The sequence below is a fragment of the Talpa occidentalis genome, unplaced genomic scaffold (assembly GCF_014898055.3).
Source record: "Talpa occidentalis isolate TD23 unplaced genomic scaffold, MPIMG_talOcc4v2.1 talOcc4.11, whole genome shotgun sequence".
NCBI classification, from domain to species: Eukaryota; Metazoa; Chordata; class Mammalia; order Eulipotyphla; family Talpidae; genus Talpa; species Talpa occidentalis.
The window spans coordinates 64,274,957-64,543,269 of NW_023601104.1; the positions used below are offsets into that span (position 1 = coordinate 64,274,957).

Consider the following 268,313-nt stretch of genomic DNA (forward strand, 5'->3'; position numbering starts at 1 on the left):
CCATCCAAAATTGGTGGTAGGTTGGGAATTTGGAGTCAGAGAAATCACTAAAAGAAGCAAGTAACTATTTTTTCTAGTGTGTTTTTATTCCAAATAAACCCCATATCTTTCTGAATCATAAATTTGTTCATCCCTTGTTATATCCTAGTAAGAGTTGAGAAACCGGAATGGCAATAAACTCCACCCCTCACCATTTCCTAGGTGATTAAGAAGACAAAGGTAAATCAGAGCTTCCTGTGTCATCAGTGGAAATTACTTTAAACTCACCAAGAAATTAGATCACAGAAATAAAATGATGTTCAGGGAGACTTTCAAGTCTTTTGTGTCCTGTTTGAATGAAGAGTAAGGCCTTATTTTTGTATCATGGCTTTTACATAATACATTTCATTCTAATCAAATACAGCACTCTCAAAAAGGTATTACCTGCTCTCCATTTTATAAACCAAATTGAATTTCCTTTTATGTTGAATAGCTATTTAATACATACTTTCTAGAGTCTAGATACCATTTGGGAGTCTAGGCTACAAAGATTCAGGCAATGCTCCCGACCTCAAGGAATGAAAGGAGTGTTGACTATCTTGTAGAAGCACATATCCACTTTGGAAAGTCCTAAGGCTCTGTTTCAACCCTGACACTGGAAGCAGGGCTGTCAAAAGCTATAGTCCCTGTTGTAGTTAGGTATCTGGCTAGCAGTTCTTGAAAACTCACTTTGTGGTATAAATTGAAGGAATAATCAGAGGTCATTTCACCCATTCCAGCCATCTTACTTCCTTTTATAGATCTATTTGTACATAAATTGTCTTAGATACATGGTTGCTTTCTCATCTTGAAGTAGATTCCACCAGCAATCCTACTCCATTTTTTCAGAACTGTTTTTATTATATATGTTAAAATTAGATTACAGAAATTTACCATTTTAACCATTCTTAAGTACACTATTAAGTGACATTAAGTACATTCACATTGCTGGTATAACTATCACCAGTATCCATCTTCAAAATTTTTTCATCACCCTAAGCTGAAACTCTATAGCCATTAAACAATAACTCCCCAATTCTTTCTCCGTTTAGCCTCTAGTAACCACCATTATATGTTCTGTCTCTGAATTTAATTATCCTGGGTATTTAAAATAATCATATTTGTGGAATCATATTTGTTCTTTTGTGTTTGACATTTCACTGAGCATATTTTCAAGGTACATCTATATTGTAGCATGAATTAGAATCTTTACTTTTTAGGGCTGAATAATATTCCATTCATGTATATACCACATTTTGTTTATCCATTCACCTGTGGTTTTCATAACACTTAAAGATGATTTGCCCTTAATTCCTGTTGCTGCGGCTAATGTATTTGGTTATCCTGCCCTTGGTGATAATTTATATGAGGAATTTGGTAGATAACAAGTATAATAATTCATAGAGGTCAGTCAGAATTTGCCAGTAGTATTATAAACGTGACATTGAGTGAGAACATTTATAAAAGTACTTTATCTGAACGAACTATGAGATAAAACATTTGGTTTATGTAGATGAGTTGCAACTTTCCAAAAATGCCCAACAAGGCTACACTACACAGACTTGACTGGTGACTAGCCACCTCCTGCAGTAACTCCATTTTAACTATGAAAGATCTTAATGTCTAAGCTCAAGGGAAGGAACTTACAAACTGTTACTAGGGACAACACAAGTCACTGAATTATCTCCTCTGCGGTTATCTTATTTTTCAAGCCTCCTTACAAATTGTGGATTAAAAAGTTTTGTCGTGGCTTGTGGGAATTTGAAGCAGCAACACAGATAAACTGGAGTTCAGGAAGGGTAGGAGGAGATGATTTTCAGTAACTCAGTCCTGTCTCAGATGATCCTTTTTCTTCTGGATAATGCCCTAAATCCATTTCTCAGATTTTAAAGATTATCTTCCTTGATGGTGTCCTTTGAAGCACAGGATTTTAAAATTTTGATGGAGTCCAATTTCTTTCTTTTATTACTTGTGCATTTGTTGTCTTTTCTAAGAATGTTTTACCTAACTCAAGGTCATATTTATTCATATTTTCTTCTAAAGCTTCTATCACTTAGGTCTATGATTGATTTTGAGTAAAATTTTGTATGTGGTATGATGAAAGGAGTTCATATTCATTTGTTTGCATGTGTAAACTCTCAGGAAATATTAGCAAACTGAATTCAACAATACATTAAAAGAGTCTTGCACCATGATTCAGTGGAATTTATTACAGGGATGCAATAATGGTTCAATATTTGCTGATCAATCAATGTGATATACCACATTAAGAAAATAAAGTATAAAAGTAATGATCACTACAATAAATTTCAAAAGAAGCATTTGACAAAATTCAACATCCATTCATAATGAAAACTCCCAATAAATTGGGTATAGAGGAAATACACCTCAATACAGTAAACATCACACAGGACAAGCATACAGTTAACATCAGACCCAGTGGTGAAAAGTACCTGATCCTCTTAAGATCAGGTACAAGACAAGGATGCCCACTCCTGCCAATTTTATTCAACACACCACTGGAAGTTCTAGTCAGAACAATTAGGCAGAAAATAGGAAGGCATCCAAATCAGAAAGGATCTTGTTTTCATTTATCTTTACAGCCTCATTCTCACTCTGCACTCTCCCTTGTCTGAACTACCTCAATTTACAATGACATTACTTCCCAAGAAACCCATGATTAGTTGAAAATACCATAAGTTTAAAATGTATTTGCTACACCTAACCCATGTGCCACCATAGTTTAGCTTAGCCTATGTTAAAAATGCTCAGAACACTGACATCAGCCTACAATTGGGCAAAACATTTAACACAAAGCCTGCTTTACAATGAAGTGTCAAATGTCTTGTAACTTACTGAACACAGCACTGAAAGTGAAAAACATTGTAGAGACTGGGTTGTTTATCATCCCAGTCACATGACTGACTGGGAACTTTGTCTCACTGCCACTGCCTAGCATCACAGGAAAGGATTGCTAGCTTGGAGGAAAAAAAAAAAAATTAAAATCCAAAATACAGCTTTTATTAAATGCATACCTCTTTTGTACCACAATAAAGTTGAAAAGTCCTGATTCAAACTATTACAGGTCAGAGGCCATCTGTATTTCCGCTTCCCTGAATTTAGGGTGCTCTGTGCATACTGTTCCCCTGCCTAGCAAATCCTAGTTGTCCCTTTGGTCCTATATGTTGTCACTTGTGCTGAGAACCATCCTTTGCCCTCCGAGGTAGTCCGAGGTGGGTTCCTCTCGATACACTCCCATAGCATGCTGTACTTAAGCCCATCCTAGCACTTGTTGCCTGGTGTGCTATCTGCTTGTTTACTTCTCAGTGTCTCTCAGTAGACCAGAACTCTTTATCTTTGTAGTCCCAATGTCTCCAGAGAGTTTGCCATTGAACAAATATTTCCTGAGTGAATGAATAAATCTGAAAGATATTAAAGAATTACTGTGGTCATTTTAAACAGAGCAAGAGAATCATATTTGCCTTTTAGCAATATCTGTGTTGGAGGTGGCTTAAAGTGTAGCAGTCTACAAAGCAGAGTGTGGGGGAAATATTGGAACTCATGTTTATTTCTATCTGTGTAAGAAATTAAGTGTTACTAATATGGGATTAGTTGCAGAACACATCAATCACTTGTACATAAATATATATATTTGGAGGATGACTGAGAGCATGAAAATGGGGGGAAGACTAGATGGAAAAATCAGGATCCAGATGATATTACACCCAATTGGGAAGTGTTACAGGGCAGGGAGAGGGATACCCCAGGCCCTGCAAACCTGCCTGCTCTAAATAGGTTCTGCCATCTGCCGCATCAACACAAAACATATGAGACTTTAATGAAAAGAAACTTTAATACAATTAGGAAACAATACAGGAAAGGCAAAGAATCTAGTTTCTAAATCAAGCACCCAAAGTTACCTGTCCCCTTGTGGGTAAAACTCCATCCAAATGGGACTGGCCCAGAGCAAGGCCCCAAAGCCTGCCACAAGTCTAAAGCATCTTCCAGTGGGGACCCACAGAAAAGGGTCAGAAATAACCAGACAAGCCAGGAAGGAAAAGAGTAAAATCAAAATCAAGATAAAAGCTGCCATTGTTAACCTCCCCACGGGTCTTTCACCCACATCTGTGTCACCCAGTCCACGACCAAAGGTAAGCGCAGTTTCTTCACATGTCTCTCTGCTCCATGTGCCTCCTCCAGGCCTCCTTCTGCCTCTCCATCCTTCTTGGTTCCTTCCTCTGTCCCTTCTGCAGCCTCATTTCCCTGCTCAGCTCCACCCTCCTTTGGGTGAGTCAGGAAACCTGGAACTTCCCCCTTTCCTGAGGATCACCCTGTCACAGAAGGACTTGACAAATGTTTGAAAAATCTGGGATAACCCTTATGCTTTGCACTTGAGTAAAGGGAGTAATAGTCAGTGAAGCTGGGGGCACAGGTCTATGTTTTCCCATTAGATTGTTGCTCTTTGGAGACCAGACTGTCTATCTGATCCTTGTTGTTAGCCCCCAGAACACCATTCATTCATTCAGCAAGCACTTAGGAGGTCTTCTTTGAAATAGCTGTGATTCCTGGTGCTAGAGATAGAGGATGAACAAGACACTCAAGGTCTTTGCCATCACAGAACTCACTTGGATGGGTAGGGGAGGCAAACAATAATATATAGTACACAACAAGGAATAGGATGATACAGTTTATGCTCATATTATGAAGAAAACAACCAAGTTAGGAGGTAGCTATAGATAGGATGGTGCCAAGTCTTTCTGAAGAGCCTACAGCTGAGCTGAGCCTTGGTGCTAAGCGGGAACCAGTCTTATCAAGAACCTAGGTGAGCATTTTAGGTGCAAGGAAGAGAAAGTATCTTAGTTCAAAGTGACAATGAGCTTGTTGGAGAGCTCCAGTTAGAAAAACAGAAACAGCCTGTGTGACCAAAACAAAATAAACAAGAAATTTGGGTTTTGCTGTCTATGGGCAGGAGTTGGAATTGTCTTCTATGCAATGGGAAGACCCTTCAGAGTGGAAGCAGGGAGAGGACGTTGTCTGGGTTGTGCTTTTTTTTTTTTTTTAAGATTTATTTATTAATTTATACAAGAACCGGAGTACAGGCCAGATGCGCAGGAGGGTGAGAGGATTCACCAGAGACAGAGCGGGGAACAGAACAGGCAGTCTGACAAAACACACTGCTGAGGGGAGCAGCGGGCGTGGCAGGAGAGGTCTGCTGCACCATGTGGGATTCTCCCTGGCTGGCCAGGATCGAACCGGTGCTGCAGAGGCTGCGGACAGCTTCACGTGTGGCGCTCAACCGCCTGCGCCACCAGGGAGGCCCTGAGTTGTGCTTTTAAAACACTGAGAGGCAATGTGTTGAGGGTGGGGCAGCATCATGAGTTCAGTTTTAGACAGTTTAGGTTTGAAACTTGATGTAAACCTACTTGGTTTGTGTGATTTAAATAGTTGAGCCTCCAGGCATTTAATCCTCTTGTCTTTATCAGAGCTAATCCACACTGGTTCAGGACTGAGTCAATCAAGCAGGTTACAAACAGGAGGTAGAGCCGTCAGATACTTTTTATGCCATAGCACTTTGTGTCTCCAGACCCACCCTCCTGTGCTCTGCTTTGTGATGCTGGGTAGGAATCTGCAAATCACAAGGATGCTTTGCTTGCTGACTAGCAAAACTTTGAGGCTTTGTAACTCAGAGCTGTAGAAGGAGACTGGAAGGCAAATTGGAGAAGAGATTTGCTCCTTTTTATATCCTTCCCATTTGCCTCCTCTTCCTGGGAGCAGCACCCTGGCTCCCCTCTTTATTCTGACAGTGGCAGTTGGCTCCAGGAGCAGCAGTTGATCCAGGTTGCAGTTCCTCCAGCATTCCTGAATTTGTTTTCTCATCTCCTACTCAGGGCGCCAGCCCAGCAGTGTCTCATCCTCAAATGTGTGGGGACCCTTCCTCCAAACCTCTAAGTATTGATAATTCCAAATTCCTTACTTTGTTTCCCCAGCCCTGTGAATATTTCTTTCTGCAGTGGCACCTCTGAGATGTTTTTATGTTCTTTTCACTTAACAATCTATATTAACAATGGCTGATCAAATAATTGTGCTTTCTAACTCTTGGAGACTCTAATTGATATAATTAGATGTTATCTCCTATAATCCTGCCTCAGTTTACTCAAGTGAAGAGAAAACAGGCGAATATACACAGCAGATATATACAAGTATTAGATGGTAGAATTGGGATTTAAATTCAGTTTTGCTTTGATGGGTTTAGCTTGAAACTTGTGCTGTTAGTCACAAGCCATCTTATAATGTCTGAAAAACACATGGTTTTTCAATATCAAGTGGTAGGTGCAATTTTAAAATTCTGTAACAATTTTTATTGCTTTTCTCAAGTCTACTATCAGACATAGTATTCCCTAAAATGTATTCCAGTATACTACAAGACCTGGGAAGAATGTGTCCCAGGCTCAAGGAAATTTAAGGTTCACCAGATTCTGAACACCAGAAGAGGCACAATAAACATTAGCATAGAAAAGATTCTTAAAAATCTTAAATTCTTAGAAATTTATGTAACCAGGTAGCTTTTCATAAATTTTCTGACTTGGAACATCCTAAGGATGTGGACAATGTGGACTTCATCACTCTCTAATCTAAAATCTGTTCTGTGCACAATAGTGCCTGATAAGGACAAAGTTGTTGATATTCACAAGTATGGGATGCTCTTATTATAGAACTGGCTTTAATGAATATTGGGGAAGGGGAGTCTGATCTGTGCTTGATTATAGGAATATGACCTTAGATTTGTGTGTGTTTAGAAACTTCAACATTTAAACCTCTTGAAACATTTCAATTGTACATTCAGTTGGCAACTTTTTGCTTTTAAATGAGTATTTATTGATATAGCATTTGTTTATAGCATATGAATTTCCAGTGTCCAGTATTATAATCTAATATCTGCATGCACTACCTCGTAATCACCACCAAAAGTCTCGTTTCCATCTATCACCACACATTTGGCTCCTTTTACCTACTTCTTCTCCCCCAGTCCCTTTCCCTCTGGTAACCACTAATCTGTTCTATAGTCTAAGAGTTTGTTTTTGTTTTATTTTTATTTGCTTTGTTTCATTACACATCTGTTTCATTACAACATATGAGTGAAATCATATAATGTTTGTCTTTCTCCATTTGACATCACACTTAACATAACACCCTCAAGGTATTATTGTCATATTTAGCCATTAATATCTTTTTTTTTTATAGAGGCATGTTTTTTATTTATTTATTTGTTTGTTTGTTTGTTTTGTTTTGTTTATACATGCACTGGGTACAGTCAGAAGCGCGGGAGGGTGAGAGAATTCACCAGAGCCAGAGCAGGGAGCAGACCAGGCAGAAGGACCGAAGTACACTGCTGAGGGGAGCAGCGGGCGCAGGAGAGGTCTGCGCGCCATGTGGGACCCTCCTCTGGTGGCCGGGGAGCAGCCGGGGATCAAACCGGCGCTGCAGAGGCTGCGGGCAGCTTTGCAACCCAGCGCTCAACCGCTGCGCCACCGGGGAGGGCCTAGCCATTAATATCTTTAATTGGAAAAATAAAAAAATAAAACTTTACAACTTTAGTTGGCCTCCTGATAGTTGGTCTTCTGGAATATTATCACAAATGTAAGATTTCATTCTTCTTTTATGGCTGAGCAGTAATCCACTGTGTGTATGTTAGTGGGTATATATGCAGCATCTTTACCAATTCACTCACTGATGGACATTTAGGTTGTCTCTATAGTTTGCTATTGTAAATAATGCAAGATATTGGCAAGTCCTAAATCAATGACCAATACAAACTAAAGATTTGATGACTCTTAGAAGAGTAACTTTTACTTTTTTTCTCAATCTACCAGCCTGGGATAAGATTTCCCTCCAACAGACTTAAGATCCTGCTTTTGTAATCCTGCCTTATATTAATCCTGTAACCAGGAGTAGTTTTGCAATGCTTCCTTTTAACCTTCTGACAGTATTTATTTGGAAGTTTATCTATGACACCTTATGAAATGCTTTACTGTTAAAAAACTATAATTAATACTTCACACATTTATTTATTTTTAAGAACTGTGAACCCATCTGCATGTATGTTTGAAATTGTGATTCATTTGCCTGTGTTTTTATTTTATTTAAATAACTGTACCAGATAATTGGTTTGAACTATATATCGTTTAGAAATCAGCCAAAATGACAGTGCACCTGACTGAATATTCTAAAAACTAGAGTTAACACTTTTTGTCTAACTCCATTCTAGAGAAAGCTGTCTCAGAAGTTTTCTTCATGGAATAATATTCAGTCTTAAAAAGTAATGACATTCTGATGCCTGCTGTAATATGGATGAACCTTGACAGCATTATGCTAAATGACAGATGCCAGATGCAGAAGGATAGCATTGTACAGTATGATCCTACTTATAAGTGGCAAGGAGAACAGGCAAATTTACAGAGACAGAAATTATAGCAGTGGTTAGCAGAGACTGAGGGGGAGGGGTAGATGGGATTTATTGTTTGACGGATACAGAGTTTCAATTTGGTTAATGAAAAAGTTCTGGAAATGGTTGCGATGATCCCACCAACAAACAATGTGAATATACTTAACATTACTGAGTTTTACATTTAAGAATCATGAAAGAGTAAATGTTATGCTGCGTGTATTTTACCACCATCAAGGAAAAAAACAATTTTCTGCATGGATTCAACACACTTCTCCAATTCACATTCCATTTTGACTCCTGAAGAATAATCATAAATGTTCAAGCCTTTGGTGGTGGCTTTCTATTTACCAACACTGGGTTTAAGAATTCTTTTTACTGGGAGAATTATCTAAATGGAAGAACTAAAAAGAATTTGAAAACCATCATAAGAGAGGTAAGAACTTTAGTGAAAAGAGAGAACAGATTCCTGGAGAGCCCAGGCCCTTACCTGAGGTTCGCCCCACTGGGCTTGCCTTGTGCCAGCAGCTTGGCTTTTGACTTCATGGTTCCGCCCGTGGGGGTAAGAATGTCCTGGGCCTAGAGGAGATTGGTGCAAGCAATTAGCACTCTGCCCTGGGTGAACAGAATGCCCGCTTTCTATCCAACCGTGTGCCTTGCTAACACGGATATATTCCTGAGCGCCTCCTAATGAGATCTGAGCTCAAACTTAGCCTCCCTAAGCCACGGCCTCCAGGTCTTACCAATTTGCTTTTCACCTTTGCTATCTTAGTTGACCTGACTCCTGATTTAGATTCCCCACATTCCATCTGTCACCAGTTTTGCACTTCCTTCCTCCACATCTCTCTCTTCATCCCCTCGAATTCTGATTCAAGCCCTGACAACCATGTCCTGTCCTTATCACACGGCTTCATGTCTTTGAAGAGCAAATAAGGCGTGTTTCTATATGAGGCAGACCCAAGACGTAAATTAGCCAAACTAACACACTCTCATTTGTGCATAAAAAAGGGAAAATTAGCATTTATCAGGTACTTACTATGAGCCAGTAGCTTCCAGACCTATAACAAGCTTGTAAGAGCTGGCATTACAGTTATTTTTCAATAATATTTCTAATACAGAGGTTGTGCCAGGTCAGGAAGCACACTAGATCCTAGTGGCAAAAAAAAAGAGACTTTTAGCTGATGCAGATGCTAACTTGGTTCACTTTAGACCAGTCTTCAAATTGCCTCCATTCTGGGCTCTTCTGTTCAGTCATCCATCTCTAGTTTTTTAATAGTCAGTCTCTACATCTTGACCTGAATTGCCTACTCCCGCCAGCAGGCACCTAAGTGGTTCTTCACCTTTCCTGAGTACAGGCAACAGAGAACCATCTGACCGGGTCTGATCCTACCAAGAAGTGGTTTCCCTGCCAACCAGACAGGTTTCTGTGCACCCAAATCCCATTCCTCCCAGATTATGCCTCATCATCTGTTCTTTGGGAGTTAAACTTTGCATTAAAACTCATATCACATTAGAGGTCTCACTCATAGCAGGAATCTAGAAAACTTAAATAAGGGACCAGGAAAATGAATATAAGAAAGTGAAAATCAAAATCAACAAAAAACTATGAACCAGAGACACTTTTGGGGGTGGGGGCGGGAGGGGAAGGATTGGGGTCAGAATGGGCGTTTGCAATTGTATGGGGAATATAAAAATAAATTTAATATTTAAAAAAAAAAAAAAAAAAAAAAAAAAAAAAAAGAACCCAAAGGAAAAAAAAAAAAAAACAAAAACTCATATCACATTAGATCATGTGATATTATGCACGGTAGCCCTAGGAGACCTCCAGGTCCTTTAAAATATGCAACTTTTGGGTCTCCCTGATGATGCAGGGGTTAAAGACAGCTCTATCAAGCTATCCACAGCCACTGCAGCTAGGGAGAAAACCACATGGTGCAGCAGGCCTCTTCTGCCTCGCCCACTGCTCCCCTCAGCTGTGTATTTCAGTCTGCCTGTTCTGCTCCCCACCCAGTCTCTGGTGAATCTTCTCACCCACCCCCACCTCTGGCTTACACCCCAGTTCTTGCATGCATAAATAAATAAATCTTTAAAAAAATAAAATAATGCAACTTTTAAAATAGTGATGCTTTTGTTTGCTTTTTTTCTTGAATCTATAATGCATGACCCTTGAACCTAAAATGAATTTTCATGGATTAGTCATTGCAGTAGCCTCCTGGTGGTGATGGGTAGGAGAAGGCCATTGCCATCTAAAAAGAATCAGATTTTCTTGGCCACTTTGCATGTTATTACCTCAAGTCTTACAATAACACTATCAAATGAGTGGTATTACCTTCATATTCTAGGTGGTAAAATAGATGAAAAAAAAACCTATCCAGATTGCACAGGTGGTCAGGTCATATTTGGAATACTTTGTCCAGTTCCCAGAGTCACTTTAAGTCAGCAGGTAGTCTGTCCATTCAGGAAGGTCCTGCAAGTAGCAGATGCTGAAATTGCATTAGACATATGAGTCATTTATTGGGAGAAATACCTGTGGAGATTAAATGGGAATGGAGCAAACTCAGGTGGGAAGAGCCTTCAGACTAGGTCTGTAAAAGTAGAGGGGAAATAAAGGTTGGGCACAGAAGTCCCTCAGACCAGCATAGTTCTGAGAAAGCTGCACTAACCAGATGGGGTGTCCCTGAGCAAAGATGATCTGAAGGAGGAGTCTTGTGTTAGCAAGTTCTAGAACCTGTGCCATGTTCAGTCACTGACTGGGGCAGTCCTGGGGGTGTGTCCTTGGCACAAATACCATGAGGAACCTACAGAGGTAGCAGTTGGATTTGGCAATACAACCCTATAACAGCTTCCTGAAGGAGAACTGATGAGTGCCCGCTGTGGCTGCCATGGGTGGGAGTGACAGAGAGACAGAGCCAAGACTGAAGAAAGCACATTGTAATCATCTGACAATGATCATTCCAGTGTCATCTAAATAGCCACTGAGATGGATGGGTGTGGCCTGTGACATTCAGATTTCTGAATTTCAGGGGCAGAAATGTCAGGTGACCAACAAAATCTGCCAATTTTTATTTCTCCAAATGAGGATATTAATAGGTAAAAATAACTGATTACTACCACAATTTAATATAATACTCCAAAACCGATAGAGCATAATCTCAGAGTTGAACAAATTTAGAGAAGTGAACAAGTATTGTTCTTAAATACTCACATTTTGCTGTTTAGGTAAAAACACCCTCACAGACTCAGCACAGTCCAGGGCCCGGTAAGATGGGATGGGTGGATCTTGGAAGTACCTTCCTTCCCTGTGACTCATTCATTCAGCTACACTTCTTGTTGTGGGCCCTATGAGATATTGAGGGCCATAAGGGTGAAAAAGGACTTGGGGAGTTTAAAATCTGGAGAGTTGAGAGAGATAATAAAGAGGGAAACAAATGAATAAAAAATACAGTTTTTGTATTGTACTACTACTCTAGGTGGCATAGTTTATACAGGTCTTTGTAAAAAGGTGATATTTCAGTAAAGGCCTGAAGTCACCCTTTGCAAGTGCTGAATGAGGAAAGACATAATTCTCCAAGAATAGTAAGGGCAAAGATCTTCAGAAGGGAGTGAGCTTGGCTCATCTGAGGAAGTGGAGTGAGAAACTGACTGCCGGCAGGCTGAGGTCGCAGCAGGCTAAGGAGGCAAGGAAGGCCTGCGGGCGAGGTTGTGTTTCCAACGTGTGGGCCTGAGCGTCCACTGCACAGCTACCACAGCCTTATTTTAGTGACAGATACTGAAACTGCAGAAGTGCATAGGAATGAACACGAAGTTCATGGAGAAAGATGACTGGGTATTTCCCTAGAAACTTCCAAAGGACAGATATCACATTTATCAGGTCCCTCCTTTTGTAGGCTAAAAAAAAGAGAAAAAAAGTAGCAGTCTATATTAGATAAACATAAAAAATATATTGGTTTCATGGGATATTGTTCTTTTTCTGTAGCAATTAGTTATAGACATGCATAGGCCTCCTTTTGGAAATGAAAATAAAAATTTAAAGCCAACATAGAAAAGATAAAATAAGATGAGTGTCTTCTAGTGGCAGCCCAAGTGACTCTTAGCAAGTGTATTTAAGAAACTCTAACCTTGAAGCTCTTCAGAGTTTTCTCACTCAGTGTTGTGCAAACCGGCCCAATCACAAAATAGCGTAGAACACTTTCTAAACAGTCTCAAGTCTGTGTCCAAGTAAACAGAATTATCAGGCAAAGGGCTGGGGAGTCTGTGTGTTTATGAATACCACAGGTAAGCCTTGTGACAGTTTGGTAAAAACTGTCATTGAGACTCAGCCAGGACATTTAAGATTCTGAGTCACTGTATCTACAGAGGAATTAGAGTTCTGCATTTTTGAAATAAGCCTCCAGGTAATTCTGATGCTCAAAGCTCATGGACCCCCTTTAAGAAACATTGTGTTAAAGTTAGGTATTATTTCAATTCATACCTTGGTTCTCACTGCTAAAGCACAGACAGCATTTACTCTGAGTCGGTACCTCTCTCTCTATCTGCCAACACTCCACATATGCCATTTCTGTGTTTTAAATTTTTTCTACTTAATTTTGTTTTTCAGTTTTTTATTAAGAAACATTTCAAGCATACAGAAACATCTGAAAGATGTCAGATGCAGAGCCCATCTTCATCACCTATTTCAACCTTTGCCACATTTGCTTTTTCTACATATCTAGGCAGATGTTTCTTGCTTTATGATTTTAAAGTGGTTGCAGACATCTTGACCTGTCTCTTACCCAAACACCTCAGCATGGATATCCTTAAAAACAACACGTTCATAATAATCACATAATCACAACAGCATGTTACAGCTAACAAAAGTCGTAAAAATCACCTGATATTAGCAAATTCCAAGCCTATGTCCAAATTTCCTCCCATTGTCCCCCAAATGATTCTTGTAGTTATTTTGCAAACCTGGATGCACTCAGCGATAACACAGTACATTGGTTGTGTGTATTTTGTCTCTTTTAATCTAGAACAGTCCTTTCTACCATTTTCCCCAGACCAGTTGTCTTGGAAAATGCTCTTCTTTCTGTTTGTCTGACTGTTTTCTCATGGAGTTATACTAAACATTCAAACAAATAAATAATTCCCACACACATACACATATGTATATTTCTAGTAATTTCTAGAAAAATAGATTTCTTTGTTCTCGCCCATCCCATATACCATCTTTTTCCTTTTTAAATAATCATAGTTAATAATGTTTGTTGAATACTTACTATGTGACTGGCACTGTTTTAAGAAATCTAAATGTATGGACTTATTTCCTCTTCATAATGACAATATAGAGCTATTACCAAAAGAAACTGAGGCACAAAGTGGGAAGGGACTTGTAACAGGTGAGTGGACTAGTAAATAGTGAGGCTGGGCTCCAAGTTCAGGATGCCTGCTTCAGTGCTAGCTTCCTTAACCACAAAACTGATGTCATAGCATAGACCTTATCCTATGACTTAAAAAACAACATGTTTCCAGGGCATACATATAAATGTGACTCATATTTTTATCCACAACAATTTATCATAAAGATTAAACATTGAAAAATTGGAGGAAGTGAACAGTGAACAACTACTTAACAAGTAGATTCTACAATTAACATTTTGCCATATTTGTTTGAACACATACACATTTATCTAGGTATTCCTCTGTCCATCCATAAAGCTGTCATATCTCTGATGCATTTTTCCCAAGTTTAACTCTTTTTTCAAAAAGTAGGTGTATAAAATTTATGGCATACAGGTTATTTATCCCTTCCTTTATAGACAGGTATAATGTTCTGTTATTACAAACAATGCTGAAATGAACATTCTTGCATTTATTATACTTTAGTAATGTTTTTCACTTCAGCAGGATAGATTTTTAAAAAGGAATTAACAGCTTAAGAGATTTAATTTTAGTAGATATGGCTTTATCATTTCCCACTAGCATATGACCACAGGCAAGTCTGGGAAGGTCTTCATATTTCTTCCTTTTGTTTTGTCTTATTATTGCTAAAAAAAAATATTGACTTAAAATAGACAAACATGAAGTTCTCAGGATGTTTGATTGTTATAAACAGCATCTATACATCCTGGCCTTTACTGGATGCTATCAGTGTTTAAGATTTTGTCATCTCTATTGAAAATATTTATCCAACAGGTACCAGATACTTAGCTTCTTCCTGAAGGTGCTGGCAGAATTTCTGCCTCCTCTGATCTTTTAACAATGCGTGTGACCTTCATCCAGGTCTACTGAGTAAAGTACCTTTCAGTGAAATGTGTGTATGAGTGTGTGTGTGTGTGTGCATGTGTGCGCCCACACCATGAGCATATTTTCCACTCCCCACTAGAGGACAAATACTGTTGGTTGATCAAATAAATGAGTGAAATATGGGGAAGGAGTCCAGAAATACAGATAATGGCTAAACCCTGGAGTCTTTGTATACCTGGCCAAAGAGTTTGCAAGGTATTTAGTGTCGATTGGTGGATACAGCTTTGTGAACTCTGTATGTGTACATGGTTTACTATACTAAAGTATAAGTGGAGTACATTACTATACTAAAGTATAAGTATAAATACAAGAATGTTCATCTCAGCATTGTTTGTAATAGTAAAACATTATACCTGTCTGTAAAGGAAGGGATAAATAACCTATATGCCATAAATTTTATACACCTACTTTTTAATACACCTACTTTCCTAACCTGGTGTCTGGCACAAAATAGGTAACAGGAAGCATTTTTAAAAATGAGTAAATAAGAGATATTGGACAGAAACATTAATAATCTCCCCTATTTTCATTTTCCAACTGCTGTGAATAATTAGTACTTGCTAGCTACTTTTTAATGATAACTGGCTGCAGGTTCACATAGGAAAAAATTCACATTTAATGGAAAAACAAGTATTTAGCTGATAGAATCACCTTCCGCTCTCAGAGTCCTGACTTCACTCTGTGAGAAAGCAGCACCCTTAGATTATGTGCATGTCTTCCCGGTGAAAGAAAAGGCCCAGAGGAAAAGGAACTCGCTAGTACCATTAACTGGTAAAACCAAAAGGGACTGGTAATTCATATCATGCTCATCTCTGTATTTCTCAAAAAAGCTTGAGAATCAGCTAAGTTACTATCTTTACCGCAGTCAAAGGCTGTTGTAAGGACTGAACTCTGCCAATAGGTGGTAGTATTTTCTTTCTTCAGTATAAGGATTCTTGAAGATTTGTCTCAAGATTTTTGTATTCTAGTTTTACTATTGTTTAGTAAGGTCAGGCGACAATATATAAGTTAATGAAAATGATGTTTCCCTTATTTTCTTAAAAAAATAATAAAACTCTAGATGGTGAACTTTTGCTTTGACTGCAGTTGATAGTAAGGTATAAACTACCAGGCAGATGGTGCTCTAACTCTACTGTGCATTTCCTGACAGAAGTTACTACCAAGAACTAGGGAACATAGCAATGTCTTGGAGCAAATGCGTGTCAAGCTTTTCTGCCTTCATAATAATGACACCAAACAAAGCCCCCAAACATTGACTCTAGAATTCTTGATTTCTAATAGGGCAAAATATTCATTAAATTATGCTGATAATTTTCCTGGCTAGTTAATGACGAACATCAAAAAATATTCCCACGCCCTATTTTAATGGTAACACCTACATTTTTGTAGTTCCACGAGACCTTTGGATACTCCAACAGAGGGTTTGGTGCTGCCACGTGTCTGACACCAACTAAATGGTACAGAAACTAAGTTTGAGGAAGGAAGGATAGAAATTCCAGGAACTCAGGGTATAGTTGAAAGACCTAACTGCTCATTAGTGGAATAATATCTCAGATACTTTATCTTCAAAAAAAAAAAAAAAAAACAAAACACCACACCTATTAGCAAAAAGTACACCTTTATAAACAAAGCCTCGAATTTGTGGAGTAAAAAAAAACGAGAATCCAGTATTTTCACTGAAAACACGGAAATAGCCCAAATTTGGTTAAGTCCACAGATGAATTTTCAACTCATACTAAAAGGCACAGTGGTTTTTTTTTTTTTTTTTTCAGGTTTTAAGGTATTGTTTGCTAAACTTCCACTATTTAGACTAGCCGGGGGCGATTTCCCAGCCCACGCTTTACTGCTGGGTTTCGGGGCGTACCCTGCCAACCTCTCCCGCACCGCGAGGATCGCCGAAATCCCTGCCTGGGCGGCCTCGCGCACTCCAGAGCCAGGTAAAGCTCGCCCAGCCCCGCGACTCAGACGCGCTGACAGGTGGCCTCGCCCGCCTCCCTGCCGCCCCGGGCGGCCTCTCCGCCTCCGCAGGCCCGCAGCCAGCGCACCTGGCAAAGCTCCAGCGCAGACCCCATAAGTGGGGAGGCATCCCCGGGGGGCAGCGAGGACCAGGAGGGGCATGGGGCCGACTGCTAGGCCGCCGACAGGGGTTAAGGGCATCCGGGCCCAAGACGGCCGTGGGTGACCGGGTCAGGCACTTCTCTTGCTCCTCGGACAAGAATCCTGCTGCGCTCGGCTTCCAGCTACGTCCAGATCTGCTCATGGCCCCTCGACTCCTCCGCCCTAGACGTCGGCGACCCCCGGCACGGGTCCGCGCTTCTCACAGCAGTGACCCCAAGTCTCCGCCCCTCGCGTACTAAACCGCTTGGCCACCCCGGGGCCCAGCGGGGCCAAGGGGTCACCCGAGTCGGCGAACTACATTCCCAAGGTCGAGCAGCCGGTGGCAGCACCGCCCCCAGCTCCAGGGCCCTCCGGACCCCCTCCGGCCAGCGCTGCCGCGGCTCCAGCGCCCCTGTCCTTCCCGGAGACGCGCGCAGCAGCGGGGAGGAATTCACTCGGACCCCTCCCCTTCCCCAAACTTCTTCCCTCCGCCCCCCGGGTTCCTCCAACCCGACCCCACTGCGCCATCCGGCTCCTCCCTCTCCGTCCCCCTCCCCCCTTTGGGTCCCCACTTAGGAATCCACCCCCCTCCCCCGCTCCGGGCCGGGTCCGGGGATCCTCCCCCAACACCCCCCCCCCCCCGCGAGCTGCCGTCGCCGCCGCCCGGGTTCCTCTCCCCCCGGCTCGGGCGCTCCCTGCCAAGCCCATGATGTAATGGTGTATGTTAATCAGTAGCATGTGGGGAGCTCCGGCTCGGGCAGCTCAGTCCTCCGCGAGCCGACACAGGAGGCAGCAACCGCAGCGGCGGCGGGGACCCAGTCCGCAGAGCCGCGCTCCCCCAGAGCCGTCCGCCCGACGGCATGGCCCGCGGCCCGCAGTCTGGGCGCCCCCAGCCTCGCCAATAAGCGCCGCGGCTCCGGACCCGCGCGTGGGACCCCGAGCCGCCGGGATGAGCCGTGCGGAGGTGAGCGCCCCCACATTCCCACCGCCGGCAGGGGACCCGCGGGTCTTTGGGGCTCCTTCCCGGGGAACTTCCCCCTCTGTTGGAGAAGTTCTGGGAGCCGCGAAGCAGGATGCTAGGAGCGAGCTGCCCCGCGAGGGCCGGGCTGCTGGGCTCGCCTCTCCTACGCTGGCGCCATCGAGACAGGGGTAGGACTGGGGGAGCCCAGGAAGCCGAACTTTCTTTTTTGCTGTCGGTGGGGGGCGTGTGCCCGCGGCGCGGAGCCGCAGTCCCGGAGGAGCTGCCCGGCTCGCGGGGGAAGCGGCGCTGCGCACTCCGGCTCTCCCGGCGCGCGCCGTGCGCCCGGGGCCGCGCCGCCTTCGGCCTGGACGTGCGGGCTGGGCGCCGGGCGGGACAGATCCACCCGTAGGCGGCGGCAGCGGGGCCAGGATGCCTAAAGCACACACGCGCGTACGCAGACACACACTCACACCTACACACACGCACTCGCACGTCTGATCGCTCGGGGCGAAGCAGGCCCTCGGAGGAGACCCGGGTGGGCTGGACCGACGCGGTGCCGCGCGGCGCTGGAGAGCCGGGGCTCCGGCTGCGCCTCCGCCCGCTGCGCTCGGAGCTTTGGGTGGGGAGAGTTTATTTTTGTCTCGAGCTGCCGCCGCGGCTGCTCACGGCCTAAATCCAGAGGGGCGCCTGGCAGTGGAGATGCTGGCTGTTGCTGTAGATGGAGCTGCAGCCGCTCGGCTGCTTCTCCAGTAGGAGGAGGTGGAGGAATTGGAGGAGGAGGAGGAAGGAACTCGCGCTGCTGCTGCTGCTGCCTCCGCCTCTGCTTTGCATTAGCCCCCCACCCCCACCCCCGCGCCCCTTCGCAACCGCATTGCAAGTTTTCTGCGCGAGGAAGATCTGTTGCTGGTGCGGTGCTGGCGCGCGCAGGCACAGCCCCCGAGGCCACCCGCCGAGGCCACCCCGGGTGGGGTGTGTGGGGAGCACCAGCCGTTCGCAGCGGCAGCAACAGGGAGCCTTGGGGGCTGCTCCCGCACCTGGGAAAGAGGCTTCTTGCCATTCCCAGAAAGAGAATAGCTCATCTCCCGCATCGGGGCGCGCAGGGGGCTGCCGGGACTCAGGGGACCGAACCCTCCGCGGGGCGCCCCCCCCCGCCCCCTCTGATGCACTGGTTTCCCGGGCGCGCTCTCCTGCTGGCCGAGGTCTCACTGCAGCCCTTTTTCTCCTTCCAGTGGTGATCGCCGCCCGGGAATGCGGGTGTGAAGGGTCCGAGCTGCCGCCCAGCGGGAAAGAGACCCCGCGACGCCGGAAATCACCATCCCGGAGCTGCGAGGAGGGGAGGGGGCCAGAGCCTTCCTCGTTCAGTTTGTGTGCCTTGGGAGGAATTCTTTAAAAATCGTTGTATTTTAAAAAGAAACATTTCCGTGCTGCTGGCTGTCATCATCTCTGGGGAAATCAGCCAGAACCACCGGAACGCAGCTGAACCCAGACGAGAGAGGCAGGAGCCCGGCAGTACCTGCAGCGTCCGGGCGCCTGAGCCACCTTGGAACCGATCGTGTAGCCGGCGGCCGCGGGGCTGCGGCTCCGCCAAACTTTGGGGCGGGCGGGGAGGGTTGGGGTGCCCAGGGGGCTTTGTAGACCGAGGGCCGCCCCCTAACCATGATGTTTCGCGACCAGGTCGGGGTGCTGGCGGGCTGGTTTAAGGGCTGGAATGAGTGTGAGCAGACTGTTGCGCTGCTGTCGCTGCTCAAGCGCGTGAGCCAGACCCAGGCCCGATTCCTTCAGCTCTGCCTGGAGCACTCGCTGGCCGACTGCGCCCAACTGCACGTCCTGGAAGGCGAGGCCAACACCCCCGGTAAGTGCGCGGCTGCGACGGTCCCGCCTGTCCCCTCATTACCCCCCCCCTCCCCGTCTCCGGCCCGGGCCCCGCCCCCGGCTGCTGCTCCGCAGGAACCCAGACGGCGCGGGCCCCCAGGTCTTTGGCACCCGCCACCCCCAACCCCCTGCAAACCCCGCCGCCCACCTACCTCCGCTGGCCGCTTTGGTCTTTTGCCCACTGTCAGCTCCTTCAGTCCATTCCGTGTGGTAGCTAAGGTAGCATGAATGATTGATTTTTCTCTCATGCAGTTTCCTGGGAAATAAGTAAGTCAGGTCACGTAGAGTCTGGGTTTTCTGGGCTTCCCCCCTCCCTCCCTTCCTTTGGGCAACGTGGCTCTCTGGATTTCAGCAACTTGAACCTCAGGACTGCCCTTCAGAAGCCAAGCTCTAAGGTGGTATGAGGAATACGTTGAGATTTATTTTATTTTTCGTTTTTTGCCCATGGATATTCCAATTTTAGAGCTCGGTTTTCAGAATAATATGTAGGTGACGCTACAGACTATTAAGTGATGTTTGCAGTTCATATACTATGTGATTATACCTGTGTCTCACCGGCTGTTCATGTTGATAAGGATCTTGTAGAAAGGTCTAGAGAGCAGGCATGAATCAGGGCCCTGCATGCTTTTGAAGGTTAGGAAACTTCACTGAATACAACAGAATTGCTTCATGTTATCCCACTGGCATTTGGACACCTCAACTAGTGCAGAAAGTGAATATTACTGGGCAGGTTCAGCGGTTTGCTGTTTGCTAGCATGGGTGGTGACACGGTGAAATAATATCCCCGGCTAGTGGGTGGGTGAGGATGGGGGAGGGGAAAGGTCTGTTAGTTGTAATTTTGGAAAGGGGAAATTCTTTAGTTGGTGCTGCAGCAGGAGGGTGAACAGAGCCCCCAGTGTTTACGCAGGGAAAAGAATGCAGGGTCCTCCTCCAGCTGTTCCATGTTAGAGCCACCAGCCTGGAAGACTCAACAGAGGTCTGGGCTGCCATTTAACAACAAGGTCCAGTCCAGGGCAGCAGGGCTTGGGAGACACTGGAGCGAGTGAGCCTGTCAGGGAGTAAGAAAGGAACTGGCCTCCTCCTTGCTACTCCGTGCTGTGGTGCTCATGATGCTGAAATCACTAGGATGGGATGTTTCCATATATAGAATCACAGGCTGGAAGTGACTGCTGGAAATCCTCGCAGTCCTTTTCCTGACCAGAGAAAACCACCCCCCAAGGACCTTGTGCTGCCAAGTATGGAGGGCCATATGGAGGGAGGGCCCACAGCCTCATTCCCCCCCATTCAGCATGAGCCCCACAATCCATACCCAGTTAGTCACAAGAGTGCCAGTGGCAGGGCCCCATTATGTTCAGTTCCATGTTTATAAATAGCCCAAGTGCAGCCTCCTTTATAAGGGTGTGGAAGCATAAGTAGGATAACCGATGACCCCTCTCTTTCCTTCTGTCCTTAATGTGAAAGGGTAGCCTGGTTCACCTCCTTGATTTTGCTTTCTCAACTTTGACAAACAAACAAGGTTATATAAACTTTTGTGGTTTTTAGAATGTTAAGGATTTAAATGCTATATAGTAGTTTATTTTGAATGCTTGATTTCAGGCTTGTACTGGCTATTTAAAATTATGATAATTAATCTTTAGGTTATGCAGTCTTAGAGCAACAGTGTTTTTCTGTGAGTAAAGGAGATTTTCCTCCGTATAGCAGCTATCCATTTAGGGGTTTAGGAAGTGAAGCCATTAAGTGTACAGAATTAAAAAGAGGTTGTTTAGTTAAAAGAACTTGTAACTTAATAAGCTAAGAAAAGATTGAACTGTGAGTTTTAAAAAGGTACTTGGTAAATTTTTCTATCAAAAATTTTCCCTGTATTTATTTGTGTGAGATACATACTACCTGTTCATGCTGCTAAATGCTGTAAATGTCTGAAATATAGAACCATTATCTAAGACAGGAGCCAGATTTCTAGATTAATCTTTCCATCTGGACATTTTGCTTTAGAAACCTTTGTACTTGTTTTATTGTGTAGACAGGACAGAAATTCACTAAGTCGAATAATGGGTTAGTTTACTTCTGCAATACGGGGATCATACAGAGCATCGAGATTTGTCATAGCATATCTTGAGTTTGGAGTGTGGCTCTCCTCTGCATCTGGAACCTAGCCAGAGCCAGGAAAGGGACAGAAGTGCCCACTCAGCAACAGGAAGAGATGGTATGAAGTCCAGGAGAATACTCCAGGCCCTGTATCAACATCCTTATTCTTATTTTAGGCAACAATTGTAACACTTTTTTATTTGAAAAGTGCTTCCTAGAATATTAGGGGTAGCACATTTGGAAAGGGATGAAAGGGTGCCATAACCAGCAATGAAAAGCGACTCTTACTTGACAATTAGGAAAGAGAAAGTAAAATTATAACTTTAGACACAAGAATTGGGAGTAAAAGCCCTTCAAGGTCTGGGAATATTAGAGTAGGAGCTCTCAATGAATGCTGTGGGCATTACTCTAGAATAGCATAAACCACTCATCTCCATTTGCCTCCAATGAAAGTGAACTCCAAAAAGGATAAGTTTTGAAAAACTGTCTTTAAGAACAGTGAGAAATACACAATATACTTTGGAAATACTGACACTCAAGATAATTAACCTCCAAAGTTGTTTTGGTGTGTAAAGCTTTGACCCATTCAGAAAACTAGGCTGTGGAGAATGACTCATTCATTGGCTAGCTGATGTTTCCTATACCAAAATCATCATATTCCACTTACTTTATTTTGTACTTATCAATTAAACAAACATTTCTTTCAGTATTGAGAGATTTTAAAACTTGATGAATAACCCAAATTCATATCTGGGTCTTAATCTCAGTATAATAAAGAAAAAATAATTAGTAATAATATGAACTTAGGTATTTTCTCCAGGTCTGACTCTAAACAAATAATCTTTCCAGTTAACCATGATTTATTTGAGATTTGTGGGATATATTTTGATATTCTTTGTTCTCTTAAATTTAACATTTATTGGGGGTATCCAGTGGTTCACTGGTTCAGCCTCATGTTCATGGTCATTTGAGGTCTAAAGAGAATGGTTGCATTAGTCCCTGAGGGTGCTCTCCGAGCACTGTAGCAGATTGTGTCCAGAACCTCCTCAGCTTAGATAAATGTCCTTCAGTCATCAGCCCAGAGTAACATTGAGACTTTTCACCAGTCTCAGTTTGTGGATGACTGTTTCTGGGGCTAACAGGTCATTCGATACCTACAAATGGCAAACATGGAACCCACTTATCTTACTTGCAGTTCTCAAAAGAAAAATAGCTTGTGTGGCATTAAATATTTACAACTTTTGTCATTTGGACTTGAAATACATTTTCCAGTGGAAGCAATGAAATAAATGGAGATTCGCAAATTAACCCACAAAGATTTATATACTCACAAAGAATTGCATATTTTGTGGGGGAAATTATATATGTTTGTAGTAAATAAATGGCAAAGGATTGTTGCCTTACTTAGAATTAAATGCAAGAGAAAATATTCTCTGAACTGGTAGTCCTTGAGACAAAAGTAATAAGGACTTGTGGGTATATTTTGTTCTTGTTAGAGAGGGGGTATGTTGGTTCTGTGATTTTTTTTTTTTTTGTGGTTTAAGGTATGCCTTGCCCTACTTGCTTTTTTTTAGATCACAAATGGAGTAAAAAAAAAAAGCAGAATAGACGTTTTCTTAGTGATACTGGATAAGCCCTTATTTGTTGTTCTTTCTTTTACTTATTCTTTCAACATGTATTTTTTGACTGCTTCATATTTTTCTGGCCCTGTGTTTACATTATGAGAATGCAAAGGTGATTTACTATAGTCCATTACCTGGAGCACATATACTCTATACTGAGTAAATGACTAACATAGACTAATATATGATATAATATCATAGGTGCTGAAGCCAAGACATAGGTTTAAAGTGTGTGGGAGCGGTTCTGGGAGCTAATTGCCTGCAGGGTCAGGAAAGACTTTAATGAAGAGGAGCCATATTTGAGTTAAGTTTTGAAGGGTGAATAGGAGTTGGTTCATTATGTAAGGAGGATTGTAGACAGTAGGCATGAAGGTGTTTTCTAAGCTTAAAGCATAGCATTTTTAAAAATGCTAACTTTTGGAGATCTGGTTGTGTGCAGCAAGAGTGATTTCAGAGTGACTAGAAGAGTATAGAATGATGATCTCTCAGAGGCAGAAGTTAAATCAGAAACCATGGGGGTCAAGACTTTGCCAACTAAGGAATGGTGACTAAACCCTAAAGAGATGGTAAAGAAGACTTTCAGACAAGGGTATGCTGGGGATGGAAAGGATTTAAAAGATGAAGTGTGTGTGTGTGTGTGTGTGTGTGTGTGTGTGTAGGCACACATTTGGGTGAAAGTTCCCAGTATGTACGTACCGAAAGGCAATAAGGCTGTTTCCAGTGGGGTCCCTGATGACATCACCACTCAGGGCAGCTTTGTTGTCAGCATTGCTATTTGGGAGAGAAAGATTGAGGAAGGAAAAGAGGGTCCATTTACTTGTATCCCTAGGAGGGCATGTGTTGTGGAGGATTCGTAGAGTGAATTTTAAAATCACACTGGGCTCGTCAGTTAATTTTTGAGCCTCAGCTTTCTCATCTGCAAAATGGAACTAATAAAGCCTCGTTATTACCCAGAAATTACGTGTGAGATCCAGCGAGTAGTCTCCCTCAGAGGGAGAGGGATTAAAAGATTAGAGGTTTAAATTTGCCTCTAAAAGATATAGAATTTACATAAATACTGTTTTCCTAATTGATAGAAAATCTTTTCATTTAGGGATTATCCAGAAGAGATTGATGATGGCTTGGAATCCTGAAAGGAGATGAGTTTATTTTACTGCATCTTATACATTTTAGCTTCGTTGTTCTAGTCTCTATCATGTTGAGTCTGGGGAAAAAATACAGCACTGACCCAGTTTCCCAAATAACTTGTCAACACCTTTTCCTTCAGATAGTGAGTGTCAAAAAGAAATCATTTTGTTGAATGAAATATTTAGGGACTTTATATCTGAAACACTTTTCACATAGGGTGTTATAATTTTCTCTGTGTTGGCCTGAAATGATGGGTAGCAGGACATAAACATTTATGATCTTTGTTGCGAATAAGTTGGATTTGGTTGTTTAGTTTGGGTGCTGAAGGGCTTCAGCAACTGCGTATGTTATAAACAGGTCTCATCAAAGCAAGTAAAAGGCGAACAAACTTAACAGCAGTCAAATTGGTTTGTTTTTGTATCAACAAACAAATGAGGGTGAAATGAGGGTCAGAAAGACTGAGAAGTAACCAAAAACTCCCTAGTATATTCTGCAGAAGTGAAATTCTAAAGACAATTGATAACACCACAAAAGAGAAAATATTGTTTTTTGACCTGAGGAAAAATTTATACATAGATTTTCATCCACGAATGAAGTTGCTTGTATAAATACTCATTTTCTGGGAAAGGTGTGTGGCTCAGTTAAACCTTTTTTCCTTTTTTAAAATATAGTTATGATTTGGGTTTGTAGCCTGATCCTTTCTTTTTATCCCTCCATCATCCTTCCAAGGCTGTTTACTGAGTTCATCCTGTTCACGTAGATTAAGATGTAGAATCAGACATCTCTGAGCTATTTTTTGCTTCTGTGGAAGCTGCCTGAGGCAAGAATCTCCCAAAGAAGCAGAACTCTCAGAACAGTAGCCAAACTTTCCCTCTAGGTGAGCTAGGCATAATTTGAGTCTGCCTGAAAACTTGCACCCCAAGAGCCTGCTTGGATTTTGGGGGATATAGCCTTCTTTTAGGTAGGAGCACACCACTCCTCAGGACTCATAGCTACTTCTGTGATTTTGTTCCTACTCTACATATCAACATTTTAATACAGTTTTCCTTGTCTTGGTCTACTGAGAAAAAAAAAATCAATCAAATATATAATGGACAACATGATTAAAGTGTACCTGGCAAAGAGTATACAGTAAGATACTGGAACCAACTTCCTTGTACATATTAATTCACCAAATGCACCAGCAGAGAACTGAGTGCTGTGTCAAAAGGTGAAGTAGGTGTAATGATTCCTCTCAAGGAACTTATACTTGAGTTGTGGAGTGCACACCTCCCCCCCCCCCCCCACCCCGACACACAGACACCCCCCAAGCCCCCTCCACACACCAGTTGCCAAATGCTCTGGTTCTGATGGGAGAAGAAAACTGAAGTTGAGTGAAAGGAAGGGAACAGGACGGTTTGGGAGGCCCAAGAAATGAATGGAAGTGAACTTAACTATGTCAGCTTGACACCAGCGCTTCAGGGCTGAGGGGATTCTTGCCTCTTTGGTACCTGTAATGCGAGTTTCATTAAAGAAGCTACCTACTGGGGAGGGGGGGGGTCTCCAGGCACACAGCCTTGTAAGGGGAGTTTCCTGGGCCTTTGAAGAATGAGTGCACACACCTGAGAGAGGGCAGCATGATGTATTTCATCTTCAAGAATGGTTTCTTCAGTGAAAGAAGGGATAGTCCAAACCTTCCTCTGACTTCTAACATATTTAGAGATAGGAAAGTAAAGCATTTGTTCACTCAATATTTTCATCACTCTTAAGTATCCATCAAATTATGAGGCTTAGTTCTGAGTCCTTCCTGTAGAATACGTTTGTCTGGTACTTTTGATTATAACTGGTGTCAAGCAGAATTATCTGAAACATATACAGGAAGAGATAAAAGTGTCTTAAATTCTAAATTCTAAAACTTAATGTATTTCCATTTCCTTAGACATCTCATTAAACCAAAAAGTCTGAGGAGGTCTGGGGTTTGGGTGGGGCTTGAGCATCTGTAGTTCTGATAACTCCAGGTGATGGTGCTGCTGCTGCTGCTACTGCTGCTTGCTGCATCTGGGATCATACTTGGAGTAGGGAGATCATGGGCTGTTATAGGGTAATTTAGAGGTGATTGGTGCATTGGCTTTCGAGTGTTATGGGTGTGTATCAGAAAGAAAGTTTTTGTATGCAAATGAAAACTTACAGGAAAGCTAGTGGGAGGTGGATGGTGCCACTCCCTCTTCACCCTTCCCTACCACCATGGCCATCCCTACCCCCTGTCCTAAGGGCAAGTAGAGCAATTTGAAGTTCTCAGTGATTTTTCTGGGCTCGAAGACACTAGAATGCTTTCTCATAGCCTGAAATGGGGCTTGACTGAGGAAGACAAGGTTAGGTTCTGTTGTGCATTTCCCAGAACCTTTTGAACCTGGAATTTCCAGGCATTCTGATGCTCAGCATCCCATGGAAAATAAGACTCCAAGAAAGATTCATTTTCTGTGGATGCTGTGGACTGAAAGTTGAGCTGGAAAAGCAGGAATGTTAATTCCAGAGACTGGATGGGCACGCTCTCTCTTGCTTCCCCAGTGCACTCGCTTAAAGTGCGATCAGGAATTTCTTTGAAATGGCTTATCCTAATCTGTCAGTAGAGTTGGATTGTCAGTGTGTACAGCACAAGTACATATAGACTGTTGGCCTTCATTATGTGAATTTCTATCTCTGTGTGTGCACCAAGTATGTGATTTAAACATGGGACTAAAATGGCAACAACACTCAACCACTTTTGCATTTCTGATGAGTCACAAAGGGACAGGGCAATTATCAGAAGCCTCAATAAATAGCTGTGTCTCAGTTTGGAAAAGAAAAAGGAAGGGGGAAAGAAGGTTTAGTACTTGATAGGCATTGGTGAGGTTAACACTACTCCTGTGTAGAGTACCTGAGGAGTATTTACAACACGATGTGAACATTTGGGTGAGGAACTAGGAAGAGCCTGGTTTTCCTAAGAATGGGTCATGGAGAACTAAATGTCATTTCCTTTCTGATGGGGGCGTGGGGAAGGAAAGGAGACAGCATTGACCAAGCTACTCTTGTGCTGTGGGCCCATCGCAGGAGTTCTGGGAGGCATCCCTTAGCTGAGTTTCAGCTTAGCTTTCCACCAAATCCCTTATTTCTTCATGAGTAAGCTGGAGACATGGGGGCAGGGGGGTGGGGGGTCTTGCAGGTGGTGTTAGCATGCCTTTCCTGACTGACAGGAGGCCAGCCCAGCTCCAGCTCAGGGAGAGAGGACTTTGGTGCTGTGCCACAGGCTCACATGCTCGCATCATCATTCATGTGGACATGTGACTTAGCATGGGGTCCCCAAGAAAACAGAGCCCAAGGCAAGGGCTGCTGTGCAGGAAGTTTATTTTGGGCACTGATCTCAGGGAAGAAGAAAGGGGGCAAGAGGAGAGAAACAGGAGAGAAACCCTTATTGTCAAGTAGATCACTGCTGTGGGCAGCTGGGACCTCATCCCATGGAACCCCATGAGCAGTGACTTACCTGAGCCTCAGGAGGGACAGGCAGACAGAGGGCTGGGCTCAGCAGTAGAAAGGACATCTGGCTTTTGGTAGCTATAGAAATTCCTATGAATTATGTCACATATCATCACCTCCAACGCCACTAGACCTTTAACAAGACATTGTATATATAATACAATGAGTCAACTGTCATATTCTCTTTCAACCATGCTGTCCCTTGAGTTCTGGGCACACACTTTGAGGTAGGTGGATGAATAAGGATGTGGTCAGAGGAAAGAGGATGGTGGGCACTTGAGAACCAGGGCAGATATTTAGGTTGGAAAAAAGATGGGCACAGAACATGACAGTGGCTCAGTTGGTTCATGAAAGGGTTGGCTTGGAGGAATGGGATTCAATTTGCGGTGTGGAAGGCAGTGCATAGAAGCTGCAGGTCCTTGAACAGAAGACAAACTAAAGAAAAAAATTTTTTTAAATAATAAATTTTATTTTATATTCCCCATACAATTGCAACCCCCTTATTTTGACCCCAATGCCTCCCCTCCCTCCCTCTACCCCCCATAGAGTGTCTCTGGTTCATAGGTTTTTGTTGATTTTGATTTTCACTTTCTTATAGTTATTCATTTTCCTAGTCCCTTATTTAAGTTTTCTAGATTCCTGCTATGAGTGAGACCATCTGGTATTTTTCTTTTTCTTTCTGGCTTATTTCGCTGAGCATGATCCCTTCCAGCTCCATCCATGTTGCTGCAAATTGCATGTGTTTATCTTTTTTGATTGCTGAGTAATATTCCATGGTATATATGTACCACATCTTCTTGATCCAGTCATCTATTTTTGGGCATTTGGGTTGTTTCCAAAGCTTAGCTATTGTAAACAGTGCTGCTATAAACATAGGGGTGCAGGTGCTCTTTGGAATGGATGTTTCTGTGTCCTTTGGGTAAATACCTAGGAGTGGAATTGCTGGATCATATGGAAGCTCTATGTTTAGTAGGTCCAGAAATCTCCACACAGCTCTCCATAGTGGTTGGACCAGTTTGCACTCCCACCAGCAGTGCAGGAGAGTCTCTTTTTCTCCACACCCTCGCCAACATTTGTTGTTGCTAGTTTTTTTAATATGTGCCATTCTCACTGGTGTGAGATGGTATCTCATGGTAGTTTTGATTTGCATTTCCCTGATTACAAGTGATGTTGAACATTTTTTCATATGCCTGTTGGCCATTTGCATTTCTTCTTCAGAGAAGTTTCTTTTTAGCTCTTCTGACCATTTTTTGACTGGATTATTTTCTTTGTTGTTGTTGAGTCTCATCAGCTCTTTGCAGATTTTTGTGATCAGTCCTTTATCATTAGTGTTGTGTGCAAAAATGTTCTCCCAGTTGGTGGGGTTTCTCTTTCAAACTAAAGAAAAATTTTATGGTGATTAGAGCTCCTAAAGAATGGACTGAGCTGTTTTAGGAGCCAGCAGCTTGTCACTGGTGGTGGACAAATATTTAGCATTGTGCAAGGCATAGGATAATACAACTGGGCAAGACCAGCTCCTCTCTGCTGAGCTCCGGCTCCGTGCTGTGGCCCTGGCTGAGTGACTTGCCTGTTGGATCTCATTTACTCATCCCAACAGCCCTGTGAGATGAGAAGGAATCGTCATAACTCCATCTGTCAGGGACAATGCAAGCAGCCTGACTTCAGAATCTTCCCATATGGTAGGGCCACAGTATGCGTTTCTTTACAAAAGAAGATGTGACTTCTTGGATGATCTTTAAAGTCTCTTCTAACCTTAAGATTCGATGACTTCTTTGTACCAGGAATAAAGATTAAAAAAAAAAAAAAAACAACTGTTGGAAACAGGAGAAAGACAATATGAGTGAATGAGTGAGTGAATGAATGGATAGGGTGATCCAAGAAGTCTTCAAATTAACTGCAGTGTTTTCTGCCTGTACTTCTTGGCTTGTTTGAGTGATTCTGTGTTCTTTTTTGAAGTAGGCAGAGGGGTGAGGCTATGTCACTATGATGAGTAGAACCACTACTTCTAGGAAAAGAGATAATGAAGGGAATCAAATCTTGTTTTTTTTTTTGTTTTTTTTTTTGGGTCACACCAGAGCAGTGATAAGCTCCAAGGGTGTCACTCATTTTTAGCAAAGGTAACTCATAATTGCAGTCTATACTTTGAAATCTTTTTTTGTTTTCACCATGGAGTTCTGAAAGTGACTATAGAATATTCTTTGTGTAGTGGTAACTTCTCTTCCTTCTTCCTTCCTTCCCTTCCTCCTTTCTGTCTCCCTGTCTCCCTTCCTCCTTCCTTTCTTCCAGCACTTTCTATGTATCAGGCACTATGCAGAGAGCTACAATGCTTACAAGCACTGTCTCCCATTATTGAGTGTATGAAACAACACAAAGAAGCACAATTCACGGTTGTGACAATTAAATGCAACATATTGCAATAATTAGATAATGTGCTTGTTATTGTCCAGTCTAGCACATAGTAAGTGATTAATAGCCGGGTCCTAAATTACATAAATCCCACAAAGTATAAATTTTACAAATGAGAAAACTTAAGGTTGAGAGTGGTTGGGAACGTGTTAAGGTCATTGATGTGTGTCTGCTGCAGAGGACTTCCAGTTCCTAGATAAATAAAAATGTTGATTTTTTCAAAAGAAAAGCACTTAAGGATAATTAGTGGTAGTTTTAGTATGTTTCCCTCTAACATTTTGTGAATTTAATCTTGGAAGAATTCTTTTCAGTGTGTCCATTTTGCCATCATTCTTACTTATCGTGTTAATGTGGTTTGGCTTCTTTTTTCCACTGGCCTTTTTTTCCCCTCCAGTTAAGTGAAAGGCAGTGATTACACATTTTCCTTCCTTTAAGGAAGATCACCAGTTTTTGCAGCCTCTGCTGGAAGGGTGAGGACCTAGGGAAGGAAACAGGCTTTGCAAGCTGTCGAGAGGGAAGAGCGATGGATGTGCTCACAGCACCCTTGACTTTGACAAACTATCGATTGACTAGCCAGGTCAGGATCTCCTTAGGATCTGGAATTGGACAAAGCACTAGCTAAAGGGCTGTAAATTAAAATGTTTTCCCCATTGTTTGTAAATGGTGGAAAATTTCTGAAGATTAGTTTAGGGACACGCATAGTGTAAGAGTAAGCTCTATTTCATCTTCTAGAAACAAGAAATTAAGGCAGTCTGACCCAGCCCTTCTGCTGAAGACGGAGGTCAACGATGATTTGAGAGGGGAGGGGAGGCTGGGTTTACACCCAGTGGCTTCCTGACTGCCCCCCCACACTTTTATTTTGAACCTTTCCCAGAGCTGATTGGTATGCCAGGACCACTACGCTGAATGACTATTTGTTCTGGGCGTGAGAAATACTGTTTACGTTAATGTCCAACGCAGCGTTTATCAGGATGGTCACTGCAAAGTCATTGCCAGATTTCCCCTCTCCCCTGCTTTTCATTTCTTTACTTACAATGAAGCACAGATTTGTTTTTATTAGAAGATGATTAGCGCTCATATTTTGAAATTGCAGAGTGTTATAGTGTAGGAAGGCTTGGCTTTATTTTCGTATGTTTTAATCACAGTTCCAGTAATGTCCTCTTGGCTTATGTAGAATCTGACTCAGCCAACCTGGAGTTACCCTAAATCCCAGCAGAGAACTGGGTGTCTTTATGACTGCTTCCCTGCCTGTAGGAGGGATTTCATTCAGCGCCTGGAGGAGCAAGTCATGTGCATGGCGATGTGGTGTGGACAAATGAGGCTTCTGGGGTTGTCCCCTGTCCCCTTGGGGCTCTCTGGTGCCATGCAGCCACCCCTTTACAACACCAGTCACAGAGTGGTCATCAGTCACCTTCCAGACTTGCCTATGTCTTGCTCTGTTTTTTCCTCCAGTATCTAATATCATGTCCCGCACATGGTACATTTTTATTGGAAGAACAGATGAACGAATTCAAAGAAAACTCATAGATCTTGTCCATTAGGAATTTACCATCTTTGGTGGTGAGAAAAACCTAAGATTTAATAATAGAACAGGACCAGATGGGATCCTAGTGCTGTTGCTGAGATGTGTGTGGTGAAGGCCAGATGAAAGTAAATGTGTTAGTTTTCAGTCCCTTACAGAAGGCCTGGGGTGGGGCCTTGGTGTTATCACCTCTTAGACATGTGCCACCTTCTGCAAATTATTTCAGTTTTCTGAGTCTCACTCTCCTCATCGGTAAAATGGAGTTACTCCTACGGAAAGTCACGGGGCTGTGACTGGGATGACGTGGGTTATAGATGTGTAAGTTGCTCTGTGGCTGCACCATGTTTTACCAACGCAGGGTGAGTGACATTCTCATATGACCAGCTGAACCAGTAGGCTCAAAAATCCAGCAATGTGGGTGTTTCAAAGTTCCCAGAAAAGAGAACCATGGGTTATTTTTCAAAGCTTTTGCTTGTTTACAGGCACTGAAATAAGCACATGGTTCTCTTGAACCATGACCAGCCACCTCTGGGTGTGGACCAAGGCCTGGATCTGATGATTCAGTCGGGACCCAAAGTTGTCGGACCCAGAGTCCCCGCAGGCTGCCTGACTGTAACTTGTCAAAGTTCAGTTTTTGTCCCTGTTCTAATTGATTAGATCATCGAGTACATTCTCTTTGCATCTGAAGGACTCAGTTCAATGCTAAAGAATATCTTTAAGGGAAGGTTACATGCTGTGTGAGAAACACTGTTTCCTGCCTGCAAATATTCTAGCACAAGCATTCACGGGCCACTGAGAGCAAGTCATAAGGATACTCCATGTAAGTCAGTAGCTCTGGATTCTTTAAAAACTTGTGATAATTAAGGTGGTTTCTTTAGCTTTATTATTAAAGAGCTAACTCTTGGTAAAAGTTATTATCCAACTTAAAACCATTCAGTGGGGAACCTTTGAATATTTTTGTATACCTCAGCTAAACAAGAAAATAATTGTGCTTTGCTTTTTATTCTTTAATATTATTTCGACCTTTACCTTTCATTGAACACGTGTTAGTTGGAAAAGAAAAACGGTTTCTTGTCATTGTTCTTGTTTGTTTGTTTATTTAACAAAACCTCCCTATTCTCACATTTTCTTTCTCTGGCATGATGAGCTGCGTTAGCAAATTTTCCAGATTATTGTGGTATTTGCAGATGGCTTGAGCACAGTTAAAATATTGAAATTGTAGCTGTGAGGTCAAGCTTGAGCCTTGTGTGTGATGCTGATATTAAGCTGCTGGTGGGTTACATGGAAATAATTTCAGTGCTTATATGTTTAGCTGACTGTGTTATAGGCAGGAATAATTTGGACAAGAGTTGCACTGCTGTTTTTTTTTTAAGGCTGTCCTCCCTTTTCATTGAGAGAGAAAGACTACCAGAATTAAAATAGGAAGTGCTTGGCTGTTTTGTGGAACTCCACAGGGTTAAAATGACGTGTGGTGTTCATCAGCTGTTCTTCAGTCCTTGGATAGAGCAGATCTGTGTGTGAAGACAAAGTTGGTGGCCCTCCATCTTGGAGTTCCTTTGCTTCCTCTGCATGCCAGTTGTTCAGTACTTGGCACACTGGACTGCCATACCTGTTAGCCGAGGAACTATTCTAGAGTAAAGGAACTACAGAGAACTGACAACTAAATGCACCACGGGGTTTTGGATTAAATCCTAGATAGGCAGAAAGAAAAAGAAAAATAGGGCCTCCCTGGTGGTGTAAGGGGTTAAGATGCAACCTATGAAGCTGCCTCAGCCTCTGTCACATGAGTTCGATCCCCAGCCGGCCAGGGATCTATCCACATGGAGCAGCAGACCTCTCCTGACTTGCCTGCTGCTCCCCTCAGCAGTGTATTTCAGTCAGTCTGCCTGTTCTGTTCCCCACACTGTCGCTGGTGAATCCTCTCACCCCACACACTTCTGGCCTGTACCCTAGCTCTTGTATGCGTAAATAAATAAATCTTTAAAAAAAAAAAGAAAAAGAAAAATATTGGATGTTTTCACCTATAAGAGGAATATAGAGGAACCAAATAAGGGATCAGGAAAAAAAATACCTATAATAAAGTAAAAATCAAAATCAACAGGCAACCATAGACCAGAGACATTCTGTAGGGGAGGAGGAGAGAGAGGGATCAGGACAGTGGTGGGAAGAGCACTGTGGTGATGGTGCCCGGGTGAATTGGTGGTGGGAATTTCACTGGAAATCATATATTGTACAAAAATGAAGGATGATGTAATAAATAAATAAATATATAAATAATGGGAAAAATCCTAGATTGGGAAAAAGCATTGCTGTGAAGGCGAACAATATTGGGGCAAATGGTGAAATTTGAATGTGAAACATATCCATTATGGGGGATACTATTGTATCTATTTTGAATTTCCTAAATATTGTAATTATACCTTGATCATATCAGAAAATACCAGGAGGTACATGCTGAAGTCTTTAGGGATGACAGGACTTAATGTCTGCAACACATAAATCATGTCTCAAATGGTTCTCTGCAAGTCATCAATAATGAAGAATGAGTGGATTTTGGTGAAATGTATATGAGAGTACATTTTTAAAAAGTTCAAAATGTTTATTTTTTTAGTTACTGTTATTCTAGTTGGAAGTCCTAGGAGAGAATGGTTTATGTTTTATCACCCTTGTGTAGATGAGCAGGTGAAACACAGGATGCCCAGTTGACTGAATTGCAGATACACTATGAAAAATGGAGCCTATTATATTCCTTATGCTAAAAAGTTATTTGCAGTGCTTTTGAAACAAAGCTAACTGGGGGTCCTGTATTTTGTTTGCTGTATCTGGCAATCTAGTCCTGGGCCAATCTAGTCCTGAACCAACAGTGCTCCTCCTAAAAAGAGTGATTGACTCATAGGAGGTCGGCCTCTGTTAGATAATTTTTAGCAGGAAGCTGGGACTTTACCTGTTCTTGGACATGATCTCCTCCTTGTCCCTCTCCCTTTGATTGATCTTTTTTCTCTTTGAGCTAATTCAAGCTTTCTCCATTTCTCTGTAGTTGGTGGAGTGTGCTGGGTTACATTTTATACTAAGTTACCCACATCCTGACACTCCTGGCAGCTTTAAGATCTTCTTCCAACACACTCGAGTAGAATGGGTGCTGGAATCTATTTTGACAGCTGTTGAAAATCTAGGCTGTTACTACAGAAGGTTAAAGAGGTTATTTGTGACACTGGTATTATTCAGTGAACCTTTTGAAAAGATATGCACACTGTTCAGACAAGTGGTATTTTATAGAATTTAGATGATTTTGGTGTTCACAGTTAAATGATCAAACATAATGCTCTCTGGAATTATACATTTAGTAATATTTTCCATTAATTTGCCCAACAATGTAGTAATTGTACATTACAATGTTCTCAGTTACCAGTGCCTTTAAAATGCGGGTGTAGAGTCCTTAAATACAGCTTCCCCATTGATAACCTTCCTTTTAAAAGTGACCTTGGAGCAATCCAATAGAGAATGAGTTTTTGTAATGGAGCTGCTAAAAGAGGTCTATGCAAGTAACAGGTGGCCTCAGTTGGCCTGTTTCACTGAAATTTGATTCAAATAAAGCATTGCCTTATTTTACCTTTGGAATTGTGATTATATGTTAGACTGACTTCTTTTTTGGCAAATTGCATTTTAGTGTTGAGGTTTGGGTTTAGGGTGGGGTATCTTACAATTGCACAAATTGGAGAACTTTATAGATAAGACCCAGCAGCTGATGGATTAAAACATACAGGGTCTCTCTGCAGCAAAGGAATTTTTCCCAGGGGACCTGCTGTTCTACTGACTTTAGATTGAGGGGCAACTGCTAGGATTAATGCTTTAAACTTGATTTTTCTTTTATCTCAGGTGTAAATGTTGAAGAAAACTATTAAATTGATTGTCCACATAGTGCTTAGTACATAGTAGACACTCAAATTTAGCATTGTTCAATGGGATGGACTAGATAATTATCTTTGGGTTATTATTTAACTTTTGATGTGATTTAACTACTTGAAATAGATCTTTCAGTTACTGCCCTTTATACAATTGCTTGGCAACACAATTGTTAACATGTTTTCAGATTAAAATAAATGTTCCACTCAAAGCTTATACTAGATAAGGTTATTATATAAATAATTAGAAGCATTAAATGGATGAAATGGAATTTGACATAAAAGCTATTTCTGAGAAGTACATTAAGTATACTTTCTTTCAGGTTTGAAAAGATTCATTAGATTGTGAAAATTAGGTTCTAGCAAATTGGGTAGAAGAGTTTTTTTAAAAGACAGATACTTATAAGAATTTCTTTTCTGTTGTAGAAGAATTGAAAAAGAGAAGATGATGTAAATAAACTTGTAATCCTATTTCTAATTTTATTGAATATATTTAAGGTTTTATTTCCGACCATAAACACACAGGTTTTTTTTCACACAAATACAAAAAATTAGGGCCATATGGACATAGTAGATAGTGGTATATATGTTTATATACTGTTCTGAGAAAAAATAAATTGCCTTTTAAGCTTACTTCATGGTTAATGTTTTAGTGTAATGAGTTCTTTACAATAGTATTATGACTGTATAGTATTTCAGGTATAACTGTGCTGTAATTTATTAAACTAAACCCTTAGACTTATTCATCTAGGTTATTTCCCATTTTTTACAATGCTGTGATAAACATCCTTGAAAATGTGGTTATTGCCATGGGATATGGGTCACACATCCATAAGATTTTGCATATAGTATGCTAACCATATCATCTTTCTGAAAGTTTGGGTAGTAATTCTATAAAATGGAGTAGAAGAATTTTTTAAAAAGCAACATTCTTCTAAGAATTACCTTCTCTTTCCAACAGTGGATAATATTGAAACAAACAAACCTTTGTTTGATGGAGTCTTATTATTTTCAGGTGAATTTCAGTGGTACTTTTTCATATATTTATGGTCCAGCTGTATTCTCTATCTTCTGTCTCCTTTCCACTGGGTTTGTTTTACTTACTAACTTATGAACACTCTCTACCATATATATGTCTTTTTCTTTTTTGTATGGTGTAATTTGTTATCTGTGAGTTTTAAATTCTGATGTAGTTTACTGGTAGAAAAGGATTTTTGAAAGCAAGTGACAGTTCTGTCAAAACTTACTCCCGTCCCTACCTGTGTGGTCTCATTTAGTTTTCCAGAAGGGAGAGGCAACTGCTCATGTTTAATTTAATCCTATGAGAAGAAATTTAAGTTATTAAAACTTATACAACTTATGTGTTAAGAATCTAGACACATCTGTACTTGCATTGTCTGAAGAGTAAGTCGAAGTCTTCAAATTAGTACTTTCATCATACAAAATTCTCATTTGGAGCTTGGTCCATTTCATAGTAACATAAGTCACAGAGGTAGGCCAAGAGTTCAAATGGACAAATAACATCCTATGTGAAATTTTCTGATGATGTAGTAATTCACAGCTTCTTCTGTCAAGACTGCCTAGAGATAGGGATGGAAACAATGATATTAGAATTCTAAAAAGGCTGATGGCTTACTGATTCATAGACACCTACTGGGTCGAAAACCTCATGTTTTCATTCCAACCTGTTGGAATTTTATAGCCATGTGCAGTATGGATACGTGGATATTCCATGATGCTATTTTTCTGGTGCATTTGGCATCAGATGTGTTACCAATATAAGCAGCAACATTCAACAGTAAGCAAAATTATTTAAGAAGCCAAGAAATACTAGCACTTATTAGAGCCAGTGATTCTCAATGTGGGAACAAGATATATCCTTCCAGGAGATTATAAGGTGACTTTGTCATTCATACATTTACTAATTTTCATTTTGTGTATATTCAAAACTACATTTTTCATAAGGAACACATTCCATGTTAGAAGCTGAAGATCCAGCTATATACAAGACATAGTTCATTCCTTAATTTGAAAGTGAAGTCCATCGCTTCAGTTTCTTTCAATTCTGATATCTTAACTTTCTTTTTCAGGTAAGGCAGGAATTCCCGTAAGCCCCGCTCTTCCTCTAGAGTCTGCACGGCTCACTTCACATCTTTAAATCTTAGCGCCTCCTCACAGAAGCTCTCCTGACCACCCTCTTCAACTCTCTTACCCTGATTTATTTTGTTTATGGTGTTCATCACCATGTGGCATATTATGTATCAGTTTATCACCCGCCTCCAAAACCCACTTGAATGTAGTCTATGAAAGAGGTTATTGTCAGTTTTGTCGACTGCTTTTCTGTCAGCATCAGAAACTAATATGGAATATAGCAAGCCTACAATAAATATTTATTGAATGAATTAATTTACTGAATATTTGCAAGCCTGTGATGTGGCTGGCACTATAAATGGTGATAAGGGCAATGAAAAAAATAAATATAACTGGGCGAGAGGACATGTCTGTCCTTAAAATACCTGGGGTTATTAAAGATGGGGATACACTGAATGGCAGGCTTACCTTCCCTTTTCTTTCTGAGTGTCTTTGGGTCCTCCCCTCTCCTCTCTCTAGTCATGGTGTGGCCACATGGTTGTGCCAGATCTTTCTAAGGAGTAACATCACATTCCTTCCATGCCTCCCTCCAAGTTGACCTTCCCTCTTGGGTGGCATGAAAATCCAAAGGTAGCCAATTGTTGGGTTTTTTATTTTCCAGACTTCCAGGTAACATGCTGTCCTAGCAGCTAGTTTCTTCCAGAAATAGCCAGAGGCTGCCTTAGGATTGGAAATGTTGGTACTGTTCACATGATTCTGAACTTTAGTTCTTTAAGAGATGCATCATAGAGCCATTTAAGCATTTTTAAAATTAGAGTTCCTTATTTCAGATCTTCTCTTTTCCTCAGTCATTTCAGTAGCTTGTCATCTAAACCTTCCAAGGTCTCAGTGGCCCTCAGAGTTAGAGTGGCAGCATCCAGAGAAGGTGGATGGGAGCTGTTTGTTGGTTATTACTGGATTTCAGCACCTGATCATAAGGAGACCTACTATCCTATGATCCATGAGATAAAGGTGCCAAGAGAAATTATCCTGTCCAGAATGCCAGTGGTATCCCCACAAGAAATGCTGATTCCATCCTAGTCATTTTCAGCAAAGGTAATTGTGGCCTCTAGAGGATATTAAAAATTTGTGGGATGTTATCATTCACTTTAATGGATAGTTTGCTCTTGGCTGTGTGGCCAGGAATGCTAGAAGTCCTGTAATACACAGGCAGTTGCCCACTACAGAGAATGGCTGCACATTCCACCCAAGTTTCATTTCAAACCAAGAACTGAAAACCCCTATAGAGAATTATTGGAGTCAATAATCAACTCCATAAACAAAAAATATTTTATTTTTACAGAATTTAAATGGATGAAATGTTTATTTTGTTTTTTTCTGGGATTTGCAGAGTTCCCCATGTTAGCATCATCACTTGTGATTTAGAATGACTGTTGGTCTGCATATACAGCTGTCATAGTCATTGTGATGTAGTATAGGGGCCAGGATCTGATCACTTTATTATGTCTTATAGAGACCTTCTACCTGAAAATGTACACATTGTGATGTATATTGTGGTATTATAAATAGTTTTCCTTTTGTTTCTCCTTTTAAAAAAGATTTATTTATTTACGCATATAAGAGCTGGGCTGTAGGCCAGAGGTGCAGGGGGTGAGAGGATTTGCCAGAGACGGAGTGGGGAGCAGAACAGGTAGGTCTACTGAAATGCACTGCTGAGGGGAGCAGCGGTCAAGATAGGAGAGGTCTGCTGCACCATGTGGGTAGTTCCTTGGCCTGGGATCAGGGAACACACTCAGGCCACAGTGGCTGGCCAAAGCTTGATAGCACTGAGAATTTACCCCCCTATGCCACAGGGAAGCCCCCTGTTTCTCCTTTTTATTGCAACTGGGTCATAACATTGATTTATTAGAGTTGTATGTAGATGAGGTTATATGAGCTGTGATTTTCAGTACAAGATTGTAAGGGGGGTTGGAGCCTGATGAGGTTGAAAACCTTCCCTCCAGCCTAACTCAGCAGCCATATTTCTCACCTCTCTTCTTCATGGACCCTGTTTCAGCTAAAGTGATTTGTTCCATGTCCAACATTTTCTTTCCCTCTAACTATCCCTCCTCATCTGAGTTCCCTCCATCTCCCCTCTACAAATCCCACCTGTCCATCATTGCCCAGTTCCCCTGGCATCCTTAGGGGGAGCGGGGGGTGTCCTCAGGCTTCAGTTACCACACCCGTGAGGCACACAGCTCCTGCAGCACCTGGATCATCTTATCTTCTCTTCCACACAGTCCACAGCCTGTGTCATTAGTATTTGCATGTTAAAATTATCTTATGATTTACATTTTCTCTTAGAGTAACTTGTAAGTTCCTTTCAAATGGTCAGCTTGTTTTTGTCTTCTTTTTATGCTACGCAGGGCCTAGGAACGCTATGTATGGTGCATAGCGAACTCATGTTCCCTTCTTTCATAAATGGGAATCCTTTCCTGTTTATCATTTTGCTAATTAGAAAAGTATAATGTGTTCATTAAGACATAGTAAAAGAAGAAAATAATCATCATCACTGATGTGCCCCGCAGAGCTACCTATCATTTTAGAATAGTTTCTTTCCCATCTATCTTCTGTGTATGTGTCTTTCAAGAAAATGAGAATCATGTGCTTTATCTAATTTGTATTTTGCCACCTCCCACCCACATTTAACATAGTCCCATATCATGTGTATTTTCCTATATTACTAAATAGTCTGAGGAAATGTTATTTATATAAGACATATGGGAAATTTTAGACATACAAAAAATAACAATATAAACTTTTAAATATCCGAAATTCAACTTCAATAATTATCATAGACTGTCATCCCAAATATGTGGTTTGTGATAGACACACACCAGTCTATTGTTTGGATGATGTATAATTTATTTAACCATTTCTCTGTTATTGGAAATTTAGATGATTTCTATAATTAGAGATGCTCATGTTTTGTTCTCCTGGTCATAATTATTCTTGCTTCCTGGAAAATCTAATTAATTTCTTCATGATTAAGTAATTCTGATGGTATTCTGAGATTTTTCATTATATTCCATATCTATGGCTGATTTTATTGCCATTTTTCTTTTCTCCATCCTTCAAGTATTTCTTGTATTAGCCAGAATTGGGACCACATGAATTAAAATAGCAAGTTATGTATTTCTGTTAATTCATTAGAGAAAAAACCCTGAAAACTGGCATTGTAAAAGGATGGTGTTTATTTTCTACATCATTTAAGGTGCATATACAAGAAGAAGAGAGAGAGATTCAGGAGAAAGAGTATCTGATAAATTATAATCTTTGCCCAATGGAAAGTTATTTTTCAAATGCTTAATTTTGTTGAAAAATGGCTCCCTTTTAAAGGCTGAAATAGTGACCATCTAAACTAGGGTGCACTGGAACCTATATGGCCCAGTGTTTTTCTCCAGATGACTTAAATGTAATTTTAACAAGTGCATTTGATATTTTAAAAAACCAATATCTTAATTTATAATTAAATATATTTATTTAAAAATATAATTTACATTGTTTTTCAATTTTGTATGGTTTCTTTCATGTATAGTCCCCATAAAATTTCCACCACCAAGTCACCCATGAACCATCACCATAGTCCCTTGTGCTCTTCCCTCCCCTGAAAAACTCAATTATCTTTCAATGGAGCAGTCCTGAATGCAGCTTCTCAGGCAGTGGAGAGAGGTCTGGCTCTTTGTGAGCCCAAGAGAAGACGAGCAAGAAGTGGGAGTAAATCAGAAGGATGGTGGGACTATTAGTTCCCTAAGAAAATGAAGAAAGAATTACTATTGCCCTAGTTCTGATGGGGTTTCTTCTGTAGTATCTGCTGAAATTTCTAGACTAGGTTATATAGAGAAAGATGACTCAGTTGCCTGCCTACACTAAGAAGATATCTTTGTTTCTTCTATTACAAAGTAAGATGTGGTTGTTATAAAAATATAAAAGACATTCAGTGATTAACAATAGGGAAGTTTGACATGGAGAGTAAAAGTCTTCTGTGACCCACGCCCCTCCCATTATGTGACCACTGTTAGCGGGGTGCTATATGCTCATCTTGGTTTCCTCTTTGTCGTATTATCATCTGTTCCCTGTAAAGTATATGGAACAAAAATGCTACAAAAATACTAGTGTAAAAAATAAATAAAATGCTAATGTAATGTGTAACTATTTAGACCTTTGAGGATGGAGGTCACATACTGTTTGTCCTGGTCCAGATAACAGAATAGAACTTTCTAGGTATGAAAAACGGTAGCCAAAGGGAAAGCTTAAGGTAAAGGAGCCCCATTTTTACTATTATTCACAGGTTAGATTTCTATCACTGAGTGAGATTTAATTGGGGGTTGTACTTTTTTTCCTTTGGGAACACTTTAAAATAGTTGCTATGACAAGATGATTAAATCATGAATGAATTTAAAATATTAAACTAGTATCAGCCATTCTAACATATCAGCAACTTGTTGGAACTTAATGTTTGCTTTGGAATTTAAATGTTGGGAATACGCATTGCTAACATTAGGACTTAAAATTGTGGGAGGGGGGCACTACTAACAGTGCAGTTCATAAGGTCTGTTTTCAGCTTAGGGCCAACCATGAATGATTAATTATACTACTACCATAACAAATGTTTAAATAGAGAAGACGGTAGAATTTTTGCATGTGAAACCTCACTTTGTTCATTCATTAAGAAAAATCTACTACTCTGCGCCGTGAGCTATGCTCAGTATTAGAGACACAAACTTTAAAACTTGCCCCTGTCACTCTCTGATGTTTTGCACATGTTCTACTCCCACCTGAAACACCCACCTCTCCCATCTGACAGCATCTCTATTCCTTCATGTGCTAACATAAAGGTCACTTCTATTGGACAGCCTTTTTATTTAGCTCTACCAATTGATTTAGCAGATCCCTTGTGGAAGTTCTTCTCCTATTTGAACGCATCTCCATTAAAGCTTTATCTCATTGGCTTGTAAGTGCAGAATGACATAAATGTTGAATTCTTTGAGGTCACAGATTTCATATCTTCATAGCCTTAGAGTTAAAATGAGTACAAGATTGATGCTAAATGTATATATTGCCCTCTTTATATATTATGTGTAACATGTAAATGTATAGGTATGTATTTTTTGAATAAATAAGTGAACTAAATTATCTAGTAATGTTGACTAAAAGCTCCACATTCCTAACTGTAGTACCAGGAGGCAAGGAATAGTCTTCAGAAGAGTAGTCAATCTACAGGGCCTCCCTGGTGGCACAGATTGAGCGCCACACTGTGAAGCTGTCCGCAGCCTCTGCAGTGCGGGTTCAATCCTGGCTGGCCAGCGAGAATCCCACATGGCGAAGTAGACCTCTCCTGTCTCTCCCGCTGCTCCCCTCAGCAGTGTATTTTGTCAGTCTACCTGTTCTGTTCCCAGCTTTTCTCTGGTGAATACTTTCACCCTCCCGCACATCTGGCCTGTACCCCGGTTCCTGTATAAAAATAAATAAATCTTTTTTTAAAAAAAGGAAGAGTAGTCAATCTAGGGTCTTTCTTAATGCATACTTTCAGGGTGTGATAATTAGATATTTAAATAATCAGATTAAGCAGGTCACCAAAAACTATCTAATGGAATTAAATGGGAGGAGTGACTTCAATATAATTTAATGGCATATCTCCCTCAAAATCATTAAAAATTTGTTAACCCTCTGGGCCTCCCTGGTGGCGCAGCCGTTGAGCACTGGGCTGCGAAGCTGCCCGCAGCCTCTGCAGCGCCGGTTTGATCCTTGGCCTCCGGGCGAGGGTCCCAACATGGTTCGATCCCCTGCCTCCGGGCGAGGGTCCCACATGGCTCGCAGACCTCTCCTGACGCCCGCTGCTCCCCTCAGCAGTGTATTTCGTCGGTCTGTCTGTTCTGTTCCCCGCTCTGGCTCTGGTGGATTCTCTCACCCTCCCACACTTTTGACTGTACCCAGTGCTTGTATAAGTAAATAAATCTCTAAAAAAAAAAAAAAAGAAAATGTTTTTTTTTTTAAAAAAAAATTGTTAACCCTCTTAAATGGTTTTGAGGGAAATATAAGAAAAAGATCTGTGCCCCATGGAGCATACATGATTTCCAAACCCTATTTTTAGTGAGAGGATGCTGTTGTTTGCCTTCCACACTAACTTTCCAGAGTGACGCTGTTAATCTAAGGATTTTAGAAATTGAGAACTATGATTTAGAAATTAGAGTTCATGTAAGGTTGAAGAAATAACTTCTCATCCAACAAAAAAAATAGAGTCAAAGTAGCCTCACCTACTGGGTCTCTTTCCTCTATAGGATCGGACTTATAAGTCTGGCAGAGAGAATCATCATCTAAATCATCATCCATTAAATCATCAACTAAATTATTGTGTGTGATGTGGGAAGATGGATCAGTCAGGTTCTGGCAGGAAGGAGGTGGTTCCCCAAAAGCGGGAGTGGAGGAAATACAGGGACTCCTTACAAAGATGTAGGCAGGGGTCACGGAAATCAACAAGAATTGATAAAGCACCCTAGAGCTAACAACAAAAAGCCATTACCACTCCCCATTCCTAAGGAGACAAGGATAGGGAGAATCTCCTGGACCCTTGTCAAAGATCTAGCGGTAGGAAAGGGTCACCTGGAGAGAGCTGGTCTTTGGAGGAAGATTGTGGCCACACCGGTGCAGCCTGGCAAGGCAGCAGTCAGGGGGTGAACACCCCAGCCTTTCTTTTTCCTCCTTTAGTTTCCTGCTGACCATCCCACTGGATGACCCAAATGACCCCCAGAGAACAGGGGGTCATGAGATGTGGTCTGAGGAGGACAGCCTCTTGGAGCACAGAAGAGGGACAGTCGGGGGGAGAGTGCACCTGGAGGGGTAGATGAGGACTCTCCAGTCAGGAGAGTGAATCTTTACGTTATGAGAAGTTAGCCTACCCTGACAATAACATTTCTGTGTTCATTTGATGGGTTAAGTGGTGTCCACATGTGCTAGGGTTTTATCTCATTAAGGGAGCCCCATGTAGAAGTTTTTTCTTTGGCTCAGACCCCATTTTCTTTCACAAACAATCCTAAAACCCTGGATTGTCTTTGGGGAGATTTACATCAAATTCTGAGTTTCCTACTTCTTTTGACAAATGGAAAATCGGGCAGCATTGAACAAGCATTCCTAGGAGGGAATTATCTTCCATTTAGTAAGAGCTGCCCTGTGGACAGGCAAGAAGCCTTCACTCAGCTGGGCACTTTAGAGAAGGAAGGACAGATGAGTAGTCACGATCTAAAGAATGCGCTGTCTTGAAAGAGACACTTTTCCACAAAGGAAATCAAGAGACAGACTGATCTTGTTCTTGAGAACAGTCACTTTTTTAGATTAACTAGGAGAAAGTTTTTTGTAGATAAATGATATTCAATTTGATTTTCTTAGGTGAGTCTCTAAGTTTACCTTTAAAGTTTTCATTAGAAAAAGTATTGCTGAATAGAATATGTTCCAGCTTATTGCGTATTTCAGTTCAAGGACATCATAGGGAAAGATAAAGGCTGATGTTGGCTGGGGGAAGATGAGACTCAGGAAATATGGAGAGGAAGATCCCCTCTTTCTCTTGGGAGAAGTCATCCTCCATAGTGCTACTTTGTTCCTTCATGAGAACTGGGACTGAATGAATGGCCTCTGAAGTCTCCTTAAACCTAAAGATGCCTTTGCTATAAAGGGTATTTTTACTTATGGTAAAATATGCAACTTAAAAATTTATATTTATAAAAATATATAACACAGAATTTACCATTTCAACCATTTAATGCAGCTCAGCAGCATTCAGTGTATTCACAATGACATGCAGCCATCACCATCATGTGTCTTCAGGACTCTCTCCTGTCCCCAAACTGAAACTCTGCACCCGTGAAATGCTGCTCCCGGCTCCTTCCTTCCCCGGTTCTAGAAACCAGCTCTACCCTCTGCCTCTGACTCTCTAGGAACTTCCTGAGTGAAACTGCACAATATTTGTCCTTTTGTGTCTGACTCATTTCATTTAGCATAATATTTTCAGGTTTACCCATTGTAGCATAAAGCAGGGTTTCCTTCCTCTCTGAGTGACAGTCCATTGTCTGTGTGCATCACATTTGTTTATCCATGCTTGTATCGGTGGACATTTGGATGTTTCTACCTTTTGGCTATTGTGAATAATGCTGCTGTGGTCATAAGTGCAAAAAAATCTGTCTAAGTTCCTGCTCTCAGTTGTTCTTTAAATATTAAATAAGTGATTTATATGAAACCCACACAAACTGTAGATAACTTGGAAGATAGAGATTAAAAACACATACTCTGGGGCCTCCCTTGTGGCACAGGGGTTAAAGTCTCTGTGCTATCTAGCTATCACCAGCCACTGTGGCCTGAGTTTGATCCCCAATCCCCCATCAGGGAGCTGACCTGCACGACGCAGCAGACCTCTCCTGTCTTTCCTGCTGCTCCCCTCAGCAGTGTATTTCAGTAGATCCACTTGTTCTGCTCCTCACTCTGGTGAATCCTCTCACACCCTTGCATCTCTGGCCCATGCCCCAGTTCTTGTATGCATAAATAAATATATAAATCTTAAAAAAAATAAATAAAAACACACACTCTGGTGTCCCTACCCTTGAAGGTGATCTGACAACATTAACATGTATGTCATTCTCACTAGGCATTCTGCTAAACACATGCTTTATATATTTGTGGCCCATAATTGCTATGAGGGAGGGACTATTATTCTTTTCATTACACATGAGAAAAGTGAAGCACAAAGAGGTTAAAACAGTTAAGGTTATACAGCTGGAAAATGTAGTCATCGGGATTAGAACTCAGATATGGTGATCCCAGAGTCCTTGCCTAACATAACCCTTTTGTTATCCTGCTATCAAGGTTAATTCCAATGTAGCCATAGTTCTAAAGCTTTTCCCTCTGCAAATATATACACAAACGTTATGTGCATATATACAATAAGGTAATATTTCTATCCTAATTTATAATTGGCTTTCTTCAGTAATAAAAACAAGCATCAACATTTTAAACAGCAATATAATGGCCAATCTTATGACAGTATCATAATTGTTAGATTAGACATTATCATAGAAAAAGTTTAGTTTTGTCCCAGTTTTCCACTATTATAAAATACTGTGTGGTATCACCTTTATACACATATTTTTATTTTTTTATTTAAATTTTATTTTTATATTTCTCATACAATTACAACCCCCTTATTTTGACCCCAATCCTTCCTAACCCCGCCCCCACACCCCATAGAGTGTCTCTGGTTCATAGTTTTTTGTTGATTTTGATATTTTCTTTCTTATAGTTATTCTTTTTCCTGGTCCCTTATTTAAGTTTTCTAGATTCCTGCTATGAGTGAGACCATCTGGTATTTTTCCTTTTCTTTCTGGCTTATTTCGCTGAGCATGATCCCTTCCAGCTCCATCCATGTTGCTGCAAATTGCATGTGTTTATCTTTTTTAATGCTGAGTAATATTCCATGGTGTATATGTACCACATCTTCTTGATCCAGTCATCTATTTTTGGGCATTTGGGTTGTTTCCAAAGCTTAGCTATTGTAAACAGTGCTGCTATAAACATAGGGGTGCAGGTGCTCTTTGGAATTGATGTTTCTGTGTCCTTTGGGTAAATACCTAGGAGTGGAATTGCTGGATCATATGGAAGCTCTATGTTTAGTAGGTCAAGAAATCTCCACACAGCTCTCCACAGTGGTTGGACCAGTTTGCACTCCCACCAACAGTGCAGGAGAGTTCCTTTTTCTCCACATCCTCACCAACATTTGTTGTTGCTAGTTTTTTTTAATATGTGCCATTCTCACTGGTATGAGATGGTATCTCATGGTAGTTTTGATTTGCATTTCCCTGATAGCAAGTGAAGTTGAACATTTTTTCATATGCCTGTTGGCCATTTGCATTTCCTCTTCAGAGAAGTTTCTTTTTAGCTCTTCTGCCTGTTTTTTGACTGGATTATTTTCTTTGTTTTTGTTGAGTCTCATCAGCTCTTTGTAGATTTTTGTGATCAGTCCTTTATCATTAGTGTTGTGTGCAAAAATGTTCTTCCAGTTGGTGGGGTTTCTGTTTGTTTTTGTTATTGTCTCTTTTGCTGTGCAGAAGCTCTTTAATTTGATGTAGTCCCAGCTGTTTATCTTTGCCTTCGCTATCACTGCTTTGGGTGATGTGTCTGTAAAGATGTCTTTGATGTGCATATCATGTAGTGTTTCGCCTATATTTCCTTCTATGTATTTTATGGTTTCAGGTTTTATGTCTAGTTCTTTAATCCACTTTGAGTTGGTTTTTGTATACACATATTTTTTAAACATTCATTCTAAATCTTTTCCTTGGGAAGAATAGATTTGATGTGTCAAAAGTTTTTCTTTTCACTCCCTTTATAAAAATGACTCTATTTTTCTGATTTTTAAAAGAGACACAGGCTCATGGCCAAAATAAATAAATAAAGACAAAGTAGAAAAGAAAGTAGATAACCTGTAATTTATTAATATAAGCAACACTGTCAGGAACATCCTGTTACTAACATTTTTGTGCACTTGTCCTGATTTCTTTGGCATAAATCCCTAGATGAGGAATTTCTGGGATAGGGAATTTTCATTTTTGATAAACATTCCCAAATGGTTTACCTGTTTTTAAGATCTTTATGTTGTTAAGTTATATGTCTAGAGCAATAGCCACTGTATGAAGAAATGAGGATTCAAATAGGACCATGGATAGCCTGTTAGATATTTATGACAGAAACAGACTCTGTGGTGATCTGCTGGTACCATTCACTGTAATAATTTTAGCATCCCAAGTTGGTTTTTGAAAAAAAAAAAAAAAAAACATAAATAGGATAGTTTGGAATCCACAGGTTTTCCATGACAATTTTTTTTCTCTTACTATGAGAAGATTTTTAAAAATATTGTACTGTTTGCATTCTATCAAGAGAAATGGTCTCTGATCTCTAGGCTAAAGGATTTAGAGTCATAAGAACTGAGTTTTAATTCTGGCCTAGCTATTTGTCTATATGATCTTGAACAGATTACTTGGCTTATCTTCATCTTTTCATTTGCTCAACAGCGGAAAATAACTTAATTGGCTCACAATATTATAAGAACAGTGAAATAATACCATAGGCGAACATACAGAGAAACTACAAAGCAACATACAAATATGCTGATATCATTAGTAATAATAGTAATACTAGTCTCCATTTTTTAGATAAAATTTGTTCTGATTACCCCCAAGTTACAGATTTATTAGTTGGGTGGATATTCCTTTAAATGCATCCTTTGGTGATAGGTGGTAACATACATCTGAGGAGGTGTGACCCTGTTCCTCTAAGTCATGTACGGGTGTTGTAAACCAGTGTTACCTCAGTAAAGAAAAGTAAATAAAGCTCCATGCCTCTTTTCTCCATAAGACCCTGGGATTTCTCCATCTGAAATAAAAATTTCAGGAGAACTGATGGACTCAGAGTCCTGGATCCTAGAGAAAGACATGTATTCCTGCATACACAGGTCATCGAGCCTCCTTTTAATTCTGCTCCAAATCTTGAAATGTATCATTTCCTATTGCCAAATTGGAGTGAGTAAATAACAACCTTTTGACAGATCAGATTTCAATTTTAAAATCCAGGAAGCAAAGTTGCATCCTGGTCTTTTTTCTTTTTAAATTATATCTAAAATGACCTTTTTCTGGTTTTAGGCAAGTTAAATGCCTGGTTTTTGCCAGCGTAACGGGAAACCAGCCCCTCTCGCAGGCCTTACCCCCCGCTTTGCACATGTCTCTACCTTAACCCAGGCAGTCTGTCTAGGTTGCTACTTATAAGAAATTATATTTTAGCCTGACTGCCTCACACCTAAAATTAACATCTTGGGGAGATATTTCCCATTTTTGTTGATGTTGTTGTTAGTTTTATTTCTCTTTTTATGTTTGTTTCTAAAAGGTCTTCATTAAATTTATCTAATACCTCCATTGACCCAGCTGTTTGGCATCCAGTGAACTGTCAACAGGATATAATTTCTCTCAGAATTTGTTATTCTCTTGGAACCTCATTGCAGTGTTTTTGTGATTGAGTCAGCCACCAGATAACCTCTGCCCTTAAAAATTTCTAGAAAAAATTGTTTTTCTCTGTTGTTGCTCAGACCTTGGGTTGATATCTCTCAGGTAACTGTTTCACTTACAAAGCTTATTGAAACCTTATACCAAAAATAATATAGGTTTCACCTATAAGAGCCATTGTGGAAGGTGAGAGCCCCTTTCCTGGTAAGAATTCAAGTCAGGATCCTTCATTTTCCTAACAGAACATCAGCCAACTGACATGCTGCACTGGAGATGCTCACTGGCAACCTTACTAACCCTTCCTTGAGGAAGACAGGCTGCAGGGCAGATTAGTCATCAGTTACTGTGGTTCTTCAAGAGGGATCATTTTATCATATTAATACCAGAAAAGGCTTGCTTATACTAGGCTAACTCAGCCATACCCAGGTATGCCTTGCTGAGCAGCATTTCACTAGCCGGGCTCTGGCTTCTGTCAACAGTTGCAGGAAGAAATGGCTACCTGGCCTCAGCCAAAATTGCCATCCCTTTATATCCTAGCTTATTTTATGGAGGGACTACGCCATAAATTCCTCTTTGAGCTCAGCAGAAGAAAATGAATAGCCCTTCCTAACAAATCGGTCTGCTTCCACATTTATGAAGTTGAGAATTTGTAACCTATCATGTTTCCTTCCTAGTTTCAGATTCCTAAGCTCAAAGACAAAATAAGTGCTCCATTACAATAACTCTCATCTCTATTTCCTGGTACTTATCTCCCCTTTCTTCCATGTGGATTAGCTCTTCTTTTCTTTATTTCAGTTATCCTGTACATGTGTTTATTTTAAGCCATTTAAAATCCTTTATGGAAGTTGTTAGAGTTCAGGTTATAAATAAAATGGCTTTGCCTGTATCATTATCACATCGCATTATTGATTTATCTTTGGTGTTAGTCTCCTGCTTCCCTCTGAACTTCCTTATCTATTTTGATTCACTCTTATTTGGATGGGAATGAAAAACAAGAATATGATAAAAAAAAAAAGGAATATGAGTTTCAGCAGAAACCTGACAATATTTTTATGGCTTAAAATATAGCCTTATATAGCCTACTGTACAAATATTTTTATTTTCATGTAAGTTACTTGCCATAGACACCATAAGGGTTAGATTAATTGGCTAGTGAACTTCATTGAGATTAAGTAGTGGATATCATGGCCAAGACCTCCCTTGTTAGAATTTATAAAGCACTTTTTAGTAGAAGATTTTTGTCTGGGAGGGAGTTACTATGTTTGACAGAAACCAAGGTTGATGACTTGAAGAAAAGGCTGGCCTCTTGGACACACTGTCACTATCCATAAGAATCAATATGGGTACTGGGTTGTAAAGCTACAATCTAGCTAGAGTGACTCAAAGACTTTAGGTAAATTGATGGTTCTAGGTTACTGGACAAAGAATAACACTCCAGGGGCATTTGGAAATGGTGGACAAAATATTAAAGAAAATGAGACAGAAACTGAGGAGAAAGGAAGACAGAGAAAGCAGGATCCTGGGACTAGGTGGTACTAGAGATAACTTCTCTTCTTACTGAGCCCATGGAAGGCTTCTTAAACCAGAATGGCCACAGATTACATAACCATGGTATCATCAACTCCTTTTCTTGAACATCTTTCCTGGTCTGGACTATATCCTCAGGATTAAGTGGAAAATTGCTGTTCAAGAGGAAACATATTCATGCACTACTTTATTTTAAACCCAGAAAAATTTATTTGTATAGTGCTAGAAACTGTCCCCTGCCCCGTCTTTGTAGGCCAAAATGACACAGGCAGTGGCTTTTGGGAATGAAGCTACTTCCCTTTTGTGTCTGTTCTAGTCAAGCTTCTTCTGGTTACAAAGAGCAGAAGCCAGCACCAGCTAGCTTAAGGACGTGGGGGTTTGTTGCAAATATACAGATACGTTCTATGGGAATGGCATGCGACTCCCATGGAGAAGAACCTTCCCATCCTCCAGGGGAGTTAGAATTGTGATGCTTTTTCGACCCAAGACAGGCACTTTCTTGCTTTCTCTGTCCATCATATCTATCAGGCCAAAGGTCTCGGTCCATGTTGTTTCAAGTGCAGACCAGGGGCCAGCAATATGGACATCACCTGTAATATTGTTAGAAATGCAGAACCTCATGTCCCCATCTGAGTCTGCATTTTTAACAAGATCTCTGAATGATGTTTTCTACATTAGAGTTTGAGAAACACCATTGTAGGTTCCTGGCTACTTACAGAGTTCCTCCCTTTATTTATTCACCCTAATGTCATCATCTTGGGCGAGGGGGTGGGCAGGGCCATGTGATAGGTGGGAACCCTGTTAGGACTGCAGGAGGGAGAGGCGAGACCTGGTGCATCATATACAGGGTCTAAGACTGCTGGGCTTTCCTTGAACTGGTAGCATCTCTGTTAGTGCCATGGTGGTTCCCAATTGCTAAGACAAAGTTGATAGAGAAATCCAGTGATTAAAAAAAAATAGATAAAACTGGTTGTACAACTACCTATTTAAAATGTCTTGTTTTATTTATCTTTTCATTAGTCCAAAGAGAATTCAACCAGAAAACACTGTGGAAAATATATAATTTAGGAAGTTGCATGAACACTGAGTCTCTAACTCTGACATAGATGAGCTCTCTGGTGATATAACAATAGCTCCCTCTTGCTTCAAGCTGGCAGAAATTGATCAGTGCTAGCATTTACAATGCTTCTGGTACCCAGCTCTGTTTGGGGTCGAGTGTGCAAAGCCCTGGTGCCAATCGTGCCCATTAGCCTGTGAAATTGATTTTTTAAAATAGTGGTACAGGCATTTGGCAAACTGTATCATTGATCAAGAGCCCTTGTTTCCAGTACTACTTACTCTAGGAGTAAGTAATTAGACCATTTAAAGATTGTGGGTGTGGCTAGGTCACTGGTGTGGGACCTTTAGCATCCTAGAAGGCATTTTTTAAAAAGGAAGAATTTTCTATTTCCATTATTTTAGTTTAAAGATTTTTAAAATTATTTTTATTTTCACTAGGACTTTTTAAAGAGTAGTTTTAAGGTTTATAGGAAAATTGAGGGGAAATCTCTGCACATTTCTATCTATACCTTGCCCCACACACCATCATTTTGTTTGAATGCTTCATTCCCTTCATTAGCTCATCCTTGCTGACCAACAACATATTTGTTTAAGGAGTGATTGATTAGTTGTTTGCTCTTTGCTTGGCTGTTCAAGTTTTTGTTTTTTTCAAGGTCCTAATAGAGCCCTGCTTAGAAACTGTTGCAGCAAAATTGTGGACTTCACCAAGCATACATTGTGCAAAAATGAAAAATGATGTAAGAATTATATAAAATAATAAAAAATAGGATGTCTCTTTAAGGCACATTGCTCATTTCACTGTGAATTTATTGTAGACACAAAAAATAAATCTGCATTTTTTTAAAAGATGTATTTATTTATACAGACACTGGGTACAGTCAGAAGCGCGGGAGGGTAAGAGAATTCACGAGAACCAGAGCGGGGAGCAGAGCAGGCAGAAGGAGCAAAGTACACTGCTAAGGGGAGCAGCGGGCGGCAGGAGAGGTCTGAGTGCCATGTAGGACCCTCCTCCGGTGGCCGGGGAGCAGCCGGGGATCGAACTGGCGATGCAGAGACTGCGGGCAGCTTCACAGCCCAGCGATCAACTGCTGCGCCACCAGAGAGGCCCTAAATCTGCATTTTTATTGAAGCAGTTCAGGTGCTAGGAAAGACTCTTGAATCTGAAGGAAAGGAAGCACCAACCAGGGGTAATGTGAGACACAGAGAGACTTGGGGCGACTGCTCTAATGTAAAAAATGAGCTTCCAGCACTAGAAAACCCCACCCACCTCCAAGAAAGGAGCTTATGGTATGTCTTTGCAAGATGGACTTTCATTTCTGGGGCAGCATTGGAAATCCATGAGATTAGATGGTCTTCAGTCAACTGTAGTCTGAAATTTTATGAGCTCTTATAAGTGTTTATAAACCCTAAATGAAGAGTGAAAGGGCTCTCGCCTTAAATTAGGTTCCATCTAAACTGCAGTTTCAAAGTTTGAGTTTTGATTGCTCTTCTCATCCTTTTTAAAATTACGAAATCTATCACACATACAAAAGAATATATCATAACTACGTACTGTTAAAGATTAATAAGACAAGCCTTGTGCCTATCATACAGTCAAAAAAGTTGTCTTTGAAGTTGTCTCTGTTAACGAGCATTTCTCGACTGCTTTAATGTGTTAGATTTGTACATCACAGTGCTTTATTTGGGAGCATTAACATCCTTGAATACCAAGTGAGAGCGGCTCAGCCATTTTTACCTTATGCCTAAAGTCTTCAGATTTCCATTCTGTCTGATGCTGGATTTAAGAATAGTTTAATTTTACCACAGAGAAGAAACTGATCTTTAACAACCTAGTTAGCCTGCTTAAAAATAATAGTGTTGTTCAAGATTTTAATTTTCACTTGACAGTTACAGTAGTAATTCTGTGCACAGGGTGTGTGTCCATCAGCCTGTGTTTCTGCTGTCGGGAAGGCAAGGTGTCTCTAAGCTAAAACTCCACCCAGGCCTCAGAGAAAGCAGAAGGCCAGGGGAGCAGAGCTAATAGAAACCATCTCAGAATCATCAACACTAGATCCAGGTGAGGCGGCATAATTCCCTTAGTGCACGAGGCGGGCATTGGAGTTGTATCCCTTTTATTCCTGATGTGAATGATTTGGTGCCACCTACAAATCCAAAGAGCCAAGATTGGATGCATGTATTTAAAAATCAAAAAAAAAAACAAAAAACATACTCTGGTGAAATTCAGAATTTTGAAAAAGAGAGATTGAAGGACACTGAGTAGCCATTAAGTTGCATCATTTAAAATGGGAAGGGAAACCTCCATGTCTTTAGATATTTGCAGATACCTGATGTGGCATTTTGCAGGAGGCTCGGTGGAATGCCCATCCTGCTGGAGATTTGGGTTCATGGTCAAAGGCACTGGTTCTTTTTTTTACAAGTGACCGCATCTGCAGAGTGAGTTGTTGGTGGGCACCAAGCTAGCATTGTGCTAAGCACTATGTTGACTGTGTCATTGCCCTACAGTTCTATTGAGGAGGTGCTGTTATAATTGATAAAAATAAGGTACAGAGAAGCTAAGGCACCTGTCAGGGTTGCTTTTCTTTAATGTTTTTTGCTAATATATTTGAGAGAGAGCATTGTACTGTGGTTAAGAGGATGAGCCCAGGAGCAGACTGTTTGGGTTCCTATCTTACTCAGCCACTGCTAACCTGACCTAACCTCTCTGTGTGCCTCAGTTTCACATTTGTGAAACAGGAATGATAACATTGCCTTTCTCTTAGGGTGATGCTTAGGATTAAGCAGCAGTGACTGTAAAGCACTGGCTCTGTTGTCCGGCACGTAGCAAATGCTTAGGAAAGACTAGCTAATTTGCAGAAAGTGGAGAGTCGGTATGGAGCATTTCTCTAAGTCTGAGATCATTCTGATATTTTAAGTTTTAGAGATTTATTTGCCTTTTATTATATAAGCGACAGTGTTATAGAACACTTAGAAATCTATAAAACTAAAATGGGGAAAAACTATTATATTATCCAAATATAATTTCCATTAATATTTTGCTATTTTCTTCTCTGCGCTTTCTGTCATTGTGATCACCATACTATGTAAATAATTTTGCATCCTTCTATTTTAAAATGATAATATAATTATATGAGTATTATTATAGTATCTTTATAAATGTAATTTTAATCACTATAATAATTTCTATATTGTTCCATTATTTGGTACTTGACTATTATAATTAATGTTTTCATAAACATTTTTTAATAAACTATATTTTCTTAAAATAGATTGGGGCATTAAGCACACATGCATACATAAAACTCTAAAATGCTATTTTATTGAATTATTATCTTCCACTATGACTTTATATGCACAGATGCTAAAAAGTTATTTTACTGAATTATCATTTTCCACAGTGACTTTATATACAGACTTTAAAAGGAAACCATGTCTTTACAACATCCTTGTAAGCAGTTAAAATCAAGTTATCCTCATTCCTCTGACTGGAGCTTAACTTGGAATAAAATAATGAACTATTTTTTTAGGTGCCTGTTTTTATCTGGAGATAGTTCTGAAGACTAAGGTGGGCAAGGAAGTTGTGAAAATAAGTTTAAGGTGTAGCCCCACCTTTGAGCAAATAGGAAGCATGTTCTTCCTAATGTAAGGAAGAGAGCTCTGACCCCTACAGGGTTCATTCTGGGGGGTGCATGTGTGTAAATGCATACGTGTGTGTGTGTGTGTGTGTGTGTGTGCATGTGCAGGATCATATGCCAGTACATGAGTGCTTTGAGACACTGCTTCTGTGCCACAGGCTCACTCCATGTGATTTCCAATAGTGAGAGTTCAAGATTGGAGAACACTTTGCATCCTGATTGGCCTTCACACATTCGTATGACTTTAGTGTTTACAAGCTGTTTGCAAAATGTTGCTTGGTGCTGCTTAATCTGTGGCATGTGTCTGCTTCTAACGTGTCCCTTTGTGGGAGGCAGCGCTGAGCCAGGCTGGGAATGCGCCTCTGCACAGTCAGCTGGGCGTGAGGCTGCTTCTCGGAGGCAGGCCCAGTAACCCCGGGAAGATGAAGGTCACGGGCTTGTTTGGTCTCTTGTTCTAGAAATCATCTCTCGAGCGTCAGCAATTTATTCGGCACATTTCTTTGGGTTTTCTGTGAAAGGTCCTTTCATAATGCCAGTTTTAATGATTATCAAATTCGATTTGGAAGATTTAATGACTCAGAATGTTCTTAGTTCTCAGCAAGCTGCACAGTACCTGGCACTACGTTTTTGATAACCCTGTCCTTAAGTTCTTCTATTTGGTGACTGAAGAGAATCTGTGGGTTCATTATTTGCCAACAGTGTTTGGGACTATTGAAGAAAAGACCAGAGTCTACTTTAGAGGGTCCTCTTTGTGTCATCCTTCAGGCTTACTGGGGAGACAGGAGTAGGGTGGGGAGAGGACACTCCACAGGCCCTGAGGGAGTGACTCTTATGAGAGCTGGTCGCTACTGGAGGCAGGGAACACAGGGCCTCAACAAACCAAGATATCAGGGATGGACAGGAGTTTAGTGATGTCAAGGTTGTCAAGGTAGGGGATAGAACTGACAACAGGGACTTAGGCAGGGAGCATGAGTTATGTCATTCAGGAGGACTTTCCTGATAGACAGTTGGAGACAGTGGAATAAGTGCAGACAGTTCCATTTCAGAGACCTTTTATATGGAAATGGATGTGTGGTTGTGGGAGGACAATATAGTTCCACTTAAGAAGAGGGACTGGGGAAGGGTGTAAGAAGTGAATGGGGTATTGGACATGCTTGTGGTCAGGAGATGGTAAGAAGTGTACAGGAAGAAAGAGGAGTCACTAAGGTAGGAGCAGAAGCATGTGTCTCAAAGCCAGGAAAGAATGCTCCTAAGTCAATAGTGTCAAAATCACAGATGTGAAATGCTCAAATTATTTAAATTAAGACTTGTATTTGAGTCCTGAATTTTGATATTTACTATGTGACCTTAGTCAAGTTACAAAAGCATTCTAGGCTTGAATTTGTCACCTGAAACTTGGGGATGATCATAACATTTTCCATATCTGACATAGTGGTAGTGTGGATCAAAGGAGATAAAGTATTGAAAAGCATTAAGTACACTGTGGAGTCCCATACAAACTGAGAAAATCTGCTTTGCATGCCAAGGTCTCTAGCCAGGGCCACGCCTGTCATGTTAATTATGAATATTTGTTAAATGTCTCCCTAATATTGAAGATTCCCATTGTACATGTGCTATCATTATGCTCTCAAGTAGGTATTGAAAGAAGTTGGGTATAATAATAGGGAAAATTTGCTTTCCTATTTCCCCAGAAATATTGGAAAATGTTAAGCTAAGTCCAGTAAGGACAGAGAGCATGCCTCTTTTGTTCAGTACTGGACTTGCTATTACTGCCACATAATATGTGTTAGGCTAATATTGGAAATAATGAATGAATGTCTTGCTGCGTTTCTTTAGCTGTGAATTTTGCATTGAAGCTAGCTGGAGAAAGAAAATAATACTCAAAGTAATCCAACTTTGTATTTTTAGTGGGAGATGAAGGCTATGATCTTAGGTGAAAAAATGGAAAACATATTAATCATAGAACTGTAGATTTAAAGGTAGAAGGAATGGCAGGAGAATCAAAGTTTTAATTTAATAAAAATTTCATTCTCATTTTAAAGGCAAGGTACCTTACTCAAGGTGGGGTATAACCCTAGCTAGTTAGCAAGAGAAGAGATGAATTCAGACCTTTGGGGATGGTATTAATAAAGAATGAGTAAAAGATATTTTCACAAGTCAGAATGCTTTTGTTGAAAAATTGATGGAGGTAAAATGTTTATTTTATTCCTGGTAATTGAGGTAGGTGGAATAATGGCATCTCAAAGCTGTTTACATTGTAATCCCCAGTACCTATGAAAATGTTTTGTTAAATGGTGAAGGAGGGCCTCCCCTGGTGGCGCAGCAGTTAAGCGCAGGGCTGCGAAGCTGCCCACAGCCTCTGCAACACCAGTTCAATCCCCGGCTGCCAGTGAAGGTCCCACATGGTGCTCAGGCCTCTCCTGCCACGCCCGCTGCTCCCCTCAGCAGTGTATTTTGTCAGTCTGCCTGTTCTGCTCCCCGCTCTGGCTCTGGTGAATTCGCTCACCCTCCCGTGCTTCTGACTGAACCCAATGCTTGTATAAATAAATAAATAAATAAATAAATCTTTAAAAAAAAATGGCAAAGGAGAATTAAAGTTGCAGGTAGAATTAAAATTCTTGGAGATTAAATAGAAAGATAATCTAGGATTGACTGGGTTGGCTCCATATAATCACAAGGGTTCTTATAAGTGGAAGTGGAGGCAGAAGAAAAGTCAGTGTTGGAGAGATGCGATGTAAGATAGGTTTGACCAGCCATTGCTGAATTTGAAGATGGAGGGGACCATAAGCCAAGGAAAGTCAGCAGCTTCCAGGAGCTGGAAAAGGTAAAGAACTGAATTCTCCCTGACCTTAAGACTCTCCTAACACCTTGATTTTAGCCCTGAGACCCATTTTGGACTTCTGATCTCCAAAACTGTAAGACAATAAATGTGTGTTGTTTTACCCTGGGTTTATAGTGATTTGTTATAGCAGTTGTGCAGTACCAATATGTCACCGAAGGTAGATTCTGTCTGTTCCTGATGGTTCCCCTCCTAATGGAATAATGCTCTTTTGGGCATTCAGATGCTTTTATGATGGACTAACTTGTGCATCTGGAAAGGAAAGTAAATTTAGAGGATTCACTTGAAAGAAATAATTAGAACTGACTAGTACAGTAACATACAGACTCGTCTTAGCCACAGTGCACATCTTTTCTTTGCCACATGACTCTGAGTGGCTCCTTCTTGACTGTTAAAGAAAGTTAGTTATTTAGGGGTTAGCAAAATTGTTTAAAATATCTTGTTGGAATATTTAAACTTGCTTGTAGCATCTAAGGCATTTTTTAGTCTTGGAATAAAAGCAAAGTCACCATCTTGGTGTGGTTTTTCTTTCTCCAGTAAGGAATTTATTTGCTCACTGAAAAAATGGAAGTCAAGTATGACCTTTAAAAACATCTCCTTTTACTGGCATTGCTGATATTAAGTTGGAGTTTCTCTGGTTATTTGATTGTGCTTTGCTAACTTTCAGCTAGTCAGTGAATTCCTTTTGTCTTTTGATCTGTGTACAACCTGGTTTTTGTTTTTTAACTGTAAATATGACCTTCCAGAACTAGATCACTTTTATTCTGTCCTGAATATTTAATAAGAGTTTCAAAAGGAAACAAGAGTTTTTGTAGCATTTTCTCTTTCAAACAAGCTAGGGCACATTTCTCCAAATTAGAATGAAACTAAAATTTGGTCGAATCAGCATCTTCATTTGAAATGACGAGAATGTATTTCTACAAAAATATAAACTGAACTTTACAATGTAAAGAAGGAACAAAGTCATCTATAGAAAAGCAAGTCCAGGCTCCAGCGCTCACAGAGTACCCATTATAGTCATCCCAGAAAAGCGTTTTCTTTACCGGAGAACTTACCAGCTAGCTCGGCCTGGCACTACAGTGGGCTGACACTAGCTCTTACTATTCTCCCTCCTTGAAAAGTATTTATTTTAGCATATTTTCCTGATCTTTGGTTGTGTGCCTCTACAGCTGGCTATTGCTTACAATTAAATGTTTTCTGTGATAGGGTTAATTTCTGAAACTTTCAACTTAGGGAGCCAAGTTGCATGTGTCAGTGGACAAAGTCTTGCTACTCTAAAAGTCCATTCTTTTAAAAAAGTCAGTTTAATTTCTCCTGTAAAATAGCTGATAGTCAATGATACAGTTGTTAACTCTGACACAATTTTCAATAGCTCAGCTCCAGTGCATTTTTTAGGGGTGAATGTGGAAAAAATAAGCTATGAAAGCACTGGTAGCCATATGGAAAAAGAGAAAGATTTGGTTTTCTCTGTCTCTCTCTTTCTGAACAGCAGATATACCCTGACTTGTAGAATTAAAATAAGAAGATTTTCATGTCTAAAATATGTTTAAATTTTTTCTACAGTTTTATCTAATAATGATGATGAAAACCCAGCATAGTAGTTGGAATTTATGGAACATTTAACTTGTGCATTAAAAATCATAATAATTGTGATTACTCAAGTTTATATATAATCGTGGTAGAGAAATATAGTACATCTCAGACATATGTGCCTTGAAAAAAACTGAAAATTCAAAAAGAATTAGTGAAGAATTAATGTTAATAATGCTGTTGCTCATTTTGCTTTTTATCCATAAAGCCCCATTTGATGTAATAGCAACAATAGTAATAGGCATAGTCCTTGTTTGCCCCACCAGTGACCTTCCAAGTTTTACAGAATTCCCCATTCTGCTGGGTCAGTGAGCAATGCTCAGAACATTACTTGCTTTTCAAAGTGGGCAAAAATTCCCTGGATAGCCCCAGACTCCAGCCACTCACTCATCAACTTTACACAGAAATCATATCCTTAAATCATATACAATGTTAGTTCCATAAAAGTAATGCAATTTTAAAAGAAAGAAATCATAACCTCAAGAAAGCATTTGGAGGAAACTCTTCCTTGTGCTAGCCTTCCCCCTCTGGTTTTAGTCTCTGCATTTCTGTGAGATTAAAGGTTGTTGAGAAATAAGCTAGCAGTAACTCTTGTCTTTGCTAATGATGAGTGTAGACAGATCTGCTCACTCTGTGGATAGAAACCCTCAGCTCGGGTCTTCCCTTGATTGACTGCACAAGTGCAGCCCCCCTTGCTGAGTTGAGCTGGGTTGGCAGTTGGGGCTCCTAGCAGCATGGAATTGGGGTTTCTAAATTGTATCTCTGAATAGCTCAGGATTTGGAATATTATTTAAATAGTTGATTATCTATGTTTGGAAAATAGCAACTAAAAAAAACCCAGAAAAAAATTTCATTCAAAGAAAAGCCTTTCCATTTCTGTTGAGGTTGCCCATAGTTAACCATTTTCTTCTGATATGTCCATTTATTTTAGTCTATCCCTTCATCTCCATGTTTTCATGTTAGGATGCCATCATTTTTGTATTCACTTGAATATGGACCAATCTGCACGTCTTCAAGACATCCATGAGACATTAGAAGTTCTTTTTGATAGAGTTTGGGCTATTATTAATTTTAGCTCTTATTTAAAAATCCTCTTTCTTTGAATATGAATGTCTTCATTTCCCCTAATGCCTATTCAGTCAACTCTAATTGCTGTTTCTTCAGTCTAGGGTCATCTTCATTATTTTAATTACTATGGAAGCCTGTTTCCTTAATATGCTAATAGCATGAAAATGACTTTTTCCCATGTTCTCTGTCGTGCTATGTTAAGAAACAGATAAAAGGAAAAATGTACAAGAAGAATGAAAGGCATCAGTTTTCTTGAGTAACCTCTTTAAGGGAGCTGCACCTACCCTCATCTACGTGGGTATTAGGACTTGATTATGAGGGACTAAAACCAGGAAGAGGGTCGGATGGGGGAGCATAGTGGAAAAGAGTCTCAATCTTCCTAAAGAATAAGGGCAAGGAAGGCAACCGCAACAAAAACAAGGATGTACGCAGGAGCATTAGGCCTGACAAGGTGCTAGGTGGAGATTGGAGGGAGGTGGAAGCAGGGTAGGATGAAATGAAGCAGGTAACAGGCGTCACCACAGCCATCCATGGGAGTTCCTGATTGGCTCTGTGGGAGGGTAAATTCATGTTGTCTCTATGCTAGACTGGTCATGATGCAATCAGATATCCTTACAGCGTGCCCAATGGCTCATCACACTGTGAAAAAAGTCATCTTCTCTGAGATGCTTGGACCACTGTGGTGCAGCACTTATTGTCAGATCTAGCTGGGATCTTGTCTCTGTGGTCCTCTTGCCTTACAATGCCCGATTCCCAGTTCTATGTCCAAATGAAACAGGTGGCAGGCACTATCACCAAGGTCATGGTGGACCATGATGAATGATTTGTTTGTACTTAATTTTTCTCCCATCTCTTGGTAAGCTTACTTCACTTGGTTCCTTAAGTTTCACATAGTTATCTCCTTACTCAATCAATTGGACATCATCAGATGATTTGTATCCTTAAACCAGAGCCCCCAAAGTGTGGTCTGGGGAACCCAAGGGTTCCCCAAGAACCAAAGGACATGCAAGATCAGACCTATTTTCACAAATAGGTTCAAAACTAAAACATTAGCTAACCACAGCTTTTGAAAGTAAGCCTTTGTTTGGATTTTACAAAAATTTAGTTGTTTAATGATATAAATGTATGACCTAAAATAAGATGTTAATAACAAAGCTGACTTAAAAAAACACTTGGCCTGGTTCTCGCCTATTTTCTGTGCCAGGGCTTTGTACATTTCTTTCTTTCTTTCTTAAGAACCAACTGAATCCCCATAACTACCTGATGTAAACATTGTATAAATATATGGGAAACATTTAGTTACGATTTATTCTCTTTTCATAAAATGTTTCATGCTGCCAATAATGCTTTAATAAAAGGAAGTAGTTTTCCCCTTTTTTAGCCTAAGGGACAGAGAGCTTTACAACAACATCTCATTGATTCTCTGTTATTTATCTGTTTAAATAAAAGCCAAAAGTATCAGCCTTCTAACAGGAAAAATGGAAAACCATATTCTTTCTTCCAATTTAAAGAGAGCTTGTGAAATGACCAGTGGCTAGGTGATTGTCTCATAAAGTCCTAGAGTTAGAGGTGAGATTAGAGTTGAGACCTGGTTCTCTTGAGTTCAACTCTGTCATCTCAAAATGTACCATTTTTATTTGTCACCTTTCACTGGAATTCTGCCTGTGTGTGTTCTATAAAGATGAACTGAAAGCATGTTAGATACTGTTCTGATAGTGCAGAGGAAGTCAAAGGCGTTGGATTCTTCTTTGCCCTCCCATGAGCTCACCTTGTGACCTCAGACATGTCACCCAACCTCCCCAGTGCTTCTGGGTCATCTGTCAAATAAAGACTTATCCACTGGGAGAAGGCAGGAGGTGCCTTTAGAGTTTAGAATGTAATATTCAGGTATTCTGCATCATTGCATGCTCACAACAAAACTTTGGACAATTAGGATAGGTGTCATTACATCCATTTTGCAGTTGAGGAAATACCTGAGATTATATGATTAGTAAGTGATGACACTTAATTCTATTCCTTTTCCTAACAAAAACCTCTACCAAGGGTACTCAAGCCAGTCACTTTGCCCTCAGAAAAAACTGTTCAGAGTACAGGAGAACTATTTGATTCCTCAAGTTGGAACTCTGAATATTTCATATAGAAACACTGGTACCTGTGGTTCTTCTGGTCTGGATATTCTAAGTACAGGAACCTCAGAGGAACCTCAGAGATCCCCATGCCTTGACCTAGACTCCTAATCACCTCTTTTAGCATTGTTTCTTAAAAAAGGTGTTACAAATTTCATACAACTTATATATAAAGGAACTTTTAGAACATTCTTTGGTTGGATACTGTCTGTACTCATTTTGATGCTTATGTTTTATTTTGTGGCTTATTTGAAATAGTAATATGGTATTGCTAATGTCTTAAATGTTTTTCTTATACATACATACCTATGATAAAGTTTAATTTATAAATTAGGTATGGTAATATTAACAACAGTAAAATAGAACAATCTCAATATATAATAAAAATGTATACTGTTTTTATTACATAGAGGAAATTTTTTCCTGCCCCCACAGAAAGGAGATTTAATTTTATGGTAGAAGTGGGGGGAAATCCTCTCATCAAAAATTTCTCATGTAAAAATAAAATTTTGTATACTCCATCCTCTTTCAGATGAAATTTATCTGTGGTTATAAGTGGGTATACAATTTACAGTATATCCCATGTGACTATAAACCACATGCTATTTCTAGAGAAGATAACTACAGGCAAATAGCTACTTCTATTTATGTGTAACCCATATAAAGAATGAAAATACAAATCTTCCCATAGGAAAGATGATAAATTGCTTTGCTCCCTCTGCTTCTGTACATTTCATATCTGTCTTTATTGTTCTCTTCAACCTATTCACTTACCCCACAATTTTATATTTTGGAAAGCAATCTCTTTATAATTCTTGATTGAATTCTGTGACAATGCCTATTTTTTTTTCTTTTTGGTACCTAGGAACTTCTTAAGTCTTTCATAATCAGTCAGATTGACCAAAAAAAAAAAAAAATCACATACTAATAATACCCTTATTTGCATTAGAAGCCAGAGCTTCATGTTATTGTCTGAAGTTGTGTATGTCTTGTGGTTATGCCAATAGTGTGTAACATAGGATCTCAGCATGGGAAGGCTTCCTCCTGATTGAGGATCCAAGCTCTTGACAAGATGAAACCCAAGTCATCCAAAATAAATTGCAGTCTTTAGATAACCAGATACAGCTGGTACTGCCTTTCTTGTTGGTTCATTTCAGAATTTAATAATATAAAAACTTAACTGTTGTGAATTTCCTCTGTTAAGCTAAGCCAAGCCTTTACATCGATTGAGTATGCTAAAATGATGTGATTATTTTTTTTTTGACAACTTCAGAGTCTTTTTTAAAGTTATGGTATAACTGACATATAACATAGTTTCAGATGCTCAGCATAATGATTGATATTTACATGTATTGCAAAATGATCATAGTAAATCTAGTTAACTTCCATCCCATACATAATTACAAAATTTTTTTCTCGTGAAGATTTTGAAGATTTACTCTCAGCACCTTTCAAGTATGCAACACAGCATTAATTTTTAAATGTACACAGGTTTTATTAATCATGTAAAACTGAAAATTCTGAGTAAAAAAATGCCAAATGTAACTTTGTCTATTTTTTGTCTCATGCATGGAGATACTTAAGGCAGCACAAATTGACTAATAAACATGAACACTGTCCCCTTGAGCGAGCGTGTTAGACACATGACACAACTTCTTTGCATTCACCCATCAGTGGGCACTTATGTGGTTTCCTTGCCTTGGCTATTGTAATAATGCTGCGATGAATGTGGGTGTGCAGATGTCTTTTCAAAGGCGTGTTTTCACTTTCTTCCGATAAATATCCAAAAGTTGGGTTAGTAGATCACATGGTGGTTATAGGGCTTAATTTTTAGGAACCCCCATACTTTCTTCCAGTGGCAGCACAAATTTACATTTCCACTAGGTATGCACAAGGGTTTCCTTTTTTCTACCTCCAGTCCATCGCTTGTTATATCCAGTCTTTTTGATAATAGTTATTGTAACAAGTGCGAGGTGACAGCTCATTGTGTTTTTGGTTTGTATTTCCTGATTAGTGATGTTGAACATCTTTTCATGTACCTGCTGGCCATTGGTACATCTTTCAGTACCTTTTAATGCCTCTCTTTCACCAACTTTGTGGTTGCTTGTTTTTCCTAATTGTGTATATTTTAAGAATTTGGAATTTTTTTTAAAATGAAAAATATATTTTATAAAGTAGCGATAGAGAATTAATGTCCTTTAGTTACAAAAGGGGAATTTTTTTGAACACGAGCTCATGAAGCTAGATTTGGAATTTGTTTCCAGTCAATTTACCTTTCAGTAAAATTTATCCTTGCTTAACTTGTGTGTCAAAGAGTTTACTCAAGAGCCTGATGAATAGCAAATATGTATTTATAAACCAAAGATTTTTAAAGGCACTAAAATTAAATATTTAATCAATGTGGAGGTGTTCAGATATGGTCCTCTTCTTTGCAATTCTAAGAATAAGGAAGAAAAGCTCATGTATGGATTATTCATTTTCTTTAGAGAATATATTCTGTCACAAACATGTGGTATTTCTCAACTGTACGTGAAATGATTGTGGTTTCCCAAATACAATGGGCTCTTTCAACAACAAAATAAATACAAATGCACATTAAAACACATAAGTGACCAATAAATTATATTATAAAAACACACAAACATAAATTACTGTGTCAGTAATTTCACTGAAATCACTAAGCCATTTTCTTTACTCCAAGATGTGAGCTCAGGCTTGGTTTGTTAAAATTATGTGAGGAAAAACCTAACAATTCAAAGGAACATGGTGTAGGAAGATATTTTAGGTTTAGCCAATTCCCTAGTGGCTTCACATTTTTGTCTTCTTTGAAATTGGGAAAATGAACAAATGTCTGGTATTCCATGTAGTCATTCTGATGAGTCATTAGAGTTTATGATTAATTTTAAGAAGTTATCTGACCTCCTTTTCTGTAAGAGTTCTGAATACCGCTACTCACACATCATCTACAGAATTAATAGCCAGCCCAGCTGATGACAACTTTAAACTGGACCTGGCTCACTGTTCAACCAGTGTCCTGGGACAGTTCTTTTCTCTGCAACTCTTAACATCCGTGCTTAGCTTATACATTTCCTGACAGTTGGGTACCTGGATTTAGCCATGATATAAAACTATGTTTTCACATAGTGTGGTAACTACATTGTGTAGCAAAGACTCAAAGCTCTCCTGACATCAAGATGGATGATTCCTTTTAGGCTTGGCCCCGAGTTGTTGAGAGATTAGTGTGATAGGATTTGTTTGGTAAGGAACCATTTGTTATTCTGTTGCTTTTTTCCTCCAAAGGGTTTGCATTTGATTAGGCCCAAATATTAGCCTTTTGGTGATAATTGTTGTAAGAATAAAAAATTAAGTGCTTTCAACTTGGATGAGGTGCCTTCTACTGCACCTGAGGCGCCTAAAGCTCTATGGGATTGCTGATATACTATTTCCAGTGTTGTGCCAGAGCCAGTTCACACCAGCTCCCATGACTCCTCTGTGTACTGCTTCTTCCCACTACATTTTCAATGACATCACCTCGCTAGTCTGAAATCAGCCATGTCAGGAATATTTACACCAGGAAATTGGCTCATGCTACAGATCCTCCCCTACAGAACCAATGAAAATATTCACCCACACACTACTGCTTCAAAACCAAGATACTAAGTTAGCAACTCTAAGATTTTCAACAGCATCTACCAAGAAACCATCACAAAGAGATAGCAAACAAGGTTTTTGATATCAAAAAAGCACAGGCTTAGTCAAACTACTTCCACCCAAGCATTTATTCAACTTACTTTAAACATGAAAACACGCAAGAAGATTTAAGCCTAGATTAGAAAAGATAAATATGTCTTAAAATACATTATTAAATGTTTGATATAAGCCTCTGGGGACAGGTTTCTCTGCAGCTTGGAGAGAGCCAGCCACAGTAACTAAGGTGTATTTCCTTAGGGTTTATAATCTTGCCCAGTACTTAGAGAAGGTGGCCAATTGGGATAAGATGCTTTCCTTCCTTTTTTTTTTTGTTTGTTTTATTTTTAAGCTGACATTTATCCTTTAAAAAATTACTCAAAGCTGTCTTGGGCAGGGAAGAAAAATGTTTTACTTCATTATTTATTGGCTCTTTAAAAAACAGTGTACTTTTGCCTAAGGCTGACTAAATAGTAGGGTTAGTATCCTATCAAAGAGTCATGCATAAAAAATGCTGTAAAATACAGTTTTCATATAGAAAGATAAGAGCCTCCTTATGGTTCAAATTGTCATTTTGAATGTTTTCAGAGTAGGTTTGTGCAATCATCTCCTACGTGAACACAACTGCCATCAAATAGGTTCTTCACAATGATATAAAATAGAATTAATTATAAATGGAAACATTGCTAAGAATGATAATCTATTATTGATATAATTAATAGGTAATTAGCTCCTGTCAAAATGTTAATTAGCCAAGATTAGTTTCTGGTATTCAGCTATAGTTGTTATCAAGACTTTGAAAATGATAACTTTCTTCCCTCTGTATTCTAAATTCTATTTAACAATCTTTAATCCTTTTGGAGGCAGGAGGGGTAATTCTGAGTTCCTGCTTTATTTTCTGTCCTTGTAACATGTATCTTAGCATTCACTACATTTTGCATAGCAGACATTCTCTCCTACCTAACAGATTTGGAGAAATGACTAGAACACCTTTCATATGTTAAGATATTAGGGAGGGGTCCTGCTTGTGGCTAGGAATAACCTTTTTTGTTTTAGCTGGAAAACAAAACCAAAGGTAGGCAAGGAAGTTAATTTTTAAAATATTGTTCTCCTCTGGACTTGGGAGATGTTTTTCTTTTTCATTGACCTCAGGAGAACGTCATCTGGATGACTTTACATTCAGCCCCACTAACCACTGTCAACATTTCTGTGGTTCAGCCCCAGCTGTGATGGGAGGTGCAGCTCAGCCACGTGGCCAGCCTCCCTGGCGTCTGCATCCACCTGCACGCATGGCTACCGCTGGGTGCAGGCCCGGGTGGAGGGCCTCACGTGCTTTCCTCCCAGCTCATGGGATTGCATTATTATAACCCTCCTGTTTTAGATGTTGAAACCAAGGGTTTGGAGTTTAACTAATTTACCCCTACGTCTTGTAGTTAGCGGCTATAAAGCTCAAGTTCTGTCTGCAAAGGAACCTGATAATATCTGTGCCCACCCATCAGGGTTGTTCTGAGGCATAAAAGAATTAGCAAATGGAAATGGTCTAAAACAGTGTCTGAAATAAAACTAGGCACTGTGTAAGTCTTGGCCACCACCACCATCATCATCATTAAAAGTAGGTTAATTCCCCACCAGTACTATTAAGCTCTGTAAAATGCCAGGTAAACAGTGTTGATCTGTCCAGAGAGATCTCCAAATATGGCCAAAAAATGGTGCTGATTTATTTGGTGTTGACCCTACCTTGCTTTTTTAGAAACAACTTCTCTCAAAGTACATGGGGAAATGTTTCTGACTGTTTTAGAACTAGGGTCTTTTTTTTTAAACTGGAAATTATCTAGGTGGGAAAGAAGTCTTAAGAAATATGTATTTTCTTAGCAAACTCAAATAAAATTTTAAAATTGAACTTAGAAGGAAAAAAATTGTTCTATTTAATTTTTCTTATGTGCAACTGAGGCTTCATCTCAGATCAGGTGACAAAAGGAGGAAAGAGCTGACACCTGAGAACTGTTTTGAAGATGTGACCTCTAGAAGAAGAGTTGGTGTATTTCAATGCCCATATTTCCCATTTGAATGTTTTAAAGAGCAATTCTTGAACTATAAGGGCACAATCACAGACTAGCCCTCTCTCTCTGACACTCACCAGAAGCCCGTGAAGGCCATCATGAAGCCAGACCCACCCATTCAAAGCCTGGAGACTGCTCAATTTGTTCTTTTCAGAACATCTTTTTGAAGTACATAGCATTCCTGAATTCTCAACAAGATCTTTTCTTTGTAGTCTATTCAAAGAAAGAAATCTACCCCCTAACATTTACAGGACCTTGATGCTTTCCAACATGTTGTCAAAGGGAGAATAAGGAAATATCATTTTAAAAGTGCCCAGGTACAATTAGACTCATTTCTGACATGCCACTGAAGCAAGGAGAAAAGTTTTTTGGGGAAGAAGCAATTAATCTTTTGAAAATACTTTTTGTTCATTTTAGTTCTTTTCTATGACTCGTGAAACTTAGGAATAGAATGATGACTGTTCTATCAGAATTTTTCTCTCAAGAAAGAAAGGAATTTCATTGATTTTTCATGTATAAAAATTTTTTACCTATGTATGGTCTTTGGGATTTTCACTTAAACTAATTTTCCTGAGTAGATGTAGTTTTGTGAGTGACACTGCAATATAGCTTTTGAGTGGGGGTAAAGGCATTTTTCTTTTTATTAATATCTTGCTGTTTCTGTTTTAATTAGAAATTAATCATTATTAATATTTAGGGTTTGTTATTTTTGTCACATCAATTTTAATGTTTCAGTGGTGGAAAACAGTTAAAATGTCTTCCATTTTGCATTCTCATTATTGAGGTCTTCACAGAGAAAAAAATTTTTCTTGTAACAGCTAATGGGAGCCTATTTGGGGCAGATGAGTTATTGGATTATGATGGGCTTAGATGCATACTTGTGATAACATTTTCAAGCAAACTTTCAGATAAAAGTGTACTTTGTGTTAAAGGCAATGGCTTGATAAATGCGATCACTTAAAAGAGGGCACAATTTGGGTAATTCTGCCTTGGCATTGAGGGACTTCAAAAAAATGGTAGTAAACAAGCATCTTCAAGTTAGGGTTTTATTGAATTGCTTCAAAGCACAAAGGCAGCTGTTCTTGAGGAGGGAGGGTTCTTGTCTGCAAAAGCACCTTGTTTGGGTCTCAACCTTGGCTCCCATGGGAGCTTCCCTGAGCCTTAAACTTTGCTGATTCCTGGTCTCAGTCCTTGAGGCTCTGAAGACATTAGTCTCTCAAGTAGACTGGGTTTGGGAAATTTTGCTCTTCAAATTGTGTGCTGTGGATTAGCAGTACCTGCATCACCTGGCAGCTTGTCACAACTGCGACTCTCAGACCCCACCCAAACTGCTGAGTCAGAGCCTGCATTTTAACAAGAGGCCCACACACACATACTCAAGTTGAAAAAGAACTTTTTATAGTCCTTTTAGGGACAGGTCCAAATGTCGCCTAAAAATGGAAGTGGTTTAATTCTGTAAATGAATAATGAAGTGACCCAGAAACTGCTGGAATCCATTGGATAGTGTCTAGTATAGTTTTGCTGTTTTGAACACAAACATAAGTGCTGCTGAGTTTTCAAGGCAGAATTTGTTGAGTACAGCCAGGATCCCCTGGGAGCTTCGATACTCTACTGTTAATCTCAACTCTGCAAAATTAGGTGATGCTCTAACCAAGAAGTTGCCATGAATGGACCATGCTCCTAGATGGTCTGATTTGTCATCATACCTGGAATGGGGCTGTCTCTGTGGGAGACTTCATGGGACTGAAGTGCACAAACAGCCATGGAGAATGTACAATGAGAAAATCAACTGCCACAGGTGATCTGTTCTCTCCCTGCATGCACACCTAGATGACAAGTCACATCATAATTAGAAAGTGGCTTGTGGTGTGTGGGGTCAGAACAAGGGGTGTTGGGTGGATGTTTTACCTTCCATTGTTTTCTGTTTCCCCCACTAAGCTGTCAGCCTGTTGTGCCAGCAAGCACAGGGCAGGTTCTCTATCATTTTGGGCAGATGGTTAAAGGAGAGTCCTGGAGCCTTCAGTGGCTTTTCCAGGCTTTAATGCTATTTCTATGCCAATTGTGAGACAAGCCCCCAGGCTGGCAAGGCAGGGAGGATTGTGGGCCAGAAGGCTGGCAGGCCTTTCAGACCCTGGTGAATCTTCACTCTTTCTCTTTAGGTTCTCTCTGGCATTCTCACATGGCCTCTTCCTCCTGTAGTCATTGCTCTTCCTCTCATAGCTCTTCCACTGTACCCCTTTTTTGTCACTGAGTGATGCCACCCTTATAGCCTCCGCCTCCAGGCGTAGGTGTGCACACTTACGTATGCCCATACTACACACATACAGATGTCCACAGTGAAGCACGGGTGCCCTGCGTGCACTCTCCCATGCGCTTTCCATATTCAAGGCCACAGAGGCCAATTGCATAAAAGCCTGACCATCTTCATTTACCCTGAACAGTCCTACAAGGGCAGTGATGTGTTCTGTTACCTGCTCTTCTCCAAGCTCCTGGGAGCACACTGGCCTCCATGGGGTCCCCGTGCTCCCCCCAGTGACTTGCCTTGTTCTGTCATCATGGCCTTTCAGCTTCATTCCTTTTGAAGCCTTGATGATCTAGCTGCTCTCTATTCTCATTAGGTGTCTTGGCTGTTCTGTGTACCTATTGTAGGCATTTTTCCTATGTTTTATCTCTCAAAGAGTCATCATATCTTTTTCATTTCCAGCTTCTCAGCAGAACCTTAGCACAGTCCTTGTATACTTTCCAAATTATTATTGTAGAGCTCACTTCTGTTTTTTAAAGGCCTCCAAGAAGTTGGAAGGACACTTAAATTCACAGATAAGTGTATTCTGTATAAGTGAATATTGGGGCATGACTAGAGGGCTTAAGTCTATTGATAAGTATTGATTGCGATAACTGTGAAGGAATAGCTTGGACATTTGGTAAAAAAAGGAGGAAAGATGATTCCAAATTGTTAATACTTGGTCATTGAGAAAATGATGGATAATCCATTGATGGAAATAGAAAATCAAGGTACAGATCAATTTTGGGGGCCCAAGGATGAGGTTGACTTGGATTTGCTGAATTTGTAGTAAGGTGGGTTTCCATGTAGACATGTACTAACACAGTTAGAGAACAAATTGGGAGGTCCTGTCTATTACTGTGTAACCTTTAGAGTCTCTTGAACCAGAATGTTCTCATTCTTTCCACTCTCTGTTACATTGGGAGGAAATTGGCAATAGCTGCCAAGAGCCCTTTTCCTCTAACTTAACAACCAGGAAGAAAGCAAAAAGGATGTTTCTGTTTTCATAAGAACTTAGTGTGAGGAAACAGTCTGATGGATGGCATCAAGAGGAAGTGGTGTGATTTCATCCACTCCTAGTTAATTTCTACCAGTGTCCTCTCCAGTCACAACACAGCTTATATGTCAGTGTGTGATGTGGGAAGGAAAAAGACATCAAATATTACTGAATGACTCTGTGCTTTTCTTCTGGAACTTCCTCCACTGACTTTATTACGCAAACCCTCACTGAGCCAGGGAGCCCAAGCATTACTGATCTAAGACCTTTCCGGGACCACCTGCTTGGACGTCTATTTCCATGCTAGCAGGAAATTTCAGAAACAACCAATTTAACTGAGCACAAATGATGTGCTCAGTGAGGTTTGGTAAAAAGCCTACAGTTGAGACCTAGAAAGTAAGTGCCATTTTCCTTCTGAGTCACTTGTGACTTTTAATAGAATTCAAGAACTGACAGACCTGACAAGAAAGCATATAGTTTTGTTCATATGACTATTCAATTATCCTCAATTACTAAGCTCAATTGATGGATATTACTATTACTTTGTAATATAAAGGGCAACCAGGGAAAGAAATTTGGGAGAGGGGGAGGGGAAATGACCATAAATGACTGAAACTGAGGACTATGACAAGGATATATAGTAATTTTTTAAAGTATCAGAAAAATATAGCCTTTCCGGGTGCTTTCCAAATATAAGAAATTTTGTCAACTAATAGAAGTCTTCAGAATACAAATTTGGAATTGACAGCGATAGGATGAATTAGGACTTGCTTGGTTTCCCATACTTGATCTAAACACTGTACTACTCCAGCAAAAAAGCCCAATTATTTCCTTTTTCACGCTTAGTGTGTTTTGGTGGATGGGTTCTCTTTTCCTCTTTCCACAGCCCTCCTCCCCCCAAATAAAAAAGGTTTCAAGAGATTAGACAAGCCAAAGAAACTGCCAATGACAGTGTTTTGCTAATTCTATAAATATTTCTGTAAACTTGACTCCAGTGAGACATAATTTCAGCAATTGGAGTAATGGGCTTTCCTGCTGTTGCATACATCGAGATTGCAAGCACTCTGACTTGCTGAGCAATTACTCCCACGTTTTTGCCTCCCGACACTGTCATTAGTTTTCCCTACACTAGGTGTGAGGTAGTAGGGAACCTAACATAAACACCGTCATTCTGAAATTAGCTGCCCCAAAGATCAACAGTGAAAATAGCTAGAATAAGTTTCCTTCCAGAACCTGGAAAAGCCCTTTCGAATTCGTTTGTGAGCCCAGGTGGAGCTTGTTTATTGACAAACTGTTATTCTTCTGATCACCAGGTAATGTTTACACAATGAGAAGTTAAATCCCTTCACACCTCTTTAAAAATCTGTTCCTATATTCTCAAGTCTCCTTGGAGAAAAGGCCCTATAATTAAGTAGTTGCCAGTTTGAAACATACTCAGGAAGTACCTAAGGAATAGAACTTACCATAAAATAATTTTAAAAATTAAATTCTTTAAATTCCCCTGTACAGCTTCAAAGTGTTGTGTTTAGCTTATGACTAAAGGTCTCCATTCTCTTCCTTTTCCTACTTTCTTCCTTGTTTTGTCAAACCTCCATACTTTTAAATTACCCTCTCCAATTTGATAGCTATTCGACATCTGTTTAAAAACTTCTAGTTGTTTCTGAAGCATGCCAAGATGTTTGTATTTCTCACCGGATCAAGGTTTGGTACTGAGAGTGTCATAGCAGTTAACAGCTCTCCTGCTAGGTGTGTGTGTGGGCGGGGTGTGTTTGAGAGTTACCTCGGACTTTTAGACTCTAGGTTCCAGAAGGTCAGTGGTAGCTCCACTTTAAGATCCTGTTTTAGTTCCTGATACTAGGTTATTAACACATTAAATGTCAGATGTCCGTGTTTATCTCCTTTCCATCAGAAATTCACTTTTCACAGGCTACTACATATATTTCACTCGTGTTAATGGACTTTTCATTGTCCATTGAGAAGGTATTAATTCTAATTTAGTGTTAATGCTATGAACTTAGAGTAAGAAGTTAATTGTCGAGGTTTGCTACCAACTAGGATTTCATGAAATAGAACTTAAAACTAGCACACAACAGTGAGTGATCTCATCATGGACATGCCATTCAGGAAGAAGAGCTGCTTTGCCTACCTTTTGCCTTCATTGTGCCCTGTTGATTCATTGCTGCTGCTTGGTGATGGCTCACTGCTTTGATTTTCCAAGTCGAACAACTCTCCTTTAGACCTATGTAGTGCCAGCAAGGCAGAGAGCAGGATCGCTATGATCCCGGCAGACGAGTCAAGGAGAGTCCTGGAGCCCTTGGTGGAAAAAGCTTTTATTGAGCTTTTTCCATCATCCGTAGTGTGGCAATCACATACACAGCAGGCAGGGAGGTAGGGGGACGGGCAGGGGAGTGGGTAGGAGGCTTGCAGGTCCTCCTCCCTGGCCCCCAGTGATTCTTCAATCTTTCTGGGCTCTTCCCTGCTGCTTCTGCTGCCTTTGCTGCTGCTGGTGTCCCTGTGACGCTGCCCTTATATATCCAGCCTCTCAGCCCAGGTGCGCCCACCTATGCATGCCTACGCCCTACTCCAGGTGTCCGCTATCAGGCACACATGTAGGGCTGCAGGGGTCTATCATTAATGCTAATGGCGGGAGGGTGGAAAATCCTGACAATTTCACTTACCCTACAACCTACTTTTGGAAAGTTGGTTGAAAAACCTATGTGCACATTTGCTTAGCACATTTTTGTTTTTAGTTGGATGTAAGGGACTCCCATGGGGGTGAAGGATACACAAAGCAGGAGCGCACCCTATTCTTTATACCTAACAAATCTAGGTAGAAAAGGCTACAAATTCAATGAGCAGTACTGATTTGTTTATGAAAGGCTTTCATGGCTATAGCTTCATTTGATTCTTAGAATAACTGGTCAAGTATAATGATTCCACTTATAGTTGGAAGTTTCGAAGGTTTGAGTTCTCTAAATAATTTGTCTGTGATTATATATCTGGTTAAGTGTAGAGTCAAGTCAAGGATCTGAGTTTTCTGTTACTCCAGAGATTCCTCTCTTCCCTGTCACGTCCTGCTTCTCTGAATCTATTTATCCATATAATCTTAGTGCGTAAAACTAAGTAATTGCTATTCCCTTAGAGATTCAGGAATATTATGTAATCATAACTACCTCATCACTCTTTTACCTCCCTCCTTCCAACCCTAAAATCAGTAAATTCTACTCCAGTAATTATTCTGTCCTAGTTCAAAGTGAAAATAACTATCTTGGAAAAGAAGTAAAAAGGACAGAAAATAAAGCTAATTGGTTACAGGAGTATTTCTAACTGTTCTCTTTTTTAGATTTATTTACTTATTTATACAAGCACTGGGTACAGTCAGAAGCACGGGAGGGTGAGAGAATTCACCAGCACCAGAGCAGAACAGGCAGATGGACGAGGTACACTGCTGAGGGGAGCAGTGGGCGGCAGGAGAGGTCTGCGGGCCATGTGGGACCCTCGCCCGGCCGCCGGGGATCAAACCAGCGCTGCGGAGGCTGCAGGCGGCTTGGCAACCCAGAGCTCAACCGCTGTGCCACCGGGGAGGCCCTCTAACTTTTCTTTTAAAGAAAATTTCAGAGAGCCTCCCCGGTGGCGCAAGGGATTAAGCACAGCACTATGAAGCTATCCGTAGCCACTGCAGCACAAGTTCAATCCCCAACCGGCCAGGGAGCTACCCACATGGTGTAGCAGACCTCTCCTGTCTTGCCCACTGCTCCCCTCAGCAGTGTATTTCAGTCAGTCTGCCTGTTCTGTTCCCCACTTTGCCTCTGGTGAATCCTCTCACCACCCCGTGCACCTCTGTACCCCAGTTCTTGTATGCATAAATAAATCTTTAAAAAAAAATAAAGAAAATTTCATTTGTTGCCCTAGGTGTCCATTCTAAATTTGACTTAGTAGCTTTTCAGGATGAAAGCTATCAATCTGAGTTGCTGCCCTGCTTGACTGATCCTTCCCTGGGTTAACCTACCAGAACTTTCCTTGGTCCATTTTAGATCATTTAGTGCCTGCAAATGTGACATGCAGTCTTACTGTCTGGTGGATGTTCTTGTGTTTGATTGTAATTTACCTTTACTTTTCCTCAGATGCTCTATTGGAATGTAGATAGGAAAACAAAGACCCGAAAATATAAGTCATCAGCTCTGCTGTATGTGGGCACCCCACCTCTGTTAGGGTGTGGGTGGAGTAAAAGCGTCTGTCGAAGATAAGGCCTCTGGGTTCGCAAGGCAATTTCTGCCATCTTTCTTTGCCTTTTTCTGGTTCCTTTAAACAACCTGGAGATGAGAGGGTCCAAGTTCTATTTGTGTTCCTCTGTTTGTTTATTTGTAAACTGCAGGTCAAAAAGTAACATTATGTATAAAATCCCTACTGGACAATTGCTCCTTTCATGCAGGGAGAGCTTTAAAGGAAATCAGCTGACTTCCTGACTTGCTGAATGAAGTGTGAGTTTTAGTTTCTATCCTGTTAGGAAATGACATATGAATAGAATACTTGGATAAGCAGACTTTTATATTTGTCAATGGCTGAAACCTTATCAAAAAAAATAGAAGAGGGGGTCTGTTTATTTTAAAATAGCAAGAGTCATTTCTGTGAAACAAAGGCAGAAATCGTTGTTTCTGAATCCTGTGGTGGTCTCAGTCCTGAAATTCCATTTCTTCTCTCCTTCTGCCCAGAGTTGTTGTGTTGCCATAGCAACATGGCCCCGCCTCCACAACCCTGTAAGATTAACTAGATACAGATTTAGCAGCAAGTGAGGCCAAGATCAAAATTCATATTGAGGGCACTGGTCACAGAAGCAGGAGGTCTGAAGCTGAGGACTGCCCTGCACCTCCATTGGCTACATGTAAAATGTGACTTTTTGCCCTGAAGGGTTGGGTGGCACTGCTCAGATGTGTGGTCAGCTGTTGTGAGCTGGACTGCCACACTGCAGATGTGACTCCACCCAGGACAGTAGTTGGTTAGCTGCATGGATGCAGATTATTTAGTGTGTAGTGAAACCCTTCTTGGAATGAAGTGGCTGGTGCTCCGAAAGTAAAGCTAGAGGCTGTTCTAGCTTCTAGAACTGGGAGAGAGAATTAATTTCTGTTTAAGTCACTCAGTTTGTGGAACTTTGTTATAGCCACCATAGAAACCTGGACCAGGTTCAGTCAAGACACAGGCACACATAGTGTGTGATAGATACATGAACATCCCCCTTCTCTAGCTCACACTTTTGATCTTACTGGTATCTATTAATGACAATTTATCTCCTTTCTATGTGTATGTTTTTACATTAGTTTTTACATAATGGGTCTATATTATCTGCATTTTGTTGTAACCCTTTTTTTCTAAGCTTCCTTTTGTGTCTTAGAGATATCTATGCCATTAGCTATTTTTTTAATTGTTAAATCAAGTTAAGATGAGGTCATTAAAGTGGACCCTAATCCATTAAGACATTTACCACTTTCAAGTGTTCCTGTGCAGTGGTCTAAGTACATCCCCACTGTTGTGCAGCCATCACCACCACCCTCACATCTGCAGAACTCTTTGCATCTCACAAAATGGAAACCGTACCTGTTAAACAAAAATCTCACATTCCCCCAACTGCCAGCTCTACCATTCTATTTTCTGTCTCTATCTGCTGACAGCTCTAGGTATCTCATGTATGTGAAGTTTTACAGTATTTGTCGTTTTCTGACAGACCTACTTCATTTAACATAATATTCTCAGGATTATAGCTTGTGTCAGATTTTCCTTTCTTTTTAATGGATGAATAATACACCATTGCATGTATAGACCACATTTTGTTAATCCATTCATCTGTCAATGGGGGTTGTTTCCACCTTTTGACTATTGTAATGCTGCTGTAAACATGGGCATACAAATATCTCTTTCAGATCCTGCTCTCAATTCTGTTGGGTATATATCCAGAAGTGGAATTGCTAGCTCATATGTTAATTCTATTTTTAATTTTTTGAAGACCTGCCATACTGCTTTTCATAGTGGCTGCATCATTTTACATGCCCACCAGCAATCTACAAGGGTTCTAATTTCTGCATATCTTCATCCACACTTATTATTTTACTTTATAGCAGCCACCTTAATGAATATGAGTTTATGTATGTCATGATTCTGATTTGCATTTCCCTAATGATTGTTGATGTTGAGCATATTTTCATGTTCTTTTTAGTCATTTGTACAACTTCTTTGAAGAAATGTCTATTTAAGTCCTTTCCCCATTTTTGTATTGTTGCTTTTTTGTTGTTGACTTGTACTTCTTTATATATTCTGGAATATCAGTACCTCACCAGGTATATGTCTAAGTCTTTACTTTTTAAACTGTTGATTCTTTCTCCACCAGCTAAGAAAGCAAAGTGGAGATACAGTTTGGGATATAATTTAATATTAATCTCATATAGAAACCCCTAATATGTTTGACCTCATAACTGGGCACCCCATGGTCTAGTCAAGTTGACACATAAAATTAGCCATCACACAGCACTAATAAATGATGATGGCCTCCTCTGCCTTGCTAATTCATTTGGAAAGAGAGAACATTCTTAGGATTGTCATTTTCCTGTAGGCTTGTGGTTCAGGTCTATTAGTGAATTCATTCCTTTGCATTTTAAGATATGACCAGGCAAGGCATCTCTGAAGGGCTCATAGAGGTTATTTCTATAGCAAATATTCGCCTTAGTATATTATGTGGCTCAAAGAGGGAGTTTTCCCTTTACTAAATCAACAGTAATTTTTATAACCCAAAATTACCTAGTGACTGAAGCTTCTTTTTGTAGATGACTATGTGGATTTTCTGAATCTCTCCTGTTTTTTAAGGGTTGAGCTCTTTTCTTTTTCTTGCTCATTATCAGTATATTCTGACCCTACATGAGTCCAAGTGAATTTCATGGGATCTAGGACTTACCATTGTGAATATTGCTCATTTATGATATCCACTTTGCATGTTGTTTTTAATAGTACAGTAGATTCTTTGAATCAAAGTATTAGTTTTCATGCTAAGGGACTTAATAACTTCTCCAAAGCATTAAAATGCATTTTTGGTAAAGAAGGTTCTACTATTTTGACTCTGGTTACCTAAGTCTTAGACTTGGGCATTAATCATCATTCATTAATTCAAAGATATAATACATGAGGCAATATGCTAAATGTTGAAACTGTTCGCACACATCCCTTGCCCTCACGAAACTTACATTCTAATGCAGTCTAGTGAGATTATATACCTAGCAATGCCCCACCACCACAAAGAAAAACCAAATTGTTTTAGATAACTCTAATGAAGTCATAAGATACAAATATACTAATAAACCACTTAGTATAAAGGAAATATAACAGGTGATGTGATAAAAAGTGACGGGTATATTATTTCTTTTAGAAAAATTTTAATCCTGCAATCTATTATTAGTTATATAGTTATTTGAAAAGGCACTGTGCATGTGGTTATACGTACACAATGGAAAACAAAAGCATGCAGTGAAATGTCAGTCTTTCCCGACTCTTGTCTTTAAGCCAACTAATTTCCCTTTCCAGAGTAGCCACTTTTTCTTACATAGTTTTCATTGTTTCTTATGACTTTGTATAGATGTTTACAAACACACACACACACACACACACACACACACACACATTTGCATTCTTTAAAAAGAAACAAAATGTAAGAAATTAAATACTACCCATTGTTATACACTTGACTTCTTTCACTTAACAGCATATCTTGGGGCCTCCCCGGTGGCTCAGCGGTTGAGCGCTGGGTTACGAAGCTGCCCGCAGCCTCTGCAGCGCCGGTTCGATCCCTGGCCGCTCCCCGGCGACCGGAGGAGGGTCCCACATGGCGCGCAGACCTCTCCTGCCGCCCGCTGCTCCCCTCAGCAGTGTACTTCGGTCCTTCTGCCTGCTCTGGTTCTGGTGAATTCTCTCACCCTCCCGCGCTTCTGACTGTACCCAGTGCTTGTATAAACAAACAAACAAACAAATAAATAAATCTTAAAAAAATAAAAAAAATAAATAAATAAAAACAGCATATCTTGGAGGTCAGTGCATATCACATATGTAGCACTGTTATGTATCACTTAACATCAGGGATATGTTCTGAGAAATGCATCATGAAATTATTTCATTGTTGTGTAAAATACAGAGTATAATTATACAAACCTATGCAGCAGAGCTTACTACACCTAGGCTATGTGTATAAAACCTGTTGGGGCTACTGTCTTGTTTGTAGCCAATCTTTGACAGAAATTTCATGAAGTGATGCATGAGTGTAGTACCTAATTCCTTTTAATGACTGTATAGTTTTTCATTGTGGGACTGTGTATTGTTAAGTATTCTGGAATAGAAACTGAGAGTCTGGGATCTGAATTCCCATCTTACTACTTACTAGCTATGCACCTTGGGTTAATTATCTATACATTCTGTGCCTTCACTTTCTCTTCACAATAGGGTTATAGTAGTACTTAGCTTATAAGGTTGCTGTTGGTATCGAGTGCATATTATCTGTTATATATAATAATTTTTGTAAGAAGCTCCTATTAATGGATATTTAAGTTGTTGCCAACATTTTGCTTTTAGAAGCAACAAAGCAATAAATAGTCCTGTAATATGTATCATTTCACACATGTACATATTTATACTTAGAATGAATTCTTAGAAGTAGCATTGCTGGGTCAGAGGGCTAGATATGTAGATTTCTGTTTTGATTGCTATTGCCAACTGGCTATCCAAAGAGGTTGTACCATCCATCCTAACCACAGTGTAAAAGGGTGGGTACTTGGGGTGGAGGCAAGGGTTACTTTATTTTTTTCTTAATTTAAATTTTATTTTTTATCCCCATACAATTATAACCCCCTTATTTTGACCCCAACCCTCCTTTCCCTGCCCCCCACACCCCATAGAGTGTCTCTGGTTCAAAGTTGTTTGTTGATTTTGATATTTTCTTTCTTATAGTTATTCTTTTTCCTGGTCCCTTATTTAAGTTTTCTAGATTCCTGCTATGAGTGAGACCATCTGGTATTTTTCTTTTTCTTTCTGGCTTATTTCGCTGAACATGATCCCTTCCAGCTCCATCCATGTTGCTGCAAATTGCATGTGTTTATCTTTTTTGAATGCTGAGTAATATTCCATGGTGTATATGTACCACATCTTCTTGATCCAGTCATCTATTTTTGGGCATTTGGGTTGTTTCCAAAGCTTGGCTAATGTAAATAGTGCTGCTATTGTAAATAGTGCTGCTATAAACATAGGGATGCAGGTGTTCTTTGGAATTGACGTTTCTGTGTCCTTTGGGTAAATACCTAGGAGTGGAATTGCTGGATCATATGGAAGCTCTATATTTAGTAGGTCAAGAAATCTCCACACAGCTCTCCACAGTGGTTGGACCAGTTTGCACTCCCACCAACAGTACAGGAGAGTTCCTTTTTCTCCACAACCTCGCCAACATTTGTTGTTACTAGTTTTTTCAATATGTGCCATTCTCACTGGTGTAAGATGGTATCTCATTGTGGTTTTGATTTGCATTTCCCTGATTACAAGTGATGTTGAACATTTTTTCATATGCCTGTTGGCCATTTGCATTTCCTCTTCAGAGAAGTTTCTTTTTAGCTCTTCTGCCCATTTTTTGACTGGATTATTTTCTTTGTTTTTGTTGAGCCTCATCAGCTCTTTGTAGATTTTTGTGATCAGTCCTTCATCAGTAGTGTTGTGTGCAAAAATGTTCTTCCAGTTGGTGGGGTTTCTCTTTGTTTTTGTTATTGTCTCTTTTGCTGTGCAGAAGCTCTTTAATTTGATGTAGTCCCAGCTGTTTATCTTTGCCTTCACTATCACTGCTTTGGGTGATGTGTCTGTAAAGATGTCTTTGATGTGCATATTATGTAGTTTTTCTCCTATATTTCCTTCTATATATATTATGGTTTTAGGTCTTATGTCTAGTTCTTTAATCCATTTTGAGTTGGCTTTTGTGCATGGTGTTAGGTAGTAGTCAAGCTTCATTCTTTTTGCATGTAGTGACCCAGTTTTCCCAGCACCATTTATTGAGCAAACGTTCTTTGCTCCAATGCATATTCTTTGCTCCTCTGTCAAAGATTAGTTGACCACAAATCTGTGGATTTATTCTGGATTTTCTATTTGATTCCATTGGTCTGTGTGTCTGTTCTTGTTCCAATACCATGCAGTTTGATGATTATGGCTTTGTAGTATAGTTTGAAGTCTGGGAGTGTGAAGAGGCAAGGGTTACTTTAGATTGGTTGGTCATGAAAGGTCATTCTGTGGACATGACATTGAGGCGAAATCCCAGATGATAAGACAGAGCCAGCCATATAAATCTGAGGTCACAACAGCTGGACTAAGGTCCAAGGCAAAAACTTGATGTTTTCAAGGTGTAGAAAGCAGACCAGTCTGGCTACATGTGATGAGTGAGGAGAAGTGTGCCAGGATGTGAGGTAGACTGGACGACAGGGTTCATCTAGACTGTGCTTAGGATTGTGTTTTAAGTGCAGTGGGAGCCATTAGCAGGTCTCAATATCAATTTTTATAGGATTACTCTGGTCACATGATAGAGAGTAGATAGTTGGTGGAGGAAGGGAGAGAGTAGCGAGGATTTACGGTGGTGACCCATGTAAGCAAGCATGACACTTGGGTGCCTGGAGAGGTGGTAGAGGTGGAGGAGGTGGAGCTCGCTCACAGGCTTTGCCAGTGGATTGGCTAAAAGAGTTGAGAAGTGGTTACAGGGAAAGAGAGAGAGGAGGAAAGAGGAGGGGAGAGAGGACTTCAGATTGATGGTGCCCTCTTCACTCTTGAGGTATGAGTTAGGGCAATAATCTTATGTCTGTATGCTTCAATGTCCATTATAAAATGAAAAAAAAAGTTACCATTTTCACATGGTGGTTATGAATAAATAACTTCATGTATATGAAATGCTTTAAGTTTGGAACATATTGAGTTTGAGATGTTTATTACACCTCCAAGTCTAATATTGAATAAGCAGTTGGATATACAAGTGTAGAATTCAAGAGTGTGATCAAGGGGGTATATAAATTTGGGAGTTGTTTTCTTTATGTATCATCCATATGGCACAAACTTGCATGAGATCACCAAGGGAATGAGGGTAGAAAATGAAGAGATAAGGATTAAGAATTGAGTTGTGTCGGCATTAAGAGGCAGGAGATGTGTAGGAATTAGCAGAAGATGAACATGAGTCTTCAGAGAGGATGGCTACAGGGCAGGAGCATATGGAGCCCTGGTAACCAAGTGGAAAAGGCCCTGAGAAAAGGATGCACTATGTTCAAAGCTACTGATAGGGCAGATAAGTCTTACGTCCTTTCTCATGGAGAAGAGAGGCAGGAGTCAGCGCTGTGTGCTGGCGTAGAGGAGTTGTGGGAAAGAAGCTGTCAATAGCATCCTCAGAGGAAAAGGAAATGATGTCGTCCCCACCCTGCCCCCCTTCAGTTCTGTTTTCTCAAGAAAGAGCAATGAGTAGCGTGAAAGGTCACTTTGTCAGTGAACAGTAGAATACCTCTTGACCCTTTTGACAGTTATGTTAAATTGGTTCTAAATGACCTTCTAGGAGCTCCAAGAGATGAAATTTCTTTCCCCCTTTTTCATGTGGAACTTAGGATCTCTTGAATTCTTGAAATTTTGATTACGAATTCCAACAAACAATGCCCAGATTCCATAGCCTCTCTGCTAACACATTGCTCATTTGATTATAGAAGACTTTGGGCAACAAAACCAGGTCGGTTATTACACACAATCCCAGCCTTGGTAATTTTTTGCCAAATGGTCACCAGCTGTACTTCCTTCCTTCCTGGAAATGATATAAAGCCTCAAGGCTATTTTTGCTTCAAGGAGATTATGGCAGAACATATGGACTCTTCATTCTCCAGGAGCAGAAGAAAAGTCTTATCTTTGCTTAAGTGAGCCACTTGCTGAATGCCAGAGACTCAGGGCAACTGTGAATCCTTGTGACTTGGGGGTTGGGGAGCATTAAGGGGGAGCCACAGCATAGGGCAGCTGACCCTAGAGCAAATCTGATGCTTTTCCATTCTGTGAGTGGAATTTTGCCCCATTTGTCATGCTGAGTTGGCTTTGTTAATCCTATACAAATCCCTGTGTACATTAATATTTTACCTTGAACCAAGGCAATAGACTCCTAGGCTATTGGCATTCTGAGTGTGAATAGATATTTAGTGATGGATATTACAAATTTTCAGCAGTGTAAATATTCCTGTCTCAACCAGGACACATGTGAAAGCAAAACAGAAGTTTTAATAAATTATGAAAAAAAAAAGAGACTGTTAAATTCCCTTATTTAAAAGCATATTCATCTACAAGTCATTAGTTTAAAAACAGATTGGTCTATAAGTAAAACAATTTCCATTACAATTCTTTGAGCAACAAGAGAGGTTTTCTCTAGAAGACTAAATTAGTCACTTACTGCATTATTTCGGGGTAGATTATGCTCTGACTTACCATAGAATCCCCAAATTAATTTTTGTTATCATGGAAACTATAATAATTTCTAGCTAAGTAAGAAATTGAAAAGTTAACTTTATTGTTTGGATCCTGTGTCTACTGATGTTCTAAATTAAACAGGGTTGAGTTTGCCTTTTGGCATTTATTATTTTTTTTAATCAGACCAAGATTAGGTTTATTAACCTCAGGGCACAGGATCTATTTGTTTCTCTGGAGGGGTGAGCAAGGTTAGTGCATTAGAGGGAGGGGACATGGCTTAGCAGAGTTGCGGGTTGTGCCACTGGTACTTATTGACCCCTGAAAATTACTTCAATTTCTCTAAGCCTCTGTTTCTTCATCTCTATCCTGGGGAAAATAACCTGCATCCCAGAGTTATTGTGAAACGCAAGTAACACATGCTATGTAAAGTCCTTACTGTGCCTGCAGCCTAGGAGCATGGAATAAAGGCAGATAATAGCATTGCTCTGTGACCTCCAACCTGCAGCCTGGTCAATGTGAGAAAGGAAGCATGGTGGGTGAGCATCCTTGCTTCTCAAGAGTTTGCTGCACCCTTGTCTAAAACAGCTTATCCTCAACTAACCCTCCCTTTCTCGCAACTGAGGCATCAGGGTTGTGGATGAGGGATCATAGGAGGAGGTAGGGGTATAGCCCACCTGAAAAGTGGGAGCCACGCCTCTCAGCCACCACCAGCTGAGGCCACACCAGCATGAAGCAGCCAGAGCTCAGGTGGCTTGTCCCTGTGACAGAATGTTAGACTTCCTTGTAGCCTTGTCAACAGGCCAGAGATGTTAGAACTCATAGCTGGTCGTGCGTGCGTGTGTTTGTGTTTTAATCAACACCGATAGGGCATTCATATCGGGTCCCCTCCTTCTTTATTGGGCTCCTTTCACACTCAGAATTTCAACATTCCTTCCTCCTGTTCAACTCTCCCTTTCTTTGGGATTTCCAACAGGCCAGCTTATCCTGCTTCCATTTCCTCGGGAGCTGGTGGTGCCTGCTACTTGCCTACTTGATTAGATGTTTTGAATGCTATATCCATGTTGATTAAAGCATGCACACATGCACACACTACCAGTTACTAGTTCCAATATCTCTGGCTTGTTGACAAGGATATAAGCAAGTCTAACATTCTTTCAAAATGCAAAATCCTTTTTAGCTCTTCTGCCCATTTTATGACTGCCTATTTTATGCCCATTTTTGTTTTTGTTGAGTCTCATCAGCTCTTTGTAGATTTTTGTGATCAGTCCTTTATCATTAGTGTTGTGTGCAAAAGAAAAATACCGGATGGTCTCACTCATAGCAGGAATTTAGAAAAACCTAAATTAGGGACCAGGAAAAAAACTAATTATACTAATAAAAAAACTTATTATACTAATAAAGTAAAAATCAAAATCAACAAGCAACTATAAACCAGAGACACACTACGGGGGTGGGGAGGGGGGCAGAGGAGGAGGGATTAGGGTCAAAATAAGGGGGGTGGGAATTGTATGGGGAATGCAACCAAGATGAAAATGCGTACATTGTGCAAAAATGAAAAATGATTTAAAAATATATATAAAATAACATATTAAAAACTGCAAAATTCTTTTTCCCAAGAAGTTTGCATGAACTGGATGATTAAAGCAACATTTTTATGTTTGACATAAGAGAGCCTTGACATTTCGCTCTCTGTGTACCTTAAGGTCACCACCCTATGTAAACTTGTTACCCTGACCAAGTCAACGAAGAGTTTTGACTTCTGTTGCCCTCCCATTCCAATTAAACAAAACCAAGAGTGTAACCACTGCCTTTACACTTTCCTTAGAAATGTCCTCTTCTCCCCTTGTTCTCTGCCTCTTGGTGTCCCTTATAACAAGTGCCCGGCACTTTTTGTGCCATGGGATTTGGAAATTTGTTTCCTGACCATGAGGATCTGTAACTAATCTCTGGAATCTCTGTGTTTGAGATGGAAGAGGTTCCAATTGACACAGAATCGACCACTTATTGACTTAGAAGAAGAAAAATACAGAATGACAAAGACATGATCAGGATTTATAGTGTCTTGTTCCAATTGTCTCTAAGCTATACCTGTCGGGGAAGTCACCCTGGAAGAAACCTGTTGCCGGTGGAAGGGGCTCCTCTTCTGAATTGCACTGTCCTGGGTGGTCATTTCATTGTAAGGAAGCTGGCAGTTTTGTTTGCAGACTTTCTGGATTTCATTAGCAGTCTGGTGGTGACAACTAGTTTAGCAGTTTCCTCCTGTCATTGCTTACGGGGATGGTGCTGAATACTCGGAGGTGGCATGAGGCTCTGGGGATGACAGCAGCAGCTCCATCGGTGTGCCCTCACCCCGGCCCTCAATTGTCACAGCAGCAGGTCAGGCCTCAGGGAAAGAGAACATTGCTGATTAGTGTGCTTGGCACATTGGGCAGACTATAGGGGGAAAAGCCATAGCGTGATCTCCATTGATTTCCCAACAATTACATTCTCCACGCTTCCAACTTGCCCCTGTGCTTCTGCTTTATCTTCTGTTATAAAGAATCTCTTTTGGTCTTTCCCTTTAGGATTCTTGCAGGTTCCTTCTCGGTGCCTATTACTTCATTCCACCCCTGCACTTGAGCTTCACCTCTCTTTGCTTCACCCTTTCAATCCTCCAGAATAAAACCTTGGCTCTTATTTCCTGATGCCTTTATCTTCTCTTTCAACCGCTTATTGGAAAGAAAAGTAAGTCCTCAGAGCAAGTTGTATTTATTGATGAATCAAACTCTCTGGGCCTTAGTTTGTTTTCTCATCTGTAAAATGGGGGTAATTACAATTGTATTATTTACCTTATAAGGTTATTGTCAGGATGACAATAGCAAGATAGAACATAGAAAATGCTCAGAATAGTTGTGGGTTTCTGATTTTCATGGAATAAAGGCATCATCCTCCCCTCCTTCATTACCAGCATCTCTGGGAATTCACAGAATCTACAAGCAGGGGCCACTTGTACTTGCAATGTTAGGATCATTGGTAGGTCCTATGGCCCACAACCCATCTCTCTTCTGAAACTTATTTCCTGTAGGGCAAATTCCTCTTTTATCTTACATTCTGGATTTTCAAGGAATTTTTTTTTCCTTTTCCATAGAGTTTCACTACGCTCGTTTATTTATGGCATTAGATTCAACAGTGCAGTGTGAGGAATGTTAGTGCACTTATTCCTTATCAGTGTGCATTGAGACAGGGGTGGTAAACCCTCCTTCCCATATTTTACCTATGATGACTTTTCAGATCTTACAGAGTGCAAATTTTGCTTAAGATAACCTGCCAGTTGGAGGCAGATCTCACACTCAAACCCAAGTCTTCTGACTCCAAGTCCAGTATAATTTTTTCTATGTGGAGCCATTTTTTGAGTGTGGAGGAGTAAGGATATTTAATTCTCTATCTGGGCTTTTATCAAGAAGACAATAAATTTTAAGCTCTTAGAAGATAGATTTAGTTGTAATTCTCTGCATAAAGTACCTCTGAGGTACTTTAGGACCTTAGTGAGGACAATGGACTAAGGTCATAATATGGATGGGGCTTTGTCTAGGCTAGAAAGGTACTCCTAGGTTTGTACATGCAAGTGAACCCCATTCATTGAGGGGTACCATATTTACCCAAGAATTGTAGGTGGGTGGAGGAGACACAAAAAAGCTAGTCTTGCCCTCTGTCTAACAGTGGCTGTTCCTGAAAGAATCCCTTTTGAATCCACCCAGCCCAAAACCCAGGTAAATCTTTGTTTGTACTACTTGGGTAGAATAACAGTGGCACTGAGTTCGTCCACTCTTTTATTCATTCATTCATTCATTCTTCATCAGACATTCATGCAATGCCAGTTGTGAACCTGGTACCCGGTTAGTCACTGAGGTAACAGGGATGAAGGATCCTGGTGAATGGATCCTCCAACTTCCAGGTTCCTATTTGGGAGGTGGAGAAAGAGAAGGGGGAGGGAAGAAGTTGGGTGAGTCAGATGAAGAGGAAAGCATTCTGAATCCAGGGGAAGCAGATCTGCTTAAACCAAATTTACAAACCCTGCATTTCTGCCCGTGGTGTTATAAGCCTGTATACATTAATAAATACTGGGAGACATGTCACAGTGTCACTGCCCACAGACCCTCTGCATGATAGAGAGCGTATCAGTAGCCCAGCATGAACTTGCAAAGTCCTGGACTGTAAGGGAAGATAACTCCCTTTCCTCAAAGATCTCAAGATGATTTACTGATTCAACTGCATGTTTAGTTCCCTTCATATCTGGGTAGGAAGGCAGATGTTCAATAAGAATAGAACGTTGAATCAGCAAGGAACTTGGTAAAAGATCATTAAGACAACAGGCAAGAATAGGGGAGTTAGAACTTAGCTCTACCCCCATCTTTTAGATGAGCTCTAAATGTGAAATATGCACATGCACACACCACAAAGGAATATTATTCAGCCCCAGTGTTGCTGTTTGTGACAACATGAATGAACCTTGAGGGCACTAAGCTAAATAAGTCAGACAGAGAAGATAGATACTGTATGATCTCACTTATATGTGGAATCTAAAAAAAAAACACACACACATAGATACAGAGAACAGATTGGTTCCCTGGTTGCCTCTGGTTACCAGAGGTGATGGGTGGATGAAATGGGTTTAGGTAATCAAAGGTACAAGTTTCTAGTTATCAGATAAATTAGTCCTTATTTTAGAGTTAATGGAGATGTAATTAATTACAGCATGCTGACGATAGTTAATAATACTGTAATGTGTATTAGAAAGGTGCTAAAAGAGTAGATCTTAAAAATGGCTCAGAACATGAAAATAATTGTAACTCTGTGTGGTGATGGATGTTAACTAAATTTATTATGGTAATCATGTCACAGGATATGTGAATCGAATCATTATGTTGTACACCTGAAACAAATACAATGATACATGTTCATTGCATTTCGATTTAAAAACAGAAAACCTTCACCTGCTCTGCTTGCTTTACTTCTTCTTCTCTTCAGCAGACCTGGTTTTGATTAAACAAAAGAAGAAGAAGAAGAAGAAGAATATGGGAAAGGGAAAAAAAAAATAAACAACACACTTTTCAGAATCTTTTGCCCTAATTGTGACACTCACTGAGTAAGCTCACTGATGGCCTAACTCCATGCAAATAAATTGCCTGTGAACCTTCTCCTGAGCCCAGGTGTTGATAACAGCAAGTACACACCTCACACCCTTGCTTATTTGGTTTCAAAATCCAAAGCTGTTCTTTTGACTTTGTCACTAACACAGATACTGGCAAATGCCTGCCCTTTTATGGAAGTACGGGCCTCAAGCAGGGATGTCTCCTAGCCCCAAAATCTACAGCAAGAGCTCTCAGTGGGTTATTATGTTTCCAGTAAGCATTTTTAAATATCCCCGAAATGTCTTGATAATGGGCTTAGATAGTTTAATTTCCATTTAAGCCGTAGGCAGGGGTTGGTATGTTGGTTGAAGTTTTGTGGTGTTATAAGACACTCAAGAAATATGTGTGGCAAAGTATTCCAGGTATGTTTAAATTGTCAGTTATTGCTTATTCTGTTGTGTCTTCAAAGAATGTTTTTGTTAAGGAGGTCACAAGGATTTGGCTTACATCTTGACTGAAGAGAATAGTGGAAAACTACTTCCTCTAGATTTGAGAAGAAAGTAGTCACAGGAGTTTTTGCACTTTTAGCTGATAGCAAAGAGTCTTTCCGCCAGGGAAGGGAGAAAAAGGGAGGAACAGGCATGGGTGGGTGGGGGTGGTGGCAAGGGAGGAAGGGACTTCGCACCAGGCAGCAGGCAGACAGGCACTGGAGGGACCCATAAGGACAAGTTCTCATTTTGGCAGCTGGCTGGGGAAACTTAGTCAAAGGTCATTTGGGTCATCCAGAGATTTGAGAACAAACCATGACTACCAGTCATGACTCAGGGTAAGCTACAAACAAAGTAAATCTTTTGTCTAGGGAACAGTGCCATTCCACAGTGTTTTCACACACATGTATTAAATCCAAGCTTCTCAGCCCTCACTGCTGAGGAGAATGAGGGATGTCTTTTCTAAGGCCACTAACTCACGGTGGATGCAAATCTTCTCAGAGGTGAGCACTTGTAATCAAATTGGGAGGAGGACCCCATGATGGCAGTAGGTATAAAACTGTGAGGAATTAGTGAGGAAGGTACTGAATTGTACCTGGTTTAGAACTTTAAATTTCAATCAAAAATATCGCACTTTTATTGAGCACTTATTATGTAGCAGGTGTTAGGCTGTGTACTTGGAATAAATCATTCCTTTTATCCTTGCAATTCCTTTGAGTAGAAACATACTGTTTTTAAACTCAGTATTTCAGATGAGGGGAAAAAAGCATAAAGAGGTTATACACAATTAGTCACATAGAAGGTGGAGAAGTCAGATACAGGCAGAAAACTGGTGAGTCCTTGATCTTACCCCCATCCCCCACCTGCCTCTGAACACATTATCTGCTTGGCCCAACCTTCAGTGCAGGATTTAGTTATGCTGCTTGACTCTAGTTCTAATGGAGTTATACTTTTTTTAAAAAATTTATTATTTATGCATACAAGAACTGGGGTACAGGCCAGAGGTGTGGGGGGTGAGAGGATTCACCAGAGACAGAGTGGGGAACAGAACAGGCAGACTGACTGAAATACACTGCTGAGGGGAGCAGCGGGTGAGACAGGAGAGGTCTGCTGTACCATGTGGGTAGCTCCCTGGTCGGGGCTTGAGCTCGTGCTACAGTGGCTGCAGATAGCTTCATAGGTTGTGTCTTAACCCCTTGAGCCACCAGGGAGGGCCCTAATGGAGTTATACTTTTATAAAATTGTAGTAGCTTCATGATTATAATTCAGATCTTAGATTAACACATGTGTGTGGCATAGGAGACTGGTAACATGATAGATAAAGAAAGTGTATAAGCCAGGCAGCCCAGGAACTTAAGGTGAGGCTCGTCTCCAGCATCAGTAAGACTAATCATGAGGCTGAAAACTTTAACCATTCTGGGCCTCAGTTTTTTCATTTGCAGTTGGACAGAGAGACCCCACTGTCATCTGTGATAGGATACTCAAATTCTAGGAAAAGTTAACTGAAACTGCTACCTAAAGTTATGGAGGGGCATTCAGTGAAATGGATGCAAAGGTTCATGTTTCAATAACATGGATTTACTGTGTTTAAGCTAATTTTATTTCTAACTAGTGTAGTCAAAATAATTACGCAAAACATGGGCAAAACTAAAGTTGAATAGAAGGTGAAGATTTAAAGTGAAAAAGTAAAAATCTTATTTCTCTGTTTCTCCCCTGAACTTCCTCACCCCCACCCCTCTACTGAGATATAAGTACTGTTTTTTCCTTTTAGAAATCAGCTGTGCACATCCAGCTATGCAATACATTTTATATGAATTTATGAAAGACTTAGTTTCTTTAAATTATTTTAATTACAAAAGCAATATGTGACTTTGTAGAAATATGTGCACTTTGTAGAAAAAGTCTTCAAATAAAATGTCCTTCTAAGAAAAGCACAAGACTTTAAATTTATGCATATTGAATTTTATTTCCTTCCACTGAAAAATGAATAAGGCACTCTGCTGGGGAATATATTTGAATTGTGAAAATATAACAGCCAACATTATAGAAGCATCATAGTATTAAAATGAGCCTTCATTTTGTTTTAGTTCTTTTAGAAAATGACAACAAAAGACATTTAAGGCATTCTTGCTTAAAAGTACTTTCATGTGATTATTCAAGTTTTGAGGTCCCAAATACTTCTCCATTTCCTTCTAAATGAGTTTTGACTGTTAAGTGTTGTATTTTGAAAAAACCTCTGAAGGGCGTCCCCTGTATCTTTCCTTCTATTTGTTTTTCATATAGTTGATGGGATTTGGTCATATCATTTTGATTCTTTTGTTTTCAATAATGAATTTAAAGATAGAGAAGTATTAGGGGCTTTCCTAAATTGACCAAATCACCCCATCCTTTATCTTGTTTCTCTGCCTCACTGCAGATCAGCGACACTTCCTATAAAGACCAGTAAGTGAAACCATATGATTTTGAGCTGTATGATTTTGACTCCACTCTACATGATAGACAAAATGCACGTGACTGGGGTTAGTTTCCTTCACATTGCCCCAGTTTGTTGGTGCCTAAGGTACCCCTTTCCTGAGCTAGACTTAGCATTATCAATGATTCCATTCGTTTTTAACATCAGGAAATCAAATGTTAGTGAGGGAGACTGAATCCATGTCATGTGTCAGCATAGGTGAGGGCCAGTTGAAGATATTTTCAGTATTACCTAAAGGTTTTTTTTTGGAAGCCCCCCCCCCCAATAGAGGGTCCAGGTGCAGCCCATATCCTGCCCCAGAAAGGCCAGGGGGGCCTGTTGAAACATACATCTTTGGGCCCCATTCCTAGAGTTTCTGATGCAGTAGGTCTAGAGTGGGGTGCCAGAATTTGCCCGTTTCTGTTGATCTAAGGCACACACTTTGAGAATCACTGATCCGGCACATTCAGAAGCCATGAAAAGAGAAAAGTAGATGACCAGTTTGGCAGAATTAGTGTCCTGACTGGCTGTTTTATACACTGCATTTCAGCTACTGAAGGCAAGGAGAGATAGCTCATGCTTCAGTGAAGTATGTGGAATGTGTATACCCATTTTATTTGTTCATTGGGGTGATGAACCTTTAAGCACTCAACACAAAATTATGTCCACATGTGCTTTGAATTGTGTTTCTTCTGTTATTGTTTTGTTTTTCAGATTTTAAAAAAGATGAGTATGATTAGTTAGTTATATTCTTCCCATTTAACCACTTTCCACATTTCACTTTTAAAATGAAATCATCCTTCTCGCAGTTAACTAATGGAAAGTTGTTCAACTTGCCAAGCAAGGTTCCACTGTCCCTGAAATAAATTTTCCGAAGAACTGGAAACTCTGTGCAGCTTTTATACAAGAAGCAGAATGGAAATGTTCATATTTATGTTACTCTGAGGCATATTTTCCATGGTTTGATATATAAATAATAGCCATCCATTGTATCTGAAGACTTTCATTTGACTCTCTAAGTTGAACAATTCCCTTTGGGATTTATTTTCATCTTACTTTTAACCTCCTTAAATATTATTTAAAATTGCTTTTTGGGGGCATGCTTGGTGGTGCAAGGGGTTAAGACACAGCACTATGAAACTATCCACAGCCACTACAGCATGAGTTCGATCCCTGGCCAGGGAGGTGACCCATGTGGCACAGCAGACCTCTCCTGTCTCACCTGCTGCTCCCCTCAGCAGTGTATTTCAGTCAGTCCACCTGTTCTGCTCCCCGCTCTGTCTCTGGTGAATCCTCTCACCCCCGCCATACCTATGACCTGTACCTCAGTTCTTGTATGCATAAATAAATAAATCTTTTTTAAAAATTAAAAAATAAAATTGCTTTGTTTACAACTATTTAAAATAATTGATATCGGGCCTCCCCGGTGGCGCAGCGGTTGAGCGCTGGGTTGCGAAGCTGCGCGCGGCCTCTGCGGCGCCGGTTCGATCCCCGGCTGCTCCCCGGCCACCAGAGGAGGGTCCCACATGGCGCGCAGACCTCTCCTGCCGCCCGCTGCTCCCCTCAGCAGTGTACTTCGGTCCTTCTGCCTGCTCTGCTCCCCGCTCTGGCTCTGGTGAATTCTCTCGCCCTCCCGCGCTTCTGACTATACCCAGTGCATGTATAAACAAAACAAAACAAAAGAAACCAGCAAACAAATAAATAAAGCATGCCTCTATTAAAAAAAAAAAAAAAAAAAAAATTTTAAAATTTTAAAATAATTGATATCATGATCATATCACCTAACATTAATGAGTCGTCACGTATTAACCATTGTGAAGAGATTGCAGGTTGGGGCCTCCCCTGGTGGTGCAGCGATTGAGCTCTGGGCTGCGAAGCTGCCCAAAGCCTCTGCAGTGCCAGTTCAATCCCCGGCCACCGGCGAGGGTCCCACATGGTGCGCTGACCTCTCCGGCAGCCCCCACTGCTCCCCTCAGCAGTGTACTTCGGTCCTTCTGCCTGCTCTGCTTCCCGCTCTGTCTCTGGTGAATTCTCTCACCCTCCTGCGCTTCTGACTGTACCCAGTGCTTGTATAAATAAATCTTTAAAAAAAAAAAAAAAGAGATGGCAGGTTGCTCTCACTTAATGATCACAACCACCCAGTGAGGAAAGTCATTTTCTCTGTTTTACAGATGCTTAAACTGAGTATGATGAGGGAGTAATCACTTGCCCATGGCTCCTGGCTAATAGGTGTCAGAACAGGAACTCAGATCCACATATGGATAATTCCAAAACCTAAATGCTTTCCCATCTTTATCGAAACATGAAATTTCTGTGCTTGGTACCATTAAATATTGGTCTTGCCCCCAAGAGCTTTTCATCTAAAATATTCAACCTTAATGACTAATAGTATAGACATAATAGCTGAGCAAGTATTGAAAATATATAAATTGAATATTAATTTGTGAATATTTACCTTACACAGAAAAAAAGTTGTATGAAAGGAAAGTCATGTTTATGTGGAACACAGTGAAGGGTATGTAATTTATCTCTCCCTTATAGTTAGGGTGGACTTCAGGGAAGAATAAATTAGGACTTCCCTAAAGCCGAAATGTGAGGTCTGGATAAAAAGTAGGTTGAAAGGACTTGTTGGCCATGGGATTTGGTCCCACAGAAGATTTCACTGCAGGAGTTGAATAAATTTTCCAGGGGGTATAGGCTTCTGCATAGTCCCATAGAATGTTCTGTTATGATAGAAATGTTCTACAACTATGTTATTCAATATGTGGCCAGTGAACACTTGAAAAATGGCTAGTGCTGCTGAGGAACTGAATTTTTAATTTGAATTAATTGAGATTTAAGTCGCCATATATGGCTAGTGTCTATTGTATTGGACAACATAGGGATAATAGAGGAAACAAAAGGTGAGGCAGAAATGGAGGTTGACAGCAGTGGACCTAGTCTTGTTTTGTGTAGAAAGAAGCCCTTGTCAGCCCTCTGGAAGGACACGTTTCAGCAGTAGAAGGAAGCTAAGGGACAACTGGAGAAAGTGTGGGATTTCAGACATGAAATGACCAGGACAGACTCAGACTCTGGGGAGTGGGGGAAAGGAATAAATTGAGACTTAGTGATGGGAAACATGGCAGCATTTGGCCATTGAATGACTGTGGGTTCAAGTACAGTGAGGCTGGCAGCTACTTCAAGCCTTCCAGCCTGGTGATGGCACAACTGCACCCTTCTGCAGTGTCTAATTTGTGTTGGCATAGAGACATCTAGTTTGGGATGTCTTCTACACCAAGTGTGTATCCCAAGGCCACATTAGAGAAGCAGGTAAGTAGATGGATAAAAAGATTTAGCATTTTTATAGAGACTAGTCTTTGTGCACAGATCATATTCAGAGTTTTGTTTTAAAAATATTAGGAATGTCAGTGTGACAGGAGTGGGGTGAGCAAGGCAGAGTATGACAGGAAGTAAAATTGCAAAAGTAGCCTTGTCCATTATGGGGTTACCAGGAGCTAAACAGCCATGTATATTTTGGGGTTTACATTCTAAGTGTGATGGGAGGCCTTTGAAAAGTTTGGGGAAAGGGTTATTGAACTTTAAAATGACCACTCTAAATATAGCATAGTGAGCTTTAGTGAAAGAGTAAGAGCAGTAACCAAGAGCTGAGTTAGGTTACACCAGTGTTCCAGATGAAGGGCAGTAATGGCTTGGACCAGGGTAGCAATGGTGGATGTGGAGACAGCTGGCAATCTGAGATATTTTCTAGGCAAAATCAATGGGATATTTGTTGGGTGAGATTTATGCTTTGAGAGACAGAGAAGAGCTAGTATTGATTCCAAGCTTTTGTCCTAAGCAGTTGAATGGCATTTATTGAGAATGGCACTTAAGGAGTACCAGGTTACAACCAGAATCAAGAATTCCCTTTTGAACATTCTGAGCTAAAGATGCCTTTTGCCAGCACCTTACTGGGGTTGTCAGATAGGCAGGGAAACATGTGATCCTGAAATTGTCCCATGATTTGATGAGTTGTGATTTATTTAGGGAAGGGAGGAGTCAGAAGAGAAAGAGAAATGGAGTAACAAGGGTTTTCAAGAGTAGGACAGAGATTTTAAGACATGGGAAGTCACAGGATCCTCTTTGGGAATGAAGATATTGGCCCAGGGGAGGAACACGCCATTCTAGTTATGCTGTCATTGAAACAAACAGGTGATTTTTGAAGGCACCAGTAGTGAGGTGGCAGTAACTTGGAGAAAGACCACTGGGAGGCTTTGGTGTAGACCTCAAGGAAGGGAGAAGGAGGAGATCAAGTGTGACAGGGAGAGCTGCAGGGTTGGCAGGGTGCCAGTGTGGCATCGGAGAAGTCAAGCTACAGCGTGACTTGTCACAGTGTAAGTTAGTTGGTGCCTGCTCCATGTGCATGAAGGCATTTTTGGGTTATTTAATCAAATTTTTATGCCTCAGGGTTGAATAACATAGTGGGAAGTGTTGACTTAAATTGTTTTTTCAAGCAAGCATAAATGTCAGAGTTTTAGAGAATTGTGTGCTGCAAAAATGGATTCGTTTATTTTAGAAGAGGACATTTTTTCTACTTTTTCTCATTTGCCTATAAGTATTTGTCACACACAATCACCTTGCCTGCTTTTATAAAGGTAGGATTTTCATTTACAGGAAAATACATGTTTCATGTTTTTCCCATTAAAATGATCAGGGTTGATATATTTGGTATTCATTCCTAGTCTGTTTAGACTTTTAACCATTAGAATGTTTACTATTTAAAACAGCACTCAAAGTCTTCTGTTATAGTTACTGACGTGTGGTATACTAAGAAGGCAATAGATGGAGTTGTGGAGAACTCAATGATTGTTCCAGAAAGAAGTCATTTGTTTTCCCATTTTCCTCCTCTTTTGTGGTTCACTGAGCCTCTCAACTCACAAAAAAGAGACATGAATGAAAGTGAATTAAGTCAAACAGACATAACTTTTATCTGATAAAACACTTGGAATAGAGGGTTCACATACTGTTTATGGATAAACCTTAGGTAACATTGATTCACCAGTCCATCCTATTTCTGAACCTATATAAGTAATTAATAGTTGCTTAATAGGTGAAATTAGAATCCCTTCCATGAGTCCTGTGTCTAGAGGAGGATTCCCTTCTTATTAGCTAGTGTTTTTTTTTTTTTCCTTCTTGCATTGATATTCCCATTGTCAAAGATCTCAGGGTATTAGTCAGTCTTGTCCTCCTTTGTCTCATTATAATCACTCCTGTGACTGGATTACAGTTCTGTTTTGCGGGTTGGCGGTGGGAAGAGGACTTCCTTCTGACACTCGTGCTCAAACAGCTGTTCTCTTTCTCCAAAAACCCCAGGTTCTCCAACCCCCAGCTGATTTCTTCCTGCTGATAAGCCAGACTATGCCAAAGTCCCTGCTAGACCAAGTTCAGCCTATGACAGTGCGAATGACAATGATGCCTTTTTCTCCCCCCAAGTTTTCCCCATCTTGGACTTTTATTCTCATTCATAATCAGTGAAGACCTTATTTTGTCATCTTGATTCTCTTCCCCTTTAATCCATTTTTTCCCTACCAGACTCGCAATGCTTGCACTGAGTATTCTTCTAGCATTATTTACTTGCTTGACCTTTGAGTTCTTTTCTTTCACCTCTATTAGGATCTCCAAACTGAGGTTATGGAAGGTCAGAGTTAAAAAATGATACTGAATGACTGCTTTTTATCAGACAACCAAACCCCATGCTTTGTGATTATTTGCAGTTTCACCCAGTCTGCAGTGACCCTTGCCACACATTTGCTTCACTATTTTCATTTCAAGGTTTAGAGGCCCTGGTGATAGTGAGGAACTATAAATAAGAACAACTCTGAGAGTGATAGGATGAGCTTAGATGATACTTAAAATTTTTTTTGGCCTTTCTCCTGGTTTAGAATTCCACAAGATCTATTAGAGTAGCTTATTTCTCTGGACTCAAGATACCAGTGATCTGGGGCTCCTTAAGTCACTTGCAGAAGGGACTCATGGTGTTCAAGGTGTCCATCAACTTGCTGCTTGTTGCTAATAAAAGGTAACCCTTACCTTTCATTATAATGCTCGCAGTCAAGAGGGGGTAAAGTGAGAACTAACAATGATATGTCACAGGCACATTTAATTGCACCTAGGGAGGTCAGCATTACATGAGTAGTAACATAAAATGGCTAAGTTCTCTATCTCCCTTTTGTTTGACAATTTCTGTTGTCATTTAACAGATTTTCTTTATGGAAGGTGAGCTTATGCTTCCTATGGATAAATGAATGCTTTGCAACTAATGGTTGGTATGTTGGAATTTAAGCATATTAGTTAATTTCCCTAAAATAACTTACTGGTGAATGTTTCCGATCCATAAAGAGGTTTTGAAACATTCCCTTCAAAATGATTAATAAGTATATGTAGTCATGCTGGTACCTTATTCTGAAATTTTCATGATCTAAATGTTGATGCAATCTCCTTTAATAAGGAACATATATGTAATATATACATATATATGTTACCAAATATATTCTTAAGGAGTAATATAAATCTTCCTTGACTTACAGTGGGGTTATTTCCTGATGAACCCATGCCAAGTTCAGAATATTGTAAATTGAGAATGTATTTGATATACCTAACCTACTGAACATGGTGTAGCCTAGCCTACCTGAGACGTGTTCCAAGCACTTATATTAGCCTACAGCTGGGCAAAATCATATAACACAAAGCCTCTTTCATAATAATGTTGAATATTATAATGTAGTTGAATTCTCATGTAATAAATTTAATTCTGTACCAAAGGTGAAAACTGAAAATCTGAACGTATTTTTGGTTTACCCCCACCATCATGTCTGCTCACTGCCATCGCCTAGTACCATGTGAGAGTATTCCACCATGTATCATTAGCCAGAAAAAGATGAAAAGTATGGTTTCCATTGTATCATCTATTGCTTTTGCACCCGCACAAAGTTAAAAAATTTTAAGTTGGACCATCGTAACTTGGAAACTGTCTATATATTCATCATGGAGTAATCCTGTTTAATCCTTGTTTGAGTGGGCTTCCCCAGTGGCGCAGTAGGTTGAGCGCAGCACTGTGAAGCTGTCCTCAGCCTTCTGCAGCACAGGTTCAATCCCTGGCTGGCCAGGGAGAAACCCACATGGTGCAGCAGACCTCTCCTGCAGTGTCTTCAGTCCGTCTGCCTGTTCTGCTCCCTGCTGTCTCTGATGAAATCTCTCACCCTCTCGCACCTCTGGCCTGTACCCCAGTACTTGTATAAATAAATAAATTAAAAAAAATAATAACCCTTGTTTGACCTCCAAAGATGTCCTTTGGAAAGGTCATTAATATTTCCTTATAAACAGCATCCTAGGCCTTGGATCTTATATAGACACTTAGATAGACACTTGTATGCCACAGGAACTGTTGGGTGTCCACGTTAGTGATCCTGTTCACTACCCAGAGCATTGGTCCTTACATCTAATTCATCTTGCTCTTCTTTGCCTCCTTTTTCCATGTGTGGTTTTAGAAGATAAACTACAATCAAGTTAAGAGTTCTCCTTGGATGTTGGATGAGGTATGGGGACATACATCTGAGAAGGTGTGGAACTGTTCTCCCCAATCATATACAGTGTTGTAAACCTACTTCCATAGAGAACAAAAAGAGTCAAGACTTTTCCATGAGGCTACGCCACCCCTTACAGAAAGAAAACCAGAGATTTACACTTTCACCTTTCTCTTAATTCCTAGTCTGTGCTAATCCTTTAGGATCTGTATCCACCTCACACACACTCTGACATTCTGCTTGTTCCAGTGACCAGAGAAAACTATGGCAGTTCTGCCTGCACCTGCCTGCTTCCGGGCCAGATAGTAAAAATGGTAAAAGAATGAAATGGTCAGATCCCAAGCCTTTCCATTTCTTTGCTTATAAATGAATACCAGTGATCTACAAGTGAAAGAATGTAGCTAAGTAGTGTCATTTGGGATCTTCTGAAGTAGTACGGAAACTCTGCATTCTTCAGACCCACTTGTGGCATGCCAGCACATTCCTCTCCGATGAGGTGCAGGAGTACTGGTGGCTGAGCAGGGCGGGGAGCTGCTGTTTAAAAATACATTTAATTATATTCCTTCTCTGCAGTAATATTGATACCATTTTTAGCTCATTACAAATACTGTGATTTTCATTTAAATCACGTCCATTATCTTATTGACCTAGTTTTTATTTTGTAATCAAAATGTTCTATTTCTAGATAGCTTAGCCCAAAATCTTTTTTTTTTTTTTTTTTTGAAAGGTTATGGACCTTTTGTGAAGGTTCCCCCCCCCCCCTCTGTATATGGATGGGCTGCCTCTGTGTTCACTATATTATGGAAGATGGTTTTATATTGTTCTCTTGGCGAGCATGGCTGTTCTGTTTAATCTGGCAGCATGCCACAGGACCTCACAGCTGGCGACGTCTTTTTTTTTTTTTTATGAATGAATGGTGGGAGTGTTGGGAAATTCTGTTTCTAGTCAAAGTGAAAGGTGAAGGTCCTGATTCTCTTTTTTTCCTTCCTTCTTTGCTCTTTCTCTTCCCTCCCCCTCTATTCATGCTTCCCTTCGTTCTGCCTGGGCCTCTCTTGTACCCTCTGACCCTCCTACACAGTTGTGCTCATTCATGCTCTCTTGTGTGCTCCTTGAAATTCGCAGGAGCCTATTGTTTTAGGCCTTTGCCTTCTCTTTGTTTCTTCTCTTCCTGTTTTCTTCCTTTTCTCTTCTTTGCCTTGTTATCAACAACCTAGGCCCATTTCTTCATTTCTGTGCTCTGCCAGGAAGCTTACTCTGGGGAGAACCCCGCTGGAGACCTTACGGGGTTTGGTTCCATCTGCTCACCTTTCATCAGTGTCTCACCAGCACCTAGAGACCCCTGAGGAACTTTCTGCTTTGCTCTCAAGGACTTATTTCAGTATTATTGCTCACCATTCTCCTTGACACTTGAAGGTAGCTTGCTCATTTCTTCAGATAATAGATAGTCAGAGAATTTTAAGATTTACAGTGATCAGCCATCATGTTTTACAGGTGGGAAGTAGAAGACCTGAGAATGATTTCCCCAGAGATTCTAAAGTAGTGATAGAAACTAGTCAACTACCCCCTCTCATGACTCCCATTTGGGAGTTCTCATCCAACCACCCTCTTTCATAGCCACGAGGTCACATGTGTGATACTTTTAGCCTTCATGTCTTAGTCACCATTAGCCTTCTCAAATACTGTTTGTCTTGGATGTATTTTAGACTGAATCTTAAGTTTGTTGCTTTCTTGTTAAAAGAAGACATAATAGATGATGTGGCAGGAGTCTCTCTGGGTTGTTGGGGGGTTTTCTCAGGAATGATATTTTGCTTCCGGTTCTTTCTGTTGATGTATTCATTCCTAAGAACCGGTAGATGACTATGACATAAAATATTCAACTGTGTACTCCTTCCTGCCTATCTGGAGTCTCCCTGTTAGTCAGGAAACCACATTTAAAGCTGTGTCCTGAACTCTGCCCAGCATGTCAGTTTGGCCAGGAAGGCTAGGGAATTCCTACTGGGAGCAGCCACTGGAGACTACGGGAATAACTGGAAGTCAGATAAGAGCTTAGCAGGGGAGATAGCAGCACTGGGTACTAAATTTCAGCTCACTGGGATGGTCTCTTTGTTTTTTAAATTCTTTCTGTGGTTGAAGTCAGGCAAAACCCAGGAGGCCAACTCCTAGGCCAGTGAGCCTTTACTTTTATGATCCAACAACAATTTCTTTTGTTAATTGAAGAGCATTCAACATAGGATTGTCAGCTTTTGTCTTGAGAAGTATGAATGTTAAAAACAACAATAGCGTCTCTGTTGCTGACCAAATCACACATGTAATAATTACAGTTAAGAAAACACAAAAAATGAAAACTATGATTGATACTTATTCAAATATTATGGTATGGGAAATAGCTACTTATTAAATCAAGGAGGGTATGCATTTGGATTTCTCTTGTACATAGGACATTTAAAAGAAAAAGAAAAACAAAAGAAAGAAAAAAGAAACATATTGGGCCCAGAGATGGTAACTAAAACTACTGGATCAGAAACTGGACAAACTAGAAAAGAATAGAGAATAAGAACAAGGTAGAAATAAAGCCAGGGGTCCCTTGAGATAATTGCTAATACATAATTGCTAATACATAAATACATTTTAAAACAGTAGTAGTAAAATTGCCACATAATGTTGTAGTCCTTTCATAAAAGCTATTTCAACACCAGAAATAGGAGGAATACTCTCTCTGCATAAAGGACAGTCTTCCATACGATCCCTTTGAGAAACAACTGTTTTCCAGTGGAAGTCAATGCCAAATTGACTGGTATTGAGGATGCCTTTTACAGGAATGCAGCATTCCATCTAATCTATAGCGGTGTCAACACCTGTGTGTGATCATTTTTCAATTTCCTTACTTAACGTACAGTCATAAATTACAATTAATATTGGCCACTAAAATAGTTTATGGTGAAGTATTCCAGGTACATTAACAACTGAGGCAAATGAATCCACTTACCCCCTATCTGTAGTTTAATGAGTAACTGAAACATCATCAGCTAAAATTTTCTTCCTGTAAGTAATACTATCAGTATATGTATTACAGGTGTTTCCTCACTGCTCTGTTCTTTCCATCTCTTTAAGCACAGCCTTTCTTGATGATTCCTTTCTCCAAGCTCCCCATGGGAATGTTCTTACCTTTCACTTTCAATTGTCATACTCATTTCTTACTGTTGTCATTTGTTAGGAATCTGACCAAGGAATCAGACACAGCCCTGGCCAGGCATGTCCTACACACCAGCGGGGTAGAGGAAGAGCAAAGTCAGGCCATTTGGGTGCTTGGAGCAGGGCCACCTCAGGCTGGCTGCGTGATTCTGGGAGGCTCAGTTTATGTACCCATGAGTTAGGGATGCCTTGCTCACAGGGTTCTTGGGAGGGCTCAAGGTCTTGAGTTAGAAACTGGGCAAGGAAGCAAATGAAATTTGGGAACCAGGAGTCCATTTTATCTCTGGCTCTCTGTAATATAGGAAGGAGGAGTTTGGGATTGCAGTTCCACAGTGCTGTGGCTGTTGCCCTCAGCCCCTTATACATCAGGCCTGCAGAGAAAGTACTAACGTTTGTTCCATTTACTGGGGTCACCCATCTACCTGGAGCTGTGCCCAGCTGCTGCAGGACTGAGGGAATCAATGTCCAGAATGTCCAGGGATCTGTGATGCATTTGAGGTGCATCAGGTTTGGAACTCAGTCTTGCAGTTCTTGAGAGAGCCACCATCTCCCCTGATGGCATCCATTTTTTATCAGGTTTTGTTTTGTTTTAATTTTGTATGGGTCTTTTTTTGGATGTGTGTGGGGGGTGGGAAATGATGTGTGACTCTTTCACAAGCCTTCCTTTACCAGGACCATAAATAATCAACTGACGAATCTCTGTCCCTGTTTTCATTCTAAAGCAAACATTTTTGGGGGGATGCTCTATTTGGTGCTTTGGGAAAACAAAGATGGATGAATGTGCCCTCTTCTATAACCTTTTGTTGGGGGGAGTGCATGTGGTAGTAATCATGAAGTAGAACATAAAACCTAAAAACAAACAAACCAAAGGTCAGGGCGCCTAGCTGTTAACATGCTGGCTGACTCTGAACTCTGGAAATTGAGTTTGGAAGCAACCTGTGCTGCAGACTCACCTGGGACTTCTCTGCATAACAACACACTGTGGCAGAACTTAGGTGGCCTGGTGTCATCCCTGGGCTTGGGGGGTGCGGGAGGCTGTGAAGAAATGGAGAAGTGAGCCAGGCCCTCTAGCAGTCCCTGGTTAGTCTCACTCCTTTGTCCCAGGGTCCCTGCAAATCTAATTTCCAAGACTTAAGTGATACCCTAAATGCCTCTTTGTACACTGCTATGTTCTTATGGTGCTGTATTCTCAAATCACCCTATTTTATCCTCATAGAAACATGGGAAATAGACTTTGTTTTTACTTTACCCATATTGTCATGGGGGAAAACAAGACTCCACTAAGAAGCTAGACAGGAAACAATGTGCTGGGGACATAAACCCAGGCAGTTGGCAGTTGACCATCTACTTCCCTGGAGGAGGTACATTTGTCCCATCAATTATATATAGCAAATATAATTTTGCTAATAAAGTTCCTTCTGTTTGCAAATGCGGGAGAAAATTCTTTGCAATGCTGGCGAGGGGCAGGGGATGGTGGCCCTAGAAAGTTTGTGGGGGCAGGAGCCCCAGGGCCTGTGACTGTCCAGGTCTGCAGCAGTTCTGCCTAGAAGACAAGTCCACCCTGACATTGCCATTTAGTTAGATGAGATCCAGGTACAATTTTTCACCAGTGATTTTTCAGTGGCTCACATTAGACTTGAAATTCAAGCGTATGCCTCCGGCCCTTTTAGCTGCAGAATTATTTGACTATTAAAATCTGAATTTCTGTGGGCAGACATTGATTGCTCAGGGAAACTGATCAATTACACACTATTCAGATATCTTTTTAGTTGTCTGAAGGGTCTTTTCCCCTATGAACTCGATCAGCAAGTTCCTTTCTAATAAATTGTGGGAATATGGTAGATTGAGAGGTAGAGTTGATTTAAGTCAAAATACTGGAGTTCTAGGCATATCACTTTTTTTGCATCTCAGTTTCCTCATCTGTCATGCAAATTGCAGTGATGATACTGTACATGGGGTGCATTTCGAAATGAGCTATAAATAGAAAAGTGTGATTCAGAACCTATCTCTTGGTCTATGTACATTTGTGTATTTATCTAGGATAAATACACATTTTCTTGTCCTGATATAGTAGATTAAAATAATATGGAATAAAAAGTCTCTTTCATATCTACTCCTTGATTCATATCATGGATTCTTAGGGATTTATTTGATGCCTGTGTTATTCCTAAGTTCAAAAGTCTGCCATATTTTGTGTGATTTGGTTTGCTTGATGGTTAGAAAAGAATTCTGACTGACTGCTAACAGCAGACCACTGAGATTGATCCTTGGGGCAACTTAGTCCAGACACTCCTTTTTTTGTGAAGATGGCTCCCTTCCTCCTCAGGCCAGCCTTCAGGTCTGTGTCTCTGTGCTGACATTAGTGAATTGACCATTGTGGGTCTCTTGTGTGTACATTAGCTTCATTGTATTCCATGGCCACAGATGGTGTCCAGAGATTCAGCCAGCTGTTTCCAGATGTCTGCTATTGGTTGCAAAAGGTGTGGTGGAAAAGTGTGGACGACTTACTCCAGATTTGTCCCCACTAATGGAAAAATATTTTCAGATGGCCCAAAGGCATCTCTGTTCTGTATGAGACGGTCCCTTATGTTGACAGCTATGTTCCTGTGCTGAAGGCTGAGTATCCTCTCACAGAGCAGAATCACCAGGAGTGCTAACAGGAGTGTAAGATTGAATGTAATACTTTATCCACTATCTGGAAAAAGTGTCAGGCAATGGGATCAGCAGCTGCCATTCCCACCAGGAAAAGCCCAGAGCATGAGGTTGGAGCCAGAGAAGGTGGTGAGATTGGGCAGAGGAACAACTCTCAAGTACAAGGGTGCTGGGGAGCTTCTGCTGCAGCTCTTTGTGGCAGCTTTCACTCTGTGGTTCTGCAAGCCTGTGGCTGACTGGTGTTTTCTTCACTAAGATGGCCCATTCAGCACAGAGAGAGCAATGGTAGATGGAAATAAGGGTGCTTTGGTCCGTGTAGTCAGGTACTCTACAGGGGTGGAGATCCATGGGAGCAGAGGTTGAGGCTCTGCCCTTTCCTTGTTTCACACCAAAGGGTGTACAATTATTGAACATATTGGTGGAGACCCCTACTGGATGGGATACTTAGTGAGGCCCCACCCCCCACAACTGTGATGACAGTTCAGCTCACAGAGTGCGGAGCTGCTAAGAGCCCTGTGGGTCTCACACCCCGAGTCATCCACAGAAGAGGACTTGAACACAAGAGGGGAGCTCGGGGAAGTTCTGCCAGTGTTTCCTGTGCTTGCGGGTGACTCTCTATGCTGGGCAGCAAAGCAAAGGTCACAGACTTGAATGCTCTGCTTTTGTTGCTCAGTGGAGGACTGGCTCCACAGGAGTCCGAGTTAATTGATCACACTGGGAAAACTACTCCATTGAAGTTGGAAGTCACAGGATGAGGGAGAAGTGACTGAACCGATTAAGAATGGGCTTAGCTGAAGAGCTAAGCTGCCTCAAATCCTTCGTGGAAGTAGGCAGGATGTAAATAATAAATCATAAATAAATAAAACTCAAGAGCTAAAGAAAAGACTTTAAATATACCATCCCCTTGCAAGTGTTTCAGAGTGGAATTAGCCACTGTGTACAATACGGACTTTCACTTTTTGACACTGAGACTGGATTCAGCCACAGATTTTTTTCATCCAGAATATTTTTATCCAAACCCTATAGTTGCAGTGACAGAGAAAATGATGGACTGAGGTCTGAAATACAGAGCCAAGACAAGTAAGCCAACTTTTCAAACCAGCTGGAATATCACAGTTTCAAATTTTTAGTCAAAGAATCTTAAAATACATTGTCAACTTCCATACCTCATGAAGTGTAAATGTGAGTGTGTATAGGCATATATATACTTAACACACTTAGTGAAAAGGTAGAATGTATATTATACATAATAAATAGAAATGCATATTTCTAAATGTATTTATTATATATAAGTATATATACTTATATTTAAATGATGTATTCATACATGTATAGCATTTTTGGTAAGTATATATTTCTATAATACATACTAAATATAATGTATCTTCTGCCTTTTAGTTTATTCTCTTTTTAACCACAAGCAGAACTGCTTTGTCTTTCTGTTGTGTTTACAGCAGATGTAGGACCTACTGCAACTCAGGAGGTTTCTACAATAGTCCTTGCAATAAAAACTGAGCAGACTAAATCACTCTTCAAAGCCTTGGAAGAGGCAGCAGGTTACAGACCAACACATATCCCTCCCTTGGTCCAGCCTGGTCAAGTGTTTCTCTTCCAGCATTGGAATAGATCACTAGCTATTTCTTTGGTTGAGCTTCAGATGAGGTACAGAGAAATGCATTAAACCTACTCACCACTCAAGCTGTGCCCCCTCCGCTGGCACATGCAGCACGTGTCTGGAGTTTCCTGCCCAGTCAGCTGTTTTCTAGGGTCCTCACACCCCTTCCATCAGGTCAGTTGGAAGCCTGTTGAGAGTTGTTTGTTCCCAAACCCATGTGCCAGTTGTACTTCTGTTTTACACACTTAAGTGTTCTTAAAGAGATGAAATACAAATATGAAAAGGAGAGTTGTTTATGTAAAAGCTACACTGTTCTTGAAAAGGCATCTTAATGATGAATTTACCAAAAAAAAAGAAAGAAAGAAAGAAAGAAAATAGAATTGTGACCAAATTAAGTATAAATAAGATAACTCTAAAAGACTGGGGACAAGTTTTAAAATTCTAGCCAGGTTCTACAGTCAAATTGCTTTTCAGCTGCCTTTAGACTTTGTTCTCTTCTTTAAAGAAATGGAACCTGAAAAAATCATAGTAGATTTCCTGGTTTATGGAAGGAAGGACAATTGAGAATTCCAAATAGTGGACCCATCTTCAAAGACAAGGCATTGCCTCTGTACCAAATTTGTCAACGAGTGTACATATCTATTTCAATAGCCTGTGTGCATAAAATGTTTGAGATGAGATTATCATTTTTATGATTCCATGCTTTCACCAAGTTTTTTCTTTTAAGATCATACTGTCAACCCAATCAGATTGGATTAGAGTTTCTTTTGTAGCAGCTGGGTACTGTGTAAAATATACATGTCCATTAAGCTTGCCAAGGTGCTCATACTGTGCAGGTTCAATTTTGGCACAGAGACCTGTGCCAGGCAGAGAACAGAGCAGGCCTGCGCCTTTCTTCGCAAAGGCCTCAAGGACCGGCGCTAGTGGACAGAGCTTGGATAGAGGCTTTGCTACCACTCTTGCTTTCATTACTTTCTCTCTTTCCTCCTGTTCCCCTTCTCCCTCCCTGCCTCTCTTCCACCTCCTTTTTTGTCTCTATCTCCTCCTCTCTCCCTAAACAGTATAGTTTAGTTCAAGGAACGCTGAAATAAATAAGGGAGAACCCCACTTGAGTTGAACAGGATATTTAAAGTACTTGTTCCATGAATTAACTTAAAAGGATTTGAAATATGTTGGTTTCTGTGGACCCTTGCTGCCCACCCAGCCACCTCTGCCCAGAGGTAGGGAGAGAGGGAAGGAGGGGAGAATTTCTTTAAATAATAAGCTTTGATTTATAAAAATGTGACTTGTATTAGATTATTAGATAGTTCAGGAATATACCTGTTTATCCTGAAGTGAGATCGGGATGTAGTGAAATAAATCTTACTTGAAGTGCCTACAACCCAATGTGTTTAGGGCAATTTTCTTTTCTCTTTCATCGAAAAACATTATGGAAAGAACTTCTTCTATCTCTGTGCTGTGTCTAGACCACACTGGAGTCCAAACAAGTGTAGGAAAACCAGCAGAAGGCCTGTAGATACTAGGACATGTTAACAGAGGCATTTGAGAACCCTCAGGAAGGTTTTATAGTGAGGTGGTTATTGTCTTTAACTACAGAGCTTTATGTATGTGCTTTAACTTATGCTAACGTGGAATGCTTAAAATTACAAAACAGGTATGAATATTGGGTTTCTATTCACCCAGGAAATGGAGATCCCAAAGATAAGTATTCCAGAATATGAACTTGGTGGGAAAGTAGGAGTCTGCCTCCCTCCAACAAACAAGAGACTGTCCTCTGTTGCACTGATCGCTCTTAAGGGTTTAATTTTGATAGATTGTGAGGTATTTTATTCTAGAGCATAAACCAGATGCTTCTCTCAAGTTAATGGGGAACAACTGATGCCTGCCAGATTAACTGGAAAAGTAATGTTTCTTTCTGCAGTTCTGGACAATAACACACTTTAATGGCATTTCACCTGAGTGGACTTCTAAGATGGATGGAATTGTCTTTTCCCTCTCAGGGCAGAGGTCCAAATTTGAAGCAGATGGCGGAAAAGATGGATGACCACAGAGACCTCCAGGTGAAATTGCTTGGATTTCCTCAATCCTTATTAATTCTTGGTTGATGATCATCCATCTCCATCTCTCTGACCCTACATAATGAACCCTGATTTCTGAGGATTTTCTGGGCCTAGAATATCCAAAAATGTGCTGGCTAAACTCTGAACAAATTGAAATCCTGATATTTCACATTTTTGAAGAATTGTTATTTCAACTTGAAATCTTGTTTTCCATACTTTTAAAAACAGGAGGATTTTCTCCTCTGGTAATAAGGAGATACAACTAGGCATCGTGTATCTCTGAAGCTCCGGGAATAAGTTTAAGAGACAAATTGCTTCCACTGTTGTATAGTTCAGGTAAAACCTCATAAAAGAGAGACTTTTAGGGGGTCTTAGATTAAGTCTGATGAGAGACTCAAAGCCATCCATGTCTAAGCAAGACTGACAGTTAGGGGTCACTCCTGCTATGTAATAAGGCCTAAGAAGAAGCAGGCGATTGTGGGAAACCCCAGGAGCCTTGTTATGGGACTCTGAGATGAAGAGGGGATCCCTACATTCCGTAGAAGGGGGGACCCACGGGAAGTACTAGAGACAGCAAAGCTTTGTGGATTTCATTAAAACAATGCCTATATGAGCACCTTGATCGATGGCCTGGTATTCTCATGTACTTAAGCATTCTGGTGGGCTTATTGACATTGTTTTTGCTCATATTGGAGACTCTCCTGCTAACCAATTTGTGTTATTACTATTTTTATGGTGATTGCATTAGCCCCCATTCTGAGCCAGATGCTTTCAGTTTGTAAAGAGCATATATTGCCAGAGACACTTAATTAAAAGGACAAATGATTTCCACTTTAGATGAGAATTTAAATATGATTGACAGAGTAAGCATTAACCCTGTAGCTGTCTACAGACACACATGTACCCCCACATGCTGAAGAACTGGAACATACCAGCAAAAATCTGGCAAATTACACTTTCTGAAGACCCTGGAAGAAATTACCCAGGAGATGTTCACTTCGTTTTAAGAAGATCTATGTAAGTGTGACATTTGCAATGGATCACTTGCACAGAATAACAATATTTTACTAGTCAACCAAGAGATAAATCAAGATTTAAACCAACTTCTCACCTTTCATGCAAAGCCTAACTTCAGTAGTTATTAAAAATAAATGGGATTTAAATAGATGTAGAAGCACCTGTTTTATTTCCAATTTCACGCTCTTGCATTTTGCACTGTGGTTTTAGATCGGTTTGTGAAGGCTGATTGGGGTGAAAACAGCCCCCAAGAGACAGGTGGGAAAGGAACAGCCTTTCAAGTCCAGGATGAAGTCCTGAGCTCTGGGTTCAGCTGTTCCCAGCTAGCTAAGTGACCTCGGCCTAATTTCCTCATTTTGACAGTGGAAGTGATAATGCTTCCTGTTTTTTAATAGGGTCAATAATATCAATGATGGGCACAGTTGGCAACTTTAGGCTGAGATTCCGAGGGTAGAACCTCTCTTCTTTTCCTCAGGAACCCACATGCATCCGGGGAGGACATTGGCTGTGCTCTCTCTCATCTATACTTTGTAGAAGACAGCGAAGGCCGCAGGGGACAGCAGTGTGGTTAGCCAGGTCACTGTGATAGAAGAGTGCCTTCCCTGCATCCTGTGGTTCTCCTGGATCACCCTCTCTCCTCTTCTCCCCACCTCGCAGGGCTGGGGACTTGGGGAAGGTCTCTGCCCTTGCCTCTTGACGAAATCAGGGGTTTATTTCACAAGAACTGACTTGCAGGTGAATAGTGATTCTTGCACCTACAACCTTTCTCACTTCCATTACTTTGTTTTCCAGGTAATGTTTACTGAGTCCATGCCACACGCAGGCACTGTGCTTACACTTGCCTATATTATCCTCTAGTTAAATTGAGAGAACTGGGGCTATGGGAAGGGTAAGAGATGGCCCAGACCGGCCAGCTGTCCCATGGTGGGGGCCACCTCCCTCCCTGCCCTGGCCCTCACACTCGGGGCCTGCAAGCCTCCCTTTGCAGTTGTCTTCCAACTGTTCTCCCTTCTTCTGGCTTCCTCAGGCCTCCACCATGCATATCTCCCCCTGCCACCCTGATACAATTTCCACATCAAAAACTGCCAATTGTTTAAGTGCACACGAGCCCCTCCCCTCAAGCTGACTTTATTATTATTTTTTTTTATGCCTTCTGCTTTCCCCAAACCAGTTCTCAGCTGTAGCTGAAAAGCTCAGTTACTACTTAATACTTTTAAGAATTAAGTTACTACTTTTTTAAAGAATTAATACTTTTAAGAATTAAATTACTTCTTAATTCTTAGCACATGATCCTCCTTCACTTGAAAGGTCTCCCCTGTTGTCCATCTACTGTCTCTGACCTTCCTCAGGGCCGAGCTCAAACTCCGAGCCTGTGGTGCCTTCTGTGACTGGCCCTACTGGAAACGATTTCTTCCCTGTGGAGTTTTTGTGGCACTTCCTGTGCATGGCCTGTGGGGCCTGGCCACATGCTATTGCTTATTAAAGTCAAGATGCCTACAAGTGTGTTTGCATTTACTGGTGAGAAGGTCACAAAGAGGTCAGTGACAGTGCTGGGGCCAGAGTCCAGCTCCCCCAAGCCCCAGACCAGTGATTTTTTTCCTACTATGGCTATTTACTTTGGTTCCTTTTTTGGAAGGCCAGGACATATCTGAAATTCATTTAACTCCCAGTGTAGAGTCCTGCCTCTAGCAGATATTCAATAGTCATTTGTTGAAAGAAAGCAAAAGGAAGACTATAGGAAGGACAAAGTAATAAATAATAATAATAACTAATATGTCTATGGTAATCTGGTAGTGTCATCTCCCTTCACGTTTGCTCCCTAAAATCCCTATGAGATAGAGATTATTATTGCCATCCCCATTTTACAGGTGACAAGACAGAAGCAAGAGAGGTTAAATGATTTACCCTGGGTCACAGAGCTGGGAAGTGACAGAGCCAGACCCTGCACAGTGTGTTTTCTTCTTCTAGGTGTCATGCTGCCAGGCAGGGAAGGACTCATGCAGGGAGAGATGCAGAAAGAAGGAAGAGCCAGAATCAGTGTTCAAGACAACAGCAGAGGGAATTTAGATTAGGCTGCCAGGTTCTGTCTACTTCTAATGTAAATTGAGAAGTGCTGCTGCTGAGTCTGCGGCTACCGCCTGGATCTCTGCTAGAAGCTGATTACTGTGAAGGTCCCCAAACGCAGCTCCCATGTCTTCTTCCTGATGTTCTATTCATTATAGGGACTTAGCCAAGGAACTGTTAAATAATCCACATACCCCCCACTCCGAGTACCTTAGAGAAGGGAAGTTTGCTGCATTCTCCTCAAAAACCCCCTCCAGAACACGTGCTGTCCATGGAACATTCCCTGAAAGGAAAAGATGAGACTTGACATCACCATGACTAGAAATGAGTAGCAAATGTGTCAAGTTTGGCTGAAACAAGCCAACAAAGAACACTTAATGGGGGCATTTATCTTTAGATTCTTATTTAGTCCACTGTTAATGTGGTAGTTTTTTAAAGTAGGCCCTTAGCAGCAATTAGTATTTCTGCACCACTTTTCTCTCATTCCCAGAAAAGTTGATCTTAAATATATTATGAGCATCAGAACATCTTAGAGGAAGTGGTCTTATCATTTAGGAGCATGCAAAGATGACTTTGCCGGTATTTCGGGAGCACTTTGCACCAAGAATCCTAGAGTGAATAGAATAATATTCCAGATTTGATGAATCAGAGCTGAATCATGTTTAAGTATGCGCTGCATTTTGAGGGATTCCCTTCTGCCCCCGCCCTTGCAGGGTGAGAAATGCTGCTTTTCCTATGTAAAGAAAAATCTCTTGTTTACACCCCAGACCACTAAAATGTTCTTGTGGTAATGTTGTGAATGCACTGAGTGTTTGTTGTGGCCCAACTAAGACAACTTTTATATAAAAGTTAATCACTTAAATAAATCACTTAAGTAAAAGTGATTTATCCTCCTCAACAAGATTCTCTCTGCCTCTTTGACTGTAAGTAGATCTGTCCGGCGCCATCTCTTGGGCCCCACCTCTATCTGCACCACCTTCTTAGAGCTCTCATGGTACATTTTTGTGACCTCCATCCTGTCTGCTCTTAGCAATTAAGGACTCTGAACAATGTGAAAATAGGTCACTGTTCATCTTATTTCTTGGAAGAACTATGTGTGTGTGAAGGTGGCTTTTCACCTAAAAGGGTGAACCACAGAGAGAGTCCAAAAGGGGTGGCTAAATGGACACAGGTGACTTGCTCTTGAGCCTCTACAGGACTGATGTCTCTGCTGTGCAGTGGATGGAGCCCAGCCCCACCCCAAGCAGAGCAGAACAGAGTTCACACCTCCATGTGGTGTTTTACCAGCATGTGACCTTGTCCAAATGACTTAGCCTTTCTGAATCTCAATTCCCAACTATGAGATAAGAATGATACAACTTCTTGCAGGGTTACTGGAAAGATGGCAAATACTGGATGCCGGGTGCCTAGCCCTGGTAGTCAATGATTGATATTAGTTCTTGTTGTTTTTATTGCTGCTGTTGTCACCACTGTCATTACCAGTGGCTCTTGTAACTTGGACCTTGACTGCTATTGCCTCCTAGGTACACAGGACACAAGTCTTATTTTTGGGTCTGGCTGCCATCTTTAGTATAGCAGCTAAAATTGTTCCTACAACAACAAAATGAACACAAATATTGCAGCCACACAGGGATAGAAGCAAAGAAGAGTTTTCTCACTGATCAAGGGATCCCTTAACTGAGTAGATTCCTTTTCCCTTCCTTGTTTGCTTCCTTCCATCCACAAATACTGACAGGTCCCCATGAAGCCTGTGCAGGCCTTGGGGGTGAGCCAAAGTTGAATCAGACATGGGCTCCATGCTCGAGGAGGTTGCCATCTACCAGGAAAGAGGAAATACCTATAAACATCTGAAAAGCTGGGTAGAAAATGGAACAGCCATAGAGAGATACCACTAGAAGGCTAGGGGATTTAGGAGGGAGAAATTTGAGCTGGAGGTAGGATATTCAGGTTTTAATAGAGGCACCAGGCGTCGGCATTAAGCACATAGGTGCTGGCGTTGGACCACGGGCGTGAACCTTGGTCTTGCTGTGTCCTCCTTGAGCAGGCTGGGTTATCTCTTGCTGCCTCTGCCTCCTTCTATTCAGAATTCTATAATTGCACCTACCTCTCAGGATTCGTGCAAAGATGAAGTGGGCCCATAAAGTGCTAGGACAGGGGTAAGCGCACAGTGAGTGCTAGATTGGTGTTCGTTTAATGACCATTGGAGAAGAGGCATGGACTTATTCTTCAAGCAAAGATGGACAGTGTTCTTCTAGATGGAGGGGGTAGCATGAGACAGGCCAAAGTTTTGAGGAATAGGGTTGAGGAAGGTGAGAGTGGGGATGGGGGAGGGGTGGAGGAAGCCTGTTGGGGCAAGACTGTAGAGGTCTTGAGTGTCAGACGGGAAATCTTGGCCTTTTCTAAAAAGGCCAAAAGAGCTTAGTCTTCTAGAATACCTCCATATGTGTGAAACCAGAATCTGAAGGTATCCTCCATGTAGGTCTCTACATCTCAGTTCCAGTGACATGGCCATGAACCACTTGCTAGTGGGCATGAAATCGAAGTTTGGATTATCAGGGCTCAACACGACCTGAATGTGAGATATGCACCAGAGTTCTCACAGGAAGTGAAACTATGGGGGCAAAGTGGGGGAGGTATAGAGGTATGGGGAAGAGGGCAGGAGACATGTCACTGTCACTCCCACCTACTTCTTCCATTTCAAATTACAGATTTCTTTTTTTAGGATCTAGTGAGCTGTTTTGTTTTGCTGTCATTCGTCACTTGATTTCTTTTGAGCCTAGGGGTGTGTGAAGTCATTTTTACTCTGTGCTAGGGTGTCTGGGAGGTGGGGATAATTAAAACCCACCATAGGATACCTTATTTGTAGCCATTTCTACATGTTTCACTTAGTCAGGACATGGAATCTATCACTCTCTGCCCCTCCTCTTCCCACTTAGAGCTGTTCCAAAGGACTTCTTCAGAAAAGGCAGCTCAGAGGCTTCAGGGCCCCCCCAGGAGATGCTCTGTCACCTTGGGATTTGTTTTAAATGAAAAATTGGAGGGTTTGAATGCCTTAGGTTTGATTTGCTTTCAACTTCAGCTATGTAAAGACTACATTCAATATTTTTTATTATCACAAAATTATTGTGAAAGGATACTATATTTTTTTAAGTGTTATGGGGATGTGGGACAGTGCCTAGGACCACACGTTAGTCATTGAACATTCTTTCTGGAACAAGACGGTGCATAATAAATCTATATATGTACCAGATCAAGATCAATTACCATAATATATCTGTCTGTAACATGGGAACAATGAAATGATAAAGTACAACTTGAAAGTAATTTGTTGCTCTGAAACCCTCTATGCATCTTCCCACGGAGTGACTGAGAGTGAAATATCACTGTATTAACAGTTGTGAGAGTGATCTTCTGGCCCAGGCTTCATTGGAGGCTCACCAGAAGAGATTTTGAATGTCTCCAGAGAGAGGCCTGTGGCCTTTCCTCAAAGGTTACCTTGCAAACTAGTATGATGAGAAGTATTTGCTGATTTGGGTTTAAAGCCATTTTCTTCATGCTCCTCCACTGACTCTTTATCAGACAGAGCACTGCATTCCAGTCTTGGACATGATTAGATATGTATCACTTCCTTGCTGAAGAGTGAAGCTTGCCCCCAGCTGTCAAATAGCCAAGTTACCCTGGCTTCCATGAGAGCCGCAGATGCTGGTCCAGAGGGAGAATTTGGCTGTTTCCTACTCAGGCCTAAAGGGCCTGTTTAATATATTATGTGAGAAAGAGTGATGTCATGTAAACAGTCATGGCTCCTACCTTGAATGAAAAGTCCCTTATTTGGCGCTTGCAAAGTTAAAACAATTCAGGCAAGAGAAACACTCAGAATAGGTGAAAAAAGATGGCTGCCTTTTCTCCACCATGGGTTTAGAAATGGTGTCAACAAAACAGGCTGCCTGCTGCTTTTAGCACTTGATGTTCAGAATGGTTTTATTTAACCCCTCAGACCATTTAGAAGGAAGCCCACATTCTCTGGAAGCCCACAGAATCCCCACCTATCAAAATGCCCTCAACCTGCTAAAGATGGAGCTTCCATATGATTCAGCAATTGCACTCTGAGGTATTTACCCAAAGGACACAGAAACATTAATTCAAAAGGGCACCTGCACCCCTATGTTTATAGCAGCACTGTTTACAATAGCTAAGCTGTGGAAACTACCCAAATGCCCAAAAAATAGCTGACTGGATCAAGAAGATGTGGTACATATACACAATGGAATATTACTCAGCATTCAAAAAAGATAAACACATGCAATTTGCAGCAACATGGATGGAGCTGGAAGGGATCATGCTCAGTGAAATAAGCCAGAAAGAAAAAGAACAATACCGGATGATCTCACTCATAGCAGGAAATTAGAAAACCCAAATAAGGGACCAGGAAAAAATCTAATTACAATAAAGTAAAAATCAAAATCAACAAGCAGTGCCGGGGACCAGCCTCCGGCAAAACGTCGTGTCAGGGGTTCCTGAAAGGATGAGACGGCGTCGGCGAAAACGAAAGATCTGAAACTTAGGGGCTGAGGGGAAGGGGATGAGGTAGAATGAGGAGACACTGACACTTGGTGAGGTGCTAGTATTTTCTGCCGAGAGACTCAGTAGGTTTTTTTTTATTTATTATTAGTAATAATAATAAGGAAATACATTATCATGTGTAAAGCAAAAACAATTAGTATATTATGTTTCCCATAGACTACTGGCCCCTACAGGTCTTAGCTAGACGGCAGCTTTCAAGGTTAGTAGATAATAAACCAGACCTAACATTAAAGTTACTTATTTTTTTATTTAGACAATTATTTAAAACAGTGAATAACCGCCAGTGCATTTCTATTAGCTAAAGCCTAAGCATCAAAGGACTATTTTATTTACATGACCTTCAGCCGGAGACCAGCTGTTGCTCAGTTATTAGAACTTTTTCTACCTACAAACTTTTTAACACAGTTAACTTTATTTAAAAACTTTCCTAAGAAACTTTTAAATAAAAAGGAAACTTCTAAAAATCAAAACAAGGATATACTATAATTGTTATGCTGGATTGCTTGTTAGATATATACAATAAATTGTCTTCCATTGATAATTGGGCCGAATTGTGGAGTAACTAATTTCTAAACAGGTAATTTTCTGTGCCAATTGCTTGCAGTCCGCTGATACATATAATTTATAGCCCAATGTACCTTTTTGATAAATTTTTTTCTTTCTATGACCAAGAACAAAAAGCAAAGGGATGCCAGATTTTCAGCCCCACGGTGTGAGGCCTTTTTTCTTAGCTGCTTGTCAGTATCCTGGCTGGAGCAACAAGGCCTCCTGCAGCAAAGCAGGGCCTCCCTGGTGGCGCAGCGACTGAGCGCTGGGTTGCGAAGCTACCCGCAGCCTCTGCAGCGCGGGTTCATTCCTCGGCTGCTCCCCGGCCACCGGAGGAGGGTCCCGCATGGCGCACAGACCTCTCCTGCCACCCGCTGCTCCCCTCAGCAGTGTACTTCTGTCCTTCTGCCTGCTCTGCTCCCCGCTCTGGCTCTGGTGAATTCTCTCACCCTCCCGCGCTTCTGACTGTACCCAGTGCTTGTATAAAAAAAAAAAAAATCAACAAGCAACTATAAGCCAGAGACACACTATGGTGGGGAGAGAGAGTAGGAGCAAAACAAGGGGGGTGGGAATTGTATGGGGACTATTACCAAGATGAAAATGTACACATTGTACAAAAATGAAAAATGATGTAAAAAAAAATGTATAAATAAAAAAAAATCTTTATTGAAAAAAAAAGATGCCCAGGCATCATTGGGAGACTCTCTCCCAAGCGGGTCCTGAGCTCTGGGGTAAGTGTGGGGACTCTTTAGCCTGGGGAGGGAGCAGTAGTCCCCACTGGCAGCTGAGTCTAAAAAGAAGTAGCATAACACTTCCCTGGGATCATCATTTTGGCTGAGCTAAAGGTAGATTGAATTTCGCCCTTAAATAACTATCTTCTGTCTGTATAAACAATCATAGCCATTAATTTTGAGCTTCAAACCTCAGCCAGTGATTCTGAATTGGTTTCTTTTTCAGGCCTTGACTCTGGGGGGCTACTCTTCCCTGCTTTCCAAAGCCTCTGATGCCTCTATATAAGCATGTGGCTTCTCTGAGTCTTAAAAATGCATGTTTGGGACACATGCATATGTGGGGGTTGGGGGTAAGGAGGAAGGGAATGAAGAAAATTCATTCACTTCTCCCTGGGACTACATCCATTTCAGCATCCCACTTGAATCCAACAAGAAATGCCAAAATATGAAAGTGTGTTCTTCTCATTCTTTTTGATGGGAAGAAGAGGTTATGCAAAGAGGCCTATGTATGTCCCTGCAGAGTGGGTGAGAAGCCTGGCAAGAAGTTTGTCTCATTTAAGAAGTAAATATATTCAGTGGCAGCAAGAAGCCGCCAAGTAAATTTATTCCATTTCTAGGGAGGGGAGGGCAGGAGTTGTGCTGCTCCTTTAAGTTGCCTTTTGTATATAAATTGCTATAGGAGATTCTCTTAAAAAGTGAGAATGCAAGAGCAGTTTGTTTAAAACTTGACCTCTTCAGCATGCCCAAGAACTTGAGAGACAAGAGACAAGGCAATGATAATTGATTTTGTTCTCTAAAGGCCTTTACTGATGCTGAATGGATCCTGGCTTGGTTTCTGCCATCCAGGTGTTCAGTCTCTGCCAGCAGGAGGACACACAGATGGAGTCTGCCTTTTTGCAGATGTCCTGAAATTTCAAAAACAGGAGAAGGAAATCCACTGACATGCTTATCACTGTGACAGTGTAGTATACCCCTTAGCATCAGTGTCATCCATGCCCTAAATGATATTCCAGTTAGTGGGATGGGGAGAAATTTTTAAAAAAACCAGAGAACCCCCTACCTTGGAGAGCAGCTTATTTTATGACTTGGAAGCCTTAGAAGCCATGGAATCTTCCTGGAATTTTTGCTTGAGGCTAAACTTTAAACTTACTCCTTAGCCAGACTTTAAGTCTGAGTAAGCAACTGTGTAAGAACATGAGAATCCAGGTTTCAATTTCCATATTTGAAGCAATGGACAGCTTCAGAGTCTTTGCTTTGTTACTAAATGTAAGACTGAGGAACCCTATGATTTAATCAAAATGATTGCTTCTGGTAGTAACTCAATAGAGTTGTCACATCAAATTAAATTTGATCAAGATTTGTCTGATAGGGATATTCACCTGCCAACCCAGGGTGTGCACACTGCATTTATGAAAGTGAGACTAAAGTCACCCTGTCATATAGTGAGGTCACCTTTATTGGCCTGTTTTAATGCTCTGTGGCTATGGGGAGATCGGGGCCCCTGTGAACAAGCTAATAGCCTGTTAGGAGAAAGAGCTCATGTTAGATATTCTTGTGTGCAAGGTTTAGAAAATTCAGTCCTTCCGTAAGCGTCTTGCACAGGCACAAACCTTAACCTAAATATAGAATGCTAAAAAAGAATCCTTCCATGGTAGGGCTTCCTTAAATTAGCTCAGTTAATCTATTCATCTGTGTGTGCTGACTCGTGCCTAAACATTAGAGGCCAGATCCAAAAAAAGAAAAAAGCAAGTCAGTGGCTCAATCTCAGGAAAGATATAGAACAATTGCGTGTAATCCTGGGCAGAGGAGTAGTGAATACCACAGCAGGTCCGTCTTAGAGAAGAGATGTTCCAGTTCCCCATAATCAGCCTCATTGATTAACTTCCAACTTTGGCTTTACAGGTGCTTTGGGCATATTCAGATGTCTCCATTATCCTGATCCTTCTCAGTTTTCAAATCATCCTCTGGTCAAGGTTTCAAACTTCAGATGAGGTCAGAGTTTTGGAGACGTTATCTGTGGATGCTAACCTTGCCAGGTTTTAAAGTTAGCCATGACCCAGATGACACTAAGTCAATGTGATGGGAAGGGGTTTTAGAAGAAGCCAAAGAGCCTGCAACTACAGAGAGCAGCCTATCTTGTGGATGGGCTTCCAAAAATAGGCCTACTTCCAAAAAATTTTTTTGAATAGCTGGCCCAGGACAACAACGTTCCAGGCCTTTATCTCTCAAACATAGGAAGCAATTTTCAAGTGAGCTGGGCTCCAATTTCCATATTTGGAGAGGCAATAGAGAGCAGAACAGGATACTAAGGAGGTCCCCTAGCCAAGAGCCTTCTGCTATGTACTGATTTCTCCATGAAGCTGGAGATCCATTTATATGGTCGAGCTTGTGGCAGGTACTGGTGCCCTGGGCACGCAGTGCCTGGCCGCATGTTTCCCTCATGTTGTGATCTGGCTTGTCAGCTCCGGGTGACTTCCCATTTCCCTGTGGAGGTCAGTTAGTGAAGATTCCCTGAAGAAGAAAGTCAGGACAAGAGACTGTTTGGAAGTGGTCCAGAGGTGGCATTCTTTGTGTTAGAAGGGTTAAAAGGGCCATGGATTATCCTTGCAGAGTGATTATTGATCCCAGCAGCTTTAGCACACCACGTTGTGTTCAAGTAACCAGTTTGGTCATGGTCTTAGAACGCTTATAATTAGATGGATCTATACTTCTTACTATCTTCAGAGAACTGGATTGTATAAATCCTTCTATTTAAAGAGAACAAAGCAATGACAACAACAATGAAAACACCCCAATTCCTATTACCCTACCTCCTCCACGCAGAGTATTCTAATATGGTTTATTCCTGAAACTGACTCATTCAGCTTTTCTCCTCGAAGTTGTCAGTATGTACGCCTGGTTAATAGAGAAAATCAGTGTGATGCCCAGGCACAATGCCATGACTCATTCCTGGCATTTCAGAGGCTTTGTGATGGAAATCATGGTTCCAAGCTATAGTTCTTACCAAGTGGATATGTGAATATTAATGAAGCAAAGCAAAGTCTCCTACATAGCTCCTGCTCCTGCGTAACTCACCATAGCTTCAGTGTCTGTTTTATGAAGTGAAGGTTCCTGTCTGTGACCCCCACACACTAGAATGCTATAGTATTATCATAGTATTATTTTAATTAGTCTTTTACAGCTCAGTAAAACATTCTCTCATACATTGGAATTAATTGGTTAAAGAGGGACTTTTTTTGTCTACTAAATGCATCTCCTGGGGTTTATTCTAGTATCTGACTGCTTTTAAAATAGTCTCTAATGACCGATAGTCAAGTCTTATCATTCTGTCTTTTTATCTACCCACCTCTCTTGAATTGTGGGGGAGCAGGGGAGGGCATATGTAGGAGAGTGCGGGTAATTGAAATCTTAGATAACCCAGCCTTTTATTTTACCTTCTGCTTGACCCAGCCTTGTCACCAAACTTCTTTGTGCTATGTAAAACTTAAAAGAAATAAAATAGCCAAGAAACAGACAGCAGGAAGAAGTGGGGGGACACAGGAAAGACAGCTCAAAAGCTCATTTTTTTATTCACTCTGGTTTGAATTTTATGTCTGACAGATTGGTAGGATTTTGTGGAAACTCACAAATGAGCCAGTTTTCCATCATTCTTGGAGACAGAGACAGAAGGTCAAATATTTGAAATTGGGTTTTGGGGATTCTTACATGTTTACAGTCTACTGGACCGGGAATATTTTGAAGCTACTAATTGGAAAGTAGACATTTAGAAGATATTTTCAGCCACAGAGGAGAAAGAACAATGTACCTTATAACTCGACCACTTTTTTTTTTTTTGATCCTGTCTTCTCTAACAATAGCTCCCTGCTATGTGCTCTTAAAATGCAAACGTTAATATTATGAGAAATGAATTACACGAAAAACAGTCTAATCTTCTCTAACAGTGCTAAAAATACCAGTTTGCAACCAAGAATGTTTAAACTTCCTTCCCTTTCCAGATGATGCAGGAGCCGGTGGAGACCCTGAGGCCTGAGTGTGAGTGCAGGCTTAGTTTTACATGAATCGGCTCTGGTACAAGGACATTGGGAGTGTGTGCCCATCACTGTGCCTGTGCTGAGTCTTCAGATGCAGTAGCTCACTGCTCTGTGCTCTTAAAATGCAAGTGGATTCTAATATAAAATACTCTCTTCATTCTTTGGAACTGGCTGGTGATGGAAGGATATTAGGTTTATTTTTTCTTATGAGGAAACTGAGGCACAAGTCATTACTCCTCAGACTTAGAATCTAGCGCTCTGTCCCTGTGAGTTCTGTCTGAGTTGGGAGACAGCTCTGAACCCCAAACCATCAGGCATTGCTGATTTCTGTACGATCACTCTTCCTCTCTTCATCCTCACTGGTCCCTCACTCAGAATGTGTGAACGTCTATGATAGTCTTCAAGATTCGATGGGAGGGTCTGATCTGGACAAGAATTTGGAAGCAAAATGATGGAGGTGTGTACATGTCCTGAGACAAGGGAGCACGTGTATTCAGAGCCCCACCAGGGCCATACTCCCTTACCTTCTTGCCACTGCTGACTCTTGGTGAACCCACCACCATCATCCATTGCAGGGTTGTATCTTACAGCATAGCTGAGGTCACTGTGTATTTGTCTGTGCAGAAATCTTCTCATAGGCTACTTATAGTTGTAGAATAGGAATTATGCAAGTGAAAAGTGGCAGTTACTGTCTCAGTATTGCGACCACTGTTTTACTTTCTCTGTTTGGAGAAAAAAAATCACTTCTCAAAATATGAGCAAAAATGAACAAGACAATGCCTGGTGACTTGGGCCTTAATAATTGCCACTCATTTTTTAAACACACCAGCTGCTGACTTGTTACTTCACAGTGTGGTGTCATTTTTAGGCTGGTGGTGGAGACACGGGTTGTGCATGTCTCTGGACTGAGAGCAAAGATAATGTCTCAGGTTGTCATGTGGGGACTGAGGCCTTCTTAGCACCTGATTCCTTTTTGTTATGGCTGTTGTAAGGGAATGTTAACTAAACTTAGGTGACTTAAATATACTCACATTTGTTAAATATCCTTTTCTAGAAACTTGAAAAGTGTTTCTTAGTTGAAACAAGATCCAAAAACCTCCCCTAAAGCACATTCTTCAGTTGGTAATGTTAAGGTTTGAAGAAAACTTAATCAGCATAACCAGCATCACCGATACCTAATGAACCAATTTATTCCTTGACTTTTTTTTTTTTTCACTCCAGGGGCTGTTGCCATGTAGAGTAAAAGAAACCTCCTGCTTTTAATCTTTGCAGTTGACATTGCCAGGGAGAGTGTTATTATTGTTAGATAATCATAATGGTATGTTCTGGAGCCTCTTCTCCCCTCGCTCGACACACCCAATTCACTCACACCCTGCCTGCCAGCAAGGCCAGAGAAAGAAGAATAAAGCAATGTCTTATTTGCTTTGAGAATATGATTCTCTATTGCTTTTGAGACATGCTGGGATTTGCTCTTTAAAAATACTATCAAATTCCTAGTGTCCATCCAGCATTAGATTCATTTGTAGGAAGACCCAAGAAAACATAAGCTAACTGGTCAGGCTGCACTGTGTAGATGACCAGCAGACCTTAGCCTCACAGTGAGAGGACAGTGACCACCAGGCCGGGCCAGTGAGCAGGAGCTGGGGCTGCTTGGGGAGGACTCAGGCATGAGCCTCAGTTTTCTTACTACCTACCTGCCCGGGGAATGCTCATTTTGCTATTTAGGTATGATAATGTTTAGAAAGAGATTTTGTAAAAAAAAAAAAAGGTATTCCACAGATGTAGATATTAATAAAGTGAGTAAGTCAGAGGTTGAAGAGGTCAATGTAATTATCTGTGGGTGTCGCTCATTCTGTGTTAGGGACCTGGTAACTTTGGAAAAGTTACTTCTTGATGGGACTCTAAAGGAAAAATATGCTGGAACAGCAGTTCAGCAGTTTCTTTAAGTTGAAACAAAATGAGAACTGGAAATCTCCCAAAAGACAAACAGTAGAAATAAGCTGTGGCAGACCTCTGCTCCAGATGATGGAAAGATTTATGACTGATGCAAGATCTGCTTTCAGAAGAAACACAGAGCTGTTGAAGAAAGAGCATAAAATAATGATGCTGTCATAACACACTATGGTTGGTCACAGGCCTTACAGGAAGCGTAGGGGTGAATATTATGAACATATTTCTGAGGTGGGTATTCCATTGAAGAGGTGTGTGGTTCAGGAATCCTAGATGAAAAAGGAGCCCTGTTCTCATCCCACTACATGGCCTTGAATATTTGGATGGTGGAGTATCTGCCATATGCATGGAAAAACCCTTGAGGTGTGAGTTTATAGGAGAAAAGCCTGTAAGTTGTACTTATTCCCATGACCTGGAAAACTCTCTGAGCTTCCTGCTATCTCTATTTTTCATTCCATTTGCTCTCCCTAAAGGCTCTTCAACTCTCCGGGCCAAGCCTGTATAAGAGGGAGTCACATAAAAATAAAACAAGGTGATTTCCCTGGTGCCAGTGGCAGCTGAGTGACAAGCACACCATATTTGTGTCCCTACATCTCAACTAGCACTCCTCCATGCCAATAAAGGCTCATCTTGTGAATCCTCCATCATTTCCCAGTTATTTGTTTCCCTGCTGATATTAGTGGTTGCTGATTATCAGTTATATTTTAAGCATTTACTTTTGTTCCAAAAAGTATTTAAGCTGGAGCTTCTCAGCACATAATCAAGTCCTAAGATGTTCTGCTCTGGGTCTGCACTCTGATGGCAGCTGCATTCTTAAAAAGGCAAATAAAAGAGATAATGCAATGGAGAATAAGCATTGCCAAGTTAAAGCACAAAAGGAAATAAACTTAGACCAAATCCCCACTCTACTAATAATGTGGGCTAGCTCTGTTTTTTAAATGTTCGATGCCTTGTTTGAACAGAAGCCCTTCTCTGTGGGAAGGAAGGACATCGAAGCTAAGAAAGGCTCCAGCTCAGTGTTGCTGATTACCTGGGTTACTAACCCTCTGTTCTCGGTGGCCAGCATGTTGTTTTCTTCCATTCCCAGTCACTGGGCAGTGCTGTCACAGGTGGACCCTCCCCGGGGTGCCCCTGTCAGGATGGGGTGTCAAGTTAGTGGCATGTGATCACTGGAGATCTGGTAGAGTTGGCCTAAAACCTGAGCATAAGCAGTTGTGAGGTGGGACAGAATCTGAACACAGGGTCCAGAGAGAGTCAGAAAATCCCCAAGTCTATCTAGAAAGATCATATAGGTGGCTGATGCTAGAGCCCAACACAGACACATATGATTCTTAAGTTCTTTACTAAGAGGGCTCATTCTGAGAGAGGTGGAGAGACCTTGACAGGTGGGAGGCTGATGGTAAAATCAGGAATCCAGAATGACCTTTCCTCTGTCAACTCCACAAGCTTCCATGGTTCTTCTATTGAGTATCATTTCTCAGCTAGATTTATTCCCAAGTCAAAGCCATCCTCTCCTCAAAGGAACCCTGAAAACATCATCTGTCGGCATCTTTTTAATGAGAAAGATTAGATTGCTCCAGCAGAGTTCCTGTTTCATGAAGAAGGAAGAGAAGATAGCACAGGAGCCTGTGGAAAAGGATTGTTTAAATAATCATTTGGACCAGAAAGAAATCACCTTTGTATTCTTTAAGGCAAAAGGCTTTTTGAAGTCAGCTGACTGAAGTCTACACGGTTCCACATGGGAGAATGGGAGGCCCATCTCAGGTAGATCCAGATGGGCACAGTCTGTTAGTGAGTGGTGGGCTAAGATCTCCCGTATGGAGTCAGACTCACAGAAAAGGAATTTTTCAAACCCCATCTTTTCGAGCTCCAGGCAAAATATTGGCATAAGGAACAGTTTTCCAAAGTCAACCCATTACTGGCTGAGATATAAATAGGAAATCAGAAGTCGAGAAAAGTTAGAAGGTAGAGAATCTAATGGCTGGCCTGGTTTTAATTTATTTGTGGTTATTCTAACTAGTCAGTGAAGCACACCCTCCCCCCGCCCTAATACCTTGTCCCAGTCACAAATCACTCACCCATTAGAGAAGAATTAATTTGTTTTTAAAGGTGTCACCTTAGGGGTCATTAATTTAGCAAATTAACTGGCATTCCTAGAAAAGCTCCATGGTTTGTGCCAGTAAATATTTACCATGTTAGTGACACTTTAAACAGCACCCCAAAATCTCTGGTCTACTTCCAAAGGGTGAGCAGTTTACTTTCAGGAAATGGATTACTCACTTGTGGAATCAGACCAACACCCAGGCTGCTCAGTTTCAACATATTTTAAAATGCAAAAGAGAACTTTCCTGCCTCAAGCTTTCAAACCTTTTCCATATGGACAGAGGATAGAGTGTGTCCAGCCCAGCAGTGAGGACTGTGCTGGGTGGCTGATAAGAGACATCCCCAGGCTCCTAGACAGAGATGCTTCCCATGGCCCGCATTGCCATTTACCAAACACCCCAGAGAAATTAGGGGAATCTATGGAAAGGTCAGAGTGTGGTTAGCTGAGATGCTGTCCACCCCCCAGACCCCTCATTGCCCCTGCAGCTGCCCACTACAGTCTGGAAGGTAGATCTGGGCCTGGGAAAGCAGCAGCAGCAGGTGTGTTATGCCATGTTTTCTATTTAGTTCAACCTGGACCTTTTTCCTAGCAGCCAAAGCACGCAGTCAAGTAGGCCCATGCTGCAGCTTTTGAGTAAGGGCAAATGGGGTGCCTCAGATGGAGGAAGTGACCGAGCACAGCCTGTGATCAGTTCTGAGTACCAGATCGAAAGAGACATTGAGTTGACCCGGAGAACGGTGGTCAGGAGGTCATGGGGTATCTAGAAATCATTTTGCCTAAAGATTATTAGAAGGAACAGGGGATTTTTAGCATGGAAAAGAAAATTTAGGGGGATTGTTTTCTTGTGAAAGGGTAAGTAGGGATGATTTTGGTATTTGTTTGTGGTAAAATATACATCAGATTTGCCATTTTAACATTTTCAATTAAGTTTCTATGAAAGTTATATTAGTATAGTCATAATATTGTGCTACGACTACATTGTCCATTTCCAGAATCTTCTCATCTCCTAAACACAAACTCTCCACATTAAACAACTCCCATTCTCCTCAACCTCTGGTAACTATTCTTCAACCTCTGTCTCTGAGAATAAAAGGAATCATACAATACTTGTCCCTTGGGGCCTTCTCTGACTTAGCGTGATGTTCTCAGCATTCATCCCTGTGGTAGCATGTGCCAGAATTTCCTTTTTGAAGGCTGAATAATATTTCACTGTATATAATACCACTTTTTTTTGTTAGTTTATCCATGCATCTATTAATGGACATTTGAGTTATCTCTACCTTTTGGCCATTTTGAATAATGCTATGAACTTGGCAAGCATACATATATGTTTGTAGATTTATTCTTTGTGGTTACTGAAAAATCTACCTGAGTTGAATTTACAGAAGCTTTCACAATCCTAGCTCTCTTTGATGCACACAAGTACTCACCCTGGTTGGCCCTCAGCAGAGAATCTTGGGGTGGGGACTAGTGAAAGGCCAGCTAGTGAAAGGCCAGAAAATCTCAGTGTTCTGTCTCCAGAATTCTCTTGTTCTCAGGCAGATGGAGCATGCATTCTAAGGAACCATCTGGAGAAAAAGAAAGTGGTTTCCGATCAACCTTCCCCTGAGGAGAAAAAGGGGAAGTAGGGTGGTAAACTATCTACCAGTGGGGAGAAAAGACTTACTGAAGGCCTCTGGCCTGGGCTTCAGATCAGAGTGTGATAATGCTGTGAAGCTCAGGTGAAGGCTCTGTCTAGTCTTGGGAGATGTCCCCAGCTTACACTAGGGCAAGGGTTCGGGGTGAAAGTAGGGTCTCAACCCAGAAGGGAAGATCTCCCTGAGGAAGACCTCTGAACCCCACTTCCAGATAGATGATGCTGAACACAGGTCAGGGAGCAAGAATGGCAGACAGCCCCAGACTGGGGTGCTCAGGCGTGGCTCAGTCCAAGCGGGAATGCCCTGGGATCCAACACAATCAGCTTCATTCTGTTACAGTTGGGGCTTTTCTTATCATTTGTGGGGAGGCCTAGCCAGCAAATTCCAGTATTCCAAAGTGAGTTTAATTGTGGGTGATTTCATTCTGCCCTTTTATGTCAATGCCAGGAGCTTGCGTCATGTAACAGCGAATTCAGGGAGATTTTTATTTGCATGTGAATCAGAGCTTTTCCAGCTGAATGTCACTTACTTGGAATTTTCGTCTGATTTTGTTTTTGTTTTTGTCTCTTGGTGTTTTTCCATCAGGCTCTTTGGCTAACCAGAAAAAAAAAGAGAGAGAGAGAGAGAGAAAGGGCTCAATCTGACTGGAGCAGGGTTTGAGTTGGCAACTCAAAAAGGAGAGTATTATGAATGTGAAAAAAAGAAAACGGATGCTTTATTTTGCTCTGAGGGAGGGATCAAGGCCAAGTCAAATTGAGAGCTCTAATTTGGGAATGGTGTTATTACAGGTCATTGGGAGTTGGTTACACTCTAAATTGGGAGGCCAGTCACATGAGGAGGCAGCAAAGGCAGATCACATGGAGGAGAGTCGGGGCTCTTTTACAATGGAGTTTTATTTTATTTACTACATGGTTGAAATGTACTTCTGTCCTGTTGAGAAACCCAGCCACCTTATTGGTTGATGAACTCTCCCTGTCTTGGCCCATCTGATGTTTCATAAATGAGCCAGCTCTTCCCATGTGTGTGCTTTCCGGGGGTTATTTAGGTGCTGGAATCTGTTCAGTGATTAGTGGAGCCGGCCGGGTGCTAAAGGTTATGTATCTGTTCTTCACCTTCACCTTCAGATCTTAGTCCCAGGGGTGGCTTCCTTTTCTTCCAAAGGCTCTACCCATTTTGGATCTCAAGGTCAAGACCTTCAGATAAAGTATATACACTTGAAAACTATTAGATTATCTTTGGTTTTCTCAGCACTGTTACTGTAAATGTCAGCTTGCAAAAATAAGACACATCATGCTCCCATCAGCGGCAGGTAGGAACAAAATGTTCTTCCTACCCCCCAACTCAGACTCTTAACCTTCTAGGCATCTTGGGGAGAATCAGGAAGGGTTGTGTGTGGTAAGCTGCTGATTTTTCTTGCAGAATCAAAAGTCAGCTTTCTTGACATATGAAGTCCTGATGAGTTAGTTGTGTTTGAAATAAAAACAAAAGAGCAGTCCGAGAAGAATTATCTAGAATTCAGTTGTCAAGCAAACAAGTTATATTCATGGTCCTAAATGGGCGCCTTACTAAGTCTGTGTCACAGAAGAGTCGGCTGGTGCTTTCCAGAGCATGTGGACCGGCCATGATTGTGATAGAGGTTAGGAATAGAAGGTGTGTGGAAACTTTCTATAAAAGGCAACAAGTTCCCCTGTACTGGTTGGACAAGTGGTCAGGAGGCCCTGGCAGTATTCACAGCCATGTCAGGTTATTGCTGTGTGAACCTGGGCAGGTTTCTGTGTACCTCAGTTTCCCTGAAGAGCCATATTGGTTTGGAGAGGAAATGATTAGAACTTCAGGAGAGGTGTGAGAGGTTATCAGGTAATCAGAGGGAACACCACATCACATCAGCTGGTGTCGCAGGCTCTCCCGTTTGGGTCACGTGTCCCTAGACAGGACCAGGCTGCTCGTCTCTGCCGGGCCATCTCCCATGGTGGGTGACACCTCTGACATCACAATACCCACTGGACACTCAATAATGACGAGCTGTGCTCAGTGGACACCAGAGGAGGGAAGAAAAGGAGGAGGACAAAGTGGAGCGGGAGGAGATGGAGCAATCCCTTATGTGATAATTCCATCAACTCACATCTTTTCACCTAACATCTGGTTCAACTGTAATGTGTTCAGCTCCATATAACCTGTACAGCGTCTGTGCCCTCCCCCCCAAACTCAGCAAAATATTATGGTCCTCTAATCAAGAGAATTTTGCTCCTGTTGCTGCCTGTCTCGTGGTTCAATCGTCAAACCAGTGAGTTAATAACTTCTTCACCAAACAGCTCTCCAGAGCAACCATTTAGAGAAAACGTCCTGTCTGGGAGGTCCGTGCCTGTCTAGGTCTCCCACAGACCCATCTCAACCCTCTTTGCTGGAGCAGCGCAGAAATCAGGGTGATGTACATCGGGGTAGTTTGTAAGGGGATGAGTCTATGGAAGGAAGCTTCAAAAATGGGAAGTCTCACCTTTTTTTGTTTGTTTTCTTTTTTTAAAAAAATTTATTTATTTATGCATACAAGAACTTTATTCACAAGCCTGGCCAGACTTCGTTGTTCTTAAAACCCAAGGTGACCAAATCATGGCCACCTGCCTCACCTTAGAAGTCACTACCCCTCCTTCTAGCATTGCTGTGCATGGAAAACAAGAGATCAGCCTTTCCTAGGCTGATTATGCTTGTTTCTTTGTGGGTTTTTTGTTTTGTTTTTTATCCACAGCTTCCTCTTATAAATAGGCCCCTGCCCCTGTTGGAATGGATTCTCCTCAACCCTTCCACACCTGTTACGAAACTGTTTTTTCCCATGTGGGATTTCACATCATCCTTAACCTGCTAGTCATTCAAACCTGGAAAATGGAGGTCATGGTTTTGTTCTTAGTTCCTTTCACCAGTGGTCCTCACACTTCAGCCTGGACACAAATCACTCGAAGAGGGGTTTAAAATTTCTAATTCATTGATCTAGGGAGGGATCCCAGAATTTGCGTTTCTAACAGGTTCCCTGGTATACCTCCCACCTACACTTTGAGAACCAGTGCCTTAGCCTTCTGTGGTTCCTATTTCCTCCTCTCTTCCCTCCCCCAGCCTGTTGGAGAGAGTCCCATGGGGCATTGTCCTGGCCCCTTACATAGTGTGACTGCTGCTAACAGTGATACAGCGTACATAGGAGCCAGACAGTGGTCCCCATGCTTTATACAGATTAAATAATTCAAACATGACATCAGGCCTATGGAGGTATCCCACTGTCCAGATAAGGAGGCTGAAGTATACACAATAGTTAAGTGACTTGTCCAGGGTCACACCGCTAACTAAATGGAAGTCAGGATCCAAACCCAGACAGTCTCTAGAATCTGTGCTCCAAATCAGTGTTCTTTGTTATCTCCTGTTCCTTTCCCTCAAGTCACTTAGGGTGCCTGGTCCTCCTACATTTCTTGGAATTGAGTACCTAAGGAAGGAAACCCCAAGATAGCTGAGCCCATTATATAGGTACTTAGAACCAGTGTCCTGGGGTCTGAACCTCTATATGACTCACGTCCCCGACTTATGAGGGGCAAGCAAGAAGTGATGAGAGAACAGACAGGGCCTTATAGGGCCTGATGTGAAGGTTCGGGGGATATCCACTGTGAAGAAAGGCCAGTGCTCATTTTCTTCCAGGATCCGTGTTCCCCCGCCTTCTGCCCTATCCAGAGGCTTCTGCTATTGACACTAGCACCCTAACCAGAAACTGGGAGCCGAGATGTGCTGTACCATGGGCTGTTAACAGGAAAGTACATGTATCTTTTGTCTAGTTTGCTCTAGCAGCCTGTGATCATCACCAACCTATGCAAGCAAATAGGAAACATGTAAGTTGGTGTCTCAAGGAGCTGGTGGTCTAACTGAGAGGAAGTGGCATACTAGCTAAACCGAGTGGTAGAGAGAGGCACTCAAGGCCAAATAAGTGAACAAGATTTGAGCAGGGAGGTAGATTCTTAAACCATGTCATGGATGATTATGGGAAATGAAGAAAGTTGAGTATGCAGAGTAAATCTATAGCAGAGAGTACTTAATAATGAATAATAAAAGATCTTTTTTCAGATTTAAATAGCTAATGGCTGTTTCCATTGATAGATTGTAAATAGACTAAGCTCTATGTGTTTTTTTCACTGTGTGTTTTCCAGTAAATAATGTGTTAAATGCTAGCTGGAGGCATGCTGGAGATTTTGGAGTTACTTTAAAAATGAATTCTACTCCTTACAAAGTTGCCTATTTGTTCTATGAAGGCCTTAAAGTAATTCTCTGCCTCTCTGGTTGATTTCTCCAAGTTCTTAGTATTGCAGACATTTCTACAGAGTACCAAACTTTTCCCAAGGCTATCTCTGACCCCTCACAACCCACTGAAAAGGACAGGACCTCATACCATGCCGCATACATTGATAGAGACTGAAGAGAATATCTGATGAGTTCATAAATATATCCACCTCCAATGGTGCTGGTGCAAAACTAGATTAAAACTGAACAGGCCACACTGCTCTCACTCCAGGCTCTGGATCTGTGTCACCTAAGTCCTGTCTCTCTTCCATGTCTTCCTGTGGTTTCAAATTCTGGAGGTTAAGTTTGAGACACAGGAAGGTGGAGGGAGAGGCCTTTGTCCTCAGACACTGTGATGATGGGCTCTCAGTACTTATTTTTTCCTGCAACGTCCCACAAAGTCTACTAAAAGGTCCTCATCTGTTAGTCCTCTTGATTCTGGCCCAGCCACTGACCTCTGACTATTTAATTTCACACTGGGATGCGCAGAGTAAGGGAAATGGCCTACGCCATTCCCACGGCTGACTAGAGAACACCACCCTGTACCATTGTCTCACCTTTTCTCCTCCTTACCCCACTGCCCCGGAGGAGTTCAGAAATTGAAAAAGATCCCCTTTTCAGAAAAATCTGAAAAATCAAATTCTGATTGCATGGGCAGATCTGCTAACCTGAAAACGAATTTGGTGCACAAGTAACAGGTAAAAATAAGCTGCCTTTCCTGCTTACCTTCACACAAGGCCCTGGACTTGGCCAGCAGCTCGAGAGGCAGACCAGAAAGTGAGGCATGCCTCTAACTCCCTCTACAGGGCTCTTCCTACTGGGGGGAGAGCAGGATTGGAGATGTTCTAGAGCAAGCCACCCAACTCCATCCCGTGCACTTGATTAGGCCCTTCTTTTCAAGTCTAATAATAGTTAATCTGTCATCATGCATTCAGCCCTCCATACAATTGTTTTCTTTTCTCCATAGACTAACTTGCACATGTATTTCATACTTCAAGCCCAGTAAGTGAGTCAACTTCTGTAACATGTATTTGGGGACAGTGTCTGTGCTGTTCTTTGTTGACAATGTTGACGTCGATATATCACAGAGCTCTTAAATTCACAATTGTACTTTGGATCCTGTCTCTCAAGGTGAGAAATTTGTCTTAGTAGGGTAACTTTGTATTATTTTAGAAAGCATGGGCATTTAACAGTTCAGACTCATTTAAAGACATTGGGTGATTCTGTTGTCGGAGGTGAGACATGTTCTCTCTGACCCTTCCTAGACGCCATTGAGGTGGATAAACCTATTGTGTGAAGTAGCTATTCTTCAGTTCAGTCTGTTGGATTTCATGTGTTTCTGTTCCTCCCAGGACACTCCTTTGTTGACTCTGGCTGGATGTTGCCGAGGACTTTGGTCTTGGAGTTCTTCACTAACAAATATTATTGCAATTAGCCTGGCTGTGTCATGGTGGGCACTTTCAAGGCTCTCATTTCTAGTGTTTTGTGGAACCAGGCCTGCATCTAAGTGCAGCAGTTACAAAGCACATTTTTCTCCATTGCAAGGCCCACAGGAGGATTGCTAATTCATTATTTTGAAATACTATTGGAGAGTCATTTTGTGGCATGTGGGGTTTGTCAGTGCTGGGCTTGGGAGTGCAAGAATGGCACTGGAGATTAGTGAGTGGGAAGACTTCATACTTTTGGAACATTTACAGCCTCGCCTCTGAGGGGTTTTCATAGAAAAAACTAGCTGAATGTGGTTTGCAAGGATTTGTCTTAATTTGTCAAGAGTAAGGTAAAGTTTTCTTCATCTCTAATTTATGTGACTCTTAGGAGAGCCACTCCTATGAGGTTTATTAGAACATAATCACTGATGGCCAAAAAAATGTGGACATACAATCTTAACACAATCCTGTTGGCATTGGTTTTCTTTCTTCAACAGATGTTTGCAAAAGAGTCATATTAAGTACATTTAATTCTGCTGTCTCAGCCTCTCAAATCTTTATCATGAAGATTACTTTAATTGGTGTCAGTTACAATCAGGAAAAGCACCCATTATGCTTTTGTTTTCAAGCATGTGGGAAAATTTTCCATTTTAAATAGAATGTTGAGAAAGGGAATGTACACAGATTTTGAAAACTGAGCTAATCATTTTATTTTCCTCTTTTACATGTAACTGTTTAATTAGGTTTTAATACTAAAAGTAATCAAATACTGTGGAATCAAATAAGAAAAAAGTGACTGGACAGTTTTGGGGAGACATTTGACACCTTAGTATTATTTGCAGATCACTCTGTCCATTGTCTATATTGAAGGAAATTTCTAGAAAGTGCCTAAAATTTTGAATAAGAAACCAAAAAGTCTAATAAACCTGGGGACAATTTTATATAGCCACTAAAAATTGTGGTGAATCGGGGAGTGTTATGATATTGGAAAGTGGGGACAGCATCACTCCTTGCCATTTGAGGGTGAGCGGGTGCTTGTGAATGATCAGCACCTGTCGATCTTCTTGCTCTCAGAGGAAGCAATATGGTTATAGTGGACTGTGGAATCTACTACATAGATGCCTGCCTTTTTAGAGAATCCAAGGGACAGTAGCACTGCTGAGTGATTTTTAACAGGGCTCCTTGTGTTAATTATTGTGGTGTACCAGATTACCCCCAAAACTTATAGCTTCACACAATAATGTTTATATCACAGTTTCTTAGGAAGTTGGGACAGTTTGGCTTTGGGAAGTTCTGGCTCAATGCCTCTTGAAAGGTTGCAGTCAAGATATTTACTAGAGCTGAAGAATCTACTGGCTCACTCCTCTGGGGAGCTGGTGCTGACTCTTAGCAGGAGGCCTGAGTTCTCTCCATATGGACATCTCCTGGGGCTGCCTGAGTGTCTTTGTTTTGGCGTGGCTTGCTCTCCACCAGAGTGAATGAACCATGAGAGGGAGGTGGAAGCTGCAAGACCTTTTATGAGCTAATCTCAGAAATCCTCTGAGGCCTAATTTCATGTCGCATGAACTTGTTGAGATTCATTGTGGGAAGAGACCCCAAGGAAGAAACAAGAGGCAAGGATCATTGGAGACTGTCTTAGAAGCCTGCAGTCAACCTTGAAAATAGGGAGAATTCCATCTTATCAAACCTTTATGTCTGTTCAAAGCACCACTTGAAGCTATAGTGACTCAATAACTCCACATTATCTGGATCCCCTAACATAACTGGTTTAATCCACATCTCTTGGAGGGTTCCATCAATTTATGGGGATATTTATCCAGTCACCTCTAGCATAAGAGAGTACCTTGGGAGACAGAAGGCAAGGGCAGGTGCCAACCCAAGAACCCCACTGTTTGCCATTGGTATTTGCCATTCCCCGTCCCCCTGACTTTTAGGTGTACTGTATCAGCTCTCATCCCTCCCAAATGCATACTGTGTGGTCTTACACTGGCTGGCTGCCCTTGAGTTGTGCAGAGTTGCACTATTTAGCAGCCTTTACATGATGTGTCTGGGACTGAGTTTGTAACATAAATTCTTCTAGGGAGCATGTGACCACTTAACACTCACTAGTATCCTGCCTTTTAGCACATTTATTTAACCAATACTACTTGTATGTGCACACTTAAATTTCCAGCAATTTTTTGCATGAGCAAATTGCCTAAATACACTTGTGAGAAACCCTTGTATGGTAAATGTTATTAAACTGAAAACAAGGGTACAATAAAATAGCAATTTAAGGGTAATTTACTAACAACTGGAGCCCTTTAACATTGACACAGCATTGTGTAGTAATAATACCAGACTTGGTATTTAAATACACTCTTTGTCACTCCAAGAATCATTGAGACAGTTTCCTAATCCTCATGCTCTTTAATTATAGCTCTTTAAGAAAATTTTACGACTCCCATGTCACTGGTTTATAAATTATAAATCATTAACTTTTACCCACATAAAACATCCAGTAAACTCTTACATCTCTGCTCCTTATTCAGAGAAATAGTAGAGAAAACATTTAGAGAAACAGAGGTAAGTTGACACCATTGAACCTTTCTGCTCTTGGACTTCTACACCTGAATAGGTGATGTTGGGGTAGATAATAATAGAAACTGCATCACAGAATTGATTGATTAGTTGAAAATTATAATTCTTGGGGCCTCCTTGGTGGTACAAGGGGTTCAGGCACAACCTATGAAGCTATCCGCAGCCACTGCAGCACAAGTTTGATCCCCAGCCAGGGGGCTACCTACGTGGCACAGCAGACCTCTCCTGTCTCACCCACTGCTCCCCTCAGCAGAGTATTTCAGTAGATCTGCCTGTTCTGCTCCCCACTCTGTCTCTGGTGAATCCTTTGACACACAACCCCCACACACACCTCTGGCCTGCACACCAGCTCTTGTATGCAGAGCTTTTAAAAAAAGAAAATTATAATTCTTAAGTCTTTCCCTGTAAGGAGAATCCATTGGACTCATATCTCAGCAAAGGCTCCTTGCTCTCTGGTAGGTGGTTTGGATGACACAAAAAAGGCCAGAGGGCAGCTGGGCAGGATCTAGTTTGCCAGTGTAAACCCTGACTTCTGTTTAGAAATGGAGATGCTCACTCTTGCCAATGCCCTCGGGGTGTTCACCCTGAGAACTTGACTCTTATTAACTAGAAATCAGGGAAGCAGACCCTGCAATGCTGGTTACATTAATTTGCCTTAAGCAGCCATCATCAGAGGGATCAGATAGACTCAAAGTTCCTATAATCAGCACAGAATGGCCTCCACAGGAAGCTGAATCATAATCAGAAACCATTTATTAAGTTTCTCTGAAAAATAATCATCATAGAATCTAGAAATACCTCCAATCCCATATGATCAGTTCCTTCTCAGCCTGAAGGTACCTAAGGAGCAAATCATAGTCCAAAAGTGGTTTGGCGAGTGGACAATCAGGATGAGGGAGGCTCAGTGAGGTGAATGTTTAATGGCTGTCGGTCAGCTTTATGAATCCATCTCAGAATGGAATGACATTGCCAGAAGGTTTGAACCACTCAAAGCCAAATGGCTCAATCTTCCTTTTCCCTTGTATAAGTGCATAGTTGTGTTGACTATCTTTGGCCTGGCCATGTAGCAAAGTACTCAGATTACCCAGAACTTAGCAGCTTAAAACATTAGCCATGTTATCACATACAGTTTCTGCGGATCAGGAATGCAAGTGGTTGCGTCTCTCTGAGCTTGAGTGCAGACATCTGAGGGCTTTGTGGGGGCTGTTGGTTCCAAGGTGGTTCCCTCACATGGCTGGCAAGTTGCTGTTGGCTGTTGGCAGGAAGCCTCAGTTTCTCACCATCAGGACCTGTTACTTAAGTGTCCTCACAACAGGGCAGTAGGCTTCCCCAGAATGAGCAGTACAAGAGAGAGCAAGGAAAAAGCTGCAATGCCTTTTTAACCTAATCCACGAAGTGTCACACACTATTACTTCTACCACTTTCTGTTTGCTACTAGTGGCTCCCTAAGTCCAGCTGTCACAGGGAGAGGAATTAGGTTCCTCCCTATAAAGGGAGAAGTGCCAAACAAATTGTGGACATATTCTAAGACCATAATCAATGTAAGACCTGTATGGTCTCTGCAACTCACTTCTTTTCTATACTTCCTAACTGACCTACTCTACTGCTGAACCAGGTACTCTATTAATATAGTAAATCTTTACATTTATAAATATATGTATTATATGTAACTATGTATTATTTGCATACATTATATATTTTCTATATTATATAATTACATATAGATAATAAATATTAATGTACTTAATTTATGCCTAAGCTCTTCCAATATGGTAGCTATTATATATCTTTTTGCTAATTCATCACCCCTCCCCTTCTGCTACCTCACTACCTAGGGGACCTGGGGCATGTTATTTGACCTCTTTGTGCCTCTGTGTCTTCATCTGTAAAATAAGGCTATAGTAAAACCTACCTCATGAGCTTCTGGTGAGAAATGAAATGAGCATTATGTGCACAGTGCTTAGAAGAGGGCCTGGCACATCCAAAACTTATTCATACAGTTAGTTGTCGGTGGTGGCAGCAGCTGCAGCAGCAGAAATGGTTTGCTCCAGGAGAGGTAGTAAGCCTTCAGAAGGCAATCTTATTTCCATGTTCCCGGTGACAGTGAACAAAAATCATAGCAGTCTACCTGGCCACACCACAGTTCCACACCATCCAAGTCCTGTCCCCAGGGGAGAGAAAGAAGCATTTTCAACCCCAGCAGGGACCAAGGGCTGCAACCTCTTGTTTTCCTTTCCTCTGCTGTGCTTGTTCAACCTCTTCTAGATCTCAGGTTAATCCCGGCAGGGTGCACTTACATGGAGGTGGCATGTCGGTTTGCACTCTGAGTCCTATTTACGTTTTGTTTTGTTCCTGATTTTTTTAAGGCTGACCTTTCTGCAGAAGGGTAGACTATCCAGACAGGGAAGTGACCTAGCAGAAAGTTAGGCAGTTCCTCAGCTTTGTGCATTTTTATTACAGGTTGTTCCCAAATTTTGTTTTTAAACGTACATTTTCCAGAGTGTGCTCTAGCCACGTCTGATCGGCGTGCTGGTGTGGAATATAGATTCATCTTCTTCTCTCAAGCCTTTTGCTTCTTGAAAGTGACTCTTTAGCTCCTTGGGCTTAATAAATTGATTTTATCTCCATTCTAAGCATATTCATAATTTAAAACGTGATAGGTGTTTGCTGAAAATGTATTGATGAGAAAGTTAAAATTGGTGTCTTCATCATCTTCCGGAGCTCCTTTAAAAGGCAGACTACCTGGTGGAATGCATGAGGGTTGTCTTGTGTCAGATGGCAAGTAGCTAAATATAGAGTCAGGGAACTGGGAGGGACCTCGAGGTCACCAGTGCTGCCTTCCTCATCTGAATGACTATAGCCCTGTGCTGGCCAATTCAGTAGCCACCAGCCGCCAGAGGCTTCTGAGCACTCAGCTGCTGCTAGTGCAAGTGGAGATGTGCTGTCAGAGGTAAAATACACCCTAGGTTTGGAAGACTTAATACAAAGAAAAGAAGTGAACTATGTCATCAGTAATTTTATATTCATTACATGTTGAAGTGATAATATTTTGATATATTGGATTTAGCAAAATAAGTCATTAAAATGAATTTCATCTATTTACTTTTAACAGTAAAAATGTTCAATTGCATACATGGCTCACTTTATATGACAGTGCTTGACAGTGCTTCTCTAGACCATTTATCTCTATTCTTCAAGACTCAGGACAGAGATTCTAGAGCTTTATTAAAGACTCCTCTGAGTCTTTCATTATTTGGACATTTCATTCTTCTCTGCAGCCAATCCTAACCCCTTCTGCCTCCATCATGAGCGCTTCTACACCAGGTTGCTGTTCAACATGAAGCTCCCCCTTTGAATCATCAGGCACCTTCAGCTCAGTTACTCCATTTTCTTTTACCTTTGACTTTCTACCTCTTTTTCAACTCTGATAATTTTTAATGACCTCTCCTGGGTCATCTCTAGTCTCTCTTTTATTTTTAAAACTTCGTTTCCAAAACCACCTATGTAGCTGTAATGTGGGCCTGACTAACATAGAGACATGTAGAAGGAACTATTTCCACCATCAAGTACTTGACTGGCCCCTTTGATACATGACTTCATGTAATTCGGCACAAGGAGGGGCGATGCACTTGGCAAAGCTCTTGACTGATGAGAGAACTGAGGCTCAGAGAGGTTAAGTAACTTACTAAGGTTCCATTGCAAATAGAGTGACAGATCTGGGATTTGTGCCCAGTTCTGCCTGACTCGAAAGACCACCTTCTTTCATTACATACATGCCTTCCTCGCCCTGTGGTCTGGAGGCCCCATGAGACATGGCTGATGCATTTGTAGCTTGTGGTCAGCAGTGATTCCTGAGCTTGTTCTGACGTGCTTGTTCCTTAACTAGGATTGTGACGCCCTTCTGCCAAATTCCAGGAACCCCATTTTAGGCCTGCATCTGTGACAGCCAGCAGGACTGCCCTGCCTTGGCCCCAGCAAGGTCCTCAGTGGGGCAGAGTTGAGGTCTCCAAGTGTCAGGAGTGACTCTCAGTCTCCAGAATGATCTACTTCTCAAAGGCAAATCAGAGCAGAATGCATTGTTTACCTATGTTTACCTGACGGCAACAAATTTGTGTTTTGGGTAGAAGGGGACAAGGATGGATCCTTGTATATTAAAAACTTATCTTCACATGGATGAACCCTGAGGACACTATACTATGTGAAATCAGCCAGTCACAAAAGGACAAATACTGGGTGATTCCCTTATATGAGGTACCTAGAAAAATTAGACAAAAGTATGGCAGTGGGGGGTGGGGGGACTTGGGGGGAATGGGGAGTTATGGTTTAATGTGTATAGAGCTCCAGTTTGGGAAGATGAAGCTGATCTCCTTGGTGATGATTACACAGTGTTGTGACTGCGCTTAATGCTACAAAACAATATACTTCAAAATGGTTAAAATGGTAAATATTATATCATGTGTTTTAACCACAATTAAAATAATCAAACTGATCCTCACTTCTAGAAAAATAGCTTGCCTCCATGTGTGAAAAGAGGTGCCCCTGGACCCGTCTTGGGTGCATTGCTCATTTTAACTTTGAGGTCACAGTTGTTTTCTGAGTTAGCTTCTCGTGAGAAAGGTACAGGCTTACTTCACTCAGATCAGGGGACTCCTTTTCCTCCTGATTTCTCCGTCTAGGAAGTTTTACCCCCTTCACACAAATGCCTTTGCAGAGTTTAAAACCACGTTACCACAGGTGAGGGGGGAGGGGAAGAAACTGTCTTACTGCCAGGACTCCCATGTTGGGTCCACCCTAACTCTGACTTTTCTGTGAAGGGTTTCTTATTCTTATACCTCCCCTCTTTCCCTGCACTACCCCCTTCCTCGCCAATCCCCAACTGCCGTCTGTCTGAAGATGAGGCTAGACCTTTCTGAAAAAGAGAACAGGACTATAAATTTATTTGGTTGTGCCAAGTAGCTGTAGCCCCTTTGGAGACATGGAAAAGAATCCGATTGAACTATGAAATCCCTAACAATCTTTGCTCCAATGTCATCATTCACTGCCCTCAGACAGCCCGAGGTTGGCTACCGATCCTGTGCACGGACTGTTGCAGAAAATTCAGCCTAGGTTCATAGATTGGGCCTCTAAACCAAGAGATCCTCTTTATGGCATGACGTTTTGTGTCATTGTGGGTATATTTGCTTATTTGTCTTGTGTATTTTCCTTTTCAGGAATCATTAACCAATGGCAGCAGGAATCCAAGGATAAAGTGATTTCCCTCCTATTAACTCACCTGCCTTTGCTGAAGCCAGGAAACCTTGACGCAAAAGTAGAGTATATGAAACTGCTGCCCAAAATCCTGGCGCACTCTATTGAGCACAACCAGCACATCGAGGAGAGCAGGCAGCTGCTGTCCTATGCTTTGATCCACCCCGCCACGTCGTTAGAAGACCGGAGCGCTTTGGCCATGTGGCTGAACCACTTGGAGGACCGCACGTCCACCAGCTTTGGTGGCCAGAACCGAGGCCGCTCAGACTCTGTGGATTACGGGCAGACGCACTACTATCACCAAAGACAGAACTCGGACGACAAGCTCAACGGCTGGCAGAACTCTCGGGATTCTGGGATTTGCATCAACGCCTCCAACTGGCAGGACAAAAGCCTGGGCTGTGAGAACGGCCATGTGCCCCTCTACTCCTCCTCATCCGTCCCCACCACAATCAATACTATTGGAACCAGCACAAGTACAAGTAAGTCCCTGGAGCCCTTTAGCACAGTCTGGTTTGGCGACTTGCTGTGTGTGGCATGTCCCGCTGAGAATGTCCGCTCGAGCACCTGTAACCCTGGGAGAAAAGGGCTGATTGGAATTGGCTGTGGGAAAGGGACCTTTGGAACCCAACTTTGTTGCTCTTTTGATTCTAGAACGGTGAAAAATGATCAATGGTCCAAATTTGGGTTAAAAACAGACTAAAAAAAAATTTTTACAGAATAAGTGGGGCAAGAAAGACACTTCCCGTTTCCGCAAACAGAGTGCCTTTCACCCACGTGTCTTTCACCCTGGGGTTTTGGACTTGCTGAGACACTGAGATCTGTGTGATTCTCTAAACCCGATTCTAACCCATGGTTAACCAGACAGCCTCCTGGGCTTTGTGCATTTTCTTTCTTCTTCCCCCTCCCCACTGTTTCTTCCTTTTTTATTATTTTCAATTTCACCCTGGAATGTTCCCTTTCTTGCATTTCCTGGTTTTAATCCCCAGTTGTTGGGGTGCTTTTCCTCCTCACCAGGGGGTGAGGTTTGCTAACTGAGAATGCTGCTCTGTGCTATGGCCTGGTGTGATGCTGGGGTCCCCACCTCGCTCAGTCTAATCCACTAGGAGAGGCGGGGCAGGGACTGCTTTGCAAGAGGGCAGAGCAGAGGACAGCCTCATGCTCCTTTGACCACTGAAGCAGAGTCCCCTGTGCACACGGGCCCAGGGGCCAGCAGTCCTGTCTGTGGCTCTCCACTTAGGCCGAGCATGTGGACACACATGCCATGGATGCTTATATAAAGTGGCAACGTGGCCCGTCATTACACAGAATTCCTTGGTGCTACTTTGCATGTGTTCCACGAATACATGTCAGTGCCGAGATCACTCTCTAGGGGGAAGCTTTTGTGGTTAGACTCTATGTGCCTGTCAAATTGCAGGAACCCCCAATTATAAAGATATGAGAGGATTAAGAATTGGCAGTGACGGCTTCTTGGCTTCTACCTCCACTTGGATCTTTTGGCTAATGAGCCTTTTTAAACATTTTCTCAAACATGTAGGAGTGTTGGCTAGAACCCTATTAATTGAAACAGTACCTTAGTGGAATAACCAAGGAAATGCTGAAGATGCTGCATTGCTAATACTACAATGGGAGACTTTTAAATTCTTTTTCTAATTTTACATTTAGTTAGGGGTTACTTGCACCTTGGGGGAATTAAGTGATTATTGTATCATTAATATATTCTGGAAGAGGCCCTGATTTCAGTCAGTCTCTTTCATGGACTAGTAATCCAGGGAACGGTCTCACTAGCTTCCCTGTGATGGAGAGTGACGGCTGGGAGCATGAAAGCAGACACATGCAGGCTGGGATGACAGAGCTTCTTGGCCTGAGTTTCCTGGGTCAGCAACGGATCCAGTAATTGTCATAAAACTCTGATAGCTGGAGAGATTCAAGCTCCAAGCTGCCTGCCCTCTCAGATCTTGGTCTTTTGTACTTTAAGGGGTTGACTTTTGTGTCATTTGTCTTGAAATTAGCCGTGGGACATCATATTTCCATCTCAACTGATTTACACAGTCGGGGTCAGATCTTGACAAGATGAATACATTTAAGATGGTTAGCAGATTGTGTGTGGGAGGCAGGACTTGGACTTTTCACTGAGGCCACCAGCCTGACAGAAGGGAGGGAAATGGAGAGATGACCGTCATGGAATCCGGGACCTTGGTGTCCCTGTGTCGTACTTGAGCTTCAGAGGACTTGGAGTGTTCACTAAAGAACCAGATTGCAGGTCTCGGGAAGAAGAAAAGGGAATGAAAGCCTGTTTGAGACTGTTAGCAAGAAGCTCAGATTTCTACTCCAGAAAGTTTCATTCAAATACAGAGGCCGTGTCAACACTTAAACAATATCTCTTTAACAAAACAATGTTATTATTCCTCTGCATTGTCTCGGGTGGTTGGATTGTGTTTGTCAGAACCTTTAGGTCATTTATTCACTTGGGCCTCTCTGAAATATATTCTGAGCACCTGGGAGGCACAGGGACAGCAGTGCCCTGTGAGAACACAGACTTTGGTGTCAGCCCCATCCTGAGTCCCAATCTCAGACCTACTATTTGCTAACTTCACCTGGGCAAGTTACTAACCTATCCAAGCAAGGTCTCCAGGCATAAAACAGGCAGGTGATGATATGTATGTCCGAGAGCTATGGTGAGGGTAAATGAGATCATGGCAGCAGTAGGTACTCTGTGGGTGTCTGTTGGATGAATCCATGAGAGCCTGGGAAAGACCGGGAGGAGCAAGTGCTGACACTGGCACCCAGAACGCGTGGCCTCGCTTGCATCTTCTCATGGTTGCCTGCTAAAAGCCCCTTCTCTGAGCCTGGGCCAGCAGAATGATCTAGGGGGCCTTCAATATGCTGTGACTTTGGGCCAATTCACTACAATAGATAATGGGTTGCATTTAGGGCTCTAGGGCCCCTACTTCACTGAAGAGCTCTATTTCTTTCCTTTTTTCAAAGTGGAAAAACATCCACACAAAACAAGATGATTATCCAAAAAGAACTGAACTCCAACAGTGCTATACATTTTCAGATTACAAGTCACATGAGTAACAGCTAATGAAAAGAAACTAAATGGGAGACTACCTCCTTACACAGTCTTTTTTGTTTTTCACCTTGACTTACTCTACTAATACGTTTTTTTCCCTTGGCCATCGTACCCTAGCAAAATGCCTAAGCGCTCACGCCCTCTTCCCTCTGGGGATTCTGAATCCTTCAGCTGCCTTGCAAACATCACCACTCGCCTATTGGGTGCCTAGCCTGTGTTTGAGTCCATGGGAAAAGTCAGGAAGTTAAAGGAAAGTGTTTTAGGGATCCTATAATGTAAGTGGAGCAAGAAAACATATCAGTCAGCCTCCCAATTAAAAATTAAATCTTGCTTATTGCCAGATGTCCATAGACTTGTATATAACATTTTATGAATTACATAAAAGTAAAGAAAAATCCATACCACCCTATGGCAATGTAGCATTAAGTGTCAGCTGAATGGAGAGTCCATCCTGTAAGCAGAGTGAATGCAGAAATGGAAACTCCAGTGTTGAACGGGAGGGTCAAGAAAGTCTTTGCAGAAGAAATGGGAAGTGAGTTAGGATGGTGATTTAGAGAAGAGGGAAGGGCCCCGAGGGTAAGGAATATGCATTGTGAGTGAAGGAATGAAGGTTCTAGTGTGCTGACAGGAATGGAAAACAGTGAGGAGGAAGGAGGTTCACAGAGGAAAGCATAGTGAGAGACATAAGCAGAGACGGCGAGAAGGGGTTTGAGGGCCCTTGCAGAGACCAAGCTTGACACCCTGGGCTTGGGAATGGCATGAGCAACCCTGTATTGCTGTGGTTTAAGCTACTGGTTTGCTATGTGCAAACCACATGGATGACAGGTGCTGAGGGTAAAGTCAGTGAGCTTCAACAACTCAGTTGTGAGACAAAAGTAACATTAGGATAGAACAGGTATGAAGCAAGAAGGAATGGATAATAGGAATGTTCCCATAGTAGAATGACTAGCATTAGGATTCAGTATTGACTCGGACATACATTACTGATTAACTTGTGTTCATTCACGTAGAAAATGCTTATTAAGTGCCTGCTATATGCCTGTCCTGCTGGAGGCACTTGGGACACATCAGTGGATTACACAAAGTTGCCTTCTTGCACGGCGCTGACAGTCTAGTGCATATAAATCATAGTAAATTATATAGTTTGTGAGAGATTGATGAGTGGTATGAAAATAAGAAAAAGAGTAAGGTCAAGAGGATCAGGACTTGTTGTGGTTGATCGTAGTATTAAAAAGGGTGATCAGAGTAGAGCTCATGGAAAGGGTAGGGGTAACGTGCAAAAAGCTAAAAGAAGCGAGAGGGTTATAGCCAACTGGGCATTTGGGGAAGAGTGGGTCAGGCAGAGAAAAAGCTAGAGCAGGGGCCTCCCTGGTGGCACATGGGGTTAAGCGTCAGCACTACAAAGCTATCCCAGCCACTGCAGCATGAGTTCGATTCCCAGCCAGGGAGGTGACCACATGGTGCAGCAGAACTCTCCTGTCTCGCCCGCAGCTCCCCTCAGCAGTGTATTTCGGTCAATCTGCCTGTTCTGTTCCCCAATCTGTCTCTGGTGAATCCTCTCACACGCCACACATATGGCCTATACCCCAGTTCTTGTATGCATAAATAAAATCGTTTAAAAAAAAAAGCTAGAGCAAATATCCCAAGATAGGATAATGCCAGCTTGTTTGGGGAAAAGTGAACAGACTGCTTTCTGTAAGAGAGTGAGGTAGAACTTGAGGAGAGAGATTGCACGGATAATGGGAAGAGACAGATTCTACAAGGCATTGTCGGCCATTGCAAGGACTTCGACTTTTGCTCTTACTACACCAAGAAGCCATTGGAGGATTTTTCCCAAATGAGTGACATGATCTAACTCACATTTTAAAGGGATCACTTTGATGATTAAGAGCAGAGTGTCCAGGGTAAGGACAGAAACATGAAGACCAGTGAAGAGGCTAGTATAGTAATCCAAGCAGACCCTGATGGCTCAGACCAAGGTGGCCAGAGTAGACAGGAGAGAAGCAGGGTGTAGATGTATTTTGGAAGAACAGGATGTTCTGACAATAAGTGAGCTATATCCTTGAGAATTCAAGGATGAATCCAGGGGTTTTTGCCTAAACTGTTGGAAGGATGGTATTGACTTACTTTGGGATGAGGAACTCTCTGTTAATTGTGTAGCTTTCATGGTAAGATTGGGAAGTCATTGTCATAGGTAATGAGTTTGCATGTCTGTTAGACAGCTGGAGATGTCTAGTAAGCAGTTGGATGTATAAGTATGCAAATTAGGAGAGAGGACTGATCCAAGACAGATGTTTGGGAATTATCAGCACATGGGTGGTGTTTGAAGCAATGCAACTAAGTGAGATTACCAAGGGAAATGTGTAGAGAGAGAAGAGGACCAAGGACTGAGCCCTTCACCTCAGCATGAAGCTGAGGTAGGGAGGGGACACCAGAAAAGAAACTAGGAGAAAGCACTGAGGTCAGAGAAAAGTCAGGTGTTTGTGTGCCTTGCAAGTAAATGCAAGGAGGAAAAGTGATGAACTGAGTAAAATGTTACTGGTAGGTTTAGTATGACAAGGACCAAAAATTAATGATATGATTTTTCAGAGAGGAATGTTAAATATTAATTGAAAGAGTTTCCCACCTAATAGGCATTTAAGGGATAAAGATAGTTGAGCTAGTGTTTTCTAAGAGACAAGCTTGATTTTGGATGTATATCGACTTTGAGAAGGTGCTGGAACATTTACTTGAAGAAAAATGATGTTTAGAAGGTATTAAAAATAGACAATGGAGCCATGCAGAGTTTTTGAAGAAAGGGATTAGGATGAGGCTAAAAATAGAAGGCCAAAACTAAGTACTAGTATAAAGAGAATCAATCTGTTTTCATCTGTTCACACAGAGGCAAGAGTACCTTTTATTGGTGGCAGAAAGTTAAATCAAGTGAGATCTCTAGGATCTTTGAGCTGGGCCTTTTTTCCCATGACATAGGAGGAGGCTGGGGTTGGCCTGGGATAAGAAGTCTATTAAAGAACATTTTGAATAACATCACAGCATTTCAGAATAGGGGAAATAATATCTTTTTTAGCACCTCGTTTTCCTTCTAGATATCAGGGCTCTGATGCCTGACATGGAGAATATGCAGGTCCTACATCATGAGCCTGGAGAACCGAGAGAAATGAGGCACTGACCGTCACAGACTGTACGCAAGACTCTGTCATGTTGTCCCAGGCCACACAAGCCATTCCCAACATCAGGTGCATAGAGCCTGGCTCAGCACCCTGAGGTTTGCTTCCTGTCTGAGGCCAGCTTAGAAAAAGTAAATTCTTGGGGAAAGAACAAGTCTTTCCTGGATGACTTGAATGAGATCAGTGCCACCCCCTTTGCCCCAGACTTACTTCCTTATCATTTTCTGCTCTTTTGGGGCTGACTTTGTCTTGGAAGGAAACCTTGTACTACAGACGAAGGAAATTGTTCTATTCAAATCACTGCTATACTGCATTTTTTTCTTAGCATTCTTAGCATTTGGGCTTGAAAACATGTTAACCTCTGCTGGCTTAGCATGAAACAAGAACTCAGAAACTTAAGGTACCAAAGATTATTCCAAAATGCTCCCTTTGAAGTTCCCATTTATTCTACAGTCTCATGGTACAGCTTGTAGCCTTTCTATTTCTCATTAATCTAGGTGAATTTCCCTGATGATTAAAAACAGTACATTTTAAAAATTTTGGTACCCATAAAGCATAAAAGTTCAATTAACAGTGATAGCTCACACATATATAGTATATACTATATGCTGAGTATTGTTCAAAACACTTGACATAAACACAAAACTTATTTAATCCTCATCACCTCATCATGTGGGTATTATCTTCATTTGACAGACAAGGAAACTGAGTTACCCAGAGGCCAAATGACTTGAGCAATGTTACAGACCAACTAAGTGCTGGAACTGGGGTTTGAACCCAGAGAATCAGGCCTCAGAGTCTGGCTCTTAACTCCAGTTTACATGCCTCTTCCTCTTAATCCTGGTCTCAAAGATTGACTTAGTAGTAGCAAGTAGACTTGCTCTCCTCTGGCCCTGAAATTACGCCTGCATTGACCAGCCTCACAATAGTATCAGCGTCCACCATAGCACACACATCTAAAACTTGGCCAGGGCCACCCCTGGTGGTGCAGGTGGTTGAGCGCTGCACTGTGAAGCTGTCTGTAGCCTCTGCAGTGCCAGTTCGATCCCGGCCGGCTGGTGTGGGTCCCATATGGTGCGGCAGACCTCTCCTGTCTCACCAGCTGCTCCCCTCACCAGTGTATTTCAGTCAGTCTGTTCTGTTCCCTGCTCTGTCTCTGGTGGGTCCTCTCACCCTCCCACGCATCTGCCCTCTACCCCAGTTTTCTTGTATAAATAAATCTTTAAAAATAAATAAATAAAACTTGGCCAAATGGTGCCCAAGGTCTGCTTTCTTGGCACCTGATCCATGCACTTTGGCATCTGCCCTCAGCATTCCGTGTCACAGCTTTTGGTCAACCTGTTCACCTCCCCTGCCCAGTTACAAACTCCTGGGGCACAGGAGTTGTATCTTCTTTGTCCCTCTTTCCCAGCACCTAGAACACAGAGTCACAAAAGTGTTGGAGATGGCACATTCCTGGCATGCACTCAGCCTCCTCCCTCCATGGCAGAGTCTCTGTTAGGTAATGAGCATCTCTTGCTAAACCCAGATGTGGTCTGCAAATCCTCTTCAATAGACCCCTCGAGACAGCCACTATAATTCAATAAGAGATGGCTTGTGAACTGCAGCCTGTCTGCTCTGCCATAAACGTTTGCTGAAGAGTAGGGACTTGATAAATTCCTGGGCTCATTCAGCAGATGTTCATGAAGTTAATAAATTTGCAAAATAAATGTGAAAATGTCCTTGGGAATTCACTAAATATTTGGTGATAATATTGATCATTTAGCCTTCTGTCATAATTCTTATAGTGACATTTATCTTTACTCTTGATTTTTTTTTATGACTTACTTTACTGACTCAGTCTCAATACTAGCAGACTTTTAATAACATACTGTGATCTTGACTGTGGGTGTAGTTGTATGAATTTATGCATGTGATAAAATGCCATAGAGTTATATCTCCCCTAAAATTAGGGCACACAAAAACTCCTGAGAGCTGAGTAAGATCCATGTTCTCATCAATTGTGTTGCATTTATGTCAATTTCCTGGTTTGATATTACACTATAATTATGGAACGTGTCACCTTGGGGGGAGCTGTGAATGGGTATATGAGACCTCTCTATGTAATAAATGTGAAAAGTCTTGCAAATTTGTAATTACTTCAAAATTAACAGTTGAGAAGTAAAAACTACTGGGGCAGGGCCTCCCCTGGTGGCGCAGCGGTTGAGTGCTGGGCTGCGAGGCTGCCTGCAGCCTCTGCAGCGCAGGTTCGTTCCCCGGCCGCCAGCGAGGGTCCCACACAAAAAAAAAAAAACTGCTGGGGCATCCAGTGCCTTCCTGTTTCTTAGGGTCCTTCTTTCTTGGCTTTCCTGGAGGAGGGGGAGCAGGGTCTCTCCATTTCTGGAAAAGATGACTGCTAGACCCCATAAGTCAAAACCTGAAAGAAAACTGCTTTGGTAGGCAAGGTGAGGAGTGAGGGCAATGTGGATCTCATGGAAGGTGGCTCCTTTGAGAACCCCCAATCTGCAACTGGAAAACCCCTCAAGTCCATCAGCCCCTTGGATAGACAGGGCCAGCTTTTTCAGAGAAACCTGTTTGGCTCAAGTTGGTCTTCCTTTTCCCTCTGCCCTTCACACTTTCTTACAAGGCTAAAGCCCACTTCTTGATCGTTTATTTCAGTTAGCCTGAAAAATATCATCAGGACAAAGATATTCAAGGGAAGGAGAGAGACTAACAGCTTTAGGCGGGCCTGATAAGGAAAGAAGTATCTTCAGGTAGTCTCTTGGAAACTGAAAAGAACAAAGCCTTGAGATCCCAATTCTGACTTGCAGGCTGCAGGACATACTATCCCGATAAGCGTTGGAGCACAGGAATCGTTTGCAGTTCTTTAAATTTTCATGGAATCATTTTGTCTTTTACCAACAGACTTTCTTTCTGGGTGGAAGATTCCTTCCTCCCAAAATCTAGCCAACCTGGCATGTAACTGAAAAATTCCATTACTTCCTTAACCCCTCATTTGCTCTTCAAAGAGGTAACTCTAGTTGCTTTGCTTCCTTTGAGAAGCATTTGTAACAGCTGGCATATCTATTTTTAGCTTTAGCTTCCTTCCCCTTTGGGGGAAACTTTTTTAAAGTATGGCCCTGGCCTTCCTGACACAACATTGTGAAGATGGCTCAGTGATATCTCATGGGATCCGATATTGCCACTGACTAATCTTCTCCCCTTTCTAAGAGTCCAAAAGGTTTTACAGAACTGTGTTTTTCCTGAGTGTTTATTTTCTGAGACTTGGGGAAGAACAGTCAGAAAAAAGAGTGAAGTAAGCAAGAAGCTGCTAGCTTATTGTGAGCCACAGCTCGCCTGGCTTGGGACCTCCACAGACTCCATGCGCCTTGGGTCATGGGGCTGTGCCACCCGCACCTCATTCCGGAGGATTTTTTTAGACTCCAGAGGCAGCGAGGGTTATTAAACACTAGATGAGCTACAAAGGAAGGCAGTTGTGTTCTAATTCTCCACTGTATTTCAAAAATAGGATGGATTCTGATTGGAATACATGACTTGAACTGGACTGGCCTGGAAGAGGTGGCGGGGGGCGGGGGAGTAGGAGGAGGCTGAACAAAATGACTTCCTTAAGATTTTTTTTTTGAGCTCTGTGTGTAGTGTTATGATTTCCATTATTACACAGGATTTTGAGGCATAGTCTAACATTGGCTGCTCCACAGTTAGACAAGAAAACTTTTAATCTTGCACTTACTTATCTTTTTCTTTTTTAGCTTTTAAAATTTCAGGGGCAAACTTTGTATCTTGAATGTAGTGTGTACATATATATATGTATATATATATATATATATATGGTTGATATCAAAGATATACATATCTGTACAGAGACTTAATATCAAGCAAATTAAACCCTTGAATTTTATGGTTTAAGGTAATGATAAATCTTTGTGGAAGCAATTACTTTCAATTTGGGGTATTTTTTCTCACTTTTAAACACTGTAAACATCATTCTTGCCATCCCTTTATCCCCACTGTAGGCCGCAGCATTCTTGTAAGGTGAAATATATTCTCAGGAAATTTCAGGTATGTGTACGTCAAGTCAGAGAGAACAGTATGGAGATGAGGAAGGGAGGCAGACAGGTTCCAAAATTGAAAAATGCTTATAAAGGATTTTTGTGGGTTGGAGAGAGGCTAAAACTCCCAGCATATTCTGGAGTAATCATTCTTGCCAAAAATTTGGACCATTTCCATAGACAAATTCCGTGGCTAGAATTAGACAGTGGAACCAATGAGAACACAAGATTTGCTTTAGAGATTTATTTCACAGCCAGACTTGCTGAGATGCATCCTTTTAGAAAAACCCAGTAAAACCCATATGGGGCTGCTGGATTATTTTATATTTTAAACTTCTTTGCACAGTAAGATATTGCAATGCAAAAGGAATTAGAAAGCTGTAAGTGGTGTTTTGGGTTTCATTTGGGGGGCATTAATGATGAGGCAATCTTGATCAGAATCAAGAACATGAACATGACTTTGAAGTCAGATAACTTGGTTTTAAATTTCAGCCCCATTAACAACTAGGTCTGTGCCCATGGACAAATTACTTGAACCTCTCTTCCTTATCTATAAAATGGACGTGCATTTCAGAAGACCTTTCAATTGACTTCATCAGGGTGGGTAGTTGAAGTATTCATTTTAATAGCTTCTTAAAACAGGGAATCATAAATAACAAATAAGAACCTAAATATTTTAACTTAAAACACAAATACATGCACTCATATGCCAACTTTTGAATTGCAGGATGGCCCTTTCTTTGAGAAAGGGGTTTCTGACTGAGGCTGCTCTTTATCTTTCCTGGATAAATCACACCCCTGATGCATTATTATTGTCTGTGGTTTCTTTAAGATTGAGCAGAAATCTGAGCATTGGCAAAATAATCGCAGCACAAAATTGTTTTAGATTCTGATATCTCTTATTATAATTTAGCCTACAATTTTCTCATACTGAACTTAACATTTTAAGTCAAACAATATTTCTAGAGCACTTAATCAGTTTTTGTACAGCTAACTTCTTTATAACTTATGTCATTGATTCTGTAATACTTTCTGAAATTATACATTTACAACAATAAGTCCTACTGGCATAAACAGATTTGGGAACAAATTCGAGTGACTCTTGTGCAGAAATGCACAAGTAAATTACAGTCTTTGGGGAGCTGATGAGCTATGACCATAGTAAGGAGTTTAAATAGAATAGAGTACTAGTTGACCCAACAAGTTAAGTGAAGACAAGTTAGGAAATCTTCAGTGGATTGTTGTGAGGACTAAATAAGGAATTGTGTAATCTGCTTTCTAGTAGGAGACGCTTAACAAGAGTCCTCATTATTATTATTTTTGCATTTGGCATTCATGCTGCTACAGTAAGGGGTGCTTCTTCCTTCCATCCAGGCTTCCCAGTAAACTAAGGAGGAATACACTCCCTGGGGCAGTCCTATGGCAAAGCAATTCCAACATGCTAAACTAAAATCAAGCTATTTTGACTCAACTCTGTGAAGAACCAACCTTCTATAAATCCCAGCATGCCCTTAAGAATGGTTCTGGTTATATAACCTACTAAATAACCTTCAAATAGACAGAAAAAAAACAGTAAAGAGTAAGGCAAAAATGTGTTGATGTTGTTTCTTTGGGATCCATTGCAGGAGCAACTTAAGTTAGTAGTAAGAGTAAGGATATTATTCAAATACATAAAAATGATATTTTAGTACAGAATAGGTTTTCATAAAGGTAATGTAGGCTGTTTCCTTAAATACAGACCAGGGAAGTATGATCAGTCCCATGTACAGAATGTTTGGAAGAAAAACAATGAGCCATAATGACGAGCAGTGGGTTAGGGCAGCCCCTCTACTTCTAACTCAAGGGTGAGCCTATACGCCCAGGGACACCCACTTCTTTATAAAGGTATGAGGTTGGATGGCCCCTAAAGACTCTATTTAGTGTCTTCATTTCAAGGTAGAAAGATCTCCAACACATAGAGCACCGATGGTGAGTGTACAGTGCTGTTATATTGGGGTGAGTGGGAGGAGGACAGTGACATGCCAGCTGTGTGCTGGACTTGTCTAAAAGAAGCCCCACATATTAAAGCCAGGAAGGGAGTCTCCTCCTGTATTCAGCATTAACCGAACACAGTCTGAGCATCTGATAGGACTTCGGTCTGCCACATTCTTTTTTTTAATATTTTATTTTATATAATTCTTACATCATTTTTCTTTTTGCACAATGTATGCATTTTCATTTTGGTTATATTTCCCATACAATTGCACACACCCCCCTTATTTTGACCCTAGTCCTTTCACAGCCAGACTTGCTGAGATGCAAGACTTGCTGAGAATGTGAACACCTGTAACAGCTGCTGGGAAAGCTGGAAGTCCAGTGGACAGGGATTGAGGGGGAATCATCTTTCACTCTACCCTTTGAAGTGAGTACCATGATAGTGTATTACCTATTAAAAATAAAAGATATCTGCAGATGTTAATGAAGGGAGAAAAAAGAGATCTCAAAAGAAAAGACAGGATAATTTAACCTGTATTAATAATGCTAAGTAAGAAATGATTTGCTAATATAGGAACTTTAAGGTCTGTGAATAAGAAGGGTACCCTCATGAGTTCCTGGGTCTGTGCCATATAGAAAGAAAAGAAAATTGGCTAAAATAACAGATAAAGATCTTGGTGATGATAAAACTCCAGGGCCTGTTGCATTTGTGAATTCTCTATCATTTCTAAGCTTAAAGAAAAAAGTAATTAAATCAGAGGGATCAGCAGGCTCAGTTGTCTGGTGCCTGGGTCATAGGTCATGGGAGAGCTAGGCTTGCTCTGTGATTGTGGCATCATTGTGGTAGGATTCTCTGGAAGAAAAGTAGACTGTCCGAAGTTTCTTTAAGAGGTCTGAAAAGTAGTCAGTAGGTTACGGGCCTTATTATTGTGCTAGTAAATCAAATATTTCCATGTGGGAATAGGACTTCTGGACTCTGTCTCACAAGCTACTGCCCATTTTGGACTACAAAAAAAACTGCTCAATCCAAGTCAGAATAAAATTAGACATGTATCCCTCAATCCAAGTTTCCTGAGAGGTGGTCTCTGATCTTGGAGAGCCTGGAAATTTGACATCCTCTGTGGAAAAGGGACAATGATGGCAGGATTGAGACACCAAGCACACTCTCCTCACCATTAGTTTCAAGGTGTAGCATTTAGAAAGGGAGCACACACCATAGACAAGTCTCTTTACACAGTGGAGTCTTCATGAAGAGTCTGAAATGACCTTCATTGAATCATCTATTTCTGTTGACTTTGGGGTATAAATTGTCTTAGTTTCTAATTCATCCTCATTGGCAGGAACTCATAAAATCTGAGGCAAAAGTCCTCAGTTCCTGAGATTTATTATCAAAGTTAATCATTTCTAAAGTATTTAAAATAACAAAGATTGAAAGGATATCATCAGGTGAGAGCTTTTTGCGATGTGTGTACAGGTCCTCTGATTAGGAAATTGGAACTATTTAAGAGGATTTTTGGGGTTTTCGTTTGCTGCTGTTTTGAACATGCCACATTTACATGGAGTGAGATACACACAGCAGGTGGTGGTTCTAACTCCCTCCTGAGGCCGCATTTCCAAGCTCAGACTGTGATCTTTCCCAGCACTTCTGGCTAGTGAAGAGAGAACTGGCTAAAGGCTGATGGTGACAGTCAGACATGGGTAGAATAATATCTGGGCTGTATCCACTGGGTACATTAGAAGAATGCTCGAGACTACAGCAAGCTAGGAAAATTGGAAGGACTTGGGGATAGTCATTAGGCCTCAGGGATTTATTCGTATTTTTCCATCAGTGTTTGAGAAGTTGCTTTGTGCCTGTGACATTATTGTTAACTCAGCTAGGTGGAAAAGGGACAATGATGGCAGGATTGAGACACCAAGCACACTCTCCTTACCATTAGTTTGGCAAGTCCAATGGACAGGGATTGAGGGGGAATCATCTTTCACTCTACCCTTTAATATCCCAACTGTAAGTACTAATGTAAAAGTCAGAGCTCACTACAAGGTCAATAATAGCATCTTTGGGGGAAAATGACCCCATTCATACATTAGTTTACCTTTGGCAATATAGTTCTAAATCCCCCTGGAACCTCAAAACACTATGTGCTCCTTCCACTTCAAAGTCTGAGAGGTTTGGATTTCCAAGAGTGTCTCTACTTTGGGTATGAGGTTAACAATGTCCAGCTAGTCCCTAAAGGTGGTTCTGAGCTGCAAAACATAAATTCAAGGTAAGTTTTGTTGCATACCCCATTGTTGTTCGAGAGTAAGTGTTATCTATGCACCAAGAAGATAGATGTTTTACAAGTTAGATAAGTTGCTTGAAAGTTTTCTTTTCAATCTATGAGATTGGTGCAAAAAAATTTAAACTTTGGTCACATCTTTTTCCCCTAATTTTCTGAGACAGCTGCATAGACTTTTTTTTTTTTTTTTTTTTTTTTTGGCTTCTGGAGTTATTCTTTTGCTCCTCTTCCCCAGCCATTCCATTTGTATGCAGTTCAGAGAGAAGGCTAATTATGGGGTAGTGGAGAAGCAGTTGCTCAGAGAAAAGCTCTTCAAGCACTCAACTGGGAGAGCGCAACACTGTCAAGCTTGTCTCCTCATTCATGTCCACACGCCTGCATGTGTTCTGGCTTTCATTTGTTTGCAGTGGCACGAACAAACTTTTTAGAAAGGTCAACTCTAGAAATAAGTGTTTTTTCCCTTAAAGGACAGAGTAAGTAAGGATTTCATGTTTACTTCTCAGGTCTTCACACTGGAAGAATAACTATACAGTGGCCAAGAAAAGATAGGTGTTCCTTTCCTTAGCCAAGGCTTTGTATTTTTGACTATCCCTGCAATGGCTTAGAATCAAGTAGCTTTAACATTTAGGAGTCAAACTCTCAAGTGCAACTCCAAGTAAAAGGGCTGCTAACATTCCTTCACCCAGGAGATTGCTTTTGCCTGCAGATATTTTTTTCAACTTCACTTCCTCATATTAGGTAAATGTGAGGCTTACTTCCAGAGATGTTAATCCTGTGAGACCACTCTACTCCAACCTAAATAGCATGAACTCAGGGGCAGTTTACTTAAGATTCTAGTTTCGGGAAAGAAAGATGCAGGAGGACACTTTTTCCCTCTGCCCCATCCTGTTAATAGGTCAGTTTAGACTCAATCCCTTAGATTCATCCAGATTAGCAAAGATTTAAGTGGGCCCTTGGCTAAATTGCTGGAAATCTAGAAGACTGATACTCAAGATTTGTCTTGAATCTATAGAATACCAATGCCAAGTCTATCCAATTAGAATTTTGGTGAAATTTCTACCTTAAGTGGATCCATGATGGTCATGAAGATCCTACTGGAAATCCTATCTCAAAAGTCTGTCCATCATAGAGGAAAAACACTTATTCCTTTGGTACTGGAAAAGTTTACTTTTCTTCAACTCCCGTAGTTCAAAAAAGAGTTTGATTCTCCAGGACTGGGCAAAGTTGGATACCCCTCCCAAATCACTGGAGGTGGCCTAGTTTCCAGGATTGAAGGAGAGTTGGGACAAATCACCCCCACGCTTCCTGACATTCCCTTTTCCCCTTTGTTATACTCTGGATAATATAATATAATCTTGCCAGTGGCACAGATCTGGCAGAGTCACTAATATACCTGATAGCAGAATCAGAGTCCAGAAATGTCTCAGACAATCTCAAGTTTCTAGTCAGAGCATATGCTTTGGAGTCAGAGTGACCTGGGTTTGAGCACAAATTTTACAAAGTACTAACTGTGTGACCTTCGACATACCTCTCTTGGCTTTGATTTCTTCAGTGTAAAAAGGTTTAGTAATAATCATGACCCATGAGTGATTAGGAAGGTCTTCTCTGTACTTCAGCAAAATTATTTTCTTAAAATGATATTATAGTAGCTGTGTTCTGAAAACTTGTGTTCCTTCAGCCCTAGGAAATTTTCTCAGATTTAAAGAACAATTTCCTCTAACTCATTTTCTGTCTTCTTTCTTTCAGGAGCTCCTTTTAATCACATACTGGCTCTTTCCTACTGAGCGAATTTTCTTAACTTTTCCTTTCTTATTTTCAATCATTTTATCCACCTTCATTCTTTTGTTCTTCTTGGGGGTGATTTCTATAGTTTTATCTTCCAGATCTACCATATAATTTTTTATTTCTGCCATCTTGTTTTCAAATTCTGAGTTTTTTCTTGATCTTTGAATGCTCCTTTTTATATTGCATTTTGTTCTTGCTTCATGGACACAAAGTTTTTTCTACCATCTCCAAAGACATTGTAGTTAACTTTTGGAGACTTTTTCTGTTCCCACATTATCTGACTTCTTTCTTGGAGTTCCTTTTTCTGTTTGTTTTGGGCTCTGTCTCTCAAATGAGCAGTCTTTCATTCAGAATGAAAGTTCTAGAACCTTGTGTGAATTTCACCATAGAGCGATCGGGAAAAGACCAGGCCTGGTTGGTTGTGGGGAACTTTCACCTATCACCCCCTGAAATTCTTTTCTCATAGATTCAGACAGTTCCCTAGAGGGATCCTTGCCTCTTCCTGGGAGATTCAGGCCTGCCTGCCAGGTTCCCAGGGGCTGTTAGGAAATAGATGCCAAGATGACAGTTGCCTGGTGGGGGAGAAAATCTAAGCTTCTTCCTGTACCTTAGACAAACATTTTACCAATTCTCCTGTTTGACCCCTCCCTGCACCCCTGCCTGCAGCAGTAACTGGTCTCTGAGTCCTAACCTTGTTGGGGTTTCGGTAGTGTGAACAGTCTTTTCAAATGACAAGTTGGTTGATTTATTAGATAATTAAGTATATGAGCAATGACTTCTAGCTCTCCATATACACCTCTGTTATGGGCACATGTGTCACCTTTCCTTGGCCTATTGAGTCAGTTACCCCGTGTCCTTCTGTTTTCCAGCTTCTAAAATTTTGTTGATTTCAGTGGTCTGCTGATACCCAATATCATCTCCTGTCATCTTCTCTCCTGCATCCTTTTTCTTGTGGGTATGTGCCTTTGTTGCCATTTTAGTGAGTTTCCAGAAGGAAACAGTGTAACTCTGCATAATTCAGAAGGCTGTTTTAATTTGTTTACTTGTTTATATTACCTGTCTTTCCCACTTGAATATAAATTCCAAGAGGTCAGGGACCTGCTCTTGTTCATGGCAGTATTCCCTTTGTTCAAAACTCCCTGTCATACCACAGATGTTGAATAGTTGTTGAATAAATAAATGCACGAATATGTGCACGAATGAATGGCATGTAATGGAGATCTCTTTGTACATACTTATAGCCTAAAAAAAGAATAATTATCTTATCCATAATTATTTTGGTATTTGAGGAATTAGGTAGTAAAACCAAGTTTTATGCTATTTATAGCCATTGTTGTTCAGTTTAAACCTTTAATGGGGAGTGTCAGAAATAGCTCTACCTCCCCTAGAACTCCTTCTTCAAGCTGGCATTTTTCCTGATAGTGATCTTCTCATCGTACTCTTTGTCCTAATAGGATAGCTCTTATTTGTATTAAAGTAAGGTCTGCATCTGGAGGGAAGAGCCTGCCTCAAGATCCCATTGTCAGGTAGAAGCATTCCTGGAACTAGAGCTCAGTGCTGCTCATTTGCAATGTGACTTTTGGCTGGTCATCACTAATGTTCCCTCGGTTTCCATTGTCTTGTCTGGAAACTAAGCTGTAGAGAATTGAAAGATTAATTGATTTTTGAAGTTTTTTTTAGGCTCTAAAATGACATATTCTGCAGTTCTGCTAATTATAAAGCACCAGTAAATCATAAATAACCATCCCAAAGGCCTAGGTCTTAACAATAGTGACATCCCTGTGAAAATACCCAGTCTTTTCAAATGACAAGTTGGTTGATTTATTAGATAATTAAGTATATGAACAATGACTTCTAGCTCTCCATATACACCCCAGTTGTAAATCTCTGCATAAATGTATCACCATAATAAAAACCACAAAATTAAATAAATACAACTCATTATTAACCCAACTCATTACTAACAAGATTAATTGTAATGGAGAAACAAGTTGCTCATGGATAGAGACTTTAGCTGAAGAAGATGCTGCTTTTTCCAATCCACAAACGATACTTGACTCCGTATCAGTGGTGACAATCTCTCTGACCAGTTAGATGAAAATGAGAGAGTCCCATGGCGGGTGTTAATTGGTGGATCAGAGCTATTAAATGGAACAACGGCAGATATGAGATGGATAGATATGCAGGGTGTCCAGAGTGAGCTGGAAATCTCAGCCCAGAGTAAAGATGTAAATTCTCTGATTCTGGAAAAATCCTGATGGTTTTTACAGGCCCTAGTACCTGCTGCTTTGGGTTACACTATTCATGCTGTTGTGCAAATCTGTAGGCCTCAGCATTTGAGTCCTATAATGTATTACTTTGGTATTAAATGGTTTTAGATTATAGATACTAGCATCAGTAAATCATAAATAACCATCTGAATGCCTAGGTCTTACAATAGTGACATCCCTGTAAGAGGGATACTATTCTAGCCCTCGCCATCCATGACATTGATATGAACACTAATAACCACTCATATCACATGAATGATAAAGACCAAAAGCATAGGGGTTCCCGTTATAGCTTCAATACCAACTTTGCTGAGTGACCTTGGGCAATTGCTCTACCTCTCTAGGTCTCTAATTCCCTAACTGATAAAATGATAAGGGGTGGGGTGGATCAGGTGATTCCTAAAACATTTTTCTCGTAGGATTTGAACCCAGATCATCAAACATCAGTCCCGTGCTCTCAGTGACTCTGCTGTGCTGCCTTCCTGCCCCAAACACATTTTAAAGTGCCCTCCTTCTTAAATTTCTGGAATTCTGAGATAATTAGGAAATAAATAAATGAGGGGAACAAATTACAGTGCTGGTGAGATCTTCTGAAAATAATATTCTTGGAAAAATGACCCAAGAAAGGTGGCACCATCATTAAAATTCCATCAGGACCAACTCCACTGGGCTTGTAAACAACAACAGCATCTACTTTTTGATAACACCTTGGCATTGCTTCCACCATCCTCTCAAGGGCTGAACTCAGGAATGAAAAGCACCATCCCATCCCATCGGGCACCTGGGCACCTGTTCATTTCAGGGGAAACCATTCTTGAAGCATAGTTTTTTGATTAGAAAAACATCGTGGTTATCTTCGAGGGAAAAATAAAACTAGGCTGTTCCTCTTGTCTGCTGCTCCTCGAGCATTTCATTTAAAATGAAAAGATCCTGAATTGGCTTTTGTGCAGATGCTTGCCTGATTCTGCCCTCGCAACACCCACACAAGACCCAAACCATAAATTTTGTGAGCCATTTGGGGAAAGCCCAAGTGGAAAGAGATGCTTTTTTGTGCGGTTGGGCAGGTGATTTCTAATTCAGTTTTAGGGACTCTTCATGCTACTGAGAGTCATGGATTTTAAATGACTGCATGGAATAGCTATCCTGCAGTCAAGGAAACATTGTTCATTTACTACAGAAGCAAGAGAGAAGAGTTGTTGTGTGTTTTTTTCTGCCTCCATATTTTTCCCTTGACACTGTTCTGAAATGGAGGGCCAGGATTTGGAGAAGCATCTCAATCCCGGTGCATTATCACCTCCTCAAAAACTCTCGTTAGTCCTTGAGGTACTGTGACAAATTAATTGAAATCAAAATCACCTGAAAATTTTACTTCCTTTAGCTGTTCTTCACCTTCATGCAATGTGTTACTTAGAATATTAACACTACCTTACAGCTTCTAGCTTCTGTGTGCTTCTAAATGATAAAAGGTGATGGCTTAATAATACATGATAGAAGATACTGTTTGCATCTGTGTAGTCTTGCTTTTTATTATACTTTTTTTTGTACAGTGCCCTATGTGTAGAGATGGTTACTATTTGTTGGATGAATGAATGAATAAAATTAGCTTATGATATTTTTATAGGAAGGTAACAACTCATGCTTTTTCATTTCAAAAGAATCATCCATACAACCATCTTAGTAGGCCTCCATTGTCTTTCCTAGTGCCCAGCAAATGCCCAATGGAGGGCAGATCCTTGCAAATGTCAGATAAATTGGTAGGTAGCTGGAGGGACAGGTGGGTGGGTGGATGTGTTTTGTGTGTAGATGGATCTGCAGGCAGCATATGATCTCACAACACCCATGGGAGGGAAGTAGAAGCAGTATTACCATTGTTATAACTTCCAGATGAGACACTGAGACCCTGAGGAGCCAATGAACCTGCCCAGGTTCATGGAAAAGATCCTGGCTTGGATATTGGGTGCTCATCAGGGTCCAGAATCTAAATTCCAAGTTCTTTCTGTCATGTGAAGCAACATAGCATTGTACTTAAGAATGCAGGCTTACACATCCTAGCTGTCTGATCTTTGACAAGGTCCTTACCCTCCCTGTACCCCAGCCTCCTATCTGTGAACTATGTGTTCAGGGAGTGGGGGAGGGGAGAAATAATAGCACCTACTTCACAAGGACTCAAGTGTGGGTTAAATGAACAGCCTGTATATCTAAACAATGTGTATATTTGGCGCTTAGTCAGTTTTGGCATATGGTAGCTGGTCCTGCTATGTTCATGTGGCCTCTTCAGAAGACAGAAAACCAGAAAACATGGTCTATAAGGAATATGACTGTACAGTATCTCCAGCCTAGGGCTGGGAAGAAGGAAACAGAGTGTGAAGATAGCTCTCATTCCATCAGTCACCCCTTTATGAGAACCTAAGCTCTGCAGAAGTGAACACATTGCGGTGAGCCAGGCTGGGGGAGAAATGATATAATTCAATGCCTTCCCTTGTCTAGATTTTCCAGAATCTAGTCTGCAATAGTAGCTGGCAGCTCCTTTACCCTGACACCCTCGCTGGCTGTTGTGTTGGTATACCCAGCAGACTTTTTAAAAATAAGGTAAAATAAGTAATGTGGGGAAAATATCTTGTCCAAATGAGAAAGTCACTGCATAATTGCACTAAGTATTTTAGGATATTGGCTCAGAGGCACTGAGAGAGCATACACTGGGCTGTAAGGCCTTATCACTATTGTGCCTTGGTCTTTAGAGCTGGGCACATGGTGAGCACTCAACAGATGTTTGATGAATGAATGATTGATTTCAAGTTCAACCCCCTTCTACATGCAGAGAACCCAACATCACCCACCCACGTAATATTTTCTTAGGTTGAATTATAATGGCAGTACCTAGAATCTTCAATAAGACTTCAGGCAATCAATCAATATTGCTTACCAATCTCAGGATAAAAGACTCGTGAGGAGTTCTGAGTGTAAGCATTTAATAGAAAAGAAGGTGATTCCAGAAAATAGAAATGAAATATGAGGGTCGGGGGGTGGGAAACGCAAAGTTGAGTCTGAATCAAAGGATGTTCTGATTTGGGCAGAGAAAAATTCGCCAGTGTAGATAAAGATTCTGAAAGAGCAAGGAACATACTCTCTTTGGTATGATTGGCCATGGTGGAAGATTCATCTTTCGTGAATCTGTGAAATACTATCTAGTAACCAGAGGTTACTACATATGATATGCTGACAGTGTTCCACGAATATCACTAGAGTGACTAACACTTTGAGTTGATTTTTCCATTAGCAGTACTGGCTTATATTGAATTATCCTTACTCTAACAGATAATAACTAATATTTCCATAATCCATTAAGGTTGGCAGAACACTTTCATGTATATTACATGGCTTGATTTTTCCAAATCCCGTGATGTTACATTTGATATCTATTAATGGGGGACACTGAGGCACAGAAAGTTCATTTGACCTTCTAACCCAAATCCTGAATTCTCACTTCAGCTGAATTTGGCACTACCCCCAACTTCAAGAGACCAAGTGCCAAGCCAGCAAGTCAGAGCCGAATGCGTAGCCAATGCATCTTAACCTTGGATGTGCAAATAGGTCTCCTGGGATCTTAAAATGCAGATCCTGACTCAATAGGCCTGGGGTGAAGCCTGAGAGAACAGCCTTTCTAACAAGCTCCCAGATGATGCTAATGCTGCTGACCTGTGGCTCTAGAGCACATTTTTTTTTTCTGTTCTTTGTGAATTGGTTATGATCTTGCCAACCAAATTTCCAAACTAAGAGTAAATGTGCCCTACAGTTGATTCATGTTCAGAGAGGGCCTAGGTTCACTGCTTAGCAAGAGTGAAACAGCCACACCAAGAGGCAGGCACTACTGCTGAGGAGTCAAAACATTTGTCAAGGGAGTCCCTAGACATTACTGCCCATTCGGTTTGGACTTCTGGTACCAAAATATCATTTATTTTACCAAACGGGCAGGGCAAGAATAATAAAATCCTAGGAGGAAGAGACTGAGCAGAATACTGCATGTGTGCCCAAAGCAAGCAAGCCTTTGGTAAGAGAAATGATTCGTAGACTGTCTTTTAAAAGTCACTTGAAATAACCTAATCTTTGGAGGATGAGGGGGAGTTTTCTGAAGAGCAGACAGAAGCAGCAGCCAATCTCGGGGAGGGGGGGGCGAGTTTTTTATATCCAGGACATGGGAGAGAGTTTGGGAAGAATACTGAGGCCAAGAAGAAAGTACAGGTTAGGGTTTCCTCAGCCCTGACTGGCCGTAAACACCATTGGTGCATCTGAAATTTCCAGTGCTCCATCCCCACACAGGGATTTGCAGGTACTTGGTCTGGAATGGGGCCTGGGCATCAAGAATTTTTTTAAGGCTCCAGGGACCAAACGTACACCCATGGTTGATGAGAACCACTAGCTGAAGGCAAAAATGTGGTAAATGTGACAAAAATGTCCAAAAATGAGAGTGAAATGAAGAGTCTGTAACATTGTATACATTCAGCCAATTTTCACTAACTGTAATAGTTGTGTTCTGTAAAATTGCTGTGAAGGCTGGTGTAGGGTAAAGAAAATATCAGGCTTTTCTGCCCTTCCGCCATCAGGATAGATGATGTATCCTTGTCCTGAATGCATGCCTGATGGTGGGCACCTGGAATAGGGTGTGGGCATAGGTAGATGGGATTCAGCTGAGCTAAGACTGTGCTTTTAAGGGCGGCATCACGGGGGGACGCCAGCAGCACCAGCACCAGCACCAGCAGCAGCAGCCGCCGCAGCCGCAGCCGCAGCCGCAGCCGCAGCCGCAGCCGCAGCCGAAGCCGAAGCCGAGAAGCAGCAGAACGAACGCTAGAGAGCCCAGATAGAGTGAGGACTTGCTGGGGGCTGGGAGGCCTGCCAGCCTCCCAGCCCCCCAGCCAGCACCCCTGCCTGCCATATGCCTGGTGAACCCCAAATAAAAAACCTGCAAAACCACTGAGGACTCTGACTGCTCCTTTACCCGGTCTGCATGGGATCAGAAAACCCGCACTGTGGTCAGTCCTGTCCCTTACAATTGGCGTAAGTCGGCAAGATCCATGCAGACGGGTATTGGAGCCCTCCGAAGACCTGGAGGGACTAAGGAGAACAGACTTTGCCTGTGACGACGCTGGAGGCACCATGGCGGTATAGAAGATGGATACGTCCACGAGCTACAGGATGAGACCTGGCGTGAAGGAGACGCCCAAAAGGACCAGCCAAAGACACCGGAAAGGACCAGCCAACGACACCGGATAGGACCAGCCAACGACACCGGAAAGGACCAGCCAATGACCCCTGAGGCAGCAGGCCATTGCTGAAGCAGGGAGAGGCCAATGGACTGATAGACTGATTAACTGATGATTTTGGACTGACAATCCCGCCAGAAGGCGGAGGACCTTAGCAGGTTATGTTTATTTTTTGAGAATCTGGGGGTGGCCAGTGGGCCTAGATGGCCAAAAGCAGCCTGTGTATGCCCAGTGGCCAGGTGGAGGAGAAAAGCCAACTAAGGTGGCAAAAGCTGGTACTGATGCTAAGTTGAGAAGCCCTAAAGCGGCTGTTAAGCAGCCTGGGTATGCTGAAGCCCTGCGAGTCTCGTAAAATCACCTATGGGTGATGCCCTGCTCATTCTTGAGTGAGGGTGAGGAGCTGAGAAGCCCGTCCTTGGGGGACGGGTGGGGAATGTGGCTTGGGGTGGAGCCCAAGCCAAATGCAAAGTTTGGATCCCCAACCCATGTGCTTGTGCAGTGGGTTGGCTTGAGAGCAGGGGTCTGTGAGTCGCATGGGTGGCCATGAAGGCCGAGTGTTGGAGCGACTGCAGACAGAAACCCTGAGGGTTGGCGATTACCCCCAACAGAATAAAATTGCCAATCCCAGAGCTAGTGCATCCTGGGGGTGGATGCTGTGTGTGCCTTGTAGCCGAGACTACAGCCAGAGAAGGCCAGGAAGCCTGACGGCTCCTGGTGTGTTATAGCAGATGCCGTGTGTGATTCCCCTCCCTCGTATGAGCAGTGCCTTCGGCAGCAGATTTGGTGGCTCATCTGCTGGTACCAATAATTGTCTTTTGCACTTGGTTGGTGCCCTGCCTGGACTTATTTGTGTTCTGTTGTATTTTGTTATGTTGTATTTTGTTATTTGATGTATTTGCTTTTGTGGGCCATGGCTGCATTGTTTGTTTGCTTAGAAAATTGTGTATATATGTATAGACTGTATGGCAGAAAACCCTGAGGAGGTGGATTGTAGGGTAAAGAAAATATCAGGCTTTTCTGCCCTTCCGCCATCAGGATAGATGATGGATCCTTGTCCTGAATGCATGCCTGATGGTGGGCACCTGGAATAGGGTGTGGGCATAGGTAGATGGGATTCAGCTGAGCTAAGACTGTGCTTTTAAGGGCGGCATCACGGGGGGACGCCAGCAGCACCAGCACCAGCACCAGCAGCAGCAGCCGCCGCAGCCGCAGCCGCAGCCGCAGCCGAGAAGCAGCAGAACGAACGCTAGAGAGCCCAGATAGAGTGAGGACTTGCTGGGGGCTGGGAGGCCTGCCAGCCTCCCAGCCCCCCAGCCAGCACCCCTGCCTGCCATATGCCTGGTGAACCCCAAATAAAAAACCTGCAAAACCACTGAGGACTCTGACTCCTTTACCCAGTCTGCATGGGATCAGAAAACCTGCACCTGTGCCCAGTCCGGCCTTTACAGCTGGTTTAGCAAATACTGACCCATTGCTCCTGGGGGAAACACAGGGTTGGGTTTCTGAAAGCCTCCAGTCGCAACATTCTCATGTACTGATTAGCACATAACTTGTGTGTATGTGTGTATGTATGTGTGTTTAAAGACATCTTATTTAATATATATTGCTGATGCATTAACATTGAACTCTGCCAATAGCCCTATAACTCATTGCTGAAGAAAGCTTATCTGATAGATATTTTTTCTCCATCAAGCACATCACAGCCTTCTTGCACTTAGAAACACTAGCCAGCAACTCAACACTGTGCTTGGGAGTAATTTAAAAACAAAAAACAAAACAAAACAAGAACACCAACATTTTTTTTTAAATGGTGTCAAACATACCTTAAAAGTCCGCTTATTTACAGTATGAGAGTTGACCCAGGGGGGCAAAGCAACACCTGTTTGACCTCAGTTAGGAAAATGCACATCAGCTGCTCACACTTTTTTTTGCCACTCTGTTCATATCCATGAAAGACCATGAGAGTGTTTCAGGCACTGATTTGGGGATTACAAATAAATTTTAGCAAGAAAGTGAATTTGCAGACACAGAGTCTGTGAGTCATGGGCTCAGTGGTCTACAAGATGTAATAGAGGAACATAGACATTCTGTGTGTATGACCCAGGAAGGGAAACCCAGAAATAGATGAGGTGCAAAGGGAGTTGATCTGTGAATCCACACGGGCCATTTGGACTCAGCCCAGACTCTCTGCTGGCCCTCTCAGCCTGTTCTCATTGCTGCTGGATCTGAAAACCCCAACACCCAACCCCCACCCCCCATCTCATAGCCAACAAGAAATGAATGCACTTCAATTCCTGTCCTTAAAGTAGACGGTCCTGGGGGCTGAATTCTGCCAGGAACTTCATGCTTGCAGTGTTGCTGGAAATCTTTTATAGCAGGGCTGATTTATAATACCCAAGTAGATGAGTTGAGAGCAATTACGTAAAGGCTATTTCTCTTGGGTAGAGAAGAGTGGTACGGTTTAAATGAAAAATGCAGTGCCAAGTCAAAAATTCAAATCATTATGTGTAATTACAGATCACAGTAAATCAATTTTACAAACACAGAACCAGTCTTACCGTGTTCCAACACCCACACGATCGGGTTGTGACAGTGTAGAATTCGGGAAGAGGCTGAAGGTGTAGCGGAAGCAGGAACTGGGTTGTGTGCAGCCTCATTGCTTGTCTTCAATCACATGGTGATTCAATCAAACATGATTAAGAAGCCAGGAGAGCCTAAAGCATCCAATTTCTCTTAATTAACAAAAAAAATTGTCTAATTAGCAGTGTGAGCCCAAATTGTCGTTTTGTTGAATGGTCATTTGTGTGTATTGTTACATTTGACATTTAGATTGAATGCTTTAATGAAAACAAGAACCAATTCCCTAATCAGTAAATTGCCCTGTTAGCTGAGAATCTCTGGTTCTCATTCTTTGATCAAGGAGCTAAGTTAAGAATTAGTCAGGACTACATAATTTCTCTCTTTATAACCCTCTCCTAACACTAGAAAAGAAAGAAAAAAAGATTGTTGTGTGATCAAGGCCAAGTTCAGAGTTTCATGCTCAGAAAATGTTGGCACCATTCATGCGTTTGCTTGGTGCTGAGTTGAGACCCTGATGAGCAACAGGATTTGGGCATCTCCTTAATGATGCTGGGACTGGCCTAATCGGTGCTCTTGCACTTCAGAGCCACCTTGCCTGCTTATCTGGGAGCTTTTAAGCTCCAGTGGCAGTGAAGACTTGGCCTGTAGTTACGCTCAAGACAGTAGTAGACAAGGTTTTAAAATATCCTTTGTGAGGCCTTTTCAAGTGATTGGCCCGATTTTCCTCTGCACAAGTGTGGCTACCAGTGGTGTCAAGTTGTAAAAAAGATACCCTGATGATTTTTTACTGATTCTGGCCATTCATGACGCTCCAAGGAGAGTTTGACTGCTTAGCCATGAAATCCTGGCTGCTTACAGTTCGAAACTTAGGTTGTCTTACTTGTCCTCACTCTCAGCAGCCCAGGAGTTGTTAGACACAGGGCAGAAGCCCTTCCTGGGTGGGCATGCAAGTTGAAGTAATTGCAGTTACATTTTAGAGTTAGCTTTTGAAAAAGAGGTAGGAGGGAAGTTTTTTCATCAAGCATCTGTCTTTCTGAACTTCTCTGCTCTCTTTTCCTTAAACACAGTGACCAGATCATTTTTATTGTATATTTAGATGGGCAGTTTGTTGGAAAACTAAAAAGGAAAGCAGCTAGGTCCATTCCTGGCACTTGCTTGACTAAGTTGTTTTCTTTATATTAAAAAAATGATTCAAATTATGCAGCTCACTCTAAACTCATTCTGGATATCATTTTCTATGTAGGTCAAAATTCCATGGACATACTAAGGCTTACGCACGTATATTTAATTATAGACATGGAAAAATATACAGTACAGGAAAGTAAAAAGTTATACCAATATACAGGAACTTTAGAAATGTTTGCCCTGATCCCAGTCTATTGAATTGGCTTAAACACCTGCTTCAATGATATCTAATTACTTCCATAATTGATGTTATTGGTTTCGATAGAATGGACTGACAGGATTTGGAAATTTCCTTTTCCAACTGCTTGATTTGAAGTTAACCTGTAAGATTCTGATTTCTCCAAAATGTATATACTGGCTTCTTTTCTGACTTATTTCATAAATAATGACAATGTAAAGTCAAAAAGTGGTTATCTAAAATAGATTTTCCACTGGATGACACCCAGTATTGCCATTATGGAAACTGACAAAAGAGGATAAATGAAATGTACCAAAGAGTAATGCAGCAATAAAAGTCTGCCAAAAGCATTCTAATTTACTTCTTAAAAGCCCAAATGTTTAAGTGATAATGTGAAGGCAGAAACACACCTCTCTTTGATCTGCCCAGAGGGTGAGCCCTCTGTGGAGTAGTAATAGCTGACACCAGTGACCAGGACTCATAATATTGGAAAAGCTTCTCGAGGGACTTTTCCCTGCATCAGAATTCCTTCATTTCAGTGCTTTATGGAAATGAGGTTTAATGCAAGGAAAGCAGTTTGGCTGTGTGTGTTTGTCGATCCCGTACAATGTTCTTTGCAAGTTCCTCTTATGTGTTTTGTGACACAGCAAGTATACACTTTCTCTGCCCAGAGAGTGTGGCTCCCTCCTTGGACTTGTGGGGAACATCAACCACATCTTGTCCATCAACCACGTCTTTGCTTTGTAGCATGTCCTCTCTCTTCTTACACCAGAATGAGGTGGAGTCTGAAGTTGTTTGGGGGAATCATTTTCTGGTGTCCAGATGTTGTGAGCTCTGGTTTTCCAAGCCTTTGGATAAGAAGCAGAGAGCAAGCATGCAGAGTTGAGGCTCATAACCTTCCAGATTTTCTTTTAATCTATTCCCTGAAGCAATGATGGCACAGCATGTTAACTTTAACCTTAGTAATTAATACTCCCCTGCCCCTTCCCCTGACACAAATCTGTCCTTGGCCATAAATGTGACTGGTGTCATTTTGTCTTTTTTTTTTTTTTTTCCTGCATGATGTCACTGATCAAACACTCCGGTTTTGTTTTTTGTTTGTTTGGTTTCTTTTGAAAAGTGTGTTTTTGCAGGACTATTAATCTTTTCTTCCCCAAAGATTCCTACCACAGGGCTTCAGATTACTGGTTGTGGCACCACAAAAACCAACTAAAGAAGAGGACCCCGGGGTCTAATGTTTCACCACTGCACCTTGCTAAAATGGCCTTTTTTTTTTTTTAAGCAAGTGCCTGAAACATCATATAAGTGGTGTTAACAGCGCTCTTTCAAAATGGAAACCCTGCAATAGCAACTCCTTAGGTGCTCTGAAATCAGTGCCCTCAGAAGAAGTGCTTGGGATGGCACCAAAACATTCCTGCCAAGCAGGCCTAAACTTGGAGGAGGACAGAAACCCCCCAAAAACTTTGAAACCAGACCCTTTTTGTAGCTGGCAATGGGTTAAGCTTTGCATCTTTTAAGCTGGACTATCTTAAACCATCTCTTGCACCAAACTTAAGAATTTTGTGTTATGAGCCCCTCAAAATGGTGTATTAAGCCAAGGTTCTGCTGGTACTTCTGACTTTCTTTTGGGTGCAGGTCTAGAAAACATTGCTAAGGCAACGTAGACAGAGACTATTCCCTGTTAATACAGGAAAGAAATCCTAATTTAATTCAGGAAAGAAAATCTAAGTTAATCTTTTAAAATAACATGCAAATGTTTGTTCTCCTCATTCTATTTTTTTTAAAACCATAAATTACAGTGTATTTTCGTAAAGTTTAGTTGTGGTAACCATTGGCTGGCATTCCAGCATATGAACATCAGCAATTCAAGAAATCAGCAAAGTACAAGTTTTTCTGTGAGGACAACTTTCTGAATTAGAAATGGGGAGACTAGCCTAGGCAGTAAAAAGATTCAAACTACAAATCATTTCTGTAGCTGAACTTATAAGGATTTCGTGATGGTGCAGAACCCAGCCTGTCTTGGGCTGGGAAGACAGGTTATTTGGTTTGATGAAAGAGGTGACATTAGGAGTATGGGAATATTTAATGTCCTTATTCAGAAGGAAGCCAACCATCCTGAAAAGTCTTTTCCTGAATCTCATTTCAATAATTAAAAATTGAGACAAAGTCAAGGTTGGTCAAAGGAAATGGGAAAGAAATCTGATTTCCATGCTTCCAAAAAAACACTTAAAAGGACAGAATTCTCAGAGCCAGGTATTGTATTTTCTGCTAAAAAGGCATTGAACAGATTCTCATAAAGATGCTTGGAGATGAAAAAGAAATCATAGGATGAGATGAGGTCAGAGAAGTTAGATGGTCATGAATGGGGTGACTGAATGTATTTCTCGATTCTACAGCCCCCTGAACTCGTGTCACACCACTCGGCTGCTGAAGCAAGATTATTTTTAGCTGCTTTTCCTATATTTCAACTGAATGTATTCAATATTATTATGGTTGGTTCACTTGAATTTATAAATGTTCCCAAAATTATTCTATTGATATGTTATGCATATATGTGTATATACATGTGTACAAACCTGAAATTCTCACAGAAATTTCTAAATATATAAGCAATTTTCAGTCGATACTATACCCAAGGTTAAGTTTTAGCTTCATTTCTTTCAGAGCAAAAGAGGCACTATTTGCTCCCCTGAGAAATCTTTAGTATGATTTTCAATATAATGAATCCACCCTGAAACATAGTGTTACACCCCTACGCAGCCATTATAAAGGCATAAAAGCAGCAGAAATTTAGGGCCTCGATTCGGCTGGCATATGCCAATTTCTAATCTAGTTGAGATTTTTGTCAAGGTTGCTTAGCTCTGCAGCCTTTGGGGCAGCCAGGTCTGGATGGAGCAGTAGCCGCTGTCTGGTAGCTGGCAGTCAGCAAGTCAGCCTCGAGCTAGAGTGGTTCTGGGCAGATAACAGTAGTGCTGAAAAACTGCTCAGAAGTCTGTTTTCTCAACTCTCCCCTCTCCATGCAAAGGAAAGAATTTTTTTTAATTTACTTTTGCCTGGCTGTCCATTTCTTCTTCTGTCTCCACTTCAGATGAGTTGTGAGTTAAAACAAGAAAAGGATCCCCCCTACAACTCTGCCACTGGCCACCTCATTCACCCCACAACTGCGTGCCCTGTTTTCTCGCACTCATTCTACCTGTGGCATTTGTTATTTTCTGCCACTTTATGCCAAATTACTCCAGAAGACCAAGGAACACTAAAATCGGCCTCTTGGTCACTGTTACCTCTACCTGAAGATTTGTCTTCACCCCCAAAGCAGCACTGTTGGCAGGTCACCTGCCCCCTACAGTCAGCTTCCAACGGGGAGACCAGCCTGTCCTGCCCCTGGCCCTCAGCTGCCTTTGGAGAAACGAGGTATTTGCCCAGCAAGAGTTTGATTTATGTATGACGTCAGCCTGGCTCTAAAGCCACAGGCCTCTCTGCAAACCAGGAGCTTAGACTGAGGCATTTTCTTGGTTGCCATGGCAGGTTGACTTCCTAAGGAGACATTTCTGAGTTTGGTGCCAGCTGTGGGAGTCTGTATGCTATAGACAGGGTGGGATCTTAGTAGGAAGCCTTTGGGAAAGGACTCTGGCTCTGGCAATCAGATATAAATTATTTTTTATCAGAGGCAGAGGCCACAGTCCTGTCATATCCCCTGTGATTTCAGCTAAGCTAGGGAATATATGAAGAAATGGGTGTAGATTTCTGTGGATAAATCTCTAAAAGTCCTATAAGGTAGGTAAACATTTAATTCCATTATTACTAGCTGGTGGATCAACAGCCTCCCCAAGGATATCTATCTGTGGGGGAGAGAGTGGATTTTTAAGAAAACTTTAGGTATAAAGAAGCGAATTTGTTAGTAGAATTCAGCTGATATATGTGTGGTATTGTTCTCAGCATCCAAAGTTGGGGACCCCCTCAGCAGTGTTGCCACGATGGCTACGATGCACGGTCACTCCTAACAAGGCCAGGTGCCAAGGGTTCTGCCAGCTCCAAGCTGTGTGTCTCTTTGGAAGGGCCTTTTTCTATGGTTTCAGACTCACCTAATTCTGTGAAGAAGACCCTCCACTTCCATTTGGGGCACACCTGACTGGCACCATTCAGAGCATCAGCCAGATGTTCTGAAATGGTTGCAGAGGTCCCAGCAAGTAAAGACACCTAAGCTAGAACATTCCAGCACTGGGGGCAGCCCTAAACAAGTCTGCCCAACTTTACATAAATACTTAGACAGGCATGAAATGGATTTTCTGGATGTCTGGCTTTTCCTATTGGCTTCTCTCTTCATTTTTGCTGCTGCTTCCTTTTCATTTTTCTTTTTCTGCATTTTTCTTCCTTTTTCTCTTGCTAATTCTGATCCAACCAGGTAGTAATGCATTTTCCAGGGAGCCTTTTAAATAGTTTCTTCCCTAGTCTCTCTAGTGGAAATGGAAGCAATTTCAACCTGTTAAGGTCAGTTTTTAAAAACATTGTTCCCTTTGCATATTTTAAAGTTAGATGATAGTTCCTTGCCTTTGATAGAATGTACCCAAAATAAGAATGTCTCAGGTTACAAATTCTAAGCTGGGCTGCTCCCGTGTTTTCCTCCCTTTTTGTTAGTAGAGACGTTCCTCGTCTTTCTGATGTCCCCTTCACACACGAAGCTGCCCTTCTGGCGACATGAAGCCAAATGGAAACTGACAACAGAGGTGTGAGCTCTGAATCCGGAGCTCTCAGGGTCTGCTTCATGCCAGCCCATGAGCAGCCTAACCCACACTAGCTCCACCCAAACACACTTTTTGGGAACAACCAGCTTTTGGGCTCTGGTCTCCATCTTTTAAGGTGGAGGCAAGGTGCTCTACTGCTCAGGTCTTCACGTAGGTGCTGCTCCCCAGAATTGCAGCTTAACACAGAGCAGAACTTCTTACTTTGGGATGTCAGGGCTGCTTATTAAAAAACACAGAAAGATCATGTCCAGCAGAGAAGTGCCCGTCCAGACTTAGGACAACAAATACCTCATTGGAGGGGATAGCGCCTGAGATGGAATTTAATGGCTTCCCTGAAAAATGTTTCAAAATGCATGTGGCTGGAGTCCATGTTAGTACTACAGCAGTGAAAATAAACTGGACCTGTCAGGAACCAGTGCTGAGTGAATGTTATGAATAGACTTATTTTGTAAAGTTGTCACTTTACACGCCCAGAAAAACCATCCAAGGGTAACGTCGGCTCCCTCGGCGTTGATTTTGGTTCAGTCCTTCCCTTGAATGACCTCAATTTAATTTGGCCAGTTATGTGAGTTTTGTTGCTTTTTCCTAGTTTTCTGGAAAATAAATTAAAAACTGGGGCTAGGCAGTTGTCGCCTACTGCACGGAAGGGCTGAACATGCTGGTTAAAACCATTCGCAGCTCACTGAGAGTGCCCCACTGGCCTCTGAATGAAAGCCTTGTTACCTGGAAGTGTTTTCAAGATGAGTTTGGCCTTAACCTGTGAAGCCAAAGGAAAGAATCGGCCCTTTCATGCACAGCTGCGGTACCCCATTCCCTGAGCCCGGTGTGAGCACTGGGCCCTTCTCTGAGGCTGCACCGCCTCCAGAGGTGATAACTCCCCTGACTCCTGGTTGGTCCACCTTCTTCTAATTCAGCCCAGCAAAGATCCCAGATGGTGCCCAGCCTGCCTGCTCTTCAACAAGTCCTCCCTAACAACATGGGGAATGCCAGTGTTCGTGTGCGCTTTTTTTTTTTTTTTTAATTTGTCCAGCACATGTTCTTTTGACGCTTGGCACATGTCCACTTTGCCAGGCTGTCAAGCCTCACCTGATTTATGGGCCCATTGCTATGAGTCCTGATTACTAAAGTCAGAACAAAAACTGGATCCCCACTCACAAGGGCTAACGCCGGATGTGTGGGCTCTAGGGGTTTCACCCTTTTGGAGACACCCAACCCACCAAGAGGTACAGACAGCATCCTTATCAATAATCCCAAAGGAAAGGACCCTGCCAGGCCTGTATTCAACCCATGTGACCCCTGACAGAGTTGTGAGACAGTTACCAGCGTCTCTCAGGGTGAAGAGGTATTGTTGGGTTCTTCTGTGGCCCAGGCTAAAGGGGGGGGAATAACCTATTTCATTTTATTTTTTTTTCCAGTTCTCTCAGGCCAGGCACACCACAGCCCTTTGAAACGATCTGTGTCCCTTACCCCACCCATGAATGTGCCAAACCAGCCTCTAGGACATGGATGGATGTCTCATGAGGACTTACGAGCTAGAGGACCCCAGTGCCTCCCATCCGATCATGCCCCCCTGTCTCCACAAAGCAGTGTAGCCTCTTCAGGAAGTGGTGGGAGTGAACACTTAGAAGATCAGACCACTGCTCGTAACACATTCCAAGAAGAAGGTAGTGGTATGAAAGGTGAGTGACGAAACGAGAAACCACTGGGAACAGAGTCCCTCCCTTTACTTACAGTGAGCAGGAGAAGAGGCGCCCCTCCCTTCCCCAGGCTCCTGGGTTACCCCATCCCTCGCAGAGCTCCAGGGTTCACTGTGGCCGAAAGGCCGCTTGCCAAAACCTAGGAATCAGGAGCAAGAGAGGTCAATGCCCTCTCCCTTTTTTTTTTTTCCTTTATGCACTGGCTTGCAGACAATTAAATGAGTCACAGCTCACAGTGATAGGATCTACTGTTTGCTCGTAACTTCCTCAGTCTGCCCTGCGTGTAAAGAAGCTGGACTACTCCAGCCTTCTAGCTCCTTGCCATAGCCAGGGAACTGTCAATAATTTAGCAAAACAAACCACAGGATCTTTTTTTAAATCTCCCTTAATACAGAACCATAGTAGTGCTTCCTTTCTCTCTCCCTTTTCTTTGATATCCAAAGAAATCTTTAAACCCTGTCTCTGCATCTGTTTAAGGGACTAGAAAATACCATTGAGATTCTCTGACAGTGTTTTAAGCCTGATAAAAGATTTGCATGTAGGTGATAAAAGGCCTTTTGTGCAGCATAAATAAATGTTCCTACCTTGCCCAATAAATCTGTCCTCTTCGAAAGATACTCATCAGGAGACAGAGATTTCCAAATTGCCCATGAAAGCTTCAAAGAGGATACGGGCATTCTGTATTTTTAGACTCCAGTTGTTCAAGGACTGGGAAGTCCTTAGGGAAAGATGCTCATCAGAGACACACTAATAACAATCCTAGATGGGGAAACAATAGCCAGTCATGCTTCGGGGACCACAACACTGAGGGGAGGAGAGAGCCTTGTTTGCTGGCATTAATAGTCCTGAGGTTTTGCTCGTTCTGATCTTTCCCTTGGATCTGTGGCCATAGGAAGCTCTGTGCCCTCCCTGCTCCCCACCACAGAAACCTGGCACAGAAAGATGCCCATGATTACCTAGGCGCAAGTTTAAGAGAGTACCAAGCTGATCGTGGAACTGGTCAATGATGGGGTACAGCTGATTTGCAGCCGCTTCGCTGCTACACTCCTTGAACCTTCCCCTCAGTGGCTCAGGCCTGCAACCTCCCCACTCCATGCCATCCCACCCCATCTGTGACGGGCTTATGCTGAGAGCCCACAGTGAGTGGGCTGTGTTTTGATGTTTTGCTGTGAGACAAATGGGTCTCTATGGGAATGGGACAGGAGTGGATGTGTGTTACACTCTTTGTCACAGTTTTTAGGAGACTGTGTCCTGACTTTGGAGACCTGGCAAAACCCACTCCTGAGGGTGTGCTGCAGGGTTGTGTGCTCACGCTGCTGAGCCCAGATGATGGTAAGCAGGTGAGACTCAATTGTGCTTTAGATCAGCTCGGTGTCTGTCACCGGGGCATCGGAGTAGCTGACAGATTTCGGAGCAGACAGACAGAAGTCACTCTGGACTAGCTCCTTTCCGGTGAAGGGGAATAACTAGACGGCATCTTTCTAAGAAAGTGCAGTGCTACTTGGTAACTACGGGAAGGAGGCCTTGGCCTTTGCCTGAAAGAGCAGGAAGCGTCCCTCAGAAAGGCTGTTCTCCAGGAGACAGACCTCTCCCAGAGAGGAATGCGGGGGGGGGGGGGGCACCATCCGGTCTCTGGAGGTCTGTAGGCTGGTTTTCTTTTTTTTCCTTCCTTCTTCATGCTTTGCTTTGTTATCTTTTTTTAAGGTCTTGGGTACACTTTAGACAGTCCCCCAAAAAATAGGTGAAGTGTGCTCATTGTATGCTGGCGTGATGAAGCCAGAAAAGAATAAAGAGCAGGTTTTTAAAGAAAAATGAATGAGAAAAAATTGGAACAAATATCCTATTTCAGCTTGGAATAAAAGCCAAGATAGTCCAAAGTTCAAGGAAAATCCCATAATCTTCCTTGATTGTCTTCCTTTAAATTTGATGAGAACTGTTTCCTCAGAACTCCTTCAACCAGCAAATGACACAGGCAGGTTCTTGTATTTTCTTTATAAGCCCAAAGGAATGTGGTCAGAAAACAGGTTCTTTGGTGACTGGACAAAACAGAGGGCCATCTTCTGCTAACTTATGGAACCATCCTTCTTCCACAGAATTGGATTGTGATTCAAAGTATAGAGTCCTTCCTAAATTGAGGACAAAAGATAATTGAAGGAAGGAATATGACAGTTGATTAAGGATTCTAATTATGAAAAAAGTGTATTTGCACTTTAGCAGTTGATCTAGTAGTAGAAATGTCCACACCTGAAAGTAATAGCATTGCAGAAAGCCAGCGGTCAGTCATTGTTCAACCGAAATACCCCCACCCACCTCAGATGCCTTTGAGGAAGATGCCTTTGAGGGATGGCCACTGCTAAGGACTGTGGCCATCAAAGACTCTTCCGGGTACCCCTCCAGAAGAGTGCTGTCGGAGCAGCCGCTAACAAGCCTATCCCAAGCATATGTCGTTTGATTCCCAAATCCAAGAGCAGATGCCGGTTTACTTTCTAAATTAACACACACTTTCTGAGAAATGAAATAGGAGATCAAACAAAGCACTTTTAAAAAGAGCCAGCTCTTCCTCATGGATCCCCATCTCTCTCCTTCTCATGACCAGAGCCTCTGGCAGAAATGTCAGCCTTTTAAGCTACTTAAGCTTACTTGCTGGTCCATCTCAGGATGCCATCATCTGATTGCTATTTTTCTAACTTTTAGACGCCCAATTTATGAGAACCACAAGGAATCTGTAGTAGGATCTGGAGGAGCTCCAACTCTCCAGGGGCTGCATGTCAGCGCTCACAGGCACCTTGGGAAAAGAATACAAAGTCACCATAATTGAGCTTAATTTAGTGTGAATCCATCTTTCTTGACAACAGCTGTGCATACCTTGCTGAAACACTGTTCATCCAGTCTTCCTTTCATCCAGACAGACTAGCCAGGTGTGGCTATGATTGTCTCTTAGGAATATATCTCTTGGATCAAGAGTCTGAAATAAAGCTCAGGGCCCAGCGTTCTCTGTCTTTTGATTTTTCACAAACATCGATCTCATCGTCTTGTCCTGATGTCAGCACTCCCTGCCAGGATCATCACTAAATTCTCTCCCAGGTTAGACCAACATTTGCTCTGAGGTTTGACATTGTCTGCCTGCTCTACTTTGTTTTTCATTTTAGAGTAAATATCCACCCTGATGGTTCAAGTCAGCTCCAAAGCACAGATCCGGTGGCCCTTGGAGTAGGGAACTCAGACTAATATCTCAGGCTACTCAGGCTACAGGAAAAATGGAATCAGGTACACAAGTGGAAATTAATGCAAGAGAAGTGGGAAACCTAAGGGGACTATGAAAGCTCCCCTGTAACATGCCTTGTGGAGGTAGCCGCTTATACGTTTGGACTAAATACATTGGCTGTGCTTTCTAAATTCACTTGTTTCTTGTTCTTTTCAAAAAATTTCACTGTGCCTTATCCCAGGGGAAATTCTTGATTCTGAGTCAGTACTCAGTTATAATATAATATCCTTCCTTCAGCATCACATGAATGCAATGTGCTTTTTACCTCTTTTCTCATGCAAAGTCTTTAGGTAGTCAAGTGGAAAAAAAGACATTCCCATAATTTCCTGGAAGAGAAAATAAAGAAAACCAGAAGTTCCTTGATGAGAGAAGCACTCTTGCCATTCATGTTAGCATGATATGTCCTCTGAGTTGGTGTTGGAACTCAATACCTTAAAGACTTACCAGAAAGCCAGGGCTGTTGGTGAGTGATGTGTCCATGTCACCTGCGAGAAGAAAGTAGACATTAACAGCTTTCATTTTTGTCCTCATTTAAGTCAGTTGATTTTTTCTTTCTGCACCTGCTGAGAGAGGCTTTGGACTAGCGATTGGGAGACAGAGGTGAGAGATTGTCCTGCCTTGAGGGACACGTGTCACATGAGCAACAACAAACAGGTACCTGATAGAGGTGGACAGAGGTGCAAATATCTGGTCTTGGAGACAAGACACCAAGCAGATCCCTAAATCAAAGTGGAGGGAAGTCGAGAGAAGTTCTTGCAGGAAGAGAGAATTGCAGCTGAGTCTCAGAGCTAATGACAAGTTACATATCTCAGGAAAGGGGAGGGCATTCAATGCAGAGGGAGCAGCACGTGTGAAAGCATGCAGAGGATGCAGCTGGACCAAGTGCAGCCTCCGATGTGAATGTGTAGGACACACGGGCAAGGGGCCTGAAGCGGGAAAAGTCAGAGGCTAGAATTTGCAAAGGATTAGTGCTTTTATCCTGATGTTGGTAGAAGCTGCTGAAGGAATTTAGTAGAATAATGTGCTTAGATTTTCATATTAGACATAGGATGCTGGCAGCAGTTTGGGGGAAATGTCAGTAAGGGGAACAGGAGTGGGGGACAGGGAGCTCTGAAATTGAAGACCAGCTGAGAGATAGAAGATATTTTAGTAATTGAAGGTGGACCGAGGCAAACTGCAGTGAGAGTGGACAAAGGGGTGTATCCACAGGACTTATATGAGGTAGTGCGGAGAGAGCTCTGAATTGAAATACACTGATGGAATACAGACAGATGGAGTGGGAGGAATTTAGGACGATGTCTAGGCTTCTTCCTGACATGTCTGCATAGCCCATGGTGTCCTCGGTAGCAACAGGTCTACTGACAGATCAGTGAAGAAGAGACAGATCGGTGGGACGGTGAGGGGCCTGGTGAGTCCACATGGGAACCTGGGGAGCTTTCTGGTGGAGGTGTGCATGCAGGCGAATGGTAGCCTCCATAGAGACATGCCTCTTCTCCTCGCCCACACCCTGGAAGTATCTCGCCTACCTGCTGTAAAGTTCTTGTTGGGGACTCCATTCCAGTTTCTGGCTGGTACAAACCATAGATCAGGGTCCTTAAGAGTGAGGGGCTCAATTTTCATTGTAGTTGTGTGACGGGAGTGGAGACTGGGGGTCTGTTTCGCTTGGCATGAACTTCAACCTCCTCCCCACGGGAAATGATCATTAACTGGGTGTGCTTATGATGTGTGGCTTCATTAGTCCAAAAATGAAGAGGTAATTGCAACAGTCAAATTGATTGTACATAGGCCTGGGAAAGGGAAGACAGAAACCTTTGACTCCACAGGAACCTTGGTAGAAACATAGCAATTAAAAATAGAAAGGACCAGTGACTGTGAAAAATGCTCAGTTTGCCTTTTCTAAGGAGTCTTTCTTAGATGAAACTTATATAAACATTTTTCCCATAGCAAAGGGAATATATTTGCCTCTGCTGAAATAGCTGGTTTGGGGTTTCAAGTTATTTTTAAAACACAGACCTTTGAACCTCTGTCTGTCTTAATGAGATTAGGATAATTGAGAAGCGTGGTCTTTTTAAGAAAAAAGAACCCGTCGGAAACCTTTGTCAGAAAGGTTGTGAAGATGATGTTTCTGAGGGCCATCCGAACGTGTGGGAGCAACACAGCTCCAGATGTGGCTGGGACACTTGTCTGCATGGCTGCCATGGGAACGAAGCACTCTTTTCTGAAGGACCTTACACTGCCTTCAAGTCACTTAATAGCCGGTATTTAGCAAACCTACTTCATTTTCTCTGTTCCCAGATGCCAGCATATGAACACATGCATAGGTCCTAATGGACTCAGACTAGTGCTAATTCTGCTATGACAGGTTGAGGGTCCTCATATCTTTGAAAAGCAAATCCCCAGGATCCCCCCACATTCTGAAAGTTCACAAGACTAGTAACTGTCGTTTCCTCCCAAGCGTATGTGTTCATCTGACATGCCTCAAGGCCCGTGCAGGCACTCGGAGAGCTAGTTTGGTGCAGAGCCCAGCCCCAGTTTTGTGAGATGAAGCAGGCCAAGTGCAGCACAGCACTGAGCAGTGTCATAGCCAACGGAAATGTGAGGAGATACTTAGGCCCTCTGATTGTGTCTAACCCTACTGGTATGTATTTTACCCCAAACAAGGCCTTCTCTGAGCTTTCTGAGCCCCACACCTGCCATGGCCCCCTCTGAAAGCCACCATGAACACTTCCCAAAGCGATGGGCAGCTCACTGCTCCCTGGGGACCAGAGACCCAGGCAACTTCTTTCTTTTGCTCAGAGGCTAGAAGGGAATTGTTTGGTACATTTCGTTCTGGTCAAAAATAAAGGCAAGTTTCTGTCATCTGGACCACCTTGCTAGAGTCTTGCTCTCTGTTTCTGTAAGAACGTTTTTCCTGTCACTTCAACATTGAGGTGTTAGTCTCTTCTTATCCCTCAGTTGGTTCCTCTTCTCTACCTCAAAGGCTTCTCTTGGGGAAAGAGGGGGAGATAAGCTTGACTGCAGGGAACGGGAGCACTTTTCCCTCTGCAGGTACCACAACCCACCCAGGTGAGCCTTCCTGTGAAACGAAGGCTCCTCGTGTGTGTTTCTCTCTACTCTCCCTGCCCTCTCTGCTTCTTCCACATTTGGCTTTTGAGGAACATTGGTCCTGAATTTCTCTTGTGTAGGGCCTCTGTGTTTGTGGGTCAGCTGCTGCCCAGTCTGTTGCCTTGACTTATTTGCAGTCATGCCCACAGCAGGCATTTAAGAAAAGCTGTCTGAGTTCTAATTGGAGCCCAACTTGTAAGTGTTGAACACACCACAAAGCCTCTCTCTGGTTTACGTGTCCAAACTCTAAATGGGACATAGAAATCAGCATAATTGGAAATTTGATCCCATTGGTAAAGACCAATATAGAACAGATAAAAGGTGGGTGTGGCACTATTTATCTAAAGCACCGAATAGGGCCACACCTGGAAGTGGCTCCTTGAAGGATGGAGATATGGCATGGGCGCGCATGTGATGGTGGCTCATTCTTCCACAAACCCCTTTGGTCTTCTCAGTTTCCTTCATAGGCTTCTCTTCCTACACTTTCCCCTAAATGTTGGAACTTAAGGTCTCCACACTGGGTGTAGGGTTTTCCCCTACTGTCACTCTTTCCCTGAGTGATCTGAACTATGACCACCAACACTTGCAACTGACAAGGAAAGTTGTCCCCTGATCCAGACCTCTCTTTGGAGGTCTTGACCACCTGATTTCTCCATCTGGATAACCCACAGCTGACCTAAAGTGGAGTTACCATCGCTTTCTTTTCACCCCAAACCTGCTGCTCCCCTGTATTTTCTGTCTCACCAAACTTGAATCAGAGGAATCATCTTGGACTCTTACTCTTCTCTTACTTCCTGTTCTTCTCCAAGTACTGCTGATTTCCACCCTTTCCTTCTCTTCTACCTCTGCCCTCCCAAGCCAACCAAGAGCTTCTTGAATGTGTCACTTGGCCTCCACTCTTACTATCCTCCAGTCCAGTCATTATACCAACAGCCGTTATCTTTCTAACATTGTCTAACATTGTCTATCTTTCTAACATTGTCAGATTTCAAGTTTCTCACTACCCACAAGATGGTCTACCCTTTGTTTCAGCATCACAGCTGACAATCATCTAGCCACTGCCTATCTGTCCCACCTTGTTTGTGATTTTTTTCCTCTATTATTCATCCAAGTGTTTGCTTGACCTGAATGCTCTCTTAGCTCTATGTTTTATGTATATGCTGTTCCTGCTTTCTCAATATGCTTTTCCCAGTGGCTCCAAGTTTGTGGCTACTGTGGAGCAATCCTGTAGTTTGCAAGGCAAATCAAAAATGTTTGTTGTTCTGGGTCCCTCTAGAACTTTGAGTACACTTAGCATTTGTCCTACAGCTGTTATAATTTTGTGTGTGTCAGCATTCTCTAGGGATTAAACGTTCCCGGATGGAAGGAACATATTTTCACAAAGCATGACCCCCCTAGTGAAAATTCAATAAGTGTTGAGAGAGCAAATATCAGGATACCCAGACTTGATCAAAAAGTTTAACACACATATAGCAAAGGCATTTATCTTTCTCACACTGCATAGAAGAGTGACTTCCTGGTCTGGGACCTCCATCAGACATGATAACCCCGAGGAGGTAATAATAACCGTGTGCCAGCCAGAGCTGGGAGCCCAGCAAGCATATATGCCTTCAATCACATATCAACTCTTTTAGGAAACAACCCCCCTTCTTCCCTGCTTGTCTGTCTCCTAACCATAACCAAAGCTTTGCAAAATGAAAAGGAAAGCTCTGAAGTTCTGTTAGGTGGGTCTCAGCTTTGCATCCACCATGTAACATCTAGATCAGGAGCGGGACCTGGGCTTTTAGTTTGTCCCTGGCCATCATCTTAAAGCATTTAGAATCCAAGTCATTGACATTCCTGGTATGGGAGGCATGAAATAGTCAAGTCACTCAGTTCTCTGGCTTGCTTTCTCTTTAATGGAGTTTTGTTTCAATCGCTGGCAAAGGAAGGTGCTTTGCTGCCAACCGGGGTGGGAGGTTAGTAGACTATGCTCTAAGAGCTGGGATTTCCTCTTCTTTGTTCATCAGTTCATTTGCAGAAAGGAGAGCTCCTTAAGTATGCGGCACTGAGATGCTTGCTCTCAAGTAGAGTCAACACGTGCCTGCCCCCCCGGAACATATGGACAGGAGGAGCCTGCATTTCCCAGGAACTTATCCAAAAATAACCCCTCAGGAAGTCCCAACTCACCATGTTCAGTAGTTGTGTAGTAACCTCTTCTAGAAAAACAACTCCCAGTGACCTGCATTTTGGCTAAATGAGGGAGGCAGGCTCTTCAGTCCCTCCAGCCAGGGGAATTCTATTGTCATCTTTTATAGGAAGGCACTAGCACTAGTTGGATTGAGATTTACTAAACCAAGACTTGCACCCCACTCTCTGAACTCTTAAAATATATTGTCCCTTTGGCTTACAAAGTTCCTAGTTTGACGTGATTTAGTAGCTCAGAATTCCACTTGTCTTATATCATCAGTGGACTTTGTGTGATTAAAATTTGGACCATGCAATTGCTCTGTATTCTTTGATGACAAACTGTGCGTTGGATTACCCAGACTTCTCTGAGTCATGATCATTGAATTTTCTGAGCAGCGACTCGGGCTTTTCAAAGTTGTAAATAGTAAACCTGAAACCTGATGACAAAGTGGAAACACGTTGTAGGCCTGAAGGCCAGAGCTATGATTATTTGCTCCTCGCTCGGCAGAAGTATTACCTTTGTTTCAACAGCAGCAAAAACCTGGTGGAGAATTAAGTCTGGTAAAATAGGTCGAGAATGCTGTGGGGGGAGCACACACATCCCCAAGCTGGCATGTCCTGGACTCTTGGTCCAGCCACAATTTTAGTTGAGGAGGCCGTAATTTGGTCCTGTGTGCCCGGGGAGGCCCTGTGTCCTTGTGGTTAATGATGGTTCCAGAGGGACTCTCCACTTGTCACAGAGAATAAAGAGCCTCCAAGCACAGAACAAAGTGATTTCTTGACTGAAAATACTGAGTTTGTTCTTAAAATGCCATTGCATATTCAATTCTTTTTCGATAGAAATTCCCCTTCTTTGGCTTTCACTTTCCTGCATACCAAGAAGTGACCTCACCAAGCCCATTCCCCCTTCTGTGTCTTTGAATTTCAGAAGATGATTCCATACCCACAGTCCCTTACCCAAGTGTGGTTCACCTAGGAGACAGGGCCTGATTTCAGAGTAGACCAGTACTGTTGAATCAATCCCAGTTAACTACCACAAACATTGAAGAATTAAAGGTCCCTGATTATTTTGGACTGTCTATGGCCCTTGTCAGTCCCTCAGAATAAAATATTTAGCAATAGACAGTATCTTGCATCAAGATGGGTAATAGAATACGTCATAGATAGCATGAATAACTCTCACCCAGTTCTTCAGCATTTCAAAGTACCTTGCAGTCACCATTAATTCAACCCTACCACTGAAGGACTGTTTGACCCTCATTGCATAAGAAACTGATATCATGTAGGGGAAAACTGAGAACTAGGAGACCTGGATCTAATCCCATTTCTGTGGATTAGAACTTTGTGAGTAATTACTCTGTGATCTAGACTTAATTTTGCCATCTGTAAAATGAGCCAGGGGTGGAGGAAGATGATTCTAGAGGCATCTCAAAGATCTATTAACTCAACAAATCTGACTAAAAAGAGCAGGGGCAAGTCCTTTGATTTGGTTGCTTTTAGCCAGGTAATAATTCTCTTGTGGATTTTTTCAATACAGTTACTATTCAATTTTCCTTACTCTAGAATCCCAGCCTTGGGACTTATTTCAGATGTTCTTTGGAATCTCTTTTATCCTATGGTCTAGTTGATTTTTGGACCTTTCAAGTTCTGATGGATTTATGGTTGACATTCAAGAAAAGGGTTAGAGATACATCCAGATACTTTTGTAGCTTGGAGAAATGGTCCTTGCATGTGTGTGCATGTGCACACACACAAGTGCATGCGTGCATGCACGCACACACACACGCATACACATGGAATCCAGGATGCCCTCATTCTCACTGGGATATAGGATGTCGGAAGAAAGATCAGGCTAACAATGACGACTCCACCCAGGGGATCCTACAACTGTCACTATCACTGTGGAAATGGCAAAAAACAGTATGTGGAGATCTGCAGTGAACCAAGGAAGTAACTGTCTTGAGGATAAAGGCTCATCATATGTAGTTTTAGCATTCTCAGTTGGTAATTTCAAATCAATACTGAAGTTGTCTGGCGAAAGCAGTGATTTGCCATGTCTTGGATCAAGAACCCCTTTGAGAATCTTATGGAAGTTATGGATGACCCTCTGCCCAGAAAACTACCCATATAGTTCACAAGTTAGGATAGAATCTTAGGGAAGTCTATATGCTCGGAAGCCCATGAACCCCAAGTCATTAACCCCTGGCCTAAAGTAGACTAAAGGAACCTAACAGTGCTAGAGCAAGACTTGTAAGTCCATCATTTGCTGCCAATTTTTAAAAAGTAGTAACAACGTTTTTTTTCTTTTTCCCCCCTCTGACCATCATCCTCTTTTCCTTTCTCTATTCTCACGTCTTTTGTCATCTCTTCTCGTTCTCTCTCAATGTCTCTCTCCATCTCTCGCACATCTTGCACCACAGATGTTCCAGCCTGGCTAAAAAGCCTCCGCCTGCACAAGTACGCTGCGCTTTTCTCCCAGATGACGTACGAAGAAATGATGGCCCTCACGGAGTGCCAGCTAGAGGCTCAGGTATGTGCTTCTGTGGGCTACTCCCTGAGAAGATGCCCCAGTTTGAACTCAAAGTTCAAGTCCAAAACAAACCTTGTTTGGACCATTACCTATACCCACCCACTAGCTTGCCTTGTTCTAGGAGCTTCCAGGTTCTGGCCAGCATGACATGGTGAGTAGTAAGGCTGGGTTCTTACGTTCAGTAGGAGGTAGAAGATGAGCAAAATAATCACAGGGCAAGTGATGGTGAGCTAGGATGTTAGGGAAAAGGTACAGCCTGGATATACTCCTTAAGTTCTAGGTTGCTGGGGGAGAATCAGTGAAGTCTCCTAGAAAAAGTAACATTTAACGAGGGACTCAAAGAGTATCTTCCTGCTGTTGCTTCCCTTGCTGCCCCTCTCTCTCCCCGACCAGGCCTTGTTTGGGGAATGACAGATTGGCTGTCATTTGTCCAGTCCAGTTACAAATCAGCTAACCTATACTAGTTAGTGAATAGAACTGCCAGGTCATGCCTCAGACCTTCAATAATACTTTTCCAAAAACCTGTGCAGACTGGTCTTAATTGAGATTGGAGAAGGTTGTAGAAAATGCTTTTTCTTCTAGACTCTTCAAGTAATATGTGACTATCACTGAGAATGGGATCACTCCAGGTCTCAGATTTCACTCCCTTCTGCGTGCCTTAAAAGATAAAATTCCTCCTTCCTTCTGAGGCATCTTTGCCCATGTAAGAATGCCAAAGACCAAACTGAACCCCAAAACTAAGCATGTTTCCTACCATGCTGTGCTCGAGTAAATAGATTTGACCGATGTCTTTGTTTCCCTTGTTTAAAATGCTATTTGCATGTTTCAAATTGACTTCAGTTTCCTTTGAGCGGTGATTTGAAAGAATTAATGGTCTGAATGGACTAATAGTATTTCCCCTGCAGGAAGAGGAGATTGGACCATTTGGGGCCTGGCTGGGCTGGAGGCACACCTCCCAGCAGAGCCCTGGGTTCCCAGTGCGTATTCAGTCCCCTGGGTAACCTCTGCAGCTCTGGCTGAATACCAGTATTGAGATGCAAGACAAAGCCCAAAGTCAGTGCACATTCTCCCAGAATGAAAGGCACTAATTTCAACTTCCTAATGCTTCTCCCACCACTTTTTGGATCTTGATTGTTCCTTCAGATCCCAGGGATTGATGAGAACTGCTTCTAAGAGCATTTTTGTGTTGGGTCAGAGTTGAGAAAAAAAAAATCTAAGTCATCAGTTGTTCTATTTGAGAAAAAAACAAGAAATAGTTGACACGAAGGGCAAGCCAGAGGCCAGCACAAACTTTTCTGAGTAATTTAATTCACTTGAACCCAAAGTCAAGGAAGAACAGAACTATGCCCCCAGTGCTTCATCTTGACGAGTTCAGTTGTCACTTAAGTCTTAATTTTTCTCAGTACAGGGTTGTCACTGGTGTTCCCATCTTCGTTAAGAGGAATTCTAGGAATTGCTGCAAGAAGCCACTTAGAAATTTGTATTAGAAACCTGATTTGAAAAGGACCTTCTATGTGGATAGTTGCAGTATCTAGAATGTTTATCTAAATCCCTAGGTTCATCATTACTACACAGTTAAGAGAAAATCCACAAGCTTACCTGTATATCCTAATCATTTACCAGAAATGATGACTGAGTTATAGATTTAAGTTATAGCCTATTCTAGTTTTCTTTATGGAGACAAATAGGGGCTGGGAACTGACAAAAACTGCCTGTGTAAGGTGCCAGGTAAGAATGATACTGGAATTCCCATCTTTTCCAAATGGGCAATTACAGGAAAGTTTGAGGCACAATGAATGTCTGTATGAGGATGCAACATTTAGGACAACTAGGAAGGACTGAAATGATAAACCTAGAGAAGAGGAGTGTGTGACTTAAAAATGATCTTTTAAGACGACGAAGAAATGTCAAGCTGGGTGGGGTAATTGGCTGCTCTGTCTCTCTCTCTCTTCTAAAGGTCACAGCCAAAAGACACGGGTAAGCATGTAGGTTAGACTGGCTAGTAAGCAGAGGTTAATGACAATGGATACTAAAGAGACACACAAATGGATATTTACTAGCCTGCTGATGTGTAGGAACAAAGCAGACGGCGAAGGACAGCCTCTGGGAGTTTCTAAGCTGATTCTTAAATATGTTTTTAAATATGACTTCTAATTACAGAATGTTACCAAAGGTGCAAGACACAAAATTGTCATCAGTATTCAGAAGCTCAAAGAGAGACAAAACCTCCTGAAGTCTTTGGAAAGGGTAAGTGATGGCCGGGCCAAGGAAAGGCTCCACCTTCACCATAGGAAAGTAAACCATGGAAAATCTCAGTTGAAAGTGTCGTTGGCAGACCTCAGAGAGTGTGCTGTGCTGTTTCCCTAAAATCAGAAAAAAAAAAAAAAAGGAAATGATTGTGCAGTGACACTTGCTGGTTGTCTACACTGGTATGTGACCTGACGGCCCAAACGTACGTCCTCCCTGGGTGCAGTCCCCTGTGACCGCTGTCCAGAGCTCTCCAGGAGCACAGTAAATGCACACTTCATGTCCATTCTCTTCCCCTTTATGCACTTGTAGAGATCTCCCCGAGGTAACAGACAGTGTAGGGAATACCCAGATGTGCTTCATCCCTGCTGTCCACTGAGGGGAGAATCTGGCTTTGAAAAAAGCTGCCCCCTGGAGTGGCAAACACCAACTGGGGTGCCTCAGGTTTCAAGAGAGAGATCAAGATCACTCAGTAGTGGGGCATAGTTGGCTCTCCCAAGAATAATTTCAGATTTTAATTGAATAGTGTGGTTCCCCATGACTCTAGAAGGCACCCTCTTAAAAATACTTAAATGCTGAAAAAGAGTCTATTCCAGTATTAAAGTCGTTATCTGCTACCGTCACTTTGTGTTTGCTACATGAACTGTACTCTTCTGATCTTTATATCTGGACATCACCCTGGTGAGGATGTCATTTTTAGGACTTGGTGACTTTAGGATTTCATCCAAGATGCTTTGTACTGTGCCTGAGTGATCCGTTGCTGCCTCTGTGCCAGAGCTGGGGTGCTTGTGCATGACTGTTGGAGGGCTTTGGGGTTGGGAAGTTCAGTAGGTATTTGCTGCCTGCAAGGCTTTTGCAAAACAAACCTCTTCTAGTAATCCCAGGACAACTTTGAAAGTATGGAAAGTAGGTAAGCTAAAGCAAGTTTTGTGAGCACATAAACATTTTAATGGAATGCAGTTTTTTGTCATATTCACAAAGATGCATGTGTGTATATAAGTTTATATACAATATATAAAGTTATATTTAATTCATAGCACATAAAATATAAATTATATATATTTGCAGAATGTGTATCTAGACAAGTATAAGGCTGCTTTCAGATCCTCTAGATGGACAGGCTTCTTACCTATGCCCATGACAAGAGGCACATGCTTCATTAAGATGAACCACAAAGTGACCTGTCCAACTGAACCCCAGATTATTGATCCTTAATTTTATACTAACTCCTCTGCCAGGCAGCTTGTCTTACAGAGTGATTATTGCCATTTTTAATATAGGGGAACAGTCACAAGGCCAGTTTTCTCCTCATCTGTCAGAAAGCACAGAAAACATTTGGCATAGGGAGGAGGTTGCTGAGTGTTAGGGTGAAAGAGTGACTTGTCCCCCTATTTCTGGAGTGTCCTGCAGTAGCTCATTCCTATCCTCTACCTGAAATTGCCATTGGCTCTATTCCCAGCAGCCTTGGGCTGGTCAGTAGGGAGATACCAGGGCACAGGTGGCCTAACACACCACTGACTTTCTGTCCACCCTTTGCTATGTCAGTGATATATTCTGTGTCCCAGATTTCACACCTAGAATAATAACACCCCCCAAAAATACTTTCTCCCTGGTTCACCAAATGTGAGTGTTAAAAAGACAACAATGTAATACAAATCTGAGAGCAGCTAATGGCCAAGAACCAAGCAATAATGTGTTTATTCTGTTTGACTTCTCTGGGGAGGAAAGCTGCCACAGAAAGCTCTGCCCCTCCAGAAGCCAGTGGCCTGGGGCTGGGGTGACCCTCCCCTCAAGATCCCCTGAGGATGCAACCCCTGGCTCTGTTCTCTTTTCTCTGGGCCAGGCCTCTCCCTGCTTTTGAGGGTAGGACTTGTCCATGACCTGTTACCATGTAGAACAGCAGCAACAGACTCAAGTCAGCCCTTTCTCTGGTGTTCCCAGACATCTCAGTTGATTATGCTGTTGAAAACGCTGTCATCATGCCCTTGCCTGCCTACAGCATTCTTATGTCACATAGAACCTGGAGATTTCTAAGGAGATGGGGGCACCCCGCCCGGGCTAGTTCATAATCAGTAGTGGCTGCAGATAAGCTCTTCCCCAGAGCTCTTCCACTCAGTTCCTGAACACTTAAAGCAGCTGCTTGGACCAGAGTTACTTCGTGCACTGGAGGCTAACCGTGAGTGCACTCCTGCCCTCGGCTTGCTCGCAGCATGCCTGGCATCACATGGACATGAGGCTGATGCTCTCACAACCCAGGGCCTTCCATGGCACCCGGGGGCAGGTGGGGAGGGGCATCTTCTGGGATGAAGCAGACCACCCAGCAGTGGGGAGGAGCCGTGCTGACTGGAAGATTCATTAGTAACCTATAGCCAATCTTGGTGGGCCCCCTAAGCCTAGGGAGGGGCCATGAAGGTGAAGGGGCCCAGAAAATAGCAGGGGGTTAGGCATGGGTGCCATGCCTTCTGGGGACCAAAAATATAGGAGGAGTTAATAGTGTCAGAGACTTGGAATTGAGTTTGACTCATTGAGTCTGTGGTGCACTGGGTGGAGGTGGCAAGTCATTGGCCAGAAAAAGAAGTCTAGAGTTCACAAGTCTCAGTTGTGGGTCACTGTGTAAATGGTAGTTGATATAATCACCCCTCCATACCAAGTGTGTTTTGCATGATGAGAGCTGAGGACAGGCCCTAAGGAGCACAGAAAGATGTGGAGGGGGTCTAAAAAATCTACTGTCCCCTAGAATTGGCCACCAGTAGGTCACTGTAGCCATGATGGAAGGGCTTCAGGGAAATGGAGGGGATAGAAGCAGAAACCCTTGAGGCCATGGGGTGAGGAAATAGGCGATTGGGGGGAAGGAAGATTAAAATGGTAGCTTTTTTCAGCATTTATTTTTAACAATGAAAACGTTTCCACATGCTTTTTTCCATCCTTTTGAGCCTGGAGCCTGGCATGGAGAAAGGACACACACACACACACACACACACACACACACACACACACACTGTTCTCCCTTAGTCCCCTGTCCTGACCACACACCCTCACTGTGTGGGTCCCAGGAACTGTAAGCATATCTCTGGATGAGGACTCTGTGGTCTTCCATTTTATTTCCCCAATGCCTAACAGTGCTTGGCTCATGGCAAGGCTCACTGATACTTGAGGAATGAAAGGAGAAAGAGAATGGATTTAAGTAGATCCAGAGATACCATCTGTGTGAGAAGTCCAAGTTCTTTGGCCACAGAGAGTTGAATAATTGCTGGGGACCCTTGGCTGTTGAAGTTCTCTTTTCAGACAACTGTTACACAACCTGCAAAGGCCTCTGAACCAGTCTTACCCTGATCTGAGAAAGCCAGACTAGGAAGGCTGGGATGTTCAGAAAGTAGCTTCCTTCCTCTTATCTGCCCTGAGCCCATGTCCACCGAGCTGAAGGCCATGCAACAGTGGGCTCACTGCACGTTAGCTTACAGACAGCTTTGTTTGGCCTCTTTGTGTTTGTCATGTAGGTTTATATTTATGGCATGAAGGATCAATAGAGACTTGGGTTGATTCCCTAGTTTTGTCAACATGGAAAATTAGTTCCCCTCGCTAGTGAAAGGCACTGGATTGGGTTCCATTTGAGATGTTCCCTAGCTCCCTTCTCAGCTTGAGATCTGAGGATTGAGTTCTGAAACCCATCTTGAAGGATCAGGAATGTAACCTGATGTCACAAGTGTCACCCTCCAGAGCTGGCATGAGCAGCAGTACTGCTAACTGGTTGTCATCCAAGTGTTATCTCAGAGACAGAGGATTGAAGTCTGGGGCTTGGGGAGATGCGTAGGGGAGTGGGAAGGGGAGGCAAAACCAGTTAAGTTATTTTACAGAAAAAGTCCAATATTGTTATTTATGTCATGGGTTCCTTTCTGGTGTGGTTGTCCCCAATGGAATAAGGTAAGATTTGAACATGGGGAAGTATATGTTTCCTCTCTGAAGGAGTTCAGCTCTTAAGCATAATCAAAATCTCCTTCCCCACCACTGAGCAAGTGCAGAGAGCTTCTGAGTGTGACAGGAGCAGGGAGGCTGGGTGGCAGTTGATGGAGTCACGAGCAGGCATCTGCTCACTCAGAGGGTGCAGCCTCGTGGGATGGCAAGGCAGGGATGCACTCACACCCCCCCCCACCAGCTCGACCTGCCAGCCTTGCTTGCCCAGCCCCTCTGTGGGGCACCCTCACTCCTCTTCTCTCCTTTCCCTTCCCCTCCCCCATCATACACTCCATAAGCAGCTCAGTTCCCCCGACACCCCATTCCTGGTTGGGCAGTTGGCAGCACTGTGAGGCAGGGCCCCCCCATTTGCACATTGTTAGGTTAGGAGAGGCAGCAGGTGCTTGCCTGCCCAGGGGCAGCTAGCTTGCTTCCTGGCCCTCCTGCTTTGATCTGTCACCAGATCCAAAGTCGAGGAGTCAGTCATATGATGGCATCAAACTCAGGGAATGGACTGCTTAGTCCAGGCAGCAGCGAAATTGGGAATGCTCAGGATCCTCCTCCCGACTCATGCATGCGTCAGGCCTGCCAACACGGGCTGCTGGCTGGCTGGCGGTCGCGCCAGGTTCAGAGGATGGGGGTAGAATCTCTGAAGCCCTCCTCTTTGCAATGGACTCTCTCTTACCGTCAGCCAGACAGTCGCCCTGGCCAGGTTGGAGGCAATTCTAGTGGCTATTTCCCTCATAAACCCACAGTGCCGACTAGCTAAGACACAATTCAGGCTCTGCTTCCAACCCCCTGAACAAAGCAGGCTCCCACCAAAGACAGCAGGTTGTCAGTGCTTTGCTGCCCACAAGTGTAACACCAAGTTCAAGGCCACCATCCTCAGGTTTCCTTTCCTAATCATTTATTGGAAAGTCAGGGTCAGAAATGATCACATTCCACATGCCTGTGTTCCTTGACATCATCAAGCAATTTTTCTTGGTAGGAGAATATCCCAGGAATGGATTGGTGCTCATGCTTCAGGCTTTTAAAATTATGTCCTTGCTATTCTGGGCTCTCAGAAGATTAAATACTTCATTACTAATCAGGGCCCTGATTGTCAGTGTCCTTTCTTAGTCCCCAGGGGATGGTTCACTGCATAAGCACAGTGGCAGAGGGCCGGCCCATCCACATGCCCCATCCCCAACTTGACCCCCTGCCACACTCCCAGCCACAAGTGTCTTGGCCTGTTCTGCACCTGTGTGCATGTGGGTAAACGTCCATGAGACTCCATCTTCATTCCTTTCTCTAATAATGCCCAGTATGTCATACTATTACAGAAGGATCCACTGTATACCGTAAAGCTATGTATCTATTAGATGCTAGTATAAACATTATAGTATAGACATATTATACGTATTTTCTCCAGAGTGACCCTTCTAAAATTTGTCACTCTCCTGATTCATTAAGAAGAAACTCCTGCATCCCCACCCCAGCCTGCAAACTTCTGCCGTCAGAGCCCTGCAGCTTCTTAAATCGTTTCCTGCCCCTCCCTCTTACCCAGCCCCCTCCACCTCAGGTCTTTGCCCTTGCCATGCCTGCTGCCTGAAGCGCCCTTTCTCAGGACCCGATGCCCAGGCTCGTTTGATTCCTCGTCCAATATCACCCTCTCAGAAAGCCTCCCCTCTCAGCGGTCCTGTCCTCGGTTCCTAGCATGGTGAATATTCATCTCATGTAGGATGTGAATTCCCTGAGGGAACTTTATAAAGGTTATTCCCACCACATCCCCATGCCTAGCACAGTGCCTGGCACACTGGCACGCTCCATATGTACTTAATTTACAAGCACACAAGGCCGATATTATTGTTATCCTCATTTTACATACCCAGGGTAGCTGAGACACAGAGAAGTTAAGTCATTTAGCCAAGGTCACACAGCACAATCAAAATTCAAACTGCAGCCATCTGTCCTAGAGTCTGTGCTGTTCACTGCTAGCCCCTGTCATGGGCTGAATGCAGGGGTGAATAAACAGGCACCTTTGTCCAAACAAATCACATATAGGAAACCACCACAGCCTTATTACGCAGCCTCTCAAAATGTGTGAATGTAAACTATATAAATGCATTTTATAAAAAGACACTGAGGAATTCAGGAAGGAAAAGTACCAAAATCATTTTAGTGATCACTAAATTTAGGATTTGGGGTTTTTAGGTGATGTATAGTTTCCTCATTATACATATCTGTGTGCTACCTGGGCTAATATTAGAATGATAAAATTAGAATGGTTGCTTTTCCAGAGAATGTTCTGAGGGGCCAATGCCTGGTCCTGTCAGCAGTTGGGGCAGGGGCTGGTGACATCGAGGCAGGCCACCTGACCCTAATGCACACCTTCTCCCTCTGACCTTCCAGGATATCATCGAGGGGGGCAACCTGCGCATCCCACTCCAGGAACTGCACCAGATGATCCTGACTCCCATCAAGGCCTACAGCTCCCCGAGCACCACCCCTGAGGCGCGCCGCCAGGAGCCCCGGGCCCCACACCCACCCTCGCTGATGGGCCCCGAGAACCAGAGCCCCGACTGCAAAGAGAGTGCTGTGGCCACTGGCGCCACGGCAACCACCTCAGGAGGGGCCAGCGGTGGGCTCCAGCCACACCAGCTGAGCAGCTGTGATGGGGAGCTGGCTGTCGCCCCCCTGCCGGAGGGGGATCTCCCCGGGCAGTTCACACGTGTCATGGGGAAAGGTAGACCTCGATTCTCCCACCTCCCCCTTTTCTTCTGTTAATATCATTACCCAGAACTACCTGTTCCCAAGGGGCTCCCCCTGCATGCAGATCCATTGTCTGCCAAAGGAGAAGTCAATAGCCCATTTTACAGATGAGGAAAGTATAGTTCAGAGGTTAAGTTAGTTGGATCTGAACTCCAACCTCCCTGACTACCCTCACCATAGGCCTCTTCCTTAACCCTTACCCTGTCTGCTTTCTCTCTCACATCCCCACACCAGGAGTGTGCCCTGGGCCTCCTAGGAGAGTGCTAGGGCTAACATCAGCCCTCACCCGGGACCATGCAAGGCATGGGGCTGTGCGTGCATACGTGTGCCTGTGCCTGTGCATGTGCGTAAGTGCGTGCATGTCTGTAGGGTCAGCCAGAATGCACCCGTGGTCCTTTCTGCCTGGATAACCTGTGACTCAGGCCCCTATGCACTTATCCTTGGAACATATTTGTGTTTATGGGACGTTTCACAAGAAATCTTGATTATTTTAAAATTGTAGTAAATTCCAGTACTTTTCCTTTGGGAAGGGGAAACAGTTTTTTTCTTTTTTATTGTGCAATATTTCAGGACATTTTAAAGAATCAAGTTTTTACCCAAAGACATGGACACCTGAGCCTTAGAGGAACTGAGCCCCATCGTCCATGACATAACACATTTAAATCCATAGAAATCTGGTTCAGTGTAAAACATTTAAATCCATAGAAATCTGTTTCAGTGGCCATGACTTTTACCATCCTCAGAGCTGAACTGTCAGTATCTTGATGGGTTCAGCATCCCCCACACCCAAGTGGGTTCTTTGTGGTGTTGGATTAATGTAACATGTGGCCATGGTTAGCTGAGTATGTGGAGCATCCCCACTCCCCTATGATGAGGTCCATGGTGTGCTTAACCCTCAGGAGACCTCCTCTGACATGACTTCTTAAAGTTTAAATGCTTCCAAATATTATCATAAAGAAGTAAACTCATGCTCAACATTAAAAAAATGGTGGAAAGTGACAAATAGACACCTCACACTGAGCTCTGTTATCTCTCCACCTCTCCCTCCACCCAGAGGTAACCACTAAGAACAGGTTTGGAATATCCCTTCAGAAGCTTTGTGATCATATACAAGCTCATGAGTATCCTATTTTACACACAAACAGATCTAGTTTACCTGTTTTTCTGCTTTTTTCTCACATTAGTACTTGCAAATATTTCTGTCAATACAGATATCACCTCCGTTCTTTTTTAGGGTTGCATACTATTCCGTGGTGTGGGAAAATCATCCTTTATGTAACAGGGTCCCAGTAAATAGACACTGAGATGGTTTCCAAGTTCTTATTTTTTAAATGTCATAGTGAAAATCCATATGCAAAGACAGTTTATTTTCTTACATTGTTTGTCTTAGTACAATAGTTGATTTCTCTGCTCGTGTGTAGTCCCCATAAATCTCCCATTACCACATCACCGTGAACCATCACCATAGTATCTAGTGCTCTTCCCTCCCCTATTTTGACCCATCTCCCTCCCCCTCCCCTGCAATAAGTCTCAGAACTATAGTTTGCCTGCAAGTATTGTGTGTCTCTTTTTTTTTTCTGACCCTTTGTTCGGACTGCCTATATTCCTCCTATAAGTGGAACCATCTGCTATTTTTTTTCTCCTTCTGACTTATTTCACTGAGCATAATCCCTTCTAGTTCTACCCATGTTGCTGCAAATGGCATGAGTTTATCTTTTTTTGATTGCTGAATAGTATTCCATTGTGTATGTATATATGTATATATACAACTTCTTGATCCAGTCATCTGTTTTGGGGTATTTAGGTTGTGTCCATGTCTCAGCTATTGTAAATAGTGCTGCAGTAAACATAGGCATGCAAGTTTCTGCAAAGACACAATTTAAATGTGATTGTGTTACAGACTGGTTATTTAGGATTGGCAAGAGACAAGAATCATGGTGACCAGGGTTCAAGCTTGACTACTTGAGTGCAATTGTTCATGTTCATATTGACATCTTTTATCCATCCATTCCCACCGTAGCCTTCTAAACACCACTGTCCACCACCACTATCAAAGCAGAGCCTCTTTGCCTCTATGGTGGGCATGGAATGGGCCACACTTAGAGGGCCATGGGAAATCCAGAGAGAGTGTGTACCCTATCCGTAGACTAGCTCCACTCCATCTGCTTAGCATTTACTGGAGTGTGCCGGTGAACCTGTGTATGTACAAATGTGTGTGTCACTTTGAGAAACAACCCTCCAAGTGACTGACTAGCAGGCTTCCCGCTCATGTGTGCCCACATGACTCAGGTTCCAAAAGAGGTGCCAGCCTCACTCTTGTAAATAAGGTGTGCAGTTCATTCATAAATTTAGGGAGGCTGCTTTCTGATAATATCCATGGTCTTTGATGCCTCTGAACTCCCTCTCAAAAGGAACATCTTTCAAACACAGAACTTGGGACACTGCTGTGTTCTTCCTCTCACAGAGTGTCTGTCTCAGGCGGGAATGCAGAAAGCTTAATATAGAATGGTATGACTGGAATTAACCAAAGGGGCTCCTTGAGGCACCGGCTCCTGTGGTGACCAAAACTTTGACTTCAGTGGAATGAAGAGCCTCCTGGCCTTTTTTATGAACCTTGCGTAAAGCCACAGGCACACATACCTCTCAAAATATTGGTCCTGAAAGGAAATCAGAGGCAGATCTCAGAGGCTGTAGAATATGTGTGTGCATTTTTCTAATTCATCTTTTTTTTTTTTTTTTAATTCACAGTGTGCACACAGCTTTTGGTCTCCAGACCTGATGAGGAAAATATAAGTTCCTATTTACAGCTCATAGACAAGTGTCTAATTCATGAGGTAAGTAGAGACAGGTTTCATAAAACTGTTTTTCTCTTTGCTTAGAAATGGTTCTCAGAGTTTCTGTGATATGATCATTTTGGTCTCTAACAGCTTGTTTTTGAGGGGTGGATGGTCATTAATAATAACTCAGGCAGAACTGGGCTATGGTGACTTCAAACCTAAATACAATTGTGTATTACTCTGGTGTCTAAAGATTCGTCTACACTGAGCTCTGATGTGAGGGCAAATGCCTGGAGAAGCTTGAGACTCCGGAAGAATCTCTGAGTGACCGAGCATAGGGTGGTTGACCAGCCACCTGGCCCTGGGTGTTTTCAAGTCTTTTTAAAATTTTGTGTTGGAACATACTACCTTCTGACTCAGAGAAACTTGAGAGGGAGGAGAGGGTTTGCAAAAAGCAAAAGGAATAATGTGTGTTTGTGTGTGTGTTGTGTGTGGTTTGATGGCTGCTCTGCTGTGTTTTGATTTGTGATTTTTATAGGAATTGTATTTAGCATTTAGCCATATGTCCTTTTGAAGAAGGACGGAGGCAGCTGGAGCTGTGCCCACCAGACTCTCAGAGCTCTAAGCACACTCTTCATGGAGAGCCAGGCAGGTGGTGGGCACGGCTGCCCTGAGGAGCCTGCAGGGTCAGGAATTGTGCTTCAGATCCAGGATTCCATGCCCACCAAACTCTCCACCTCGCCCCCCAGCAAGAGACAAGGTCTAGGCTTTAAAAACCTTAGGACTGGATAAATCGAGAGGACTGAGGTCTTTTTGTGGGATTCTGTTATGAGATTAAGATGTTAAAGGCCTCCAAGTTCCTCACCATTGCCATGTTGGTGGCCAGAACCCTGGGATCCAGAGGGTCCCCAGGAAGGGACCCCAGCACAGAGATCTGGTCTCTTACCTACCCTCCCAGCTGCCACACTGCCATGCCTGCTGTTCTGGGCCCTCCACCCTTCTGTGGCCTGACTCCATGCACCCTCAAGCACAAGTGTATAGTCCCCACGGGTTTCTGTGCAGCCACTCCTCCCCTCCAAACCCTGTGATTTCCTTTCCCAGCAGCACGAATTCTTGTGTGCCCCTCCCCACTCCATCCATACACCCTCCCCTAGTTCCAATTCTGATACTGCTTGCTTTGGACACCTCAAAGATTGCAGAGAGGGCAAGAACATATTGGTTCCATAGATATGTATTAAGTACCTAGGCCATGCCTGGCTGTTTCCAGTGTGAGGGTAGTGGCTGAGACAAAAGGAAAACAGGTCATCACATGATAAAGCCTCAAATGAGGCCATCCTGGCATCCCACGGAGCCTAGAGGAGTGGTAGACATGTAGCCCAGAGCCCAAAACAGGGCATTTCTTCAAAGAAGGACTCTCTGCCGGCTGAGAATGGAATGGCGAGCTCTGCTGTCTCAGTGGTGGAGTTTTGGGAAGAAAAGAAGGCGGAAGAGCAGTGCTCCTGGCAGAGTGCTGCATCTGAGGGCTCTGGCAGGGAGAGGAGTTTGGGCAGCTTCAGGGGACTGGCAGGGGCTCAGAAAGGAAACTTGTTTCGCCTCCCATGCCCACTATCACATCGAGCCTTTAATGTGTAGAAAGACTGACCTTCCACCTTACCTCAAGTTCACTGAGCCCGTGAGACAAAAGGATCCCCCCAGCAGCCTCCCTTGAATGCTGAACAGCCTGTGCTCCTTGATTTCCTGCTACCGTGTATCCTTCTCTCTGGACACCCCAACTCTCCTTCTTGTTTCTGCACCTTTTTCCTCCCTGGCATCCCCAAGTGAGTCAGTCCAAAGGGGGTACTGTGTAGACTCCTCTTCTGCTGGCAAGAGGCCTTGATTGCTGGAAAGGGACCTCTCACATTGGGAGTCACAGCAGAAAGGAGCTTGTGTTTGCTTACCAGAATTTACACAGGATGGAGGGGTCTGCACTCTGCTTTGGAAGGGAAAATGTTCAAAACTTGTTATTATTATTTTAGTTCGAGAAAGAGGAAACACATTTGAATTAATTTTCCACAGCCTCAGGCTATTCTCTGTGGGCAGAACACACCCTCTCTGTGAGGCCCCGTTGAGGCACATAGTTTCCATCCTAGATGAAGGTTAGCCTGGGCTCACAGAGACAGGCCTCCCTTTCACAGCCCGAAAGTGCTAGTCTTTATCCAACTGGAAAGGGAGGGTATTGACAAAGCCAAGACACCATCTTTCTTCCCCTCAGGAGCATAGCTACTGAGTCCCCGGAGTAGTGAAAGACAGGACAGTTCCGAATTTTATTTCTGAGACGAACCACTCCGTCTCCTAAACCATAATCCCAGGCTTCTTGCCTCCTCAGCATCTTGAGGTTCTGGAAAGATGAACTCTCACCCCCTTTTTGAGCCTTTCAATGCAGACACACAAGCTATAGGACACATTTCAGCCATCTTCCACCAGACAGACTTATTAGTCTGGGCCTGACAGGAACAGACAACACGGAAGTGACTGGCTGGCTGTGTCTGGGCAATCTGGAGTGTGGAATCTTCCTTCTTCTCCAGTCCCTGCAGAAGCATCTGCCAACCCAACTCAGAGCTACCAGTGGTGGGGGCTGAGGTAGGTACCAGCCAGGGCAGAGTTTCCACAGAGGAGCGCTCCTTTGTAGGCACACACAAGAGCCTGCTTTCAGAAATCCCCCAGAGCCTACCATGACCCAACTACGCTCCATGCCTCCCAGCGGCAACTTCCGAGACTAAGAAGACAAGCCCACAAACAGCACTGCCAACGGGTGCCTGCTCTGAACCTCAACCAGGAAATAAATGAGCCTGATAGGCAGGTGTAGCAGCAGGAAGGCCACAGGGCAGGTTCTCTAATGACCCAAACAGAAGAAGTAAGAAGGAGTCCTAGAGCCCTCAGTGACTTTTGCAGACTTTTATTGAGATTTTCCAGGTACACGGCAGGCAGGGGTGCCGGGGGGCTGGCAGTCCTAGCCTCCAGGAATCTTCACTCTTTTCTGGGTTCTCCGGTGTTCACTCGTGGCCTTTAGCTTCTCTTTTGCTCTCGTTCTCTCTGCTTCCTCTGCTCACGTCCCCGTGACGCCGCCATTATAAGTCCAGTCTTAGCCCAGGTGAATCCCATCTACCTATGCCCACACCCTACTCCAGGTGCCCACCATCAGGCATGCATTCAGGACCGCAAGGATCCATCATCAATCATAATGGCGGGAGGGCAGAAAAACCTGATTTTTTTTTTTTACCTTACCCTACAGCAGGGTTTGAGTGAAGGAGCTGACTTCTCTGAGGGTATATAAATATTTGCATCATCTTGGATGCCCTTCACCTCCACAGGAGATGTCGTGGTGACCTGGTGCCCTTGAAGCACTTCACACATCTGTAAATGGAGCCATTTACTCCTTTGTCACTTGGAAAACTCAGGCTGTTGTCTTTCAGGCTGACTCCTGAGGATCTTGATTTGTAGTTTTAGGGACCTAAAGTAATTTGTTGAGGCTAAAGGTGATTGTGAATGGCAAACTCAACAAACGTCCACATCCCACCACCACAATGCTGGTCTGTGCAACCCCAAACCTGGGCTGCGTGGCTTCGAGCAGCACATGTAGAGCTGTTACTAAGATCATGCACGTTCTAAGTGTTCTGAATACTTTTCACCTGTTAACTCATTTAGTCCTTGTAGCTTCCCTTGGAGGGAGATGGTATTAGCCTCAGCTTTCAAAATAAATTGAGTGTCTGGTAGAGGTACTGGCATAACTGTATGCAGGGATTCAAGCCCTGCTCTTATCTATCCAGGGCTTTCCTCTCCCACCTTGGGCTGGACTCTTTCGCTCCAAATCATCTTGATCAGCACGCCTATAGCTTGTGTCCTCACTCAACATTTGACTGGATGAGCTCATCAAAAGCAGGCTTTGTCCATCCCTTTAGTAGTTGAACAGAAATGCTGCCTTTGCAGTTTCCCAAGGTACTCACTGCAGGTAGCACTCAGCCATTGCAACCAACAAATGAAATTGCCAGAGGAAAACCAGGTCTTCACATATGAGCCATGAGACTATGCCGCCTCACAACTTACTGGGGGTATGCACCTCTGTCTATAATAGGGCACTGAGCCCCTGAATCCCTGGGCAGCATCACCCTTCTTGGTTACTGAATGTCCTTAAGGGCATCTATCTGGTTAAGGTCATCCAGAAGGCAGGGATTTGCAGTTCAATTGAACTTTTTCACAATATGATTAATATCTTTTTGCTTTTGTTCACCTAGCTCTCCTGTGTTTAGGTCCTTAAAGATTAAATGTTGTCAGGAGAAAGTTAAGCTGTCATTTTTCTTTGTTTAAGAAGTGTGTCCTTTATGGGAAATAGCCAGTGTTATGCTAAGTAATTGTTTCTTGCTGCTTAAAAGATTCCATGCCTATTGACAACTACTGGGGTACGTTATCTGGATCACTGTTACTGCTAATCAGTCAAATCTGTTAGATCTTCCGCAACTGTGGACTGCAAGGTGTAGGCATTTGGAAAGGATTCCTGTATTGGGTGTATGGCCCTCACCATTTAGAACACCCTAAGTCCATGCTCTGCTTACAGCAGCTCCATGAAGACACATACGACGAACCCATCCCCCTGAAGCCCCAGACCTATTAAATTGGGCTATAGGTATCTAAGAAGGAATCCAGGAATCTGCATTTTAACAGCCTCTGTGGGTGCTTCTAACATATCATTTCAGAGCCCCAGGAACTCACAGCCCCTGCAAGGTCCCTTTCCAGGCTTTGCTGAGTTACAAAGTCCATACACACAATGACACATAATATAGATGAGAATGTTTTATGTTTTTATGTTAGCAAAACATCCCCTAACACCAATTTTACTAGAAAAAACTTGGGAAGGCATCAACTCTACCCATTTTCCTAAACAAAACAGTTTTGGGCAGGATTGGTGCACTGGGACTTTTGAAAGGCATGTACCCTGTAACTGGAGATTTCTCAGCAAAGCCCTGTGACACAGAGATGCAACTCCATTGTCTGAAGCCTTGGAGATCCTGCACAATGACCACACTCATCAAGCAGATTGATTTTTGGAGTGGCTTAGCATTTCCTTTGATTATGAAAATGCAGGGGGCCTGCAAAAGCCAGAGTATTCAACAATCAATTTTGCAATTCATTCTTGGTTAATAAATAGAGTCCAGAGTGGAGTCAGGAGGAAGGGAGGTGGGTATGGCTCTGCCAGAACGCAGGCAAAATGAGGGCTGTTCAAAAGCTTCATGCATATATCTTAGCAGGCATATCCCGTGTCAAATAACTCGAATTTTCAGTACAGGCAGCTCCCAAATAAGACTGATTGCTCTTTGGACTAGGTTGGAAACAGGTGAAGAAAAGGCAACTGTAGGGACTCCAGTGTTTCCCCCTATTAATTGCATGTTTCTCCCTCTAATGTCAGACTGCGTCACCCATTAAGAAGTCCCATTTGTTTTTGCAGGCATTTACAGAGACACAGAAAAAAAGATTGTTGTCATGGAAACAGCAGGTGCAGAAGCTCTTTCGGTCTTTCCCTCGGAAAACCCTCCTAGACATATCAGGATATCGACAGCAAAGAAAGTATGTTGGGATTTCATTTTTTGTAATTCACAGTGGTTCCCTGGTGCCTTGCTTCCAGCCTGGGTTCCTGGGGCAGAACAAGAGGAGGGCATTGTTCTGCCCATGGGGACGCCCTGCAGACAGTTCCAGATAGCATTCCTTAAACAGGTGGGCTTGGGGGAAAACTAGAGAGAAAGCATTCCCAGAGGAAGAGCTGAATAGGATCAGTTAGAACTCAGTTTACACTGTCAAAATGATGCTATTATTCAAGCTGGGCACCAAGGGGACAGTGGGTGTGATGTCATGAGTGCCAGCACAACACTTGGTTTATAGCAAAAGGGGGTCCAGAGAGGACAAAAATGGTTTTTTCTATCAGCACCTTGAGTGTTAGTGTAATTTTTTTTCCTCCCCTCTAGCTGCAGACAAGCTAATTATAGTTGGTGGCAGGGTGAAGAGCCCAGTGCTAGGTCTATTTTGGTCTGAGGTGCCATCTAAGCGTGGAGCAGCACCATTCTTGATTTCTCATAGTACTTCAGCTTCTTGGATGCAGTTAAAAATAAGCCTAGTTGTACTTTAGAACCCCATTACCTTAATCTGGTTTTAAATTGAGGATCCAGTTGCATATGAAAGGTGAATTACAGTTACAATCTGGAGGAGGAATTAAGGAGAGGGGTGGAGGTAAGCCATGAACAATGACGGGTGTGTTGAGGGAGATGAGAGAATGATGCCAACTTCCTCAAAAATCAACATTCTATTTTATGTTTTTAAACATGAGCAGATAAGTACTAATTTTTCACTTGCACCTAAAAAGTTCTGATTCCTTTCTCATTGCATATATAGAAGCTCCGTGTTGTTAAACTATCTGGCATTTATTTGCATAAGTATGTCTTAAAACACCACTGTTTGATATTATTTAAGGGAGAGAAGGCCAATTGGAATTTGTGAAAAGCCTTCATTAAAGATTAATGTAAAAATTGAAGTGTTAAGATTCTCTAGCATATATAATGCTGTTATTTATTAAACATTTAGCACTTTCCATGTGCCAAGTAGTATCCAAGCACTTTGAGAATATTAATACACTTAATTCTTGCAACAACCATATGAGATAGGAATGCTATAGTTAACGCCGATTCACAGAGGAGTTGGTAGGTCACGCCATCCAGGATTTGGGCCACACAGGCCGTTGCGGCTTCAGTATCAGAGCCTTTAAACCCCTGTAGATGCCAATAGCTCTTGTGGCTTCTGGCTGATGTGGGGAGAAGATGATTAGGCAGAGCAACATCCTTTATTGCCAGCTCCCTGGCCCCAAACTTTCTGGAGCTGCCCACCCAGGCGGGCTCCTGGATCATATCTGCACCCAGAGGATACCTGAAGACCCAGCTTGTTCCTCAGTCTCCTCCCCTGAGGGCTGCTCTCTCCTACAGCGCTCTCTTTGTAAGTGCAACAGCACTTCTCCAAGTTATGTATCTCCAGACATCTCTTGCAATATCAGTTTCTTCAGGAGGACAAATTGCAAGAGGAAGAAGGAATTCAGAGTGAAGATGAAGATAAGGCTTTTATCTTTGATACTCCTTCCAAAAGTGCCATCCCCTGCCGGTATGACTGTTTAGTCCTTGGGTTAGCATGCCACCAAGGGGTACCCCTGAGGTCCCCAAGCTTGCATGCCCTAACAGGCCATCCAGAAACACAAAGACAAAGCATACTCTTAGTGTGAAAGAACTTTAATAGGATTATTGTGCTTAGAGAAGTGAAGCGAGTATAATGGTTCCCAATAAAACACCCAGTTACCCATCCCCTCATGGGTAAATGCCCAGCCAATCAGGGTTGGCCTGAAGCAGGGCTTGCTGAGGCCCAAAAGCCTGCTGCAAGTCCAAGGTACCTTCTGATGGAGAATCATAGAAAAGGGGAAGAAGGGGCAGGGCAAGTCTGGGATGAAAGGAACAAAATCAAAGTACAGATCAAGGTGACAGTTGCCATTGTTAGCCTCCCCACCAGTCTCTACCAAGTGTCTCTACATGTCACTCCTTCACGTGTCTCCTCCAAGTCCCCCAAGTCCCTGATGCAAATCCAAAACCAAGAAGCAAGGACCCCTCTCTATGTCTCTCTCATCTGAGTCCACCTGCCTTCTGTGTTATGTAAGTTCACCTGGCCACTCAGCTCCGCCCCCTAGTTCCCAGTAGCAAGCCCATGGCAGCTGCCTGTAAATGGGGGTGGGGAACACGTTAGCTCTGCCTTTTATGGAGATGACTCTATTGCACTTGGTCTGCACCAGTTCCCTTAGCAGAGTGGAGAGGTAGGAAAGTAACCTTGACCTCTCTAGAATGTTAACTAACGCTTGAATTGGTTTACCCAAGGAGTGTCAGATTAAGAGGCCTGGTGGACCTCTTTTTATTGATTAGATAAAAATGATTCTAATCATTGATTGTGGATGTTCGATTAGAAGTTGCTAGAAAGTAATTTGTTCTCATAAGTATTACCTCTGGTATCTTTTTATGCTATTAATTTGCTTTGAAGATCCATTTCTCTAATAATACAAAGGTAACTGCAGCTCAGCCCCTGCTTGAATTATCACAAATCCCAAATTAATTGGTTCTTACTAATGTTATTTTATCAGTCTTTTCATGCATTTCAATGTAATGAAATCAGTTGGTTAGATTTAGGAAGGCGGAAAGAAAGACACAGATGGGCAGAACAACAAAATGAGAAATGAAAACTTATTTTAGTCACTTTGTTCCCATTAATTATTTCATTAAACCTAGTTATCTTAAGTAACCTAAGCATTCACTCTGGTTTCTAGCAATAGCAACCTTCAACATGTCTGGCTTTGGTACAATAACCACTGACCCACAGAACAGTAACACCATCATTAGAAAACAGTCAAATTCTCCCCTTAATCCAAAGGATCCCCCAAATATTCTTGGCACTGCCAGCTGAGTACAGCTCAGCCCTATGAGCCCTGAATTTAGGAGACCCTAGCATCCAATTCTCCAGTGACTAAGTGTCTCGTAACAGAACTCTCTGCCCACATTACACAGCTTGAAAAATACAGCTTTGCCTTCCTGGAAGCACAAATCATTTTAGCATCACTCATTGACTGCAGTAGTTTGCATATGAAATAACTTTTAAAACATCCAACCCAAAAAGAAAATGATCAAAAAAGCTATCCACACTAAATAAGGAAAAGTCTTAGAAAAATACTGAATCATCTACCAGGTGGCCAAAATCTCAGTCCAAAAACCAAAGGACTAATTTCCATAGTTTTAAAAAAAACACCCACCACATGCTCCTTGTCTCCACCTATCACGTATCTGGGATTGTCCTTCCTCCAAAGGAGGGCCCTCGGGCCCCATGGGATGAATTCTACCCTTTCTGGCCTTCCAACCAAAAGTGTTTAATCTTAGTGAAAAGAAGGAAGAGGGGCGAGAAAAGGGAAAGAGGATGAGATATCCATCAAGAGACCTCATATCCTCTTTCTCATCTACCACATGTGGCTGAGCCTCTGACTGGAACCTGGAACTCTTCCCTTGGCCACAAAAGCCTGGAATTGGAATGACACAAGCCCAGAAATTAATTGCATTCACCATGGACTTTTCTTCCCTGCCACACTTCCTCCTTAGGAAATTTAGGAATTCTGGGGAGAAGAGAAAGCTTTTCTGAGGTCTACTGTGGCGTAGTCTTACGAGCCCCTCTCCCACAACTCTCATTTTCTCTGGAAATGATTGTTTTGCATCGTGTCACACACACACACACACACACACACACACACACACACACACACACACCCGCCTCGCCCCCCCTTCACCCCCCCAGCTGGTTAAACTACGTCAGCCTGTCTCCCCGAGTCTCCTCACAGGCTTAGCACCAGCCTCCCTTTGCAGCTGGGAAAGGAAGTCTGTTCCATCTTGTGGCTGTTGGGGGTAAAGCAATCTGACTGCAACCAATGAATGACTAAAGCTGACTCCTCTTGGAAAGAATGTGCCGGTTCCTGAAACCCTGCTGCCTGCTGTGTGCCCTCCCAGAACCTGAGGCATGTCCGAGAGGACGAGTTCTTCTGCGCTGAGATCACCAGACCAATGGGAGCACCGTGTCTGAGTAGGGGCCAGGGCCCAGCAGCCTTCATGCGGGGACCCCTGGGAGGCACGTGGTCCCCTGGTCTTCAGCAGGGAAGGCCTGTGGCAAGGCAGCAGCGTGCTGGGTCCAGAGAGCCCACAGACCCTGTCTGGGTTCTCATATCCTCCTCTCAAGCCAGGGGTCAGAAGCCCAGATGTGGGGCAGTTCTACTTGGAGAGGGATCGAATTGCTTGTTCCTTCAGCCTACATGTATGGTGCCAAAAATTGGATTCAGGCCTGGAATGTGCAGAATTGACAAGGACAGCACTGGCCTTTCCTCCTGGGGTTCACATCCACATAGGGCTGAGAGGCCACTCTGTCCAAGTCTGTCGCACAGACAATAGAAACAGACAATACGGTGAGGAGGGAGCACAGATCCGGGGTCTGGGCCTTCCTGGCTGTGTCGGACATAGAGGGCCAGTGCTCTGGGACCCAACATGGAAGAGTGTGCTGGCTCACCTTCTGCCCTCACACCCCAGCGCTGCCCCTTGCTGGCTGTGTGACTTTAGAGAAGTGGTTAAGCTCTCTGTTGTACTGCTGAAGTTGTAAAAGGGAATGGAGCTCCTACTTTATAGGATTGTTGTGAGGACTGAATTGATGTAAACATCCCAGCATGGTGCCTGTGATATTAGCCTTTAGGTGTTAGCTGTGCTCTTAATTACAGCTCTTTCCTGACATAGAACACACACCCCAATAGGCCTCATAACTGTGAAAATGCAAGTGGACCCGGGGTTGGGAAGAGTCCAGGGTGACTGAGGGGCTCTCATTTTCTCTCTTGGCTCTCACAGTCGCGGCTTTGGGCAGTCCAACTCACTCCCGACGGCCGGCTCTGTGGGCGGCGGCATGGGCAGACGGAACCCACGCCAGTACCAGATCCCCTCTCGGAATGTCCCTTCTGCCCGGCTTGGCCTCTTGGGCACCAGTGGATTCGTCAGCTCCACCCAGCGTAACACCACAGCCAACCCCACCATCATGAAACAGGGAAGACAGGTTTGTTCTGCCCCAGGGGTGAAGGTGACCAGCCAAGCCCAGGGCCCCCAGGCTTCTAGCCTCCACCCACCCCACCCCCCATGACTCTAAGGTAAAGGAAGAGACCAGAGAGGGTTTAAACTGAGGGACAGTGGTCTACATGCCTCAAAGGTAACCGGCATCCTGGCACTATATCTCTGGCAGACAAAGCAAGGCCATGGCTCTACCTGGTCTCATAGGTTTAAGATGCCCCATGAGTTGCTTCTAACCCCTGGGGTCTTTAGAAAGAAAGGCAAGTCCTATTTCTTACTTGCCTTTATCTTTGACCTGCCCCAGCAGACCTCACCAGCTCCACATCTGGCTTCCTGAAGAACATGAGCAGCTAAGGATCTTCCTTAGTTTTCTTATCATGGCAGATAGCTCCTCTGTCATGGTCCAGCTGTGGAGGAGAATCCACAGGAAGGAGTCTGACAGAGTCTGCCGGAGGGAGTGTTGGGACATTCTCAGGCAAAGTCCAAGCTGCTCAAAAGCTCTCTACTGTGCCATTCACAGCTGGCCTCCATCCCATAGCATCTAACCTCTCCAGCCCCGGCCCCCACCCCAGCCAATGGTTTGTATGGGACTCTCAGGCTGGTGCTGGAATTGGAGGGACTCAAGTGGATCCAGGGTTCTGGTCCTGAGACATCAAAGATGACAGATGGGCCTAAACACAGGAAAAAGCTCCAGACTAGACGGGCAGGATTCACTTCCAGGAGACTCAGCATGGGGTGTGAGAAAGCCCCCCTTTCTGTCCGTGGTTGGCACCTGGAAGTCACTGCTAAGACACCCGCATGGTAATAAGCACACAAGCTGAATTGTGTCAGCTCATTGCCAGCTGAGAGGCTCTTTTTTCTCCCCTTACTTTGTAGTAAATTGTCAGAATCTCAAAAAGAAAATCAAATGAGAACCCTGAAATAGTTTGTGCTCTTCGCAGCAAACGTTTATAGAACTTCCTCATTTCCTAGAAAAGTGACGGGAAAAGCAATAGCAACAACAGGGACAAAATGAGTTGTGGAGTAAGTGTGGGAGAAAGGTGTCCAGATTAAGTTGAGGGCTTGAGTGAGGCCCAGAGCTGAGGGGGATGGGAGGTAAAGAAAATGAATGGCATCTAAAGCCCTCTCCTTAAATACACAAATAAGTACCCAGGCCTATGAGCTCATTTCCAGAAGTTAGCATTTACTCCTGAATTCTGGCTGGCTGGCGGCCCTTCTTCCCCCACCCAAGGGCCTCGAGACTGACAGCTTCCCATTCCCTGTTTCTCACTAGAACCTCTGGTTTGCCAACCCCGGGGGCAGCAACAGCATGCCAAGCCGCACCCACAGCTCAGTCCAGAGGACCCGCTCGCTGCCCGTGCACACTTCTCCACAGAATATGCTGATGTTCCAGCAGCCAGGTAGGGCCCAAGCCTGAGCTCTCACTCACTGCCTTCTCCCCTTGACACAGCGGGGAGCCAGGGTGCCAAAATAGATGCCCCAATGACCACGGGTTCCTTTAAGCTTCAAGAAGCCTTTCTGTCTTTAAGCAGCGCCTCGCCAGCATGACCAGCAGATGACTGGCTGGGAGCTGGCACGGGGAGCCCTGGAGTTGGTTGTGATCTGACAGGGATTTTTTTTTTTTTAAAGATTTATTTATTTATTTATACAAGCACTGGGTACAGTCAGAAGCGCAGGAGGGTGAGAGAATTCACCAGAGCCAGAGGCAAAAGGACAGAAGTACACTGCTGAGGGGAGCAGCGGGAGGCAGGAGAGGTCTGCGCGCCATGTGGGACCCTCGCCCAGGGGCCGGAGATCAAACCGGCGCTGCAGAGGCTGCGGGCAGCTTCGCAACCCAGCGCTCAACCGCTGCGCCACCGGGGAGGCCCAGACAGGGATATTTTTGATAATATTTCTAGATTGCTTGAACCAGAGGTATTTCCTGAAGGGCTGGAGTGGGGGTGAGGGAGGGGTTCCATGTGTGGAGTGTGTGTGTGTATGTATGTGGGGTCATGTGTGGGGAGATGTGTGGATAACAAGACAAAGAGAAGACTCGATGGTGTTGACCCTGGGAGACCCACCCTGGTTTGGATTGCCGAGCACATGAGACTTATGGACAGGCATCTTCCCTTTACTCTGTAAAAAAGCAACTTGGTCACTTCAAGTCGATTTCCACTTCTCCGAGCCTCCTCAATCAATGGCCACAACTAAGCACAGCCAATACTTTATCCCTTTCTCTATATGGACAGTGACTTCTTAGATTCCACAAGTAATGCCAAGCCACGCAAGCCGTTAAACTCCTACTGAGATGACACTCCAGGCAGGCAAACCAGGCGTGTGATGTCCCTTTGGGCAGTTCCCTCCACCCCTCCCCCTGCACAGTGGATATGCCCTGTACCGTCTTGTAGAGCTTCAGAAGTGTCACTGTGTCCATGGGTGGGCAAGGAAGTTTCTTGAAATTGAAGCTGAGCTACAGGGAACAGCGGGTGGAAAGAGGAGGGTGGGGTTGCTGGCAGAGGAATAAAGGTGCAATGTACCGAGTGCTGGTGAGTCCCACTGCTGTGGCAGGCCACAGGGTCAGGCGGCAGTCGTGAAGTGCGGAGTAAAGAGTAAGAGAGCCATGGTCAGCCGTGGGTGTGGCTTTGAATCCAAGGCCAAGGATCTGGGACTCTGGCTATTATCAGTGGGGCATCTGTGGGAGATTTTGAGCAGGGGGTCAGGCAGGGCTATGAAAGGAGGGATAATAGGGAGGCACCCTAGAGGTGGGAGACCACTGAAGAGGAAGAGGAGCAGGAGCAGGAGGAGGACAGCGACAGGACAGAGCTTCCACCACTGGGTAAGGGGTGTCAGGGGAGGAAGGGACTTCCACATGATTCAGATGCTCATTAAAGTTGCTTTGTAGTTTCTAGAACTCCCTTTCATTTATCACTGTTTTAAAGCTCCTCATCTCTTCTTTCAATACTTGTAGGTATTTTTTTCCTGGGAAGAAATACTTAATAGAACTTGGGGGTTGTGACGGTGTTTAGTCCCTTCCTCTGTCAGTGGTCCTGTGTGACCGTGGGAGGCCAGCTCAGAGGAAAAGGATAGGGAAGGATAGGCTGGCAGCCTCACGGGGCTGCCTTCTGGGGATCGCGTCCTTCCCTTGATAAAACCACGTGCATACTACCCTTGGCACCAGACGGCCCAGAGGTAAGATGGATAAGGCGGCAACTTACATGGCAGCATCTCACGGTGTGACATCGCTGTCACTGTACTTAGCAAACCTCTGCTAAGTTCCAGCTCATGATTGGAATTCTTCCTCTGTTAGCATGGTGCATACCCAAGGCAGAGAGCTCTTGGCTGTTATCATTCATTCCCTCCTTAGTGTCAGTGAGTTGCAAATTCCTTCCAGAGAACTGCCTTAGAAAGAGTTGGGGGAAAGGGAGAATGCCCTTGGGCTCTGGAGCTACTAGTGGAACAGAAGGGGCTGCTATGTGAGGCAGAGACCAGAAGAGGGACCCACTTTGAGCACTTGAGAAGCCTTTGCTCCCTGCCTTCTAATATGCCGAGACAAACAGCTCTGCTCAGCACTGGCAGATAGGGGTAAGGGGGGGCCGATCAATGAATCAGTCCTATCACAGCCAGTAGCCTAGGTGGGCCCATGACCTCTGCCAGCCTCCAGCAGTCAAATGCTCAGAGATCAGCTTGGGGCAAGATGGTACAATGTTGTCATGTACCATATACTATTTGTCACTTTTTATGAAAGTGTGGGTCACAGAGGATTTCCACAGCACACACCTTCTGCAGGTCTAGGATGTTTAAGAAGCCACCAGAGAAAAGCTGCCTTCCCCATACAACTCCTATTTCTCTGCTGCCCACCTTGACTAGCTCAGCAGCGACCAGCCTGCCCTCCACCTGGGCCCACACTGATTTTGTTTGCCACCCTTTTACTCCTTAGTTTCCACCCTCCCTCTGTCCCCCTTTCTTTCTTAGTCCTCTTCTCATGGGCTCCTACTTTTCTGTCCCTTCCCAGTGAGACCTATCTTTCCAGATTTCTCTCCTCCAAGCAACTCACTTAACCAGACTAAAACCCTTCTATTTATTTAACAGAGCAGCCACAGCTGTCATTGGTAAATTGAAGTTCTAAAGTTTTTTCCTAGAATACCAGACCTATTTCTTATTCTAAAGTCCTAAGGAAATTGACACCTTCTTACCATCAAGCCTCAGTGCTTTGGAAAGAGCTGCAAGACATATACCTGAGTCATTAGGTGAGACTCAGCAAGGATGGCCAGTTTCTACCAGGGAAAGTCTCTGGGCCCCCCAGTTGCAGCACCACTTTATTGTGAATGGATAGCTCCTCCCTTCCAGAGTGTTCTTGACCTTGCTAGAGCACTGGGCTCTCTTTACTTGTAGGGATTCTGCAAAGGCACATTTAAAAATTTCCAACCTGGACCCTGGGCATCTTGGAATGGGAGGGGTGTAAATACTGGAATGGAGAGGGGAAGAACTGCTTGAGTCCAGAGAGATCATCCAAGCTGTAGACACCAGCTTGCTTGCGTTGGGCAACAGCAGAGAATTCAGTTTCCTTTTTGCCTAAATCAGGACTCAACAATGACTGCCTGGTGTACCACAGCAGGGGGCCCAGGATAAATGTGATGAGCCCACAGCAGGAATTGGCCTGGTCGTTTAAATGGACCTGGGGGGGTTTAGTGAGAGCTCCGCCCATCAAGCCGCACGTGACCAGGGGCTTCTAGCCTGAGATGGAAGCTGTTATCCACCCAGCTGGTCTCCTGTCTTGTCTGTGTGGGGAGATGCCACAGATCTGTTTTTATCAAATACGCAATTAAAAAGTCACACTATTAGGAAACTCTGGAGTGTGAACATATGGGCTTCTCCCAAGACTTAGAATTTTTCTGAGCCACTCTGAGAGTGGTGGGGGTCCTGGCTCCCCAGCGTGTCAGAGGGGGCAGAGCTGGAGGATAAAATGCAAGCATGCCAACTTTCAACCCAAAAGAGCAGCCACTGGGATTCGGAGATTCTGGAGTGGAGAGCCCCATATTTCTCAGCCCCCTTGTTGGAACACACAGTCCCAGGCTTGGAAATGGCATTTTGCTGTGGGTTGGCAAGAAATCCTGCAGCTGAAACACTTCTCTCCAAATGTCGAGCATCTTTATTTATCCAAATCTCTCCACAGTGTTTGTTTAAAGGGGAGTGCTAGAGAGTAAACTAAATTTTACAATGAGCATATGGATGGCTATAATTGCTGAGGATTTTTTTTCATATTTGCTTACTTGCTATATATAAAATTGTGTTTCTATTTTATAGATTTCACACCCTGAAGGCTGCTAATTTTTGCATGCATATGATTTTCACATGAATGGATGGAAATACTAAAATATTCTTCCCTCTGGATTATCTTAATTGCCCTGACCCTACACTGATAGCAACTAGTGGGTGGAGGTGGAGGGAGACCCTCCCACCCACTATGGCCCCAGCTTCTCTGAAAGTTCCATCAGCCTCTGTCCACTCATGAATTGGCACAATTGCCCTTCAGACCCTTCGATGCTGAAACTTAGGTCAGAAAAAAACCCTATCTGCTTCTCAGTGCTTTTCATACTGATTTCATACGGATTTTGCCAACCTTCTCTTTGAGAATTTTAAATAACAGAAATGACATCTGCCTCTGAATTTGCTGGAAATGCAGAACACAGATTGCAAAGGAGATCTAAATGTATAGCTCATCAAGGAAAACAAATACTTTGGTTTAGGCGTTGGCTTCTACTTCCTAACCCACCAAGCCACCAACCTCTAGTGCTCCCTGGTGCCCCCTGGTGGAGATTCGAAGGGGAAAGGAAATGGCCTGAAGTTGGGTGCACAGGATCCTTTCTCTACTCTACATGAAGAGTGAAGGCCCAGAGAACACCTTCCCAGAGCCACACATGAAGCATGGCCATGCTGAGGCTTCCCAGGCACTTGCAACATACCCCACTGCTGACACCCCCTTTGCTTCTCCCCAGTGGAGCTCACAATTCTTAGCTGTCAGAGTTTCCTTCTACTCCTCACTCCATCTTTTTCATTCCTCAGCAGACATGTATGAGGTGTGCATATGTCGAGGCTGGGTGTTAGGGAGATTTCAGTGAAACATTAATGCCTCATTGCTTACTGCAAGGTGCTTCCAGGCTAGTCAAGGACGTTCTGCAGGATGAGGGGTGGGGAGATGTGACAATGAGGGCTCAGCAGCACAGAGGAGGCTTCCTCCTACTCAGAGGGGGACCAGAGCCTGGGGAGACAGGCAGGGAAAGTCCAGATGGTGGAAGGGGCTCCGGGGTAGAATGTGCACAGCACTGTTTAGGCCGTGGGAACCCATCCCCCTGCTACCCACAAGAAGACACCTCAGCCCTTGTAAGTGTTTGGATGGAGGGTACTGACAGGCACCTGTGGTCACTGCAGCCTGCAGGAGACCACTGGCTCTAAAGTCGCATTCATGTGGGTTTGTGTCCCAGCTCTAAGTTGGCCAGTTAACCTTGACAAGTTACTTAGTGTCTCTGAGCCTCACTTGAGAATTGGGCAGCTGGCACAGTCTTGGGCTCATAGAAGCGTGGTTTGCCTAACGAAGCAGAAACACACCAAGCCCTGTGCTAGGCACTGGGAGCAGGGCCAGATCCTGCTCCAGTGAGGAAAACATTCAACCAGGGGGATGGGGAGCAGCAAATAAATTTGGAATATGTCGGATGCTGGTTATATGACAACTATGAAGGAAAATAAAAGGAGGTGTGGGGGAGATTCTATTTACATATAGTCAGCAGTGTTCTTTCTAAGGAGTTTGCAGAGCTTGATATAAAGGCAGGGAGAGAGTGAGCCCTGGACATGTCCAGGGACCAGCATCCTTGGCAGAGGAAACAGCAGTGCAAAGGCCATGGGGTAGAAAAGGGTCTAGAATGGAGTGAAGGAAGGGGACGGCTGTCTGAGGGCCGACAAGGGGCCAGATGGTGTGGGGCCTTTCAGGTCAGGGCAAGGGCTTGGCTTTTGCTCTGATGGGAAGTCTCTGGAGGGTTCTGAGCAGAGGATGACAGACCTTAACAATGACCAGCTCCTTTAGTCACCAATTTCTCCCAGACAGTCATTTCACAGCAAATTATTCTTTTTTTTTTCCTACTTTATTGCAATTAGTCTTTTTCCCCGTCCCTTATTTAGGTTTTCTAGATTCCTGCTATGAGTGAGACCATCCAGTACTTTTTCTTTCTGGCTTATTTCACTGAGCATGATCCCTTCCAGCGCCATCCATGTTGCTGCAAATTGCATGTGTTTATCTTTTTTGAATGCTGAGTAATATTCCGTGGTGTATATGTACCACATCTTCTTGATCCAGTCATCTATTTTTGGGTATTTGGGTTGTTTCCATGGCTTAGCTATTGTAAATAGTGCTGCTACAAACATAGGGGTACAGGTGCCCTTTTGAGTTAGTTTCTGTATCCTTTGGGTAAATACCAAGGAATGGAGTTGCTGGATCATATGGAAGCTCTATGTTTAGTAGGTCCAGAAATCTCCACACAGCTCTCCATAATGGTTGGAACAGTTTGCACTCCCACCAACAGTGCAGGAGAGTTCCTTTTTCTCCACACCCTCGCCAGCATTTGTTGTTGCTAGTTTTTTTAATATGTGCCATTCTCACTGGTGTAAGATGGTATCTCATGGTAGTTTTGATTTGCATTTCCCTGATTACAAGTGATGTTGAACATTTTTTCATAGGCCTGTTGGCCATTTTCACAGCAAATTATTCTGAATGTCTCATAGACCTCGGAGGTGGGGTAACCCCTGATATCTCCCAGGAGGAGGGATACCTGAGCCTCACCCTGATAGAGTCAGGTAGCACCATGCATTCTTGCTCCTTGTAGAGGCCGTGTCACCAACATAACCCTATGTCCCCTGCAGAATTCCAGCTTCCCGTGACTGAACCTGACATCAACAACAGGCTGGAGTCTTTGTGCCTCAGTATGACCGAGCACGCCCTGGGAGGTGAGTCCCTCCACCCTGCATGCCCTGCGTACCTGGGGAAAGTAGCAGCCCTCTGTGGGGGGTGGGAAGGACATGAGGCGGGGTTAGCCAGGGGACAAGGAAGAGTGCTCTCGAGGTGCAGTTGGGCCTTCATCGAGCTATGACACCGTGAATGGCCCAAAGCGCCCTGTCCTCCTCCTCTCTGGGAGGTGAGTCAAGGACCTGCAGCCCAAGTGTCCCTCTGCTCCTGCCCAGTGCACACTGGAGTCCCCCCACAGCAGCTGTCCCAGGCCGAAGCCGGAAGCCGGAGGAGTCAGGAACACAAGACGTGGCTTTTAGTGGAACATCCCTCCCCACCCCCTGCAGCACTGGATTTTCTCCTTCTCGGCACTAGATCCCCCAGTCTGGTCCAAGCATATCCCAACTTGCTCTAAAAATAGAATTTTTGAAACAGAAATCCCTGCTTGTTTTTATATCTCCCTGTTCCAAATGGCTTCCACGCCTTGTGGAGCCCCGAGCAGTCTGAGGTGTCCTTTGCAATGTGACAGGGACATGTCTAGTCGGCCGCACCTGTGGAGTGTAGGCTTGCACCCCGTGAGGAGCTCCCCAAAGCTGCTGGGTCGTCCCGCCATCTGTTTGGTCTGAAGCCATGCGTGGTTACAGCAGCCCTCCCAGTACCAGACATCTTGCACCGGCCTGGACTCAACGCCAACCCTGGGGATGTTTGGCAAGCAGGGGAGAGATGTCTGCCCCTTCCTGCCAACCTCCAGAGAGGCTGTGTGTCACAGAGATCCACAGAGACCTTCTGTGACCCTTCCGGAGAGCCCTCCCTCTCCAGTCAGTCGCGCTCAGACACCCAGGAGATGGGCCACAGGCCGAGAGCCAGAATCCGTGCTCTCTGGCAGCAGCGGTGGGGAGGGAGGCTGCCATCAGCCATGGCTCCAGAGGGCTCAGTCCTTTTTGAACAGGGATTTTTAGATTTTTAGTCTCTGCAAACACAATCTTATCCTGAAACTGAATGAGACAAACAAGTTGTCTGCATGGAGCAGAGTAGACTGTGAGCACCTGACCTTGTTCATGTGAGGCTCTCCACAGCCCAGAGGAAGCCTCAGTACCAGGAGGGTGTGGGCTGCAGGCCACCCAGGACTGCACCTAACACAGTGGGAGTGCACAACTCCTCCTGGAACCTTGCTGGGGTTCCAAGGAACCCCATTTGCAAACCCTGTTCTCTCCCTTGGCCATTCAGATCCTAGAAGCTTTGTAGCCTCAAGTGTCCATCCACGTACCTCCATCGATGCATGCAATTGTATATACAGAATGTAGTACAGCTGTAGCATTGACTATCGCTTGGCCTTAGATGAGTGAAGTGCTGACACCTGCTGCAGCACGGAGGAACCTTGCCAGCACTACGCTAAGTGAAAGAAGCTGATCACAAAAGTATGATTCCATCAACATGAAATGCTCAGAACAGACAAATCTGTAGCCAGAGAGTAGATTAGTGGTTGCTAAGCCATTAGAGAGAGAGGTAGGTATGGAGTGACTGGAAATGGATACCAGATTTCTTTTGGGGGTGATAAAAAATATTCTAAAATTAGACAGTGATGATGGTTGTAAAACTCCTAACAAATTTTTTTTTTAAAAATCACTGAATTGTGTGCTTAAAAGGGCGGCATTTGTGTTAGGTGAATTATATCTGTGTTTTTTTTAAAGTGGTAGAAACAGGGCTTTCTTGGGGTCAGAGTTAGGACAGCAGCTGGTGATCAAGTCCCTAGATCTGGCCCCTGCCAGGGCTCTGACACCAGAGGGAGCCCCCAAACCCCTGTTCTCAGGCCAGGCTCAGCCCAATAGCCACTGACTGGGTGGCGGAGGCTTGCTGCCTTTGAAGAGTCAGCAAGGAAAACTGACCTCCCCCAGGGCTTGCTACAGCTAAGATAATTGGCATATTGGAAGCTCTTATCAAACTGCTAAATACAAACATTATCATCATTAGTGGCCAGAATGCTGAATGCTTTTTATTAAAGGAAGGTTTTCAGTGCAAAGACTTCATTTTTTCGCTCATTCTTCTATTTTTACAGAAATTCTCTACAAACTGGTGATTTTTGCTAATATTTTCATCTTGTTAATCTCCTAAGCCTTTTCATTGCTCTCTTTTTTCTCAATAATCCTCTCTGGTGGAAAGCCACGTAAGCAGTTTCCCGGGCAGAGAACGCAAACGAAGTTCATGGTGGGATGGCCCAGTTGGACAGTGGGGTACAGGGACAGCACCTCTCTGCTGGTCAACCCCTTTCAGTTGCCAGAGAAGATGACCTTGCTGGGGACAGAGTGCCAAAGAATTAAGACATTTTACAGGAGGCCAAGTGCTGGGCAGAGGAAATCAGAGTGAAAATACTCTGCTTGTGTCTCAAGAAAGGAGGCCAAGGTATTCTGCTCCCTGCTCTGTCTCTGGTGAGTCCTCTCACCCTCCCGCGTATCTGGCCTGTACCCGGTTCTTGTATAAAAATAAAATAAATAAATCTTTAAAAAAAAAAAAAGGAAAAGAAAGGAGGCCAAGGGCCCGAGAACCTAGGAAGCCACATTCTGGGAACTGGCATGTCGCCACTGGCCTTGGCCCCTTCCTTTTGTGCTGATCTCCTCACTGGCTGGCACTAAGTGAGTCTCTTTGACCTTCCCTTTCCATTTCCTTTCCCCTCCCCAGGCTCCTCTGATAGAACCTATGATGGGGGTTGGTTGCCCCTGGCATCTTGGTTTGTGAGCCTTTATTTAGGTTTTCATCTGACTTGCTGGGCTTGCTCCTGACTTGTGTCCCTGGGTATTCAGGAAGACTCGATGCCAAGTGTGGCCATTATCTTTCTCCTACAGAGGGTTATGGGGATAGAGATACCTACAAAAGTGGGCTCCTCCCAGCAAAATGGACTCCATAGTGAATTATATCAGACAAATGGATGCACAGTTGACTCATATTTGTCATTCACCTGTTCCCCTTGCCGTTCCTCCTCATCTTCCCTTTATACTCCTTGGGACTTATAGCCTACGTCTAGCACACATGAAGACTGTACAAATTAGAAAAAGGCTCTACTTTCTTAAGAGGCTGTTCTGCCATTTATTCAAAATTTGTGATAATAACTATGAAATCTATGATGATTTCATGTGAATGATGACCCCTGAAGTTGTGCAGCCCACAGCTTACACATTGGCAACTCAGGACTTACCTAATGGTCTTTCCCCTGCCTATTCTGTTGCCCTTGGAGGATACAGTGTGAGACTGAAATTCTGAGGGGTTGGGTTAGCTGAGATGTTCGTGTTTCCAGCCCTGAACTTCCACAACTATAAAGGGTTGGTATTAATGAAATGAAAAGGTGGGTGAGTCCAGGCAAGAGATTGCGCTGCTCTTCTAAACATACCCCACACACACACCGTCATGTCCACACAAGTGTACACACATACATGGCTACTGTTCTCCCACAACCAGTTACTACTTCAGAGTCACAACAGGAGGCTCAGGTTGAAACCTGCAGAAAGCAAGGAGAGGCTATCGATTATAAGTTCACATCTGTGGGCCTCTTTGACTGATGATCTGATAACCAGAAATTAATTAGGGAACAATTTGCTTCTCTTTAAAATCTCTCCAAATATTGTATAGAGATTTACACAAACACACACATACACACACACACACAATACAAGTACAACTGGGGAATTCTAAATAAGATGAGTAGATTGTATCAATGTTAGTAATTTGGCAGTAATATTAAACAGTTTTACAAAATGTTCCCTAAGGAAACTAGGCAAAACCAGAAACCCAGGACTATGTCTTTGAGCTGCATGTGAACCTATAGTGATCTCAATAAAAATTTCCATTAAAAAAACATTGCTGGCAAGATGCCAGCTTGGCATCCCCCATGGGGAAGATCAGAGACCCCTGCAGAGCCCTCAGCAATCCTCCCTACCACTTAGGTCCTCCAGCTTCCCCTGAAAGACTCTGCTGCCCCATACACCTAAGTTCTGCCTACTGAGTCTACATGCTCCATCTAGACCAGGTTTGTGACCCTGATGTTTACACTCATGTTTGGAAATCAAGGAAGCTAGGAAGGCATCCCACATCCCTGCCTGGCCTTCATTTAGTGTTGTCTGAAAAAGAGTCATTCCTGCCTCTATGAGAATTAATCCATTCCTTCTCAGCTCTACCATGGTCCATTGTAGGGGACCTCCTGCCACCAGCTTTGCCCAAGACACCATCCTTAAATCAGATCTATTTACTCTACTGCGTATAATTCCCCAGTTGGCACCCTCCAGCTCCTGTTCATAATATACAAGACCATATGTTTGATTCTGGGTGTAAGCCCCCTCTGCTGTCTGTCTCACTCATGGCCTCTGATCTCTGAATTGCATGTCCCCCAATTCTCTAACTCAGTTTCACTAACTCCATAATGTTGACAAGGCATTTCCTGAGTGCCCATGATTCTTGAGACAAAGAATGTGAATTACTCTGGGTCAGATGCACCCCCTGGTCTGCTCAGCTGTGGCCAGGGTCACAGTCACAGTCATGTTGTCCCTAGTCTTTCAGTTAAGACTCAGGGTGAGATGGAAATGCTCCCAAGAAAGGGATGTGAGCAAGATGGTTCCACCAGCATGTCTGTTACAGTTCCTGTCTGGCTCTTTGGCCACATCTCCTGCCACTCCTCTGTTACAACATCATAAACCTCTGGCCTGCCCTTGGCCCCACCATTCACTGTGCATCATGCCTGTACATAAGCTGCACGCCTTCCCCTCCACCATCCTTTCCTTCCTCACCCTGCCTTCTCCTACCAGCAGCATCTAAAAAAGTCAATTTCTATCTCTGTGAAACTGTCCTTGACTTCCAAGGACGACTGAAACCTTCCATCCTCCATGTTCCTGCTTTGTACATAGTGCATTAGAGCAACTATCACTAGTATATTGTGGGTTTACATGTCCGTGCGCTGACCAGGATGTGAGTACCCAGTGGGTGAGAAGTAGGTCTTCTATCCTGGTATCTAGGCTTAGTTTGATTTGTGGCAAAAATAGCTGTTTCTCAAATGTTGAGTCGGGTATGTGAACAAATGAATGAATAAATGAATTTCTCTCTTATCTGTCCTCAGAGACGGAGAGACCCATCATGCCCGAAGTTGACTTGGTGGGCATGAACGGGCTGTTTCTGCTCATGCACTGTGTACTTATGTCTCCCACAGACGGGGTTGACCGGACCTCCACAATTTAGAAGCTGAAGATGAGAGTGACCGCGCTGGCCGTGAAATCGACTGCTGCGGGTCCAGTGTCAGCCATCTTCAGGGTTGCACAGAATCCTCCAAGATACTTTGCAGCCTTTTTTTCCCTGGTCCCTCTCCCATTTTGATTTTGTGAGAGCGTAGGTCGTCCTTGTAAACATATCAGTAGACCTGGGATTGGTTATTTTGTCATTTGTTTCTGTCATTGGGATGGCTTGGTGTGTGGGTTGGGAAGGGGTTTCTAGGGAAAGTGGGACTAGGGGCTGGGTGGGAGGTGAAGGGAATGTCAGTGGCTTTCTGGATGGAAGGGGCGGGGGTGGCAGGAGGGAAGAGCACCACCATGAAAAAGATAAGAGAGACACAGGAGGGAAGCAGAAGCCGCAGCCCTGGGAGCCCTCTCCAAAAGCCTGCCCTCACAGCCAGGCCCCAGGAAAGGCATGGATACGAGCGACCAAAGCAAGATGGCGCCTCGCCCTTCCAGTCTCCCTGATTGGATTCCCCTGAGGCCCCTGCCTGAAATCCAGCCAAGGGGAAGGCCATGAGTCATGGCGACTGGGGCAAGAAGGGAGAAATTCCCTCCAACAAAATTTCAGATAAACTTTGATTTGTGTATTGTTTACATAACAATTTTAAAGGGTACATAATGTGTAAAGGGTTTGGGTAGAACTTCTCTTCATACTATGGTTTTTGTAAAGGATTTATTGATATGGATTCATTTTTTCCCTCTATTTTTATAACGGCAGCAGAATTGTCTTTTTAAATGACTGTCAAGTTCTGCTTTTCAGAAGGTGGTCGTGGTCACGTAGGCCTGGGTGACAGCCTGTCACCCAGAAGTGGGAGGGACGTGTAGGCTGATGAAAGCTCGAGGCTGAGGCAGGAAGGCACCGTGAGGATGACTTGACGTCCGGTGATGGATTTGCTCGCAGGTCCCTGATGGATTGTAAACAAATCCTGCAGTCCCTTTCTGTGCTGGATTTGCTTCTCACCCAAAGACCTCCCCTCCTCCCCACCCAGCCACGGGTTTTCAACCTATTGATCTCACCCTTACTCCTTGTTCAGGTGAGGTGGGTACAGGTTCCACTGGAGGAGAAGAGGCCAGGACTGACGTTTCCCCCTTGGAAGAGGCTTTCACGCACAGATAATAAGCTCCAGATGCTGTTTACAGAAGGGTTGTTCGCAAGAATATGAGCCTGAGGCTGTGTCTCCTTTGCGAGCTCGAGCTCGCTGCTGAGGAAGAGGAGAGCTGGATCCAGCCACGCTGTTTAAACAGCCAGCAAGTAACAGAGCCTCAGGGAGACCTGGTGCCTGGAAGGCCTGGCTCCACTGTCCATCTTTCTCAAATGAAAGATGCGAGAGAGGTCCCCCTAGTGACGAAAGCCAAAGTTCTGTCCACATGGTATGAGCCAGGGAGTTGCTGTATTGTTGGCTGATTTAACCATCCACATAGAAGGGAGCTAAAACCACTCATTACATGGTGAGATTAACAAGCTGTGCTACCAAATAATAGCTCCATTTCTTAAGGGCAAGAAAGACTGTGTCTCAGAATTTGGTGCAGTGGAGGATATTAGAGGAAATCAAAGAGGAGTTGTGCTCTGCACTGGAAAATTGGGTTGTGTAAATGATGGTATGAATGCTCAGCCAGAGGCGAAAAGGAGGAGATGGTATAAGGCCTGTTTATTAAATGGATGGTCTGGTGCCATTTCTTTTAACAAAATCAAAGTCAAAATTGAAGAGATCAGACCGTGAAAATGACTGTACTTGCTTACAGTTATTTTTTTTTTTTAAAAAAAAAAAGGTCTTAATAAAATCCATCAACTTTAATTTATTTTTAAAATTAAAAATGTGCACCTAACACAGCCTTGGATATTGTAACCAGGCTTCTTAAGTCTCTGAAATCTAAATAGATTGGAACATCTTAACCATAGAGAACCTTTAGCAAGCAAGGAAGGCTTGAACCACAGTATCATGCATTGCATAAGAAAGAGAGACCTCTCTTTGGGTGACAACGGTCTGAAGATGCAAATCTTTGTGCAGAAAGAGGAAATATTTTTGTTGTTTAATTTTTTAACCAAGTGCCATTAACATTCATCCTTCACACCCCTTTTCTACACAAGCTCAGTGATAGGGGGAATGTGTTAGGATCACATGTAAGGCAGGAAGACTAGGTCAAAAGTGTTGAAGGGCAAAGTTAAGACCAGAGGGTTTGTGAAGGTGTTTTGGGGATGCTAAAGAAGGTTAAAAGAGGAGAAAAGCGATGGTTATTAGCAGCTCGTGGAGAAAAGACAAAGCATTCAGATCTGCTGCAAAACAGATCCATAGAGACTCGGTTGTTCAGAAAACAGATTGTGAACACAATCACATTAGCATGAATCCTTTAAAAGGAAGACCTTAGAGTATTTGCAGATCTGAATTTCTATTTATTCCTTCACTGAATATAGAAACAGTGGTTATCTGATTATTAGAGATATTATTTTGGATATGTTACTTATTAACGCGCTATGGCTGGTAACCATGATAAAGTGTTATTAATAACAACATAACTCTTTTTTTAAAAAAAAAAAAAGGAAAAGCTTATTTTTCATTGACTGTGTATAGATTTATCTACTTAGTTGTGTTTTGCTATCAGTGTTTTTTTTCAGTTGTGTGTTCTGATAAATTCTAGGAGCCTGTCCCACCTTGTTTTGAGTCCTGTGTTGACTGCAGGTATACAGCTCAATTTAAAAATCCTAAAGCAAAAGAATTTTATTTATAAAAGAATCAAACAGTTGCATGCATAAGGCTGTGAAGTTGGATATTTAGTAATAAAGCGGCAGTGCCTTTTTTTGTATTTTCCCATTGACCCCTAAATGCAACTGTTTTATATAAATAGTAAACATAAAAATCTCAGAGTAAAATCTATTTCACTACATGTTTTTCTCCCCGTGTTCTGATTTAAGCAGTGTGTATTTGGCATCTCCACACTGTCCCAGGGACAGTGGTGTTCTACGATATTATCATGTATGATGTTTTATTGGTGCTTCTTACTCATAGTGGTTTCTTACAAGAAACAATAGGAAGACACACATGAACTGTGTACAAGAAATGAAACATTGCTGCTGATGTGTGCGTGTGTGTGTGTTTTTTTCACATGCTTTTGAATTTCGCTTTTTAAACAAGGGCCAGCAAGCAAAATAAAGAGGCTGCTGGGTCTTCCTGCAGAGGACGCTGTTTGCACCAAGCTCTAAAATCCTGTGTATTGATGGTCGATTTTTGGTGCCCAGGATTGGAGCTACAGCTGGGACCCCTCCCTCTCCCATTCATCTGAAGAGACACTGAGGAAAACGAAGTTTTCTTTTTCTTTTGAGGTGTCGTCGGCTGCCTTTAATGAAATGGGAGCCTTCTCTGGGTCTTTGGTTCTTCTGCACCTCTTGAGGCTACTGCCGGTGCAAGGTTGGCAGATGTGCATTCTCTGGCTAAATCAGCATCTCTCCAAGAGCCGGGGCTGGGAGACTGATCTGGGCTGAATGCATAGGTATGCAACCAGAAGGGCAGCGAGGGGAAGAAAAACAGGCCCAGTCTCTGGCCCTTGGGAGAAGTCTGCGAGCAGGCATCTCCTACTCGGGTGCAGGGAAGCAGCCTGACCAAGTGCTCGGTGTGCCTGTTACAAACAGGGCCTGCGGGAGGATAATTTGCACATGGGGCTGTGATAACACTAACGTTGATTTTTTTTTTTACAAGTCATCAGAGATGTTTGCAAAGTGAGTTTTATTTTTTTGTAATTCCTTTATCTTTACTTAAAGGTGAATGTGTATTCCTCTGGGAGGAATAGGAAGAAAACAGGAATGTTAATAATGTCAAACAGAAGACTTCCTCCCTTATTAATATATAACCCTCATGTATTTATGCCTAATGTAAGCCGACTTTTAAAAAGCTTTCTTTTGTTGCATGCCCCGTGCAGGCATCCCTATTGTACATGCATGCCTTTTGTCCTGTTTTCCTGTATAAAGTTAGTGAACAAAGAACTATTTTTGCCTAGTTCATGTTGCCAAGCAATGCATATTTTTAAAATTTGTCATATATGGAAATAGCATGTTTGTTACATGTAAAAGCTTTACTGATATACAGATACACTAATGTTTGAAGATGCTGTTCTTTGCCAGTGTACAGTTTTCAAATGTTGTTACCAGTGAAACACCCTTGTGGTTTAAACTTGCTACAATGTATTTATTACTCATTTCCTCCCATGTAACTAAGAATCATGGCTATATTTCATATCAACGTTATATTGAAAGTGAAGGGAAATGATTAATACAAGGTTTTGTAACACTGGTGTGTGTCTTTTCTTTTTGTCAATATGATCAATTAGAAAACAAGAACTGAATTTTACAAATAAGTCAGCAAGGGAGAATGGGCATGACATTCCTGTAAACTATTCCCACCTGACCCTTCTATGCAAATTGTTTCTTTCTTTCTAGCAAAAAGATAGTGAGAAAGGTGTAGAAATTTATGTGGTTTGTTCTGTGCCTAGAGTAGCTAATAAATGCATCCCCTAATTTAGGGGCATGTTTCTAAATACACCCCCTCACCCCCGGCTGATACGCTTATAGCTTGCTCTCTGCTCTCAGTGCCTTTGAAATCATCACCCCATAACTGCATAAAGAAACAGAAGCCTCCTAGGAGACTTGGGCCTTAAACTACACATGGCTTGAATCTCCCTCTTATACTTTTTATAAAATGTGGTCATGTAAATCCTAAATGTCCCTCAAACATATGACTGGAGAGACTAACCTGGATTTGAATTCTGGCTCCAGCATTCTCTGTGTGATGTTGGGCAAGTTTCTTAACTTCTCTGAGTCTTGTGTTTGGTTTATTTTGGGCTATGATGTTCAAGATTTGTGTGATTAACTTCTAATACTCCCCCCTCATAAAAAGGTAAAGACAAAGCATAAGGTATAATGATTTTGATACCAAAACCTAGCAAACCAAGATTTCTCTGAGACAACCACGACTTGACATTTTGACAATAAGCACAAGATGATTCCTTTCCCACAAGGCTCCAGCCGCTCACGAGACATGCAAAAATACAAAATGGTCCCTGGAAACATGAAGAAGTGCCTTGCAAGCTGAGATATTAGATGAAATTCCTCCTAAAGTTAAATTCTCTCAATGTACTAGCTCTCAGAGTAGTTCTCAGGATAGTCTAAAGGGAAAGGGAGGGTCAGTGTTCAACAGAAAAGTTGAGTCTTGCTTTTGAAATATGTGGGATGAGGGGAAATGTGATTTGTGAGATTAAAGGAGAGTGAACATGAAGGCTCAGCACGGTGCCTACAACAGGATCGTTTAGCAGTTTTTTATCAGCAAAGCTGTGGCTCTTTGGCAGAGACCTGCATACAGAATATTCAATCCTGGAGAAAAAGTTACTCACATTCAAGCTTTTAGAACTTCCCCTCCCTCTCAGTCCCCTCCCCCCAAAGGAGATTTAGTTCCATTTATCTTACAAGGGCATGACAAACACCTGTATAATGTGCTGACTTGGAAGAGGTGGCCATGGGTTTGAGCCACTTCAGAAGGGGCACAGGTGGGCACTATCAACATACTCTCCATGCTAATGAGAAAGGCGCCAAGGGGGAAATGCCAAAAGCAGAATCCAGACTCACATGAAAGCATGTTGGCTTGGTCCATTGGAACAGCCACTACATTTTCAACAGTCACATTTACCAGTGACCTTGGCTCCTGATCTGTGTAAGACCTATTGTCCCAACAGGTGGAGGAGAGGACTTGGGGGCAGTGGAATTCTCATTCATAACAAGAACTTCATCCTTCTCTAGAAAGATATGGAGTGGTCAGAGTGCACTTGTCTCACCAGAAACACAGTGTGGCAGCCCTTACTTTGTCCACGGGTAATGCTACCAATGCTAGCACATGGCACTCCCATGCCAGTCTCAGACCTCATGCCACAAGCATCTACAAGCACCTCCATTTTCTATGTTCCACGCTCACATCACAGTACTTGACAACCACCCCTTCCCTGAGCACTTACCTCAACAATGGCTCTAGGCAATGCTCGTACACTCACTATTTCTCAAACCATCTGTAATTTCCAGTTGTTGTAGTGGCTGCTTATTTCCAATCAAGGGTCCAATTCTTTGGTAAAATACAATTGACCCATGAACATCATGGAGGTTAGGGCTTCAACCTCCATGAAATTGAAAATCCACATATAACTTCTGACTACCCTAAACTTAACTACAGTCATCTGTGTGGCGTTGGTTTCAAGACCTCCAGGAGACGAGAATCAGCAGATGTTCAAGTCTCTTACAGTTGAGCCTCCATATCTGGGGGTTTCAAATCCATATATTTCAAACAAACAAATCCCCAAAAAATGAACCCATGAATATAGAGGGCTAATTACTGCAAGTCAAATTTCTGCTGTTCAAGGATCAACTTTAAAATAAAGATAAAAGAAAAAAATTTCAACCCTCCCCCCTTTGTATTTGATTCAAGAAACAAAACTATTCTTCCACAAAGACCTCTGCTCCTGCTCCCTATCCTCTGCAGTCTGCAAAGTCAGTCTGGGAGAGTGCACTTAGGACAAGATGATGAAACTGCTGGCCTCTCTTCTCACCCAAGCCAGCAATGCCTACAGGTTGGCCCAAGAATGGCCTGGGTTTTGTTCACTGTCATTTCTATCAGCTGAACACAAACTAGTCAAGAAAGGGGACATATCGGAGGAAAAGGAGGAAGGTCCAGCAGATAATGGACCCTGGGAGATTAGCACCCAAACCTGAAATTTTTGGACATGATGAGTCCATCCATAGAGCACTGTTGCCATAGCAACCCTGAAACTATGGCCTTCATACTCCTGCCCTCAACTTCCGCGCAAATGGATTGAGAATGGAGGGCGGCTCCTCTGTGGTGGGGTGTCTGTCCCAAAGGTCCCACACATTTGGGATTCAAGTGTGTGAAGTAGGAAATGTGGGTGACTGGGAAAAAGGGAAACTAGCAAAATCTGAACATGGCATCTCAGTTCCTAGGGAAGAGTTTTATGGAACAAGGGCAACTTCAGGGTCCTCCCTACATCCTCTCCAGCCAGCTTGGCCTCTGGGGCCCCAGGGCACAGACACTGAGTTCTCTGTGATGTAAACCTGGGAATTCAGTGGTAGAGAATTTCCTCCATGGAATATTTTTCACTCTTAAGTGGTTTCTACTTCAATTTTTAAAACCAATGGAGAAATATTTTGGCAATCTTATAAAGCTCATACTTTATGAAAAGACAGTTTTGTGTTTATGTTTGACTCAGAGCATGTTTTAAAATAGTGTGTTCCACAGTTTTTTGAGGTTTTATGTTCTTAAGCCCAATCCAGGAGAAACAAAATCAGAACTCTGGTGAGTGAAATGGTCCATCAGAGCTGCTGGAACTCCAGATGGTCCAGAGGTTCCAGTTAAGCCCCGCTGCTGGAACCACAGCTGAAACTAGGTGTCCCTGTCTGCACCGACATCCTTGGGAGATAGTTCCATGCCATAAAATCTTAATGGGCTCCTGAGTGAAGTCAGATGAACCTATAAAACCCCCAAATCAGACCTGTCCAATCAGACCTCACCACTTCGCTTTCTGTTATTCTTTTCCCAGATCTGCTCTATAGGAAAATGTTAAACTTAGCTTTCCTGGCCCTGGATCTGCTGAGTTCCTCTTGGCATTGACCTATGGCCCTGTTACTCATCTAAGATGGAATATGTACAAAGACAGCAAAGTGAAGAGCAGAGAGAGAAAACACACGTGACAACTCATGTCCCTCCACCCACTGCCAACATGCACCTCCGGCCACGGGGCTGAGAGCACAGAACAAAATCCTCCACATGCCTGTGCCCCAGGGCCTGGAGTTCTCCATCTCCTCAGCCACTCTGCTTGGCTCTCCTATGAGAGAGAATCTAAGCCCGTCTTCACCTGCACTTCACTCTATTTAACCAGGCGTGGTTCTAAAGTGTTCTTATACAACTCATTCAGGGGGCTCGGGCCATAGTTTGCTGTCCTCCCCAGACAACACGGTTTCCTGAGGACTGGTTGCTGACCAGCTGCATGTCTACAGACAAGGGAGGGTGACCTTCTAGGACACAAGCACCAAGGACCTTCTGGAAACAATAGATGAAGTCCAGAGTCCATGAGATCTCCTCCCTCTGTCTACCTGAAGAAATCTGAGATGGAGCCAAAGGGATGGAGGGTGGGGTGCCAGTTCAGCCTCTGAGTTTGAATATTATAAGCCGAGGGGCAGGGTGTCTCTAAAAGGGCAGATGACACAAGAGGACTGCTGCCCTCCTCCAGGGCATGGCCCAGCCCAGAAAGAGCCCAGCTCAGAGGGAGCTCTACCCAGTCTTGGGTCCCTGGGAAGCCACGCTCACAGCAGAAGGAAGTAAACACTGAGCAAGCAACCCAGATCCCTCAAATGAAAAGGAACACCACCAAAAGGACAAAAGCTAGAACTCTTAGAAAGAGTCCCAGGGGTATTCCAGATTTGGGGGCAAGAGAGAGCGTGTGAGTTTGAGGAACTGAAATAAGTAAATACAAGACTGGGATGGGACTGCAGGGAACAGGGAGTGGTGGGATCAGGGCTGGGATCGATGGAGGCAGCAGAGGGTCATAAAGATCCTCATAAACCATTGTAAAAATGTGGACTCTGGGGCCTCCCCGGTGGTGCAGTGGGCTGAACACAGCACTGTGAAGCTGTCTGCAGCCTCTGTAGTGTGGGTTCGATCCTGGCCGGCCGGCGAGAATCCCACATGGCGTGGCAGACCTCCCCTGCCTAGCAACATTCCGTTAGTTTCTTGGGTACCCACTAAGATACTTTTCCCCTCTTTTCACAAACAAACATACAAACAAACAGAGAAACACAATGTATGCTGTTCATCATTGCGTGGCATTTTTCTTTTTTTATTAAATCCATTTTGGTAGCTATGCCAAACTATTGCCTTATGCTTTTAGATGACTGCATAGTGCTCCACTCCATGGACCAATGCACCTTTCTAACCAGCCCTTCCCGGTGGGCCCTTGGCTTGCTTCCTTCTATTACAAAGAATGCTGTGCTGAACACATTGTCCATAGATCACTTCATAAGAGTGCAAGGGTCTCCACTATGGGAAAGTGGGATTGCTTATTTAAAGGGCATCATATCATCTGGGGTTCACCAAAGAAATAGAACCAATAGCAGATTATAGGAGAGACTTATTTTGAGGAATTGAAGGGCTGGCAAATGTGAAATCTGTAGGGCAGGCCAGCGGGCTGGAAAGCTAGGCAGGATTTGAGGTAGAATTTCTCCGTTTTCCAGAAATCTGGGTTTTCACACTTAAGACTGTCAGTTCATTGATGACGCCTACCTATGTCATCAAGGATAATCTTACTACCAATTGAATGGAGACATTCAGCACATCTACAAAAATCCTTCACAACCACACCTAGATTAATGTTTGATCAAATAACTGAGGACTAGCACCTTGACAAGTCACATCCTTTGTCATTTGACTAGTTTCTCCCAACTTGCTTCCATGGGTTGATACTTCCAGCAGCAATGAGGGATGGTCTTTTATGTCTTATACTCACAGTAATTCCTCTATTACCAAAATGTTTGATATTTTGCAATCTAATAAAGGAAAGTAATGTGTCCTTTTAAATTTACATTTCTCTTATTTGGGTGAGGTTGAGCATATTTTTATATGCTTAATAGTCATTTGTATCTTCCTTTGAGCTGACTGTGCATCCATTTACCCATTTTACTTTTGAGTTGTTGGTCTTTTCCTAGTTAACCTGTTGGCACTCTTTGTATATTGTGGAATTGAACCGTTGATCTGTGATACAAACTATGACTATTTTTCCTAGTTTGTCTTTTGATTTTTACTCATGGCAATTTTTGCTACAGAGAGTGTTTTCTGATGGAGTGAATTTCTTGATCTTTTCTTTTATGGCTTCTGGATTTTTAATGCTATTTAAAAAGGCCCTCTCCAATTTGAAATATACTACGTTTCCTCTAGTATTTTTATGCCATCACTTTTCTACATTTATGTCTTTGAACCATTCCTTGTGTAAAGTATGAGGTATGGATTCAATTTTATTTCTATGCAAAGAAGACTGGCTACCCAGTTGTGCCTATACTACTTATTGACTAATCTATCTTTCCTCCACCGATTTGAATTGCCACTTACGTAATATACCAACTGCCTCTGTGTACTTAGGTCTATTTCTGGACTTCCTATTTTTCCTTCCATTGGTATGTTTCTCTATTCTGCACTAGCACCCCCACTGTTTTAATTATTGTAAGTTTAAACTTTGCTTCAATATCTTGTTAGGAGATTTCTATTTTAGAAAGTTCAGTCTGACTATATTTGGGGAAATGGTTAAAGGAGATGAAAAGTGGAGACAGAGATCCACCAAGTGATTAGTTATGACAGTCCACTGATAAGAGGAGTGGCAGCAGGAACAGAGGTTGCTGGGCAGATCTATAGTTCTCAGGGGTTAGTGTCATCATGGGTAAAGATGGACTAGACAAGGTGATTAAGGGAGAGACTGATGAGTCCAGAATCCCTACCAAATTTCTGGCTTGGGCAGTTGGGCAATTAGGATCCCATTCATCAGGGAAGGAGTGGGCTGAAGGCACATGGAGTTTATCTTATTTGACCTCTATCATCATTTAAGACAAGTCACCTGGAAAAAATAATAGCTAGTAGTATATCATTATTCTGTCTAGCCAGTAAGGTTGGTGCCTCTATGTTGCAGATGGGGAAACTGAGGCTCAGCAATACCAAGCAACTTGTCTGAGGTCACAGACTATTACAGGGTGGGTTAGGGCAGGGGCTCCTCCCCAGGTATGTCTACCTCCAAATCCTGCTAGGAGGGGACCATAGCAGTCTGTGTCAAGATCGAGGGACCCCAATGGCACACTCACACTAAGGAGACTGGTCAATCTCCAGATTATTTTCCTTCCATCTGTTACAAGTTGATACAAACGGTTCTACATAGACAGTAAAATTCTGCACGGTGACTCTCAAGACATCAGTTCAAGCATGGCTTTCACCTCAGTGGAAGAGGAACACTTTTCACTATGATTCTCAACCTGGTGGCACACAAATAATGGAGGGAGGTCTGCCAGCTGCTGCGCTGGGCCACCCCAGAGACTACCTAGATGGGTGTGGGACACAGCCTGGGAGCTCTCAGGACCCTGAGGATTCCAATGTACAACCTAGTGTGAGAACCACACATTAAAGGAGACCACTCCTTTTTTGCTGCAGTGGCCTGTGATGCCACGTGCTTCTGCGACTTTAACAGATGAAGGGGGAAGGCAGCTGTTCCCATCAACTCTTCAAAGAATTAAGAATTAAGAACAAGGGATTGGGGTCAAAATCAGGGGGTTGTAATTGTATGGGGAATATAAAAACTAAAAAAAATTTTAAAAAATAAATAAAAGTTGCATCTTCAAAAAAAAAAGAACAAGCACCTGACTGCAGCAGGTCTGCTCACAGCCCTTAGGAGCCCCACCTGCAGGAATCCTCAAAGCCAAGCAGAATAAGCAGTAGGGTTTCAAGAGACCCAGAGGCACTTCGCACTTCTCCCCCAACTGGCTTACAGTGGCGCTTGCAACACCCACCTCCAAGACTTGATTTTGGCAATGATATGTCATTTAGTTGGATTCGTGAATTTTGTTCCTCTGAATGCATAACACTATCTGTGTGATCCATTAGCCAGAATTCACCAACCTGACTATCCAAGCATCTGCCCATGGAAGTTAGATTATGCTGCATTAGCAGAACTCCCTGAAATTTCAGTGACTTAAAAACCACAAAGACTTATTTCTCCCTGGGCTGCATTCATGCAGGCCAGTTGGGGCCTCTGTCCAATTCTGTTCACCCTGGAACCCAGACTGACAGGCTGTCACCAACTGCATCATTGATATTTGCCACAGCAAAGAAAAAGAAGAATGTGACTTTGACCAGAAGCAAAATGTGTCACTTTTGCTCACACTTTCTCAACCAAAGCGAGTCCTATGGCCACCTCTAACCTTAAGGGAGCTGGAAATTGCAATCCTACCCTGTGTCCTGGTAGGCAAGGTCCTAGAGCCCCTGTCTGGACGGCACCCCACTGTAAGGAATCTGGGCCCATTTCAGGGACCAGCTCTGGTCACTTTACCTGGGTTTGCTGTCTGTCTTCAGGACCTCAAAGTCATGGAGAGGGTGAAGTGGCATCATCAGCTGAAGCGGTGTCCAAGATGGTGGGGTGATCTCCTGCCCCACCAGCTGCACACTGGAGTCGCCAGGGTCTCAGCTGAGCCCAGAGTCTCTTCTCTTGTGAGCTCTCCTCCAGCTCCAGACTCGAGCAAGTCCATTCCTTTTATCACATGTCTGCAGCGGGGCTGCTACCTGTGGATCGCTCCAGGTTCAAAGACTCAGAAGCCAGGGAATGGAATGCTCTGAAAGGTGCTTTCATGAGCAGTGGCTCTCGCCTTCAGGGCACATTTGAGGTGGCTCTGACTCAGTCTCCCATTCAAAGCCTGGGTTAGTGGAGTCAGCAGGAAGCCAGCAAACTGCCTGTTTGAGGCACTGACTCAAAAAAATTAAATTAAAAGGAACAGGTGCTAGAGCAACAGAAGGGCTGCAACGGCTTCCCGCCCACTTTCCCAGGATGTGCAGGGAGTCAGAGTCTCAACTCACCCCTTTCTGCTCCTGCAGTGGCTGAGGGCCACCCACTTCCCTCTCCCGCTGCTTCCCAAGGTCCATTTCAGGCACTGCTGGAGAACTACCTCCAGCCTGGGAACTTAGCAGGAAAGGGCCTTCTGCTCCCCACTTGCACCTAGTCCCAATTTAAGCACATTTTCCAGGTGCTTTGCTTTTCATATTTATTCTGAAGGGGGCATTCTTTGACTAAGACTCTGGAGAAGAGTCCAGGAAACTAAAGTATTTTGCCCTTTTGGAATCTAGCTTCCTTCACCTGGATTTCTCCCCATCTGGATACCTAAAGAACTATGAGCTGGAATAAACTGGCTTCCCAGCCCTTGGGCTTTGGAGCTCTGAGTTCAGTCCCAGCTAAGCCATTTTCCAGTTATATATCCTTGGGTAGATGACTTAGCTCTGTGCCTCAGTTTCCCTATCTTGTGAAATAAGGGTAATGTCCTGTAGGTATTTAATCCTCTGTATTCAGTGGACTAAGTGCAATTAGGATGCAAAGCCCTTAGAACACAGTCCATATCCCTAGAACACAGAGGATGTGCTCTTCAGTGTTAGTGGCTGATATTATCGTCATTGCTGTCATATACCCCAAGCATCATCCAATCCATGCTTCACCAGTGGCAGGACTCGTAAACTACAAAGGCAGGATACAGGACATTCCAAGCCCTCTCTCCAGCCTGGAGCAACCGGGAAAGCCAGACATGCTACAGACAGGCCATTGCCCAGTTCCCCTCGGAATCCCCAGCTGCTGCTGTAGGTTTGGAGACTGGATCTAAGAGTCAAGGGCCTTGAGCTTCTGTGGGGCTGCCACCAAGGGTGGTGTAGGGGGCAGGAAGGCCACTGAGCAGGTTTTCTATGACCCGGGCACATGGGTAAAGGAGGAGTCCTAGAGCCCTCGGTGGCTTTCGCAGGCTTTTATTGGGATTTACCAGGTACACGGCAGGCAGGGGTGCACTGCAGGCAACTAGATTCCAAAAGGGCACAATACTTTCAGGTTCCTGGACTCTCCTCCAGAGTCTTAGTCAAAGAATGCCCCCTTCAGAATAAATATGAAAGGTCTGCCACCTTGCAAAGTTCTTCACTCTATCTGGGCTCTCCGGCGTTCTCTCGTGACTTTCTTCTCTGCTCCTTTCGCTCTTTCATTCTGCTGGCGTCCCCGTGACGCTGCCCTTATAAGCCCAGTCTCAGCCCAGGTGAATCCCATCTACCTCTGCCCACACCCTACTCCAGGTGCCCGCCATCAGGCATGCATTCAGGACCACAAGGATCCATCATCTATCCTGATGGCGGGAGGGCAGAAAAGCCTGATACTTTTCTACCTTACCCTACACCCTCTGCGTCCACTGTGGGTAGAAAAGTGGAGACAGAAGTCACCGCCTATTGGGTACCCCTGCCAACAGGGTTTACTATGAGGTGGCATCCTGCAGAGAACATCATTTTGAGTGTGATGAATCTAGGATAATAGAGTTATCTTGGGGTTTCCCTCCTCATGTCTGGGAGGGAGAGGTGAGACCATTAAACCACCAAGAGGGCCTCCCCTGGTTGAGCGCTGGGCTGCGAGACTGCCCGCAGCCTCTGCAGCGCCGGTTCGCTCCCCGGCCGGCCGCCGGCGAGGGTCCCACAAAAAAATAAATAAAATAAACCACCAGGAGGTGAAAAATGATAGGGGAACAGGATCAGAGGAAAGCACTGGTCCAGGGCAGAATAGAGAGATTTGGGAATATAGAACATTTTGCAAATGTCAGGTACTGGGCCTCTGCCTGACCTCTGGTGGCAGAGAATCCTGGGGCAACTTGTTCCATTTCAGCCAGAGTCATCCGCCATGCATTCACACACACCACACACCCTGATCTACACACACACACCCCACACACTCATGCATGTGTGCAAGCACATAAGTACATGTGCACACCATACAAACCCACATGTGCACACACAAACCCCTCCTAGGTTTTTATGCCTGTTCCTGCAGCACCTTTTGTCACTAAGAATCCCCCATGCCTAACAGGCCCCAATAAGCAATGTATTTAGTGGCTGTAGCAAGGAGGAAAAGGTCACCTTAAACATTTTCCTTGGCAAACCTCCTGTCACATTCTGGCAGGAGGTTCCAGAAACGAGAAGGGAAGCAAGCAGCAGCCGACGCCCTCTGGTGGACAGTGTCACCCCCTCCACTTGTTTGTTTGCCCTGGGCGGGAACTCTGGAAACACACAGCTCAAAACAACACAGTTCTATGTTTTGTTTTGTGTTGTGTTGTTTTGAGCTGTGTGTTTCCAGAGTTCCCGCCCAGGGCAAACACAGTTCTAGGGTCTCCCCGGTAGCGCAGCGGTTGAGCGCTGGGTCGCGAAGCTGCCCGCAGCCTCTGCAGCGCCGGTTCAATCCCCGGCTGCTCCCCGGCCACCGGAGGAGGGTCCCACATGGCACGCAGACCTCTCCTGCCGCCCGCTGCTCCCCTCAGCAGTGTACTTCGGTCCTTCTGCCTGTTCTGCTCCCCCCTCTGGCTCTGTTGAATTCTCTCACTCTCCCGCGCTTCTGACTGTACCCAGTGCATGTATACATAAATAAATAAATCTTTAAAAAAAAAAAAAACAACATACACACAGTTCTAATCTGCACAAGCTTGCTGTGCCTGGGGGAGAGGGTATGGCCGGAACAAAGATGAGAAAAGGCCATCCTTGCCCTCAAGGTGCTCACAATCCCTTAAATAGTCATCTCCTCTAGGATGGTGCTCCCCGCCCTGGCAGCTGTACAGTCACAACCTAAACATGATCATTAGAGTCAGGGAAGCTCCACTCAATGAATCCCCATTGTGTCCATATCCTGCACAAGCCATCTCTTATCCATTAGTTTTCATCCTAACACCCTGATTTAAATCTTCCCTGAATGTACAGATGAGGTTCAGAGCAGGTAAGAAAATTTCCCAAAGTCAAACACCCAATAAAGTCCAGAGATTTTATTTAAATTTACTTTATTTATTTTAAATACATACAAATGGCACAAAAAACAAAATTGACAAAGGAATTTACAATAAAAACACATCTCCCTTCCATGCAAGTATCGCCCTAACTTGCCATCAAGGACCACCTCAGTTTTTAGTTTCTTGCAAGGTAGCCACGTATCTTCTATGCATTTAAGAGGAATCTTAACACACACACACACACACACACACACACAGTAGCATACTCACCACTGTTCTCTGTCTTGCCTTTTTCACTTACTAGTATCACGGAAGAGCATTCTGTAACAATAAATGCTTATGGTTGTCTCCTTTTTAAGTCTCTTTTGCCCAGGATAACCACAGGTCATTTAATTTATCCACTGCCTACGGGAATTTAGCTGCTGCCAGTCTTCTGCTATTACAAATACACGGCAGTGAGCCTCCTGTGCATGTGCCCTTTTGTATCCGTGGGAGCTCTGGGTCAAGTGATAAGTACGTTTGTGATTTTGAGAGATGTCACCAAAGTTCCCCCTATTGTGCTCGTACCAACCAACAACTGCCCCATCCCACTGGCAGGAAATAGATCCTGGGACCTCCTGACTCTAAAACTAAGGCCATCTACCCCAAGTCATGCCCCCCTGGACAAGCCCCCAAAGTCATGACTAGCATTCAGCAGACAGCTTTGCTAGAACTGCATCAACAGCCTCCTCCTGAACCCCCTGGAAAGCATCAAATTAGGGGGAGGTAAGTCTTCCTGATTCTTGAGGGCAGAATGTACAACTAGTCAGTGCACCTTGTTTACCAACCGCCCCCAGCACACCCCAGACATCTAAAAGGAGGCAAAGAAGTGACCTCTGTCCCCACGCCTTCAAAGCCACTCTCCAAGGATCAACACACACTCTGAGAGGGTGAGATCCTGTGATGGAGTCTTTGGCACTTTGGCACCACTGTTCTGGGTTCTAAGTTGACGAAGCTGTCTTCCTGGTCACTAACTACCAAGCAGCATTCGAATGCCTCTGAGGAAAGAGCAAGAGAAGACCTGGGCATTCAAGGTCACCTCCTGGCAAAGCCCCTTCCCTCTTTCACTAGAATCTAGGGGCACCTGGTCAGCCAAGTCAAAGCAGTCCAAAACTTTGAGGGGACTGGAGGTGTGCCTTGACCAGCAAGGGAGGGATGACAGTCAGGGAGTTCCCAAGGGGGACAGTGAGGCAAGAGTCTCAGCAGGCCCCACTCTGCCCACCAGCCTGGGGAAGCCAAGTCTCAGGGATGTCCAACTGGCTCCTCTAAGCACCTGGAGGAAACTGCTACTGGAGATCTAGGGGTGCATATGGTGCCTGAAGTGGGGCATGGGCTCCCATGGATAACCACAGTACCCCATGCTCCTGGCAGTTCATATGTGTGCCAGGCCTACATCTGCTGCCATTATTTCAAACAAACAACTGTCTGACTGTGACAAGTGTTGTCATCTTTATAACACAGACAAGAAACTACACAGCACCAGAACTGTAGACACAAATCAAACCTTATTTTTCCAATAGGTCTTTTGAAACTTAGGGTCACAAGCAGTCATTAGGGAGCCCAGAGAGTAACCTCACACTTGGTAGCCCACGGGGACCCTCCTCTAAGGAGCTCAGCAGTGGCTCCCTGCTACCCTGTAGGCTAAAATGTGACATTAGCTTTAAAAAATAGATTTACAGGCCTCAGGCCCAGGGGTTGTTTGGTTGTTTGGTTGTTTTCTGCCCAGCTTTGTGCTGTCTTTCTTTTCTGTGTGTGGATTTCCAGAAGCAGCGTTCCCTCTGCTATCTTTACAAACACCTACCTATACATCCTCCTCCGCCACCTGGCAGGTGAGGCGCCTGCTACTAGGGGACCTGGCCTCCCTGTTGTCCCAGGGAGTTGAGGATACAGGTCCTCACACTAAACTCTGCTTGAGAAACACCCAGAAACCGTCTCTTATTTTTATGTAGGGTAACTATACCATCTTTAAAAAATTGTCCTAGGGCCTCCCCGGTGGCGCAGCGGTTGAGCGCTGGGTTGCAAAGCTGCCCGCTGCCTCTGCAGCGCTGGTTCGATCCCCGGCTGCTCCCCGGCCACTGGAGGAGGGTTCCACATGGCACGCAGACCTCTCCTGCCGCCCGCTGCTCCCCTCAGCAGTGTACTTCGGTCCTTCTGCCTGTTCTGCTCCCCGCTCTGGCTCTGGTGAATTCTCTCACCTTTCTGCGCTTCTGACTGTACCCAGTGCTTGTATAAATAAATAAATAAATAAATCTAAAAAAAAAAATTGTCCTATCTCTTAGCTCTATATGCTATCTATGGAGGAAATAATATGATGTCTGGGATTTGATTCAAAATAATATGAGGGAAAGTCACAGTGAAGATGGCGTCAGGCAGCGGGATGAAAAAACTTGGGCTTTTGCTGAAAGAGAGACAAAAAATTAATGTGAGAGGTTGCTGAGAAGAAGTGTCCAGAAGAAGAGACTAGCTTGACTAGCAGGGTAGCCAGTCAAGCAGGAGCTTCTCTGACAGAGGGACTACACAATGGACTGGAAGACAACTGTCATCACCAAGCCCACCCTGCATTCTGAGATAGAAGGCGACTGCCGCAATGTCTGTGACTGTGGTGAAGAGGCCATTAGCTTTCTGGATCACATCAATGGAAAGAAACCTGGGCAGGTTAAACAGGTGGAACGTTCCACCCGGGGCAGGTGAAGAAGTGTTTTGAAGTCAACAAGAAGATGAAAGAGAAGCAGAAGGATTATGGTTTTGAGGAAAGGGTGAAGGAGCTCAGAGAACTGGAGGAAAAGTCTGAAATCTATAAGAGAAACAGGAGAAGAAGACTGAGGAGGACTTGGCATTAAAAGAGGAGGAGATAGTTTCTCTGGTTTCACTTCAAGAAAAGTTGCTGAGGGGCCTGCTTCCCTGGTGGCCCAAGGGGTTAAGCACAGCACTGTGAAGCTGTCCACAGCCTCTGCAGCACGAGTTCAGAGCTACTCACATGGTGCAGCAGACCTCTCCTGTCTCGCCTGCTGCTCCCCTCATCAGCGTATTTCAGTCAGTCTGCCTGTTCTGCTCCCCACTCTGTCTCTGGTGAATCCTCTCACCAGAGGCCACACCTCTGGCCTGTACCCCAGTTCTGGTACTCATAAATAAATAAATCTTTAAAAAAAAAAAAAAGGAAGAAAGAAAAGTTGCTGAGGCTTCTAGCCTGGCCCTTTGCTGGGTCTGACTTTGTGTCATTTTGGGGGAGGCGTTTGGGGCAAGTCCTTGAGAGTGGACATGGGGAGAGCTAGAGGGCAGGGGTTTGTGGTTTCCCGCTGCTTTGAGAGAGAGCACAGGATGCAGAGGTAACGGGCATAATCCTTCAGTCTCAGTATATCACTGGAGCCACCCCTCCACGAGTTTCCAATAAAGAAAAACCTCCTCCACCCCCCAAAAAAACAACATTCAGGAAGTGAGTGGCTACAGAAATGAAATGAGGTCGTCCACACTGGTAACTGTTGAGGCTGGCTTGTGGGACATGGGTTCATGATGCTGTCTACCTTCGTATATGCTAAAAGTGTTCCATAACAAAAAGCAGCAGGAGGAGAAAGGGGCACACAGAGAGCTCTAGAAGGGTGGCCCTGGGGCATCCCCTGGTGGTGCAGGCGGTTGAGCACAGCGCTGTGAAGCTGTCCACAGCCTCTGCAATAGGGTTTCTATGCCTGCCGGTGGCAGAGATACCCACATGGTGCGGCAGACCCCTCCTGTCTCACCCACTGCTCCCCTCAGCAGTGTATTTCAGTAGCCTGTTCTGCTCCCTGCTCTGTCTCTGGTGAGTTCTCTCACCCTCCCGCACATCTGGCCTGTACCCCGATTCTTGAATGCATGAATAATATAAATCTAAAAAAAAAAAAATCTAGAAGGGCGGCCCTCCGATGCCACCTACAGGTGCTGAGGGGAGGGAGTGAGGGAGCACCAGGCATCTGCTTTCCTCCAGCTATCATGGGCACTGAGGAACCTCAGCGTGGGCCCGGGGCCAGTCAGGGCTGGAGGCCAAGCAAGCGCAGAGGTGGGAGATGCTGAGGGGAGATGGCGCCTGGAGCGCACACACACACACACACACACACACACACATACCCCACCAAGGCTCCTCATGGGTGGCCTGTGGCCGTTGAGGCTACACTCCGTCAGTGCCTGGAATATGAATGACCGGGCTCAGCCCTTTCATGCTCGCCTGCATCACTGTCAAGATCACAATAAGAAGAGTGGCGGAATCTGCGCAGGGAGCCAGTTGAATCTTTATTAAAATCTTTGTCTGCGTGCAATGTTCCCAATTTGTTTCTTTGTTCCCGGTATCTGGAGTCATGTGGTTTCTGATATTTGTCTTGGACAAGGAGAAAGTTTGACACGCCTGGGCGGGTGGGCAGGTAGTATCTGCATCCTGAAAGACCTTTTCCAGAAAGAAGCCTCCTCTCCACAGCCAGGACACTGCCCCTATCAGCCCCCAGGGCCTCTGTACTAGCTGGGAAGGCCAGGCAGGGAAGGCCAGCCAAGCCTTCACCCCCGTGCTCAGACTTGTGGGCCTCACACCTGACTATTCTAGCGTGTCCAGAACTCTACTGAAAGTTAAATTTAAAGCAAACTCGTGCTGGCAGCCTAGAGCAGGCTCTCCTCTCTCAGTTCCCCTGGGCCCTCCTGGCAGCAGAAGTGCCTCAGAATTTCAGGTCCCACACACCTCACCAATCTTCCAACCAAAGCATCTATTTCCTTATCGGCTTCATTGACTGGGAGGCTAGGTCAAACCATTTTTATTTTTTAAGTTTCTGCTTGTTAGTATATATGTATATTATATGTATAATCAAAGCACTGACTTTGATCTGTGAGGGAGAATAGAAAATGTGATTGGTGAGATTATATAACTAGCACTGGTGGGAATGTAAAATAGAACAACCTGTTGGAAAATCATTAGCAGTTTCTTAAAAAGTTAAAAATATACCTACCACATAACGCTACCAATCTACTATTAGGTATTTGTAGCAGAAAGAATCAGTGATGAGGGGGGTGTGAGTGTGGACATTGCAAAAATTCTCAGAAGTCCTGATCATCCTAAAGGAACCCTGGGCCAGTCCCTGTTCCTGGGGCTGTGGCCACATGCAGAAATAGGATGACTTGCACCAGGAGCCCTTGTGCCGCCAGGGGGGATCAGTTTCTCCCATCTTCACATGGCCACCCACCAAGCTCAGAGGTTGGGTTCAGCCAAGGCTGGAGGATTCTTATGGATATTTACATCTTTCAAGGTCAGGAACAAGCCCTGCTATGAAAGTAACCTGCTCCCTGAGTTGTAAATTTTAAGTTTTAAGGTAGCTTGTAACTAGAAACATTGATAATAAACATGGTAATAGGCTTTTACTGAGCCCCACCAGGTTCCAAGAATTTAACTTGTTAAGAACTGTACAGATATTCCTGTATTTGGTAATTCCAACAACCTATAAAGTATTAATTCCATTTTTCAAATAAGGAAACTAAAGCTCAGAGAGGTTAATTGACTGGCCCAAGGTCACACAGTTGATAGGTGGTGGGACCAAGAACTAGAAGGAACCACGTGCTCTTAATTCTTGAGGTCCCATGCAAGAAGTCACTTGTCTGCTGCCTCCAATGTAGCCGAAAATATTAACAAAGGTCAAGGTCAAGTTTTCCTCTGGACTGTTATTTCATGAACTCAAGCCTCATTAGTTTTACATCAGTTTTTTATTCCGGAAGTAAATAATGTTATTTTATTCCAGAAGTGAATAAAATAGCCCTTTCCCCTCCTGCTCTTCACCATGTCTTTGGCAAGGCCAAGAAGGTGTAAAGTTGAGATTTGTGGAAGTATGTTAGGAGACAGAGAAGCTGCCCCCATCAGTGAGACCAGGGTTCAAGGTCATTACGATCACTGCCATCATAACAGTTCATAAGCACTGAGTGCTAACTCCCTGCTCGAAGTCTTTTTTCTAAAAGGTATTAACTCAGTTGGGCCTCCCTGGTGGCGCAGGCAGTTAAGGCATAGCCTATGAAGCTGTCCGCAACCTCTGCAGCACAAGTTTGATTCCTCTGGCCGGCCAGGGAGCAACCCATATGGCGCAATAGACCTCTCCTGACTCACCCTCTGCTCCCCTCACTGGTGTACTTCAGTCAATCTGCCTGTTCTGATCCCCACTCTGTCTCTGGTGAATCCTCTCACACACACACACCCACACACCTCTGGCCTATGCCCCAGCCCTTATATGCATGGATAGATGAATCTTTAAAAAAAAAAAAGGGGGTATTAACTCAGTTAATCTTCACACAATCCCCTTGAGATGGATACAATCATTGTTCCATTTTACAAATGAGAACTCAGGCCTGGAGAGATAATTTGCTGAAAGTCACATAGCAGACAATAAGTAAAAGAGTCTCCCACTCGTTCCACACAGATTCTGGGACAGAGAACAAGGTGGTGGGTGTGGTATGATAGATACAGTTGCTGAGGTGAGAAATTATACCTAACACCTGTACAGTGCTGTAAACTAATGCTACCTCAATTAAAAAAAAACAAAAATAAAAACAAGGTCTTTGATGTGTCAAGGTTGGGTGAGAGATAAACCTCCAACAGTATCTACTGAGGTGCTGTCAATCTCTTCTGTGATCTTCACTCTGCCAGTTTCAGCTCACAGTCTCACAGAGGCTCCTTCAGGGTGGAAGTCAGGTCCATGCCTTATACCTCAAATGTGTTACGCTGGCTTGTTGAAACACACCACTTCTACACATCTGCTACAAAATTGCCTCTCCCATGAGGCTGAGCAGTCATTCAAACACTGACTGAAAAATTAAAATTCATCAAGCTGAGGGAAATGTTTATATTATGTTGATCAAGTCAGACACACAAGAAAGCACTACGAAAAACACAAAACATTTTCACTGTGATTAATAATAAATACTAAATTCAACCAAATGCTTCCAGATTCTTCTTAGAGGCAGTTCTCTCCATGGCAGCATTGCATGTGCCACTGACCCCTCCCAAATCCTCTCCTCTGTTCACACTAAAAGACCCCATGTCCCTTTGCAGCAAGGAAGCCCGCATGATGCTATTCTTAGCCTCTGACAGTCAAAGAGCCAGGGAGAGTCCAGCATCATCCCCTCAGAATTTGAATCTCCGCTATGGCAAGCCCGCTTTTTCCATTGTGAAAGTCTCCATCCCCATGGCTTAGGCCCCCTTGCTGGGACTTTCTTGTCAGCTGACAACAGTTGATTTGGCCAAATAACTTCACACTCCAAACCCAAAGTGAAAGATACAATTTGAATTCCTCTCAGTTTCCAACACCTCAGAAGCAATAGGCATTTATGTTTAATTCTCCTGCCAGTTGCCTTTCTGGGCTTATTTATGGCCATGTTGGATTCTGCGGACAGGAAAGTATACATAAAACCTGCACTCTCATACCCGCAATCCAGATAACGATGCAGTTTCTCTCGCACCTTAGTGGCTCTTTTGGGAGCTCCTGCCAGTTTGGGATGATGGACCGGCCTTTCTAGCCTGGCCTTCACAGGAGCGGCTTACACCACCTGCTTCAGCTGGAAAGAAGCCAGCATCCCCTCAGACTTCCAGCCTTCCAGATCTTCCCTCCAGCCGTTGCTTTTATCCTTGTAAACTCAGTTATCAAAGTCGCCAAAGCACCTCAGATTGTGTCTTCCTGCAGTCAGATCCCTCCCTGGACCTTCTACCTGGAATGAGTAAACTAAAGTTGCCTTTGTATCCTAAAAGAGGCATGGAGCATCAACTTGTCCTCAAAGCCTAACCACCACCACCCTTGCCCCCAGGACTGCTGGCTCCCCTAACGCATGGCATGTTACAGATCACAGATTATAGCTCTGAATCAGAGCGAACCCCCTGCCTAGAATGAACTACCTCCCAGATCTGGATTCCCCACCATGGCCACTCTCCTCACTGAGTCCAGCCACCCGGCTTGCCAAAAACAGTAGAAGTCTGGCGTCCACACTCAGCATCCTAAACTATCTGCTGGACAGATGATCTGCCAACCTCAGACTCACAACATCAACACTGACACCAAACACTCTAGCTACCCCATCTTTTAAAGGAACAGATACCACATACCACAATGAAAGGTATTCCATCTAGGATCATCTGCACAAGTGAGAGGAAGAAAACAGGGAAAGACTGCAGGTGTAGAACATCAACCCATTAGTGAGCCAGGCCTGGGGTGTATATCCTGAAGCCATGCTACACCTCCTGGGGCCCCACCATGCTCCTCCAGCTCTGCCCTGCAGGAGGCCTGGAGGGGTCAGATCTGCTCGGATTAGAAGGCCCACTCAGGGATGATTGAAGCCAGACATTTAGGAAGATTGGTTTTATGCTCTGGAGGCTAATAGCGACTACTTTAGCTGCCCTCAGCTGCTTGGCAGCACACCCCAGTTTCATCTTCCTAAGTGATAGCTAACGATACTTAAACGCCATCATCTGGTAGTAGGAGAGCACAATTAGCCGCCAAGAGAATGTTTAACCTCACCTAATCCAAAATACTAAAATTAATAAGGATGTGCTCATTTTTCAGCCATCAGATTGACAAATATATTTTTAATTGCATAAAAAGCATCTATATGCACCTGGTCTGAAATAGGTACACTCCTTCAAGAGAATAATTAGGAAATATCAACCAAAGACTGAAGAATGTGCTACACTTTGAGATAAAGAGGAACTCTCAAGGATGTTTATTACAGCAATGATTTAATGGCAAAACTTGCATATTAAATTAACGGTCACAAATAAGGAATTGGTTAAATAAATCAGAATGTGTTTCTATTGTGAATGACAGGGAATCAAAATGATGATGTAGAATAATTTTGTGACGTGAAAAATATTTATAATACAACATTAAGTATTGTACATAGGTTACAAAATCATATAATCCCTTCTTTAAAATTATACACATATGTAAATGTGAACATATATGTATGAATAAATAAACATGTACATTTATACATATAGAAACACATGTATTTATACATAGATATATGTAAATCCTAAAATAGATGTTTCAAAAGTTAGCAGTGGTTATCTATGGGTTATTGAGAGTCTATGGGTGATTATCTCCTTTATAGAGTTTTTCTATATTTTCAACATTTTCCACCATGAATATGCAATAGTTTATGATCAAACTCTCTAAACAGTGATCACTGTTAAAAGTACATTGTCATTTCTCCAGTTCTTACCATTCTTTACTTTGAAGGCAAGGAAGCAAAGGTGGGTTTGCTCGGCTTAGGATATTTTGTCGAAGGCGAAGATAGAAGTATTTCTAAATGAGGTAGGACTGTCCCAAGAACCTAAGATAGGGCCTCCCCGGTGGTGCAGCGGGTTGAGACAGCGCTGTGAAGCTGTCCACAGCCTCTGCAACTCAGGTTCGATTCCCAGCCGGCCAGGGAGATTCCCACACGGTGCAGCAGACCTCTCCTGTCTCACCCGCTGCTCCCCTCAGTAGTGTTTTCAGCCTGCCTGTTCTGCTCCTTGCTCTAGTCCCAACTTTGGGTCCCAACAAGTGGGGGCAGTGTTCTCCCTTACCCTTGAAGGAGCCTAACCCAACCATCTCTCTACCAGCCCAGGGAATTCAGCTGGAATCAATGGCTTCAGGAAAGGGCAAATATACACAGACATGCAGATATATGTGCAATTCAACAATCATCTAGAAGAAGTTCAGCAGAGCTGTGGAGACACTCATTTGGGGGCCAACTCACCCTTTGGAGTAATGAAGGAAGCATCTAAGGAAACATGTATTCAACCAAGCAAGTGTGGCCCTCCAGAGCAATGAAGTGGGACCTGTTTAAATAGGAGCAGCATTTCCTTCAGTCAAAATAATAATAAATAGGATAGAAATCATGCTCTCTTGATGTAACTTATTAAGTAGTCAGTAAATAATGAAAATACTTAGCAAAAATAAAGAATTACATGAGAACTAACTTCCTGGACCCAATACTTAAATAAAAGGAACGATAGCTAGCTCACAGCTAACGCAAGATTTGCAGATACTACAAAATGGGGTGGGTTGGTGATTTAACTATTGAATATTGATAACTAACTCAACTGTAAAACAAAAGACTGAGAAGAAATCCAACCTCTGGTCAAGTGTTTCCTGGTGTGATATGTGAAGCTGGTATTCGGAGATGTCAGTCAGTCCTGCAGCCAGTCCAGGAGGCCCTGCAGGTCAATCTGGTCATAGCAGACCACAGGGAGGTGAGTTTAGGCCCAAGGAAAGCCATCAACATGGAAAGAATGCACTCCAGTGCAAAGTTCGATTTTGGAGCTATCCCTAGTCTGAGAATGAGTACCCCCTCTGGGCACAGCCATATATCTCGTGCCACACTCATGTCAGAAGGAATTCTCTTCCACATTCTTTCCAGGGCTGGAAAGATTATCAAGAGTTCCCAGAGGATGGAGTCTATGCACGTCTGACCTCAGATCTGGACGGAACACCCCCACCACACACATTTCCCTTTGTTAACCTGTAAGCCCCATGCTCATCTTGCCAACCAGAAGAGATGTGTGAATCTTGGAGAATAATCCTTAGCATTGTGGAGAAGATATGATTAAAGATACTAATTAAAGAGGAGGGATTTCACTTCCTCAACCCATCCCAGGAGCACGGGTCAGAGAAGATGGAGAGAGTCCTTTCAAAGAGGGATTGGGAGGATCATGGGGGGTCCTTTCCAAGAGGGGAGCTAGGGAGGGTTATAGGCTGCAGATGCCCAACCACTTGACCACACTACTCCACCCCTAGTGTAGCTCTGGGGCTGCAGAGGAACTATACTGGGGTGATGATACATATGTGTCTACCTGGTGAACTATGGGGTAGGAGGAAGCATAAAGTTTTTACTAATTATCTGGAGCTGTGTCCTGAAGCTTTAAACTCAGTGGGTCCCCAAGGAGCAAACCTGAAATGAGCACAGATGGTCTGACTGGAGAGAGCAGAGAAAGGAGCGCATCATCAGGTCCAGCTTCCACTGGACAGGATCTTTACTCATGGCTCAAGGGTCCCTTGTAGAACGAGAAAAGCTCCCTGAACAATAAATTGCCCTGAGGGAGATAATCCCAGGAATACCCCCATGTCCCTAAGAAACAGCCCTAGACAGAGTGAAGCAAGCAGTCACTTAGCAAATAATGCCTGAGGGCCAGATGCTGGACACAAAGGTGGATTTGACCAGGCCCTCATGGCTCAGGGAAGAGGGGTCTGAGGGCAAGATGCTGTCTCTGGTCTCCCCTCGGTTTGCCACTACTGCCATAGATCCATATATAAACGCATGCATGTGCACGCACACACATCCCTAGTATCGAGGAAAGGAGATCTATCTCTTTCTTATAACCAGGTTACCCCATTTTATGACCTTAAAAAATAACAGCAGCTTTCCCTTTGAAGGTTTCAAACCTTATTAGCCACAGTGGGAAGTGATGCTTTAATGGGGCTGTGATAGTCTCAGCCTCGGGTGTCTGTGTACGCAGCCATATTACTTAGCAACACCATAGCCGTTTAGGTTTAATTTCCTAGCTTGCCTGATAAGGAGGCTGCAAATGTAATTTGTGGTGCCGCAAGCTGGGCAAACTCATGGGGCTATTAGATGAGTCACTGGGTGATCCGGGCCACTGTGCTGAGCTCTGCGGAAGAAGCGAAATGAACCCTGATCTGCGGGACTGATAGGATTCAGGCGGACCCAATTTCTAAGTGTCTGGGAGCTGAGCATCCTTCCCTCCTGCTTTCTGGTTTGGTGCCATCATTTATTAAGGGAAGCTTCACTCACCTCTCAACCCCCGTTAGAATCATCTTCCAGCTTTCTGAAATCCTCATCATAAGAGTGGAAAACTCAAATGCTGTAGAACCAGATACACAGATTATAAGAACAATAATACCCAGTATTTCTGAATGTTTAGTAGACACTAAAAATGTCTACTTAACAACTAATCCATTTCATGGATTAGTTGTTAATGTTCCTGACAACCGCCGGATGTAGGTACTGCTGTTATTCCTATTTTCAAATGTGGGGGGGTGGGCAGAGAGAGGGTGGCAGCAGCATGAAGACAATAGGGAGCAGGCGTGTCACTGCCCGTTACTTTGACAAAGGAGCTAGTTGTCATTCAGGGCCAGCCAACCCTCACTTGGGTTGTCAGTTCTTTCTAAAAGAATCAGGAAATCCAGATTTTTATATAAAATCCCATGAGTTTTAAACACCAGCAACTAATTCAGTTGTTTCATAAATACTGTGAAAAGCAAATCAAACAAGTCTGCAAGCCAGATTCAGCCAATGGGCTGCCAATTTGCAAATTATTCCTCATTAGAACAAGAGGGAGTATTCATCAATGACCACAATATTTTATCTTTGCTTCCATGAGCCATTGGTGTCCAGGCTTTTAATCGTCCCTCCCTTCAGTTGTATAACTTCTAGTCTTCATAGTAGTGCCTTTCTTCAAGTTGCTCAGGTGAATGGTCTTGGTGTCATCCCTCTCCTTTCCTTCTCACGCCTCACATGCCAGCTGTCAACAGATCCTGCACTGTATTGTAAAATTTACTTAGCCATAGCCACTCTACATCTGCCACCTTATCTTGGCCACCCTGGTCCAAGTTCTCTTGCATGCATATCATGAGCCACTAGCTACACCCACTTCCCCCCTTGCTCCATTCTCACCAGATCTGGAAAACCCAAGTCAGATCCCACCATGTCTGTGCTCAATATGCTCCAATGGTGTCCATCTCCCAGTGAAAGTAAGTGTCCTAAATGGTCCCATGACCCTTCAGATCACATCCAGCTCCCACCTCTCGCCTGTGCTCCTTGCACTGCACCCTCACACTTTCCTCCTTGTCATCACTCAAACACACCAGATGTGCTCCCACCTCAGTGCTCCCACCTCAGGCTCTGGAGCTCACTGCTCTCTCCAAGTCTTTTCCCCCAGCTATCCCCTTCACTGTCACCCTTCTCTTCACACTGCTCAATAGCCTCCTAGTTAGAAAGATCTTCCTGGCCCTCTTATCCAAAATAGTTGTCGCCCTTGTCGCTTTCCCTCTCCTTGCCTCTGTCACCTGTCATTGCTCTAAACCATCTGTGTTCTCTCTCCTCTCATTAGCATGCGCGCCCCATAAAAATAGATAATGTTTTCTTCTCTGTTCTGTTCCTGATGCTAGAACCATGACTGACAAACAGCAGAAATTCATTAACCATGTACTGAATGAAGAAATGAACAGTCTGTGCAGGGCTCTTACAGTAGATGACTTCCTTCTCAATGGCTACACATACCTTGACCTAACATTCTCTTCACTTTGTACGTACCTGGGGAACAGGAGTTTCTCCGCTACCTATTATCACCTCCACGACCTTCGCCAAGCCTGCTCCTCAACAATATGTATTCATGAAAGTGCCAGATTGATTACTGACTGAAAAAAAATGACAAGGACCACCTGCTGTGTGGAACAGTAACTTGGACTTATGAGCATCTCGCCCTGGACGGAGGGAAAAACCTCTCCATCATGATGGTGATGAATTTTATAATTAGTCTTGATGAGACATGGCATGTTTTATGCGAAGGTGGAACATTTTATGCGAAGGTGGAACATTTTAATCCTTGATTATAAGATGGGATAAACTGCTTTGCTCATTTACCTATAGAACTTATGTTGCTGGCCTTATTTTTATTTCTGTGTTTATTTGAAACTTTGTATATCCTAGGAAGGAGGTTATGGTTCAGAACAGAAAAATATAAGCTGGATGATCTCTACTCTACCCAGGTCCTTGGGAAAGTCTGAATAGAGTTTTGGTACCAGGTTCCTCCATGGATCTCTTGGCTCTCCTGCACCCAGTACGTAAGGTGAACATTCAATGGGATCCAGACACACTAGGACTGGGATGGCCCTGAACAGCCGCAAGGTATTCAGCCAATAACCTGACTAGCACTGGGTAATGATCTGAGTCCTTCCTTGGCCACCAAACACCCCAGCTCAACAAAGCCCAGGAGGCTTACTCAGAAAGGAAGCACAACCTAGAAGACAACAAGGCATGTACATGCGGGAGGGGAATCTTCCTGTTTCCTCTCCATACTAAAGCTCCTAGAAGAGGCCACAAGAGCATCTACAGAGGTGAGCCCAGTTCTAAGCCATGCATTGGGGATGCAGCTGGAGCATTTGTCCTTTGCTGAGGAATCCAGCACATGGCAGGCATCTCCACTTGACTACTCTATATTCCACAGTCTTGCTCTCTCAACATCTTTCCCTATTGTCCCAGAACTCTCATGTCAATGGATTCCTTGAATGTTTGTTGAAAGATCCCACTCTGGGCATATATATGTGCCTTGCCCATCATCATCATCCTGGCATAAGTCACCCTTTGGAGGGGGGAACAGGATGTTATCACTTCCTTGGCCGACCTGAAGAAATGAAGCCCACAACAGCCAGGTGACTTCCCTCTGTCTACCCACCCCCCCAAAGAAGAGGGAAACTTTCTTCCAGAGGAATTAGAGGGGGATGGAAAAAAAGGCATGTTATTGGGGGACAACTTGAATCCTGGTCAGGTATGTTCTGGGCAGACCAATGTAGGAGGTGAGCAAAGGCAGGAGGCTTTATTGTGTTTCTGTGGTTTCTGAAATGGGATCCTCTTTACGGTTTCAAAGAAGACTGAACAATGGACATGAGCTCCCTTTAAGTTGTTTTGGGATCCTGGAAATGTCTTCCCTTGTCATCCTTCACTTGGGCTTAGGGTTGAAAGGGTTACAGTGTGGCTGTAGATCCTCACCTTGGAATAGTCAAGGAAAAAGATTTGTCCTCTATCCTGCCCTGACATCTCTGTGACCTGGGGCAAGTCATTCTGTTACAGGGCAGGGAGAGGGGCAGCCCAACCCCCGCAAACCTGCCTATTCTAAATGGGTTCTGCCATCCACCTCATCAACACAAAACATAGGAGACTTTAATGGGAAGGAACTTTTTTTTTTTTTTTTTTTTTAATAGAGGCATGCTTTATTTATTTGTTTGCTGGTTTGTTTGTTTGTTTTGTTTATACATGCACTGGGTACAGTCAGAAGTGCGGGAGGGAGGGTGAGAGAATTCACCAGAGCCAGAGCGGGGAGCAGAGCAGGCAGAAGGACCGAAGTACACTGCTGAGGGGAGCAGCGGGCGGCAGGACAGGTCTGCGCGCCATGTGGGACCCTCCTCCGGTGGCCGGGGAGCAGCCGGGGATCGAACCGGCGCCACAGAGGCCGCGCGCAGTTTCGCAACCCAGCGCTCAACCGCTGCGCCACCGGGGAGGCCCAATGGGAAGGAACTTTAATACAACTAGGAAACAATACAGGAAAGGCAAAGAATCTAGTTTCTAAATGAAGCACCCAAAGTTACCCGTCCCCTCGTGGGTAAAACTCCTTCCAAATGGGATTGGCCCAGAGCAAGGCCCCAAAGCCTGACACAAGTCTAAAGCATCTTCCAGTGGGGACCCACAGAAAAGGGTCAGAAATAACCAGACAAGCCAGGAAGGAAAAGAGCAAAATCAAAATCAAGACAAAAGCTGCCATTGTCACCTCCCCACAGGTCTCACCCACATCTGTGTCACCCAGTCCACGAACAAAAGGCAAGTGCAGTTTCTTCACATGTCTCTCCATTCCATGTGCCTCCTCCAGGTCTCCTTCTGGCTCCATCCTGCTTCCTTCCTCAGTCTCCTCTGCAGCTTCTCTCCCTACTCAGCTCCACCCTCCATTTGGGTGGGGCAGGGAACCTGGAATCTCCTCCTTTCCTGGGGACCACCCTGTTACAGTTCAAGCTCCTCCAGTTTCTTTATCTGCAGAATGAATGACTTGGAAACAATGAGCTCTGAGGTCATATCAGCCCTACAGTTTTATGAAGTTTGAAAGTTTTATTCCAGGGATGATGATGATCACCTAGCAGTTCACGATGTACCCAAATCTTTAAAAACATCATCTCCAGAAAAAGATGCAGAAGTTTTATTCTGGGTGCCATAATTACACAAGAAGTTAGAAGTCTCTAAGAGCTTTGCCTGGCTCCGAGAGCTGGCAATCAGGCACCTGAGCAAAGCACACATGTGATTTTTTCTTTCCTGAGTGATTGTTCTGCCATGAGTTCTAGTCCAGAGACCCCTCAGTCCACAGAACATCTCACAATATCAGAAACCTCAGGAGATACCACAGTCCACTAACTATTGCATATTTGAAGTTATCTGTCTAGGATTATTTGGGGCTTCTGCATTCAGATTTCTTTCTTTTCCAGGGTCACTGGTCTGGCCACTGAATACTTGCTGCAGAAATGGCCATTCATTCGTAGCAGGGGCTTTCCCTGAGCCCCAGCCCCAGAAAAAGTTGGACAAGAATAAGGCAGCAAGGGGTGCAAGAGGTTAAGTCTCAGCACTATGAAGGTATCAGCAGCCTCTGCAACAGGAGTTCAGATCCCCGCCAGGGAGCTACCCACATGGTGCAGCAGACCTCTCCTGTCTGGCCCGCTGCTCCCCTCAGCAGTGTATTTCAGTCAATCTGTCTGTTCTGCTCCCCATTCTATCTCTGATGAATCCTCTCACACCCTGTACCTCTGGCCTATACCCCTGCTCTCATATGCTTGAGTAAATAAAATAAATTTTAAAAAAGAGAATAAGGCAACCAGAAAGCCAAAGCATGTGGATATAGATAAATTGCCACAGTTGGGGTCACAATAGCAGGTAGGAAGGTACAGATCCAATTCAGCTTATGTCCTCAAGTAAGAAAAGGGCCTTTTAAATTAAATCTTGGAAAATGTTGAAGATTCGTCTATCCCAGCCCATCCTCTACCCCTGCTCATATCTCACCACCCCCACCAGAGAATTTAAATGCAAATGATGTCATCTCACCTAAAAATGCCTCAGTCAGGACCCTGCTCTATCACTGCATTGTATGCCATGCCCATGTATCACTGGATTTCTCTGCATTTTTCTCATCCTCTTTCCCATATCCTGCCCACAAGTCATTCCTGAAATTTCACACCCCTCTTCCTTCCTTTTGTTGGCCCCTAACTTGTCAATAATCGCCTCTGACAGCAATGCAATAATTCCCTAAACTTTTTTTTTAATAATAAATTTTATTTTTATATTCCCCATACAATTTCAACCCCTCCATTCTGACCCCAATCCCTCCCCTCCCTCCCCCCACCCCCCATAGAGTGTCTCTGGTTCATAGTTGTTTGTTGATTTTGATATTTTCTTTCTTATAGTTATTCTTTTTCCTGGTCCCTTATTTAAGTTTTCTAGATCCCTGCTATGAGTGAGACCATCCGGTATTTTTCTTTTTCTTTTTGGCTTATTTCACTGAGCATGATCCCTTCCAGCGCCATCCATGTTGCTGCAAATTGCATGTGTTTATCTTTTTTAAATGCTGAGTAATATTCCATGGTATATATGGACCACATCTTCTTGATCCAGTCATCTATTTTTGGGCATCTGGGCTGTTTCCAAAGCTTAGCTATTGTAAACAGTGCTGCTATAAACATAGGGGTGCAGGTGCTCTTTGGAATTGATGTTTCTGTGTCCTTTGGGTAAATACCTAGGAGTGGAATTGCTGGATCATATGGAAGCTCTATGTTTAGTAGATCTAGAGCCACAATTCCCTAAACTTTCCATCCTGCAACTCTGCTTACAAATCACACTTTCCTGCTTGAACTCCATCTGCCACCTCTCCACAGCTTCAGGGTGAGTTCCGTTCAGAGCGGAGGCAAGATCTTCTGTCCTCTGGTCTCTGCCCTATCTCTTCGACCATTTTCCTTCCTTACCCCTCTTTCCATTGTGGGATCCACGTAGACTAAAGCTCTTTAGCCAATGTGCTTCAAATATTGGTCAACATGGGGGCCTCCCTGGTGGCACAAGGGGTTAAGATGCAACCTATGAAGCTCATCGCAGCCACTACAGCACAAGTTTGATCCCCGGCCAGGGAGGTGACGCACATGGCACAGCAGACCTCTCCTGACTTGCTCCCTGCTCCCTTCAGCAGTGTATTTCAGTCCATCTGCCTGTTTTGTTCCCCACTCGGTCTCTGGTGAATCCTCGCACCCCCTGCACCTCTGGCCTATACCCCAGTTCTTGTCTGCATAAGTAAATACATCTTAAAAAAAATATATTGATCGACATGCACCACTCGCTAGACTAAAGGACAGGGCAGCCTCGCTCTTCCTTGCTCTCTAACTGCAACACAGTTAAGCCAAAGAAACTAAAGCCATGTAAGGGAAGATCTGTGTCCTCCTCACCAGTGGCAACCATTGACAACAAGGAGGGTGGCTGCGTGTCTCCAGGGCAGCAGGCTCTTACCTAGGACTCACCTAGTCTGGTCACCTGTGAGGGAAGACAGGATGTGGCATCCCGGATGCCTTGGCCTCCTTTATGCCCAACCCCTTAAAAGCTGCTGGAGTCTGGTGCCCTCAATCCAGCTCTCCTGGAACAAAGAAAATGTTGCATCAGGCAACATCACACTGATAAAAAATGGGAGTCGTAGAGCAGGCTACATAATGCAGGGTGCTACTGAAGAGCAAAATCCTGGCCTTTTTATTGATAGAATAATCACATAGTGTCAGTTGTAAGGGGAAGGAGGAAAAAAGGAAAAGGGAAAGAAAGTAATTAGAATATGTGCTGACATCTATATTATCAGGGATTGTGAGTCTGCTCTCAAGGCACTTCTCAGCTGCTTGATACTCGGTATTGTGATTGAGATCAAGCCCTATTTCCCCAGCCATGGTTTCAATCTTATCAACAAGGCATTCCACTGATCAGCTTCTGGGGTCCCTTGTTATACACGGGTCCTCGGCCCCCTGGACATTCCCTTTCATACCTCATGATATATAAGTTGGGAGTACATTTTATGCATCGGTCATCAGCCCCCGCTAGGCATTCCTGGTCATATCTCCTGACGCATAGCCTTCCCAGCGTGATCCAGCTTTGTGCTCTCAATTGATTTGAAAGGCACATTGTGGGTTTGGGATACTGTACCTAATTGACCAGGCCATTCTGATTTGCTTAGGATTTAGAACTATAGGTAACAAAATGGTGGCCAAACAGCCCACTTCGGATTAGCAGACCCACAGGAAATCCAAGTGTCTACCTCTATGACCTCCTATTTATTTCTATGTTTGATAACAGTTTCCAACAATGATCTACTCACTGAAAAATAACTTCATTCACAGGCACGTTTCTGTAACTAGCATGGTGGGGGGTGGAATGAGAATAGGGAGGAGAAAGCTCTCTCCACTATCATTTCTGTAGCCATGAGAGCTAGGAACTGATGCTTGCCTACTCCGTGTAAATTCCTCTTTGCAGCCCAGATGGCCACAGCTCTTTGCTATTCATAAGAGGGAACCACACACATGCGTTGATCTAGCAGGGGTCTGCAAATCACAGGCTGCTGACCAAATCCTGCCACCACCTGCTTTCGTGGTCCACAAGCTAAGATTAGATGAGATTCAATTTCGGTGTCCATAAAGTTATCCTGGACCACAGCCACGCTAGTTCATTTCCATGTTGTCTAGGCAGTGTTCACACACAGTGGCAGGGTTGAGTAGTTGCAACGGAAACCGTGTGACATGCAGGCCTAAAATATTTACTATCAGGTTCTTTGCAGAAAAAGTTTGGCAACCCCTGGTCTAGAGCACCTGGTCGAGAGCCTGTGAGTTACAGAGAAATAAAGAGGTAAAAATTCAGGCCAAATAAATGTAAATGGGAGCAATGGACAATTCCTTTTCTTTCATCCAAGAATTCACATGCCTCCCTTTTATCCTTTCATCCCAGAACATTACTTTATTTGTAACATTCAAGATTATTTCAAATAATCATTAAACGCTATGTTTACACTTATTCTCTTGGCTCCATCTATGTAGATAAAGATATGGACATATTTTTCACTTTAAACAAAGTAAGTACAGACACATGATTTTTTTTTTGAAAAGTCCAATAGTGACTGAACACTATTTAAACAAGTGTCCTCCCGCCACACACTCAAAGATGCAACTCCTTGTAAATCATTTAGATGTTTCTTCTTATAGTTATTTAACTAAAAGTTGTGTTTTATTGATGCATTTTGACGTTATCCAAACTGCATCAATACAGATGAGAATTTATCCTTCCTCCCAAGGTAGAGGTTACCTCACAATTTTCAGTGAGCTCAGTAATCAGTGTTCCTGTGATGACTGTAAATATTTTCACAACAGAGACAATAGTATTCCATGGTAATATTTCTAGCTTATATTTCTTTCTGTTTTGTTCCATGTGTTTAAATGTTAAGAAGGGGAACTCTGTGTCCCAATACTATCAGAAGTTCTAGATCTCCTATAATGATCTTTCCCAAATTCAGTACACTGCCAATTATCAGAGCAATTACATATCTATAAAACAGATTATGGAACACAGATGTTGTTTTAAAAATAAACAGTCTGTTCAGAATTACAGGAAATCAGGTCTGAATTTCCTCTCCAAGTCGTAGGGCCTTATGTGGCTTCTACATAAGTACAATCTGGGCCTCTTGTTCCACTCCCAAGAAAAATTAATAAAAAGAAAGGGTAGGAGGACAGTTCTGCCCCCCTCACTTTGTCTGCTTACAGAACACTTCATCAAAGAGAAATCCCTAGAAGTTCCCAGCTTCAATCTCTAATGTAAAAGAATCAAGAGCACATGGTTCCAGTCCATGCACTTATTCTTAGATGGGATGTTAGCTAACACCATGAAGGGTTCTCAACAAGAACCAAACACAGGCCCTCTCAAGTCTCAACTTTCTTCAATGTGAGCCCAAGAGATAAAAGTGGAAGTGGCTTGGAATGTCATCTATCTCTGGGTGGAAAAAGTCTGAAAGTCACAATCAAAACCTCATGTGAGGGCCTCCCCGGTGGCGCAGCGGTTGAGCGCTGGGTTGCGAAGCTGCCTGCAGCGTCTGCGGCGCCGGTTCGATCCCCCGGCTGATCCCCGGCCACCAGAGGAGGGTCCCACATGGCGCGCAGACCTCTCCTGCCGCCCGCTGCTCCCCTCAGCAGTGTACTTCGGTCCTTCTGCCTGCTCTGCTCCCTGCTCTGGCTCTGGTGAATTCTCTCACCCTCCCGTGCTTCTGACTGTATCCAGTGCATGTATAAACAAAAAACAAACAAACAAACAAATAAATAAATAAGCATGCCTCTATTAAAAAAAAAAAAAAAACCTCATGTGATCTTGTAACATACTTTGAAGGCTTAGAGCTGACTTATAAACAAGTGTTGTGTTGTGACTTATAAACAAGTGTTCTGACTTATAAACAAGTGTTCTCTTACTATAAGCAATGCATCAATGAATAATTTTGTACACAAATGTCACTTTTTCATATACACAAATACATGTAGAGGATAAAATTCCCAAAGTAGAATTACTGGGACAAAAGCTCTACGCACTTTTTTATTGTTTTAAATGGCAAACATCTATATGATATTTCAGAATCATATTTTCTTTGTTTATGCTCCAAATATTATTTCTAGATCTAAAATATGCGTGGATAAATGACTAAAATTAAATTGCATCTTTGGGCTTCCCTGGTGGTGCAAGGGGTTAAGTCACAGCACTGTGAAGCTATCTGCAGCCAGTGCAGCATGAGTTTGATCCTCCAGCCAGCCAGGGAGCTACCCACATGGCCCAGCAGACCTCTCCTGTCTTGCCTGCTGCTCCCCTCAGCAGTGTGTTTCAGTCATTCCACCTGTTCTACTCCTCACTCTGTATCTGGTGAATCTTCTCACCCTCCCTGCACCCCTAGACTACACCCCAAGACTATACCCCTGCTCTTGTATGCATAAATAAATCAATCTTTAAAAAAATAAACAAATAAATAAATTGCATCTTCTATGCATTGTGTGTATCAACTTTTCCAGGTGAAGTGGGGGATGATTTATCATAAATTGCATTTCTAGTTCAAGTGCCCCTCCATACTATATTTGTCTGAGGACAGTCCCTTCTAATTCCACCCATTATCTGTTGCCCTACTCCCCAGACCACTGTTTACATCCCCTATTACAAGTTCATCCCTACATTGTTGTTTATAACCTTCTCAATTCCAGGTACAGCAAAGCTCTGCTTTTATCAGGAATGACGCCATAATAATAAAAGAGAGAATCACACTGTAAGACAGCAAGAATTCTGAGTCCACAACACAAGCCAGAATACCACAATGACTTGGATTACCCATGAGTACAAGCAGAAAGAATATGCTCATTTCTCCAAGAGGATAAAGGACCCCTCCTCCCGGACATCACCTGCACTCAGAGAATAAAATTATTTTTCATTAAACAGTACTTCAAAAAGGTAAGTATGCTTTGATTTACATCAAATTCATTTTAGGAATCATTTTAGCAAAAGTTTTTCAGTCTGCCTATAGCCACAAAATCCTGTTAAGCAAAGCACTGTTGCCCCAACCCCATGAGTAATGTTTCCGTGAAGCCAGTGCCAGCTTTGTTAAAGATAAAATTCTGTATGCTTATTGCATTTGGAAGCTTCGGTGATATGATTTTTGCTGAAAATAATATTTTGAAGCATTGGACAACCACTGAAATCAAAGAAACGTCTGCCCTCTATCCTGTAGGAGAGTGTTGGCAATACTTTTTGAAACTCAATTTGATAATAAATATATTAAAAGTCTTTAACATAAAGGTAAGAGAGTGCAAATATTGTTCACCTAGTGATCTATGATGTTTGAAAATGAAACTTAAGCCTAGTAATATCATCCAAGGAAGCAATTTGGAGTATTTATCAAGTTATTAAAAAACGTGATGAGAGGGACTTCCTGGTGGTGTGAGGGTTAAAGTCTCAGCATTGTCAAGCTATCCGCAGCCACTGCAGCACAAGTTCCATCCCTGGCCAGCAGACCTCTCCTGTCTCACCGACTGCTCCCCTTAGCAGTTTATTTCAGTAGCTCTGACTGTTCTGCTCCCCATTCTGTCTCTGGTGAATCCTCTCACCCCCACTCCTCTGGCCTACACCCCAGTTCTTGTACGCATAAATGAATAAATCTTTCAAAAAACTTTTTTTTTCTGTTTAAATATGTGACCCTACCATGATAACAACGTACAAAATTTCCACTAGGTAAAAGGAGAAATTAATTTGTGTATTATAAAAGTTTTAGCTTTGCAAAGTTAAATATAAGGGGATATCTATACATTGCAGAGCTCGGGAGGCTGAGTAGCACATCTGAAGTCATCCATTCTTGTTATGTATGGAAGGGGAAGAGAAAGAGAGGGATGAATTTCATACCTAGAACCCTATCCTGGTGCAACTGGGATGTTTTCTGTAGCTATGTGTGTCATAATAAAAAAAAAAAACTGGAAACAGCTTGTAAATTCCACGTTATGAAAAAGTTAAGACATTATGATATTTCTGCCATGAGAAATCATGCAACCATTTAAACAAGGCTACAAGATACGAGATACCAATATAAGAGAGGAAAAGGCTATGTGAACTTTATGGTACCCGAAGTGGAACATGGAGAAAGGGACAGGGCGAGGACCGGCATAGCTGTTGGGATAAATAATGATCTCTGAAAAGAAATTTGAGACAGTCTGGGAGAAGGTCAATGCAGGATGGGCATGATATAATATTAAGTAAACATCGTAGATTTTGGGGGGGGTAGAATAGTGTGTGTGTGTGCGTTTAACTCCTTCCTTAATCTTTATCCACTAAATACTGAAATAAATAAATAAAAATGAAGTGACATAGTATCCAGATGGATTGCTTTAAATATTCCTGAAGTGTTCAGATATTATCCCTACTATTTAAATGGTAAATAAACTAAAACAAATGTTAACGGTGGTTATTGCTGGGCTAGGCAATTATCCGTGTCTACTCTTTTTTCTTTATACCTTACTATATTTTCTAAGTTTTTGATGGTGAACTACTGAAAAGGAGGGGTTGGGAAACAAAATCTGTTTCAAGAAGTCAGAACAGAAAACTAAGCTATTTATATACAGATAATTGCAACACTGATTATATTAATGTGGAGACAGTCCCTTTTAAGGGACAATTTACCTTTAGACTTATCAACTGAGTGGCTGCAGACGCCCTTCACAGGGGGCAGTGGAACTTGTTGCTTGCAGAGTGTGGTTGTCTCCTACCCAAATCACGTGGGCTTGAGCCAGAGCCTTCCTAATGCTTTCCTGGGTCTGGATGGTTGTATCATAGGCTAGTGGTTCTCAAGTGGGGGACCCCACAAGAATACCAAGGGCAATTTTTCTCAAAATACAATTAAAAATACTGAACAGGTCTTCATAGGATGCAGATATATATATTATCTAAAAATACACCCAAGAGATTCTGATGGGTTCACTTGGTCGAGAATTCCTGGTTTAAATAAACAAACATATATATTACATATAATATGTAAATTGCATTGTTTGTGTATATGAATTTGCTTGTACATGCCTTAAATTTTTTTTATTTTTTTTTTATTTTTTACATCATTGTTCATTTTTAAACAATATTTGCTTCCCACCAGCCCCTCAGGTGTAGTCCCCATAGAGTTTCTTTCACCAAGGCACCCGTGCACCATCACCTCAGTCCCCTGTGCTCCTCCCTCCCTCCCTCTGATCCCTCTCTTCCCTCTTTCCCTGCAGGATGTCTCTGATTTATAATTGGCTGGTTTTGCTTGTTGTGTTTTGTACAGTTATCATTTTTTACACTGATGTCTTATTTGGTTCCCCTATATTCCTGCTATAAATGAAACCATCTGACATTTTTCTTTTTCCTTCTGGCTTATTTCACTGAGCATAATTCCTTCTAGTTCCATCCATGTTGCTGCAAATGGCATGAGTTTATCTTTTTTGATTGGTGAATAATATTCCATTGTGTATATATGCCACATCTTGTTGATCCAGTCATCTATTTTTGGGTATTTGGGTTGTTTCCAGGTTTTACCTAATGTAAATAGTGCTGCAATAAACATAGGTGTAAAGGTGTTCTTTTGAATCCATGCCTTAAATATTTTGGAAGTAAACATAAGAAGGTAATAAAAAACACTGACTTTGGGGAGGGGAACTAGGTGGCTGGTGATAGCAAGAGACTCTTTTTCACTGTATGTCTTCTTAAGCTTTTTGAATTTTATGCAGATAAATATATTACCAATTCAAAAAAAAAGGTAAAAAGTGAAAGAAAACCAAAATTTAAAAGAACTTCTGCTTTAGACAGCTCACTACATGCATTTTTCTTTTGCTAAGGTGGTCAAAGTTCTGTAAAGTGCATGTGGAGCATTTTTTGCAGATGCTTTTGCTAAAAAAAATTTTTTTTCAGAGAAAGCATCTAACATTGAGTGATTAACACTAGAAATAATCATAATGGAGCTTACACGCTGATAGATAATTACAGAAAACACTCATCACTTTCAAGTCACTTATTCTACCATAAGGAAATATGCGCAGTCAGCCTAGATGGGGAGAAAAGTGTTTCCCTCTTATACTAATAATAAAGCATTTCATAAAATATTCCTGATTTATTGTGTGACTCACTTGGAGGCAGAAGTAAAGGCAAGCTTTTCCTTAATATCCTTTGGTATTGTTTGATTTTTTTTTTTTTAGGCATCTTATTTTTTTATTTATTTTTTATTTATTTTTATTTATACAAGCACTGGGTACAGTCAGAAGCACGGGAGGGTGAGAGAATTCACCAGAGCCAGAGTGGGAAGCAGAGCAGGCAGAAGGACCAAGGTACACTGCTAGGGAGAGCTGCGGGCGGCAGGAGAGGTCTGTGGCCATGCGGGATCCTCCTCCAGTGGCCGGGGAGCAGCCGGGGATCGAACCGGCGCTGCGGAGGCTGTGGGCAGCTTTGCAACCCAGCACTCAACTGCTGCGCCACCGGGGAGGCCCGGTATTGTTTGAATTGTGCTCACTACTAGTACTAGTTTAAAAAATAAAATTTTTACTGTGTCTTAAAAATATTTTTTTTTACATTTTTAAAACTGTGACCAGATGGAACTGCAGGTGGCCAATTCACACTCCTACCTTACAGCGACTCCCGTGGCACTTTTGAGTTCAAAGAGCAAGCCGACTGCATACACCTTTAAAAAAATCTGATTCCAATCCAAAAAAATGAGGGCTCAAATTTAAAGAGATTAAGTGAAAAAGATTACCCATCTGTAAGGGTGAGCTAGAGGTGATGTAAAAGGTGGGGCTCGTTGGCTAATAGAGAGACCAACAGATGGAGAATCACAGCGATAGGAACCTTGGGTCTTCAAGCCAGTGCAAGTGATGCAAGCATCTCATCTTCCCTGAACTCCGCCTAGCTTGCTGATAAACTTACTTAAGTTGCTGGAATGATACTTGTGAAAAGTGCTATTAAACTTTTAATATATCCCACTTAAAAAGTAGCACCTTATAACAACTTTTCCAGATTTAATGCTGAGAACACACCCACACACATACACACACACACTCACACAACATAAATCTGAAAGATTTCTCTCCCAGACTCCCAAAACTGAAAGCTAGAAATCCTACACTACTAGTTCTCAGGACTCAGGGGTTTCACTTTGATTTAAATCTTCTTTCGTATAGTGGTCTAGCTGACCTATCTATACTTAAGTGCGCACAATATTTTATTTATAATTCTTTTTAGTATTAAATTTACATGGAAATTCTGTTAATAAAATATTCATGCTTTGATATAAACAGTCACTCTCCTCCCACCCCTTCATTGTGAGGTGATTTTGACAATTGCTAAGCAAGAAAAGGCCAGAGAAGATTTGGAGAAGGACTTCAAGTTCACACACCCCTGGCTCATAGGCAAGTCAGCATTCAGCATACCCAGGACTGACAAGGAAAAAATCTTGCTCTGACATCACTTGTCCTTTGTGTATGTTACTTTCCAAATGATTGATAGGAAACAACATTGTGATCCCTGTCACTCAATTTTAAAATGATTTTTTTATTCACCAATTTTTTGTGTTTCCTAATTTAGCCTTCATTTTGGAAGTGAAATAGCCCTAAAGAGAGAAAAATTACCATAAAAGATTTGACCGGTCCAGATAGAAATGACTGTTATAGTGTCATTAACAAATGGGAAACCCCACAAAGAGAAATTAGAAGGAAAAATGTTTCATTTGCCTGTTCATTCAGCACATTTTCAAACAAGATACAGAAGAAGGAGGAAAAAATAATTCATCCTTAAATCAGGAGAAAATCTCCAGGGTTTATGGGTGACAGCCTCAGAGACAGTTTTCATTCAGGAAGCTTCACACGCCCAGCATTTCCTCCCAGGATTCCCTCATTACAGCCTCTCAGCGCTTACCGACAGTCAAACCACGTCTCTTTGGGCAGCACAGTCAGTTCCAGAAGTTAAAGTATTTCTCAAAAGGTCACAGTTGTGGACACATTGCTCAAACCAAACAGGAAAATGTAGAAATAAGAGAAAAATCGGGTAGACGTACTAGGGTTATATAATGCCTGTGCTAAGAGTCATCCCAACAGGGCTTGTAAGCAAGTCATAACTACACCTTTGGGTGAGAATAAAAGCAGCAGCCTAAGTACAAGACCTGGTGTATCACTTCCCTCCCCAACTTAGGTCAGCCAGAGCCCGGTGCTCTGACTCAGAGGGTGGTATAAATGTTGAAGGAGTCAGACTCCCAGGCAAACAAATCACTTCCATCCAAACAAACCTTGGAATTCCCCAGGCATAGGCCCTCATAGTGAAGCCAAGTCTTGTGGGATTCATATTTCCAGTCCTATAATAACCTTCCACCTGACCAAAATCACGCAGCCAAGGAACCCACCAAATTGGTCAGGGAAGCCATGTGGCAGATGTTTTAAAACTGCCGGAGTTTAAGGGCACGGAGCAGCTCTGTAGCAGAGAACAACCTGTTTTGCTCTGTTTAGCTGAAATGATAATGAAGAGGCCACAGACATTCCAGCAGTTGAGATTTCTTGGGGTAAAATAGGGCTTTCCAAATAACCCCAGTAAATTATAGGGAAAAGATGAATCTATAGCTTTAAAGAAACATTGCACAACAATGTGTGTATAGTAACTAATGTACTGTACACTTATTTAAAATGATTAAGATTGTAAGTTAAGGTCAATTAATAATAATGTGTGGACCTCACTTATAACTTGATTCAAATAAACTAAAAAATTATGAGACAATAAGAGAAAACTCAATGTTGACTGGATAGATTCTATTAAAGCATTAATTTTTGTGTGATAATGCACTGTACCTGCTTTTTTTCTTTTTAAGGTAATTTATCTTCTTTTAGATAATCTGAAATATTCATGGATGAAATGATGTCTGGGATTTGCTTTGAAATAGAGTGGGGATGGGAGTTTGGAGGAATTAAGATGGCCATGAGTTGAGATTTATTGAAGCTGGGTGAAATGGGTGCTGGATATATGAGAATTCAGCTACTCATATCCTGTCTACTGCTTTATATGTTTTTTAAATAATAAAAACTAAAATAAACATAAAGCAAGTGCCTCTGGGAGGGTGGGGGCTATCAGGTATTTACAATCATCCTGAGCTCATCTCCTCCTCACCATCAACAGGAAGACCCAGGTCTAGAATGGTGAATCCGGGTGTGCTGTATTGCTTGACACCTTCCTAAAACCTTTGCAGTCTGCAACTGCTTTCCACTAAGTGCCAAAACAAGGAGCTCAGCAATCAATCTTCAGCAAAACAAAAAACAAAAAACTCAGGAGCAGCAACTTAGGCTCAGTCGAGCAGTTCATTGTTTCATTGACACATGTGAGTTGTGGTTTTAGGAAGACTTTATCTCAATAAGCATCCACGTTAGGGTGAGTATATTCAATACCCATGCTATGGGGTCCTTCAGGAGGAGCAGAGCGCTCCAGTGCCCCAGCACCTGTACATACCAACAACCAGAGGCTGGTTCCTCAGCTTAGGTGGAGCAGGGAACAGAGAGACCTCCCCAAAGAGGGAATCACAAGGTCACAAGAAAAGAGGCGGCAAAATCTTTGCACATACTTGGAAGTACTGCCCACGGTGGGTTCTCCCATCATCTTCTGCTTCCTGCACCGCTCTGATCTCTGCCTGTCTGCTTTTCCTTCAACAGCTCCCACACAGAAAGCAGTGCCAACTCTCAGGAGACTGCAATTATCTA

At 42.8% G+C, this 268,313-nt stretch overlaps 1 protein-coding gene and 1 long non-coding RNA gene across 15 annotated transcripts; one reads left to right on the top strand and one right to left on the bottom strand.

Moving 5' to 3' along the window:
• Nucleotides 1–19,429: 19,429 nt before the first annotated feature.
• On the top strand, nucleotides 19,430–223,784 carry SAMD4A (sterile alpha motif domain containing 4A). 5 transcript variants are annotated; one of them, XM_054690487.1, is made up of 12 exons: nucleotides 19,430–19,656; nucleotides 142,657–143,175; nucleotides 176,649–176,912; nucleotides 187,890–187,999; nucleotides 190,160–190,246; nucleotides 196,589–196,922; nucleotides 199,697–199,782; nucleotides 205,205–205,323; nucleotides 210,201–210,402; nucleotides 211,687–211,813; nucleotides 218,304–218,387; nucleotides 223,574–223,784. In XM_054690487.1, the coding sequence occupies exons 1-12, from the start codon at nucleotides 19,461–19,463 to the stop codon at nucleotides 223,600–223,602; spliced, it is 2,157 nt and encodes a 718-aa protein (XP_054546462.1). In that variant the 5' UTR covers nucleotides 19,430–19,460; the 3' UTR covers nucleotides 223,603–223,784. The 5 variants fall into 5 exon arrangements, with proteins under 5 accessions (XP_054546462.1, XP_054546468.1, XP_037359270.1 ...); XM_037503373.2 differs by lacking the exon at nucleotides 19,430–19,656 and adding an exon at nucleotides 131,291–131,415; XM_037503374.2 differs by lacking the exon at nucleotides 19,430–19,656 and adding an exon at nucleotides 131,436–131,554.
• On the bottom strand, nucleotides 87,382–131,120 carry LOC119239110 (uncharacterized). Of its 10 annotated transcripts, none has more exons than XR_008550065.1 (9): nucleotides 130,912–131,120; nucleotides 129,661–129,725; nucleotides 128,925–129,062; nucleotides 123,965–124,162; nucleotides 113,762–113,834; nucleotides 108,487–108,664; nucleotides 105,097–105,178; nucleotides 90,315–90,353; nucleotides 87,382–88,133 (listed from the first exon to the last, which is right to left on the bottom strand). It is a non-coding gene; the product is annotated as an uncharacterized LOC119239110 (long non-coding RNA). The 10 variants fall into 10 exon arrangements; XR_008550055.1 differs by lacking the exon at nucleotides 123,965–124,162 and adding an exon at nucleotides 89,214–89,279 and having other exon boundaries at nucleotides 130,912–131,119; XR_008550064.1 differs by lacking the exon at nucleotides 123,965–124,162 and having other exon boundaries at nucleotides 108,487–108,597; nucleotides 130,912–131,119.
• Nucleotides 223,785–268,313: the final 44,529 nt, after the last annotated feature.

Coding starts and splice junctions, on each gene's coding strand:
- SAMD4A (XM_054690487.1), top strand. CDS start 19,461: ATGATGTTTCGCGACCAGGTCGGGGTGCTGGCGGGCTGGTTTAAGGGC. Junction 199,783..205,204: donor ACAAGTGTCTAATTCATGAG/GTAAGTAGAGAC, acceptor TTGTTTTTGCAG/GCATTTACAGAGACACAGAA. Junction 218,388..223,573: donor GACCGAGCACGCCCTGGGAG/GTGAGTCCCTCC, acceptor TGTCTCCCACAG/ACGGGGTTGACCGGACCTCC.